We start from the raw sequence: 251,103 nt of genomic DNA, 5'->3' as shown, positions 1-251,103 counted from the left end.
TCTGCTGTAGCCAAATGCTGGCATTATAGGTATAAACTGCCACACCCATCTCTAAATAATGTTTAGTGTTGACAATAGCAGAGCCAGGTGTGGTAGTGCACACATGTATTCCTAGCACTCAGGAGGCTGAGGCAGAGGATTCCACCTCAAGAAACCAGAAAGATGGGCTGGAGAGATGGCTTAAAGGTTAAGTCATTTGCCTGTGAAGCCTAAGGACCCAGGTTCAATTCCCCAGTACTCATGTAAGCCAAATATACAAGGTGGTGCATACATCTGGGATTTATTTGCAGTGGCTAGAGGCCCTGGTGTACCCATTCTCTATCTGCCTCCTTCTCTCTCTAAAATAAATAAACAAAATAGTTTTTTAAAAAGAAATGAGGGCTGGAGAGATGGCTTAGCAGTTAAGCATTTGCCTGTGAAGCCTAGGAACCCTGGTTTGAGGCTTGATTCCCCAGGACCCATGTAAGCCAGATGCACAAGGTGACACATGCATCTGGAGTTTGTTTGCAGTGGCTGGAGCCCCTGGCGTGCCCATTCTCTCTCTCTCTGTCACTGTCAAATAAATAAATAAAAATGAACAGCAACAACAACAAAAAAAAATGAGAAAGAGATTACAATGTATGAAGAAATTGCTTATGTTGTAATATGAAGTGTGTGAGGAATAAGCAGTTTACAAATTGTACATATACTGTAAGTACAAGTATGCAAATAAAACCAGAAAAAAAAAAAAAACAGAGTAATGAAAACAAAATACCATTAGGGTTGGTGGAAGAAACCACAGTTTCATTTAAGCATTTCTCTCTATTCCGTCTTGTATTTTCTAAATTCTCTGCAATAGACCTGCGCTGCTTTAAAATTGTCTTAGAGCTTAAGTAAAAATAAATATTCACTGGGTGAGTGGTTGATATGCTGGGTACCCTTGAACGACTCATCTCTTCTCTCAATATCTTTACTCCCAGCAGGAACAATGATGGGGCTGGGAGGTGACCTCTACCTCAGGCCTGCCTCGGTGGGAGAATTATAGTAAATGAGGTCATATTTCTAAAGGATTATGTTCTCCTAACAGCCCTAGTGATCCTCACGGTAGAAGAAAAGGAAGGCAAAGAAGAAAGGCATGGGGAGGAAGCAGAGAGAGGGAGACATAGTGACAGGAGAAGGGGAGGCGGCAGAGGCCATGTTGGGGAGGGACGGGAAGAGAGGAAGGGTCAGGGAGCCCGCAGAAGAGAGAGTGGGGGAGTGATGAGGCGGCAAAGAGAGGGCAGAAGGGGGGCAGAGAGTGGAAGGGAGCGGGAGGAAGAGACGAAGAGAGACCAAATAGCAATCTGGTAAAGAGATTTAATTCTTTTCACCCACCAAGGTTCCTGCTAAGCTGCAGTGGATGGCCCCAATATTACAGAAACCATTTTCTGCAGTTAAGCGCTGCTTCCATTGAGGGGAAACCTTTCCCAGAGCTTACAAATCCAGTCTCATTCCCAGCAGCCTGGCCGCTCCCCTTCCCCCAGTCCCCACGGCTCCAGCCAAGAAGGACCTCTCTGGACTGTAGCCACTGCAGTTTGCCAGGGACAACTAGACCTCTTTTTTTTTTTTTTTTTTTTTTTTTTTTTTACTGCAATCCAACCAGCCCATACTGACTGGGAGTTTTGGAAGCAATGGACATGAGTCAAGACATAAGCACTGGGATTAATGCCCAGATGTCCCAAACCATAGGGCACAAAGGCTGTCCAAAGCATCTAGGTTATAAACCAAAGCATTAAAAACAGTCATGGAGGGCTGGAGAGATAGTTTAGCAATTAAGGCATAAGCCAAAGGACCCAGGTTCGACTCCCCAGGACCCACATTAGCCAGATGCACACAGTTACTGACTAGACTATCCCCTCAACTCCATGATTTTATGATTATTTTATTTATTTGACAGAGAAAGAGGGAGAGATAGAGAGAATGGGCATGCCAGGGCCTCCAACCACTGCAAACAAACTCCAGACACGTGCGCCCCCTTATGCAGCTGGCTTACGTGGGTCTTGGGAAATTGAATCTGGGTCCTTTGGCTTTGCAGACAAACACCTTAACTGCTAAGTCATGCTTCCAGTCCCATGATGTTTTTTAAATTCATTTATTTATTTGAGAGAGAGAATGGGTATGCCAGGGTCTCCTGCTACTGCAAATGAACTCCACATGCATGTATCACTTTGTACATCTGGCTTTACATGGCTTTGCAAGCAAGCACATTTAACTACTGAGCCATCACTCCAGCCGTTTATGATTGGTTTTGCCCAGTAGAATGATCGCCATTCACTTTTGTGTCTTCAAGGCGCTTGAATGACCCTGCTTTTACCCTGACCATGTGCACTGGGGTAGGCGACCCAGGAATGAGCTCTGTTTTCATCTGCTGGGAGGCAGCACCTTAGACAGGCATTGCTGGGCTTGACACCTGCTGATTCTGGGGCTTATATAACTGCATCTTTTCGAGAACGTGTAAAAGCGGTTATGAGGTTATCTTTTTTTTTTTTTTTTTTTTGAGATAGGGTCTCACTCTAGCTCAGGCTGACCTGGAATTCACTATGTAGTCTCAGGGTGGCCTCAAACTCGTGGCGATCCTCCTACCTTGTCCTCCCAAGTGCTGGAATTAAAGGTGTGCACCACCATGCCCGGCTTAAGGGTTATCTTTTTGCTCAGCCCCACACTTTGTGGCGAAACATCTAGCCATGGGGACGCAGGAGCAATCTCTGCAATTTGCTGGAGTCTTCAGGCCAAAGATCTTCCTTGGGGTCACACGGTGAGCATTCGAGACATAGTGTGACCACATTTCCATAACCGTGTGCTGCTTTCCACCAGGAAGTCATTGGCACTACTTCTGTTCTCCTATGTTAGGCCTTCAGCCCACTGCTGTGGGTAACCACAGATGGGGCATTTACTGTGTGCATGCAGGGAACAGCGTAGCAGATACACAGCATGGCCTTGGTCACCAGAGAAAGAATTATTTTGACTGTGAGATTAAAACTAACTCCGCTCACTAGAATACAAAGTGATGACAAACCTGGATTTCCTCCAGCACCCTGCCTTTGAATGCGCTCTTCCCTTGAAGCCCCGTACTCCAGCCATCTGCACAGCCTTAAAGCTCTCTTGGGTGTTTCTTCCTCAGTTTCTCTTACCAGGTCCCTCAGTTTGTAATAGTTACCCGCCCCCTCCCCATCTGTCATCTTGGACCACCACAGCACTCACTGCACTTTTTACCTCTGACTTGACTCATTCTCTCTCCCTTTCTTCCTTTCCCCTCTCTAAAATTGGTTTCCGGGAGGATAGGGCTGCATTCTATCCCTGGTACATAGCCTGATATATAAGCAGGCACTTAATGGCAGTCAAATTCTCAGGACTCAATTTTAGCCTTTTTAAAAATTTATTTATTTATTTTAATTTTTTTTGATCATTTTTATTTCTTTATTTGGGAAAGACAGAGAGAGAAAGAGAGAGAGAGAATGGGTGCGCCAGGGCCTCAAGCCACTGCAAACAAACTCCAGACGCGTGCACCCCCTTGTGCATCTGGCTAATGTGGGTCCTGGAGAATCGAGCCTCGAACCAGGGTCCTTAGGCTTTACAGGCAAGCGCTTAACCGCTAAGCCATCTCTCCAGCCCCCTTTTTTTTGTTGTTGTTTTTCTTTTTTCTCTTTAGATAGAGAGAATGGGCATGTGAGGACCTCCAGCCCCTGCAAATGAACTCCAGACACCTTGTGCAGCCATCTTATGTGGGTCCTGGGGAATCAAACCTAAGTCCTTTGGCTTTGCAGGCAAGCGCCTTAACAGCTAAGCCATCTCTCCACCCCATCAGCATTCAATGAGACATCTCTATCACACCCTCTAAAGCTTAGGGAACCTTGTGGAACAGGTGGCAGAAAAAAATCATCCAAGAGTTAATCAAGTGTAGTTGCGCACGCCTTTAATCCCAGTACTGAGGAAGCAGAGGTAGGAGGATTGTACTGAGTTCAAGGCCAGCCTGAGGCAACATCATGAATTCCAGGTCAGCCTGGGCTAGAGTGAGACCCTACCTTGAAAAAATCCAAGAGCCAAAGGATGGAGAGGAGTGCTTTGGAACACTATTTTTCACACACAGAGTGGCTGTTGTATTCATGACCCCACAGAAACTATTGTACCTGCTCAATACTGGGCCTATCAACAAGTTGTCATGGATAATGAAGGAGGACAAAAAACAAAAGTCATCGAAATTAAAGAAGGACTGGTTGTAGATAAGGAATTCAGTAGAAAGGGGACAGGAGGGGCGGACAAAAAAAAAAAAAAAAAGAAAGAAAGAAAAGAAAAGAAAAAGAGAGGGATTCTGAAAAAAATATAGTACATACACATATAAAAATTCAATTAAGGGGCTGGAGAGATGGTATAGTGGTTAAGGTGCTTGCTTGTGAAGCCTACAGATCCAAGTTTGATTCCCCAATACCCATTTAAGCCAGATGCACATAGTGGTGCGTGCATCTGGAGTTCATTTGCAGTGGCTAGAGGCCCTGGTGCTCTCATCCTCTCCCTCTCTCTCTCTCTCAAATAAACAAATGAATAGTCAGTTAAAAAACTCAAATAAAAATAATGAGTAGACAATAAATTCTCATTGAACAGAGAAAAACACCCTTCCTGCTCCTCCCGTATCCAGAACGTAAACTCTAAGCCAAGATCTCTTGCAGCTTGAATGTACTGAGACTTTATGCTTAGCATTTGAGGAACATATTTTGGGACAGTAGGCTCAGTCTGATTGGTGCAGGACATAAGCTCACTTAGTCGAGAAGAAACTACCCCACTGTATCCCTTTTTCATCTTTGTGAACCCAGTGATCACTCAACCTGTTTCTTATTAGGATGACCAGAGCAGGAAGTAGTCCAGAACTTTGACTCACAACACATCTCTTTGCCATTTACCTGATTGCTGGGCAGGTGAGGCTGGGATATTTCAGTGGCTAGGTAACACAAGTCGGGAAAGGAAATTAGCCAGAAGTATTTATGGATGAAAGCAGCAAAGCAACTTGATGGAAACAAACATTCAAAGTACCTGCCAGCCTTTTAATAATGTCAACAGAGAAGAGCATGGAACCGGCTGGAAGAAAAAGATAAGAAACACATTTATTTCCTCTACTCAACACATCACACACACCCCCAACACAATACCCTGTGTTTTACTATTAGAAAACAATTGGTGGCATTTTTCAGGCAAGCTTCCTGGTGTCAGCCTCTCTACAGGTAGGAAAAATAGTCCAGAGCATTAGCAAATTCAGTCAGCAGCCTCTCAAGGGTTTGGTTGGCTGATGATCTGATAGAGCCCCCAGGCCTCTCTCTGAGTTTCATGCAGGTTTATCTGTGCCCACACAGGACAGCGTGATGAGTGATAGCAAAATTCTGGGCTGCGGACAAGGAGGACCTGAAATTTTGTCTGAAAATACAGCTCTACAATCAACCGAAACCCCTGGAGCCAGATGTTTTTCAGAATTTAGAACGTTTCAGATTCTAACAAGGTGATAGAGTGCACCACGGTACATCTTATAAAATCCTCAGTGAGTTTGGGGCAGCACCCCACAAGCAGGCAGATCAATATCTCTCCAGTAAAATGTGTCATCAGACATCCCAGGTGTGATCAAGGAAGATGTCAAACAACCTCAGGGCAGTTCAGGTGGAGGTCTTCTTTAAAATGAGTCCACCTTAGACAGTGGGGGAAAAAGAAGTCTTAGAATATCTTAGGTTTCTCCTCTCCTCTCCTCTCCTCTCCTCTCCTCTCCTCTCCTCTCCTCTCCTCTCCTCTCCTCTCCTCTCCTCTCCTCTCCTCTCCTCTCCTCTCCTCCTTCCCTCTCTCCACTTCTCTAACAGTGCTGAGATCAAATCTAATCTAAAGCATGCATGCTAGTGAGCTCTGTCCCTGGGCTATATCCCCTGTCCTGGATTTCAGAATTGTGGTTAAGAGCGAATGGGCACAGTGATTCTAACATCACTTAGGGTCAAGCTGACCTGCAAAAATTCCTATCGCTGGCCAAACTTTCTGAGCTTGTATGAGCCAAATCAATCCTTCCTCCCTTAAAAACAGCGACAAAGGGCTGGAAAGATGGCTTAGCTGTTAAGGTGTTTGCCTGTAAAGCCTAAGGACTCATGTTTGACTCTCCAGGTCCCATGTAAGCCAGATGCACAAAATGACACAAACAAGGGGTGCATGCAACTGGAGTTTGATTGTAGTGGCTGGAGACCCTGGCATGCCAATTCTCTCTCTCTCTCTCACATACATAAAAAATAAAAACAAACCTAGAAGCTGGGCATGGTGGCGCACGCCTTTAATCCCAGCACTTGGGAGGCAGAGGCAGGAGGATCGCCATGAGTTCAAGGCCAATCTGAGACTACAGAGTTAATTCCAGGTCAGCCTGGACCAGAGTGAGACCCTACCTCGAAAAAATAAAATATAAGAAAATAATAAAATAAAATAAAAACAACCACCACAGCAAAAATTCCAACTATATAAGCTTATCATATTAATATCCTAACTGGGAGTTGGAGACAGGAAATAGTAGGATAAACTAAACCAAAGAAAAGCAGCTTGGGTTGGAGAGGTGGCTTAATGGTGAAGACAGTTGCCTGTGAAGCCTAAGGACCCAGGTTCCATTCTCCAGTACCCACATAAGCCAGATGCACAAGGTGGCTCATGTGTCTGAGTTTTGTTTGCAGTGGCTAGAGACCCTGGCATGCTCATTCTCTCTATCTGCCTCTTTCTTTCTCCCCCTAAATTAATTAATAAGATATTTTTAAAAACAAAAGAAAAGCAGGTTGGACCATTTATTCTTCAAACTGCACCACCCTTCACACACATACTTCAAGGTCCACAAGCCTAATTTCCCCACAGGACAATAACTAACAGTTCTTGAAATGTATCTGGACATCCTAGAAGCCACAGATCAATCAATCAATAGCCATTAACCCTTTCTTCTACCTGCAAGCCAGACTGCCTCTAGTCTCTGAGCCAGCGCATATCTTTTCTCTCACAAGCTTGAGCACAGCTAGATGAGGAAAGAATGTTTTGTTGTGACAAAGTGTATTGACTGGTCATTGCCTGTCAAGCTCTATAAGAAGTGTCTGACCTTTCAGGGTGTGGTGGCTCACACCTGTAATCCCATGACTCAGGAGGCTGAGGTCAGGGGATTGTTGTGAGCTCCTGGCCATACTGGGCTTCTGATGGAGTTCTTAGCCAGGCTAAGAGAGAAACCCTGCCTCAGGAACCAACAACAATGACAACAAAAAGTGCTTCCAGGCTGGAGAGATGGCTTAGGGTTAAGGCATTTGCCTGCAAAGCCAAAGGATCCTGGTTGGATTCTCCAGGACCCATGTAAGCCAGATGCTCAAGAGGGCGCACGCATCTGGAGTTCGTTTGCAGTGGCTGGAGGCCCTGGCATTCCCATTCTCTCCCTCTCTCTGCCTCTTTCTATCTCTTAAATAAATAAAGTGCTTCAACTGAGGAGATAGCTCAGTGTTTAAAGGCTTTCTTGCAAAGTCTGCTGTCCCAGGTTAATTCCCCAGTGCCCACATAAAGCCGGATGCACAAAGTGGCACATGCATCAAATGTAATATCTACAGCAGCGATAGGTCCTGATGTGCCCATACTCACTCTCTTTCCCTCTGTCTTTTTCAAATATATATATATATTTTTTCCCAAGGTAGGGTCTCACTGTAGCTCAGGCTGACCTGGCACTCACTCTGTAGTCCCAGGCTGGTCTCAAACTCATAGAAATCCTCCTAACTTTTCCTTCCAAGTGCTGGGATTAAAGGCATGTGCCACCAAGTCTAGCTCTAAAACACATTTTATATATATATATATATATATATATATATATATATATATACACACATACACACACACACATATATATATACATATATATAATATAATATATTATATATAATATATAATATAGATATATTATACATATACATTATATATATCTGTATATGTATAATATATATATTATAAAAATATTATGTATGATATATATGTATGTATGTATATATATATATATATATATATATATATATATATATATATATATACACATATGTATGTATGTGTGTGTGTGTGTATATATATATACACACATACCCCTGGTTTTTCAAGGTAGGGTCTCACTCTAGCCCAGGCTGACCTGGAATTCACTATGGAGTCTCAGGGTGGCCTTGAACTCACGGCAATCCTCCTACCTCTGCATCTCCAGTGCTGGGATTAAAGGCGTGCACCACCACGCCTGGCTTAAAATATTCTTTTAAGTGCTTGACCTGATTATCTTTCTTCTTATTACTACTCTGGGGGGTGGTGCTATCCCATTTCACATTTGAGAAGACTGAGGATCAGAGAGAGTAAATTAAAATGGGAAATGGTGGAAACAGAACAGAAACCTGATTAGATGGACTCCAGTCTAAAAAAAGCAGTCTGACTGCTTTCCCATTCTCTTCATTATGGGTGTGGAGTGAGTGAAATATAGATGGAGAAGCTAAATTCTGCTTAGTCTTAAATTCATTCAGCTTGTGGTGGGTTTTGAATTAGCCATCCCGAAAAAGCATGTCTTTACATTTGTAATATAGTTTCTCCTTAAAACGTTGTACAGTAAAGGCACAGATGTGAGCACACATCTGCAACACCGTCACTTGGGCAGGCAGTGGGTCTAGGGATGTAGCCCAGTTGGCAGAGTCCTTGCCTAGCACACACAAAACCCTGGGTTTGATCCCCAGCACTGCATAAGCCAGGCCTGGTGAAGCACTTAAGAGACACAGGCAGGAAGATCAGAAGTTCAAGTTCTATCCTGGTTATATGGAGAGTTCATGGCCAGCCTGGGCTACATAAGATCCTGTGTCAAAAACAAAAGCAGAGGGGCTGGAGAGATGGCTTAGCGGTTAAGCGCTTGCCTAAGGACCCTGGTTCGAGGCTCCGTGCCCCAGGACCCACGTTAGCCAGATGCACAAGAGGGCGCACGCGTCTGGAGTTCATTTGCAGTGGCTGGAGGCCCTGGAGCACCCATTCTCTCTCTCTCTCTTTCTCTCCCTCTCTCTCTCCCCCCCCCCACCCCCTGAAATGGACCCTGAGCCTTGGAAGGTGTGATAGAGATATTGCAGTGCTAGACTCAGCCACTTCTTAACTAACAGGGCATATTCTTTATCTCTCTCGGAGCCTTAACGTCTTCATTATGTAACACGGGGTTAATAATAGTACCTGCCAGGGCTGGGGGTGTAGCTCAGTGCCAGAGCACTTACCTGGCATTCACAAGGTTCTAGGTAGGCATCCCAGCACTGAAGAAACAAAATATTGCCCATCTTAGCAGTAGTGCCAGCAACAGCACCTTGCTTTGAGATCCGTTCATTTCCAAATATTTGCTGAGCCAGCCACGGGGCTAGGCTCTGTGATATAATTATGAGGAAAGCCAGCTGACAATGGCTGAGCAATCATACACTAACAAACAAAAGTGTACGTGTGGGCCTGGAAAGAGGGCTCAGCAGTTAAGGTGCTTGCCTGCAGAGCCCAAGGACCCAGGTTTGTTTCCCCAGATCTCATGAAAAGCCGGATGCACAAAGTGGCCTGTGTATTTGGAGTTCAACTGCAGTGGCTAGAGGTCCTGATGTGCCCATTCTCTTTCCCTCTCTATCTGCCTCTCTCTTTTTCTCTCAAATAAATAAATAAAGCAATTAATAAGAATTTTAGGAGGAGAGTATTAAGCTGAGTTGGAGTATATTAAGAAAGTTTTGGAGGTTGGAGAGATGACTCAGCAGTTAAGGTGCTTGCCTGCAAAGCCTAACAACCCATGTTCAATTCCCCAGTACCCACATAAAGCCAGATGCACAAAGTGGCACATGTGTCTGGAGTTCATTTGCAGTGGCAAGAGGTCCTGGCTCACCCATTCTCTCTCTCTCTTTCTCTCACACACATACACACACAAACACACAATACATAAAGATGTTTTAAAAAGGGAAAAGGTTTGGGGGCTAGAAAGATTGCTCAGTGGTTAAAGGCACTTGCTTGCAAAGCCCAGTACCCATGTAAAGCCAGATGCACAAAACGGCATGTGTCTGGAGTTCATTTCCAGGGGCAGGAAGCCATACTTTCTTCTCTCTCTCTCTCTCTCTCTCAATTAAGTAAATAAATAAAATTAAAAAAAAAAAAAACATGTGGTAGGGCTGGAGAGATGGCTTAGCAGTTAAGGCATTTGCCTACAAAGGCAAAGGATCCCAGTTCGATTCTCCAGGACCCAAGTAAGCCAGATGCACAAGGGGTGCACACATCCGGAGTTCATCTGTAGTGACTGGAGGCCCTGGCACGCCCATTCTCTCTCTCTCAAATAAATAAATAAATAATGTGATAATTATTATCTCTCACCTTTTCCGCCTTGTTTTAAAATTTTTCTTTCTTCCTTCCCTCTCCTTTCTTTTTCTTGAGACAGGGCCTTACTATGTAGCTCTGGCTTTCCTGGAACCTGCTTTGTAGACCAGATTGGCTTTGAACTTGCAATGATCATCCTGTCTCTGCCTCTCCAGAGCTGGGATTACAGGCGTGTGCTGCCATGACTTGTGTGTGTGTGTGTATGTGTGTGACAATTTCTTCACTGTAGCCTAGGCTGGCCTAGACCTCACTCACTATGCAGTGCTTTGACTGGCCTCAAACCCATAATCCTCCTGCCTCAGCCTCCCACCTGCAGGGATTATAGATGTGAGCCACCCTGCATGACTTATCTCTTTTTAATGTTAAGGAAAAAAAGTCCTCGAGGTCCAGAGAGATTAGATAGACCTCTATTTCTGGAAAGACAAAAGCTGAGTGTGACAGTTGTCGGGATCAAAGTGGTGTCACTTGTGTCAAATCATAACAAAAAATAAACAAATGCAGCTGGAGGTTAGGAAGGAGGACCCTCCTGTCCACGTGCCTGTGATAAGAGCAGCTACAAAGGGTCTTTGAAGGACTCTTGCCCAGATCTGTAGCAAGAGCTTTTGTCAAGGGCTTTCCAAGCTGCAGCTTGCTACATGAGTCACAGGGACACCATCCGGGTGTAAAAGAACACGTGGCGGCCACACTCTCTCCACTAATGAACTGACGTCAGCTCCTGAGATAAGACCTGTGGCCAGTTTTGTGTTTCCAAGGTTCACTCTTGCCTTTGTTTACTTACTTTTGTAGTAGTGGAAACTGAAGCAAGGGCCTCACATGTCCTAGCTGAATGCTAGATACATCCCCGGCTGTCTTTTGTGAAAATCTCTCTCTAGTATCTAGGTTGACACTAAATACATTAGATATTCTTTCACTGACTTTTTAGCTTTGTAGTGAGTTCAAAGTCAGTCTGGGCTACATGGAGAAACCCTGTCATAAACACACACACACACACACAAGAAAATTGGAATGAGAAAAATTCTGCAACAAAAAAGGTCTTGGAAAAAAAAAAAAAGAGAGAGATGGCTTAGCGGTTAAGCACTTGCCTGTGAAGCCTAAGGACCCCGGTTTGAGGCTTGATTCCCTAAGACCCATGTTAGCCAGATGCACAAGGGAGCACATGCATCTGGAATTCGTTTGCAGCAGCTGGAGGCCCTGGTGTGCCCATTCTCTCTCTCTCTCTCTCTCTCTCTCTCTCTCTCTCTCTCTCTCTCTCTCTGCCTTTCTCTCTTTGTCTGTAGCTCTCAAATAAATAAATAAAAACAAAACAAAAAATTAAAAAAAAAGAAAAAATAGAGAAAGGGTGAAGCAACTTGAACATACAGGATACAATGCAGAAATTATTCCAAATATTAATGTAAATGTAAGTAGGCAGAGTGCAAAGTGAAAGATTCTCAACTTACATTAAAAAATAAAATCTAGGGCTGGAGAAATGGCTCAACAGTTAAGCCTGATGCTTGCACTTAGGAGGTAGAGGCAGGGGGATCATAAGTTCAAGGTCGTCTTCGTTACAGAGTGAGTTGGAGGCCAGCCTGTGTTAAAGAACCTGTCTCCCAAAATAAAAGGTTTTTTTTTTTTTTAAAGTTTAATTTTATAGTGAAACAATAATAGGAAAACTTTCCAGCTATCATAGTGGGAGATGTTAACACTTCTTTCAATAGTTGATAAAACAAAGCTGGTATGAAAAGCAGAGAGGTATAGGATTTCAAAAACAGAAGTAACAAGTTTGGTCTAAGTTTAGAACTCTGCACCCAAAAGTGATCAATACAACCATAACAAACAATGTATCCATTATCCGTATGTATCCATATGCTCCCATTGCAAGGTTCTGAGAAGTAGGTTGGAATTGATCTGCTGGGGCTCTCTGTCACAGTGGAAGAAAGCGCTATGCAAGTTCCTGGGGAGAAAAGTCATTAGTGGCCGACTCTGTGGGTTACACAATCAACCAGTCAGGCAAGATTTGCCCAGTGGCGCAATAGTGACGTGATGTCGTGGGGGAAACCGACTGCTTCCTGATTGCTTGAGGGAGTTCATACCTGGTACTGAAAGCCTAGTCAAAAGCATATGGTTGGGCTGGAGAGATGGCTTAGCGGTTAAGCGCTTGCCTGTGAAGCTTAAGAACCCCGGTTCGAGGCTCGGTTCCCCAGGTCCCACGTTAGCCAGATGCACAAGGGGGCGCACGCGTCTGGAGTTCGTTTGCAGTGGCTGGAAGCCCTGGCGCACCCATTCTCTCTCTCTCTCCCTCTATCTGTCTTTCTCTCTGTGTCTGTCGCTCTCAAATAAATAAATAAATAAATAAATAAAAATTTTTTTAAAAAAGCATATGGTTGAGGCGCTCATAAGCCTTAGGATGGAAGCTACTAATTTTGTTTGGCTAAATGGATATGTTGTGCCCATCAAATTGCCCTCAAAATAGTTATATTTGCCAGGCGTGGTGGCACACACCTTTAATCCCAGCACTCGGGAGGATCGCAGTAAGTTCGAGGCCACCCTGAGACTACATAGTGCATTCCAAGTCAACCTGGCCTAGAGCGAAACCCTGCCTCAAAACAACAGCAACAACAACAAAAATAGTTATGTTTATTCTCATAAATTATTGCTGCTCTCACTTTTGGTTAGAGAAGCTTCTTTGTTCAATTGGTGGTGACTACTGGGGAGCCTCAAATCTTGTCAGAGTGTTGATTTTAAGAGACTGGGTGCTAAATCACACTTCTGTAACACTTCCTCCAAGGCTCAGGGAACACTGCTGAGGATAGGACAAAAAAGAATGTAAGAGCCAGAGAACGCGGAGGAGTGCTACGGAACACTGTCTTCCAGACATGACATAACCATTGCACGCATGGCCTCACAGTGATTATAGTATTGAACCCGTCAGCATTCCATCAAGATGATAGAGGAGGGTGAGGGGATGAGGTCGCCATCCTTCCCTGAGGAGTTATTGGCAGCTAATGGCTGTCTGGATACATTTTTTTTCCAGTAGTGTAACCACTACTGAACCCCGACCCATGCTCATTTAGCAATCCTATTTGACTCAGTGGGTCACACACACACACGAAAAAAAGAAAAAAAAGAGAGCAGGCCGGGTATGTGGATGCACACCTTTAATGCAACACTGTGCTGGGAGGCAGAGGCAGGAGGATCACCGTGAGTTTGAGGTCCCCTGAGACTACATAGTGAAGTCCAGGTCAACCTGGGCTACAGCGAGACCCTACCTCGGAAAAACAACAACAACAACCACAAAAAGACAGCAAGGGGCTGGAAGGATGGCTTAGCGGTTAAGGTGTTTGCCTGGTTCGATTCCCCAGGACCCACGTTAGCCAGATGCACAAGGTGGTGTATGTGTCTGGGGTTCGTTTGCAGTGGCTGGAGGCTCTGGCGTGCCCATTCTCTCTTTCTCTCTGTCAAATAAATTTTTTAAAAATGGGCTGGAGAGATGGCTTAGCAGTTAAGCGCTTGCCTGTGAAGCCTAAGGACCCCGGTTCAAGGCTCGGTTCCCCAGGTCCCACGTTAGCCAGATGCACAAGGGGGTGCACGCGTCTGGAGTTCGTTTGCACTGGCTGGAAGCCCTGGCGCGTCCATTCTATCTCTCTCCCTCTATCTGTCTTTCTCTCTGTGTCTGTCGCTCTCAAATAAATAAATAAATAATGAACAAAAAAATATTTAAAATGACAGCAAGGAGGAAGATGGTAGTTGGGAAGAAGGGTTTAGTGGAAGGGGGAATGAGAAGGGGGACAAAAAGAAGGGAAAGGGAAGAGACTATGATCAAAATATATATTTTTTGTGCCCATTCTCTCTGTGTGTGCCTACCTGTTTCTCTCTTTCTCTCAAATAAATAAATAAAAATTACAAAACATTAAATATGCACCTGTCATGTAATCTGGCCAGTCCACTTCTAGGGATTTGCCCAGGAAAAAAGAAATGTGTAAGTGAATACAAGACTAGCTTTGAACCAGAAACAAGCCAAGTATCTGTCAATGAGTAAGTGGTGCGTACAATGCAGCCTCGCAGTAAAACTGAATGAAGTATTGATCATGCACCATGGATGGATCTCAAAGTAATTATGCTGAGTGAAAGAGCCAGATTACAAAAAGCACATGCACCATTACTCCTTTTAACTAAAACTAGAAAATACAAAGGAATCTGTAGTGACAGAAAGCAGATCAGTTGTCTGGGTAGAGAGAGGCATGGGAGAGGGACAGGAAGGAAAGGATCCTGAGAACACTTTAGGGAGTGCTGGGCACGTTCACTACCATGGTGATAAGTTCGTGGTGTGTAGATACACAGGTTGAAACAACAAATTATACTGTTTAAATACACGCAATGGCGGTTGGGAGATGGCTCAGCAGTTAAAAGACTCTTTTTTTTTTATTGTTTTTTTTATTATTTTGTTTATTTCTCTTTATTATTATTATTATTATTTGCTTTTGCTGTGTTCACTATCATTGGCAAAGTTCCTTTTCCCCCCGTTCCTGAACATGGGGCTCCTGTCTTTGAAAGATTCCACTCTGAGGCTGAAGGTGCCAAAAGCTGCTTGAGAAGTGGCCTTGAACTCCGTCTGGGAAGATGGTGAGAAGGAAGCAGGAGAAATCATTCTTGGTTTTAAAAAATTAAAAAACAAAAAGTTCCACAATCTATAGGTCATTCCTTACTCATCAGTGATCAACCGCCCAGGGGGGAACTGGGAAGGAGGAGGAGCAGACCAGCAAGCTCTGGGTCTTCCTCCCAGGGTGTGACAAGGGTTGGAGCCCCAAGGCCTCAAGGGAAACTGAGGCTCCTTCCAGCCATTGGGGTGTGAAGAGGGAGTGAAAGAGAAAAAGAGAGAGCTCAGTGCTCTGAGACAGACACTGTCCCAACTCCAGGGCCACCTGCAGACCCTGCCCAGGCTAGCTCCCACTGTCACCTCCAAGTCCAGGAGATGCATAAAAGAAAGAAAGAAAGAAAGAAAGAAAAAAGCCCCAAACAAAACAAAAGGCCAAAAGGAAAAGACCTGGGGGAATGGAGGATGGGAGAGAGGAGAGGAAGATAGAAGGGCAGGTCTCTGGATGCATATTTCCCGAGCCACCGGGGCTGGGGGGAAGGGTCCCCAGCGTCCACTGCCTGCTTGGCGTTAGCTCGTCACGTAGTGTTTGGTGGACGGCTGCCCATACACCCTGTAGAAATCCTGGTGGCCAGGCTGCTGGGAAGCGTAAAAGACTCTTTTTTTGCAAAGCCCCATGGCCCGGCTTGGATTCCTTAAGATATATGTAAAGCCAGATGCACAAAGTGGCTCATGTGTCTGGAGTTTGTTTGCACTGGTAGGAAGCCCTGTTGTGTCCATATCTTCTCCCCCATCTCTGTCTTCTCTCTCAGATTACTAATTTTTAACAATATTTTGTTTATTTTTATTTATTTATTTGAGAGTGATATGCAGAGAGATAAAGAGGCAGAGAGACAGAGAGAGAGAGAATGGGCGTGCCAGGGCCTCCAGCCACTGCAAACGAACTCCAGACGCGTGTACCCCCTTGTGCATCTGGCTAACGTGGGTCCTGGGGAATCGAGCCTCGAACTGGGGTCCTTAGGCTTCACAGGCAAGCGCTTAACCACTAAGCCATCTCTCCAGCCCAGATTACTAAATTAAAAAAATAATAATACATAAGTCGGGTGTGGTGGCACATACCTTCAATCCCAGCACTAGGGAGGCAGAGGTAGGAAGATCACCGTGAGTTCGAGGCCAGCCTGAGACTAGATAGTGAATTCCAGGTCAGCCTGGGCTAGGGGAAGACCCTACCTCAAAAAAATAAAATAAAATAAAATAAAGTTAGTGAACACCAGAACTGATCCAGGTTCCAAGTTGTCTGACTCCCATAACTATATTGTTCATGTAAACATGATCATCATTTTCTAGACTCCAATCATGGGGTACCATCTTCATGATTTTTGTCCTGTCAAGTACTACCTACTATTATTTACTTTTTTTTTTTTTTTTTTTTTTTCAGGTAAAGTCCTACTCTAACCCTGGCTGTCCTGGAACTCAGTCTGTAGCTCTAGGATGACCTTGAACTTGGGATGACTCTCCTTCCTCAGCCTGTGCAGTGCTGGGATTACAGGTGTGCGCCACCACACCCAGCTTTTGTTTTTTGAGACAGATTCTCTTTGTGTAACCCTGACTGGCTTGGAATTCTTTATGTAGACAAAGCTGGCCTCAAACTTGTAACAATTCACCTGTTTCAGTTTCCTTTCCAACTTTCTTTTCTTTTTTAAACTTTGGTTGTTTTGTTTGTTTGTTTGGTTTTGTTTGTTTGTTACCTTTTTGAGGTAGGGTCTCACTCTAACACAAACTGACCTGGAATTAATTCACTATGTAATTCCAGAGTGGCCTCAAATTTACAGCAATCGTCCTACCTCTCTTTGCCTCATGAGTGCTGGGATTAAAGGTTTGAGGTACCATGCCCTGCTTTTTCTTTTTATTTATTTATGAGAGAAGTATAGACACACCAGGGCCTCCAGCCACTGCAAGCAAACTCCAGACGTATGCACCACCTTATGTATGCATCTGGCTTATGTAGGTACTGGGGAATCAAACCTGGGTCCTTAGGCTTCGTGGGCAAGTGCCTTAACTGCTAAATTATCTCTCCAGCCCCAAATCTTAACTATTTATTATTTATTTATTTATTTAAGAAAGAGAGAGAGAAGCAGATATATATAGAGAGAATGGATCCAGGGCCTCCAGCCACTGCAAACAAACTCCGGACACATGCGTTTTTTCAGCCTCCTCAGTGCTGAGATCATAGTTGTGTGCCATCACACCTAGTAGGTTTGTGTTTTTTTGAGACATGGTCTCATTATGTAGTGCAGTCTGTCCCTGGAGTCACAGCTATCATTCCATCTCAGTCTCTCTTGTGCCAGAATTACAAAGCCTGGCTTTGATGGTTAACTTTATATGTCTGCTTAGCTAGGTTATAGTGCCCAGTTACTCAATCACTAACTTGGATAGTATTGTGAAGGTATCTTTTTTTTTTTTTTTAAGATATGCTTAACATCTCTCATCCCTGGACTTTAAATCAAGGAGCTTGTCTCTGGTAATGTGGGCAGGATCTCATCCAGCAAATTAAAAGATGCCAGAGGACAGATCCCCGAGGAGCAAGTTCTGCTCCAAGACTGCAAGTCTGGCTCCTGACCTAGCGGTTGCCAGACGGACCCTGCAGATGTCAGTCCTCGGCTGTGTGAGGCGCTCTGTGAAGCCAGGCCCTCAACACGCACACATCCTGGGCTCGGCTCCTCTGGCGAGCCCAGACCACGCACTGCCCCTGACTACACACCACCACTGCTTCCAACATTTTTGTGGCTTTTCAAGGCAGTGTTTCACTTTAATCCAGACTAACCTGGAATTCACTATGTAGTCTCAAACTCATGGCAGTCCTCCTGCCTCAGTTTCCCAAGTGCTGGGATTAAAGGCATGTGCCACCATGCACAGTTTCTTCCATTATTATTTTTTTTTTTTTTAGGGCTGGAGAGATGGCTTAGTGGTTAAGGCACTTGCCTGGGAAGTCTAAGGACCCAGGTTTGATTCTTCAGATCCCATGTAAGCCAGATGCATATGGTGGCTCATGCATCTGGAGTTCATTTGCAGTGGCTAGAGGCCCTGGCACACTCATTATGTCTATCTTTCTTTTCCTTACTCTCTGGTCTCAAATAAATAAATATAAAAAATTAAATATATATATATATATACACATATATATAGTTATATATATATATATACATATACATATATATAGTTATATATATATATATTTTGTTCAGGTGGCAGGGACCTTGGGATGACTCAGAAGCACCATACTGCTGAGAAGTGACAGAGTGCTCAGCACTGAATCATCTCTATCACACCTTCCAAGGCTCAGGGTCCATTGCGGCAGAGGTGGCAGAAAGAATGTAAGAGCCAAAGGAAGGGCAGGACTCCTTACATTGTACTCTTCCAGACACAAAATGGCCTGGATATCCATGATCTCGCAGTGCCTGACACTACCTACAGAAGACCCTCATAATAGGAGTAAAGGATGATGGCATCAAAAACAAGAAAGATTGATTGAGAAAGGGAGGGGAATATGATGGAGAGTGAAATTGTGAAGGGGAATATGGTGGGGGGAGGGAATTACCATGGTTTATTGACTATAATTATGGATATTGTCAATAAAAAATTAAAATTAAAACTACATTATTTATTTAACTATCTGAGAGAGAGAGAGAGGATAGGCATGCCAGGGCCTCCAGCCACTGCAAATGAACTCCAGACACACAAGCCCCTTTGTGCATCTGGCTTATGTTTGTACTGGGGAATTGAACCTGGGCCTTTGGCTTCAGAGGCATGTACTTTAACTGCTAAGCCATCTCTCCAGCCCCATCGTCTACTCTTCTTAAAGTAGGTAAGAAGGGGCTGGGGCATATAGCTCAGCAGAAGAGTGCTTTCCTTGCATGTGTGAGGCTCTGGATTTTATCTTCAGCCACACACACACACACACACACACACACACACACACACACACACACACCACCCTTACTGCTACCACCTGTCTGTAAGCAGGAAACAAGGCAGGGTACAGTGAGAGGAGGCAGTTCAAGGGTTCCCCTCTCCATGGGATGTCAGGAATAGAGGTGCGGGAGGACAGGTCTCCCCCTCCCTGGGGGTCTTCCATCAGCTTGGAAGGATGGGAACAAGAAATAGACGCCAAGCAGTCCCAGCAGGGGCATCACTGCTGGAATCATAGTCCAGCAAAGGACCACTGGACACGATGCCCAGCATGGCCTCTTTAAATGGATAGACCCTGTGTGTGAAGGCACTCGTTGAAGCAAGAAGAGGGGCAGAGCTGTGGATTCAGCCTCTCTTCATTCAGGGGTCCCCCATAAACTTAGGTGGTCTGAATGCTAGGTTCCCAGCTGATGGAGATTTGGGAATTAATGCCTCCTGGAGGCAGTGTATTGTTGGGGGCGGGCTTACTGATGTTATAGCCAGTGTCCCCTTGCCATTGTTTGGCACACTCTCCTGTCCCTGTTGTCCACCTGATGATGGCCAGGAGGTGATGTCCACCCTCTGATCATGCCATCGTTTTCACTGCCATCATGGAGCTTCCCCCTCAAGCCTGTAAGCCAAAATAAACCTCATTATTCCCCCACAAGTTGCTCTTGGTTGGGTGATTTCTACCAGCAATGCGGACCTGACTGCAACAGGGATTCTCCCATGAACTGTCCCAGCAAAGACCAAACACGGAGGGGAGACGGAGCTCAAGCAGCGGTATTTTAAAGGTGGTTTCTCCCCCGTGCCTGGGCTGAGCACGCTGGCACAGCGGCCACGAGGCTGCCATTTGCTTCACAATGGTCCCACCCTGCCCCAGCTCTCCGTGTTCATTCTTCTTTGAGCCATGCCTAGAACAGGTGGGAAGGACCAGGAGGAGGACAACCTGGCCCAGAACACTCCTGTGCCTCTTGCCCCGCTCAGGAGGCTGGGGCCTCTCTCCCTGCTCAACAGCATTTTATCCAGAGCAGCTTGCTCAGCAAAAGCCGAAAATTCCAGGACTCCTGGATTTTCCCAATCTGATCTGGCCTCTAAGACTATCAACTCTCCCTTCCTCGATCCTTAGGGGAAGTTCTGAGCCCCTCGCAGGAACCCTTCCCTCCAGCTATACTAACCCCCACCCCTGGTGGTCTGTGGCTGAATGGAACCTCTCTCTGGGAGTGTTTCGGGGAGAGCAGGATGACAGTCCCTGGAGACCTGAGGGGCAGGCAGGCTCCCAGATGAGCCTCTCCCACCAGACTCCAGACTCGGGGCTCTTCTCCCCACTGTGGGTGTCAAGGACTACAAGAGTGCAGGGAGCGAGGGGCGGCCGCCCACCCTGCGGAGATGCCGTGCTTCCTTTCTCTTCCTTCTACACTTTGAGAAAATCCCTAATGAGCAAATCCACGGGGGGACAAGGAATTGCTTTGTGATATTTTCCTCAGAATTTTCCATAAGACCTGCTTATATACCCAAAAGGTTGAATCTCTTATGAAATTGAGAAGAAGGGAGTGTAACAGCAGGGTGGGGAAAAGTCATCATTATTTATATCCTAATATTATTAGCGTCATGCAACATGCCATCTTCCCCAAGCACCAAAGTCCATATGGAAGGTACTATTTTCCCATTATACAGATAAAGAAAATGAGGTAAACAAGGTATGATCACCTTCTAAAGGTCACAGAGCAAGTGAGTGAGAAAGCTAAGACTTGAGGCCAGGTCTTCAAACTCTAATTCCAGTGCTTTTTCTAGGAATCTTACAATCACATCTATGCTCTGCAGACCAAATGGTAAGAAGAGAAAGATCCCCTAGAGCTGAGGGCTCAGCTTCTTTGATTAAAAAGGGGGAGGCTGGAGAGATGGCTTAGCAGTTAAGGCACTTGCCTGCAAAGCCAAAGGACCCAGGTTCAATTCCCCAAGACCCACATAAGCCACATACACAAGGCGGTACATTGCATCTGGAGTTCATTTGCAGTCGCTGGAGGGCCTGGCATGCCCATTCTCTCTCCCTCTCTCTCTCTCTTTCTCTTTCTCTCTCCTCTTTCTCTTTCCCTCTCTCTCAAATAAATTAAAATAAAATATTAAAAAATACTCATGGCTTCATATTAAAAAAAAAAAATGGTGGTGCGGGCAAGGAGTGGTGGTGCACACCTTTAATCCCAGCACTCAGGAGGCAGAGGTAGGAGGATCACCTTGAGTTCAAGGCCACCCTGAGACTACATAGTGAATTCCAGGTCAGTCTGAGCTAGAGCGAGACCCTACCGCTAAAAAAATTTAAAAAATGGTGGTGTGGTGGTGTGTGTGTGTTACTTGTGTATGAGCATGAGCATTTCTGTGCAGGTCAGAGGACAGCCTAGGGGTGGTGGTTCCCACCTTCCACCTTGTATATGACAGGGTTTCTCTTGTTTGCTACTGGGAACGCCAGGCTAGCTGCTCTGGACTTCCTGCCCCCTGCCCCCACTTCCCGTTGCCACAGGTGCTTTGGGATTACAGGCGCAAGTGCCACTCTGCATCTGGTTTTATGTGGGTGCTAAGGATCCAAACTCCAACAGTCAGGCACCATTAATCACTGAGCAATCAATCTCCCTGGCCCAAGGGCCCAGTTTCCTGTCTTTGCTCTTGCTGCCAGTTACCTGGGTGACACCAGACAGTCTTGTCCCCCCAGTCTGGGCCTTGCTTGGCTCCTTACATATAAAGTAAGATACAGTCATTTTAAGAAACTTTATTTATTTGAGAGAGTGAGGCAGATAGAGGCAGAGAGAATGGGCGCACCCGGCCTTTAGCCACTGCAAAGGAACTCCAGACACATACACCACCTTGTGTTTCTGGCTCACGTAAGTCCTGGGGACCCAAACCTGGGTCCTTTGACTTTGCAGGCAAGTGCCAAACAATCTCTCCAGCCCTGGTCAGTTATTTATTTATTTAATTTGGTTTTTCAATTTTTTTCGAGGTAGGGTCTCTAACTGAGACTGACCTAGAATTCACTATGTATTCTCAGGGTGGCCTCAAATTCACGGTGATCCTCCTACCTCTGCCTCCCGAGTACTGGGATTAAAGGCATGTGTCACCCCGCCCAGCTTAATCAGTTATTTTAAAGACTCTCTTCAATTCAATGTCTGGTGTGTGTGGCTGTGTGTGTGTGTGTGTTTTGATTTTGTTGAGGTAGGGTCTCACTCTATAGGCCAGGCTGGCCTTGAACTCATAGTGATCCTCCTACCTCTGCCTCCTGATTGCTGGGATTAAAGGCATGTGCTGGGCTGGAGAGATGGCTTAGAGGTTAAGGCTCTTGTCCACAAAGCCTAAGGACCCAGGTTCAACTCCCCATGAACCCAAATAAGCTAGATACACAAGGTGATGCATGCACACAAGGTCACACATGCGCACAAAGTGGCACACACATCTGGAGTTCCGTTGCAATGGCTAGAGGCCCTGGCATGCCAATTCTCTCTCCCTTTCTCTTTGTCTCTCATAAAAAAATAAAATTAAGAGCATTGCTCTCTAAAAATCCATGCCCTGCTGTTTTTTTGTTTGTTTATTTGTTTGTTTGTTTTTGTTAGTAGACACATGTGCCCTCTTGTGCATGTGGTTTACGTGGGTTCTTGGGAACCAAACCTGGGTCCTTTGGCATTTAAAAAAAAATTACTTATTTATTTATTTTTTTATTGACAATTTCCATAATTACAGACAATAAGCCATGGTAATTCCCCCCCCACACACACACACACTTTCCCCTTCACAACTCTACGCTCCATCATATATCTCTTTCCCCTTTCAATCAGTCTCTCTTTTATTTTGATGTCATCATCTTTTCCTCCTGTTATACTGGTCTTATGCAAATAGTGTCAGGAACTGCAAGGTCATGGATATCCAGGCCATTTTGTGTCTGGAAGAGTGCATTGCAAGGAGTCCTACCCTTCCTTTGGCTCTTACATTCTTCCCACCATCGCTCCCACAATGAACCCTGAGCCTTGGAAGGTGTGATAGAGAGGTTTCAGTGCTGAGCACTCTCCTGTCATTTTTTAAATTTTATTTTCTTTATTTATTTGTGTGTGTGAGAGAGAGAGAGAGAGAGAGTGGGCATGCCAGGGCTTCCAGCCATTGCAAACAAACTCCAGCACATGCACCACCTTGTGCATCTGGCTTACTTGGGTCCTTTGGCTTTGCAGGCAAGCGCTTCAGCCACTAAGCCATCTCCCCAGCCGTCCTCTGTCACTTCTCAGCACCATGGTCCCTTCTGAGTCATCCCAAGGTCACTGCCATCTGAAAAGAGAAGCTTCTCTAACCAAAAGTGAGAGGAGCATTAATATATGGTTATGAACGTTAAGAAAAATGCTTACCAGGCAGTTTGGTGAGCTAAATGTATACATTTAGACAGACAGCAGCAGACTTTACAGCTATAGGGCTCGGAACTTCCCCCATCATAGGTTTTTAGTATCAGGCATGTATTCCCTCCAGTGGACCGCCTCCAGCCCAATTAGAGCATCCTTTGGCTGTTCAAGCAAGTGCTTTAACCGCTAAGCCCTCTCTCTAGCCTAGTTGTTTTTTTTTTTTTCTGAGATAGGCTCTCATGTAGCCTAGTCTGACCTTGAGCTCATTATATAGTCAAAGATGACCTTGAACTCCTGATCTTCCTACCTCTACTTCCCAAGGGCCAGAATCACAGACATGCCCCACATGCTCATTATGATTTTTAAAAATTACTTTTCCAGGCAGGGCGTGGTGGCACACGCCTTTAATCCCAGAACTCGGGAGGCAGAGGTACAAGGATCACCTTGAGTTCAAGGCCACCCTGAGACTACATAGTGAGTTCCAGGTCAGCCTGAGCTAGAGTGAAACCCTACCTCAAATAAAATTTAAAAAAATTACTTTCCCTTTTCCCAGTCAGTTATAAATTCACTTTGTTTTCTTCTTACAGAAAGGGCCACTGGAGCTCAGAGGTAGGGTCACGTAGTCAATTTCCTGCCAAGTGGGAGCTGGAACCCACAGACCAGTAGCCTGGCATGTTGTGCTCCTGGTACAGAGCTATGGCCACGGTGGGTCTCAGCAGCATGATCCCAGGAGGTAGGGTCTTGCTCTTGCAGGAGCCTCTGGGGGACGTCACCCAGTCCACACAGTCTGGCCAGACTTAAGGAAGATGACAGTTCAGAGCCAGTCGCTGAAGCCTCCCCAAGTGGTTCATGGGTTTTAAAAACGGCCCTGAGAGAGATGCTATCAGAACGCGTACTTAATGGGGTTTGGAAATTGGCTAATTTTGTTGCAACTGCCTGAGTGTTGTCCGGCGCATGCTAAGCATCTAGTGCTGGCGTGATCTTTTGAGTGGGTTCAGGGTGGCCAAGACATTCAGAGAGAGATAGATGACATCGAGAGGGCAAAACACAGTGCCCAAAAGACCCCCCCCCCATGACCTCAGGCAAGCAGGCCAGGTGCTGTTTTACAAGGAGTCACCCTCAACCACCTCTCCACTCCCTTTTGTGTCTGCTCCCCCTCACATCTGTGGGGGACCCTGTGCTCACCCTTATTCATGACTCCTGCTTCCTCCCCTAATCAGAACTGAGCCCCTTGCAACCTTCCCCCATGCTTGGGCCTCAAATCCATAATTATCCTTCCCTGAAGAAACAACTGCTCTTTGAAGCCTGATTCCCCAAGAACTGCTCTCTCCCTCTCTCCCTCTCTCTCTCTCTCTCTCTCGCTCCCTCCAGACACGCTTTGCCATCCATCAGCGCAACGCCTCGCAGCTCACATTCACTTTTCCCTGCTGTCTTCAGCTCCCTGTTTATTCTCTCCCTGCTTCTACTCCCTTTCCTCACTTGTTCCCGGCCTTGGCTTCTCTGCAGACGACTGTTTACCAGGGTTACCCAAGAGAGGGGGGCAGTAGAGAGCCCCCAAAGTACGCACCCCCCCCTCCCCTGCTACTCTGAGACTTCAGGTCCTGGAGTCTAGGAGCTTTCCTCGGGGACAGCCGATCATTTCAAGGGTCCAAGGTTCAGAATCTGAAGGCTTCCGTTTTGGAATTAATTCCAAGAACTTTGGGAAGGTCCATTAACCTCTGTAAGCCACAGTTTCTCGTGTATAAAATGAGAGCTGGGAGAACCGAGAGGGAAAATAACAGCTACCATTTATTTAGTAGATGGTGTACATCAGGCTCCTGGCCTGACACTTTCAAACGTGATTTCATTTAAGCAAGTCAACATGCTCTGTGCTAGGCAAATGCTAGTTATTACAGACAAGCTAGTACTGCATCCCATGGCACTCCTCTGTACCCAGAAAACAATTAAAGAGGCACTTTTGAACTGTTTTGTCAACAAAAAATTTATTTTGTGATTTCTTTTTTAAATGAGAGAGTGTGCACATGAGACAGGATTGGCATGTCAGGCATGCCTCCAGCCAGTACAAGCAATTCCAGATGTGTGCACCCCCTTGTGCATAGGTGCAACCTTACACCCTTGCACCGCTTTGTGCATCTGGCTTACATGGGACCTGGAGCGTCAAACCTGGGTCCTTAGGCTTTGCAGGCAGACACCTTAACCGCTAAGCCATCTCTTCAGCCCTGTCAACAAAAATTTTACACATATGTTTTTGTCTGTTTTTCTGAGACAGGGCCTTGCTATAGAGCTCTGGCTAGCTGGAAAACCTCAGTCCCCGCTGCCTCAGCTTCCTAAATACTGGGAATACAGATGTATGCTGCCACACCTGGCTGTTCTTTTAAATTTTTTAATTTTTTTGAGACAAGGTATATCAGTTACCTTCTTGTTGCTGGGACAAAACACCCGATAGAAATTAGTTATGGGAGAAAGTGTTTATCTCAGACCACGGTTCCAGGTTATACTCCATCATGGTGGGGAAGGCGTGGAGGCGGCAGGTGTTGCAGAGTGATTCTGTCGCAGGAGCCCAGCAGCCCTTGGGACACCATGTCCTTTTGTCCTGCGCAGCAGGAGGTAGGAGGAAGGCGGTCACAGTTTCTCAACATGCTTTCCCATACAGGTCACACTGTTTTCTGTTTACTAGGTTTAAGTCACAATGATCTTGTTTTCATTGTGCTCTGTTTTGTTGCTCTTAAATGCTTACTAAGTCCCCAATGTAAACCCGGCGTGGTGGTGCACGCCTTTAATGCAAGCACTCAGGAGGCAGAGGTAGGAGTATCGCCAAGAGTTCGAGGCCACCCTGAGAATACACAGTGAATTCCAGGTCAACCTAGGCTAGAGTGAGACCCTACCTCGAAAAACCATGAGGTTCTGGGATAAACGATGAGTGAAGGCCTGTTCTTCCTGTTCACTAACCTCAGGACTCATCCTTTAGGGTACAGACTGTGGTCTAGGAGCCTATGGTGGGGGGGGGATCCCGTGGCCCCTTCCCAGAGGCAGCATAATGATTTAGGCTTCAGCTCACTGTTCATCTTGTCTCCTGCACGGAACCTGCTAGTCCCATGGCACCTGCCTCCTTCTACTGCTGTTACCCGCCGTTGGGGTTACTCTTTGTCTGGTCATGGACTCTTCAACCAAAAAGAAGGGGAAACTTATTATGGTGGCACATGCCTGTCTCGCAGCATTTGGGAGGCTGAGGCAAGAGGTTTGTTGAAAGTTCAAGGCCATTCTGGGCTACACAGTGAGTTCCAGGCCAGCCTGAACTACAGTATGTGATCTAGTTGAGATATAGGGGAGAGAGAGACCGGGGGGGGGAGGGAAGAGAAAGGGGAGAAACCCTAAGAGAAAGACTAAGGTCATGAATGAATAAGAGAAGTAACATATTTTTACGTGTATGTGTGTGTGTGTGTGCGTGTGTCCATGTGCATGTCAGTGGCTGTGTGTCTGCATGCATGTAGAGGCCTCAGGTGGTGTTCTCCAGACCCTGTCTACTGATTTTTTTTTTTTTTTTTTTTTGGTCTTTTGAGGTAGGGTCTCACTGTAGCTCAGGCTGACCTGGAATTAACTATGTAGTCTCAGGCTGGCCTCAAACTCATGGTGATCCACCTACCTCTGCCTTCCAAGTGCTAGGATTAAAGGCGTGTGCCACCACACCCAGCTCTACTGATTTTTTAAAAATTTTTCATTTTATTTATTTATTTATTTTTATTAACAGCTTCCATGATTATAAAAAATATCCCATGGCAATACTCTCCCTCCCCCCAACTTTCCCCTTTGAAACTCCATTCTCCCCATCTCAATCAGTCTCTCTTTTATTTTGATGTCATGATCTTTTCCCCCTATTTTGATGGTCTTGCGTAGGTAGTGTCAGGCACTGTGACGTCGTGGATATCCAGACTTGCCGTGTCCACTGTTGAGTATCTTCACTGGTGTTTTATCTTTCTCCCATTGAACTGCATGCAAAGTGGCTTCTTCCAGCTTTCTGTTACTGGTCTACATGGAGGAGGTTAATTTCTCAGTGGCCTTGCAGCCCAAGTATGTGGAGTCTTCAGCAATAGGGTCTTACCATCTATTCCTAGTAGGAAACCAAGGGCCTCAGCAATAGCCTATAATGTTTTGGGGGCATCAGGGACCTTCTTGGCCAACAACTCACTGGAAGGTATTCCATCCCTGGCACTGAAAATTTTCTAGCAACAATCTATGGCTCTTGAGTGTTCCATTGTCCAAAAAAGTAGGTTTCCATATGATTTATTTATATCCTCTTAGATTTTGATTAGCACTCTACTGATTTTTTGAGACAGGATTTCTCCAAGTAGGCTAAAGTGGCTGGTCAGGTATCCACCCATCTCTGCCTCTCCAACGCTGGGATTATAAGTGGTTGTCACCACTCCCAGCATGTCCTCATGCTTGCCAGGCAATCATTTTAGCAGCTGAGCTCTCTCCCCAGCCCAGTAGCTGAGATTTGTAAGCCTGTATTGGAAAACACTGAGGAAGAATTTGATTACGGATTCCAGTCTAAGGAAGCGCCTTGTTTCGACAACTCCGACCAATCACCTCGTCTCCTCCAGAGACCAAACAGAAGGTTAACTTTAGCAACGACAGATCCAGGTTGGAGACAGAGATGCAGGAAATGCCAGGAATTAGCTAGTGCAATGTGGAATCTGACCTGCAGATTTAAAAGGTAGGCTAAGTTTTCGTACATCCTAGGTTTCTGGGTAGATGGAGCTAGGCGGGTAGATTGGGTAACCCACTGTACCTTGGGACCTACATGGGCCACTGTCGTACTTGTATAAGCCTGAGGTGGAATTGGGCTCAGAAGGCACTTCTGGGTCCAGATGGAGCAGTGGAGTCTAGCTGCAGGATGGGTTCCTCCGGGTCTTCAGGGAAGTCTGGCTGCTGCTGCCTGGTGGTACCTGTCCTGAAAGAGAGCAGAGGAGAGAGAAGGTGGCGAGAGAATGGAGTGAGGGAGGACACAGGCTGGCATATAAAAGCTGCCCACAATCAGGGACTGTGGTAAAGGGGCTGTTGGTACTCCTCTCCTTCAGGAAGTCCTCCCTGGCACCCCCAGCCTCGCTTAGGGTCCCCCTTTGTGCTTCTGCTGCACCTTGAGTTCTACGTGATCTAAGGACTTTTCCTTTCTCCTCACCAAACTCTGAACAACTTTGGCACACATATTTTTTAAAAAATTATTTTTATTTATTTTATTTGACAGAGAGAGAGAAACAGATAAGGAGTGGTGGCGCACGCCTTTAATCCCAGCACTCGAGAGGCAGAGGTAGGAGGATCGCCAAGAGTTTGAGGCCACCCTGAGACTCCATAGTGAATTCCAGGTCAGCCTGAGCTAGAGTGAAACCCTACCTCCAAAAACAAAAACAAACAAAAAAAAAAAAAAAAAAACAGAGAGAGAGAATGGGCACTAGGGCCTCTAGCTACAGCAAAGGAACTCTAGAAGCTTGCATCCCTTGTGCATCTGGCTTATGTGTGTACTGGGGAACTGAACCTGGGTCCTTAGGCTTTGCAGGCAAGTGCCTTAACCACCAAGCCACTTCTCCAGCTCTGGGACACATCTTCAGTCTCAGCTATTGAGAGGGCAGAGGGATTGCTGAGCCCTACTATTTGAGAACAGCCTGAGAAACATAGTCACTAGTATCTCTCTTCCTTCTCCTTCTCCTCCTCCTTCTTCTTCTTCCTTCTCTCTCTCTCTCTCTCTCTCTCTCTCTCTCTCTCTCTCTCTCTCTCTCTCTCTTTCAGTGATCCCAGGATGGCTATATCTGTAGTCTTCGTTCTTTTTTTTTTTTTTAATTAATTATTTATTTATTTGAGAGCGACAGACACAGAGAGAAAGGCAGATAGAGGAAAAGAGAGAATGGGCGGGCCAGAGCTTCCAGCCTCTGCAAACGAACTCCAGAAGCGTGCACCCCCTTGTGCATCTGGCTAACATGGGACCTGGGAAACCAAGCCTCGAACCGGTGTCCTTAGGCTTCACAGGCAAGCGCTTAACCGCTAAGCCATCTCTCCAGCCTGTCTTCGTTCTTTTGAGACACGGTCTTTCTATGTAGCCCAAGCTGTCCTGGAGCTTGCTTGATCCTCCTGCCTCTCCTGAGTACTGGTATTACCAGCAAGCACTACTATGCCCAGTTGAAATCTTTTTTTTTTTTTCAAATAAGGTCTTCCTCTAGCCCAGGCTGACCTGGAATTCACTACGTATTCTCAGGCTGGCCTTGAATACCTCTGCCTCCCTAGTGCTGGGATTAAAGGTATGCACTACCATACCTGGTGAAATCTTATTTCTTATTTTATATACTTATTTTGGTTTTTTGAGGTAGGGTTTCATTCTAGCTCAGGCTGACCTGGAATTCACTCTGTAGTCTCAGGGTGGCCTTGAACTCACGGCGATCCTCCTCCTTTTGCCTCCCAAATGCTGGGATTAAAGGCGTGCGCCACCACACCCAACTGAAATCTTATTTCTTTAAATGAAACAATACTAGGTTCTGCTAATGGTTGTCTTTGGGCCCTGTAATGGGGCCCAGGGTCCAGGAAAGTGCTAGACACACAGGTCTTCGCTAACTGACCTAGGGAACAAATGCACCACTTTGTGGGACTTTGTGTTTATATCATTCCCAGAGAAAACCTCAAAGTAGCCTAGCAGCTTCTGGAGCCACCTTGCAACAAGACAACTAGAGAAATGACCCAAGAAAATCTGAGCCTGGGCCCTGCTCAGTATAACCTGCATGGAGAGCACCTAATAGCCCCCTCCGTTTGCCTCAGTTTCCTCATCTACTAAATGGGAGTGATGATCCTACAGATTCACAGGGGTGTCTTGAAAATCAGTTGAGCTCTTGGGTGTGCAGGCAGAGAAAACATCTTGAGAAAGGTCTTTAAGACTTATACAGAGGTAAGAAGTTATTAATAGGCTCATTATTATTCTTACCCAGAATGCCCAGGGAAAAGCAGCATGTGGCAGCCCCAACCCCCGCACCCCACCCATCCATACTATTTCTGTACCTGGAAAGCAGGTTCTTGGAGTGTTCATCCTTGCTTTACCACTCGGGGGGGGGGGGCAGGTGAATAGTGGGAAGATGGGCCCCCTCCTGGCTCTCCAGTCTGCCCTCCTTAGGGGCTCTCACCACAGCCTTTGATGAGAAAGCATGGCTGGCAGAGGGACTTCAGCCATGTGCAGAGTTGCAGGTGGCATCTTGTTGGTCACACCCTGTAGCACTGTGATGTGCTGGTAAGGTGCTGAGGTGGCCCTTCCCCAGGGAGATCTAGACAGGTCATCATTAGAGTAATCTCTGGGCTAACTTATCTCCCAGGGAAATTCTGACCCATCTTCTTTTGACACAGGGCTTTGGAATTCAATCTGACTCAGGTACATAAGGAAGCAGTTTTCAGTCCTCCTCTGCATTTCTTTCTTTCTTTTTTTCTTTTTTTTCCTGAGGTAGGATCTCACTCTAGCTCAGGCTGACCTGGAATTCACTCTGTATTCTCAGGTGGCCTTGAACTCACAGTAATCCTCCTACCTCTGCCTTCTGAGTGCTGGGATTAAAGACATGTGCCACCACGTCCATCCTCCTCTACATTTCTAAAGAAGAGTGAAGGAAAAAAGAAAATCAACATTTGCAGCAGGGTGTGGTGGCACATGCCTTTAATCCCATACTTGGATGGCCATGAGTTCAAGTTCAGCCTGGGGCTACAGAGTTAGTTCCACGTCAGCCTGGGCTAGAGTGAGACCCTACCTCCAGAAAAAAAAAAAAAGGCCAGGCATGGTGGTGCATACCTTTAATCCTAGCACTTAGGAGGCAGAGGTATCGCCATGAGTTTGAGGCCACCCTGAGACTACATAGGAATTCCAGGTCCGCTTGGGCTAGAGTGAGACCCTACCTCGAAAAACCAAAAAGAAAGAGTGAGCTCAAGGTAGCTCTCCCTCTCTCTTTGCCTACTTTTAAAAAGCTGTGATATCATCATCACCCCAAGCTTCATGTGTCTGGAGCCCCTGGCTGGGCTGGGAAGACAGTCGGCTTTTGACTCTCACACCACATCCTTCACTGCAAGTGTGATGCTCGTGAGCATCAGCTGGTCCATTCCAAGGAGCAGCGAAGCGAAGCCGGTGGCCGGGATGGGAGGGGCATCCAGATGGGTAGAATCCAAGGGTGACCCTGTGCTGTGTAGAGTTCTGCAGGCGACATCCAGCCAGCAGAGTCCCTCAGGTCTGAGTGCTGTAGGCTCCCAGCAGAAAGCGTGGCTTCCCAGGCCCTGGGCCTCATCGTCCAGCTTCCCTGGCCTTAGGGGAACCTGTGAACATTAGCTTGAGGGCATGGCAGAGCTGTAGCGGTGGCTTCTTCACTGACTGAAGGAATAACCAAAGCCAAGGTCAGAGAAGCCGCGTGGGTACAGAGAGCGAGTCTCTGAGGTCCAGGGGAGACTGGAATGTGGAATGAGGTGTCAGCCTGTGGCTCTACCTGCCCTGCCCCACGTCTCTACCCGTAGGAGGTAAACAGATCCTAGCTATGATCCACCTCCTAGGAATGGCCTGTGATCAGAGAAGCACAGCAGAACCTGCTTTGAGGAGGTCCCCCAGTTCCCCAACTCCCTGCTCAGCCCTCCAGTTTGGCTTAGCTCCCCCTCCCCACTTGGCCAGCTAGGTCTGCCGCTGCTGACTGAAAGCGCTGCCCTCGATTCTATCTTTAGCTCTGGCTGCTGGGAGCCTGAGTGACAGGCATGGTGGGGGCTTGTGCTAGGGTGGGAAAACCTTGCAGCTACCAGGATTGCTAAGAAGGTGGCGCTGCCTGCAAGGAGCAGGGCCCGTGTAATATTCATGGCTACACCAGTGGCCCATACAGTGGCAGGTACGGGGTTCCATGGATGCTGGGTGGACGGATGGACGAATGGATGGATGGAGCACAGACCACGAGGAGAGGATGAGAGCAGGGCCATCTATGAAGCAGGATTTATGGACCCTGAAGAAAATCTGCATGATCTTGAGCATGTGATGCCCCTCCCAGCTTCAGTTTCTTCACTTGTAAGAAGTGACCAGGGGCTGGAGAGATGGCTTAATGGGTAAGGCGCTTGCCTGTGAAGCCCAAGGACCCAGGTTCGATTCTCCAGGTCCCACATAAGCCAGATTCACAAGGTGGTGCACACGTCTGGAGTTCATTTGCAGTAGCTAGAAGCCCTGGTGTGCCCATTCTCCCCGTCCTCCCCCACCCCCACCTCAAATAAAAATAAATAAATAAAAATTTAAAAAAAAAGAGGAGACCAGATAAGTGGTTTTCAGACTACCTCTGCAGACCACCCGACTCCCTGCACTGTGACTTTCTGTCCTTGCTGCTCACCCTACAGACAACGGGTGCCTCTTCCGGGCTTGAAGTCGACGGAAGGACAGCAAAGGACGCCAAGGGTTCTCCTACTGCGGCCTTCAGGGCTGGGTCATTGTCACCATTCCTGGACTGATTGTTGAATCAGACAGGGCCTCCCTCACCCCTTGGCCCAGACTGGCCTCAGACTCACTTGATAGCCAAAGCTGGCCTCAAACTTGTGGTGATCCTTATGCCTTAGCTCACTGATTACAGACGTGAGCCACCATGCCTGGCTCCAACCCTGGACGTTGAGCTTCCTGAATGACAGTGCCTCTGGAGCGCGATGGCCACCATGCTAAACTGCCGTCTGCGGCTTGATCCCGCACTGGAACTGTTTGGGTCACACAGCTCATTCTGAGGGTGACCCCAGGACTGATGAAACTTTTACTGGGGAGAGGAATAGTGAAAACTTCTGGATTATTCTAGTCTCTCTTCCCCTTGAAGCCTCCTTGCCCAGGGGAGAATTCCTTGAGCCACATGGCCCATGGGATGCTTCCTCCTATCAGCTTGGGGTACAGCTGCAGCATGGCTGCTTCTCACTTCTCACCAAGGCCACTTCCTTTTAAAAGCTTCAGCGTCTCCCACTTTGCCTCGTCCAGCCTAAGGGTCCTGGCTGGGGTGGGGGTGGAGTCAGGCTCTAAGGTAAGGGTTGAGCAGGTGCCCCGCCACATCGGCCACTCTCCCGCTTGCTTCTGTTGGTCAGAAATCCAGTTCTTTCTTTAGCTCCAGGTTAGGGGCAGCAGCTCAGTCCAAGAAGCTGTCACCCTCCCTTCTCCAAGGAAACACAGTTCCCTCCACTGGCATTCAGACGAGGCCAGATGAAATTGCCTCTCACAGCAATAGGTCACCTGCCTCTGATCAGGTCTGACATGAACCTCCCTCTGAACAATGCAACACAGCAAGCTCCCACCCAGGCAATTGTTGCCCCCCTCCCCAATTAGAGAATGACCTGTGTCACTTTCTCTTTCTTCTTCTTATTTTTTTAAATATTTATTTACTTATTAGACAGAGAGAGGCAGGTAGAGAAAGAGAGAATGGGCACAGCAGGGCCTCCGGCCATTGCAAATGAACTCCAGTTGCAGGTGCCACCTTGTGCATCTGGCTTATGTGGGTCCTGGGGAATTAAACATGAGTCCTTTGGCTTTGTAGGCAAGCACCTTAACCACTAAGCAATCTCTCCAGCCCTCTTTCTTCTTTTTCCTCTTCTTCTCATAAAGCAGAAAAGCTTTTTTTGGGAAGAGAAGCCTGGACCACCGAACTTCTTTTTTATCTGTAGGAAAGAAATAGCATACATTGGGACTTGGGCAAGTTACCAGTTCCTCCCTCATTTCACCCTGCCTACTTTGATGGATTTTTAAAAAATTTTTTTTTGGTTTTTCGAAGTAGGGTCTCACTGTAGCTCAGGCTCACCTAGAATTCACTATGTAGTCTCAGGGTGGCCTTGAACTCACAGTGATCCTCCTACCTCTGCCTCCCAAGTGCTGGGATCAAAGGTGTGTGCCACTACGCCTGGCTTGGTGGGATATATTTTTTCAATCAGATTGGATTACAGATGTGAAAATATTTCTTTTAAAAATAAAACACTTAATAAATATTAGCATTTTTAGCATATATTTATTTTAAAATTTTATTTATTTGAGAGAGAGAAGGAAAGTATGGGCATACCAGGGCCTCTTACCACTGCAAACAAACTCCAGACACATGTACCACTGCATTTGGCTTTACCTGGGTACTGGGGAATTGAACCTGGGAAATCAGGCTTTACAAGCAAGCACCTTTAACCACTGAGCCATCTCTCCAGCCCTATTTATTATTGAGATAGGGTCTCATGGATCTCAGGCTGGCCTGACACTTCCTGTGTAGCAGAGGATGACCTTGAACTGAATTTCCTTCCTCTACCTCCCAAGTACAACTAGGGTCGCATGCATAAGCCACCATGCCGAGCTATCTTACTGGATTTTTAAAAAAATTTTTTATTTATTTACTTGAGAGTGACAGACAGAGAGAGAAAGAGGCAGATAGAGATACAGAGAGAATGGGCGCGCCAGGGCCTCCAGCCTCTGCAAACGAACTCCAGAAGCGTGCGCCCCCTTGTGCATCTGGCTAATGTGGGTCCTGGGGAACCGAGCCTTGAACCGGGGTCCTTAGGCTTCACAGGCAAGCGCTTAACCGCTAAGCCATCTCTCCAGCCCTCTTATTGGATTTTTGAGGTGAGGTCTCATGTAACCCAGATGAGTGGTATTGCTCTTTTCTTTGCGAGTGTGGGTACACCTGTGCCATAGCGCACATGAGAAGGTCTGAGAACAACTTCCGGATTGGTCTTCACCTGTCACCTCACTCACTTATGGGGAGGATTCTCTCTCTTGATTCTTGCTCGGCTGTTGTTCTTTGCTGTGCTCACCATGAGCTTCGAGAAATTCTGTCTCCACCTCACATCTCTCCATTTGCTGGCTGGGATTGCCATGGCTTCGGAACTTTTTTGTTTATTTTCTTTATGTGCAAGCAGAGAGAGATAGAGAGAAGAGAGACAGACAGAGAGAGAAAGAAAGGATGGGCATGCCAGAGCCTCCAGCTGCTGCAAATGCACTCCAGACACAGGTGCCCACTTTGTGCATGGGGCTTTACGTGGGTAGTGGGGAATCGAACCTGGGTCCTTAGGCTTTGCAGGCAAGCACCTTATGGCTGAGCCATCTCTCCAGCCCAGTTTACAGCTTTTTATGGGGATGAAACACAGGTCCTCAGGCTTGAGCAGTGAGCACTTTACTCATAGAGTCATCTCCCCAGCCAAGCTATTTCTTTTTAAATACTAAAATTTCCTCAGAAGCGTATAGTGATGGCACACACAGAGTAATCTCAACATTCAGAAGTCTTGGATTGGGAGGACCACGAGTTTGAGGCTGGCGTGAGCTATTTTACAGCAAGATCCTGTCACAAAGCACAACAAAGGAAGTATTTAGTGAGCAGAGGGCAAAAGTTGCAAGGTATCTGCTTCATCTAGACTCTTCTTCCTGCCGTTGAAAACTCCAGCGCCTACTCCGTGGTGGGATTAGCACAGGCTGCTGTGTGACTGGCAGCCTTATCATGAAGGAGAATGGCCCAGGCAGGCTAGGTGTCTAGGAAGAAGGCAGGCAGCATCAGGTGCAGAGGCTGAGTGACCTGTAAGTCAGGGAGATGACACAAAGCCTTTTCACAAAAGCATGGCCACGCAGTGGCTTCTCAGACTCCTCTGTGCAGTGCTCTTCATCCATGAGCTGTGGCAGGCATTGGAAATGGCCTTCAGGATGGTCACTGTCACCCGAAGGGCAGCCTAGATTACTCAGAGCCCCCACCCCCATTTGCTGAGCGTCAAGGTCAGAGCACATATTCCACTTATCACATAGTCTGGCCTGTTTGGTGGTTTTAAAATTTCAGAGATGCCATGACTACTGCCTGTTTGCTGCTCAGTCCTGCATTAAGCCCAGAGTAACCTTTTCGGTGACTTCCAGCTTGTAATCTCTGTTTATTTTTCTGGTTAGAAAATGAAAACCCTGGGCTGGAGGGATAGCTTAGCAGTTAAGGCGCTTGCCTGCACAGCCAAAGGACCCAGGTTTGATTCCCCAGGACCCATGTAAGCCAGATGCACAAGGTAGTGCATGTGTCTGGAGTTTGTTTGCAATGGCTGGAGGCCCTGGCATGCCCACTCTCTCTCTTCTTTGCCTATTTCTGTATCCCTCTCTCTCAAATAAATAAATAAAAAATAAAATATTTTTAAAAAAGAAAATGAGCTGGACATGGTGGTACATGCCTTCAATCCCAGCACTAGGGAGGCAGAGGCAGGAGGATAGCTGTGAGTTTGAGGCCACCCTGAGACTCCATAGTGACTTCCAGGTCAGCTTGGGCTAGAGTGAGACCCTGCCTTGAAAAACCAAAAAAAATAGAAAAGAAAATGAAAATCCTTCCCCATCAGCAATTATCTTACCAAAATGTGGAGGTTTGAGTATAAAATGCCCCTCATAGACTCATGTGTTTGGACACTTAATTCCCTGTCGGCTCTGTTCGGGAGGCGGAAGGTGGCTGGAGGAAGCGGGTCATGGGGGCGGGCTTCGATGTGTCATGTTCGGCCGGGCTTGCTGTCCTCTGCTTCCTGTGCCGCAATGTGACATCTACTTCTGGCTCCTGTCACACCTCCCCTGCCACACTGAAACTTCCCCCTTGGAACTGTAAGCCAAATGTAACCCTTTTATACTTTATTTTTATTTATTTTAGAGAGAAAAATAGGCAGATAGAGAGAATGGGCACGCCAGGGCTTCCAGCCACTGCGAAGTAACTCCAGATGCATGAACCACCACATACATCTGGCTTACATGGGCACTGGGGATTGAACCTGGGTCCTTAGGCTTCGCAGGCAAGTGTCTTAACTGCTAAGCCATCTCTCCAGCCCAAATTCAACCCTTTTCCTTCCCTAAACGGTTTCTGATTTGTTCCAGCAGCAAGATAGTAGTTGATACACAAAATAAACAAGATTTCTACTTTTCAAAGATAGTTCCTGAATGTCAGCCTCAGGGCTGCAGGTGGTAGTTGCCAGTGCACTGGAAACTGACAGGTGAGAGCTGGAGAGATGGCTTAGCGGTTAAGCGCTTGCCTGTGAAGCCCAAGGACCCCGGTTCAAGGCTCGATTCCCCAGGACCCACGTTAGCCAGATGCACAAGGGGGCGCACGCCTCTGGAGTTTGCAGTGGCTGGAGGCCCTGGCTCACCCACTCTCCTCTCTCTCTCTCTGTCTGCCTCTTTCTCTCTCTGTCTGTCGTTCTCAAATAAGTAAATAAAAATAAACAACAAAAAAAAAAAAAAAGAAAAAAAGAAACTGACAGGTGGTAGATTTCTGAGGTTATGAAAATAGGAGAAAATGTGGCCAAGAGGGAGTGGAGCAAAGCACTGACCAGGCAGTCCTGTCCACATCCCTCACTTCTCTGTCAAAGGCCCATATATTTAGCTCTCTACCTTCCTTTCTTCATTGTAAGTGTTTTGTGTTTATCACTCTGTCCTAAAAGACTTATTTTTAGCCATCTCCTGACATAGGTGCAGTCTGGCTTTGTTTCCAAACCATATCCCACTCCACCCTCCCCTCCCCAAATGGGCTTATTTATTTACTAGCTGACTAACAGACTTTTTTTGGGGGGGGGGGTTGTCAAGGTAGGGTCTCACTCTAGCTCAGGCTGACCCGGAATTCACTATGTAGTCTTAGGGTGGCCTCGAACTCACAGTGATCCTCTTACCTGAGTGCTGGGATTAAAGGCATGTGCCACCATGCTTGACTTACTTATTTGAGACAGGATCTCACTCTATAGTCTAGAGTAGCCTGGAACTCATTATATAGCCTAGGCCAGCCTCAGACTCAAGGTAATCCTCCTGCCCCAGCCTCTCAAATTATAGGATTACAGGTATGAATCATCATACCTGGGGAAACAGAATTTTGAGTAATGTGATGTTGGCCTTTTCTTTCCTTCCTTCCTTCCTCCCTCCTTTCTTTCTTTCTTTCCTATCTTTCTATCTTTCCTTCCTTTCATTTCTTTTTCATTTTTCTTTCTTCCTTTCTCTCCCTTCCTTCCTTCTCTCCTCCTTTCCTTCCTCTCTCCCTTTTCCAATTATTTCTCCTTTTCTTTTCTACCAGGGTCTAATCTAGTCCAGAGTGGCCTTGAACTTGCTATGTAGCCAAGGATGACCTTGAAATCCTGATCCTCCCGTTTCTACTTCCCATACAGTGAGTTGCAGGTGTGTGCCGCCACACCAGGATCACTCTTATTCTCTTATTTGTCTGTCTGTTTGTTTATTTATTTTTGGCTCATGACCATTTGGCATTTGCCATCTAGGACTCTTGACTTGCTGTGGGTCTGATCCTTTCATCTAAGAGCTGCTTAACTAGACACAAGTTCAAAACAGAATCCAGGAGGCAGGTTCAATCTCATTCTTCCTCCCCAGGACACTGAATAAGTAGCGACCAGGCATACGGGAAAAGGAGAAGACATAAGATGCAGAGCTGCTGAGAGCTGGCAAAGTTATGCTCAGGCAGACAGCTCACAGAGTAGAGGGGTTTGGGGGTGTAGACTGAGTGACACCAGCCAGGGACCATTAGAGGTGATGTTAAAGGCAGCAGCGATTAAGTTTGAGAACATTGTCTCCCTCTTTCCAGCCCTTGCTGGGAGCCAACCTCTCCAATCACACTCCTACTCTCTGGAGCCTCTCCAGGATTTAGCTCCCTAGTTGGGTAAGTGGATTAAGAGAGGAAAGGATCAAGCCGGGTGTGGTGGCGCACACCTTTAATCCCAGCACTTGGGAGGCAGAGGTAGGAGGATCGCTGTGAGTTCGAGGCCACCCTGAGACTACTGAATTCCAAGTCAGCCTCGGCTAGAGTGAGGCCTCAAAAAGAAAGAAAGGAAGAAAGAGAGAGAGGAAAGGATCCCTAATCTTCCTCAGATTCTTCCTCTCCCAACTCCATTTCTCCTCGTCCTGCTCCTGTGGCTTTTCCGTTTTTGGATGGTTATCTCGCACAGGATTTTATCTGCAGGTATTGTTGTATCTTCTCAGATCCCAGGAATCCTGGCTTTGTGCACGCTTTCAAGGTTTCTAGTGTTGAAGCAGACAGGGTGACAGCTGCAATGGGTTTGTGCTTGCTCCTAGGGTCAAGGCAAACATGGATAACAATAGAAACATGCAGAGAATAATTTCCTAATAGACAGCCCAGGAAACTTCTCCTTCTCTCTGTTCTTTTCTTTCTGCTTTCATCTCTCTTGTTACTTCCCAACAGCCCTCCTCTAGGATTCATCCTGGGATAGTTTGGACACAACACTCCATGGAGCCTCTCTATCTAGAATCATTCCCAGGGAGATACAGAAGCAGCCTCAAGTGTCTCTGGTGTGTCTAGGCAGAGGAATCTTGATAATGAGATCTAATTAACAATTTGCAGACTAGACTAAATGAGTTGTTTGCTATGGACTCCCCTCAATATTGAAAGCACAGCCTCCATGCACACCAGGCATGGTGCTGGGCTGTAGCTGTAGCTGAGTGGTACAAATGAATAACACAAGTTTTGCCTCTAAAGCTCCTGTCTTCTATGCATTTATGATATACTTAAAAAAAAATTTTTTAGAGAGAATGAAGGGGGCTAGAGAGAGAATTGGCATGCCAGTCCTCAGCCACTGAAATCGAACTCCAGATGCTTGCGCCACCTAGTGGGCATGTGTGACCTTGCACTTGCCTCACCTTTATGCATCTGGCTTACCTGGGATCTGGAGAGTCAAACATGGGTCTTTAGGCTTTGCAGGCAAGCACCTTAACCCCTAAGCCATCTCTCCAGCCCACATATTATGATACTTTTTAAAACTCATCTTGTGGTACTGGGGAATTGAACATAGCGCTTCACTGAGGCATGGTAGACAAGTACTCTTAGACATCTCTGATATTACTTGACCTCCAAAACTTCAGTGTGAGCATGCCTTTGATTCCAGCACTCAGGAGGCCAAGGCAGGTGAATCGCTGTGAATGTGAGGCCAGGTTAAGACTACATAGTGAATTCCAGGTCAGCCTGGGCTAGAGCAAAACCCAACCCCCAAAAACCACACACACACACACACACACACACACAACCCTTTAGCATGTACAGAATCCTTTGGAATACAGTACTGTGAAGTACTAATGCTTCTTAAACTCTTTTCCTGAACTACTTGCTAAAGTCGTGTCTTTACAAAGTTCATCTGGCCAGACATGGTGGAGCACGCCTCAGCATTTGGGAGGCAGAGGTAGGAGGATCACCATGAGTTCGAGGCCACCCTGAGACTACATAGTGAAGTCCAGGTCAGCCTGGGCTAGAGTAAGACCCTATCTCAGAAAAAAAAAAAAAAAAAAAAAAAAAAAAAGTTCACCTGAAGTTGGAAGCAGTGGCTCACGCACCAGGAGGCTCCTCTAGTGGGACCACTGTGAGTTCAAGGCCAGCCTGGGCTACATAGTCTGGGCAAGAGTGAAACGCTGCCTAGAAAAAAATAAAATCTCATCTGATGTGTTTCTGTTTTTAATCATTTATTTATATGTGTGTGTTGTCATACCAGGTATCCTCTGCTACAAATGAATGCCAATCTAGCTTTACATAATGACTGGGGAATTGAATCCTGGCCAGCAGACGTTGCAAGCAAGTGCCTTTAACCATTAAGTCATCTCTCCAGGCCTCTCATCTGAGGGTTTTATTTATTTATTTATTTGATTTATTTATTTATGAGGGAGAGAAAGAGGCAAAGAGTGAGCGGGGGAGAGAATGGGTGCCTCCAGCTGCTACAAAAGAACTCCAGTTGCATATGCCACCTTATGCATTACATGGGTCCTAGGGAATTGAACCTGGGTCCTTAGGCTTCACAGGCAAGTACCTAAATTGCTAAGCCATTTCTCCAGACCCTTTCTTCCTTCCTTCCTTCCTTTCTTCCTTCCTTCCTTTCTTTCTTTCCTTCTTTCTTCCTTTCTGTCTCTCTCTCTCTCTCTCTCTCTCTCCCTCCCTCCCTCCCTCCCTCTCTCTCTCTCTTTCTTTCTTTCTTTCTTTCTTTTTTCACCTCTACCCCTGCAAATGAACTCCAGGAATATGAGCCACCCTGTACATCTGGCATATGTGGGTCCTGGGGAATCAAACCTGAGTCCTTTGGCTTTGCAGGCAAGTGTCTTAACCACGAAGCAATCTCTCCAGCCCCTGTTTTTTTGTTTTGATTGTTTTGTTCATTTTTATTTATTTATTTAAGAGTGACAGAGAGAAAGAAAGAAAGAGGCAGATAGAGAGAATGGGCGCGCCAGGGCCTCTAGCCACTGCAAACAAACTCCAGACGTGTGCGCCCCCTTGTGCATCTGGCTAACGTGGGTCCTGGGGAATCAAGCCTCGAACCGGGGTCCTTAGGCTTCACAGGCAAGCGCTTAACCGCTAAGCCATCTCTCCAGCCTGTTTTTGTTTTTTGAGATTGGCTCTCGTGTAGCCCATGAATTGAATTTGGACTTGAACTTGTGATCCTTCTGCCTCTCTCAAGTGTTTACAGTCATATGCCATTATGCCCTACTCATCTGAGTTTTTATGACTATGTAAAATCTTCATTCTACTTTATATCACTGTTAATTTTCATATAAAATGCTCCCACCTTCCCTAACACCCTGTTCCTCAAAGTCTAGCTATAATACCCAAACAGCAGGAAAGGGTTAATTCTGTTTAGGGTTTCTACCCAGGAGTCCTGAAACATTATTTAACAGGCAGAGGACACAGGTGTCCTGAGCATTAGGGATATACTTAATGGCCTGCTTGCTGATTTTAAAGCTAGACAGGTTTAACACAGTAGAGGCCAGCATTCTCCCTCCTTCTCAGACTGCCTTCTATAGGGCCGACCCAGCCTGGCAGCTCCGACTTGACCTTCTACTCCTTCAAACCTCCTAGTGGGAGAATCCGAGACAGCCCCTGACTTCCCTTCGTCCTTCGTCTTTCCTACACAAGCCTCTTGCTTAGCTCTGGCCCTTGTTCTGGTGTTTGGCATTGTTTATTGTGTTTTCTCAAATACATGAAAACACACACGTATGAAAAAATCTTTAGACTGGGGAGTTGGCTCAGTAGTCAAAGGCTCTTGCTTGCACAGCCTGTCAGCCCCGGTTTAATTCCCCAGTACCCACATAAAGCCAGATGCACAAAGTGGGGCATGCCTACAGTTTGTTTGCAATGGCAAGAGGCCCTGCATTCACACATTCTCTCTCTCTCCTTACAAGTATATAAATAAGTAAATAAATTAAAAAAAAAAAAAAAAACGAGAATGAAAAGCTAAGTGTGGTGGTGCATGTCTTGAATCCCAGCACTGGGGAGGCTGAGGTAGGAGGATCACTGTGAGTTCAAGGCCAGCCTGAGACTCTACAGTGAATTCCAGGTCAGCCTGGGCTAGAGTGAGACCCTATATCAAAACATCAAAAATAGAGCTGGAGAGATGGCTTAGCAGTTAAGCGCTTGCCTGTGAAGCCTAAGGACCCCAGTTTGAGGCTTGATTCCCCAGGGCCCAAGTTAGCCAGATGCACAAGAGGGCGCACACGTCTGGAGTTCGTTTGCAGTGGCTGGAGGCTCTGGCGCGCCCATTCTCTCTCTCTCTCTGCCTCTTTCTCTCTCTGTCTGTCGCTCTCAAATAAATAAATAAAAATAAACAAAAAAAATTTAAAAATCAAAAATAAATGGAAACTGGGCTGGAGAGATGGCTTAGCAGTTAAGTGCTTGCCTATGAAGCCTAAGGACCCCGTTTCGAGGCTTCATTCCCTAGGACCCACGTTAGCCAGATGCACAAGGGAGTGCACGCATCTGGAATTAATTTGCAGTGGCTGGAGGCCCTGGCACACCCATTCTCTCTCTATATATCTGCCTTTCTCTCTGTGTCTGTCACTCTCAAATAAATAAATAAATAAAATTTAAAAAATAAAAAAATAAATGGAAACAAAAAGAGAAAAGATGCTTTCATGCTAACAAGTTGCTGGGGAAGACATAATCAAATGATCAAGCTGGCATGTGCCTGAGTTGTGTCGTGAAGGAAGAAAGAGGCTGCTGTGAGAATGTACAGCAAGTGCTCACCTGGATGGGGGGAGTGGTCAGCAAGGGTCTCCCTGAGGAAGGGGCAGGTCAGCAGAGATGGAGAGAAGAATGTGGGTGGGTGAGCTCAAAAATGAAAGGGATGGGAGTGCGTCCCCGCTGGAAGAAAGGAAACCATCCAGTGTGAGGAACCGAAAGGAGACCAGTGTGGGTGGAGCACAGACAGGAAAAAGGGAAGGCATACAATGGACCGGGAAGAAGACAGGGCCCTAATTCCAAAATTCACATAGACAATTATAACTGGGTACAGCCTGGGTCATCTAGCCAGGATACAACCAAATGCGTTCACTTGTTCCACAGTAAGTTCAGTTGGAGGAATGTTAAGTAAAGACAAAGGAGCCAAGACTAGAGGTTCCGTAAGGGGTAAACACACTTCTGTAAACACTTGAGCTGGGCGTGATGGCACACGCCTGTGATCCCAGCACCCAGGAGGCCGAGGCAGGATGATTGCCATGAGTTTGAAGCCAAGCTGGGGTACACAGTGAGATTCCATCTCAAAAAAAAAAAAACAAAAAACACAAAACAACACACCCCTCCAAAAAATATTAGCCGACCAAGGGCAGGGACAATTTGTTGAATGAAAGACTATAAGGAGGAGGATTAATAGCAACAGGGCGCAGTATCGCCTCCTGTCCCAGCCCTATCTGACTCCTCTCGCAGAGCAAATCAGCCACAGCGCTCTTTTCTTGTTGCCATGGCGTTCTGTACTCGTGACTTTTATGCCATTGTTTCACTGCATCCCAGTGATGGTTTGCTTCTCTTTCCTCTACTCGACTCTGAGCTCTCTGAAGGCAGGGGCTAAGCCTTCCTCTTATTAAATTAAAAATCTTCACCACCCAGCACGATCCCTGGCACATAAAAGGTGTCTGGTAAGTACTGGTTTGAAAAATTTTCCATCGTTCTGTGTGTACAAATTCACCTAGAGTCCATCATGAGCAGGGTGGCTGAGGAATCCAACTGCCGAAGACTTCTGGATCCTCAACACTAGCATTTTGGGAGATTCAGTTGCAAGACAGGCAGGTCTGTCTGTCTTGCAACTGAGACAAGCATTTAATAGGGCCTGGTGGTATATACCTCAGGAGGCTGCAGCGGCAGGACCAAGCTCAGGCCAGCTCGAACAACTTAATAAAATACTGTCTCCAGATAAAAATTAAGGGCTTAGGGCCTGGAGAGATGGCTTAGCGGCTAAGGCACTTGCTTGTGAAGCCTAAGGACCCAGGTTCAATTTCCCAGTACCTACGTAAGCCACATGCACAAGGAGGTACGTGTGTCTAGAGTTCGTTTGCAGTGGCTGGAGGCCCTGACGTGCTCATTCTCTCTCAATCTGCCCCTCTCTCTCTCAAATAAATTAAGTAAAAAATAAAAATTCTGTCTCTTTTTCTTTAAAAAAAAAAAAAATTGCCGGGCGTGGTGGCGCACGCCTTTAATCCCAGCACTCGGGAGGCAGAGGTAGGAGGATCGCCGAGAGTTCGAGGCCACCCTGAGACTACAGAGTGAATTCCAGGTCAGCCTGAGCCAGAGTGAGACCTTACCTCGGAAAAAAAAAAAAAAAAAAAAAATTAAGGGGCTGGAGAGATGGCTTAGTGATGAAGCGCTTGCCTGTGAAGCCTAAGGACCCCGGTTCGAGGCTTGGTTCCCCAGGTCCCACGTTAGCCAGATGCACAAGGGGGCGCACGTGTCTGGAGTTCATTTGCAGAGGCTGGAAGCCCTGGTGCGCCCATTCTCTCTCTCTCCCTCTAACTGTCTTTCTCTCTGTGTCTGTCACTCTCAAATAAATAAATAAAAAATTTAAAAAAATTTAAAAAATTAAGGGCTTAGAATATAGATCAGTTTTGGAACACTTGCCTAGCATACCAAAGGCCCAGGATTAAATTCCAGATGCATGTGCCACTTTGTGCATCTGGTTTTATGTGGGTACTGGGCAAGCAAGTTCCTTTAACCACTGACTCATCTCTCCAGCCCCTCCCCACCCAAAACAACCCCTCATTCTTCTAGTGATCAAGTCCCTGATCTTATTTTTCTTGTGGGGTTTTGGACTTCTGTGGGTGTGTCCAGCTAGCTCTTCTAGTCAACAGGTCCTAAGTAGGAAGGCACAAGGGGCTATGAGTCCTCAGCATTCATTCTCTTTGCGTTTCCAAGCTACCTCTTCACACCATCCTTTTCTTCCGTCCACGTAAGAGTTCTAGGAGCCATTCGGCTAGAAGGTTCAATGACTCACCCAAGGCCGCATAGAAAATGAGTCAGACCTGGAGGCTTTTCCTCCTGCCTCCACTGCTTTGCACTCCCTGACCCCGGCGCGTCCAGTCATCCACCTTGACAGGAGGGGCTTCTCGGCTTTAACAGTCTGGGAGATGCTCCAGGGCACCCCGGGGTTTGTTCTTACTGAGCCAAGCATTGGCAAATAGTGGTGGGAAGCCACAGGGGTCTGCCAGAGGCAGCAGATCCTGGGCATGCCAGAGAGGAGAGAGGATGTGAGTCAGAGGTGCTGTGGCTCGCCCTCTCAGAGGCACCTGGGCATAACCGGCCCCTATGGAGCCAGGAACCATTGCAGAGAGCTGGACAGGAGCAACAGGGAGGGCAGACAGGGCTCACTGAGCTGTGGAGACACACACACAGCAGCCAGAAGGGAAGTGGGGCTCTGGGCCAGAAAGCTTTCAGGCTGTAGACAAAGCAGCATGTCAGTGCGTTTCAGGGTCAGATAACAGCTGACTTCCAGAAAATTCAAATGGCCCTCCTGGGACAGGGCATTATTGTACCCTTCTTTATGAGAACGAAATTAAGCCAGCAGCCATTCTTCCCTCCTTTTTGGAGACAAGGATGCTACAGCTACAGTTAAAATGGCTACATTCAAACCCCAAAGAAAGTGGCACTTTTCCCTATTAAAGAAATTCATTAAAGTAATTGCTGACTGCCAGGTGTGATGATGCACATTTGCAATCACAGCACTTGGGAGGCCAAGATAGGAAGATGAGACGTTCTGGGTCATCCTCGGCTACAAAGAGAGTTCAAGAACACCCTGGGGTAGATGAGACTGTGTCTCAAAAACAAACAAACAAAAAAACTACGGAGTGCTACGTTCTAGACATTTACTTGAAGATGAAAGGGCAATCCCAAAAGCCCAGGCCCAGTGGCGCTTGGGAGGCAGTGGTAGGAGGATCACTGAGAGTTCGAGGCCACCCTGAGACTACACAGATCAGCCTGGGCTAGAGTGAGACCCTACCTTGAAAAACCACACACACACACACACACACACACACAAAGGGTAACCCTAGTCTCAAACTGTTTACAATCCAGTAGGAGGGCAAGTCACACAGAAACACCTTACATGAAAAGGAATGTGGCTCTGTTACCAAGAGAGGCTTAGAGTCTAGCTTAGTGAAGGCATAGCACAGCAGGACATCAGGAAGACCCCAAGCAGGCGGGAGAGATGGCTTAGCGGTTAAGCGCTTGCCTGTGAAGCCTAAGGACCCCGGTTCGAGGCTCGATTCCCCAGGACCCACGTTAGCCAGACACACAAGGAGGCTCACGCATCTGGAGTTCCTTTGCAGTGGCTGGAGGCCCTGGTGCACCCATTCTCTCTCTCTCTCTCTATATATATATATCTGCCTCTTTCTTTCTATGTCTGTCCCTCTCAAATATAAATAAATAAACAAAAAAATTACTAAAAAAAAAAAGAAGACCCTGAAGGGTCTTGAAAGGTGCCTGGAATTAAATCTGGAAGACAAATGCGTGACAAGTGTCTTATGACTCTAGGCCGTTGAGCAGTTTCCATGGTTGCAACCTTCCTTTCTTGTCTAGGGCAATAATAACACTAATGACCTTCCTCAGGTACTTAGGACTTCATATCGTCATTAGAACTGCCCTGAGTTGGGAGGCGGATGTTCTGTTTTACAGCTGAGGAGGTTGAGACCTTAAGAGTTATCCAAAGTAAATTGGCTGGAAGAAGTTGGTGGGGAGATAGAAACCCAAGTAAAATTAAATCTATAAATAACCGCTGCTTCCCAAAAGGCAGCCCTCTCCCCATAGATTCTGGAGAATTGCTCAGCGGTTCCAAATCGGGTGGCGTGTCTCTCTCTGCTGCTGAGTCCCTCTGACGAATCAGGTCAAGTTCCCTGAGCCACTGGGTGGGAGATGGTCTCTCAATCAAATGTCTTGGCCTTGGTCTGGGTCTCCTGGATTGCTGAGATGTTTTACTCACCCTCACAGGTGCAGGGAGCCATGTCCACATGCCTGCAGTGCGCAAACGCCCTTCAGGGTCTCAGTGAACCATAAGCAGTTAGCATTGACAGGCCTTGGAGAGGACCCGATCCAGCTCCCTCAGTCCACAGGGGTCAGTGGTTGAGCCGCTGGGATGTTTTCTCTTTGTTTCAGTAAAGGATCATCTTGCCACCAGTGACAATTTCTCTTGATAGCAAAACATTAAAAATAAAGAATCTTAGTCGGGCATGGTGGTGCATGCCTTTAATCCCAGCACTCGGGAGGCGGAGGTAGGAGGATCACTGTGAGTTCGAGGCCACCCCGAGACTACATAGTGAATTCCAGGTCAGCCTGGGCTAGAGTGAGACCCTACCTCAAAAAAAAAAGAAGAAGAAGAAGAAATCTTAAAAATCATTGCGTTGAGAACCATCAACTCATTGTTTAAATTTTTTTTTCTTTCTTTTTTCGAGGTAGGATGTTGCTCTAGCTCAGGCTGACCTGCAATTTGCACTGTGGTCTCAGGGTGACCTCGAACTCATTGTGATCCTCCTACCTCTGCCTCCCTAGTGCTGGGATTAAAGGCGTGCGCCACCACACCTGGCTGCAGTGTTTAAATTTTGATCTACCCAGCGGAGGCACAAGGGTGTGGGGAATACAGAAAGCAGAATGAAGCATTGCTCTAATACCTAGGATAGACCGCTGCTGCTGGCCTGCCCTTTTCTACACCCAGTATCTCGGCCATGTTCAAGGCCAGCAGCCATTTCTTTTGTGCCAAGCTCTTTAGTGGCCTGACCCGCTGTCCGTCAGAGCTAACTGAACCTTTCACTTGCTAGCTAATCTGGAACACGATTTATGGAGAGGCGTCTGCCAAGCAGAGCCAAGGTTTTCCCTCTCAGAGCCCCTGCAGAAGGTGGTGGTGGCAGTGTTGGCATGCCAAGTCTGCTCCAGGACATTATGCCCTTACTGTCCATTGGGAACATGGCCACTGGGGACAATGAGCAGACCAGAAAGGAAGACACTTCTTTCCTCCCATGCACATTAATCAGCTGCTTATGAGACCCTCAGTACCTATGCACCCCAACTCCTGGCCTTTCCCCTCCCCCATGCCTTTTTAGCAACCAACCCCTGGTCTGGAGAACATGGTAGGTTCCCATGGCAATGGGCCTCTTAGCTGTTTCCATGGCAACCAACACCCAGACCAGTTGCTAGTCGACTGACAGCTGTAAGTGAATCAAATTTGGTTTACAAGCTGAGGGTTCGGCCCATGGAGCCTCTGGAGAAGAAAAGACGCAACCACCCAAAATGATTCAGGTCCTCTGAAGACTTGAAGTCAACATCTATGAATATCTAAAGCTACTTTCTACTTTGAGTCATACAGCACTGTCCCTCTCCCCCAGTCCCAACAGTCACAGCAAACAATTCAACGGAATATCTGAACCTTTTAGTAAGGCGCACCTTAATCTTTATTCTTGGTTCTGTCTCAGTCCTCAGCAGGTCCTTTGGGAAAAGCACTTATTTAAAGTGACTTGGAGGGGGCGTGGGGAGGTGGTGGTGGCCCACGCCTTTAATCCCAGCACTTGGGAGGCAGAGGTAGGAGGATCGCTGTGAGTTCCAAGCCAGTCTGAGACTACAGAGTGAATTCCAGGTCAGCCTGGGCTAGAGCGAGACCCTACCCTGAAAAATAAATAACTAAAGTGACTCTCACAGTAAAGACTTTCCCACACACATCTCTGTGCCAATGCTTTCCCCATGTGCAATAACTCTGTCCCCATTATGGAGACATTGTTTACTTCTTGGATCATCTAAAGCAAATTGTCCATCCAGGACCATCTCCTTAGTGGATTTCACCCATTTCAAGTCACCTCCCCAAGGCCTGGAGGTGTTTTCCAAGACCAGTCTGTTCTATCAATCTTTATGAACCATAACCAAGATCAAAACAAGAGATAAAACAAGCACAGAGGATTTGAAATTTGTCTACCCTTGTTGGCTTTTTATTTTGAGAGACAGAAAGAGGCAGATAGAGAATGGGTGTGCCAGCGCCTCTAGCCACTGTAAATGAACTCCAGATGCAAGTGCCACCTTGGGCATCTGGCTTACATGGGTACTAGGGAATCAAACCCTGGTCCTTAAGCTTCACAGGCAAATGCCTTAACCACTGAGCCATCTCTTCAGCCCATACCCTTATTGGATTTGTTTTGTTTTTGTTTTTTTGAGGTAGGGTTTCACTCTAGTCAAGACTGACCTGGAATTCATTACATAGTCTCAGAGTGGCCTTGAACTCATGGTGATCCTACCTCTGCCTCCCTCCTAAGAGCTGGGATTAAAGGCGTGTGCCACCACACCCGGCAATTTTTAAAAATGTTTTTATTTGAGAGTGGGAGGGGGAAGGAGAGAGGAAATAGGCACACCAGGGATTCCTGCCAATGCAGACAAAGACTAGATACATACGCCACTTAGAGTATCTGGCTCCACATGGGTACTGGGGAATCAAACTTATGTCCTTAGGCTTTGCAGGCAAGCACCTTAACTGCTAAGCCATCTCTTCAATGCCTCCCCCCTTGTTGGTTTTTTATTAGCATGAAGATGGGACTAAATTCCCGCCTCACACTTCACCTTTTTCCAAATTGGAGATCTGAAATGTTCTCTTCCCTTTATTCTGTAAACAGAGGTGCTTTTCAATTAAGTAAATAACTGAAGTCTGAGATTTACCTGCTTTGGATCTGCATAAGGGAAGAGATGGATCTAAGACTCAAAGCTTGTTCAGAAAAACTCGAGCTGAGCTGGAAAGAGCATAACCCTTTGTATACATAGGATTCAATGCTTCTCAGAGTTAATGACAACTTCCTGTAGAGGATGACCTTCCAAATTAATCCCCCCAAGGGAGCCCCACCTGGTTCATTGCTGAAGGCTCCAGTGAGCCTCCTGGTAGCTGGTAGGAAAACAGTCCTAAGCTGTTGATTTCCTCTTCTGTTGTTTTCTCTTACACACGGGGACAGATGAGTATGAAATGCAGGGTTGGTAGCTGTGAGCTTCCAAGGAGCAAGAGGAACCTTCCGGGAATAGGGAATCAGCATACATATATGTGAACTGAGCTTTTTCTTTTTTAATAAAGTAGAATTTATTTTTATTTATTTGAGAGCGACAGACAGAGAAAGAGGCAGATAGAGAGAGAGAGAGAGAGAGAGAGAGAGAGAGAGAGAAGGTACACCAGGGCCTTCATCTACTGCAAAGGAACTCCAAATACATGTGCCCCTTATGCGTCTGGCTAACGTGGGTCTTGGGGAATCGAGCCTCGAACCGGGGTCCTTAGGCTTCGCAGGCAAGTGCTTAACCACTAAGCCATCTCTCCAGCCGCCCTGAGCTTTTCCAGAAAGTTTTTTTTTTTTTTCAAGGTAGAGTCTCACTCTAGTCCAGGCTGAATTCACTATGTAGTCTCAGAGTGGCCTCAAATTCATGGCAATCCTACCTCTACCTCTCAAGTGCTGGGGTTAAATGTATGTGCCACCACACCCAGCTCAGGAAGTTGTTTTTTTTTCTTCAAGTTAGGGTCTTGCTGTAGTCTAGGCTGACCTGGAATTTACTATGTATTCTTATGCTGGTCTTGAACAGGCTCAGAAAGTTTTGTGTACATAAGAGATAGCTTTGTTTTTCTGAAGATGCATTACCATACGTCAAATCCAATCGGTTTCCCTGTTATTTCTAGACAAAGAACAGAGAGCCCTGGAACAATAGCTAAACATGACAGAGAGTATGTTACAGGCAATAGGTCGTTTCACTTCGTATCCACAGCATTATCAGTGTACCTATCCAACAGATAAGGAAACTGAAAACAGATAAACTGATTTAAAGCTGACCGGGTAACCCCATTAGTTGGTAGAACCAGGATTCAACTAGAGGCAGTTGGGAGCTGGAGACCCCAGCAATTAGTTCTGGTTCAGGTCCATGTGTCATCTGCATGGGAAGACAAGGTGGGCTTGATGTGATAGGATACACAAGGTTTTAGTCATGTCGTACCGTGACCATCAACACTTCAAAAGCTGGGCTACCAATCCCTTCATTCCTAACCCACTGCTGTCCTCTGGTGGTTTTGATGGGAAATTCACAAGCAAAAAAAAAAATCCAAATGGTATAGTTAAATTATAAGTATAAAAATAAATGCACCAGCCAGCATGGTAGCACATGCTTTTCTTTAATTCCAGCACTCAGAAGGCAGAGGTGGAAGAGGTAGGGGTATCGCTGTGCGTTCGAGGCTACCCTGAGACTATGTAGTGAATTACAGGTCAGCCTGGGCTAGAGTAGACATACCTAGGGTGGGGGAGGGGGCTGAAATGGACCAGATGAGTTATCTGCTTTATAAACACTTTATCAGGACTTGCTTGAAAAAAAAAAAAAATTCCTCCCTTTTGTTCCAATCTAACAAAAGATGTCTATCCAAGTGTCATCACTCATCTTGTTTTTTCTTTTAAGTCTCATGTCATCAAGGCCGGTATGGAGCCTACTGTTTAGACGAGCATGATCTTGGACAATGGATTCTTCTGCCTCCATCCCCCAGGTGCTGGGATTACAGGTGAGAGCCACTATGCTGAACTACTCAATCCAATTAGGTATATAGGGTTATAACCTCTCGGCTATTTAAGATCCAAGTACATGATTTCTAATGTACATAGTGGCACCTGCTTGTACTCCTAGTGCTTAGGAGGTGGAAACAGGAGGATCCAAAGTTCAAAGTCATCCTTAGCTATTTAGCAAGTTCAGAGCTAGTCAGGAATACATAAGACCCTGTTTTCAAATAAACAGAATACATAGGCTCAAAACATCAAACTGGCCCTGATCACATGAACACTTTTAAAGAGTAGGAATCTCCAAAATTTAATTAACTGAACCTCTAACTTCCCATATCCCCCTTAAATTTTTTTTTTCTTCTGGGGCTGGAGAGATGGCTTAGCAGTTAAGGTACTTGCCTTCAAAGCCAAAGGACCCATGTAAGCCTGACACACAAGGTGATGTGTGTATCTAGAGTTCGTTTGCAGTGGCTGGAGGCCCTGGAACGCACATTCTTCCCACCCCCTCTCTACAAATAAAAATATTTGGAAACGTTTTCTGATGTTTCATACACGTATATAACGTGTTTTGATCATAATCTCTCCCCATTTCCTTCTCTTGTCTGCTCATCCCCTCAACCAGGAACACCTTTCTCCTCTCCATCTTAGATGTCTTTTTTTTTTATCCTATCTCACTCTCCACGATGGAAGGCTGATGAGCCCAATTACCAAGCAGGTCTTGTACAGGTGACAACAGTTCTATGAGATCATGAACGCAGTGGCATTTCATGTCTGGAAGACAAAATTCCAAGACACTCCTCCCCATCCACTGGCGTTTTCGCATTTTGAGCAAGACCTTATGTAGCTCAGGCTGACCTCAGAGTTGCTATAAAACCGAGGATGACTCTGGACTTCTGATCTTCCCCTCCCACCTATAATGCTCAGATTACTAATGGGCACTACCACATGCCCTTTTTTTTTTTTTTTTTTTGGTTTTGCTGTTGTTTTCAAACAGGGTCTTGCTCTATAGACCCCGGCTACCCTCAAAATGGCAGTGATCTTCCGACTTCTGCTCCTGGTGCTGGGATCATAAGGGCAAACGCCCACGCCAGGTCATTTTTAGGAAGGGGGAAAATAGAGACTCTATGTAGTTCAGGCTGGCCTGGAACTCATGGACTTACAGGTACGTGCCATTTTATCCAACCCAACTTCACACTTCAAGGTTGTAGGTTTTCCCTGCTGGGGCAGATGGCTTCCCGAAGACCACAATATCCCATCACCCTTTTAGGTGCCCACTATGTGGCGTGTGCGCCCTTACTGTTTCTTTCACGCATGCTCGGTGGTAGAAGGCTACATGAAGTAAAGCAGAACAAGGGCACTTTGTGTGAATCCATAGGTCTAACTGGGGGGGGGGGGAATGAGGAAAAAAGCAGCCTGGGGCTGGAGAGATGGCTTAGCGGTTAAGCGCTTGCCTGTGAAGCCTAAGGACCCCGGTTCGAGGCTCGGTTCCCCAGGTCCCACGTTAGCCAGATGCACAAGGGGGCGCACGCGTCTGGAGTTCGTTTGCAGAGGCTGGAAGCCCTGGCGCCCATTCTCTCTCTCTCCCTCTATCTGTCTTTCTCCCTGTGTCTGTCACTCTCAAATAAATAAATAAAAAATGAACAACAACAAAAAAAAAAAGCAGCCTGTCAAGCTGTCTTCTCTGGAGCTGTAAAACTGGGCACCAGCCTTCATGGATTGAAGAGACTGTACTGACTGAAAGAAGCAAGTGACCACAGCCCAAATGCAGAAGGCAAGAATGACAAGCTTTTATTTATTCCAATGTTCATTTCCAAGTGCAAGAAGATACAAATTAATATTGTTAAAAAAAATCAAATATCTACTAAGCAACTGTCACCTTTAAGGAAAATCACTAACAGTAAGGGACATCCAGAGCTGACTTTCTGCTTACTTTCTTCACTGGACAGTCTGGACACAGTGGACAGCAGGTCACTACTGTTGAAGCGATGGGCTATCAAGAGTCAGAGGCGCACTGGACTCGGTGAGGCACTTAGATGAGGAAACGGTAGAAGTGATCTCCCCGGCTAGACAACAGTGGCTTGGAAGCCATCCTCCACACTGAGACCCAATAGCCTTAGGTCTTTATCTGCTCTCTCTTCCTCACCACAATGGACACAGTTAAGCTACTTCCGGGTCTCACTCTCCCTTCTCTCCTTCAGCTTTCTTACAAAGGCAACAGTTCTGAGCTCTCAAGAAATGGGACCTTACATACGCGTGGAGGTTGAGTGGCATAAAACAGCAGTTTTGAAATTTTTTTCCTTCTTGGGGCACTGATTCGATTTCAGGTCTGATTTTCCCTCCATCCATCCATTGCCTCTACCACCACACAGACATAGGGCACCAGACAGCTCTAGCCTTTGATCTGTAGCGGGATTCTCCAGCAGAAGATAATTTTCCGCTGGTCATCTAGAAGTTTCCACTCCACCAACAGCTTTATCTGGAGAAAAAGAATTGGGTAAAATGAAGCCAGGACTAGACTTTAATTCATAACTAGCTTAACAATGTGCTCCAGTTCCTGATGCTTTTCTTCATATATCATGCAGCCATCCTGAGGCCTGCTCAGAACATGGGTACCCCCGTGGCCTTAAGCTGAGAAAAGTTAATCAAGTTGTACCTGTGAGGTGATATTTGCAACTTCACTTACTTTATAAAATACAACCTCTCTTTCTCTCTCTCCTGTACAGCCTTGAATTCACCATGAAGTGTGACCTTGAACTTGAACTTGTGGCAATCTACTTGCTTCAGCCTCCTGAGCAAATACTACCACAGCTGGCTTTTTGTGTTTTTGGATACAGGATCTCACTTTAGTCGAGGCAGATCTGGAACTAACTCTCTATATAGTCCAGGCTGGTCTCAAACGCGCGGCGATCCTGCTTCAGTCTTCTCGGGCCCTCACGCAGGGCAAGCGCTCTGATCACAGAGCCATCTCTCCAGCTCTCTCTCTCTCTCCCTTTTTTTTTTTTTTTCCCTAGGTAGGGTCTCACTCTAGCCCAGGCTGACCTAGAATTCACTATGTAGTCTCAGGGTGGCCTTGAACTGATGGTGATCCTCCTACCTCTGCCTCCCAAGTGCTGGGATTAAAGGTGTGTGCCACCTCACCCGGCTGCCCCTCTAATTCCTAATCACAGACATTATGCAGGACCTTTCTTATAAGGGTACTAACCTATCATTAAGGACTGCTTCTCTTTAATATTTAAATATTTCTTCAAAAGGTAGTGAATGCCAATGACACCAGGATTCTCAAAACTTGCTTTGTTTTCCAAGCTTGAATACAGAATACATTACTGATTTGCTTAGCATTTAACACTGTTTAAGCTATTTTCAAATTAAATGCAACCATTAAAGAATGGTAACTACTCTGAATGTAATAAGAATGTCAGCTACTCTGAATTAGGCCTTAACTAGCCACCATATATAATCTCTGAAGCCTTCACAATTACCATGGAGACTCTACTAACCCACCTACAAATCTGTCACTGCCCTTTGGGATCTCCAACAACCCTCAAGCATAGACAACCTATCTTTGAGTCTCCTTAAAGCACCTCCTAATTATTTCCTTTTTCTAGAAAGTAGCCAAATTGTACCCGGCTTTGCTTCCTTTCCCCAGGACCCATGTAAGCCAGATGCAAAAGGTGGCACATGTGCCTGGAGTTCATTTTGCAGTGGCTGGAGGCCCTGGCACACCTATTCTCTCTATCTGTCTCTCTCTAATAAAAACCTTAAAAAAAAAAAAAAGAATATAACTTTTAGCTGGGTGTGGTAGTGCATACCTTTAATTCCAGCACTTGGGAGGCAGAGGTAGAAGGATTGCCATGAGTTCGACTACATAGTGAATTCCAGGTCAGCCTGGGCTAGAGCAAAATCCTACCTCAGGGTGGGAGATGGGGGACAGAATATAGCTTTTGCCAGGTATGATGGCACATGCATGTAGTACCAACACTCAGGAGACTGAGGTAGGAGGACTGGCTGATTTTAAGATTAGCCTGGGCTACAGAGAGCCCTGCTTTAAGGAAACAAAAACAAAGTAGATAAAGCAGGGATAGGTGAGAGATGAAGGTAGCGGCTGTGGGGTGAAGGGGAACATCACTCAGACGTTACCATGCTAAGGAGCTCACAAACTCTTGTTCTGTTGAGAATGATGGACACGTTAAATTTTATTTAGTTTGGTTTTGCAAGGTAGGGTTTCCCTCTAGCCCAGGCTGACGTGGGATCTCCTATGCAGGTGCAGTCTCAGGGCGGCCTCAAACTCACTGTGAGCCTCCTACCTCTGCCTCTTGAGTGCTGGGATTAAAGGCGCGTGCCACCAAGCCCGGCTTTTTTGTACCTTTTTCCCTTTTGATTTACTCTCTCCCTCTCTCTGTGTTGTACTGTATATGGTATGTATGGCCTTTTGGTGCCCCATACGCTAGCCTTTGGCAGGGGTTGCTCACCTGTGGCGACCACAGCGGAACATCAGGTGTTCCACTCAGTCTCTCTCCATTCCTTTATTTTACTCCTTAACTGCTAAGCCATCTTCTCCAGCCCTATTTTATATTTTTATAATTTTTTTTTTTTTTTCAAGGTAGGGTCTCACTCTGGGCCAGGCTGACCTGGAATTAACTCTGTAGTCTCAGGGTGGCCTTGAACTCCTGGTAATCCTCCTACCTCTGCCTCCCAAGTGCTGGGATTAAAGGCGTGCGCCACCACGCCCGGCTTATAATTTTTTTTATGAGAGGATGAGAGAGAGAATTGGCATGCCAGGGCCTCCAGTCACTGCAACTGATGTGCAGACACGTGTGCCATCTTGTGCGCATGTGCAACCTTGTACGTCTGGCTTATTCGGGATCTGGAGAGTCAAACGTGGGTCCTCAGGCTTAGCAGGCAAGCACCTTAACCTCCAAGCCATCACTCCAGCCTTTATTTGTTTTTTTGAGGTAGGGTCCCACTCTAACCCAGGCTGACCTGGAATTCACTATGTAGTCTCAGGTGGCCTTGAACTCAGTGATCCTCCTATCTCTGCCTCCTGAGTGCTGGGATTAAAAGAATGTACCACCATTTCTGACTTCCCTTTTTTTTTTTTTTTTTTTTTTTGAGGTAGGGTCTCACTCTGGTCCAGGCTGACCTGGAATTCACTCTGTAGTCTCAGGGTGGCCTTGAACTCATGGCGATCCTCCTACCTCTGCCTCCCAAGTGCTGGGATTAAAGGCGTGCGCCACCACGCCCGGCTCCTTTTTTGTTTTTTTTTAATGTTACCTTTTCTTTTGAAATTAGGATTTTCTGCTGCTGTGGCTGAGACAACTTGGACCTTTAACTCTTTGCTACTTGGTTAAAATCTTCTAAGACTATACAGGCTTTGGAATTATGAGCCCCAGCTCTCAACTTAGGCTCTTCGATTTCTTGGAGTGAACTCTATCCATATTGCATAAAATCAGCAATCACATCTCTTCACCCATAAGACAGAGATAACATCACCACTGCATAGGGTGGCCATGAGGATAAGTATGTAAAAAATGATCACGAGGCCACAGAGAAAGGACAAAGGCACACCTGGAGAAGTATGCGCCCCATCTTAGGGTTCAACACTCAAACTTTCCCTTCTTTCAGGCTTTTGTGGCCTCATCAGTGACAGAGACACTTCACCCCTGTCTTTGCTTCCTGCCTTCAGATTCCTAACCCAGCTCCAGAGCCCACACCGTCCTTAACGACGGTGACACTTACAGAAGGGTATATGCTCTTGACCGGCAGCTTGTTCAGGTAGCTGTAGATCCTGTCTTTCTGGATGGGGCAGCTGATGCCACTCTTACAACCATCAGACTCAGGGATGTGAAAGGGGATTTCAGCACCCATCAGGATGCCATATACCTCTGCTGTGCTGCTGTGAGATTCGGTATCTGAGCAGAAAGAGAATCAGATAGTGAAGGATACACTCTGTAGTTTCAAGTTCTAAACCCAAACACTGGCATGGCCATACTGGCAAATCAGAAAGCCTGCTCCTCTCATTTCCTAGGATCCACTTCTCTGTGGAGTCACGCTCAGTAGCTAGCCTGGTGCAAGCAATGGGCAAAAGCTGGCTTCTTTGTTCTCTATGACTTAGGCTTATCAGAGCTAACTGGACAAATAACCTTACCTATCTAACAGGGCCACTGATTTTTGGCAGTAACTTTTTTGTTAACTGATACTCCCATAAAAGCCTGCTGTGTTTTAAGGGCCAAGACAGACAAAAAGCCTCGTCTGTGGACCCAGAGAAATCACGCTGCTTCCTGACAGAAGAGTTTGACAGCCACGGGCAAGGGCATATGGGTTCCTCCAAAGGGCCCCTGCTGAGAGGTATCACACAGCTACCCTGGTGTCCAAAGAAAGAGCTTTTTGCAGCTCTTACTCTGCCAAACCTGCTTACATCCTGGCCTTTGTTTCGTCTTTTCTAGAAGTTGTAAGACTGCTATAGGAAAGGTGGAGAAATTGGGTTTTTATCCTCCCTAGTCTTAGCCAGTACCGTAAATTAAATCTCAGTTTTTCACAGTCCAGCCTCCCAGATTTTCTTGCAGAACAAAGCAGACACTGGACAGCACAGAGGTTAGTCTGTCCTGCCAGTAACACAGTGAATTTTAGCTCTGTACAAGCCAGAAAGGCGGTGGCGGAGTTCCTGACACATTCCCATGCCCATTCCATTTCCTGACAGCTGTTTGTGCCCTGTCGTGCTTCGGAGGGAACCGGAAGGTAAATGCCACGGTTACTCACTGCTGGTGAAGGTGACATTGACACTGTAGGACTGTCCTTTGTGCAGTTCACAGGGCTGTGAGGGGCAGGGGCTCACGTTCACCTCCTTCACAACTCCAACTGCAGAACCTGCAAAAAAAAAAAAAAAAAAGGAAAAATGAGCTGGGAGGGCAGGAAAACCACACAGCGAGGGTACTGTACAACGAGAAACGCTTCTCCTCGGGGCATACTCATTTCTCCTCTGACTACTCTCCTCCGGTGGCATCTTTTTAAGGCACGTGCCTACATAAAGGCAAACACACAGAGTGGTGTATACGTGTGTAGTTTATTTGCAGTGGTAAGAGGCCCAGGTGTAGAGATGGCTGAGCAGTTAAGACATTTGTCTGCAAAGCCTAAGGACCCAGGTTTTGCTAGGATTAAAGGAGTGTGCCACCATCCCTGGCTTTGTAAGCCTCTTTTTAAAAAATATGTTATTTGTTTATCTAAGGGGGTAGGGAGGGGAAGAATGGGCATACTAGGGTCTCTAGTCACTGCAAATGAGCTCCAGATGTGTGTGCTACTTCGTACATCTGGCTTTACATGGGTACTGGGGAATCGAACCTGGACTCTTTGGCTTTGCAGGCAAGCACCTTAACTGCTAAGCCATTTCTTCAGCCCCTCTTTTCTTTTTGAGACTGGGTCTCATATAGCCCAGGCTAACGTCAAACTTGCATGTAGTTGAAGATGACCGTGAGCTCTTGATCCACCTGCTCCATCTCCCAAAACTAAGTTTTAAGTACAAGGTCAGAAACCACAAGGAATTTCTTTTTTTGGTTTTTTGAGGTAGGGTTTCACTCTAGCTCAGGCTGACCTAGAATTCACTATGGAGTCTCAGGGTGGCCTTGAACTCATGGCAGTCCTACCACCACTATCTCTTGAGTGCTGGGTTTAAAGGTGTGCGTCATCACACCCGACTTGACAAGGAATTTCTGACTGAATGATAGGAGACTTTGGCCCAGGCTCAACCAAAGCAACTGAACCCAACCAAAAAGCTCCTCAGGTTTTTTTTTTTTTTAAATTTTTGCATATTCTTATTTATTTATTTGAGAGTGACAGAGAGAGGGAGAGAGAGAAAAAAAAATGAGTGCACCAGGGCCTCTAGCCACTGCAAATGAACTCCAGAGGCATGCGCCACTTTGTGCATCAGGCTTTACGAGGGTACTAGAGAACTGGACCCAAGTTGTTAGGCTTTGTCTTAACCTCTAAGCCTTCTCCCCAGCCCCTTGTGCCACTTTTTGCATTTGGTTCACCTGGATGACTTGCAAACTGAACCCAGGCCAAAGGCCTTGTAAGTAAGTGCCTTTAACTGGTGAGCCATCTTCCCAACCTCTATGACAACTTTCTTTTAGCTTTATCTTCTTTCTCTCTACTTTTAAGGCAGGGTCTCACTCGAGTCTAGGATAACCTGGAACTCACTCTGTAGTCCTAGGCCAGCCTCGAATTTACCAGTATCCTTCTACCCCTGCCACCCAAGTGCTAGGATTAAAAATGTGCACCACCACACATGGCTATCTTACTCTTTTATCTTATTAACCGCATATCCTGAGATTTTCTGTGATGAGTATCTTCTGTTCAGATTGCATCCCCTTTCCTAGCAAACCTTTGCCCAGTATTTTACTTTCTTTGGATCTCTTTATTCTTTTCCCCCAGCTTGGTTTCCTACAGAAATAAGCAGCTCTGTTAAAGGTATGGGTTAATAAAAATGTGTTAGAGGGCTGGAGAGATGGCTTAGCAGTTAAGGCACTTGCCTGCGAAGCCTAAGGACCCAGGTTTGATTCCCCAGTATCCACGTAAGCCAGATGCACAAGGTGGCACATGCATCTGGAGTTTGTTTGCAGTGGCTGGAGGCCCTAGTGCACCCATTCTCTATCTGCCGCTCTCTCTCTGATAAATAAAAACATTTTTTAAAAATCAAAAAGTGTTAGAACAGCCAATCTTGGCCTTTTAAATTAGTGGCACCTGAAACCTACTTGCTCATGAATAAAGTAAGTAGTCTATGGAATGTAAGAGGAACCATCATCTTAACCCTTAACAGAGCAATGGCTCTAAACAGAAGAAATGCTTCTATCTAAAGTAGGAATGAAGCCAGGCAAGGTGGTGCACACCTTTAATCCCAGCACTTGGGAGGCAGAGGTAGGAGGATCACCATGAGTTCAAGGCCGCCCTGAGACTACAGAGTGAATGCCAGGTCAGCCTGGGCTAGAGTGAGACCCTACCTTGAAAAAAAAAAAAAAAGATAATAAATAATAATAATAATAATAAAAGTAGGAATGAGGAGATGGCTCACTGGGTAAAAGTGCTTTCTACACAAGCATGACAACCTGTGTCCCCAGAGCCCACATCAAGCCAGACACAGTCGTGAACACATCTGCAATGCATAAGCCCTCTAACAGCGAGATGACAGACAGAACCCCCTACAGCCTGTGAGCCAGCTAGCCTGGCATTTATAGCAGTGAAGGAGAGACCTGACTCAAGCAAGGTGGAAAGCAAGGATGAATGCTCAAGATCACACTCTGCCCACACATGTACCATGGCATGTACCCAAGCCATGCAGGGTGGCACACACCTTTAATCCCAGCACTTGGGAGGCAGAGGTAGGATTGCCAGGAGTTCAAGGCCACACTAAAACTAACAAGTGAATTCCAGGTCAAACTGGGCTAGAGCGAGACCCTACCTTGAAAAACAAAACAAACAAGAAAAAAAAAATACCATGGCATACACTCAACAGCACACATACAAAGATAAAGAAGAGGGGAAAAAAAAAAAAACTAAAGTAGGAAGATCTCCACAGTACTTCTGGCTTGCTAACCATGTTTTTTAAGGGAAGTAACTTAAGAGGCCCACTTATGAGTCAGAAAGTATTTTGGCTCCAAATTAACAGGCAGTACTTCAAGTGTGACAAAGCCATTAGGACCTTACTTTTTCCCAGAATCAAATGGATGAAGAGGAAGACAGGGGTCAAGGTCTTTATAGTTCCAATAAAAACTTAGGGATCCAGTGGGTGCTAGATACATCCTAGCACTTGAAAGGTGGAGGCAGAAGGACTACAGTTCAAGGCCAACCTGGCTACAGAGAGATCTTGTCTTAAAACGGACAGATAAAAATCAAACTTAGAGGGCTGGAGAGATGGCTTAGCAGTTAAGGCATTTGCCTGCAAAGCCAAAGGATCCTGGTTCAATTCTCCAGGACCCACGTAAGCCAGATGCACAAGGGGGCGCATGCATCTGGAGTTCATCCCAAGCTAAGCGGAATTCTAGACAGGTCTGATCCACAATCAAAGATGAAAGATATGCCAGTTGCATTAACTAGTACTGCAACTGTCCTAGCAGGAGAGAAAACAATGGACTGACCTCAACGAGTTAAAATGTCCCCAGGAATCTTATACAGGTGAAGGGAAACATTGATGTTGGAGCCTTTGTACATGCATACATAGTGTTTTAAGTATCTTTTTTTGTTGTTACTGTTTTGAGGGTCTCACTCTAGCCTAGGCTGACCTGGAATTCACTATGTAGTCTCAGGGTAGCCCTGAACTCGCGGAGATCCTCCTACCTCTGCCTCCCGAGTGCTGGTGGGTTAAATGTGTGCCACCAGGTTAAGTATCAATCTTGAACCATCACATTTCCTAAGCCAGGCCCCTGAGACTGGACAGCTGAATAAGAAAGCAGCCTGTTCACAGTGCTGGAAACAAGGTAGTTAAATGTTCAAGTGCAGCCAGCACAGCTGAAGGGCAGCCTCAGGCTTACTGCCTACGCTGGACATCTCAACTGCTCCATAAACCAGCAGCTTCAAGGCAAAGAACATAACATCTAGGGGTAGTAACTGTACCTACCTTAAGGGTAGGAGAGAGAACACACCCACACATCTTAGGTAACGATCTGGAACAAATTGAGTGTACCCTGCCGGGCTGAGGTCACCAGTAAGCTCAGCACCGTGACCTGAGGAGTCCAACTGGACGCACTGGGCTTTCATGGTGTCTAAACTACCTCTATCATTACACTGGCTAACTGCTCCAGCCAAGTCTCCAACACTCTGCTTCTCCATCTTAGCTGCACGCTCACACCACGGTGGTTTGAGGCAGCTGGCTCCCACTAATTCCTTGTTTTGAATGTTCGGTCCCCAGCTGAGGGCAGTTTGAGAAGCGGAACCTTGTTGGAGGCGGTGTACTGCTGGGGGCAGGCTTTGGGGTGTTACAGCCAGCTCCCCCTTGCCCAAGTCAGCTTCCCCTGATGTTGCTATCTTCCACCTTCTGTGGCAGAGGGGATGTCTAGACTCTGCTCATGCCATGCTTTTCCCTGGCACCAAGAAGCTCTTTCCCTCGAGACTGCGAGCCAAAATACACCCTTTCCTCCCACCAGCTGCCTTTAATCAGGTGCTCTGTCCCAGCTACAAAGGTAATTCCAACAGTGTCGGCACCCAAAACATTTGGAGAAACACCCTTTCACTCCATCCCTACTTCTGTGAACAGGGAAAAAAAAAATGTTGAAAAAGAAATCACTGCTCAAGTAAAGGCTTTCAATATTCAGCTTTTTGGGGGAGTTTTGGGGTGTGTGTGTTGGTCTCTGCTCCCCTATGGGACTGGGGGTTCTAGGTGGGTGTGACTCACCCAGTTGTTTACATAGCTTCTGGAAATGATTTCAGGTGACTCAAGCCCCTTCAGACCCTCATGCTTGAGGAGGAAGTATATTTAGCCACTGAGTCATCACTTCACCTCTCAATGTTGTTTCTACTCTGTTTCTTCAAAGCCTGGGTCACATGGCCTAGTAGGACCACAGTACACAGCACTTATAGCCCTTTTGTTCAGTCTCTTTCTTTCTTTCTTCTTCTTCTTTTTTTTTTTTTTTTGCTGACAAGAGGTTTTCCGACTTCCACTGTCAATAGAAGAAACTCCTCAGCTCTAACTGCAAATATTGCTCAACTAGCTTGCTGGGTTCCATTTCTCACTTCAGGAAATCCTACCCCAGGGGAAGGTGGCTGTGGAGTGGAATGCAAAGTCTTTTGATTTCAGTGCTAAAGTTTTTTACCTTGTACCTCCTCATTCAAAAGTAACTTGAAAGCCTAAGACTGGAAGCCTTTTCCTCTTTAAGTTCTTCCCATAGGCCCTACAACCGCTGTCTGCTGTCGTTCCCTTTGCTTCTGAGTCAGGGTCTTAGGTAGAGCAAGCTGGCCTGGTCACCAGTTCCTGACCCTCCAGTCTCCAGCTCCCAAGTACTGGGTTTGCAGTACCTGCTTTATTTCTTGCAATATTACCACTGAAATCCAAAGTGGTTCACATTTTCTTACTGTTTGCCAGCTGTGAGATCTTAGTTAGGACACTCTGCGTGCTTTTGTTTCCTCTTTCCTAAAACAGATGGTGAAGACTGAACAAGGTAAAAAAATACTTTTTTTGCGGTAGGGTTTCGCTCTAACCCAGGCTGGCCTTGAACTCATGGCAATCTTCCTACCTCTGCCTCCTAAGTGCTGGGATTAAAGGCATGCACTACCACACGCCTAGACCTAAAATAAAAGATATTTAATACAGTACCTTCACTCAAATGTTGCCCACTAGCTGGGCGTGGTGGCGCACACCTTTAATCCCAGCACTCGGGAGGCAGAGGTAGGAGGATCGCTGTGAGTTTGAGGTCACCCTGAGACGACATAGTGAATTCCAGGTCAGCCTGGGCTACAGCGAGACCCTATCTTGAAAAACCAAAAAAAAAAAAAAAAAAGTTGCGCACTAACCTTATGGAGGGAGAGGCAGGAGTATGAAGCAATCATAACTGATTTCAAGTGCCAGTCTCCTAGCTGAGTGGAATAGCATCTACAAAGTATTAATAAGCCATAGTCCTTATTCCTTAAATCAGTCCAGTTCCACGGCCACCTTTGCTTCTGCCTCAACATGAGTTTTGAGAACATAGTGGAAATAGGCATATTCCTTCACTCACTTTTAGCAAATACTTACTGAGCAGTTACTATTACCTGGCTACAAGACATAAAGAAGGTAACCTACCCTTTTCCCCCATTCTGCTATTTGACTTAGGAAGGTTACCTATACCTCTTTAATTCAATGACTAGCTATATGATCACCATTATTTCCATCCTGTTCTGACATTTTACAAATTCTATTTTATGCCTCTTTCACTGATCACTGCACCTTTCCACCTCCACCTTCCAACAAGATTGCTCCAATTAATTAGAAAGACTTGAATGAACTCACAATTTCTGCCCTCTGTTGTATTTGCCAAAAAAGATTCCACACATAGCATTGAGACAGGTGGCGTGCTTCCTTTAATCCCAGCACTTAGGAAATCAAGGTAAGAGGATCACTGAGAGTTCGAGGCCAGCCTGAGACTACATAGAGAAGGAAGTAGATGTCATAAGATATGGTTAGAATCATTCGGTGAGTTTCACAGAAGGAAAAACTGATAAAGAATCATGTTGTTCTGTCAGGCATGATGTCACATGCCTTTAATCCCAGCAGTTGGGAGGCAGAGGTAGGAGGATCGCAGTGAGTTCGAGGCCACCCTGAGACTACATACTGAATTCCACATCATCCTGGGCTGGAGCGAAACCCTACCTCGAAAAACAAACAAACAAAAAAATATCATGATGTTCATTTTCATCTTTATGTTGCAACAGAATAAATTATGAGAAAAGGAACTGACTTTTGTCTTGTTAGCCAAGGTGGGGAGAAGGGGGAAGGCTCAGTTGGTAAAGTGCATATAGGAGGATTAGTTTTAGATTCCCAGCACCCAATAAAATGCCAGGAGTGGCGGCTCCCATCTGTAATCCCTGCACTGGGGAGGCTGAAGCAGGAGGGCTGCTGAGAGTTCGAAGGCCAGCTTGGACAACTAGGGAATTTCAGACTAACCAGGGCTGTAGAGTAAGACTCTCTCCCAAATACCCACTTCCCCACAAAACAAATAACAGAGAGAAATCAGGCGTGACGGCGCATGCCTTTAATCCCAGCACTCAGGGGGCAGAGGTAGGAGGATCACTGTGAGTTCGAGGCCACCCTGAGTCTACAGAGTGAACTCCAGGTCAGCCTGAGCTAGAGAGAGGACCCCTACCTGGGAAAAAAAGAAAAACAGAAAGGTTAACCAAGACACAAGTTATACATTTTGAAAAAAGTTCTACGCCCTTGCTTATAGCCCTTCTGCTGTCTACCCTATTCCTTTATTTTCCTTATTACATATTATATATGTAAAGCCTCCTTTGCGCGATATACACATATACATATATATGAATGACAGGGTCTTGCTATATAGCCCAGGCAAGCCTCGAACTCGCGAATCTCCTACGCCCCCCCCCCCACCTTGCAAGAGCTGTGATCACATGCCTGATGCCTTGCCTTACAAACTTCTGTGAACTTCCAAACAAAAAAAACAAAAGAGGGCCCACCTCAGGAGCATCCATAACCCCAAAACACGCGCTGCAAGGAAATCCGAAAGTTGTGGTAGATCAGGAATTCTCAAGATCAGTACCTTCTCACCCACCCCGGCCCCCTCCACCCGGGGTCCGAGCGGCCCACCCCAGACTCTGTGGTTTGGAGGGTATTCGCTGCGGCCGTGGGAACCTCGGCTGGGGCCCGGGGCTCACCGCAGTCCTTGAACTGCACGGGCTCGGCCCGGGCCGCGGCGGCGACGAAGGCCAGCAGTAGGAACGTGGAAGCCAGGACACGCATGGTGGACTAGGACTCCCAAGATCTGGGAAGAAAGAATCGCGGCGGCAGTCACAAGATAAACCTGCCCGGGCGGGGCGAGGGAGGAGCCAAGTCAGGCGACCCGGTCATCAGCCACCGCCCGCGCCGCGCCCCGCCCCGCCCCGCCCCCGGCTCCAACCATCCGTGCAGAAGCCGGTCGGCTTATCTCCGCCCGCCCGGTCCGCTCCGGGGGCCGGGCCTGAGGGGATTCTGGCTTGATTGCGCCCCACTCCTGAGGATTCGCCCCCGCCCCACCGCTCAAGCAAGCGGAAGCATTTCTAGCCAATCAAAACACCTCTTCTCTTAAACCATCCAATAGACACGCTCGGAGGCGTGGTCTCGGCGAGGCCCCGCCCACTCCACCCCCCCCCCCGCCCGCCCGAGTGGGTTCAGGCGGGGACTCAGTGTGACGCGCGGGGGCGGAGTTGGCGGAAGAAGATGGCGGCCTCCCGGGGCATGTCCCTAACGGCCCGGGCGCTGAGCGCGGTCATCCCCTGGCCCAGGGGCAGGTAGCGAGGCTGGAAGGGGACTCAGGGAGGGTGCTCGGGCCTGCACCTGCAGGACAAATGAGAAACTGAGGCTTTGCGAGGGAGGGAGGGAGGGAGGGAGGAGAGCGCTTGGCGTGAGGCAGTTCGGGGGAGGGTGGTCAGGGGCGGGCGTGAGGGTGGCCCAGGTGAGGGTGACCGGCTGCTGTCCTTCCTTCCCCGGCCTCATCTTCCTCCCTGGCGCGGCAGGCTCCTCGCGGCCTCTCCCGGACTTCGCACGCGTCGGGAAGAGTCGTCCCGCAGTCCCGAGGCTGGCGAGGGACAGATCCACCTCACGGAGAGCTGCATCCAGGTAAGGTGACCGCACCGGGCAGCGGGGTCCAGGCGAGCCCCGGGAGACCTGGGACTTCCCCGTCACCCTCCTTGTTTTTTGTTTTTAACTGAGTAAGTCAGTTTACTAAGATAATTGCCGGGCTGGAGGGATGACTTAGCGGTTATAAGACGCTTGCCTGCAAAGTCTAAGGACCCAGGTTCGATTCCCCAGGACCCACATAAACCAGCTGCACAAGGTGGCGCATGCGTCTGGAGTGTGCACTGGCTGAAGGTTCTGGCGTGCCCAGTCTCACTCTATCTGCCTCTTTCACTCTCTCTTTCACACCCAAATGAATAAAATAAATTAAAATCCACCCATGCTTGGAGTTTTTCATCCCCTTTCGTGCATTTCAGAGGCTTCTGGAAATTACGGAAGGGTCAGAGTTCCTCAGACTGCAAGTGGAGGGAGGTGGCTGCTCCGGATTTCAATACAAATTTTCACTGGACACAGTCATTAACGCCGATGACAGGCAAGGAGGACGGGATGGGCCCCCAAGGGGATGTATGGGGGGGTGGGGAAACAAAGGGATTCTGATTTAAGATGTACTTTTATTTCAGATGTAAAAGTGTTTGTTAAATGTGGTTAGCATTGCCCTTCTCATACTGTGAGGACACAGCAAAAGTTTGTCCTTTCGTTTCAAAATAACTAATTATACAGGAGGGAAATTGGCCTCCTTAGTGACCCTAGGGTAGTCAGTTGAAAGACAGGCTGGACCAGACTGAAGCCCAAGTTTCTAAATATTTCCCCATATTCATTCCATTGAATTTTTTTTTTTTTTTTACTTCAATCAAAGCACTTTCTAGAGGTCATAAGGGATACTCCACTCCATCTGTCCTTCAGAAAACAGTATGTGCACCTCTGACCTCAGAAGATGTTGTGTTTTTGGTGTTTGTAACATTCATTATTAATGCCTTCCTCCTGTTTGTTTTTTACAGGGTATTTGAGCAGGGTGGGGCGAGAGTGGTGGTTGACTGTGATAGCTTAGCCTTCGTCAAAGGGGCGCAGGTGGACTTCAGCCAAGAACTGATCCGGAGCTCATTTCAAGTGTTGAACAATCCACAAGCACAGCAGGGCTGCTCCTGTGGGTCATCCTTCTCTATCAAACTGTGACACGGTGACAGAAGGCCCCAAGATTGCCACCAGTTGGGATTTGTAGAATTCCAGTAGTTTCCTCGTATCATGCCTCCCTCACAATTTTATTTTCTTGAATTCAGGAGTGTGGTGTTTGGACACAGTTGTGTTCAGAATGTGAAGCCTTTTACTCTTGGCTAAAGTCCTCTCCCCTCCCCCAGGACAATGCTGAGGCCAAGTTTCAGATGCTGTTACCTCATATTTAATCACTGGTTGGAACCCAGTGTAATCTCCACAGAATTTAGAGTGACTGCTCTGGCTTGCAGAGTTGCTTGTATATATATGTATAGCAATGTATATAAAGCCTCGTTTTAAAGAAAGAGTCCTTATTGTGCTTTCAGTCGAGCCACAAATTGGGTAACTTGAGCACAAAACGAATTAGTATTAGAAAGGCAAATATCTTTTTTACCACCTTCCCACCTTCTTATTTTTATTTTTATTAGAAAATGGATGTGCAGGACCTCGAGTCACTGCAGGTGAACTCCAGACGAATGTGCCACCTTGTGCATCTGACTTACGTGGGTCCTGGGGAATCGAACCTGTGTCTTTTGGGTTTTTCGAGGTAGGGTCTCACTCCAGCTCAGGCTGACCTGGAATTCACTATGTAGTCTCAGGCTGGCTGTGAACTCAAGGCGATCCAACCTCTGCCTCCCAAATTCTGGGATTAAAGGCACACCTTTTTTTCCTTTTTTTTTTTTTAATTTGAGACAGGGTTTTTATGTAGCCCAGGCTGCCCTTGAACTGTCAGTCCTGGCCGAGCCTCTGAAGTACCATGTACTATAAATAAGTGCCAAGAGGCCTGACTCTTTTCTCTTTTTCCTTTTTTTTCAGTACTGTGTATGGAACCCAAAGCTTCAAACATGCTAGGCAAGTACTCTACCACTGAATGATATCCCTGGGCTCTGTTTATTTAAAAGATTAAATGAGGGCCCGACATGGTGCCGCACATCTTTAATCCCAGCACTCGGGAGGCAGAGGTAGGAGGATCAATGAGTTCAAGGCCACCCTGAGACTACATAGTGAATTCCAGATCAGCCTCGGCTAGAGTGAGACCCTACCTTGAAAAAAAAAAAAAAATCTGACTCCCAGAAAGCTTGGACCAAACCCTTATTGTTACCCAAATTACCTGAAAAATTGCCTTTCTTCTTCATAAGCACTATAAGATTCTGTGACCACTTAGGACTAAATCCATTTAGAGGATGTTGCTTAACCTGCCTTATGTTATTACATGTCTGGTTTCAGGCAGAGCAGGAAGTGGTTCCTTCATTACTATAGATAACAGATGGAGCCTTTTATGAGAATGAGGTGACAGATGAAATGCAAGATGACCGGTAATGTTTTCAGTATATCATTTAATCTTTTTGTTGGTTTGGTTTTTTGAGGTAGGGTCTCACTCTAGTTCAGGCTGACCTGGAATTCTCTATGTAGTCTCAGGGTGGCCTTGAACTCACCATGATCCTCTGACCTCTGCCTCCAGAGTGCTGGGATTAAAGGCGTGCGGCACCACGCCCGGCCCTCATTTAATCTTTTTAATGTAAGTATGTCTCATAATTGTGTATGTCAGACATATGTTTATTTGCAAAACTTAGCAATCATTAAAAGTTACTAAAAGAGCTGGGTATAGTGGCACACGTCTTTAATCCCAGCACTTGGTAGGCAGAGGTAGGATCGCCGTGAGTTCTAGGCCACCCTGAGACTACATAGTGAATTCCAGGCCAGCCTGGGCTAGAGTGAGACTCTACCTCAAAACAATAACAACAACAGCAACAAAAGTTACTAAAAGACAGGCCTTTTTTATTTTAAACATTTTATTAATTTATTTATTTGAGAGAGAAAGACAGAAAGAATTGGCATGTCAGGGGCCTTTAGCCACTGCAGATGAACTCCAGATGCATGTGCTACCTTGTGCATCTGGCTTATGTGGTCTTGGGGAATCAAACCTGGGTCCTTTGGCTTTGTAGGCAAGCGCTTTAACCACTAAGCCATCTCTCTAGCCCAAGAAAGGCTTTCTTAACCACAAATTCTAGTGAATTTTAAGAAGTGTTTGTCTAGATGTAACACTTCAAATAAGATATGGGGCTTGAAACAATTACATTACAGTGCAGTGGATCCCAGAACTGTTTAGAGAGAACCAGGAAAAGAAGCCACAGTGCAACAACTCACTCATGTTAATATTAAGGAAACAACAGTCAGATTGATATTGGAAGGTTATTGATTAAATCCATCTTTTGTTTAGAAGTGTAAAAATGTTACAACAAAAACTTGCATTTGAGCCTGGGAGATGGCTCAGTGGTTAAAGGCACTTGCTTGTAAAGCTTACCCATCTGGGTCCAATTCCCCAACAATACCCACAGAAAGCCAGACGCGAAATGGTGTGTGTGCCTGTGATCCCAGTGGGAGGTAAAGCCGGGAGAATCCCAGGCTCCCGGGCTGGCTATCCTCAGTTTGCAGCAGCAGGAGACTACATCAAAGAAATGGAACACAGGCAGGCACCTCGAAGTTGTCCTCTGACCTCCACAGGCATGCTATGGCACCCGCACCCATACCCACAAGTACATTTTAAAACTAGGGTCATTCAGTAAGAAAATTTGCCAATGAAAGATGGAAAATCTTTGACTTAAAGGAAGCAAATCTGTCCCATGGTTTGAGTCCAGAAGTGAGCTCTTTGCTCCCTCTGAAGGCGACGGCTGCATACCGTGGGAGCAGCTGTGCCCACATCGAAACTGAAAGTTGGGTACCTAGGCATACTAAGATGTTCAGTTTAGGTTCTTCAAGTCATCTCACCATCCATAAAAATGCTAGAACCTACTTTTTTCAGAGTATTTTAATAGGTTACTTATTCATTTAGCAGTTTTAAAATTCCTGGACACAAGCAGAATGGTTTTCCTTGCTGAATTCCATCACAGTGCTTGTCAGTTAAATAGTAGTGGTCAAGTAGGCTGAAGTAAAGTCCCTTAGAATGCAGAAACATAAGTGTTCTGCTAATAGGATAGTTGGAATTCTGTGTTTAGAAAATGGTGGATTGAGAAAACCCCTTACCTCATTGAGAATGCTTCGTGGGGAAACTGAAGCGGCAGTGTGTGGGGGTGGTTTAAGAAGATGACACGGTGGCTGGAGAGATGGCTTAGCGGTTAAGCGCTTGCCTGTGAAGCCTAAGGACCCCGGTTCGAGGCTCGGTTCCCCAGGACCCACGTTAGCCAAATGCACAAGGTGGCGCATGCATCTGGAGTTCGTTTGCAGTGGCTGGAAGCCCTGGCGCGCCCATTCTCTCTCTCTCTCTCTTTCTCTCTCTCTGCCTCTTTCACCCTTGATCTCTCATATAAATAAATAAATAAATTTTTAAAAAAAGATGACACGGGGTGGGGGGTGTTGACGGTAGCAGAGGGACACTGGCATACTAAACTACTTGGAACCTTGTGCTGGCCCTTTCTGACCCTTCCCGACAAGCCGGAACAGCCGCAGCCAGACGTTTGCACAAATTTGACTGCAAATTCATTAAGCGAAACTTCTCTTCCCATGCCAATTGGAAGAGCTTTAGTTTTCCCCCTTTTAATTAAAAAAATAGTCAAATCTGTGTGTGTGTGCATGGTGCGCATGCGAAGAGGGGACAGCTGTCAGGCGTCACTCTTCACCTCATGGGAGGCGAGCTCTCGCATTCTGATTACTTACTACAGCACTTAGCAGAGAAACTGAAGCTCCCCAGCAACTACACCCTGCCTCCCATCTCACCATTAGTGTGCAGGATTGCAGAAGCCCCAAATGGCTCCTGACTGTTTGTTTTTTTTACTTGGGTTCTGGGGAATCTGAACTGAGATATTCTGGCTTGAGGGGCAAGCACTTTATACACTGAGCCATCATCCCAACCCCTGTTTATTTTAATTTACTGTTATTTTACAAAACAAGGTTTCAATGAATTATCCAGGCTGGGTTTGAACTCTGTAATCCCAGCAGGTCTTGAATTTGCTCTCAATCTTCTTGTCTCAGCCTCTGGAAAAGCTGGGATTATAGGCATGCAGGACTAGGCCCAGCTGCCCATTACTTTTTAAAAAGTATTTTGAGAGAGAGAGAGAGAGGCAAATAGAACGGAATGAACTCAAGTCACCACCTTGTGTATCTGCCTTACATGGGTACTAGGGAGTAAACCGGGGTCCTCAGGCTTCACAGACAAGTACCTTAACTACTAAGCCATCTCTCCAGCCCAACTTATTTTTCCCCCTTGAGACAAGAGCCTTGCTATGTAGCCCAGGCCAGTCTTGATCTACTGCGTAGTCCACACTGGCCTGGAACTCTTTTTTTTTTTTTTTTAATTGACAGCTTCCATAATTGTAGACAATAACCCATGGTAATTCTCTCCCTCCCCCCACTTTCCTCTTTGAAATTCCACTCTCCATCTTAACCCTTCCCCCTCTCAATCAGTTTTCTTTTATTTTTATGTCATCATCTTTTCCTCCTATTATGAGGGTCTTATGTAGGTAGTGTCAGGCACTATGAGGTCATGGATATCCAGGCCATTTTGTGTCTGGAGGGAGGATGTAAGGAGTCCTACCCTTCCTTTGGCTGTTACATTCTTTCTGCCACCTCTTCCACAGTGGACCCTTTGCCTTGGAAGGTGTGATAGAGATCAGTGCTGAGCACTCCTCTAACTTCTCAGCACCATGGTGCCTTCTGAGTCATCCCAAGGTCACTGCCATCTGAAAAGAGAAGCTTCTCTAACCAAAAGTGAGAGTAGCATTAATATATAGGTATGAACATTAAGAGAAGTGCTTATCAGCAGTTTGGTGAGCATAATATATACAGTTAGCCAGACACCAGCAGACATTACACCCCTAGGGCTCATGACTACCTCTGTTGTGGGTTTTCAGTATCAGGGATGTATTTCCTCCCATTGAGTAGGCCTCCAGTCTAATTAGAGAGCAGTTGGTTTGTCCCATAACAGATATGCCACTATTGCACCCATTGGCTCATTTGGTCTAGCTGGCCAAATTTAAGGCTTGCAGTGTCCACTGTTAAGTATTTCCATGAGTTATTTCTCTCTCCCATTGAACTGCATGCAGCATAGCTTTTTCCAGCTTTCTGTCAGCTGGTCTACATGGAGGAGGTTTTCAGCTCAGCTCCAGCAGGATTTCTCAGTGACCTTGCAGCCCAAGTATGTGGAGTCTTCAGCAATAGGGTCTTACCATCTATTCCTGGTAGGGAACCAAGAATCTCAGCAATGGCCTGTAATGTTTGGTATCAGTGACCTCCCTTGGCCTGGAACTCTTAATTCTCCTGCCTCAGCCTCCTGAGTGCTGAGATTACAAGCATGTGTCTCCAAACGCAGCTCTTCCTACTATTTTCAAGGAAAGACTGTCAAAGGTCTTATTAGTTACAAACTGGCTTCCGTGCAAGCCAGTGCCCAAGACTGTGTCCCCCCACACCACCCCACTGAAGGCTGAAGCCAAGGCCTCATGCACACTACACAAAACACCCTATCTTTTCCCTGGCAAAAGTCATACTAATACAAAAACCAAAGATGAGGAGGACAAGGGAGCCCTGACTCTGCTGCTTCGTGCTGGTTCTTGGTTAATCGTACTGTGGAATCACATCCTTTAGCTAGCTATGCTGTGACTATGAGGGATAGCTCTCCTTCAAACTCTTGCTTTGCGCTGGTGTTAGGCAGCTGGCCTGTGGCAGGGCTGGCACTGTCACCGTCATTGCAACATTACAGCTTTGCATGTTTGTCTGAAAGGCAGGGAACGCCTTTGTTTTCTAGGACAGATGTTTATAGTTGCCATTCTTTCCCCATAAAAATGCCTCAGGACTGCTTCATGAAAGTTTAAGCCATTTTAAGATAATTATCACCTGGCTCTGATTATAAACAATAAATAAAGAAAGAAGGCATTGAAGTAGTCTGTAGCCAGTAGATATATTTAAAAATATTTTATTTTTTTTAACTAGGTAATGTACAAATTAAAAAAAAAGCACACACACACAAAATGGAGTAATAGTGAAACCATCTCTCGATATTTTATTTACCAACCTTGCCACCCTCCCCATAAGCCATATTGTTCTTTGTTTATCCCAGAGATATGATCCCATAGATATAACAAAATAACACATGCACAAGAGTATTCACTATAGCATTATTAACAAGGAATGGGAGACAATGGGAATTTCTGTCAGTGAGGGACCAGTTATTACGGTTTATCCATTCAACAGAGCACAGCCATAAAACTTATGATGAGGCAGCTTTTTATTTTGAGACAGGGTCTCACTATATAGCTCAGTCTATCCTAAAATAAATGATCCTCCTGCCTCAGCTTTCTGAATGCTGGCATTACAGGTGTGTGCTCCAACTCTAGGCAATATCGGACAGCACTTCATGTGCAAGTATGAAGGGAAGAAGTAGCTAGTTATGGTGGCACACATCCGTAATCTCAGCACTCTGGAGACAAAGGCTGGGGGCCTCACGCATCCTAGGCCACCCTGGGCTACAGAGTGAGACCCCACCTTAGAAGAAAAATGATGAAAGCAAAGTGCAGAACAGTATGCATAGCATGTATCTGAGCTGTCAATAAAAGACAGTATGTGCATGTGCTTGCAAGAATAAGTAGGAAGACAAGAGAGGGACCTGGGGACAGGGTATGTTGAGTGATAATGTGTTCTCTGAAGGATGGACGTAAGGGGAGCCGCAGGGATGAGGCTAACAGCTGTCCACTTCCTTTACGCAAGCAACGGCGTTTCTTACATGCTATTCCATAGCCTCCTCCTCCTCAATCTGCTTGGGTGACCTTCTTACCAGGGTGTTGAGAGCTGCTGCTTTTTGAAGGGTCTCGTAGAAATCGTTTCTAATCTTACTATAAAAAAATAATGCTGTAATAAATGGTCTCTTACATATGTCATTTCACATTTGACGAAACTGTATCTGAAGGTGAAGTTTCTAGAAGTGGGATTATTGGATCGGTTGGCACCTGTTAGGGTTTTGTACCTTCACACTGAGCTCTTGAAGGTGTACCAGTCAATGTTCCCATCAGTGATCATGAGGGTCTGTTTCCCCAGGAGCTCGCCACTTGGCAGGATGAGAAAACTTTTCAACTTTATAAAAATCACCTTCATTGTGATTTGCATTTTATTTTATTTATTTTTAGTGTTGGGGAGGAAACTGCGGGACCTTGTAAAATACCTCAACTAGTGTACTGACGTAAAGAAAATCATTAAAGCTTTCTATATCTCAATCTTCTCACCTGTAAATTGGGAATAAAAATACTAAGCAGTATTATTGGATGATTAAATGAAATTTATGCACAGCACTCAATACAGTGCCTGGTATGTGGCAAGCATTCAATAAATTATATGATGGCTGACAATCAAAGCAGCAGGTAGGACTGGACAGATTAAATTAAGAAAGTAGCATTCATCGCCATCTTCAGTCACATGTAGCCTTGTCAGAAAATGCAGTCGGAGTTTGCCTTGCCTTGCTATTGTAGCTTTTCCCATTGAGCCTGTGGCAGAAGACATGGGACAGGCAGTCTCATCACTAATCTTTAGACTGAACCAACATGATAGAACTGTTCTAATAGGTGGTAAAAACAAGAACAAAAGGCCGGATGTTCATGTCTTTATTCCACTGTGGTTCTGATCTCCCAGGTAGCTTATGTTAAAGGGCATCTTGCAGAGGGGTTCCAAACGTGTGTTTTCTGAAGGGAAAGAGGACAGGGACTTCTGAGTAGAGAAGAAAAACAGCACTGGAGATGTGGCTTCCTCTGCACATGACCAAACCAGAAAACAGGCCCCCTTTTAATGTTAGCTCATCAACTTGGTTTTTACAAAAAGAGAAGCCCAGAAGAGATCTGTTTCCTGCAGGAAGCATACGTATTTAAGAAATGTCTCTGGAGATGGGCACTTTATCATGGGGCAGCTCTTATGGGTGGTGCACAGGGGTGCTGAGTAGATTTTTGAATACTTATTTGCCCAACGCTTCTGAATGTTTTCTTCAGGCACGTATAAAGCCTTGGCTCCCCCTGTTATGTCAACTCCCCACATTCGTCTGCTTTCTCAGGCTCACTGTTCCTCTTCACTCGTGTTTCTTACATTCAGCAAGCTATCATCAGTCTTCCCCCTCTGAGATGAGGGAATCTCCCTTCCTTCCTTTGGGGCCACAACTGGCTACGAGATGGAAACGTAGCAAAGTCAGGGCCGCACTAGACTTGCCGGGCGGCGGGGATTCTTCCTTCCGAGGGGTGGCACTGGACCGTCCCCGACTCTTCCAAACCCTCTCTCGCTTCACACGCTGTGAAAGACCATCCCGGGGCAGACACAGCTTCGGTGCCAGTTGTGGACTCCTCAGGAGGATTAGTGGATCATAGCTGGAAAGGGCTGAGGCCGCGGGCCCTACACGTTTGCACGGCCCGAGGGCGTGGCTGGTGGCTGCGGTCCACGAGCAGCCCACGGTGGGGCCTCGCGAGCAGCTGGTGGGCTGCACCTCGTGGCCGGTGCTTAAGCATGAAAGCAATTTGTGGCGTCGGAGCCCAGTGGCGGCCTGGAGGCTCAGCCAGAGCTTAAGCCGGAGCGAGAGAAGCAGGCAAGGCTGACAGACCTGGGCTGCAGGGCCCTGACCCGATGTCGTCATGGTGTCTTCCCAGCTAGGAAAGCATCCTCAAGCCCCTCGCCTGTGGCTGGAAGCCATTCCCAGGTAGCTGTCCACGCTGACCCCTTGCCGCTACTCCTTGGCAGCACAGTGTGGGGGGCCCGGCTCGGCCACATAACCTGGGGAGCAGTGGCAGCGATAGGAACCCTCCGTGTTCTCGCAGTGCCCGTGGGCGCACAGCGCGGCAGGTCCGTACACGTCATCGCACTCGTTGACATCTGAGGGGAGCAAAAGAGAAAGCCGTAGGGGAGCCCTCTGTCCCTCTGGCCACTCCCTGCCCCCGCCCCCACCCTTGGCAATGTAATCCTGGGTCCCTCATCCCCAAATGAAGGGATACAAAGATGGAAAAACAAGGAGCAGTGATCTCAAAGTGTGCCCAAGAACATGTCCCCCTTTTTTGTTTTTGTTTTTGTTTTTGTTTTTTGTTTTTGCCAGGTAGAGTCTTGCTCTAGCCCAGGCTGACTTGGAATTCACTATGTAGTCTCAGGGTGGCTTCGAACTCACAGCGATCCCCCTACCTCTGCCTCCTAAGTGCTTGGACTACAGGCGTGCACCACCACACCTGGCCCAGGAACAAGGTTTAGTTTTTGTTTCAACTTTATTTATTTGAGAGGTATTTGAGAGAGTGAAAGAGGCAGATCTAGAGAACGGGCATGCCAGGGTCTCTAGCAAACAAAATCCAGACACATGCACCACTTTGTGCATCCGGCCCCACGTGGGCACTGGATAATCAAACCTGAGGCGGCTCTGAGCCATCTCTCCAGCCCAAATTGGACTTTCTGGGGTTTTTTCTCACACTCGCTGTCTGGACAAGGCCCCACTAGAGGGCAGCAGAGCGCTTCCCTCCCGGCCCGGGTCTGAGCTTACCCACGCAGGCCATGTGGGCGGCATCCAGCTGGAAGCCCTGGAAGCACTCGCAGGTGTAGCCCTCCCGCACCCGCACGCAGCGCCCGTTGTCACAGCCGTTCAGGACGCCGCACTCCTCGGCCTGAAGCCCTTCGAAGGCGGCCAGCGGCTCTGCAGGGAAGGAGCCAGAGGAACCTGATGCCGGGGCTCAGGGCCCACTCTCCTGCGCCCTCCACTACAAGGGTTGCCCTCAGTTTGGCGCCAAGGGTGGGGGTCATAAAATTCTCACAATAAGTGTCTTTTTTGGGGGAGGTGGGGAGAGAGAAGTACAGAACTTTAAATGTGGGGTGGGATTTACCACTTCCACAATGGCAGGTTCCTGATGAGCTGGGTGTTTTTATACAGTTTTTTTAGGTTTGGTAGTGGTAGGTGTGTGTGTGGGTGGGTGGGTGTGTAGGGGTGTTTTTTGTTATTGTTGCTTTGTTTGAGGCAAGGTCTCACTTCAGCCTAGGCTGACCTGGAACTCACTTATCTTCCTAACTTAACCTCCCAAATGCTGGCATTTAAGGCGTGCACCACACCCAACTCAGGGGAGGGGGCTGTTAAAATCTCGCTTTGAGACAGAGCATTGTTATATAACACAGACTGGCCTTGAGTTCATGGTCCCTCTGCCTCGGCCTCCTAAATTGTGGGATTACACACATGTGCCTCTATGCCTGGCAAGGTTTCTTCTTTGTGATGCCAGGGGTTAAGCCCATCCCACCCTAGTGCCTTTGCTGAAATCGCGGCATCATCTTTTGATTATGGGATGAGCAACATAGGGGCCTCAGTCAACAGGAAGCAGAACTCATACCTGCTTTGCCATAACCTTTCCTTTAAGCACCCCCACGCCTGAAAAAGACCCCATTCTGCATGGTAGTGCGATACACTCACTGTTTCTGTGGCAGGTACTGCGGCCCGCGCACAGGTACCAGATCTTATAACCTCATGAGAGTGCAAGGTCTGATTCCTGGTGTCATTACCACTTAGTTACTGGGGGGTCAACACAGTGGGCTTTTACAAAAAATTATTTTTATTTATTTATCTCTGAGAGAGAGGGAGAGAATGAGCACACCAGGGCCTCTAGCCTCTGCAAACTCCAGGTGCATATGCTGCCATGGGCATGTGGCTTACGTGGGTTCTGGGGAAGTGAATCTGGGTCCTTAGGCTTCTCAGGCAATCAAACACCTTAACCGCTAAGCCATCTCTCCAGCTCCATGGTGGGCTTTTAAAGTCACTTGAAACTCTCATGTGGAAGACCCAACGCCCCTGTTCCACCACTCATGTGGGGCTCAGGTCCTTCTGGTTGAGGCCCAAAATTTTAAAACTTTAAAAAATAAAATCATTAGAAATTCTTGATTTACATATGAAGCCCTAAGTTGAATGTTTTTCTTGGAACAAACTGAGCACATAGCTGTTTCTGCTACTGCTGCAGAGCAGCCGAGGCTGCAGCAGTGCCTTATTCTTCCCTGTGGTAGTTAATCACAGGGAGTTGGTAGGGCCCAACCTGGGCATTTAGAGTTACGTGTTTGGTAACTTGAGATTGGTCCACCTTTTTCCTTCCCCATCTTCACCCTACCAGCAACGTGACTGGCAGGCAGGTGGAAGAGTTGAAAGGGAAATAGCTTCAGTGCCCATCTCTTGCCCTGTTTTGCTACCACATACCTGGATGGCTGGCCACATAGCGGGGTTGAAGTTCAGAAGGCTGCAGAGGAGACTCGAGGACCGGTGTGGCGCCCCCTGGCTGGCTGGCCATGTTGGAGAAGGGGGGCTCAGGGACATTTTCCTCAGGGCCCAGGTAGTTGTAAAAGGGGGGTCCATCTGGGCCATAGAGGCTGTAGTGCAGGTCATCTGGGCCAGGGCCATACTCATAGCCTGGCCGGAAGTGGACCCCGGCCTCCCGCTCAGCCTCGATCCTGGCCACATTACACAGCTGAGCGTAGACCTCTGTCAGAGAGGAAGGAGAGAGGGGTGGGGGCTGGACTCCTGCTCTTTCCGCAGGGGGAGAGAGACAGAGAGAGGGAGAACATGTGGAGACTGGTGCCCTCTGGAGGTTCCTGGCACCACTGGCATTCTCTCTGCTTCAAATAGCAGGGGTGGAAGAAAAGCCACTGCGGAGATTGCCCTACACCTCCCATCCAAGGTGACGGCACCCCATCCCGGAGTTGGCCCCCCTCACCAGAGTTCCTGGGGGGACACAGAGCACACTGCTGGCTCCAAGCTTCGCCATCCTGACAGCAGCATTCGGTATAGGTGGTGTGATGGCCGCGCAGAGGCTGGCTGCACACATCATTGGTGACTTTCTTCCAGCAGATGTCCATGTGGATGTCATGATCGGGGAAGTCCTCTGGCGGCACAGGACCCAGGACAATGTGAGCGCCAGCCCAGGTCTGTGCCCCGCCCCCGCTGCCTGTGCCCCCAGCTCCTCACCCAAGTGGCCGGTGCTATTTACACAGCGCTGCCCACCGAGGTCCAGAGTGAGGGGGGGACTGCAGAAGCAGTGGAACGAGCCTTCTGTGTTCACGCACTCTCCGTTCTCACAGGCCATGTCCTGGCACTCGTTGTGATCTGGGGGGGTGGGAAGAGGTAGGATGGAGCCTTGTCAGAGGACTACCCTCAAGGAAGGGGGTTTTCCTGGGCCTATGGAGACGCCCTTCCCCAGCCCAGTGTGGCAGATCCCTCCCCAGGGAGAATCCCTGACAAGGCCAGTCTCCCCTCCCCTCAGATCTGCCTTTGCAGTGGGCATCTTCCCTAGGAAGGGGCACTGCTGGGCAAGAGCAGGACTGGGGTGGGAGGGGCTGGGTGCATCCTCACCCTGACACTTCTTGCTGGAGGCGTCGTAGTGATAGCCAGGATTGCACAGGCAGAGATAGCCGGGCACTGTGTTGAGGCACCGGCCATTCTGGCAGAGAGCGGGTCCGAACAGCACGCACTCGTCGGCATCTACGAAAGATCCAAGCAAGTGGAGGGCCAGAGAAGACACGGGAGGATGTGGTACTTATGACCAGCATGTCAGGGCTTGAAACCTGGCCCTGCCACTTAGGAATTGGTGAGTTGGGCAAGTTGCTTAGGTTCTTCTTGGCTTAGTTTCCTATCTATCTATCTATCTATCTATCTATCTATCTATCTATCTATCTACTATCTATCTATCTATCTATCTATCTATTATCTATCATCTATCTATAATTTGGACTGGAGAGATCGCTTAGCAGTTAAGGCACTTGTCTAAACAGCCAAAGGACCTAGGTTCGATTCCCCAGGACCCATGTCAGCCAGCTGCACAAGGTAACACATGCACTTGGAGTTCGTTTACAGTGGCTGGAGGCCCTGGCATACCCATTCGTTCTCTTATCTCTATCTGCCTTTCTCTCTCAAATAAATAAATTTATGACAATATTTTTATTTTTATTTAGTTATTTGAGAGAAAGAAGTATAGAGGAAAAGAGAATGGGTGTCCTGGTCCTGGTCCATCGAACCTAGGTCCTTTGGCATTGCAGGCAAGCACCTTAATCACTAAGCCATCTCTCCAGCCCTCAAATAAATGAAATTTTTTAGCTGGGCATGGCGGTGCACGCATATAATCCCAGCAGAGGCAGACGTAGGAGGATCACTGTGAGTTTCAGGCCATCCTGAGAATACATAGCAAATTCCAGGTCAGCTTGGACTAGAGCTACCTCAAAAAACAAAATAAATCAATTAAAAAAAACTTTAAATGTGGTAAATACTACTTAACCTCTTAAAGCTGCTTTTAGGATTAGGAAGTACTAACACATGTGAGGTACTTAAAATAGTGCTTGGTACATAGCACACAGTCAAGAAAAGCTACTTGTGACACAGGTGTGGTCAGTGGAAAAGCCCCGCCTAGCGTTCATGAAGCTCTGGATTCGATCCCCACAACACACACACACACACACACACACGTTACCCCCATTTCCTTCTCGAGACTAGTTTCAAGAATAAGGCAGTGAGGGCCTGCAGTACCTGAAACAGTATGAGCACCCCAAAGTCTGCTTTGATAAATAGGGCCAAGAGAGCTAGGCTAAGCAGGTGAGGTGAAACCAAGCACCGTAGCTTGTTCCTGGAGGTCGCAGCCTTGAGGGAGCAGGGAAATTGAGCTGAGGGGCATGTGGACACTCCAGGAAGAGCTCAAGTCAGAATTGCCAGCTAAAATCACGGGGAGTCCGGGACAGAAACTAAGGAAGGGATCTGGAAGCTGAAGGCAGGATTTCCCAGGACCTCCTAGACAACTCAGCCAGGGTCCCTACTGGAAAATGGAGCTCATGCAAGGCAGTTGGTTACCTGTGTACATGGTCTGTCCGAATGTCCAGGCTTCTTCCACAGGGATGTACCCTTGTCCACTGGGGCAGAGTTCACTGAATTCGACTGTGTAGGGAGGCATGTGAGTTCAGAGAGGGAACACTCTATCCCTTTTCCTCTCTCTCCTTTGCTTTTGATTTTGTTTCCTTGATAGAAAGTTTTATTACATATCCCAGGCTAGCCTGAAACTTACTACATAGCCCAGGCTGGCCTTAGTTCATGATTCTCTTGCCCCAGCCTCCTGAGTGCCGGAATTATAAGCATGCACCCCCAAACCCGGCTCCCTCCCTCCTTCTAAAAGTGTTACACTACACAGCTGACCCTCAGCGGATTAGGGACTTTCTTGAGACCTTACCTGAGTCCTCAGATGGGCAAAGATCACAGGCATCTCCCCACCCATGGCCCTGAGTGCAGCAACACTCAGCCCGTGTAGAGTTGTGGCCCAGGATGCTGGAGCAGGGAGGACTACCACTGTGACTGGAGTAACATTCCATGCGGATGGGGCCTGGGGCCTGGCCTCCAGTTGGGGCCTCAGGGATGCTCTGAGCTGTGTGTGATAGTGTCTTATTACTTACTGCCCGCTCATGACCCTCTTAGGCACCCCAGCTCTGGGAGATATCTTTTAATGTCTATATAGCCTTGTAGTGCACAAAATGCTATCACCTCTTTTACCTTACTTGGTGCTCTTAGCATCTCTAGGAATGGCTACTGTTAGTTCTCTACTACAGATGGAGAAGTTGTGCTTAGAGAAAATGTTAAGGGGTAAAATAGGGATGTGGTCCCAGCGCTTCTGATGCCTAAACCCTGGATCTTTCTGGCGTACCACCTGACCCTCCACACCTTGGGCTGGGTCTACCCTTGGGCATGCCATACAAGCGGCTCTCTCATCTTTCTGTGTCTCAGGGACCCTGGCCCTTCCCACCCTTCCTTGGTCCTTGCAAGGTCTCTCTTGCTTTCTCCCGAGTCAGTGAAGCCAGGTGGATCCTGCTACAGGCGGGGATGAGAGGCTGAGCGTAGCTCTGGGGTGGAGCGGAAGCGGCGTGGGGAGGGCCTGGCTTAGCTCAGCTTCAAGTCCTCCTTCATCCAGAAGAACCGTCTGGGGATTAGTGGGTTCAGGGTCTCTACCTAGCCAAAGTCGAGGTCCCTGTTGTCACGCTAAGCATCGGAGCTCTCTGAGTGCTTGCGGCTCTCACGGCGGCAGGAGAGGGGCCTCACCTCCAGCCCCCCGAGGACGGCACTGCCCCTCCTGGGCATCGTACTCCTGGAGGTCACTGGCGCACAGGCAGAGGAAGGACCCTTCCACATTCTCGCAGAGCGCATTCCCGCACACCGCCAGCATGAGCTCGCACTCGTTCACATCTGCCAGGCATGAGGACAGGCTGCGTACAGGGGCCGCCCAGGCACGCTGCCAGCCCAACCAGGCGGGCTCCCATCCCCCAAGAGAACCATGCCAGGCCTTGATGGGAGATGCAAAAGTGAGAATGAATTAGCAGGAAGGAGGGGTTGCTGAAAGGGCTGATGAAAGTGTCCCCGAGGACACATTATTCAAACAATGACATCTCTTGAGCCCCAGGGTCTCTAAGGAAGTGGACAGGGGCGGACGAGGTGCCTGTCTTCATGTGCTTTCTCCCTCTGCTGGCAAGGCTTGGCCATGCTTCCCGTACCAGGCCAGCAGAGGTGCCCGGCTGGAGGGGGAGTTGAAATAGCTCCTGACTCTCTGGGGGACCTATCATGAAGCCATGCAACCCTGACTTTTGGAAGGAGGGCCCCAGGGCTTCCATCCAGGACAAATGAGATCTGTGGAAATGAGAACCACCAAAGGACCACCGCCCCCCCCCCCCGGGACTCCCCTGACCCTGACCCAGACCCTGGGTAGCCCCCAGGCTTCTCACCCACACAGTCCCAGCCCGAGGGTGAGGTCTCAAAGCCCTGGTCACAGAGGCAGCGGAAGGAGCCGTCCGTGTTGTCACAGAAGCCGTGACTCCCACAGACAGTGTCGTTGGCGCACTCGTCTATGTCTGTGGGACGGGGGGACCAGAGCAGAGGGTGAGCACACCCCGTTTGCTAGGAGTACTTATTTATCTGGTCTATTCACGCCCCAAGGTCCACCCAAACCCAAGTTCTCAACAGAGGACAAGGAAGGTTGTGGTTCTGTAGAAAGCTCTGTTGTCAAACGGCTGCCCAGAGACTGTCTTCTGGAGAAAATTATTTGTAGCTCAATGTCGGGGGGTGGGGGGGGGATCCAGATGTCCTCAGCCCTCCCACCTCTGTCTGCCCCCCCCTCCTGCTCACCAATGCAGTCTCCGGTAGGGGCCAGGTAGAACCCGGGCTGGCAGACCTGCACACAGCGGTAGGAGCCAGGGCTGTTCTCACACCTCCAGGCGCCGCACACTGGGTCTCCGTGGTCCTCACACTCGTCAATATCTGTCCCCAGACCCACGGAGAGAGGGAGGGAAATATGGTTAGGTCACTGGACCCACCTTGCTGGCATTACAAGCTCACGCCCCACAACTTCTGGGGTCCTTGGTCTGTTCAAATTACTGTGCTTATCTCACCCCCGACGCAGCAGAGGTGAACATCTGGGAAGAGAACTGTGTGCTACTCACCCCCACCTCACCCGCACCCCGTCTCCATACTTCTTTCCCCCGCTTCCTGTTCCCTAGCACAGCGCTTTACATGCAGCCTTGAGTTCACACTGGGCTTCAGGGAACTGTCTCCTTGTCTGTCTGTCTTCTTGAACCCATTGCAAGATTACCTATAACCACCCATCTTAGCAAAAGACATTGACCATAGCAGGTGTTTAATGTCAATTATGTGGCCTTCAGAACCAGATCGTGTGTGTGCCCTTCCAGCACAGAGGTGACGACTGGCTTCATCCTGTCAGACTCGGACGGTCTCCAGGCCGGAAGGTACTCCACAACTGCATTAGCCCTTGCATGACTGACCTTTGGAAAGCACTGCTTCCTAGCAGGCTGCGTTCCTTGTTCCAGAAGGCTGAGGACCAGACCAAGGATTGCGTGGGTGAAAATGGGGCAGAGTCCCATAGAGCCCTTACCCACACACTCCCCACTCTCTGGGGAGGGCTGGAAGCCAGCTTCACACAGACAGTTGAAGGAGCCTTCTGTGTTGACACACTGCCCTCCCAGACATGGGTCTGAGGCTGCACACTCGTCCACATCTAGAACAGAGACTCCAGTCAGGAGACAGCCCTGGGTTTCTTCCCTCTTGACATCCTAAGCAGCTTCATATGGGTTCCAAGGAGCCCATAGGAGAGCCAGGGAGCCTCTCGGGGTAGGAAAGGGCTGGGAGGTCCAAAGGGTAGTCCAGAGCTAGGAACTTGAGGGCATGCCGAGGGCGGGGGAGGGGTAAGGCTGGGCCTCTGTTGATGAGGACAACAGCGACACCGATTTTGGAGAGGGTGCATGCATCGCAGAGAGGTCCTGAACACTGATTCCCTTGCATGACCCCGGCCCTTCCATACTCTCATTCTTGGGCGGGTCATTAGCATTTCCTTTGACTTCAGTTCTGGTATTAGGATAACTCTAGCCACAGCCTCTAGCATCTGTGCCGCTGCCCCCCCCCCAGATGCCACCGTGCCAGCTCCTCACCCTGGCAGCTGGTGCCTCCCTCCGCGCTGACAAAGCCGGGTGCGCAGAGACAGAAGAAGGACCCGTGGCTATTGAGGCACTCGCCGTGGGGTGCACAGAACTCCTCCCCCACACATTCGTCCACATCTGCAAGGGCAAGGTGGGAAGGGAATGTCTCCACAGGTGTCCCTCCCCAGACGCTCACTGCCTCCAGCCTCCCCCCCACCCCCCCGGGGTGGCGACACTTGGGAGACTCACCCTCACATAAGGTGCCATTGGCCAGCTGGAAACCCCGGGGACAGAGGCACTGGTAGGAGCCCACCGTATTCTTGCACTCGCCTCCCAGGCAGCTGTTCTTCGGGTCTTCACACTCATCCACATCTGCAGGGGTCACACGGGGAGAGAGGCAGCTGATGGTGAAACCTCCCAAGGACAGGACTGAGGGGAAGGTCTCCAGAGGACCTGTCGCCTCCCTGAAGGGACTGGGCCCACGGGACCATCTGCTTCACCTAGAACAACAGTCCAGCGGGGAAAAGCTGGCGAGACAACAGGGGGAGCAGAATGGCAGCAGCTCCTTCCACTTGGCCCAGTCCTTGCTGGGTTATTCCACTGTCCAAGAGGCCCTGGCCTCGGGCTGGAGCGATGGCTTAGCGGTTAAGGCACTTGCCAGCAAAGCCAAAGGGCCCCAGTTCAGTTCCACAGGACCCACGAAAACCAGATGCACAAGGTGGCCCATGCATCTGGAGTTTGTTTGCAGTGGCTGGAGGCCCTGGCGCACCAGTTCTCTCTTTCTCTCTGCCTCTTTCCTGCTCTCTCTCTCTCTCAAATCAGTAAACAACTAAATAAAAATGTTTAAAAAGCCATGGCTTCGGGGAGCCAAAGTCCTCTGTCCTTGCCAGGAAGGCTCAAATTTCCAATCTGAGAACAAGAAATAACTCAAGGAAACATATGCAAGGCCCTTAAGAAGGTAACAGAAACTCCATTCTTCTTTCTTTTTGGAGGGGTGGGGGCTGAGGCAAGATCTCATGTAGCCTAGGCCAGCCATGAACTTGCTATGTAGCCAAGAATGACCTTGAACTCCTGATCCTCCTGCTGCTACCTCCCAAGTGCTAGGATTATAGGCCTGCCCCACCATACCACCACACCCAGGTTGTTTTATTACCGTTATCATTGTTATTATTCTAATGTTTAAGGTAGTGTCTTGCTATGTAGTCCAGTCTGGCCTTGGACTTTCCATCCTCCTATCTCCGCTTCATGAGTGCTGGGATTATAGACATGTGCCACCCTACTGGGCTGAAAATTCTACCTTTGAGGTTGGCCTATAGATGGCTTGGTTCAGGCCAGTGTTCTTCCAGAGCCTCCATCGTAAGACATGAGGCATGTGCTAGAAGTTTTTTTTCAAGTTTTTTTTTTTAATTTTTATTTATTTATTTGAGAGTGACAGACACAGAGAGAAGGACAGATAGAGGGAGAGAGAGAGAATGGGCACGCCAGGGCTTCCAGCCTCTGCAAACGAACTCCAGACGCGTGCGCCCCCTTGTGCATCTGGCTAACGTGGGACCTGGGGAACCGAGCCTCGAACCGGGGTCCTTAGGCTTCACAGGCAAGCATTTAACCGCTAAGCCATCTCTCCAGCCCACGTGCTAGAAGTTTGTCAGAACAGATTCCAAAGCAACTCTAGAGTCCCTTGAATCTAGGGAAGGACTTGGAGAGTCCCTCAGGATTGCGGAAGCAATATGTGGCCCCAGACCCAAGCAGAGCAGAGGTGGCTGGCTCTCACTGCCATTCAGCGTCAGCCTATAAGCCAGTAGCTTACTGGTCCACACTTGAAACAAGCCATTGAGTTCTGTGTGGGATTTTGCAGGGCAGACACGCCAGGCCAGCCAGAGACTGACAGCTGGGCAGGGACAGGAGAAAGGACAGGTCTTGGCAGGGAGGTGCTGGCCAACATGGTTAGGGAGCCATGACCAGGGGTGGGCGTGGGGGCTGGTGTGCAGAGGGGAAGGAACTGCGGGTCCTTTGCTTGTGGTGTTAGGGTGCTCCAACATCTTTGTACCTTGTCCCTGACACCCAGGTCTGTATAGCCATTTTTGTTGTTGTTGTTTTCTGAGGTAAGGTCTCACTCTAGTCCAGGCTGACCTGGAATTCACTCTGTAGTCTCAGGGTGGCCTTGAACTCTCGGAGATCCTCCTACCTCTGCCTCCCGAATGCTGGGATTAAAGGCGTGTGCCACCACGCCCGGCTTACAGTCACTTTTTTGACTTCTGTTTGGGAAGGGGTGAGAACAGGTGTCTTCCCAGCTAGCACACTGTCCTGGATTTACAGAGAGGTCCCCTGTCCATTCTTGTGAGTGTCGGGATAGTCTCCTGCAACCCATCTGTGTGGTCTCTTACCTTCACAGGTGCGGCCCAGAGGGCTGGGCCGGAAGCCTGTCCCACAGTCCTTGCAGGAGAAGGATCCCACAGTGTTGGCACAGACTCCTGCAGGGCAGACTCCAGGGAAGGTGCACTCATCCAGATCTGGGAAGACAGACAACTGTGGCCAGGAACCTGGGAGGACAGTCCTCCCCAGTGAGGTCCTCCCTTACCACACCTCTGGCTCCTCTCTGAGCCTGGAGGCACTCTGGGCTTCTAGGGATGGGTAGGGACCTATAAAGCAACTGCCACACTTCCTTCCTAGAAAGCTCCACGTGTAGCTCCACCCACAGTTTCCCTCTGTGATTTTTTTGCTTGGAGGCAGGGTTTCATACAGCCTTGGGTGGCTTCAAATTCACTGTGTAGCTAAGGTTGGCCTCGATCTCCCGATCTTCCTGTGGGTGCCACCACACGAAGCTTCCACCCACCTCTTGTCTCTGTGACTTCCCATTCTTCATGTCCTTAACTCTGAATTGGGGATAATAACAATAGAAGCTCTTTTTTTTGGGGGGGGGGGCAAGTCCCTTTAAAGGCCCTCTAGGCTCCACCCAAGGCTGGAGGACAAAACAGATGTTCCTTGGAAAGCAGGAAGGCCCATGGTCTGACCCCTCTGTCACCATCTCTCCAGGGTTACCTTCACAGGCAGTGCCATCTTCGTTCACCCAGTACCCACTCTGACAGGCTGAGCAGGTGAAAGAGCCCTCGGTGTTGAGGCACAGGCCCGAGGGGCACGAGGTCCGGCTGGCACACTCATCCACATCTGAAATAGGCCGTTGAGTTCTGTGTGGGATTTTGCAGGGCAGACACGCCAGGCCAGCCAGAGACTGACAGCTGGGCAGGGACAGGAGAAAGGACAGGTCTTGGCAGGGAGGTGCTGGCCAACATGGCTAGGGAGCCATGACCAGGGGTCAGTGTGGGGCTGGTGTGCAGAGGGGAAGGTGCTTCAGGATGGCTTTGCCTGTGGAGGAAGGGTGCCACAACGTCTTTGTACCTTGGCACCCTTTTTCATCCGGGGTGACCTGATAGCCCTGGTCACAAGAACATCGAAAGGAACCTTCCAGGTTGGTGCACGTCCCATGGGCACAGACTCCGGGAGTTAGACACTCGTTCACGTCTGTGGGGAGAAGTCCAAGATGGTGTGTTTGCCTTCTCCCTTGCCTTCAGCACCCCCTATTCCCACAGGCTTAGTGTATCAGTTATGAGTCATTGGAACCAGCCTTCAGAGGGCTGCATGCCATTCTGAGAAGGCCATAAAACCATCTTCCTTTATTCCAACCAGTCAGGGCAGGATCCTTCCCCACAAGTTCTCCTCAGCCCCTGACAGTCATGTAGAACATCCTGAACAGTCTTAGAAAAGGGGGCCACCTGAGGATACTAACTGCTCCAAGACCCTTGACTCCCTTCCCCGTGGGTCTGACTCTCTCTAGTCTCTTACCTACTACCTCAAAAACCCCGTGTTCCCAGCCTGACAACCAGCCTCAGTATGTGGGTGGGCAGGGAGGACAGAAGCCAGACCATGCCTGGGTGGTTGTGGCTGTCCCGGGGGCCTGGGAACTCTCTGGCCTCTCCAGAGCCTCAAAGCATCTATTCAAACCACAGCCCCTCCTGGCGTCAAAACCCCGGGCCTTTCTTCCTGCGGGGGCTGAGGGGGGAAAGAGCACCCCTCCTCCTGCCGACACGCAGCTGTCTCGGGAATCAGAAGGGCGACCGCTGGGGAATGACTGGCACTGTGTAGACAATGCTGTCATGCAGCAGAGCAGAGGTGGCTGGCTCTCACCACCACCCAGCATCCGCCTAGGACTTTGAGGTCTCTCACCCCGCCCCACAGGAGCCCAGCCCCGAAGCTTCTGGGACCTCGGGCTGGAGCTGCAGAGCGGATGCGACCAGAGAACAGCAAGGGCCCCCACCCTGGCTGATTCACCGGAGCATGCTCACGCCATGCCCACTGTCATCCGGGAACCCGGCTGCATCACAGAGGACAGAAGACTCCAAAGCCACTTCCTCCTTCTGTCCACCTCTTCTCCTCCCTGTGGGTGGGCTCAACCAACAGTCCCAAGGCCCAGTGCCCCCCCAGCTCCCCGCCCCCCCCCCAGTGTCTTGGCAGGCTGCTCTCACCTACACAATCCCCGCTCTGAGCCCTGTAGCCCGCCTCACAGGCCAGACAAGTGTAGGAGCCGGGCGAGTTGACGCATCTCCCATCAGGGCAGGTGCCAGGGTGTTGGCATTCATTGATATCTGCAAAACAACAGTCCTTCCCTTGGTCATCACTGAGAAAGAACCATGACCCATGTGCACCTTGGTGGCATAGCAAATCTTTGACCCCACCCTTGGGTGGGGAGAGGAATGTCAGTTTCTGCATAGATGAAACACGAGGGGGAAAGAATGAGTTTCCCTGTCTTCCCAGCTCCACCTCCCACTCACTGTCCCAAACCCGAGAGAGACTCCCTGGGGGGAGGCGGTAGGTGGAGGCTACCGCGCAGGTCGGAGGGCTCTCCGTTGTGGGTTGAAGTGTTTGGAACGGCTCTTCATCGCTCCCGTGGTGAACTCCTCGTCCTTCACAAGTGGTAGCCTTTCCTGGAATTGGACATGCTTGGACAGCAGCCAAATGGACTATTGCCTTGGGCCTCAGAGAAAACCACCACAGGGGCAGCAAAGGCAGTTGAGCCTCCCCACCCTGGGAAACGAAGGCTGGGGCTGATTCTGACTGCGGCCTAGACCCGCCTTGAGGCTAATGGCTGAAAGTTCTCCATTGGAGTCAGACTGTTTTTTGTTTTTTTAAATTTATTTATTTGAGAGCGACAGACAGAGAAAGAGGGAGAGAGAGAGAGAGAGAGAGAGAGAGAGAGAGAGAGAGAGAATGGGTGTGCCAAGGCTTCCAACCACTGCAAATGAATTCCAGATGCGTGCGCCCCTTGTGCATCTGGCTAACGTGGGTCCTGGGAAATCGAGCCTCGAACCGGGGTCCTTAGGCTTCACAGGCAGGCGCTTAACCGCTAAGCCATCTCTTCAGCCCAAGTCAGACTGTTTTATTAGCCAAGAGGCACAGGGGTCTTTGCACCTCCTCGGTTGAGTTCCAGGGTCCTGGAGAACCAATAGGCAGGGGCGAGGGGACCCAGGAGTGAGAGTGACAGAAAGGAAGAAAGAAATCTTTCCCTAGAGGCTAAGTCCAGGATTCTTCCCTGGGGGTCCATGGTCCCAGGTACTCAGAGGATCTGAAATGGAGGTATAGAAGGACTGAGCTCTAGGTAAGAACTGCTTGAAAGCCATCCTGGCCAAGCTGCTCAGGAAACAAGAGGACTTATGCTCCAAAGCTAGCAGTCCTGTCGAGGAGGAAGCTCAGCAGCTCATGCACTCAAAGACAGTGCTGACTGCACAGCAAGAAAACCTCTGCATAACCCAGGCCCAGAAAGGCAAGCGCCACATGTTCTCTCTCATATGTGGATCCTAGCTACAGATGCCTGGGCTTCTGCGTGAAAATGAAAATACTTAGTAGCAGAGGCCAGTAAGTTAAAAAGGAGACATAAAGGGAAGAGAAAGGAAGGGAGGAGGGTACTTAATAGGTTGATATTGTATATATGTAAGTACAATGATTGAGATGGTAATATGATGGAGAATGGAATTTCAAAGGAGAAAGTGTGGGGGAAGGGGGATTTAACATGGGATTTTTTTAAATAATCATGGAAAATGCTAATGAAAATTAAAAAAAAGAAAACAACAACAACAAAAAGTATGCACTACCATGCCTAGCCCTGTGTTTTTGCTGTATACTTTTTTTTTTTTTTTTTTGTGGGTGACAGTTTTGAGGTAGGGTCTCACTTTAGCTCAGGCTGACCTGGAATTCACTATGTAATCTCAGGGTGACCTTGTACTCATGGTGATCCAACTTCATTTGCCTCCCCTCCTGAGTACTGGAATTAAAGTCATTTTCCACCACACAAAAAGAAAAAAAAAAGAAAAAAAAAAAAAAGAAAACCTCTGCAGCCCCCAGGGAGGCAATGCAGAAGCCAGGCCCGGGGGCAGAACGGAGGCTTTCTGCAAAGGGACTAAAGCTAACAGCTGGCAAAGCAGAGCCAGAGCCAGGGGGTACCAGGCCAAGGGTGAAAGCAAAGAGGTGGTGGTGTTTGGTTTGCAGAAGTTGGGATACATGAAAGCCATCTGTCACATGGGACCAGAACCTTCCAAACCCAAAACAGCTGAAGAAGATTCATCCACAGGGCAGGTGGTTCCTCAGGCGAGTATCTGTAAGGATGTCCACAACTTCTATAAAGTCTTGGGGACACCAATGTAAAGCCTGTCTCACGCCAAGCATGGTGGCGCACACCTTTAATCCCCAGCTCTTGTGAGGCAGAGGTAGGAGGAGTGAGAACCTGCCTCAAAACAAACAAACAAACAAACAAAAAAAGCCTGTCTCTGGAAATTGGGCAACCACAAGCTCCTAGTTGGGCTGTGTGTCACCAGGCTGAACTATCTGAAGGGTCTCTAGTAGAAGATATCCTTCTAGGTGCTGGAGAGATGGCTTAGCGGTTAAGGCGTTTGCCTGCAAAGCCAAAGGACCTCGGTTCGATTCCCCAGGACCCACATGCGTCTGGAATTTGTTTGCAGTGGATGGAGGCCCTGGTGCGCTCATTCTCTCTTTCTCTCTGCCTCTTTCTCTCTCTCAAATAAATAAATAAAAATAAAATATTTTTTAAAAAAAGATATACGCTGGGTATGGTGGCGCACACCTTTAATCCCAGCACTCGGGAGGCAGAAGTAGGAGGATCGCTGAGAGTTCAAAGCCACCCTGAGACTACATAGTGAATTCCAGGTCAGCCTGGGACCAGAGTGAGACTCCTACCTCAAACAAACAAACAAACAAACAAAAACCAAAAAACCCCAAAACAACAACAGCAAAAATAAGACATAAGCTTAACTGTGTTTTCTGTAACTAAGATGTGGATTGTTTGTTAATGCAGCCTGGCCTAGTCTAACCTGCCACACCACTCCTGGCTTCTTCCTTCTTAGATCAGAGCCCAGAGCAGTGACAGTGATGTTCCTATGGGAGAGGTCTGCCAGCAAGTAGAGGGAGAGGCAGAAGATCACATCAGATCCTCAATTTCCACCTGAGCCAAGGAAGGCTTCTCCCCACTGGGGGCGGATAGAACTAAGTCATTCGCTAAGCCAATCAAAGGAGCCAAATGAACAGCTTGGATGGAGTGTATTCTAGAACCAGGCTGCTGCATCAACTTCTCAGTACCTAGACTAGAGCCGTCACTGGGTGGAGACTTTTCTGCCTGGTCAAGAGTGTGAATTAAAAATAAAATAAAATAAAATAAAATAAAAAATATATATATATAATTTACTTAGTTGAGAGAGAGATAGAGATAGTCAGATAGAGAGAATGGGCACACCAGGGCTTCACTCCACTGCAAAAGAACTCCAGACACATGTGCCACATTGTGCAGCTGGCTTATGTGGGTTCTGGGGAATTGAACCTGGGTCCTTGGGTCCAGGGAAGCACCTTAACCGCTAAGCCATCTCCCCAGCCAGGTTCATATTTTAATATAAGTTTATGGTAAGTTTGGTAGGCTTCAGTACTCTAGTCGTTGGCAGGACCTATTAATTGCCATATTCCCGGCAGGTGGCTGGGGCACAATAGCCATTCAACAAATGTTTGCTGACTGAGGATGTGGAACGATCTATACCCAAAACAACGCCCTTCATTCCTCTTGGTATGAGGCTGCTGAAGAGATGTCTAAAGTGACCCATGGACACAACTGAACCTGGCACTAGCTTGCCAGTCTCCTGCCAGTATACTGGGAGGACCCTGAGCTGCTCTGCCAGTGGTCAGCCTCCTTATGGGGCAGTACAAGGGCACCCACTGCTGTTCCTTCAGAGAGTCCAAGGTTGGGGGAAAGAAGGACACTGAGGCTGGGGCTAGAAGTTCAAGGGACATCAGATGTGGGTAGGGAACAGCCAAGGCCCTGGCAGCGTGTAGGAAAATCTGCTCCCTGGCCACGGAAACCCAGAGTCCTGGTATGATGGAAATGCAGTCTCTCATCAGAGACCGGGGGGTTCGGTGGAGAGAGTGGTTTCTTCTTTGGATAGAGAAGAAAGGGAGAGGAAATTGACTGGGCTCTGGAGGTGATGAGCTAGGTCTGTGGTTGCTGATGGAAACCTGGAGAAGTGTGCAGACTACATCATTCTTTCTTTCAACAGTCCCACAGTGCCTGCCCAGGGCCAAGAACTTAGCCTGACCTCACAGATGAGGTGCATGTCTAAGACCTTTCCTCTGGATGGGACCGAGCAGTCAGTCCAGAGCAGGGCATTCGGGTATGGGGATCGAGACACGGCAAAGTGAGGGCTCTCACAGCGACATTTCCTCCCGGTCATGTGCCAGAGGTGGTACTGAGCACCCCGTATACGTCAGCTTATCCAACCCTCTGAAATGGGCGTGTCAGGTTCCTTTTCCAGCCAAGAGCCAAAAGCCAAACCCAGGCCTGTCTGCACTGGAGTCTCTGCCCTTAATATGGACAGATTAGTGTAAACCTGATATTCTAAATGTTCTGGTATGTTCCTGTTTCATTTCCTTTAGTTCTGCTTTTATCTTTAATAAGTTCTAATATCAAATTCATAATATTGTGATGCTTAAATAAGGTGATCTACCAAGTACTTAGCCAGCTGGCACATGGCAGATACCTACCAAGGGGCACTCCATTCAGCAGTCTCTGGGAAAAATGCCAAGCTGTCTCATTCTCTAATAATCTGATGAGGACAAAAGCAGAGGGTCCCAGCTTTGATCATGCATAGGCCTGAGTTTTTTTTTGTTTTTTTTTTTGTTTTTTTTATTTGAGAGCGACAGACACAGAAAGAAAGAGAGAGAGAATGAGCCCGCCAGGGCTTCCAGCCACCGCAAACGAACTCCAGACGTGTGCACCCCCTTGTGTATCTGGGTAACATGGGTCATGGGGAATGGAGCCTCGAACCAGGGTCTTTAGGCTTCACAGGCAAGCGCTTAACCGCTAAGCTATCTCTCCAGCCCCATAGGGCTGAGTTTTTATGGGAGGCACTGAGAGAAGGAAAACAAACTAGGAATGAAGGTAGTTGTTTGTCCAGTACCTGTAGCTACCCTTTCCCTTCCTTAGATCTCCTAGAACCCTGGGCTTTGTTTCCATGGCAATGGCACTGGGATGGATGGATCATCACAGGGTCCACAAGCTCACTGCTTACCTCTAGGACCCCCTGGAGCCAGGGAAGACCTGGCAAAGGGTCTTGAAGCCATTCACTCATTTGTCAATTACTATTTATGGATGTCCATGCACAGGATATGGTCCACTCTTGAGACGCTCATGGTCTAACAAACTTTTGCAAGAAGATTAAGTCTGAGCTGAGCATGGTGGCGCACACCTTTAATCCCAGCACATGGGAGGCTGAGGTAGGAGGACTGCCATGGGTTGGAGGCTAGCCTGGGCTACTGAGTGAATTCCAGATCAGCCTGAGCTAGAAAGAATGAAGACCTGCCTCAAGCCACATCATCCTACTCTGCTAGAAAAGGAAGATTAAGTCTCCCAGAGAGACCAACTTCCTCGGCCACACAAGGACAGCACATTGCTGGAAAGATGGCACAGCAGTTAAGGTGCTTCCCTGCAAAGCCTAACAACCAGGGTTTGATTCCCCACTTCCCATGTAAAGCCAGATGCGCAAAGTGGCACATACATATGGAGTTCGTTTACAGAGGCTGGAGGCCCCGTCATGCCCATTCTATCTGTCTCACTTCTCTCTATCTCTTTTCCCTACTTGCAAATAAATAAATAAAATATTTTTAACAACACCTGAGCCTTGAATCAAGGAAAAAAAATATATATATATATATATATATATATATATATATATATATTTTTTTTTTTTGGTTTTTTGAGGTAGGGTCTCACTCTGGTCCAGGCTGACCTGGAATTAACTCTGTAGTCTCAGGGTGGCCTTGAATTCGCAGCAATCCTCCTACCTCTGCCTCCCGAGTGCTGGGATTAAAGGCGTGCGCCACCACGCCCGGCTTATATTTTATTATTTACTTGTGTGTGTGTGTGTGTGTGTGTGTGTGTGTGTGTGTGTGTGCATGAGCAGGCCAGGGTCTCTTACCACTGCACACAAACAGCATGTTTGTGCCGCCAGAGAGCACATTGTTCAAGGTGAGGAGATGTACTATTGTGTCAATCAGTACTTCTCTGATACAGAGGATACCACAGTATCACCAAGAAGATAGAAGGAATTCATAGGCTAGTCTCTGTCAATGGGAGTGGGCCCAGCATCAAAAGCACGCAGAGGACAAGCTAGTGGGGGTTTTCGGGGAGTTCAGTAATGCACAGCGTGGGGGGCAGCAAACTGATCCATTATCTCCACTTCTTACCTTGGCACTGCCCGCTCCTGACCATGACGTAGCCCCGATCACACTCACAGTGGTACGAGCCCTCGGTGTTGCTGCACTGGCCCCCGCTGCACACCCCTGGCTGCTCACACTCGTCTATATCTGCAAGCACAAAGGACAGTCCTGAGTCAAAGCCAGCCCCGGGGGGGACACTGAGGGAGGCGTCCTTCTCAGAGGCTGTGAACAAGGCTGAGGCCCAGGAGAAGAAGCCATGCTCACGGTAGCTGGGATTGGCCAGAGGGGCTCCAAGGCCAGCTCTGAGACTGGCCAGACCCTGCTGACCTCTGCGTTTCTTTCTCCCAGGGGTCACTGCTTCTGGGACCCCACAGCTGGTCTTGAGGTCAACAAAGTCCCTGCTTTCCACCTATCAGAGCTTTCCATGGTTCCAGCTCCAAGTCTTGGTCCGTATGCATGACAAAGCATGTTCTTAGTCTTATGCAAAGATGGGCCTCAAGATGGATCAAAGCACCCCATACCTAAATGAGAGTGCAGAATATCTTTATGGCTTACAGGAAGAGAAGGACTTTCTTTTTCTTGTGTGTGCATAGTATGTGTAGTGTGACGGCAGTGGTGGTGGTGGTGGTGGTGTGTGTGTGTGTGTGTGTGTGTGTGTGTGTGTGATGTATGCACATGTATGTGCTTATGTGGCACCCTGAGAGCATGCCAAGAGACTGTCAGGTATTCACCCCCCTCCATGATTCACCCTCCTCCTGTTTCTCCTTGAGCTGGAAACTACGTTTTCTGGAGCTTGCTGGTTTTTTGTTTGTTTTTGTTTTGTTTTGTTTGCAAGCCCCAGGGATTCTTTAGTCTTTGCTCCCCATGGGACTGGGGTTGCAGACATTCTTGGCCATGCCCAACTATTTGCGTGGGTGCGTGGGATTCACACTCACGCAGCCTGAGACCCCTCAGGCCCTCATGCTTGTGCAGGAAGTACACTTAACCACCGGGTGATCTCTCTAACCTCAAGGACTTAAATAAAACCCAGAACATTAGGATAAAGTTAAAACGTTTCCAATGCATCGAAGTGAAGGACTGGTATTCAGCGAAAGACAAAAGGATAAGTTAATGAGCAGAGGACAGAAATGGAAGAGTTCTGGTTTTGAAACCCAGCCAAGCATCTAGAATATCCAAGGCTCTCCTAAAAAGCTACAAGAAAAGCAGCCACCACCCCTGGAAAATGAGCAAAGAGTCAACAACTCACACACGAGGAAAGCCAAGAGTCAAAGCAATAAGCAATGCTCACACTGAGTAGTAACAACTACCATTCAAGCCTTGAAGTTCTTAATATTTAAATAAACACTGTTTCTATTTATAGTAACCTAAAATGGCAATGCTTTATAATAATTATATACATTCAAACATAAATACGGGTGGAGAAATAGCTTAGTGGTTAAGGCACTTGCTACAAAGCCAAGGGACCCAGATTCAATTCCCCAGTCCCCATGTAAGACACATGCACAAGGTGTCACATACATCTGGAGTTTCGTTTCCAGTGGCTGGAGGCCCTGGTGTACCCATTCTCTCTCTCTCTCTCTCTCTCTCTCTGTATCTCTCTGTATCTGCCTTTCTCTCAAATAAATAAATAAAAATAAAAATATTTTAAAAATAAAACATAAATAAAAATAAATGTTAAGTTAAAACATTGAGATAGGGGCTGGAAAGATGGCTCAGCAATTAAAGGCTTTTCCGGCAAAGCCTGATGATCCAGGTTGGATTCCTTCGTACCCACATAAAGCCAGCTATACAAAGTGGTACATGTGTCTGGAGTTCATCTGCAGTGGCAAGCAACCCTGGCATGCCCATACTCTCTGTCTGTCTGTCTGTCCATCTCAATCTCTCTCTCTTAAATAAATAAGTAATTAAAAAAACATTGAGGGGCTGGAGAGATTGCTTAGTGGTTAAGGCATGTGCCTGAGAAGCCTAAGGATCCAGGTTTGATTCTCCAGGTCCCACGTAAGCCAGATGCACATGGTGGCACATGCATCTGGGATTAATTTGTAGCCGCTAGAGGTCCTGGCATGCCCATTCTCATTCTATCTCTCTCCCTCTCATCTCTAATAAATAAATAAAAATAAAATCTTTTAAAAAACCCTGAAAAGCCGGGCGTGGTGGCACACGCCTTTAATCCCAGCACTTGGGCGCAGGGGTAGGCAGATCACCATGAGTTGGAGGCCACTCTGAAACTACATAGTGAATTCCAGATCAGCCTGGGCAAGAGTGAGACCTTACCTTGGGGAAGAAAAAAATTGAAATAATGAGATATTTTATGAAGCTGGCAAAATTCAGGAACTGGATCCTATGCTGGATTAGGGCCCTTCAAGCAGGAGCCAAGCATGACTGGGAGAAGCCATTCCAATGACCCCAGACCCTCCCCCCTTGCAGCTGTCAGGGCTGGCAGAAACGCTGGGACACCCAGGTTGGCGCCAACTGGCACCCCTTGTGTGGGCCAGTCCTGGCCACACTGTTCCCTGTAGCGGCCATGGCTTGTCCTGGGCCAGCACCCTCGCTGGTTCCTCAGAGAGCACTGGCTCTGGCCACCACACCTGCCCCAGTTGCGGAAACCAGTTGTGAGTTACCTCCCTGACAGCCAGCTGACCAAATTACCTACCCTTCCCGGCTGTCACCACCCATAGGAACAATAGCATTCCACCTCCACCGCACTCCCTCCACCCCCGTCACCCTGACTGCACACGTCATTATTCCCGGGGCACGCCAGGCCCGCTCATGATGCTGAGCTACGCAGAAACGGTTCTCTTTGCCTGGAATCCGTTCTGCTCCCTCCGTCCCCGCTAATGCTCGGTGGTGGCACCTGACACTGCGTGTGAAGGAGCGTGTCACAGGGAGCAAACTATGCCTTGCAGCTGAAGTGACACTGGGTCTAACTTCAGCTTTGCCACAGCTAGGTGCGAGGCCCCTTGCTGTCTCAACTCACTTCTCTAAGCCTCATTTGGCTAAAGTGTAAAATGGGAATAAATATTGCATAGGTTGGAAGTATGAGCGGCATAATATGGTGCTGGCATACGATAAGTGCTCATTCATTGGTAACTATTAGGGCTGGAGAGATGGCTTAGTGGTTAAGGCACTTGTCTGAACAGCCAAAGGACCCAGGTTCAATTCCCCAGGACCCATGTAAGCCAGATGCACAAGGTGGCACATGCATCTGGAGTTCGTTTGCAGTGGCTGGAGGCCCTGGTGTGCCCGTTCTCTCTATCTGCTTCTCTCTCACACACTCAAATAAACAATAAAAAAGATGCCCAGGAGCATTCTGTGTTCCTCAAGAGTTCACATCACAAGTGTGTCTACCAAGGGTCTCCTAGCTGTGCGCCAGGCCTTCTCAGAGAAGGCCAAAGCCTGCAGGCTTCTCCAAGTTCCTGGCTCCCTGAGCTTTTCTCTAAAACAGCCTTCCCCTAGTCTGCCAAAAGTCCTAGCTCTACATCCTCACGTGTCCTCTTTCTTCAAAAGGAAAGTAGCCTCCTGGCACTCAGAGTTTGGGGGTTGGCATTTGTTCCCCATCATCAACCAAGCCCCCAGTGTCCTCCTGGCTTTTGCGAACATGACTCCCTTCCGGATCCCTCTCCTTCCCTCTGATCTCAGCAGGGGGTCAGCCTCCTCCAAGTCCAGGCCAGAGTCCTTTACTCCGCCCCGTGCCTCGAGCACCCCCACATGGTAGAACTGTGCCTGAGGCCCGTTAATACCTGGTTCCTCTTCCAATGCCACTGTGGGGTCTTGCCAAAACCATCCTCTTGAACCCACCCCATGACTAGGGCAGGCGTGGCTTACCTTGGCACTCCTGCGTGGCCCCTGAGGTGGTCAGTGTGTAGCCAGGGTAGCATAAGCAGGTGTGGGAGCCCCCACTGCTGACACAGCGTCCTCTTCCCGCACAGGGGTCCCTCAGACATTCATTGTCATCTGACCAGAGAGAGGCAGGGAGACAGGTCAGGGAGGCCAGAGAGCCTTCTCTGGGCATCTGCCAGCAAATTGCCCCTACTCAGGGATAGTGGGTGAGGGAGTAGAGGAGACAGTCATGGTAGAGGACGGAACTCTCCAAGGTACAAAGCCACAGGGCGGTCTATTGGGTTTACTTAGGCACTAAGATTCTGGGGTGACAACCAATGCTTCCTGCCTGCCTCTTGTTCCTTTTCCCCCAGTGGCCCCACAATCACTTCCTTTCTCCTTCAAGACCACAGCAAATGTTTCTCCTTTGTGCACACTGCTGCGGGGGAGGGGGAATAATGCTCACACCTGGTTTATCTTAGCATCAAATGTGTACCCCAGGGATTGTCCTGATGGAGACCTTGGTCAACCTACAGGCAGAAACATGGCTAAGGGCCGGGCGTGGTGGCGCACGCCTTTGATCCCAGCACTCGGGAGGCAGAGGTAGGAGGATTGCTGTGAATTCAAGGCCACCCTGAGACTACGTAGTTAATTCCAGGTCAGCCTGGGCTACAGCGAGATCCTACCTCAAAAAACCAGAAAGAAAGAAAGAAAGAAAGAAAGAAAGAAAGAAAGAAAGGAAGGAAGGAAGGAAGGAAGGAAGGAAGGAAGGAAGGAAGGAAGGAAGGAAGGGAAGGAAGATGAAAGAAAGAAAGAGAGAGAGAGAGAAAGAGAGAGAGAGAGAGAGAGAGGAAGGGAGAAAGGGAGAAAGGGAGGAAGGGAGGAAGGGAGGAAGGGAGGAAGGAGAAGAAAGAAAGAAAGAAAGAAAGACATACAGAGAGAGAGAGAGAGAAAGAAAGAGAGAAAGAAGGGAGGCTAATAAGAGGAGTGGGCTGATCTGGGAGTGTGGGACAGCCAGGTACTGACGGGGGCCCATTTTCCTGGAGTCTGGAGGCTCATAGGGCGGACTGGTCTTCAACAGTTACGTAGGCTGTGTGTCGACAGGGACTGCTTTCCTAAGTTCATGAAAAGCGCCTCACTACCTGGACCTCGTGCTGCCTAGACTCGACTCAGGCCCCAGAGCTGCTTGTGTTGACCCCACCACTCCGAGGAAGGCACGGGACGGGCAAGGGGATACCAGTGCAGTAGGCCTGGCTGGGGCGCAGCTGGTAGCCAGGGCTACAGACACATCTGTATCCATCTGGGAGGTTCACGCAGGTCCCAGGGCCACAGACATGAGTGGCTCCAGCAGCACATCAATCAAGACCTGTGGCGATGGGGCAGGCAGGGGATGGCAGGCGGAGCAGGGTGAGGAGAGTGTGCAGGCAGGGTTTAGAGGCCCCAGAGGACCAGCAGAAGTCTACCTTGCCTTTGCCAGGTCCTACCCGGCATGGTCATACGGGATCCCTGCTGGGGTCCTGAGTCCTACGCAGGATGTAGCTCATGTGAGATCATCTGCCTCACCGGGACCTAATGGGGTCTAGTAACCCATATTCCCTACAAGTGACCTCCCTCTTCCTCACCTTGAATGTGGCTCGCACAGTGCCAGTGCCACCCACCCCTGGCAACTCCTGCCTAGCTTCGCCTAGATGGACAGGCTGGTCTGGAAAGTAAGGTGCATAGATGACAGAGTCTAATCTATTCGGTTTGAATCTATCATACCAGAGAAATACCTGACACTTATACCATGATGAATGAGCGAACAAGCCAACAAATGAATCAAGTTTTGGGTCTGCGTCTACCCTGAGGTCTTAGCCTAAAGCCCACAAACCCAGGGCTCTCTGCCCAGAAGCCAGGACACCTAATAAAATGGGTTAACAGTGGTGTGGGTTGGCACACAGAGGGTCTTCACAGTATTTGCTAAGGTGTACTGAACTGAATAGCCACATTAAACTGTTTTCAAGGGCTGGAGAGATGGCTTAGTGGCTAAGGCATTTACCTGTGAAGCCAAAGGACCCAGGGTCAATTCCCCAGTACCCATGTGAGCCAGATGCACAAGGTGGCGCATGCATCTGAAGTTTGTTTGCAGTGAGTGGACGCCCTCGTGTGCCCATATATTCTCTCTCTCTCTCTCTCTCTTTCTCTCTTCTCCCTCCCTTCCTCTTTCTCTCGCGTAAAGAAATAAATAAAAATACTTAAGAAAGAAAAAAAAAAAACTGCTTTCACAGTCAACCTTTCTGTAGCCTGGTTCCAAGTTTGTGTCCCCCTAAGCACTTGTGGCAATCCCCCCCGGCCATGTTCTAAGTGCCCACCTTGAGGGTAGGGTTGGAAGATGGCAGTGCAGAAGGCCAAGGGCTGGTAGAGGTGACACTGTTGCTGAGGGTCACTGCCTAGCCCAGCCTGACCCTTCCTCCAGACACGTGACCTTTGTCAGAATCTCAGTGCTCCCTGGCCGAGCCCCCCCCCCCCCATCCCATCCTGCCTGCTGGAAGAGATGTTTCCTGTAGCCTCAGGGGACCTTACTTTGAGTCCAGGGGACAGAGGTCCTGGGAGAGAAGTCAGTGGGGGAGGAGGGTGTTCTGGGAAGGCCAAGCCCCAATTCTACCTCCTACCTTCTAGACTGTTCCACCCACCTGCAGGCATTGACTATTCTTTTGATGGAAGAAATCCAAATCCCCGCCCCCCAACCATCCTTGCCTCCTACTCAAGGTGACTTAAGTGTCCAGCTCACAGTACAGCTGGCTCACAGAGAGGGCAGGCGGGAGGGCACACATGCGAACAAGGAGCAGCCGTGACAACGCCACAACGCTGGCCTCGCTCCCCTCGATCACGCCCCCGAGCAACGAGCCTTTGTGGAGGGCACATTCCGCAGCCAGGTGGCTTTGCCAGGGATCTCCCCCACACCGGCCCTCATGGCTGTAGCTGACCACACGGAGTGAGATATGCAGGCTCTTTGGACCTTTCAACAACCTTGCATAACAGGACTCTATCCCCCCCCCCCCCGCCCCGAGTTGCAGCTGCCACTGCCGCCAGAGCTCTCAATAACTGAGAGCAAACAGTCCCTGCCTCACTGCACACATTCCCTTTCCTCAAGAGGCTCCTCTAGGGCTGGAGAGATGGCTTAGCGGTTAAGCGCTTGCCTGTGAAGCCTAAGGACCCCGGTTCGAGGCTCGGTTCCCCAGGTCCCACGTTAGCCAGATGCACAAGGGGGCGCACGCGTCTGGAGTTCGTTTGCAGTGGCTGGAGGCCCTGGCGCGCCCATTCTCTCTCTCTCCCTCTATCTGTCTTTCTCTCTGTGTCTGTTGCTCTCAAATAAATAAATAAAAAATGAACAAAAAATATTAAAAAAAAAAAGAGGCTCCTCTAGATTCTCCTGGTCCTTTCTGGAGGCCTCTGAGTAAGACCCTCCCCAGAAGACTGCAAGGGACCTAGGTATGGCTCCTGTCTTCACTAGAGGAGCCCTGTGCTCTTTGTAAGCTGAGTCAAGGGCCACGGCCTGGACAGACTGTTCACTGCTTGCAGAGGCCAGGGAGCCATGCCACTCACAACCCTTCCCTGGGGTGGGCTCTGCGCAGCCACACCTCCCAGAGGTGGGTGCAGAGGGCCTCCAAGGGTTGCTGCAGCTACCTGGTGGATCCAAGGTCACCAGCGCATCAGTGGAAGGGGTCACTTGCTCCTCTGGAATCTCTGGGATCCTCTGTCCAGGCAGTGGTGGTGTTGATCTCCCAGAGGCATCCCCTATAGAGGGCAGAGGAGAGCGGGTTGGGGCCCCGGCTCTTGGCTAGCGCTGACCTCCTGGTGTTAAGACTCCCAAGAATCAGGATGGAGAGAGCCTAGGAGCTCCTCTCCCCGGCCATGCCGCCTCTCTTCTACAGCTCGACCTGGCCCTCCAGAGTCACAGAGTCCTGTCTGAGGAGACCGAGGACTGCAGAAATGGACACTGCCCAAGACCAGCCCCTGCTGGAGGCAGAACTATAGCCCAAGTCTCCTGATACCTGCTGCAGCATTCTTTCTTTTGTTGACAAACGTTCTGCAGTTTACAGAACTTTGCTGCAAACATCAGCATCCTGTTGCTGTGGGAAGCAGCTGGGCGCGTGTTGAGTCCGTTTATGGCAAGGGAAGCCACAGCTTGGCCTCTTGGCATCTGAGCCCAGTTCTGGTGAAAGGCAAGCTCAGTGGCAGGAGGTAAGATGAGGCCCCTCGAGCAAAGAGCTCTGGCACCCAGCCAAGCCGCTGCTTCAGTGGTGCCCCCTCTTGGGCCTGATTTACGTGTTGAGTGGCACCATGAGATTAAGAATGAGATTGGTGGTTAGGAAAATGTTTGCAAAGCATTGTGGGATCTCATACTAACCTCACAGCCCCTTAGGGGGTTAGAGTTCCCAGAAAGAGTGTTCACATGCCATGTCTCTCACCACCTCCTCTGGTTCATGGCTAGACACCCTGCTACCAAACTAAGGCCCCCCTCTCCCTCCCTTCTCTTCTCCATGGGAGCTGCTAGGAGGAGGAGGAGCTCACCTGGGACCCAGGCAGGTAGGTGGGTAACACTGGTTGTGACCTGCACAGAAATGAAAGAAGGTTATTTTGAGCTCCTCTGTTATTTCCATGACTTTTTTTTTCCTTTTCCCCCCACACTTACCCCACTCCCAGGCTTCCTGTCCAACTGTCTTAATTGGTGAGTTTTTACTATGTGCCATGTTTTCTGCTAGGCTCTTTCTTTCCTCTTGTCTTAACTCATTAGCTTGACCTGTTTACGGTGGTAAGTTGTTATAGGGAAATGAGTCCACGCGTGTTCTGCGCCCGCTCAGTGGAACATGAATGCAGTACGTGTGAAGGCTACTACCCCTATGTCGCAGATAGAGTGACAGAGGTTCCGGAGATCATCCAGGGCCACCAAGCCAGCATGGTGAAGCCAGTATCCACAGCCACATCTGGTGTCACTCACTACGGCTATGGACAGAGGCCCCTAGTCCATGGGAAAGCCAAGGAGAAGGGCAGAGAACAGAGACGCACTGGGGCATGGCCGGGAATGAGAGGACTCAGGATGGGAAGCTTGGGTCTGGGAGGACATGGTTCTTAAGGAACTTGCTGGAGAGAAACAGTATTTGGAGACAGGTCAGCAGGGGATAGGCAGGAACCAGCAGACCAGTGAAGGATAAAGAAAGGCCCCTTGTCTGATAGACATTTAGTCTTGGATATCGAGGGGAATCCTGGGCGCAGGGAAGTGAGCCAGGTATTCTTTTCTAGGTAAAATGGTTTGAAGCTATTCACAGCCATGCCTCTACTTCCTCATAAGCCACTCACACAGGAGACCTTGAGGAATATGCTAAATCGTCCCAGAAAATGCCAGATTCAGAATGAACGAGATGGCAATACGGAAACACAACCGTGTCTAGGTTTTATGCCCAGTGCTCAACCTTCAGTGACACTCAGGAGTAACCACATGGTCCCTCTGTGCTTCCTGGAGGGCCTGGCTATCCTAGGTGGGAAGATAATGGCACAGTAGCTTACATATCAGATGGGGTCTTCGGATCAACCTCCCTCACTGTGTCTTCTCTTCAAGTGTGAAGTCTGACATCTACTCCACTCTTTTCCCTTTGCAGCCCCATGGGTCTCTGCCTGGGGTACCACTGGCTGCTAACGCCTGGTCTCTGTTACCCTCACCCAACTGTTTTTTTTTTTCTTTAAATATTTTATTTTTATTTATTTATTTATTTGACAGAGAAAGAGAGAGAGAGAGAGAATGGGCACACCAGGGCCTCCAGCCACTGCAGATGAACTCAGGACACGTGTGCCCCCTTATGCATCTGGCTAATGTGAGTCCTGGGGAATCGAACCTGGGTCCTTTGGCTTTGCAGGCAAATGCCTTAACTGCTAAGCTATCCCTCCAGTCCTTGTTTTTTTTTTTGTTTTTGTTTTTTTTATGAGAGAGAGAAAATGGACATGCCAGGGCCTCTAGACACTGCAACAGAACTCCAGATGTGTGCACCACCTTGTGTACATGTGCAACCTTGTGCATGTGTCACCTAGTGCGTCTGGCTTATGTGGGATCTAGGGAGTCAAACATGGGTCCTTAGGCTTCGCGAGCAAGCGCCTTAACTACCAAGCCGTCTCTCCAGCCCTCACTCAACTCTTTTAACAGGAGGACTCACTCACCTGGACAGTCTGAGAGCCACCTGTAAAGGGAAAATGATGACATGAGCTTGGGGAGTAGAGACAGTGGCCTTCTGCCCTCTACTCTTTGCCTGGAGGGTAAGCAGACATGTCTTCAGGAGGAGAAACAGACCATGTCCCCAGAATACCCAGCAGCACCCAAAATGCAGCTCTCTGCCTCTGCCCTTTAGTCCCCCTCCCCCCCACATTAGGACCAACCAACCCAGAAGCTTGGAATGGATATGAGGCAACCCAGCTCACCCTTCATTTTGTGAGAGGAAGCCTCCTGCCCTCCTCTGAGGCCCCGGGTGACCAGAACTTACCCCCAACACTCCATTGCTCCCGTGACACACTGCTCCCTCCTACAGCCCCAGCCAGAGGGGTTGTTCACAGCCCCTGTGCTGCCAAGAGCCAAGGGAGCAGTTCTAGAGAGGTAAGGCGCTTCCTCTCACTGGGCAGGTGTTCAGCATCCGTGACAAATGGGGTTTTATCCTCACTGTCTTGACTATTCTAGGTTCCTGCGGGAAATTCTGGCAGTCACCTACTACACGTGGGGTCCTACTACCTCTGTGGTCTCCTGTACTCAGTGACTTGGGCACGACTTCACGTTTTCCCAGAACACCTGCCAGGGAGCTCGAACGCCGAATCTTCCTGGCCTATACACCCTGAGTGCCAGGAGGCGGAGCTGGAGCTTCTGCTCAGATCCTAAGGCCAGAACAAGGCATGGAAAACCTACAGACTCTCTGAAACCACTTGCCAGCTCACTAGGCCTTGGAGTGACTCCCAGCCCCAGAAGCTGGGAGGCCGGGTGGGAGATGGAGAGCTAGATACACCAGGCATGATGCTGACCTCTCCCATCTCCTGAGTAGCCTTCTGGGTGTGCACGTCCCTTGACCCCACACAGGAGGGGGAACTAGAGAGGCCTTGCCGTCAAGCCAAACCACAAGAGAAGTGTCCCAGAACTGGACACTGCTGCTCCCAAGCGCCCTTTTTAAAAATCATTTTATTTATTTATTAGATACAGAAGGACAGAGGAAGAGAGAGAGAGAGAGAGAGAGAGAGAGAGAGAGAGAGAGAGAGAATGGGCACACCAGGGCCTCCAGCCACTGCAAACGAACTCCAGATGTATGTGCCACGATGTGCAGTTGGCTAACGTGGGACCTGGGGAATCGAACCTGGGTCCTTAGGCTTTGCAGGCAAGTGCTTTAACCGCTGAGCCACCTCTCCAGCCCCAAGCTCCCTTTTTAAAAAATTATTTATTTATTTATTTATTTGAGAGGGACAGACACAGAGAGAAAGATAGATAGAGGGAGAGAGAGAATGGGCGTGCCAGGGCTTCCAGCCTCTGCAAACGAACTCCAGATGCGTGCGCCCCCTTGTGCATCTGGCTAACGTGGGACCTGGGGAACCGAGCCTCGAACTGGGGTCCTTAGGCTTCACAGGCAAGTGCTTAACCGCTAAGCCATCTCTCCAGCCCCCAAGCTCCCTTCCTTAATACCCCGGAGATGGGTGTCTAGAGACACAGGAAAAATGCCTGGGCCTCTCTGAGCTGCTGTGACCTTATAGAAAAGGGAAATGTTCAGGTGTTTCCCACCCCACTCTGGCCCAAGATACCCTTGTCCGAGATGGGCCCAGCCTCAAGCCAGGTGTCCGTGGCGGCTCGGAGTGGCTGTCTTTCTGCTAGCCCAGACGGGGGTCCACTGCTCCTCTGTGCCTGCTCCCTCGAGGGCCTGGCCAGTTCCTCCTCCTCCGCTTTCCTCATGGACAGGCGGATGTCTGAACTTGAGTAGGTATAGCCATGGCCGGCAGGACAGATTTCTCTGAAGGCCTCTGCAAAACCAACAGCCAGAGGACACAGTAAGCAGTGTGCCATTCCTGCAGAACGTCAGAGCGCCCCTCCCCTGCCCCTTCTTCCTCCAGGGAGGCAAGACAGTTGCGGCAACAAGGCGGGAACCCCAGGTGGGTAGGGACTGGAATAGGGAGGGTAAGAGTAAGAGTCTTCTGTCTTGAGGTCTGCCCAGGCTGGCCATTGGCCTTGAGGAAGTGTCTCCACGGATAGGGCTGGGATGGAGCCAGGGGTTACCTGTGCCAGGCAGGGGGCATTTCTCACACTGGCTTCCCCAGGCTTTGCCCACACGACTGCAGCAGCATATCTGCTTGGTGATCCGCTGGGCCAAGGGCAGGGTGCAGGTGCCAAGCCCCAGTGAGCGGTAACACAGTCCCTGCTGCATGGAGATGGCTTTGTCCGCTGCAACAGACAGGACACAGGGTGCTAGGCAGGTGGCCCGTGGGAGGGAAAGTGCCGAGAGCCAGCGGTGGAGGTGTGGCTGGCTGCATGCGCTCAAGACCAGCCTGGCCCACATGTCGACCTGGAAGCCGAGCCCTGAAGATGCCCACATGAACTTTGGGAGAAATGGTCACAGTGGGCATGAGCTCACTTCTCCTTGTGCTATGTGCCCCGTGAGACCCTCGCCTCCCATCCTCAAGTGGAGAATCCAAATGTGGGATGTGGGCGTGAACCTGCATGTCACAAGCTGCCAGCGTTCAAGCGTTCCCTGGCCTCTCTGCGCGCACTTGGAGATGAGTGTGGAGCAGCATGCTCTGAGGACTACAGGTGGCTTCATACGAAGATGAAACAAAGTGAGAACCAAAAACCTGAGACAGGCAGCTTTGAGGACAGAGAGCCTGTCTGGGTTATCTTTGTCACTAGAGACCATCCTCTGTGTCAGGTGCACGTGGCTGCTCAGTAATGCATGCTGAGTCAACGCCTGCGTGGCTCACTCCATGAATCAGCCAAGCACTGGGTCTGGGTGTGTCGTCAGTGACAGAGCACTTGTCTAGTGTGCGCAAAGCCCTGGATTCTGTTTCTGGCAACACACGCACACATGTGCGCCACAGAAACCAAAGAAATCCACTGAATCCATGCACTGAAATCCCAATGGTAGTTAACTATTAAATAAGACTCTCTTGGGCTGGAGAGATGGCTTAGCAGTTAAGGTACTTGCCTGCACAGCCCAAAGACCCAGGTTTGATTCCCCAGTACCCACGTAAAGCCAGATGTTACAAGGTGATGTATGCATCTGGGGTTTGTTTGTAGTAGCTAGAGGCCCTGGCATGCCTATTCTTTTTTCCTCTCTCTCTATCAAATAAATAAATAAAGGATTAAAAAAAATAACACTCTCCGGGCTGGAGAAATGACTTAGCGGTTAAGGGCTTGCCTGTGAAGCCTAAGGACCCTGGTTCAAGGCTTGATTCCCCAGGACCCATGTAAGCCAGATGCACAAGGTGGCACATGCATCTGGAGATCTGGAGTTTGTTTGCAGTGGATAAAGGCCCTGGCACGCCATTCTCTCTCTTCTCTCTCTCTCTCTCTCTCTCTCTCTCTCTCTCTGCCTCCTTGTCTCTCTGTCTTTTGCTCTCAAATAAATAAAAATAAACAAAAACAAAAAAATAGCACTCTCTTGCATACTATCTCAATGAGAGAAGATGTGTCATGCCAATTTGAAAGAAATTTAAATATTTAGAGGGCAGACTATACTCTCAATAGACAAGTTGTGGGTTGAGGAAGACAGCAGTCAAAACTGAGGAATTCATGACCCTGGGGTCTTGGTCAGTTCAGACAGATCCTTGCTCCCTACTGAGCTACATACATGTCTCCCTGGGCCTTGGTTTCTTCATATGTAAAGTAAGGATGTTGATATGTCATAGGTGGTGAACACTTGTGTCTGTGCCTGCCTGGCATGTGTGTCCCATTCCGATGTCATCAGCCAAGGTTTTCTATTGGCACCACCCACTCTTTCCCTCCCTTGGGCCACTTCCTGTGTGAAGGAGTGAAGTCTGTACCTCCAGTCACAGTGAGTAGTTAAGGGACAGGTATGTGACTAAGTAGGCCTCATGATACTCAGTTTGGGGACTGTTCCTGGGCCATTAGAGAAGTGATCGTGTTTAGACTGAGATTTCAAGGCTCAGAACCTACAGCACATGGAGTGTTACCTTTAAAGGAACTCTGAAATCAATGCAGGAAACAGCAAGGGACTCCTAAGGATGAGCCAACCAACACGTGTTCCCACATTTACTGAGTGTGCCAATCAATCGACTCCATTTGCTAAAGCAGCTGGAGTTGTGTGTCCATCACTTGCAACCCTGAGTCTCCTGACTACCCAACCTTCACGGTGCCATAGAGATGAAAGAGCCTGAGGTAAACTGGCATGCCCTGTCAAAGGTCATGTGCTACACACAGGTCATGTAGCCATTAGTCCAAGAGCCCCGGATCCTCAGGGGCAATCTCTGCCTATGGTGGCCACTGACCAACCCTATGAATTCCAGAGTGGAATATCAGGAAGCCGAACCAGTTTCCAAGGAGAGAGGGCAATTCTCAGAAACCTGCCTACCACCTCCACCTACAGGAAGAAGAGTCCTTGTGCCAGAGCAGCTCTGAGGAGGAGAGGAAATAAAGACAGCCTGCCTCTGCTTCCCTCTAGTAGGTCCCTTCCTGGCCTTCAGACATAAACACCACCTAGGATGTTAAACACATTCGCCTGATAAAGTAATCTTTTTTTTTTTTAATTTCATTTTCATTTATTTATTTATCAGACAGGGAGAGAATGAGAATGGGTTCACCAGGGCCTCCAGCCACTGCAAATGAACTTCAGACGCATGCGCCACCTTGTGCATCTGGCTTACACTGGACCTGGAGAATCGAACCTGGGTCCTTAGGCTTCACAGGCATGCACCTTAACCACTAAGCCATCTCTCCAGCCCATGATAAAAGAACCTTAAGTGGCTTGGAGAAGAAGGGTTGACAGTCCCTCAGGGCCAATGACTACATGTCACTGTCATCACAAGGCAGTGTTCCTTTGTTTTGATTTGTAGACATGGTATCATAAAGCCCAGACTGGCCTCAAACTCATGTAGCTGTGAATGACCGTGAACTGATCCTCTTGCTTCTGCTTCTTGAGCTCTGGGCTTAGAAAAGTGTGCACCCCCATACCTGATCTTATAAGTACTGGGGATCAAACCCAGGGTTTCAGGTATGCTAGGCAAGCACTCTACCAACTGAACCACACACTGAACCACACCCCTAGCCTCGCCACATGGCTTCTTTTTTAAAATTTTTTTTTGTATTTTTTTTCGTGTTTTTATTTATTTATTTGAGAGTGACAGAGAGAAAGAGGGGGAGTGAGCAAGAGAGAGAGAGACAGACAGACAGAATGGGCACACCAGGGCTTCCAGCCACTGCAAACGAACTCCAGACGCATGTGCCCCCTTGTGCATCTGGCTAACGTGGGTTCTGGGGAATTGAGCCTTGAACCGGGGTCCTTAGGCTTCACAGGCAAATGCTTAACTGCTAAGCCATCTCTCCAGCCCAACCACATGGCTTCTTGAAAGCAAACTGTGTTCTGCTCATTCTGGGCCCCTTGCTCCCTGGGCCTCCCTCCTGAGACTCTGTCTAGTGTCCTCGTCCTGGAGACTCTAGGTCCAGCCTCCTTTCCCACAGGGCACTCCCTCTGCTGGCATCAGAGTCTTATTCCTGCCAGGGCCTTATCAGAGCCAGCAGCAGGCAGTATATAGACAGAGTGGTCAGCTGACTGCAGCTCCACAGAGTGGGAAGTGCCCACATCCCAGAGGCTAGCAGGACTGGTTTTATTCAGCTCTGGTCAGGCATTCTTGCCTAAGGAAAGCCCCATCTGGGCTGTGGTATCAGCTCTGCCATCTGGGGAAGGGGGATGCCAGCCTGGGCCTCTCCAAGCTGGAAACCACAGAGGTCACTGGGAACAGTGTTGCCAGGGTGTATGTGTGGCACACACACACGCGTGCATGCATTCACAACTCATAAAATGTATGTGTTCATGGATTCTTTTTTTTCTGGTAAGGTCTCACTCTAGTCCAGGCTGATCTGGAATTCACTGTGTAGTCTCAGACTGGCCTCGAACTCAAAGTGATACTCCTACCTCTGCCTCCCGAGTGCTGGGATTAAAGGTGTGCACCACCACACCTGGCTTGTATTCGCGGATATTGAGACACATTCAGAAGAGACCACAGGATAATGGAAGGGCCCTGGAATGGGACAGAAGCTCCACGAATCAATGGACAGGTCTTTAGAAAAGCCCATTTAACAGCCACACGATGAGGCTGCCAAGCTCAGGCACTGGAAGAATCAGCCTCGGCCATTCTCAACCCCAGGGGCGGCACACATCTCCCAAGACCATGGGGCAGTAAACAAGCTAGACATGATCAGAAGAGAAAACCAAATCAAACCAAAACAACACAAAGAAAAAGAACAAAACATGAACCCCAAACTGCTAAGCCTCAGAAGGAAAGCTACAAGTAGAAAGAAAGCTTGGCCGCAGCGGCTAGTCCCAGCAGGATAGGCAATCAATTTTTGTATCTTGGCCCAACTCCAGGGTCAGTAGCAAACACTGGCTCACAGCCAGTGAGGCCATGAGGCCTGGGGCACTTGACTGCCCTGGGCCTCAACAGTGTCCCCAGAGGGTGTCCCCACCCCCTGGCCTCGCCAGCACTCACATACACAGCGACTCCGTGATGGGTCCAGCATGAGGCCAGGTCCACAGGTGCATAGGTAGCTGCCCCTGGTGTTCACGCATTCTGAGTCCTTGCACAGGCCCAGGGTCAAGCACTCATTGATATCTGAAAGAATAGAAGGGACAATCAAGTGCCTGCCCCATCAGACCTAATGCCTGAGAGAGAGCTGTGCAGAGACTTTCTACTCTCAAATAAAACACCAAGAAAAAGAGGACTATTTTTTTTTTAATTGTGATCCCTCGCTGTATGCCTCAGTTTTCACATTTGCAAAATGGGGATAATGATAGAAACCCCCCGTGTTGTTAGAAGAGAGGGAGAAATCACACAGTATGTGGTCTACTAACTGGCAGGTAATAATAATAATAACATGTATGAAGTACCTTATTACATGCCCCATACTTTCTTTTTTTTTTTTTTTTTTTTTTTTTTTTCCGAGGTAGGGTCTCACTCTGGCTCAGGCTGACCTGGAATTCACTATGTAGTCTCAGGGTGGCCTCGAACTCTCGGTGATCCTCCTACCTCTGCCTCCCGAGTGCTGGGATTAAAGGCGTGCGCCACCACGCCCAGCCCCCCATACTTTCTTGATACTTAACATATGAGACTTCATTTAATCTTACAATTTTATCAACAGATCCTTGTGTTCCCATTTTATTATTATTTTTTGTTTTAGAGAGAGAGAATTGGCACACCAGTGCCTCAGCCACTGCAATCAAACTCCAGACGCTTGCGCCACCTAGTGGGCATGAGCGACCTTGCGCTTGCCTCTCCTTTGGGCATCCGGCCTATGAGACATCTGGAGAGTTGAACATGGGTCCTTAGGTTTCACAGGCAAGCGCCTTAACTGCTAAGCCTTCTCTCCGGACTCACATTCTCATTTTATAGATGAAGAACGTGAGGCTCCAGGAGTAACTTGTCCAGACGGACTCAGCTCTGGTGACTTCGCAGGTGGTATGCTGGAGGGTGGCAGCTGGGCATTCAGGTCCTTCCTATCTAGCCTTCTTGGAGAGTCTCTGAGCACCCTTGCTGGCTCCAGCCCTGGGAACATGCTGGAGGCAGGAGGTTGAGGCTGGTGCTGCAGGGGCCTTGAACGTAGGAGTGAGCTCAGCAAGGGCGGACTGAGGGGCCGAGGCAGGGCTAAGGCCCAGGGAGTCTCCTGCCTCAGGCAGGCTGCATGAGTCACAAGACCAGCAAAAGCTCCTGCTCTTCCTCACACAAGACGGGGCAATGGCTTCCTCCTGATCCCTCAACTTCTTGTGCTACCCAAAGGAAGCCCCCAGACCCTGCCTCTGAGCTGCAAATTGGGATCCATCTTGGTGACAGCCCATCTGTTGATGACCATGATGGTGGTAAAGATGCTGACCACCTTCAGGGGTCAGTAGGTACCTCAGGCAGCCCAGTGCCATCAGAACCACCTGGTCAACTTTAGGCTTTGGGCAAACTGACACAAGATGAGGGACTGAAAGATGACCCAGCACGGGCAGCAAGGGGGAATTGCTCCTTGGTAGATCGTCCTTTTGGGACACAGGTGTCTGGGAGATGTTGCTGGAGGAGAAACTGATTCACATGCCTCCAGACTGTTTCCAGAGGGATACTTCTAAACTCAAACTTGACTTGCCTCCCTTCCACTAGAGAAGCTTCAGGGTTCCCCCATCACCTCCTAGAGGGAGTGTCTAAAGTTTAGAATGAGATTTAAGCCCCCCCCCCATCACGTCCTAAAGCCCACAAGCAGACAAGTAGCTTTCAGTACACGTCAGCACGTCTATGGTCTCACCTCCTGGGTGCATACAGATCGTGTGCCCAGTGCCTCCCACAAGTTCTTCCCAGCCCACACTGTCCCTCTGCCTGGAATGCATGTAGCCTCTTCATTTGGCCATCTCATGTTCATTTTTAAAGCCTTGGCTTGAGTACCACTTCTTCTTTTAAGAAGAAAAGTTTTATTCAGTCCACAGTTCCGGAGGCTAGGAAGTTTAGCGTCAAGGTCAGCCTCCCAAGGACAAATAGCAGAGTCTCCCCGCTCCCCACAGTGAAAACCTGTTCCCAGAGAAGTTTATTAGTGACACTCCTTTTGGGGCCTAGAGGACTATGGGTCTTGGACTGTGTTGTTTGATGCCTCCTTGCCAAATTCTGCCTTTTTGGCTGTCCTTTCTTAGAATACACCAGATCCGAAGTAGGACATCACTACGGCATTGGGTACCACTTCTTCCAGGAAGCTTGCAACTGATCCTCCCAGCTTGGACTGGGCCCTACAAGGAGATTCCCATAGCACCCTCGAGGACCTTCTCTGGTTGTATTTAAGTGTTTAGGTGTCTGTTTTAACCTGGGGCACAGACTGGGTCTAACCCACCACTGTGTACCTAGCACCTACATAGTGGACATAGCTCTCAGCACCCTTTCCTCAAATAGTCTATGAAACTAGAAGGAAGGTTACAGGGGGAGGAGGGATGGTCCACGAGTATACATCATTAGGTGGCTCCTTTTGCACACGTGCAAACCTCAGTTATAGGCAGGGGAAGGGCTTTGTGGGGTTGAGGTTTGGTCACCTGTATCCTGGGGACTCTGTAGGAGGTGGATGGCAAGGAACTCATGGAGATCCTAAGAACAACTTGACAGCTCTAACATGGTAGGAAGAGAGGCCCACTGGGGACAGTGACAATATGAACATCCCCTGCTGGGCCACTAGGGACAAAAGGATGAGCTGTCACATTCATTAATGCCCTGGGCCCAGCTCTCCCAAGGGACTCTAACCCCGAGCTAGATGGACCCAGAGATTTGCCTGGCTTGAGTACCTGTTATTATCCCCCGGGCAGAAGTCCCTTCTGTAGCCTTCTGCCTCCCCAACCCGACCCAAGCGGATAACCAGACACTCACGCTTCCTCAGGATGCTCTCTCCTGAGGAAACCTCCAGAGAAGGTGACCTCAGGGCTATGTGTGACAATCCTATTTTCAATTTAGCCTTACCTAAAGCAGGCCATGCAGACAGCTACCAAGTTATCAAGGCTCTCTGAAGGCAAGCTTCCTCAGCTCCTTGCCGACCCCACCAACCCGGAGCCTCAGTTCACACTATACCCAAGTCAGCAGAGCTTCTGCTCGGAACTCAAGTCGGCTCAAGGGCAGCAGCTAAGATTTCTGGCCCCAGGGCCATCCAGACCCCTCTTCCCACTCCTTCCTCACGCCCAGTAGAAGCAAAGCCTCACTCAGCACCTCCAACCCTTCCCTCTAAGCTGGGGCTTAGAGGAGCGAGAGACCTCCAGGCAGAGACGGATGCTCCTCCTTTCTGGGGTGGAGTGGCTATTGGCCCTGCATCAGCAGGCCTCACCATTCACACCCCTACTCGAAGCCCAGCCATAGCCTGGGTCATTCTTACCTTGGCAGTGAGTAAGGTTCAGTCTCTTGTACCCATGGGGACACTCCAGCTGGCCATTTTCAATCACTGGGGAGGCTGAGGAGTGAAGACACAAGACAGATCTCACAGGAGGGCCCTTGGGCTCCTCTGCCACCAAGCTGTGAAGTGGGCACAGTCTGGATGTCTCATGCACTCAGTAGCTCTGAGACCACCAAACCATCCCCCTGGCCCTTGCTTTCACCAGGCCCACCCAGCAGAATGAGCCAGGCACGGACAGACAAACAGCCCGATCTCACATCTGCACGGAATCTAAGAACGGCGAAACCATGGACGTAGAGAAGAGAATACAGGTTACCAGAGGCTGTGGCAAGGTGGTGAACAATTTGGGGAGTTAGTGGTTGATGGATATGAATTTCAGTTAGAAGAAATCAGTTCAAGAGACCTATTATACAACACGGTGACTATATTTACCAGCCATGTAGTGTGTATTTGAAAATCACTAAACAGCAAGATTTTAAGTATACTTATCCCTCCCAAATAAGCATAAAAGTAATCAAGCCAGTTAACAGGTACATTACATGCAAGGCAACACACCTTTATTAGCCTGCCTTAGCCATTCCACAACATACACTCATTTCAAAATATCATGTGCATCATAAAATATACAATGTTTAGTTAAAATTATTTTTAGGGGCTAGAGAGATGGCTTAGAGGTTAAGGCACTTGTCTGCAAAGCCTAAGGACCCAGGTTTGATTCCCCAGTACCCACGTAAGCCAGATGCACAAGGTGGTGCATGCATCTGGAAATCATTTGCAGTGGCCGGCACACCCATTCTCTTTTTTTTTTTTTTTTTTTTTGGTTTTTCAAGGTAGGGTCTCACTCTGGTTCAGGCTGACCTGGAATTCACTATGTAGTCTCAGGGTGGCCTTGAACTCTCAGCGATCCTCCTACCTCTGCCTCCCGAGTGCTGGGATTAAAGGCGTGCGCCACCACACCTGGCCCCATTCTCTATCTGCTTCTTTCTCTCAAATAAATAAATAAATAAAATATTTTTAAAAAATTATTTTTAGAATCCAGCCTATAATCCTAGCACTCAAGAGGCTGAGGCAGAAGGATCACCTCAAGTTCAAGGCCAACCTGGAACACAGTGTAAGATCTTTTCTCAAAAAAAATTTAAATTCTAGAAGAAATTAATTTTGGGGACTAAGGAGACAACTGAACAGGTAAGAGCATTTGCTGCACAAACAAAAGGGCTGAGGCTGCCTGAGTTTGATTCCCCAGGGTCCACATAAGAAAGCTGGGTGCAGCCACACGCATCTGTAACTTGTATGGGGTGGGGCAGAGACCAGAGGCTCCCTGGGGGCTTGCTGACTGAAAATGGAAGCTCCAGATTGAGTTAAAGACTCCATCTCTGGGGCTGAATAGTTTTTTTTTTTAATTTTACTTTTTCATTTGAAAATAATTTATAGATACACAGGAAATCTAAATGCAGTTTGGCCAACAAAGAAATGATTATTTGCATTTTGATGATCCATCCACATCCTGCCTCAGCGTCACAACATCCCTCATATTTCACAGAAGCCAAAAGCCCCAAAAGAATTGATGCTAAACAAAAACAAGATGAACATCTGCATTACTTTGGAGTGGCAGTCTGGTGGATGTGCCCACCTCTTAGAGACCAAGTCCACCAGGCTTTGGGTTTGATCTCCCCAGCATTGCAGGGAGGGTGCGGAGCAGAAATTGTCTTTGAGTTTCAGAATTCCTTCACTAGGAAGTAGCCAGAGGTCTTCAAAGGGCAAAAGCCATCCATTTCCATAGACTTTATTCCCTATGAAGTTCTGAAGCTCCCAATAGTCTTTAGGGGCTTGCTTTGTGGAGTTAGTTGGAGGATCACTTCCTGTTGCGATCGTCTCTCCCTGTGGCCATAGCTTGTCTCCAATGCATGTGGTAAAGAAGCTACTCACAAGGCTTTCTTCCTCCCTGTCACCTACCCCATCCTGCTGGTTCCCATGGAGCATCACCAGCCACACATCTAGGGCTGTGTGATAAAGCTAATTTTGTCCCATAAGTTGTCTACTGTTCTTTGGCTGTGTCTTCCTTTATGAATTTTATTGTTGAACGAGATTACTATAATATCAAGAACTTGGTAGAAATATTGATTCTTTTTTTAAAAATTGTTGTTGTTATTGTTTTGTTTTCCAAGGTAGGGTCTCGCTCTAGCCTAGGCTGACCTGGAATTCACTATGTGCTCTTAGGCTGGCCTCAAACTCACCATGATCCTCCTACCTCTGCCTCGCAAGTGCAGGGGTAAATAAAGGCGTGCGCTACCATGCCCAGCTTGGTCCTTTCATATAATTGAATAGCCAAGTTTGTGTTGTGTTGGTATTTTCACTTTCTTTTTTTCCCTTTAAGTTCGGGGGTCTGAACTATGTAGTCCAGGCTGGACTCTCTCCATCTTCCTTCCTTAGCCTCCTAAGTGCTGAGGCTGTAGGTGCGTGCCACCACACTAGGTCTGTTAATGTTTTTCTCATCAGGTAGCTTTTATCCATCATTCACTACTTTTTTTTTCAGCCTCACCATCCACTTATAGCAAGGCTTGCTACTGAAGATAGCAGATATAAATTTATATCCCATCTCATCTATTATTTTTTTCCTGAGACAGGGTCTCACTCTAGCCCAGGCTGACCTGGATCTCACTCTGTAGCCCCAGGCTGGCCTCAGACTCACTGCAATCCTCCTACCTCAGCCTCCCACAGTGCGCGCCACCACGCCCGGCTTTCCCAGCTAGTCTTCTTGGTGTACAATTCGGGTCAGATGTGGTAGGTCATGATTTTTACCATGCAATCTGTCTGATGACATGTCATATAAGAAATACCAGCATTATGAGTGCTGGGGGGCATGGCTCAGTGGTTCAAAGTGTGCAAGCCTGACACCCTGAGTTCCCATCCTCAGCACCCACCTAACACCAGACACAGATGTACACGTGTCTGTAATCCCAACACGCCCGTGGCAATGGGAAGAGGAGTCAGGAGAAGACTGAAGCTCAAGGGCCAAGTAGTCTGGCTACACGGTGTCAAACAACAACAGAGACCCTGTCTCAAATAAGGTACAAAGCGAGAACCAGCACCCCAAGGTTGTCCTCTGACCTCCACATAGGCACCATGGTGTGTGCTCACATGCATGGGTGCGTACGAGCGCGCACACACACACACACACGCATGCATGCACACACACAAGAAGAATCAGCGTTATACTTTCCATGACTGCTTCTGAATAGGTCATGAGTTGTACTTTGAATCCATAGTTTCTTTGCAGGAACTTTCTAGAGTTACTTCTCTACTTTGTGAGAGCTGTGTTAGTTAACACCAGATAACATCGGAATCCAGGAGAAAGCAGTGGGAACCTCACTGTGTTGTAATATAACAAAGACAAACACGAGGGGTGTCCCGAGTCTCCTCCCCCCACCCCATCCTTCCCAGAGGACATATCAGATGCCAGGCAAGACATGTGACAGTCTGACATACAGACAGACCGAGTGAGGACAAATGCTAGTAAAGCTTAATGGTTTTTTGTTTGGTTTGGTTTGGTTTGGTTTTGGCTTTTCAAGGTAGGGTCTCACACTAGCCCAGGCTGACCTGGAATTCACTATGCTGTCTCAGGGTGGCCTCAAACTCATGGCGATCCTCCTACCTCTGCCTCCTGAGTGCTGGGATTAAAGGTGTGTGCCTAGCAATAAGCTTAATGTTTTTAAATTATTATTTATTTATTTGAGAGAGAGAGATAGAAATAGGCAGGTAGAGAGAGAGAGAGAGAGAGAGAGAGAGAGAGAGAGAATGGGTGCGCCAGGGCCTCCAGCCACTGCAATCAAACTCCAGATGCGTGTGTCACTTGTGCCTCTGGCTTACATGGGTCTTGGGGAGTTGAACCTGGGTCCTTTGGTTTTGCAGGCAAGTGCCTTAACCACTAAGCCATCTCTCCAGCCACAAGCTTAATGTTTTTTAATAATAAAAAGTTAAAGTTCTAATATTTTTTTCTTGCCATGGCCTGTCATGCTCTGAGTTCTCATGGTCCACTGTGGAGCCAAGACTGCCCAAGCAGGCCACACTCATGGAAACAAAACACTGAGATGGAGACAGAAAAATGGGCATGAAGCTGGAAAGCATAGCCGTCCCTGGCCTGGCGCCTGAGGGTACAAGCTGAGGCCAGAGGGAAGGGAAGAACAAGAGGATGTGGTCTAGAGAAACCCAGAAAGCCCGCTGATCAGATGCAGCTCGCAGACATTGTGAAGAGCAGAAGGCGAGAAAGAACGCAGGGCAGGTGCCAGGGGACCACACGGCAAAGCAGCGCTGTGCTTGGGCAGCAAGGGCACTGTGCCACACCGTACTGTTTCTCCCAGCAGTAACTACCGGCCAGGGTCCCTTGCCCCTCTTTCACAGATTAAGAAAGCATGGCTCAGAGACATCAAATAACTTGCGCAGGCAAAGAGGCTCATGGGAGCTGAGTCAGGGTTGAATGTATGCTTCGGTTACAAAGGACACATTTGTCCTTTTTACACACAGAGAGAGTTGAAAGAGAACTGAAGGAGGTCTGGATGGGCCAGTAGACCAGAACATCGCCTCCCGGATGCCAGGAGGGAGCAAGAGGCAGGCAGGTCTCGGCTTCCTGGGGATAAGAGGAGGGACAGCAAGCTTGGCTGGAGCTGGGAGCAAGAGGAGAACCAGCTGCGGGCACCTGCAGAAACCCCGTGGGAATGCAGGCTATGCATCAAGCTGAGAAAACCTAGCTGCTGCCATGGGGAGGTGGCGTTCTTTCTACACAGGGGTTCCCGCCTTGGCACGGGGGCTCTGCTGGTGCTGGACGGAAGGGAACGTGTTGGATGGACAGCCTTTCCCAAAGGCAGACTTCTGGAAAAAATAACTGCCAAGTCACCGTCTCTGGTGACGTTCCCGATTTTGTCATTGGCCTCGGTCTCAAACGAGGGCTCTTCCCACCCTTCCTCACACCTCCCAGAACTGTCTGCCAAAGGCTGTTCCTAGCTACTGTGCGACCAGCTCCAGGGTCCAATCTAGAAAAGCCGGCTAAAATCCGTGGCCCTGTGACCTGAGCGTGAGAATTCAGCAGCCACTGAGCTGTGTGCCTTCGAGATGAGGGAAGGCAAGTGTCCCTAGCATGTTCCCAGCACAGCAGCATTCCCCTGGTCACAGCATTTCACGTGTCACGGTTATGGCCTTTTTTTTTTTTTTTTTTTGCTTATCCAGCTTCCTCCCAAAGCAAAAGCTGTGAGAACAGGGACCTTGTCTCCTTCATCATGACTACAGCCAGTGCAGTACCTGGAGCATTTCTGGGCACGCCAAAGCAGGCTTACTATAATCCACGCCCTCCTGCAAAGGTTTGACATGTCCTAGTTGACCTCATTCTCATAACAGCCTTTGGACATATTTACTAACCTTACCCTCATCTTACAGATGAGCGAACTAAGCAAAGAGATAGTCAGAAAATGTGCCTAAGGTCACCCCGCGGGTGGACAGAGCTGGGATCATGAATGCAGGCAGGAGCAATTCAGAACCACCCACTTCCTCTAGAAAAACAAATGGGGCTGGATAGATGGCTTAGCAGTTAAGCACTTGCCTGTGAAGCCTAAGGACCCTGGTTTGAGGCTCGATTCCCCAGGACCCACGTTAGCCAGATGCACAAGGTGGCACACGTGTCTGGAGTTTGTTTGCAGTGGCTGGAGGCCCTGAAGCACTCATTCTCTCTCTCTCTCTCTCTCTCTCTCTCTCTCTCTCTGCCTCTTTCCTCTCTCTGTCTGTCACTCTCAAATAAAAATAAATTAAAAATAAACAAAAAAAAGTTAAAAAAGAAAAAGAAATGGAGCTGGAGAGATGGCTTAGTGGTTAAGGCACTTGCCTACAAAGCCTAAGGACCCAGGTTTGATTCCCTAGTACTCACATAAGCCAGAGGCACAAGGTGGAACATGCATCTAGAGTTCGTTTGCAGTGACTGGAGGCCCTGGGGCACCCATTCTCTCCCTCTCTTTTTCTCTCTCTCTTTCTGTGTCTTTATCTCTCAAATAAATAAATAGTTAAAAAAGAAAGAAAAACAAATGAGTCTATGACAAGCCTTAGGAATTGTGTAGGCAGAGAACTCTGGGATCCAACAGAGGCCATAACAAAATACCTTTCCAGCAGGAAGCCCATCACCTTTCCTGGAGACCCTTCCCCACCCTCTTTTACAAGGGGTAAGGAGAAAAAATGGAGAGTCCTTACCCTCAGGGCCACACCAGAGGAGAAGAAAATTTGCCAAGTCAGAAAGAGAGTGGCTATGATGTGACTGCCCCAGATGCTTCAAGGAGACATGTGGGGATGTGGGGAGCTTCAGGTGGCACCCTCAAGACCCGACAAAGCCCAAGCAGCTGCGGAGGCCCCAGTCAGGGCCACATGACAAAACCTCTGGGAAGCATGCAGGCAGCCAGGGGTCAATGTCCTGGTATGAAAATGGGGGCTCCGAGCCTTGATCTCAGCTCTCCTGACCCCTGACCTCAGCACCTTCCACCCTCTGTTGCATCCCATTACTCACAGCATAGAACGAGGGTGCTCCTGGCTGCAGCCTGTCCCACCCAGTTAGTTCCTCAGACCCCTTGGCGCGGCTGGGACTCCCAGGGAGACCCTAACACGGGCAAATGCATTGCTGAAGACAGCTTTGGCCCTGTTTCCACAGGCAGAGCTGGAGAGGAGACGGTGAAGACATGTGTCTGGCCACAGGGCTGCTTACAGCTCACCCGTCTCAGCCTGTGATGACAGGTGTCCAAAGCCGGGAGACGTGACGGCTCCCTGTTGTGCACCTCTCTGCCCAGGCAGCAGACTCATACTTGGCCCATGAAGCCAAGCTTGGTGCCACAGGGACATGTGCGCAGACCGGGGGGCCTTGGCCCTGGATTTGCGTACCCCAGGAAGCTATGCTGTAGGGAAACCACCTTCACAGGAGTCCTGGTTCCAACCTGACTTGTTCTGTGACCTGGGGCGCATTTTTTACCCTTTCACCCTGAAGTTTTTCATCTGCAGAAGTGGGGACAGAAACTCAGTTTGTAGGGATGTCATGAAGACTCACTCTGTTAAAATAATGAGCCGGGCATGGTGGCCTATACCTTTAAGCTCAGCACTGGGGAAGCTGGTAGGAGGATTGCTGTGAGCTCAAAGCCAGTGTGGGACTACAGTGAGATCCAGATCAGCCTGGGCTACAGTGAGATCCTACCTCAAAAAAGAAAAAAATAGCCCCCCCCAAAAAACTACCAATAAGGGCTGGAGAGATGGCTTAGCAGTTAAGGCGCTTGCCTGCAAAGCCAAAGGATCCAGGTTCGATTCCCCATGACCCATGTAAAGCCAGATGCACAAGGTGGCACATGTGTCTGAAGTTTGTTTGCAAGGGCTAGAGGCCCTGGTGCACCCATTCTCTCTATATATCTGCTTCTTTCTGTCTCTCTCTGTGTCTCAACTAAATAAGATATTTAAAAAAAAAATGAATCTCAGACTGAACCTGGTACAGTCCCAGTTGATGCTTCCTAAGGGTTAGTCCTCCCTTCCTTCCCTTCTCCTCCCCCTTTCCCTCTCTCCCTTCTTTCCTTCCTTCCTTCCTTTCTTTCCTTGACCCCCTCCTCCCTCCCTCTCTCCTATTCTTCCTTCTTTCTGTCTTGCCACCCTTCCTAGAACAGTCTGGAGGACATCTGGCCTGCTGCCCTGCACAGCTAGCTGGATCTGGGCAAACAGCTCACCCTCTCTGAGCCTGGGTTTCTTACTAGTAACACGAGGATGACAAGTCTTTCCTCACTGGTTACTGTGAGCAATAAAAAGCCTGCTAAGCTCTGAGTGCAGCGGTCACCACGCTGCAGTAATGACCATCTGCTCCCTTAGTCAGACTTCCTCCTTGCTGGAGGGTCATGGCTTCCCTCAGTGAGGATCAGCACGTCTTCAAAGATGGCCTGTTGGGGCTGAAGGGAGGGGCTTAGCCGTTAAGGTGCTTACCCGCAAAGACAAAGGACCCAGGTTCGATTCCCCAGGAACCACATAAGCCAGATGCACAACGTGGCGCATGCGTCTGGAGTTTGTTTGCAGAGGCTGAAGGCTCTGGCACACCCATTTTCTTTCTTTCTCTCTCTCTCTCTCTCTCATAAATAAATAAATAAGTAAATAAATAAATAAATATGGCCTGGGACTGCTTTTTTCAGAGGATCACAAGGACCAAGGCCACCACAAACAGTGAGTTGAAGAGGGCAGACCCAGGCTCCAACAGGGTCCACCCAGCCATCCCCACTCCAGCCCTTTCTAGAGCGGGCCAGAGATGCCGCATGCGTCATGGCACCCAACCCTGCAGGGAAGGGAGGGAGCTGGCCGAGCCCGAAGCACAATTCCCAGGGGGGCCTTGAGTCCCTTGGAAGAAGACAACATTGTTTCGCCAGAGACACTGCTTTCTCAACCTGATTGGAATCCTATAAAACCCATTTCTCCAGAGCAGGGCACTGGGCGTCTCACCCAGGAGAATAGGAACCCCGCCCCAGCACAGCTGTTTTCCAAGCCAGGGTCCTGCAGCTTAGGGAACTACGGGGTGTCGGAAGCAAGGGTCAAGATCGGGTGGACGGTGGCCCCAGGTCCTTCTGTACAAGGGCATGGTAGAAACTCATGCCTGGAAGCATCGTTAGCATCCAACACCATGAAAGGCCCCCAGTGTGGTGCTAGGCAGTTACACAAGCTCCAAACAAACAGTTGCTAATGACGCTCTGACAATAATATTACTCCTGTGACGCACCCTACGCTCTCTGTTCCAAATCTCCTCTGAGGTACACATCACCCTCAAATACTCAACCCTTCCCTAGTGCTGGCGTCACAGAGCTACCCCTGTAACAAACCTTATAGGCTCAGGCTCAGGACCAGAGTAAAGCTTGCATTCTGTTGGGTTTCCAATAAACCCTCAAACATGCATGGATGCTCTCAAAAGTCACGCTTAGCCCCCCCCCTTCTCTGAAATGTCTGGTCTTGGTAGGTATAGCTCTTGCAGTGGGGAGCCCAGTACTTCTTGGCACAGCTCATTTTATTGCCTGGTATTTGCTGCCTATGGTAAGATGCCCCTTGGTGCCCAGTCAAGTTGAGCTCTGCTTTCCAGAAACATCTACACTCTCACCTTTTCTCTCTTATAATTACAAGGAACAGACCTACCTCCTTCTGTGTGGAACAATTCTTTAAACATGTCTCCATTAAGTCTTAGGCCTGGGCTACCCACGTCTAACCTGCCTGTCTAGCAGACCTAATTTTTTTATGAATACATTTTAATTTAATTTAATTATTTGATAGAGCAAGAGAGGGAAAGAGGCAGACAGAGAGAGAGAGAGAGAGAAAGACAGAGACATGGGAGCCCAAGGGCATCCAGCCACTGCAAATGAACTCCAGACCCATGTGCCACCTTGTGGGTCCTGGGGAATCGAACCGAGGTCCTTTGGCTTTGCAGGCAAATGCCTTAACCACTAAGCCATCTCTGCAGCAGACCTAATTTTGACAGGTATTTCCTTCGCATACCAGTATGATGAAATACAAGCCTCGTATACATCCTCTTAGCATGAAACTATGCTCTAGCCCCCAGGTTTATCTTCCTCAAGCAGCCCACGTCTCCTCAGGGTGAGAAGGCTACTTGGGTCAAGCTGAGAATCTGACACGCCTGAAGCGTCACCAGTCCTCACTGCGTGATCCTTGGACAAGTTCCTCAGCCATATCAGATGTGCACCTGGTAAATGGGGATTCAAGTTCCTAGGCTTGTGCTTGTGCACTGAAATGAGACAATGCAGGGGAAGGCCAGCAGAGGGGAAGATGCTGAATTCCTCAAAGGGCAGAGGGACCGAATCCATGAACCCTGGAGAACCAGGAAGGGGCCCGGGTTCTGAGGTGAACTCGTTCCAGGCCAGGCAGATGGAAAGACAATCTCATGGCAAACAGCTGCAGCCCACCACGGCAAGCCTCAAGCCAAGTGCCAGCCCCACCGGTTCCAACAAAGGGGCCTTGGGGTGGGGGGTGGGTTTGACAAAGCCGGTGCCAAGCCTGATGGGGCAGCTGCCAAATTTCCAGTCAAGCCAGATGTCTGTCTTCTATGGAAACTCAAAAAATGTGGCCTCAATCAAAGTGGTTCTTGAGAGCGTTATGTTCCCAGACTCTGGCAAGGGCACCAAAGAGGCTCTGAGCTGGGACTTCTGCTAACTCCCAAGGGGTCAGGAAGACAGGGATCGGGCTAAGCCCTGGAGGTCAGCGGGGGACATGTCTCATCTCTCACTCAGAGGGAGGGATTCACAGGTGGGCCCAGACGGACTCCCAGAGCCATCTCCTTGAGTAAGGGGGCGCTGGAATTCTTCTGGAAGGAAAGAGATCTTTCCATGTTGTGTAGCTGAAGTTTCAAGGCGATTCTTTTCCATATCAGAAATAAGAGCATTTTGCATTGACGAGTGCCAACAGTCAGACATACAGCCTCAGAATACCACAGTGAGTGAGGGGAATTTGTACAGCTCACAGGGCGCCCACTCTCTGCTCCCGTCATGACCTGGTTCTGCCAGGAATGACAAAGCCTTCCATGAAAGGCATCGTACTGTTTTACCAGAGGAGAAGCAGAAGCACAGCCACAAGGGTCGAGAATGTTCTAGAATCCAGAAGTCCTGCTTCTCTTGCCAAGCATCCCCCAAACTCACCCAGCGGCTTGTCCTTTTGTCTTCTGACGCTTGCACGGTAGTCGGCTTGTCATGCCTACTTAAAGAAACACCCCCTGCTGGCCCTGGGCTGGGGTGTGGAGCTAGATGCCTGGCACACTGACAATACAAATAAAGGCTCCCTAATGTCCTGCCCCTTCCCTATACAGTACCCAGCCGCACTTTCATGTGCTGTAAATGTTTATGCTGCCCTGGACTTTGTTATTGCTTGCTCAGCGTGCTGGAATGTTTGCAATTCCAGGGGTCCGTGTCCTGGTGCCCAGAAAGCTGAGCTGTGTTAACAGCAGGAGAAGCCCCGTGTGGGGTGAGGCAGGGCGCCACCTGGGAGACGGCTCAGTGTGCACGCAGGGCCACGGTCAGTGCTCGGTATCCCCACCTGCATGTGGTGCCCCCGATCCACACAGGTCTGCTCCCATGCCCCACCATGGCCAGGCGCTAGGCCCTGCTTGGACAGAGCTGGGCAGCTCTTCTGGGAGTACGTTCTTCGCATAGCCAGTGGGCTGAACTCACAAGGTTGGCATAGCCAGGACCATGAGTGGAGCGGGTGGGCAGGCAGATACCCCCGAAGTGCAGATGTTGGCCTTCTCACCCATTCCCACCCTTGAAGTGAGGACTCCCTCATGCTCAGAGCCAATGCCACGGTCACCATGCCAACCAGCCACCGCTGCAGGGAGTAGGCTCAGCGTCCTTCGCTGTCCACAGCTGTTTCTGCTATGGGCCTCACAGCCTGCATCTCTGTGTCCCTGGACAGGCAGGGCACTATGCTCCTCCTTATAAATCCTATAAGCAATGGATGTGACCAAAAAAAAAAAAAAAAAATCAGGCTGGAGAGATGGTTTAGCAGTTAGCACACATGCCTGCAAAGCCTAAGTACCCAGGTTTGATTCTCCAGGTCCCATGTAAGCCAGATGCACATGGTGGCACATGCATCTGGAGTTCGTTTGTAGTGGATAGAGGCCCTGATGTGCCTTTTCTCACTCTTTCTCTCTCTCTCTCTCTCTCTCTCTTCCTCTCTCTGTTTCTAATAATTTTTTTTTACTTCTTTATTTGAGAGAGAGAGAGGAAGAGGCAGAGAGAAAGAAAGAAAGGGCACACCAGGGCCTCCACCCACTGCAAATGAACTCCAGACGCATGTGCCCTCTATGCATTTGGCTTACGTGGGTCCTGGGGAATTGAACCAGGGTCCTTAGGCTTTGCAGGCAAACGCCTTAACTACTAAGCCATTTCCCCACCCCCTCTAATAAATTTAAAAAAAAAATCCAAGGTGGCTTCAATTTTCCTGCCCACTAATGTCATGTGACTGGTCTCATCCACTAACACCCTTGTCAAGTTGGCCTAGTGAGTTGAAGAGGAGAAACTAACCCCAAGGATTCTGCAGGACCCTCAGTAAGCCTCACCCCTCCAGGGCTGTGTGTCAAGGGCTCAGGTCATGCATGGTGTCCAAAGCTCAGGCACCCGGGGCCTGCAGATTTGCCTAAAAGGGGCTGGAGAGCTGGCTTAGTGGATGAGGCGCTTGCCTGCGAAGCCTAAGGACCCATGTTTAACTCTCCAGATCCCAACTAAGCCAGATGCACAAAGGTGAGGCAAGGTCTCATATACCCAGTAAGTGGTGCAGGCATCTGGATTTCGATTGCAGTGGGTGAGGCCCTGACGTGCCAATTCTCTCTGTCTCTAAAGTCAAAAAGAAAGAAAGAAAGATTTGCCTAAAAGAAGGTGCTGAGAGGAGCCTAGACCCCAGTTGTAAGGGAGGCAGGATTCTCAGGAGGCCTCTTCCAGAACCATGTTTCTCAGCCATGGTCCACCCCTCCCTGGTTTTGCCACATCTGTTGGCAGCCACCCCTATTCTTTTTTTGGGGGGGGGTGGAGGGAATTCAAGGCAGGTTCTCACTCTAGCCCAGGCTGACCTGGAATTCACTATATAGTCTTAGGGTGGCCTGGAACTCATGGTGATCCTCCTAACTTGAGTGCTGGGATTAAAGGCATGCGCCGCCACACTCAGCTCACGTCCATTCTCCCCTTCCATTTTCTCCCAGACTCCAGAGGCAACGCCATAGCAGCATACAGGACTCAAGACAGAGGAGAAGCCAGTAAGGCTGCTGTCCTGGAATTGCCTCTCGGAGGAACCCTTCCTGCTGCCTCCAAGGACAACCCTACTGGGCCAAGAGTCCCCGGGCAAGTCAGTACCTTGGCCAGCATCAGCAGGCGAAGGATGCCACCAGAGGGGCCCTGTCAGCGTGAGCCAGCTCTTGGGACCAGAACCTGCACATACAAGAGGCTTGGATTCTCTCCCTGCACACTGCTCACTTTTTTTTGGTGGGGGAGGGAGGGGAGATGTTTCAAGTAGGGTCTCACTCTGGTCCAGGCTGATCTGGAATTAACTATGTAGTCTCAGGGTGGCCTCAAACTCACGACAATCTTCCTACCTCTGTCTCCTGAGTGCTGGAATTAAAGGTGTGCACCACCACACCTGACCTCACTTTTTTTTTTTTTTTTTTAAGGTTGGGTCTCACTCTAGACCAGGCTGACCTGGAATTCACTATGGAGTCTCAGGGTGGCCTCAAACTCATGGCAATCCTCCTACCTCTACCTCCCAAGTGCTGGGATTAAAGGCATGTGCCACCACGCCCGGCTACACTTTTTTTAACATATCTATTTTATTTATTTATTTATTTATTTATTTATTTATTTATTTATTTATTAAGGGAGAGATTGGGGCGCCAAAGGCCTCCAGCCACTGCAAACAAACTCTAGACAACGCATGCACCCCTTTGTGCATCTGGCTTATGTGGGTCCTGGAGAATAGAACTGGGATCCTTTGGCTTTACAGGCAAATGCCTTAATGGCCAAGCCATCTCTCCAGCCCCACGCTGCTCCCTTTTTCGGTCTCGTTTGCAAATGCAATTTCCTTGAGTCGCTAAACCATTCCCCACTTCTTTATCCTACCCACTAACTGGTCCTCAGCTCTCACCCTGGATGTAAGAAGCCTCCCTGAGTCACTAGCTTTACCAAAGGCCCCTTCTCCACAGGCAAAGCGTACACTACAGGGAAGTGCCATATCCAAGGGCGTCCCTGGCTTTCTAGATTCATATATTTGTGGTGATTGTTCCAGTCAAATGGAAAAGGCCCTGATTTGAGCAAAGGGGCTCCAGGACCAGTGGACATCCTGGTTCCATTGTCTGCATCTCCACAACCCTCAGCATCACTCCAGATGCTGCACTGTCCTCTTTGTTTCTGATGGCTGACAACAGTGGCTGGCCAGACTGTAAGCTTGGGGGTGGGCAGTGCTTCCTCCTCACTCTCCAGGGTCTCCCAGAGCCTTCACACCACAGGCCCTTCAAATGGGTGTTGGTCAGTGAACATACTTGCTGACTAAACAACGTGAGATAGAGAAGATGTCAAGAACTGGCTTGAGAGGAAGGAGGAAGGAACACAAGGAAAGAGGAAATGTGGCATCAAAAGAAAGAAAGAAAAGAAAAGAAACATTGTTGGCCTGCAAGGGACTCACTGAGTAGACTTGATGTGTTTCTTTTTCTCAATTTTTTTTAAATATCTTTTTGTTCATTTTTATTTATTTATTTATTTGAGAGTGACAGACACAGGAAGAAAGACAGATAGAGGGAGAGAGAGAGAATGGGCGCGCCAGGGCTTCCAGCCTCTGCAAACGAACTCCAGACGCATGCGCCCCCTTGTGCATCTGGGTAACGTGGGACCTGGGGAACCGAGACTCGAACCGGGGTCCTTAGGCTTCACAGGCAAGCGCTTAACCGCTAAGCCATCTCTCCAGCCCTCTTTTTCTCAATTTTTACTAACATTTTCAATGATTATAAAAAGTATCCCATGGTAATCCCCTCCCTTGATGTGTTTCTTCCCAAGGTCAACTGTCCCTTTCCCTTTCCTAGGAATACTGTCCCATAATAATGATGACAGTAAGACACAGCTATCCTTTGGCATCCATGCTTCCCAGGGCTTCCGCACACAGCAAAACCTGTGGACGCTCAAGTCTCATATAAAATGATACTGGCTTTGCATGTAACCTCCGCACATCCTCCCATATACTTTATCACTTCTATATTGATTGTAATAGTTAATACAATGGAAATGCTATGCAAATTAGCAATACACAGTACTGTTGAGGGAATATTATGAGGAAAAAAAAAACCTGTGTGTTCAGTAAAGGCCTAGCTACATAGTACACAGACAAGGTGAGCAAGGCTCACATGAGTGCTGGAGATAGACGGTGGAGGGCGGGAGGCTGTCAGGACACAGGATTACATGTCATGTCGTTTGTGTGGATTCAGCATCATGATCCATGAGAAGCACACTGGACTTTTACGTTTTAGAACTTTGTGCAACTTTTTTTCCAAATATATATATGTGTGTGTGTGTGTGTGTGTGTGTGTGTGTATGTATGTATGTATGTATGCATCGCTTCTGGTTTCTTGAGATAGGGTCTCGCTCTTGCTCTAGCACAGGCTGACTTGGAACTTACTCCGTAGTCTCAGGGTGGTCTTGAACTTGTGGCAGTCCCCCTACCTCTGCCTCTCCAGTGCTGGGATTAAAGGCATGTACCACCAAGCCAGGGTTTGTGTTTTTTTTTCCAAATATTTTTGACCTGTGCTTGGTTGAATCTACGGATATGGAGATCCAGCTGCAGCAGCCACCATAGAGTGCCCCTTCATGTAGGGGCCACAGGAGCCCTGTGAGGCTGGCATTATTGCCCCTCAGTGTCAGACTTCACAGGTGAAGAGGCCAAGGACATAGAGAGGTAGTGGGCAGAGTCTGCAAGCTAAAGACCGCTCTAAACACTACCACTTTGCGGTTGCCCTAACGTTGCTTGTGCTGGGGGACCATCTGCATTTATTTTTAGTGTGGACAATGTAGTCCAAACTTTAGTGCCAATTCTAATGCTGGGAACAGCCCTGTCCCTCCCACCTTTGGGCTTTGCTCCAGTCCCCCCCCCCCCCACAACCAGCCCACCGAACTGACTGCTGACAGGCAAGAGGAATAAATGCCAAGTGCAGGCACAGGCCTAGAGGGGAAGAAAGGCCGAGCAGACAGAAGCCATACTCAGGCACAGGCACCTGGTTCCCCTTCCCAGATGTCAGACTAAGGCCTCGGGGAGCAGCATGCATGAACCCCGTGCTCACTGCACCCACAGTGCTTGGTGCGCACAACACCCTGCGAATATCTGCCAATGAAGAAATGAATGAATGGGTGTGAGTTAGATTTCTCACGGCCATCCAGAAAGGGCAAGAGAGTGGTGTTCTCACGCTCCAAGGCTGAGGACACTCTGGGACAGACATTGGACTCTGGCTCAGAGACCCCGAGACAGGACAGGAAAGGAAGGACGACAAGGCCTGAGATCCCCAAAGGAAGAAGGAGGGAAACAATAAGTCACCACATCAGGGTCACTGGGCCCCTAGGGCCAGAACACAGGTAAACATGGGAATGTGGAGTGGATTCAGCACCATGCGGGATCCTTAAAACCTTCTGGGAATGACAGGACCCCCTTCACAGGCCATGGGTCTGAACAGGGGCCCAGCTGCTGGGCAGATGAACTGAGCTGGCCAAGCTGTCAGGGACCACCTCTTCTGGCTCCTCAAGACACATCTGGAAAGCCTGACTGCTTACCAGCCAGCTCAGCCAGCTTACCCTCAGGACCCCCTGAGCCCCTCACGTTCACAGCAGCAACTCACCTGGTCTGGGCGGGCACGGAGCACATGAGGTCGCCCCCCAGAAGGCCCCCACACTGCCACAGCAGTCCTCCTGAGCAGTCAGCTCCAGCAGGGGGTCCGCACACTGAAAAAGAGGCCATGAACGCCTGTGACAGCTGCCGTCCATACTCTGAGGGTCTTGGGCTCAGCTCCCAGAAAGCCCAGGATCTTGAGGGAACAAACTCTTAGGCTGCCTTTGACCCAGGTTGTGGGTGACATCTCCCCTGCAGGGGGGCGTTCTTGGTTCCCGGCTAGGTACCAGTGGGGGGCCCAGCCTCCCCACATTCAGGCACTCCCAATTCCCTGGGCTTTCCCATTTGGGAAATGGTAGCCTTGGCTACCACAAGGAGGAGGAGGAGGAGGGAGAGAGAAGGGCATCGTGGGAAGCCCTGCTCTAAAACCCTCCAGCGCTGAGATGGGAGCTGGGTTCTCACCTGCCCATTCACCGCACTCAGGTAACACCGGCCCAGGAGTCCCTGATGCCTGGGCACCGCCGGGCGTGGTGGCTTCGGGAGCTCTCCGGCCCCAGCGGGGATGATGTTGCTGTCCCAGAGGCTGTGGCCGGGGATGTTGGGGGGCCCGGGGAGGGCTCGGATCTCCACGCTGTTCTCCTCCCGCGCGGCTTCAGCCCCGCCCCGCACCCGTGCGACCTGGTGAATCTGCACGGAGGCTTCCGGTGGGTGGCGAATGTGCACCTTCACCAAGGAGGGGTTCACAGAGGCTGGGCACAGGAGCTGAGGTAAGAGCCCGGAAACAGCCCCCTCACACCCCCACCTTACTCTCCCACCCCACCCCTCACCGCAGAAGAATGCGCACAGCCTGGGACTGTGTGTCTCGGCCCCAAATCTCCTTCACTACTTGGAACCCTAGGACCATGCCCCTTGGGGACAGGATGAAGGGCAAACTTCTCCTTGGAAGGCTCTGGAGTATGAGCCCCCCCCCCCACACACAACCCTTCCTGTTTTCACCTCTCCACAATGCCAGTGCCCCGAGGGCCAGCCACATACCCTGCCTGGTTCGACCCTCTGCCGAACCTCATGCTACCCATGCGTTAGGTGATCCCTCCATACAGCCTTCCCAGGCACTCTGGGCTCAGGGTCCCTCCATCCCAACTCCTTTAGAATTCTGTACATTTGGATTTAACGAATGGACGGCAAGGAAAATGAAATTCCTGCTGAATCCAACCCCGCACCCATCCTTCAGTTATGCAGGCCTGGAGCCTCCTTGAGAATGGGACCCTGTATTTCGTCTTCCCTGCCATTGGGTAAGGGCACAGCATATAGAGGAATTCAGATGCAAAGAGAGAGAGAAGGGTAAGGAATGAAACAGAGTCCTGTGGATGGAGGGCAAGCGGGAAGTTGACATTACAGGAAGGACTGGAGATGCTCCCCTGACCCCTTCCTGCACAGCCATGTGGACAGGGCCCACCCTACTTGGCACTCTTCCCTGGCCCACTGTCCCAGCTGCTGGGCACTCACCCAGCTGGTTGGAGAGAGGCAACATGAAGGTGGATTGCTTCAGGGGGCTTTCCAGCAGGACCCTGTGATGTGAACCCCTTCCCGGAGTCTCCCTGTCTGGCTGAGGTACAGGAAGGTGGCAGAACTTCCCTGTGGAGTTGGCCGGACACCAGCACTCATCCCGGCCAATGCAGCGGCCTCCGCTCAGGCAGGGGATCTGGCAGAAGTCTGCAATATCAACAATCCAAAAGACCGGCGGTGGGCATTTGGGTGGGTGACAATAAGCAAGCAAGGAAGCAGGACGCCAAGTCTGGGTGGCTTGGGGAGCCCAGAATCCTCTGGAGGGCAGAGAGCATTCGTATAATCATGGGGTCCTGAAGTAAAGATGGGCAGGTACTAACCAGCCCTGGCCCTCCATGCCTCTCCTGCCTCCTTGTAGTGACTTGGGGTACAGGGCAGAGCCTTGCGCTCAGGCAACTTGGACTCCGAGACGTTACGCCACTGGCCTAGAATTGCAAGCCAGGCTGGCACAGGGCGGAGAGAAGACTCCACTTCCCATGTGAGTTGAGAGAACCCAAGGAGCCCTATGACCAAGGCCAAGGGAAGCCTGTCCCGTGGTCTCCCCTAGCCCCTCAGGGAAATGAGACTCACAGATGCGAAAGCCGGACTTGGGGTCATGCCCGTGGCCACCTTGGCTGTACAGAGTAGTTGTGTCGCCCCGCTCACAGCTGTTGGCACAGCGCCCATGGGCACATGTCTGCTTGCAGATGGTAGGCGTGAAGACAATCTTAATCTTCTTGATTTTCTCCGTGAGATTCAGCCCTGCAGAGAGAGGCCCGAGGTGGCAGCCTGATGCCAAAGGACCTTGCCCAAAGCATTCGCTAAGTACTTCCTGGACACCAGGTCTATGGCCGCGGTGGGGACATCCCCTTGAGAAGCCTCCGATGTGCCCACTATGGATGGAGCTCATGCTGCGTACACACTGACATGTACTGCTGTAGGCTGAGCCATTCAAAATGACCACAGCTACACTGGCAATTTTTATACATCCAATCAAACATTTCATTTCAAAAATGCTTTCCCAGTACTTGGGACTGAACCCAGGGCCTTCCTTGTGAATGCTAGGCAAGATCTGTACCACGGAGCTACATCGCCAAACACGCATGTATTTCATGTTACACTTAGACAAAGGCTCAGCTGTGTTCAGGGTGCCTCACATCACACAGCCAACAAGAGTTGGAACTGGGGCTGGAGAGATGGCTTAGCAGTTAAGGCATTTGCTTGCAAAGCCGAAGGACCCAGGTTTGATTCTCCAGGACCCACGTAAGCCAAATGTACAAAGTGGCATCTGGAGTTTATTTGCAGTGGCTGGAGGCTGTGATATGCCCATATTCATATTCTCTCTCTCTCAAGTAAATAAATAAAAATAAAATCTTTTTTTAAGAAAAAGAGTTAGAACTGCACTTTGAGCCTAAGGGCAGGGAGTAGAGGGGGAGTCCTAGGAAAAGTGGAGGAAGGTAAGGCCTGGGAAATGACCAGGCAGGCTTGGGGGCCTGATTTCTAGAGCACAGCTGAGGAGCTTCATTTGGCGGGGGTTGGGGGGGTGGAGCCAGCAAGATATCCAGGAGAGGGCTGGAGAGATGGCTTAGCGGTTAAGCGCTTGCCTGTGAAGCCTAAGGACCCCGGTTCAAGGCTTGGTTCCCCAGGTCCCACGTTAGCCAGATGCACAAGGGGGCGCACGCGTCTGGAGTTCGTTTGCAGAGGCTGGAAGCCCTGGCGCGCCCATTCTCTCTCTCTCCCTCTATCTGTCTTTCTCTCTGTGTCTGTCGCTCTCAAATAAATAATAATAAAAAATAAAAAAAAGATATCCAGGAGGAAGTGAAGGCTGCAGGCAATGGCAGTGTGTGCCATGCTGTGAACCCACAACTGCTGGGCATTTCCTTATAGCCTTGGCCCAGTGCTGCAGAAGCAGGTGTCTGGCCTGGTCCAGGATTGAAGTTTGCAGGAAGGATGAGGTGGGAGCGTGGGCTGGGGTGTTGAAGCTCATGATGAACACGAGGGGAGCAGACAGGAGGACGTGACACAAGGGTACAGGGCAGAGACAGAGCAGCCAAGGCCCTAGCGTCTGGATAGGAGCCACAGCCTCATGATCTAGTTTGGCACCCCTGGAGTTTGCAAAGGCTCAAATACTGCTTTCTGAGCTGGGCGCGGTGGCGCACGCCTTTAATCCCAGCTCTTGGGAGGCAGAGGTAGGTGGATCGCCGTGAGTTCGAGGCCAGCCTGAGACTACATAGTGAATTCCAGGTCGGCCTGGGCTAGAGTGAGACCCTACCTTGAAAAACAAAACAAGGGCTGGAGAGATGGCTTAGCGGTTAAGCGCTTGCCTGTGAAGCCTAAGGACCCCGGTTCGAGGCTCGGTTCCCCAGGTCCCACGTTAGCCAGATGCACAAGGGGGCGCACGCGTCTGGAGTTCGTTTGCAGAGGCTGGAAGCCCTGGCGCGCCCATTCTCTCTCTCTCCCTCTATCTGTCTTTCTCTCTGTGTCTGTCGCTCTCAAATAAATAAATAAAAATAAAATTAAAAAAAAAGAAAAACAAAACAAAATACTGCTTTCTGAGTGGCTGGATGAGTGAGGGACAAGGTGACAACTCAGCTCCTCCAGGAATAGGAGGGGAAGGCAGCGGTGGGGCGAGCATGGATCACATTAAGACACCCTGGTCCTCTAGGTCTTGAGGTGAGGCAGCCTTACCCCAGGTGGGTGAGAGGTGGTCCACGTGTGCTGCCTGCTGGGGGACATCTCTTTGCTCAAGTCCAAGTCCCGCAGGCAAGGCATTGGAAGTCAGCTGGCCATTGGCAGCCATGGCTGGATAACGGCGGACGGTCCTGGACGGCCCCATGTGCTGCTGTGGGGTCCGTGTCCTGCTGAGGCCACTCAGCGTCCTGTGGAGATGACCATGGGCCAGGGGTTTGCATCTGAGGGGCAGCAGCCACGTGCATTCCCTCTCATGCGGTCAGCCCACGCACCTGCCTTTGTCCTGGAAGAACGCCCTCCACTCGGCTGCCTCCTCCCTACCCCACTTGCAGTCTCCTGGATGTGGAGACGCTCCCAGGACTACACGGCCATCGCCGAGGGAGGAGCCACCCCTACGTGGAACGGTCAGGTTTGCTCTGGCAAGCCGCTCGCATCGCCGGGCCTCAGGACCCTGGACTGCAGCACGATGGCAGCAGAGTGTCCTGGGTGGCTCTGACATTCTGGGGCTCTTTGAGAGTCCATTCAGTGGGCCGGCTCTGCACTGAAACTGAGGCCTGGACCTGCCCTCTCTAACTCCCCTCCCTGCCCCCAGAGTGGGCACTGATCCCAGGGCCATGTCCACACTAGGCACATGCTCGATTGCTGAGCTACATCCCCAGCCCTGTTTGAAATTTTATTTTGAGACACAGTCTTGCCAACGTAGCTCAGCTGGCCTCGAACTCACTATCCTAGTTCAGCCTCCCCAGTGCCGATTTACAGGCGTGTGTCACCACATCTGGCTCTGTCACCTCTTAATGTGAATTCCCTGTGGAATGAATAGGTGCACAACAAATACACAGTCATGTATTATTCAGGAGCACAGCCTACCATCTACCTCTAGCTTATGACTTTAAAAATAACATAACAAGGCTGAAGAAATGGCTTAGCGGTTAAGGCGCTTGCCTGAGAACCCTAAGGACCTAGGTTTGATTCTCCAGGTCACATGTAAGCCAGATGCACATGGTGGCGCGTGTGTCTGGAGTTCATTTGCAGTGTGTAGAGGCCCTGGCGTGCCCATTCTCTCTCTCTCTCTCTCTCTCTCTCTCTCTCTCTCTCTTCCATCCCTCTCTCTGTCTCTAATAAATAAACATAAATCTTTAAAAAAATAATAGTAACATTTAAGGAGAAAACATGAACTCATCATCTCCTATACCAACACAGCAGATACTTTTGCCTATTTTCCTTCAAAGTCGACTCAGTGGTGAAGAGTTCTTCCTGCAAGCACAAGGACCTGAGGAGACCCGAGGGACTATCCCATTCCATCCCACAGACCCACATAAACAGATGGATGTGGCCGTGTGCGTCTGAAACCCCAGTCCCAGAAACCTGAGAATCTCCAGAGCACACGACAAAACACCAGGATCAGCAGGAGATTCAGCCTCAAGTACAAACATGCAGGAAAGCAAGGGAGGAGGACAGCTGATATTCTGTTTTGGCCACCACACCACGTACGAGGTGCCACATGGACACCTACATGTGCATTCACTGCGTACACATACCATACCATGTGCACACACACACATGTAAAAAAAATATTCCTAGGCTGGGGCTCAAAGAATAAACGCATTTGCTTGTAAGGCTGACAGCTAGAGTTTAATTCCCCAACACCTGTGTAAAGCTGGATGCAAGATGGTGCACACATCTGTGATCTCAATGTGGGTAAGGCAATGGAAGGTGGAACCAGGAGAATCCAGGAGCTTGCAAGCCAGCTAGACTCTCTTCCTCACACACACATGCCACCAGCAGCAGCAGCAAAAAAAAAAAAAAAAAGAAGGCAGGGCTGGAGAGAGATAGCTTAGTGGTTAAGGTGCTTGCATACAAAGCCTAAGGACCGAGGTTCGATTCCCCAGAACCCATGTAAGCCAGATGCACAAGGTGGTACATGTGCCTGGCATTTGTTCACAGTGACTAGAGGCCCTGGCATGCCCATCCTCTCTCTTTTTGGGTTTTTTTTTTTTTTTTTTGGTTTTATGAGGTAGGGTCTCACACTAGTCCTGGCTGACCTGGAATTCACTATGTAGTCTCAGGGTGGCCTTGAACTCACAGCGATCCACCTACCTCTGCCTCCCAAGTGCTGGGATTAAAGGCATGCGCCATCACACCCGGCTCGCTCTCTCTCTCTTTAATAAATAAATAAAAATAAAATATTTTTTTAAAAAGAAGGCAGAGGAGAAAGCAAACATCTGGAGGCTATCCTCTGACATCTGCACACATGCTGTTTACATGAGCCCATACATGCACACACATCATACACATACGCACACACATAAATTTTTTAAAATCTCTTAGGGCTGGGCGTGGTATACACACCTTTAATCTCAGCACTCAGGAGGCTGAAGTCAGAGGATCACTACATAGTGAATTCCAGGTCAGCTTGGGCTAGAGTGAGACCCTACCTCAAAAAAAATTTAAATTCTTTGGGTGATTTATCATACTATTTAATTCGATTTCATATGTTTGAAAATTTTTTTAATTTTTATTTATTTATTTATTTGAGAGTGACAGACACAGAAAGACAGATAGAGGGAGAGAGAGAGAATGGGTGCGACTGGGCTTCCAGCCTCTGCAAACGAACTCCAGACGCGTGCGCCCCCTTGTGCATCTGGCTAAGGTGGGACCTGGGGAACCGAGCCTCGAACCGGGGTCCTTAGGCTTCACAGGCAAGCACTTAACCGCTAAGCCATCTCTCCAGCCCTGAAATTTCTTAATAAATATCATATGGTCTATATTGTGTAAATATATTTGAAAATATATAATCACAATACATGTAATTGAATACTAGATAATATCCTATTAATATGTACAACTTTTATAGTTTTGTATTTTATTTATTTATTTATTTATTTATTTATTTATTTATTTATTTGAAAGAGAGAATGGGTGTGCCAGGGCGTCCAGCCACTGCAGAGGAGCTCCAGATGCACGCACCATCTTGTGCATCTGACTTATGTGAGTCCTGGGGAATTGAGCCTGGGTCCTTTGGTTTTGCAGGCAAGTGCCTTCACCGCTTAGCCATCTCTACAGCCCCCAACTTTTATAGTTTTTTTGTATCAGTTAAAATAAAAAACAAGGGCTGAGAGATGGTTAAGTGGTGAAGGCACTTGCCTGCAAAGCCTAAGGACCCTGGTTCAATTCCCCAGTATGCATGTAAAGCCAGATGCACAAAGAGATAAATGCATCTGGAGTTTGTTTGCAGTGGCTATAGGCTCTGGCATAACCATTCACTCTCTCCTTGTAAATAAATAAATGGGTCCTGGGGAACAGAGCCTCAAACCAGGGTCCTTAGGCTTCACAGGCAAGTGCTTAACTGCTAAGCCATCTCTCCAGCCCTGACTTTGAATTTTTAAAAAATATTTGGCCGGGCGTGGTGGCGCACGCCTTTAATCCCAGCACTTGGGAGGCAGAGGTAGGAGGATCGGCGTGAGTTCGAGGCCACACTGAGACTGCATAGTGAATTCCAGGTCAGCCTGGTCTAGAGTGAAACCCTACCTCCAAAAACTAGAATTTTTTAAAAAAAAAAGTATGTTTATTTGAGAGAGAGAGGGAGGGAAAGAGCAGGGAAGATTCAGACAGAAAGAGGGAGAATGGCACACCAGGGCCTCCAGCCAATGCAAACGCATTTCAGACACATGCACCACCTTTTGCACCTGTCTTACACAGGTCCTGGGCAATCAAACCTGGGTCTGTAGGTTTCTCAGGCAAGTGCCTTAACCGCTGTCATCTCTCCAGCCCCGATTTTGAAATTTTCTTCATGAATCTATTTACTGCTTGTGAAAACTTTCTGCCTGTGTCCTTTGACAATTGCTTGAGTTGTTTATCTCATAAACTTGAACAGATGGTCTGCATGTGTATTATTGGGCAACTTCCGCTGTAAATACCCTGCCATGGCCGCAGTGTGTATGAACCACTGTATACACAGAGCATCTGGGTTGTGGTGAACGTGAGCACACGTGGACATCGATGCTGAGAGCAGCTAATGACTTGCCCAACGTTGACTGAACAGCTCACTAAATCTAAGCACTGGGGTTCCAGCCAAGGCAGCCTGATTCCAAAGCCTGTGCTCTGTGCCACCCAACAAACCAGACCGCACTCCCGTGGGAGCCCAGCCTGGAAGCCTTTGCTTAGGTCTCTGGGGTGCCCTGGCCCCTGGCAGGTCCCACCTCTCATCTTTCCGTTGGATTCTGTGCCAAAATAGGGTAAGGCCTGAGACTTTGCTCCTTCCTGCCCCCAAAGCTGTTGGGTTCAGATGCCCAGGCCAGAAGAACTCTCCTAGCAGAAGTCAAAACTGAAGGATATAGGGCTAGAAAGATGGCTTAGTGGTTAAGGTGCATGCCTATGAAGCCTAAGGACCCAGGTTTGATTCTCCAGGTCCCATGTAAGCCAGATACACACGGTGGCACATGCATCTGGAGTTCGTTAGCAGTGGCTAGAGGCCCTGGCATGCCCATTCTTACTCTCTGTCTCTCTCTCTCTCTCTCTCTCTCTCTCTCTCTCTCTGTCTCCCTTTCTCTATCTCTAATAAATAAAGTTTTTTAAAAATGGAGGATGTCAAAACCTGGTCACCCATCTACCCCTAGGCCTTGCCCCAGACTTCTAACACTCCTGGTCTCCATGGCCCAGGCCTTGGCTCCTGGGAACCTCAATGCTGCTCTTCCTTCTAGGACCACCTGCAGCACATCCTCCCCTGCTTCCCATCTGGGGGCTGGGGTAGGAGAGATCCTGTAGCTCTGAGGACTATAATGGGAACCTCAGGCTCCTGCTCTTCCTTCCAGGCCAACCAGCTACAGAAGAAGCAAAATCCTTCCAATGACTTCCAAGAAAACCGCCCGAGAGAGAGGTATGCAAGCTGACGTGTCGCCAGGAGACTTCTGTTGGGGTGCCAGGCTGGCACCAGGACTCAGGTTAGTATCAGGACCACAAAGTACCCCAGAGGTGAAAGAACTAGATCCCATTTGCTCAGACCACCTACCACTTTTTTTTTTAGGTAGGGTCTTGCTGTAGCCCAGGCTGACCTGGAATTAACTATGTAATCTCAGGGTGTCCTCAAACTCACAGCAATCCTTCTACCTCTGCCTCCCGAGTGCTGGGATTAAAGGCCTGTGCCACCACGCTCGACTCACCTGCCACTTTCTTTTTTTTTTTAATTTTTTTGTTTATTTATTTATTTGAGAGTGACAGTGAGAGGAGAGAAAGTGAGAGAGAATGGGCGTGACAGGGCCTCCAGCCACTGCAAACGAACTCCAGATGCATGCGCCACCTTGTGCATCTGGTTTACCTGGGTCCTGAGGAATAGAGTCTCTAACCAGGGTCTTAGGCTTCACAGGCAAGCGCTTAACCGCTAAGCCATCTCTCCAGCCCACCTGCCACTTTCTTGAACAAGACCTTGACAAACAGCTCTCCAGTCCAGCTCAGATGCAAGTTGAGAGGGGATCTTTCTTGGTGGCTTATTGTTTGTCATTGTTATGCTACAGATGATGTCACTGATTTCTCTAGTGGAGCTGAGTGTTAATGACATCAGCTGAATTGCTTCTCAGAGAAGAAAACCAAGCAACCATATCGTGCCTTCCTGAGTCAGAGAGAGGACATGATTGTGCAGAGGCGAGAGGATGGGCCTGGGCTGGACAGATATTAACTGACCCGTTTCCTTCCTAACGGTGTCCTTTGGGCAAGTGCTTGACTCCTCTGAGCCGAGACTCAGGAATAAAATGAGAGGACTAAGAGAAAAGCAGGATTATGCAATTATTCTGCAAGTCCAAGTAAATGGTCACAAGACGAAAAGTGTGCCAGAACTTTGAAACTGCACAAAGGGATAAAAAAAGGGGGGTTAACTATAGTTCGGACTAAATAGCTCCCCTAAAGCCAAATGAGAAAATGAGACTGAGTCACTTAAAATTCTTCCTCATCTAAACTTGGAAATAAAAAGATTAACAACAAAGAAAAGGGTCATGCTGTCCAACCATCTTTAAATGTAAAGGGATAACGTCTAATCTGGTGTTAACACATTTTTAACACAGTCCCCCAAGCCCCATGCACTGTCATTTACTGCTGCGACGGTGTGAGTTAAATGACAGACATCAAAAAGTCCTATTGCGGAGAGGATCACAGCAGAGTAAAGGACAAAGCTCCCAGTTCCACACCGGACACTGAGAGCATTGGCAAGAGACTGCTCTCCCCGTCACATACCCTACCCGGTGCTCAGAGGTGGGCAGGGAGAGAGGGCAGCATATGGAGCTTTTGGCTCAACGCTAGGCTCCTGGTGGTCTCCAAGTGGCAGTGGCTGTCATCAACCACTTAGAAAAAGCCACAGGCAGCTGGGCGGGTGTGGAGACCGTGAGCCGTGTAGTTTGTCCCTCTTTGACCTACTATTTTTGTGCGCATTTCCTAAAGCATATCACAAGCTGAGACCTGGCTGCACGGTTCACCCTGGTCTCAGGATATAGGACATCTCGAGAAAGGTCTGGTGCCGTGTTTGGTTCAGTGTGGTCCAAAGAGACAACTTAAGAATAACTGGCTGGTGGTAGCTGAAGCAAGGACAAAACTCAGTGAGAACCGGACTGTCGTGGACAAGAGCCCATAGAGAGGCTCCAGCTGGTTTTTCCCTCCAGAGAGGGTCTCTGGCTGAAGCTGGAGCTCACGCCGCTTTTCAGTGAGCGTGGCTGACCAGTGATCCCAGTGATCCTCCTGTCCCACCTCAGTGCTGGGGTTTCAGGCACCCATGACCATGTCTGGCTTTTTTTCTCTGCATGGGAGAGGGTATATGCACGGGTATGTGTGAACCACGCACACATGTGGAGGATGGAAGAGAATGCCGGGGGTCTTCCTCTATCACACTTCCACGATATTTCCTTGAGACACAGTCACTGAAGTTGGACCTGTCGATGCCAGTCAGACTGGCTGACCAGCAAATCCAGCAATTCTCCTGTCTCATTTCCCCCTCTTCCACTCTACTCCAGCACTGGGGTCACAGGAATGCATGGACCCACACAGCTTTTCGCATGGGTGCTGGGAATCAAACTCGGGTCTTCATGCTTCCTTATGTGAGCGTACATAGCTCTTAACCACTGAGCCATCTCCCCAACCCAACTTTATTATTGTGTTTTTTCTCTTGATGGACCATGAAAAGCTTGTCACAAGCCCATACCAGGCCAAGGGAGAGCCACTGGATTCCACAAGGCAGATCTGTGACTTCTGACTCTGAGACACTTTCAACCAGTTTGGAGTGGGGAAAAAAAAAAAAAATCCTGTATCAGGGCTGGAGGGATGACTTAGTGGTTAAGGCACTTGTCTGAGAAGCTTAAGGACCTAGGTTCGATTCCCCGGTGCCTACTTAAGCCAGATACACAAGGTGGCACATGCAGTACCTAGAGGCTCTGGTATGCCCATTCTCTCTCTCTCTCAAATAAAATAATATTGTTTAAGAATCCTCTATCAGATAGCTAGAACCTTCAGACCCAAAAAGAGGCCATTCTGTTAAATGTGCAGGGTGTCCCACCCACCTGTCCCTTGGAGTAAGGTTTTCAAACAAGGACATAGAGGCACAGGGGTTATGGGCTCCATGCCTCCACCCGTCCATGCTCCCCCTCCCCTGGATGTCCAACTCTATCTAGTCTATACAGATTTCAGTCTTTGGGGCTTCTAAGTACTATTTTGCTTGAAGAGTCTTGGCTGCTAAAAGAAAAAACAGTCCAATATCAGCAGAAGGTGACAGAACAGTTACAATATTAATGCCATGAACTGAGCTCTGATCCAGGTACCTCACCTTACCCACGTCACCGTAGTCAATGAAAAAAAGTGAGCTGCATTGCTGTGCGTGGTGGCACATGCCTTAAATCCCAGCACTCGGGAGGCAGAGGTAGGAGATATTGTCATGAGTTCGAGGCCACCCTGAGAATACAGAGTGAATTTCAGGTTGGCCTGGGCTAGAGTGAGACCCTACCTTGAAAAACCAAAAAAAAAAAAAAAAAAAAAAAAAAAAAGTGAGCTGTAGGATTCTGTGGCTAGTACACTTCTTCCAGTTTTATGTTTTAAGAAAAACTCCCTGCCAGTCTGGAAGGATCTCAGTGGGGATGGGAACACCTGTGTATGTGCAACTGCACCTTTGGACTTTGCATATTTCAATATTTTGGGATTATGCATCATACAGTATAAACATTTATTCTGTCACCGAAGTAAGTCTCTATTCTTCTTAGAAATTCCATTTGGGCCAGTTGTGGTGGCGCATGCCGGTAGGATATTGCTGAAGAAATTCCATTTGGGCTTCAGCTTTTATTTTTTTGTTTTTTTGAGGTAGGGTCTTGCTCTAGCCCAGGCTGACGTGCAATGCACTATGTAGTCTCAGGGTGGCCTTGAACTCACGGCGATCCTCCTACCTCTGTGCTGGGATTAAAGGCGTGCGCCAGCAGGCCTGGCCTAAGAAACTCCATTTGATGCATAAGGCAGGGGAGGCTCAGCAAAAGCATGGTCAGCAAATATCGAGGAGCTATGAGGACTGTGAGGCTGACAAAGGCCCAGGTGCCAGGTGCGTGAAAGAGCGTAGCTCGTAGAACTCCAGAAGCACGGGCTGGAGAGATGGCTTAGCTGTTAAGGCGCTCGCCTGCGAAGCCTAGAGACCCATGTTCAACTCTCCAGATCCCACATAAGCCAGATGCACAAAGGTGAGGCAAGTACAAGGTGCACATGCCCACTAGGTGGCGCAAGCGTCTAGAGTTCAATTGCAGTGGCTGAGGCCCTGGTGTGCCAATTCATTCTCTCTCTCTCTCTCTCTCTCTCTCTCTCTCTCTGTAAATAAAGATAAAACAACAACAACACTCAGCCGGGCATGGTGGCGCACACCTTTAATCCCAGCACTCTGGAGGCAGAGGTAGGAGCATCACCATGAGTTCGAGGCCACCCTGAGATTGCATATTCCAGGTCAGCCTGGGCTACAGTCAGACTCTACCTCAAAAAAACCAAAAACTAAAAAATTAATGTAAGAAATGCATGGAGGTGGGGGTGCCTGCCATAGTTAGAGGAGAATAAAGGGTTAGGGTGTTTGTTTGTTTGTTTGTTTGTTCTCCCTTTGTGGGTAGGGCGGGGTAGTATGGTGTGGGGGGCATGCATATATACGTGCCCTTGTGATGCCCCTCACACTCATCTGTGGCAGGGTCACTTGCCTGCAGAGGACAAACGGCCCCATCGCTTTTCTGCCTGGTCTGGTTTTGAGCCTGAGTCTCCTTTTCTACTAGTTTCCGAGCTTGTGGGGCTCTGAAGATGTTCTGGGCTCTGCTCCCCTGTGGAGTGGGTTTACTGGCAGGCGTGGCCACACCCGGCTGTTTTACATAAATCTGGATCTTTGAATCCCAGCAGTCTCAGCACCGCTCCCTCGGCTCCTCTTACTTCTGCAGGAAGCGCATAACCACTGGGCCATCTCCCAGCTCCAAGAAGTGCAGTCTTAATAACTTATTTCTACATTTTTATATGTGTGTGTGTGTGCAGGCAGGTTTGTGTGCACGCCATGATGCTCCTGTGGAGGCCAGAGGACAGCCTTGGGATGGTGGTCGTCTCCTTCCACCTTATTTGAGGCCGAGCCTGTCTTACTGTTTTGCAACTGGGAAGACCACTTCCGATCACCTGCAAGTTTCCATGTTCCAGGTTCCACCTCCCACTGCTGTAGGTACATTGTGACTACAGACGAGTAGCCGACTTTGCATCTGGCTTTATGTGGGTGCTGGGGATCAAGCTTGTGTCAGCAGGCTTACAGAGCAAAGTGCCTCTATCTGCTGAGCCATTTCCCTGGCCCCAAGAGCACGTTTTCAAAACACAGACTGGAGGAAGGGGAAAAGAAACATTGACCAGTTAGTGCCTACCAGGAGGCAGGCATCATGCCAAGTGCTTAATGCTGTATCTCACTTAGTCAAACAACTCTATGTTCAAAAACCTCTGCTCGACCCAAACCACCTTAAACAAAGTAAAAAAAAAAGACGAATGACCAAATGGGAAAAATATGTGCAGTCCTATCATAGACAAAAGATGAATCTTCAAACATCCAAAGAGTTGTGAGAAGCCGAGAGGACAGAGACCAACAGCTCTGAAACACAAACGCATCGAATGGCCAGGCGTGGTGGGTGGCGCACGCCTTTAATCCCATCACTCAGGAGGCTGAGTGAGGAGAATTGCTGTGAGTTCAAGCCCAGCCTGAGACTACATAGTGAATTCCAGGTCAGCCTGGTCTAGAGCACCAAGACCCTACCTCGATAAAACAAAATAGAACAAAACAAAATCCATCAAGGATAGGAACAACCCGCTCACAAGGAAAGAAACCCAAATGTGTTTGTAAACAAGGACATACGCTCAACGTTCCTCCCAAGAAGACACGGGCAAATGAAAACTACTATGTTTAATCCATCAGATTAGCAAAAGGCCAAGAAAAGCCCCTTGTTGAGACTGTGCAGAGGCAGGCACGCTCAGACTGATGTTGCCAACAGGGTGTAAATTCACACATAACTCTTAGAGAGCCGTCTGGCCACTTCTGCTCACAGCAGGACATACAGAGACACCGCTCAGAGGACGATGCATGGGCGATTTGACTGTGGCTCCACCTTTGTGACCTGCCTGCAGATAAACCTCTGGAAGCTGTGCTGCTGTTCTGCCCGGCCCCCGCCCCCACCCCCATCTGTGCATCCCCAGCAGCTGTGAAGGTGGTGTCCAATGGCTCACACCTGTGACTTCTGAGTCCCACTCTCAGCCAATGGGGAGCACCTGAGAGGTTCCTCTCACCACCACGACTGCACAGCCAACGATGGCCACCAAGTGGAAGTTCAAAGGACACAGCCCTCCTTGTCCATATGGGACAGCTTTGGATGCTCCATCCTCAATCAGACCAAAACTTGATTTCCTGGGGACTCGATCCTTGCTTGGCTCCCTCCACTACGCCACGCTACTTTCCTCTCACCTGTAGACCTTCCCCAATAACTTACACATGCCCAAACCTTACCTCTAGAGGCCCTGACCTAAGGCACTTGCACATGTTCAAAATGATAGAGATGGCCTAGTAGTTAAGGCACTTGCCTCAAGGCCTAAGGACCCAGGTTCGATTCCCCAGTACCCATGTAAGCCAGCTGCACAAGGTGATGCATGTGTCCAGAGCTCATTTGCAGTGGCTAGAGGTGCTGGAGCACCCATTCTCTCTATCTGCATTTATCTCTCTCTCTTCTCTCACTCTCAAATAAATATTTTTTTTTAATGTTACATAAAGCCAGGTATGGTGGTGTATGCCTTTAATCCCAGCCCTTGGGAGGCAGAGGTAGGAGGATCACTGTGAGTTCGAGGCCTAGGAAAACCAAAAATAATAATAATAAAAATATTAATAATAATAAATAAAATAACAAAATGTGTTGCTGATTCAAAATAATGCTGCTATGAAAAAGTTTATTTATGTATCTTTTTTTTGAGGTAGGGTCTCACTCTAGCCCAGGCTGACCTGGAATTCACTATGGAGTCTCAGGTTGGCCTCGAACTCAGAGCGATCCTCTTACCTCTGCCTCCTGAGTGCTGGGATTAAAGGTGTGCACCACCACGCCGGGCAGCAACACATTTGTATGGAATGGAAAAGACTGAAGTGTCCTTCAGTAGAAAATTGGTTAAAAAAAACAAGCTTTGTGCACAGAATATAGTCAGGTGCCCTGAAAACAGAAGCAGCTCTTTCCCATTAGAAAGAGCCACTCTCCAAGACACACTGAAATGTGACAAAACAACCCCAACCCACCCACTGATTGTTTATATACAGGATATGACCTACCAATGGTCTTTACATTGTGAAATAATTGCAAAAATAGCTAAACGAATATTATTCCTTGACATGAGAAAATAATGTAAAATTCCAATGTAAGTTTCCATAAATAAGGTTTCCTTGGAACACAGCCACCCATTGTCTATGACTGCTTTGCTCTCCAGCGTCTCAGCTGAGTACTTGCAGAAACCATGTGTCACAGGAAGCTGAAACTATTTACCATGCGGCCTTTTATGGAAGAAGTTTTCTGACTCCCGGTGTATGAGGGCATGTCAGCTTTTGGGTAAAAATATAGGAAATGTAGATACAAGTTGTGTTGGCTTGCATATTCATAAGGTGACTTTGGAAGGGCACACGGGGAAATCAAAAGCAACGGTTACTTACCTGGAGAGGTATGGAACAGGAAATGGGAGCAGAGGCTCAACCCACTGCAACTTAACGAATACTTTACACTGTGCTGGGCTCTGTGCCAATCGTGTATGCCACACGCATTCCCTTACACAAGCATCTCCGTAACTACTAAAAATCTTTTTTTATTTATTTGAGAGAGAGAGGACAATAGAGGGAGAGAGAGACAGGGAGAGAACGGGTGCACCAGGGCCTCTGACCACTGCAAATAAACTCCAGATGCATGCATCACCTTGGACATCTGGCTTTATGTGGGTCCTGGGGAATCAAACCTGGATCCTTTGACTTTGCCAGCAAGTGCCTTAACTGCTAAGCCATCTCTCCAGCCCCAGGAATTTTAAAAAATATTTTATTTTTATTTATTTATTTGAGAGAGAGAGGCAGATAGAGATAGAAAGAATGAGAGAATGGGTACGCCAGGGCCACCAGCCACTGCAAATGCACTCCAGATACATTTGCCACCTTGTGCATCTGGCTTACATGGGTCCTGGGGAATCAAACCGTGGTCCTTTGACTTTGCAGGCAAGCGCCTTAACCACTAAGCCATTTCTCCAGCCCGAATTTTTTTTTTTGTTTGTTTTTGTTTTTGTTTTTCGAGGTAGGGTCTCACTTGAGCCCAGGCTGACCTGGAATTCACTATGGAGTCTCAGGGTGGCCTCGAACTCACGGTGATCCTCCTACCTCTGCCTCCCGAGTGCTGGGATTAAAGGCGTGCGCCACCACACCTGGCTCCGATTTTTTTTAACGTGTGTGCTGCAGGTGCACTTGCATACGTACATGGAGGCCAGAAGACAACCTTAGGTGTCATTCTCAGGAATGCCTTCCACTTTTTTTTTTTTTGAGCCAGGATCTCTCATTGGCCAGGAATTCACCAAAAGGCTCGACTGGCTGGCAGTGAACCCCCGGGACCCTCGCGTCTCTGCCGTCCCAGCCCTGGAACTGTAAGTATGTCCCACCATGCTTGGTATGTTTTCCTTAGTTTGGGGGGATCAAACTCAGTCCTCCATGCTTGCAAGGCATGGAGGCATTGACTGAGCCATCTTCCCCAGCAACCCTATCCATAATTGAAGAGTTAGACACTCATGACCCCTTTTTATATCCAAGAAAACACATCTGCAAAGTCTATACCTTACACAACTCCTACACACCAAACTTAGATTGCTATACCAGTTTTATTTCTTCCTAAACCCACTAAACCCATTGTTTGTTTCCCAAGGTAGGGTCTCACCCTAGCCCAGGCTGAACTGGAATTTACTATGCAGCCACAGGGTAGTCTTGAACTAACAGCAAGCCTCCTTCCTCTGCCTCCCGAGTGCTATGATTAAAGGCGTGCGCCATGATGCCCGCACTTTCTTTTGTTAATTAGTACCACTGTGCAGGTGAGGGTAGTGGGGCTTTGGGGGATTAAAGAACAGTTTGGATCTATATTCTGAAGGATATACCTTCTCTCCCTCATTAAAGAAGCATTTATGAGTGCCTGTCACATGCCAGGCACTGGGTCCCCAGGATGGCAAAGAGCCTCTGCCCCTCTCAGTTCCAATGTAGGCTGAATACCATGACTAAGCACCAAGCAAGCCAAGGGCCCAGCCCAGGATGGAATGAGCATTGCTAATGAGTATTAGTCTGGAGAAAGACTGGCTAGCGCTAAGCTGGAGCAGAGAAGGCAGAGCTAGAGACCAGCTACCAGGCTTTGTGGTCTAGGCTAGCAGTGACCAAGGATGGGACCAAGAAGAAGGCACAGGCTCAAGGGACGTTTAAGAAGTAGAAGGGACTGGAGAGGTGGTTCCGTGGTTAAAGGCACTTGCTTGCAAAGGCTGCCATTACAAATTTGATTCCCCGGTATCTACACACAAAATGGCATATTTCTCTGGAGTTTGTATACAGTGGCAGGAGGCCCTGGCATACCCATTCTGTCTTTATCCTCTCTCTCTCTCTCTCTCTCTCTCAATGTCTGTCACACATACATACATACACACATACATACATACATACATAATTTGTTGTTGTTTTTTTTTTTTTTTTGAGGTAGGGTCTCACTCTAGCCGAGGCTGACCTGGAATTCACTATGTAGTCTCAGGGTAGTCTTGAACTCATGGAGATCCTCCTACCTCTGCCTCCTGATTGCTGGGATTAAAGGCGTGCACCACCATACCTATTTTATACGTACATAAATTTTTTAAAAAGAAAAAGAAGTAGAGGCAGATTGAAGATTGGACAAATGTCCAGAAGCCAGGCTTTTTTTTTTTTTTTTTTCACTTTCGTTTTTCCTTCCTCTCTTCTTTCCTTCCTAGATGAGACAGAGGGAACGAGAGAGAGGGTCTTATGTAGCCCAGGCTGACCATATTCTTTTGGTCCTCCTATCTTCACCTCTCAAATTATGGAATTACAGGCTCGCACCCCCGTGCCTGGCTAGGAGCCCAGGTTTCAATCTGGGAAATCAAGAAATGGAGGCGGGCTCCATTTGGGACCCGACGGGTGTTTGTTTAGTACTTCGCGGAGGGGTAGTGGGTTAGGCAGTGAGGAGGTGGTGGCTGACCACACTCAGGGAGGGAATGAAGAACAGAGTCCCTGCTGGGCTCAGGCACAGCTCTGCCAATGCCTTCCGATTTCAGGAAGGGAAAATCTGTTAATGAGCAGAATGGTCTCAGTTTTAAATTACACTCCCATAAATCCTCCTCCAACCTTTGGTACCTGCTACTGCTTGTCTACCAGGGCATGATTAAACAAACGAACAAGCAATAAATGAACGTTACTGGAAAAATATGGCAGCAGCCCATCATGTTTCACTCAACACTTTGCCTTTTTATGAGCATGTGAGTGTGCCTATAGCTGGATGGGTGTGTTTCTTTCCCTCCCTCTTTCTTTCTTTCTTTCTTTCTTTCTTTCTTTCTTTCTTTCTTTCTTTCTTTCTTTCTTCCTCTCTCTCTCTCTCTCTCTCTCTTTTCTTCCTTCGCATGCACAGATGATCATCATAGTTTCTGCTAATAAAACTGTTTCCAGCTAATTCTAATGATGGGACTAACTGTATTGATGGTTCATGGTATTTCATGTGAGTTTCAGGTGCTTTGACACCTAAACACGTTAATAAATACGTGCGGTGGCTCACGTCTTTAATCCCAGCACTCGGGAGGCAGAGGTAGGAGGACCACCATGAGTTCGAGGCCACCCTGAGACCACATAGTGAATTCCAGGCCAGCCTGGGCTAGAGCGAGACTCCACCTCGAAAAACCAAATAAAAAAGAAAAGAAATACCTGAGTGAGGAGAGAATAAAGAAGGGGAGAAAGAGTTATGGAACCTGGAGGTTTAGAAGCCAGTCAGGGAAGAAGCTATGAGGAACATGAGTGGCAGCAGCCAAAGAAGGGGACGAGGAGGCAGTGGCGGAGAGAAAGCAATCCCAGCATCCTCTGCTTCTGGCCCAAGAGGCAACAGCTGCTCTTTCCTGTGACCATGGGCCCAACTTGCTGCAGGTTAGCAAGCCTCGGAGCCTCCCCAGTGGCTCGGTCTTCCCGGGGCTCTGAGTGCTAGCGAGGCTGAGGGGTGGCACGGGGGCAAGCAGAGCACCGCTGCCTGTCTCCCTGGCTTGCCAGCTAGAGCTCCTGCCACACAGATCAGGTGGCCCTTGGCTGCACCCCAGAGACCTGTAGTGAAGAGGCATGCGTCACGCAGTGTGCTCGGTGGGCAGTGCCCGGTGGGAGCCTACTGTTGCGTCCTCTACACTAGTTCCCTCACACCCTGAAATGTTGAGACCCAACCCTGCCTAGGTACCCCCCAAGATCACTCCTGCTGCTGTGCCCGAGTGTCCATCCACCCAAGCTTTCAGCCCAACTAGGTAGCCAGAAGCCCCCAGTCAGTCTGTCTGTCACACCCCTTGCTCTGAGACTCTGGGCCTCCAGCTCTTTCCATGGCCACATCCAGGTCTAAGGGGATTGCAGCTCTGGCACGGCGACCCCAGGGGCTACCTCTGCCAAGATGGGGTTGGGGGGGGGATGGAACATGAGGGAGTCTCTCCTGGCCAGAACTGTTCCTTGTTCTGCTTCCCAGCCAGCTGGGGAAGAACAAGGCATCCCTGTTTCCAAGGCAGGTACTTAGGAGGCAGAGGGCCATTCCAGCTCTGCTTGTGCTGGGGAATGTCAGGAAATGGGATCGCAAGTCCCCGCCTAAGGCCACAGCCCCACGTCGAAGGCAGCCCTGACGTCTTCCCTAATAGCCTCATCCCTCATCTCTACCCTCCATGCCCTCATGCCTCTGCTATCTGTGAAGAGATTTTACCCAGCAACCGCCTTTGTAGGGTTCCAGGATACCATGTGGACAGCCTTTGCTGTTCTACTCCCTGGGAATGGGGCGCCTCGGGGCTTGAGGTGGGAAGAGAAGCAGTTTGGATGGACTGCCTGGGGCCCAGAAAAATAGTCCTCATTTTCTACCTGGCTTGCCTAAGTGACAAACTCCCATGGGCAATAATACCCCTGTTCCTCCACCAGGAGGAAGACCCAGGCCCTCCAGGAGCCCTCTGCCCCCTCCTAGACCCAGCAGGGTTACACTGGGTCTAGGCCAAAGACAACCAGCCCACCCGCAGAATGGGGGGAACTGGGTCTTACTCTCCTTATATCCTTGATGGAGTCCCCACCACAGTGCTAGGCCCTCAGCTGCTGCCCCCCAGACAGTGACCACGTGGAGCTTGTAACTTCTGGGCAGTTCTCCCACTCTCCCACCTCCATCCCATAGCCAGGGCCAGAACACTGTGAAAGTATTGTCAGCTCATAGGGGAAGGAAGCTAGATTTCACTAATTCATCATGCAAACCCACCAAGGTGCATTTAGGAGGCCCTCAAAAGGTACACCGTCTCACCAGACACTATGGGGAGGGCACCTTGCCCATCAAAAGCGAGCAAAGAGGCAGGAGGTAGGCCAGGCTAGTAAACCTGTTTCTGTGACAGAAATCGCCTCACTTCCTTTGAGGGAACATTAGCATGGTGCCAGGACAAGGTGACCAGAACACAGACGACATTTCGGCCCCGTTCATCTCATGACCGGTGCCTTTGGTGCACATATCCATACGCAGCAGCCCAGGGACGATATCCTGCACATGAGTTTTCCAGAACAACCCAAGACAGGAAACTCAGGGAGCCCCATGACCAAGGAAGCTGTTCAGCCCAGATCCCTAGGTCTCCAAGCGAGTGTGCCCCTAGCATGTCTGGAAGAACCTTTCCAGGGCTGGGGGTGTAAGCTGGCAGACAGACATAGGTTCAGAGATGAGCTATCTGGTGAAAAGGAAAACAGGAGACACCGAGCCAACAGCGGAACCGTGCTTGTTATCACCAGGCCATTCTGAGCATTTCCCGTATGTTCACTCATGTAATCGTGATCGAAATTAAGATGTAGGTATTATCGGGCATGGTGGCACACACCTTTAATCTCAGCACTCAGGAGGCAGAGGGAAGAGGATCTCTGTGAGTTCAAACCAGCTTGAGATTATATAGTGAATTCCAAGTCAGCCTGGGTTAGGGTGAAACCCTACCATAAAAAGCAAACAAACAAACAAAAACACAAAAGAAGGTAGGTCTTATGCTTATTTTACAGAAGAGCGATGAGAAACGAAGCAAGGCAATTTGTCTAAGGTCACACAGCTCATGCGTAACAGAGCTAGGAAGCAGACACAGGTACCCTGTGGACGTTCTGGTTCTAGAACCTGTGCCCTAAACCTTGAAACTACATGGCTGTTTGAGAACTGCATTTTGGGTTTGAGCTGTAGAAGGCTGAATCTGGGCATCAGCCTATTGACCTCAGAATAAAGGAGAAGAGTTGCAGAGGTTACCTGCCCCCCCCCCCCCGCCAAGAGCTGATAAGGTTAAAAGTACTTTGTGGTAAGACAGTCGTTGGAAACTCTTCCCCCACAAGTCCCCCAGCTGCCCACACCGCCCAGGGGGGCTTCCTCCGTGTCTCTTGGAATACACGCAAAAGCCTTCCCATGGGCTGGTGGGGCTGTAGCTGTTTGTGCTGCCAGATCACTGGGCTGGAGCTCTTAGAGGCAAGGCATGAGTCCAAGCCATCTAGTACGCCTTGTGCCTGGAAGAAAGGAAGGGGAGGAGAGAGAGAATACAGGGTGAAGGGAGAGAAGGGCAGAAGGTAAACAGGCTATGTCTGAACCCAATCCTTCTCAGGGTCTAACTTGGAGCTTATCCCCCCTTTTGAGTATCCTCTCCTGTAACTGGCCTAAAAAATTCACCCAGGACACACTAGAATGTATGGTGGGGGATGAACAAGTAGTGTGGGTTTCACATAGGACCTAATTGAAGGGAACCCCTTCTTTTTTTTAAATATTTTTATTTATTTATTTATTAGAGACATGGGGGGGGATAGAAAGAGAAAGAATGAGCGCTCCAGGGCCTCTAGCCACCGTAAACGAACTCCAGACACATGCGCCACCATGTGCATCTGGCTTACGTGGGACCTGGAGAATCAAACCTGGGTCCTTAGGCTTCGCAGGCATGCGCCTTAACCGCTAAGCCATCTCTCCATCCCAGGGAACCCCTTCTTAGCACAGGAAGCTAGGAATTCCGAACTGAAGGACCAAAGGTGTGAACAGACATGTTGCGGGAGACCTGATCAAGGCCTGGGTGTCCCCTTGAATGCTGGATCTAGGCAACTCCTTGTGCTACAGGACAAATTCAAAGACAGGAAGCTAGCTGAGCTCAGAGAAGACTGTAATGAGGGTTGTCTCGCTGCAGCTTCTCCTCTGGGTATCCGCTGCCCCAAGGCAAGTGGCTGAGGTGACGTGGTGGGGTCTGGAGGTCACGGTTCTTCCTACAGAAGTCATCTTGATCAAATACAGTAGTCCTCCCTTATGTGCAGTTTTGATTGCTGCAGTTTCATTGACCTGAGGTCAGCCTCAGTATGAAGATATTAAGTGAAAAATTCCAGAAATAATTCAGAAGTTTTAAACTGTACATCATTCAGAGGAACATGAGGAAAGCTCTCACCATCCTGTTCTGTACCTGCCAGAATATGACGTGTCCCTTGTCTAGTGGATTCACTGGTAAATGCTTGTACACCCTCCAGTTAGTCACTAGTAACTGTCTCAGTTATCAGGTGGCTTGTTATGGTGTCACAGGGCTGTGTTCAAATGGCTCTTATTTGCCTTAATACTGGCCCTGAAGTATAAGTGACACTGGCAGTTCAGACATGCCTTAAAGTGCTTCCCTAAGTAAAAAAGGGGAGAGTTCTTGGTCTAATGAGTAAAGGGGAAGAAAAGTCTTTGCTGAGGTGGCTAAGATCTATGACTCTTCTATCCATCAAATTAGAAAGAAGGAAAAAGAAATTGGCACTAGTTTTGCTATAATATTTCAAACCACAAAAAATCACAGCCACAGTGTGTGATCAATACTTAGAAGAAACGGGGGGGGGGGGGAAGCACTTTAAATTTTAGGGTTTGGTGCATCCACTAGGATTCTTAGAACGTATGTCTTTAAGAAGATGGTTGTAATTCCAGCACTGAACAGGCGAAAGGTGGGAGAGTTCAGAGTTTAAGGCTATCCTGGGAAAATTAGTAAGACTTTGTCTCAAAATAAAATAATAAAAAGAGTTGAGAATGTAATCCAGAATCTTGGATTCAATCCCTAGCACTGGAGGAGGAGAAAAAAAAAAAAAAAGGAATGACAACAGTGATGCTTACCAAACACGGGCCGAGCAGCAAACAAGGATTACCACACAGAGGTCCCAGCACCAAGCTGAGATGTTGGGACCAGCGCCCAAGCGTGAAACTCCAACGTGTTCCACCTATGAGACATTTGCGTGGAGAAGGAAGACAGCCGCCCGGCTCACGTGCATCGGGACCACTACGACCCATCGACCCACGGTTCTAAGACTTGGACCTGCAAGGCTCCGAAGCCCAGCCTGCTCCCTCCATCACTGCAGACAAACATCCAACTCTCAGACTCTGGCCACAAGCTGCCAACGTGGTGGTGTTGATTTTTTTTTTTTTTTTAATCATTTGTGAAGCCCAGAAGCTGTCAGACAGCTGAGACAATTAAAAGAGAATGAAAACCTAAGGCGGGGCGTGAGAGACCTGGGCTGTGTTACTGAAGATGAGAGGAGGAGGCGGAGAAGGGGGAAAGAACTTTAGAACTCCAGGGCCCTTCTCAACGCTACACAGAACCTGGCCCTGGCATATGGATAAGTCACCTCCGCCAAATGAGCCAGGAGGGGCCGCTTCCTGAACCCTTAAGCTGCCGATTCCTGTCCTTGGAATTCCTCTACCTGCCATCACACACACACGCAGAGAGAGAGAGAGAGTTGGAGAGTTAGAGAGAGAGAGAGAGAACACAGGCTTAGGTAACCCTTGATGTCACGGAACAAATAATGAGTCCCATTCATAGAAGACTTACAAGTGCAAGTACATGTCCACACATTTCACTCCTTACAATTCTTTTTTTTTTTTTTTTAACTTGGGTCATTGGTCTTTGTAGACCTGCCCCTTAATCACAGAGCCATCTCTTCAGCTTCACTTATTTTATTTTTACATATTTACTTATTTTTATTTATTTATTTGGGAGCGACAAGGACAGAGAGAGGCAGAGAGAGAGAGAGAGAATGGGCGCGCCAGGGCTTCCAGCCACTGCAGACAAACTCCAGATGCATGCGCCCCCTTGTGCATCTGGCTAACGTGGGTCCTGAGGAATCGAGCCTCGAACCAGGGTCCTTAGGCTTCACAGGCAAGCGCTTAACCGCTACGCCATCTCTCCAGCCCAGCTCTTTACAATTCTGTAAAGTAGTGATGGCTATCCCCACCCTACAGGTAAGAAAACGGAGGCGCTCAGAACTCAGTCGCTTTCTCCAGGCAGCATAACTGGTATGTGGGAGAGCTGAGTCTCCCCTGTAAGACATTTCACAGCTCCTCCCTCACACACTCCTGCTTTCAGTAGGGCTCTAATCTTGACTCAAGACCATCAGACAGAAGAAATGTGAGCTCCATCTCTCCCCAAGGAAGGGGGCCCTGGAAGGGTGCGACCTGGCTAGGAATCCCGAAGACACCACCTCGCCCTCCGAACCAGACTCCGGCAAGGGGCTCTGACGCAAGCCCGGTGCACGTGGGTGGACAAGTGAGGCCGCGGTCCGGGCTGAGGTCCCGGCAGGAAAACGCTGTGTGGGCAATGGGCTGGGAGCAGAGGTTTTGATGTGCAACCTTTGTTCTGCAAGGAAAGGGGATTTTTCTCTTCAAGAAGCACTCAAACTTCCTTGAATTTTAGACCTTGCACAAATATTTTTTTAGGAGAAATAAGAAGAAAGAAAAAAGAAAGCCTCCACCACATGCCTGTCCTAGCTACTCACTTCCCCAGTGAATCACGGACACCAAACCACAGCTATGCGGCTAACAAAGGAACTATGTGTTTTTTCACATTTCATTATGGGGACTCATTTACCAATCTTCACTGTCATCTACAGACAGACAGATGGGCAGGCGGACACACCCCTCGGAGGTCCTAAAGCAGGATCTGACAACAGGGTTCCAATGTTCTCTCTTTACTCTTTTTTTTTTTTTTTAAAGATTTTATTTTTATTTATTGATTAGAGACAGAGAGAGAGGGAGAGAAAGAAACAGAGAGAGAAAGAGAGAGAGAGTGAGAATGGGCACACCAGGGCCTCTAGCCCTTGCAAATGAACTCCAGATGCATGCGCCACCACCTGCATCTGGCTTACGTGGGACCTGGAGAATTGAACTTACGTCCTTAGGTTTCACAGGCATGTGCCTTAACCGCTAAGCCATCTCTCCAGCCCCTCTCTTTACTCTTTGTAATCCAATTCTTGGAAATTATCCCGCTTAATTTAGGCCGCCCTCTTAGGCCCTCTCTGAGGTGAACGGTGTGCACACGTGTGTGCTGAGTGTGCGGTGACGGGAGGTGAGGGGGCAGTGACCCAGTGACACGTATGTGGGGACAAGTGTGTGTTTCGGGGTCTTTAGTCAGTGTTACGCTTCCACCCCTTGACTGTGCTGAAGCAATTTACACCTGGGAAGCTCTTGGTGGCTTTTCTGACAGTGTCAAATGAACCAGCCGATGATAGATTTACAGGTGGGGTAAACTGGGAAAACCACTGGGCCCATAAATCAGAAACTTCCTCCATATCTCCAGCAAGACGTGAAACCTCGCATAGATTTGGAAACCTTAGCCAGCAGTGTGGCCCACGCCTTTAATCCCAGCGCTCAGAAAACCTCCTGGGCCCCTGTTACACACACGAGCACCTCCGGGGAGTGACACTAAGGAGTCAAAACTAGGTATAGTTAAAAAAGAAAAAAACAGGGCTGGAGAGATGGCTTAGCGGTTAAGCGCTTGCCTGTGAAGCCTAAGGACCCCGGCTCGAGGCTCGGTTCCCCAGGTCCCACGTTAGCCAGATGCACAAGGGGGTGCACACGTCTGGAGTTTGTTTGCAGAGGCTGGAAGCCCTGGTGCGCCCATTCTCTCTCTCCTTCTATCTGTCTTTCTCTCTATGTCTGTCGCTCTCAAATAAATAAATAAATAATTAAAAAAAAAAAAGAAAAAACAGTCAAATGAGATGGACCTTCAACATCTAAAAACCAGCTTTAGCCAGATGCAAATTGGCACATGCATCTGGAGATCCTTTGCAGTAGCAGGAGGGCCTGGTGCACGGATTCTCTCCCTCCCTCTCTCTCTTCCTCCTCTGTCTCTCTCTGTTTATAAAGCAAATGGATAAAAATTTAAAAAAAAATCCTGAGGGCTGGAAAGATGGCTTATCAGTTAAGGTTTTGCCTACAAAGCCCAAGGACCTCAGTTCGATGCCCCAGGACCCACAGAAGAGAGATGCACAAGGTGGCACATGCATCTGGAGTTTGTTTGCAGTGGCTGGAGGCCCTGGTGCGCCCATTCTCTCTCTCTCTCTACCCCCCTCTTTCTCTCTCAAATAAATAAATAATTTTTAAAAAAAAGTAAAACAAACAAAAAAAAAAAAAACAGCTTGAGGAGTGCGGAGACAGCTAGAGGTAAGAGCACTTGCTGCATGCACGTGAGGACCTGGGTTTGATCCTCAGCACCCACATAAAAAAACTGGGTGTGGCTGCGCATGCCTATAACCTCAGGGCCCAGTTGGGGCAGAGACAGGAGAATTACTGGATCTCACTGGTCAGCCAGTCTAACTGAAAACTGGTAAGCTCCAGGTTCGGCGAGAGATTCTGTCTTAGGAAACTAAACCAGAAGAGTGATGGATGTCTTCCTCCGGTCTCCTCACAGATGTGCACAGGGCACATGCATCTGCATATACACACACACACATTACACACACACACACACACACACACACACACACACACTATATACACACAATAATAAAAACTGAAAAGAGCTTTGACCAACTTGACCATTTCTCTTGCTTCATTGCTCCCTAGCCTCTTCCTTTCAAAAATCCTGGAGGACGAGTTCATTGTGCCTTTACACTGTCCTTGCAACTTTTTCAAATCTGATGCTGAAAGTGGCATACATTAATGTTCTACTAAGGTTCCCCTTGCTCCTGGTGAAGGCTGTGAGGAATGCTATCCCAGGCCCTCATTACTTTCTGGACTTTTCTGAAAAGACCTTGGATGGCCAGCCGGCCCAGCTCTATAGCTCCCAAGCGGAGCTGAGCGTTCCAGCGGTGGCCTGCTCACCTGCTCCAGACACTGTCCAGCAGAATGCATTCGATGCCCTCAGTTTCCCCCGTGTACAATGGCAGTGACAGGACAACCTCCTCACGGTGGCGTTGTGAGGACTGATGGGCGGGATGGAGGTCTACCTGCCTCGGTGGCCCCTGCCACCCTTCTCAGCCAACACTGGCGCCCATGAGAGGCTCCTGTGTCTCTGCCCTCCAGCCAGCGAGGGGCCCAAGCAAGAGGTCAAAGGGCAAAACGAAAACGAGGTGAGGTTCTATCCTCCCATGGCCTCTGGCAGGCACTGCAGGTCAGCTGGGGACAGCCCTGTCCTGTAGCTGGTGACTGAGTCCCAGTGACTGCTGGTTCCTTCACAGATAGCTTAAGGCCCTGTCACCACAGAGCTCCACCAGCCTTTATTGTGTCCCCCCCAACCTGTCCATGCCCTGTTAACAGACCCTTTACTGCACTGTTCCCACCAAGAATGTCCTCGTTCCTGCCAGAACTTTGCTCCAGGCACGAAGCACTATTCACTAGGGAGCCCTGAGCCCTGAGCCGCGTGTGACTCAGCACTCGCCTCGTCTTTCACCATGAAACCCACAGCTCGGTGCGGCCCAGTATTAACAGCAGCAGCATTTTACACTGAGACTGTGAGAGGTGAAAAAAAAAAATTTTTTTTTTAACTCTATATCACATGCTGGCGAGCAACAGAATCAGATGAAAGCGTGGTCTCTCTGACTCATGACCCGCACTTCCCAGCCCATGCCGAGGCATCCCCAGTAATGGGTTAAGGGAAGCCCATAAAGAGCTGTCTTCCTCATTAAGACTCGGAAGGATAGGTTAAAACGGCAACCACACTATGCTCAAAAGACCCACGCTCCTAAGTCCTGCCTGACCACAGCCCTCCCCCTAATGCCACACTAATAGGGTACCATTCACCTCCTCCACCACTCCACTATTAAAACGGAAATCACCCCAGCCACAACCCCCATCCTCCCAGTCCTAGCCCAGACACCCATCCCTACACCCGGAAATCTAGATCCGCTACTAAGGGGCGAAGAGCCCTGACGACTCTCCTTGCCTCTCTGTGCCTGGGCTGTTGCCCCAGTCCTGGTGGCAGGCACAGCCTGCCCTTGCCTCATTTATCCTACAGAACAGTATCAGACACAATTAGACAAAAGGTATGTGTGGGCTGGAGAGATGGCTTAGCGGTTAAGCGCTTGCCTGTGAAGCCTAAGGACCCCGGTTCGAGGCTCGGTTCCCCAGGTCCCACGTTAGCCAGATGCACAAGGGGGCGCACGCGTCTGGAGTTCGTTTGCAGAGGCTGGAAGCCCTGGCGCGCCCATGCTCTCTCTCTCCCTCTATCTGTCTTTCTCTCTGTGTCTGTCGCTCTCAAATAAATAATTTTTTTTTAAAAAAAAGGTATGTGTGACACCCATTTCATACATATCAATGAGCTGGTGGCTTTAATGTGGGAATCGCAAGAAGGGTCAGCTAGCAGTGTCTGAAATACAGAAGGGGTGGGGTCAGGTCCTAATGATGGTGGTGGTCTATAGCTTTCGCCATCCCCGAGCTACGGGCTATGGGCAGGTAGGAGATCAGTAGCTCAAATCTCACAGATCTGTAAAGGGCCAGGTTAAGGGCTGGGCTAGGAGGGGTCATTGCTATAGTTTGCACCTTGACTGTCCCCCTAAGATCCATGTACTAAGGCTTTGACCCCAGGGCTGTATTATTTGGGGTTAGTAGAATCTTTAGAAGGCAGAGCCTAATGGAAAGTCCTTATGTCACTGGAGGGGAAGGCAAGCCCTCCAAGGAGGTTTGGGACCACCCCCCCCATCTTCCTTTTCCTCTCTTGCTTCTTGGCTGTGAGGTGAGCAGTTTGCTTCATCCCACACTCCCCGTCACAGCCCCCTGACTTGCCGGCCAGAGACCTAAAGCAATGGGTCCATCGCATGTTGAATGGGAGCTTTCAAAACTGAGACCTTTCCTCATTATAAGCTAATTCCCTCAGATAGAGATGAAGAGCTAATGTAGTCCTTTTCTGAAACCAAAACTAGGGAGGAGTCCTGATAATCCTTAGCTCTGGGAGAGCCCTGAAAAAACAGAAGAACCCAAACTTCATCAGAAATTTTGGGGTCTTCTCACAAGTCCCTCTGAGACTTAAACAGATGGAGGACAGGAGGGAGTATGGGGAAAACCAAATCTGCCCAGGTGTCCTCTGTGGGGAGCAGGAGGAATATTAGGAAGCACCTGGCCTCCTCTCCCCTGGGCAAGCTGGAGCCTGAGCATGTCCTCACCAATCCAGAAGGCCCAAGCCCAGCAAAAGAAGGCGACACGCTGGCTCTGCCGCATAAGGAGAGCGAGGACATGCTGGCCCCTGCCATCCTCACAACTGTTCCCAGGACCCCTAGGCCCAGGCTCCAAACAGAGCCAAACTGCACGGCCTGGCTCTATCCATCCATACACAGTACTGTCTTTTTTCCACGATCTACAAGAGAACCCTAAAAGTCAGCCACGCCTACTCTATCCACATCTGTGCAGACCGGGGAGCTGCACACGAACTACAAAACCTGAGAGGCCCTTCGCCCTTTCAGAGGGAGCTTGAAGGCAGCTCAGTGGCCACGTCCAGCTGCCTTCAAGGGGGATGCAGGAGCAGATTCCGCCTTCTTGCCTCTCCTGGGAAGAAGCCAGACCGAAGATCACATCTACAGCTGCATTAGGTTATGCATTACACAACTCTTGAGGTATCCGTCTCAAAGACTACTGTGCAAAGGATGTCCTGATGTTGTGTCTAGGAACAGAAAAACCCAATGCAGAACAGCCTGTCTCTCTCCTCTGCCTGACTGGGAACAGTGTTTCTGACCAGCTTGTCACCCTAGATGTCTCTTCTACCAAGGGACCTTCCACAAACTTTTGGGTGTCCTGTCTACACTTCTATAACCACCCCCTGCAAATGGCAGGGAGGCTGAGGGCCATGGGTAATGAAGAAAGTTCTCAGCTGAGGTGAAAGAGCTCTACTCTTCAAAAAGCATTAAGCGGGCAGGGCATGGTGACACACGCCTTTAATCCCAGCACTCAGGAGGCAGAGGTAAGAGGATCGCAGTGAGTTCAAGGCCACCCTGAGACTACATAGTGAATTCCAGGTCAGCCTGGGCTAGAGTGAACCCCTACCTGGGGGACTGTCGGGGGGGGGAAGCATTAAGCAGCAGCAAGGTGTCTGTACCTTCAGGCCTAGGGAAATGAACCCTTTCAACTGATCCGGCTTCCTCCCATGGGGCTAGTGACAATAAGTTAGCTAGAGTCCCCACTAGGGGATCTACACCTCCCCTTGGTCTGAGTGGAAGTACTAACTGCTCCCCAGAACAGGTCTGCGTGTGCACACAGACACACCAGTTCCCCTACCCAGTTTTCTGCCCAGTTCCTCACGGCCGACACATACTCTCCTCATAGTGAACATACACTGCACATCAACATCAGATACCATGCGAAGCAGCCTACTCATGTGATCTTATTTCATTTTCCCAGTAACCCTGTCAGATGGAGACCAATGACTTGGAGAGATTAGGATGTGTGCCTAATGTCACTCAGCTGCTAAGGGGTAATTCAGAACCGGAGCCAAGGATAATCTGGATTCAGAGCCCAGGCTCTAGGCAACGGTACTGAAACGCAGTCTGCAGACCAGCAGCAGCAGCATCACCTGGGACCATGTTAGAGACGCTCATTTCAGACCTACAGATCAGGAGATGAGCACAGGGGATACATACTGATCTAAAGCATCATGTTCCAAAGGTTCCTCATTCCTCTAAGCATCTCCACGTCTCGAGGACCTTGCCCAACTGTCTGGCTGTTGCCTCCCAAGTGGGTCAGGCCCTCTGTCTAGTCTTGGGCAAGAGTCCTGGAGCTAGAGCTCAAGGAGACCTCCAGGCTGGGCAGCCAGCTCAGGCCACAGCTGGACATCAAAGCACATTTGGCCTCCATGGACATTCCGTCTGCTGCTGGGACTCGCCAGGCCCCTCTCCCTCAGCAACCTCAGGACACATCTCCTGGCCTCTGCCTACCGCTCTTCCAAAGGGACCTGAGCCATCACCGTGCCTGTAGAACTTCCCTTCCCACTAGAATACCCTCTACATCGTGTCACTGCTTTGTCTGGACATGCTGGCGAGGCCTGTCCAAGCTGCTATCAGGAGAGAGGCCAGCAGCTGCTTGGGAAACCTGGCCAGTCTCACAGGAAACGTCTGACACCTCCAGGCACACGGGATTTGGCCCACCAAAGCAAAACACAGCTGGGTGGACGGCAGCCGGCAGCAGGGCGCTCAGACTTTCCCAGATCTCGTGGCATGCAGGCAAAGAGCGATGGTGTCGGCTTAGAGCTCATTAGGGACATCACAGTAGCCCCTGGCCAGGAAGCCGGTGAAAGCCAAGAGGGATGGCCCTGCCGTGGGCCAAAGGCTTCACCCAGGGCCTTGGCCTCCACCACCTCTCACAAGAAAGGCAACATCTCCCGGTTACTGACTGCATGCAAACTCAGACGCCTCGCCTTGTAGCCTGGGAGAATGGGTGCACCAAGGCCACCAGCCACTGCAAACGAACTCCAGACACGGGCACCACCTTGCACATCTGGCTAACGTGGGTCCTGGGGAATCGAACCTGGGTACTTTGGCTTTGCAGGCAAACGCCTTGACCACTAAGCCATCCCTCCAGCCCCCCCCCCTTTTTTTACATTGGCTGAGGTTCCTACAGTGTGGCAGGCACAGTATCGGAGTGTGGGGACACATTCGTGTACAACCAGGCCACTGTCCCTGCCCTCAGGGAGTTCCTGATCCAGCGAGCGGTGAGCAGCCCAGCCCAGAGCTCCATGCAGAGTGCTACAAAGGACAACATGGAGTCTTCTCCGCACCAACAGAGCTCCCCCCACCTTAATGGCACTCAGACCAGCACCTGTAGCTCCAGGCACAAGACGAAGTTCAATGCCAGGAGGACCTTTTTGTTAAGTCAACTCTGTCATTTGCAACAAGTGTCGGAGAGTGAACAGGGAGCGAGGATATTCTGCAAGCAAGGCACTGTGTGTGTGGGTGGGAGGAGCTGGATCAGTGCTGCCTTCTAGGCTATGTGGCAACCACAGTCTCAAGTGCAAGGCTCAGGGCCTCACGGTACTTGCCGGCAAGAAAGTGCTTTGGAGCTGGTGAGCTGGCTTAGTGGCGAAGGCGCTTGCCTGCGAAGCCTAAAGACCCACGGTCAACTCTCCAGATCCCATGAAAGCCAGACTTACAAAGGTAGGGCAAGCACAAGGCTGCACATGCCCACTAGGTGGCACAAGCATCTGGAGTTCGATTACAGCGGCTGAGGCCCTGGTGCAGCAATTCTCTCTCTCTGTCTTGCTCACTCTCTCTAAAATACGTGTATTTATTTTTTTTTTAAGTACAAGACTGAAGGAAGCTTTCTGAAGGAAATGAGATTAGGCCTTGAAGAACGGGGAGGAAAGATGATGCCAGGGTATCAAATGGCTCTGGCTCGAGGGTGCCAGGGACAGAAGGACTTGCCAAGCACAATGGACATGCACAGGATCAATGTATTACAAAAGAACGGATCTTACCAGCCAACGGAGAGCAGCAGAAGGAAAGCCCATCTGGAAGGACTCTATGCCCATGCTGCCCCTGGTTGGCCGTCTGGTTGGCACCTCACATGTGTGTTCCATGTGGCTGCAAGCTGGACCTGCCTGCTTGGGACCTACAGCCTATAATAATTCAAGTAGGGCCAGGCCCTGCCCACCAGCTCATACCCAATACCAGGACTCCTGTGCCCACCTAGCCACTCGGTTTTACTCCTTGCTTCTGCCCCAGCGTCCCAAAACCTTGTCAACAGGGTTTCGCTGTTTTTGACCTTCAAGTGCCCTAAGCCTTAGCCTGAGCCTATCCATCCTTGCTTCCTAGATGCCCTTAGAAACGACCCATCTGGCGCTGGAGAGATCGCTTAGTGGCTAAGGCTCTTGCCTGCAAAGCCTAAGAACTCATGTCCAAATCTCCAGGTCCCACATAAGCCAGGTGCACAGTGACGTAAGTGTGTGATGTCATACATGTGCACAAGGGGGCACATGAGTTTGGAGTTCATTTTCAGTAGCTGAAGGCCCTGGTGTGTCAATTCTTTCTCTTTCTCTCTCTCTCCCTCTCTCTCTCTCTCTCTGTCTCAATCTCTCTCATAAAAGAACAAAAGAAAAGAAGCTACCTGTTTGGGTTCTCAGGGCCATGGCATCCCACCCTGCCACCTCCATGTGCCTGCTGCACCCATACCCACTTCAGAGTTACTAGGTAGCCACTACCTCCTTTCCTCTCTGTCTCCCTACACAGTGGGTCTCTTCTGACCTTCACTGCTGGGGACCTGACCTCAAAGTCAGCCTCCTCCCGTGTTCTCTTGGCTCTGAGTGGGCAAATCCATTTTCCCCTTAGTTCAGCAAGACAAGGTTACATTTCAGAAAGAACGTCCTAAGTAGAAGCAAATGGAAAAACCAATGTGAAAACCCCAAAGCAAAACACAGCCCCCTAGAAATAGACCAGTTTACAAAGTTCAGATTTCCTGTCCTGAGCTAGAAAAAGTCTAGCCAGATTGCTTGGCAAGCAGGCCGGGGACCGCCGCCTGTGAACTCCTCTTGCGGACCTAAGCTGCTCCCTCCCCCGCGTCCTCCAGCTCTTCCCTCTAAGGAGAGATGCCAGCCGGTGAGTGGACAGAAGGGGTTTTCTTCTGGCAAAGGAACCCTTCCAGCATCATAGAACACCGTGGAGGAAATGTGGAAGAAGACAGAGGAGAAGATGATAAGGAAGAGGTAGGAGGGACATTCACAAAGGCTTACATACGTTCCAGACGCTATTCTAAGCACACTCTTTATATTCACTAATGTGATCTTCCTCACAATTCGTCACATAGGTGTGGGCATTGCCCCCTCCTTACCCATGAGAAGTCAGAGACACAGGGAGGGACATAACCTGGCCAGGGTCATCTAAGGAAACAGTGAAATCAGGAGGGAGCCAAGAGACCTGATGCTGGGACGTGCCTCCTCAGCTTCTTCCCAGGCTCCAGAGGGCACAGACTTTGCCTCCCTCACCCCTTCACTGAGCTTGAGGGGGCAAGGAATGGGGAGGAGAGAAAGGAGGTCCACCAGGCCTCCTCTACAGTCCCCAGGATGAAGCCCTAAGAGAGAGACTCAAACCCTGGGTACCCAGGTCCCTTGGCTCTGAGCGGGTTAAGTTCAGGAAGGGGCTTACCCTGCTGGCGATGGTGGCCGGGCCAGTGGCTGCGTTCTGGCCACGGGGCTTCCTCTGGCCGTGCTGCTCCCGCGTGCGGTGGGCACCCCCTCGGCTGAGCGTCGGGGTCCTGGCCTGGCGTTCTGAGGATCGAATTCCTCCTCAGGAATGACCTCCTCGCAGCGGGCCCCACGGAAGCCAGAGCGGCAGATGCACAGCTGAGGCCGGCTGCAGGAGCCCCGGTTCTGGCACGGTGGCTGGCATAAGGCTGAGGAAACAGGGAGAGAGTGTTGACAGCGGGGCCAGACACTGTGAGGCCATGGGCCACCCGCCAGTCACCCTCACGTCAGACGGGTTTCTACCCCAGGGAAAGGACCTTGCCTGGACCCTCACTCATGAAGGAAGCCTGCTTCCTGGCCTCAAAGCATTCCCAGCCCATGTTTCTCCCTGCCACACACAGGCCTCCATGATGAACGCGCCTTTGACTTTGGGACAAATTGCGGAAGTTGTAAAGGGGGCTCTCACCACATGTCCAATAGGACACCCTGGAGGGGAAAGGGCCGTATGACATCATACGCATTATATTTAGGTTTGGATGTCCATTCCTATATCTAAGAATGCAGATATTTTATTTCATGCCTTCTTATAACTCTGAAACTTAGACATAATGACTGTCACTGAGTAGATTATCAATGTTGAGTGAACTGATGCATATGAAAAAGGGCTCAATATTAGCTTGAAAGCCAGCTGTTGGGCTTTCCGTCATCCTTGACCCTCACAGAACCTTCTTCCTGGTGAATCATGAGGGATGGTCTGAGGAGCTCTAAGGGCCTTCGAGATCATACCGGCACGAAAGCCTCTGTCTGCCTCCCCGGAGAGTTCCAGCTCTCAGTCCCCCCCTGTCTGGGGAATGGGATGATCCTATGCCACAGCTCCTGAGTTCCAGCTCTCAGTCCCCCCCTCTGTCTGGGGAATGGGATGATCCTATGCCACAGCTCCTGAGTTCCAGCTCCCAATCCCCCCCTCTGTCTGGGGAATGGGATGATCCTATGCCACAGCTCCTGAGTTCCAGCTTTCAGTCCCCCCCTGTCTGGGGAATGGGATGACCCTATGCCACAGCTCCTGTTGCAGTCTGGGGACAAGTTGGGGCTGACATTGGACACCTTCCCCCAAGCCAGCACAATGAGCAGCCACCCATCTTCTAGGCCATGGGCACTCTCTTCGTTGGCCTTCATTACTTTACAAAGTCCAAAGCCAAATACCCAGTGATCAGCAACCACATGGAGTCGCATACAGAGACCCACTCCCACGTTAGGATGCAGAGCTGGGCCCTGTTCTCCTAGGACTTCCCCGGGAGACATGTATGAGCCTGTGGTATGGGTCATTCTGTGCCCTCTAAACCCAAGATCTCACCCACCTGCCCCCTCTTGGGCTTGATAAGTAGTGACTCAGTCCTACTGAGAGGTGGGCGTTGAGGACAAAGTCCTTGCCCACATGAGGCTTGCACTCCAGTGAGGGAGACCAACGGATGAAGTGGTCCAGGTACTTCAATGAAGAGAGGGGAATGGTGTGAAGGGGATGGATTGGGAAGATCTGGGCGGACTCCCAGACACTTTGAGCTATGCAGGCACAAAACCCTGGAGGCTAGAAGGAATGTGGCGTGCTGGGAGAGAGACACAAGGGATCGGGGAGGCTGGGATCTGGTGGAGGGAGAGAGAAGTAAGGAAGGCCATCCAAGATCATCAAGGAAGAAGAGGTTGATATGCTGACCTTGTTGCTCCGGGTACATTTATGAAACCACCAGGCACTCCTCTTACCCAGACCACATGTCCAGGGGAGTTCATGAGAAATCATTCTGAGAAAAACAATAAAATCCTACCACAGGGGCTGGAGAGATGGCTTAGCGGTTAAGCGCTTGCCTGTGAAGCCTAAGGACCCCGGTTCGAGGCTCGGTTCCCCAGGTCCCACGTTAGCCAGATGCACAAGGGGGCGCACGCGTCTGGAGTTCGTTTGCAGAGGCTGGAAGCCCTGGCGCGCCCATTCTCTCTCTCTCCCTCTATCTGTCTTTCTCTCTGTGTCTGTCGCTCTCAAATAAATAAATAAATAAATAATTTTAAAAAAAAATCCTACCACAGGCTGGTTTGGATGAATCTCTCCAAAATTCCTCCTATCCCATGCCATCTTACTTTCAGAGACTTTCAGTGGCTCCCCAGTACCTTCAGAATACAGGTCCACAGACTAATACCGAAGACCTTCCAAGTCTGACCTCTACAACAAACGTCTAAGTCAACCTGTTGTGCATGAACTTTTCTGAGTAGCCCTTCCTATCCCCTTTGCCTACATGCTATTGTTCCCTCAAAGCCACCTACCATTCAGCAGCTGACTCCTCCTCTGAGCAACGAGGAGATGCCCTTGCTAGACATATCACTGACTGGGCTCACCCCGTGTGATGGGCTTTCATGCATTCATGTCTCAGTGACCCCACTCACATGGCCATCCCCTTAAGAGTGTAATGATCAGGGCTGGAGAGATGGCTTAGTGGTTAAGGCGCTTGCCTGCGAAGTCTAAGAACTCATGTTCAGATCTCCAGATCCCACATAAGCCAGATGCACAGACACAAGCATGCAATGTCACACATGCACCACAAGAGACGCATGTGTCTGGAGTTTGTTTGCAGCAGCTGATACCAGAACCTCTTGATCCGCCAAAGCCCACACGGTAAAATTCAAATGATGAGGGAAGACGTGGCAGTGTGTGCGTTCTTGATTGAGTATTCTTAGAGAACTCACTAGGTCTGGGGCTTGTAACAGAAAGTCTCCAGCTTGCTGACGCAGAAAGCTGGACCCACAGTTCCTGGGATGAGTGTTATGCTAGCCAGAGCTGCTAACCCTGACAAGGGCACTCAAGGGCCAGGCTGCCTAGTCAGTGCAGAGTGGGAAAAATTTTAGATCTACACTGAAGGATTCCAGCCACGAGCTGGATCCCAAAGTCAAGGCTTTTTTCTAAGCGCCTTGGGACCCTTTCCTAACACCCTCTTGCCCCCAAAATAAGCAAGACCATGTCAGAGGATTGTAAGCTGAGCCCAACTTCAAACACAAACTGCCACTGTAAGATTCTGGCCTGTTGTCTGGCCACCATCCCATCTTCCCAGGCAGAACTGGACACCAGCTGGCCAGTTCTTTGTCACCACTGCCTCTGCCACAGACACAACCAGTGGGGGCAGGCCAAACACTGGAGAAGGTAAATGTGCCCAAATCTGGTCCTGGCCCTGATTATCTTTGGGGGAAGGGATGAGCCATGTAGACTCACCCTATCTTCCAGCAAAGACCCAGAGTCTGGCATGCAAGAGGATAGGGTCGGGGAGGGGAACAGTCATCAAGGAATTCTTACCCCCTCATTTGACCTTTAATGTGAGATGGCCTAGCTTCTATCTTCCCTTCCCAAGATCAGAGAATGGCCCATCTTTAATTTTAACAGTAAGATCTTTCACTGTCTGGAGACTCAAAACCCAAGCCCTGAAGGCTGCGCCTCTTTGCCTCTTCACCCACTGAATTCTGGTCCTGCCTACTTTGCCAGTGCTTTCAGTTACCATTGTTGGGCACCTTCCCTTGGTCGGACCATCCAGGGAAGGCACAGAAACAGGAAAGACCAGGCCGCCCACAAAGGAAGCTCTGACCCATAGGGGTCCTCACTCTTCTGGAAGGCGCTTGCCCACCATGGCAAATGAAGTGGTTGGAATAGTGTGGAAATAGCATTTTCTCTATGTCTATGATATCGTATCATCATGAATAAGTTTTTTTTTGTTATTATTATTTTTAGCAATAAGGAACTTTATTAACAGCAAAACAATAGTAAAGATTTGAGGGGCTGGAGAGATGGCTTAGCAGTTCTGGTACTTGCCTGCAAAACCTAAAGACCCAGGTTCGATTCACTAGTACCCACGTAGGCCAGATGCATAAGGTGGTGCATGTGTCTGGAGTTTGTTTGCAGTGGCTGGAGACTCTGGTGTGCTCATTCTTTCTATCTATCTGCCTCTCTCTCTCAAATAATATTAGAAAATAAATAAAAGAAATAGGGCTGGAGAGATGGCTTAGCGGTTAAAGCACTTGGCTGTGAAGCTTAAGGACCTAGGTTCAATTCTCCAGGTCCCACATAAGCCACATGCACAAAGAGGCACATGTGTCTGGAGTTTGTTTGCAGTTGCTAGAGGCCCTGGTGCACCCATTCTCTCTCTCGCCCTCTCAGTCACTCTTTCCTTCCCTCTCTCTGTCGCTAATAAATTAATAAAAATTAAAATAAATATTTTAAATGAATAAATAAAGAAAATTAAAAATAGACCACAATAGGTTTATTTTTTAAAAAGATTTGAATAAACTGCTAAAGAGAAAATACCACTGAAGGGTATGAATAAAAGTTTGGTGTGGTTTGTTTTGTTTTGTTTTGTTTTCAGATAGGTTCTCATTGTAGCCCAGGATGGCCTGGAGTTCACTCTGTAGTCCCAGGCTGGCCTCAAACTCAGAGATCCTCCTACCTCTGCCTTCTGAGTGCTGAAATTAAAAGCATGTGCCACCATGCCTAGTGATAAATAAACGTTTCGAGGCAGTGGTCTGCAGTGCTGGCCTGTCTTTGAAAAGGAGCATTCTGACTGTTTGCACTGGTTTGCCTTCTTCCTCCTTCTTTCCCTCACTCTGTGTATGTGTATAATTGAAATGTTCTTTTTGGGGTGGGTTGGATTTCAAGGTAGGGTCTCACTCTGACCCAGGCTGACCTGGAATTTACTATGGAGTCTCAGGGTGGCCTTGAACTCACAGCGATCCTCCCATCTCTGCCTCCTGAGTGCTGGGATTAAAGGCGTACGCCACCACCCCTGGCCAATTGAATTAAAGGTGATGGCACATGATGAATGTGTTTTCTTCTATAACATCCCTCCTCACTTAGAAACAATGTAAAGCTGGTCAAGATAGTTGGTTAAAGATAATTGGTTCTTGAGAAGATTTTGAATATTTTACTGGTGTATGAAATCCAGTGAGGCGGGGCAAGGACGACTGTTCTCTTATTTAAAGGGGATTAGGGCAAAACAAATGAACACAGATTCCGAAACTTAAGCATCAAAAGCAAATGCACATCTACAATCGCAGCACCTTGGGAGGCTGATGTGAAGCTAATTAAGGCCAGTCTAGGCTGCGGAGTGAGCTCTAGGTCAGCCTGGGTTAGTTAGACCCTGCCTCAGAAAACGAAAACTAACACGTTGGCTATCTCGGAATTGCCAGTTGCAGCAGCCGAGAGGAAAGTATGGAGGGCCCAAGAAGAAGACATAGAGCTTTGATGTTTTTTGTTTCTTTGTTTGTTAAAAGTGGGTATACTTATTTATTTGAGAGAGAGAGAGAGAATGGGCACTCCAGGGCCTCCAGCCACTGCAAACGAACTCCAGGCGCCTGCACCACCTTGTGCATCTGGCTTACGTGGGAACTGGGGAATTGAACCTGGGTGCTTTGGCTTTGCAGGCAAATGCCTTAACCACTAAGCCATCACTCCACCTGACATTTTTCTTAAAGAATAGAGATCGTGCCTTGAGAAGCCCATTCAATGAGAGTTAGGCGGCGCTAGCAAATCTTTGATTAACTATTGGTACAGGTTAACAGCATGGAGCCGTGGCGTCTACATCTAGCCCCATGGGGATTTATGTTCGCTGGGAGAAGCATGCTCATCTACTCCCTGTCGGAAGACAGCACCCTTGGACAAGTAGAAGGCTGTGCCAGCCTTCACCCATTCATAATCAGGACTCTCCGGAAGCCCTGTCTTTTCCACGCTCGCTTGGCGCTTTCTTCTTCACTGACCATTAGATACGTGGAGAGTTCCGCTCTGTGGGTAGAGCGAGAAGGATGCCAAAAGCAGAGGAGAGAGACAACTGAAGTTGCTTCGAAAGCAAGAAACGGAAGGCGTTGTTCTCCCCCACCCCCACCTTTCTGGCTGCGCCCCTTCTACCTTCACTCTGCTCCAAAACTCTTAAGCAGGGTTGGCTCAGATTTTCCACACAAAGCACCTACTTTTGGGAAGAGACCAAACTCAGAACGGGCAGCAGGCCTCGGGGAAGCGTCTAGAAACAGCTCACACTGTGTACGCTGCCACCAGCATCTGCTCAGAATCCCTGGTGCCCAGCCACCTGGCAGCAGAGAGGGCACGATGGAGTTGAGAGTCAGAAAGATCCGGTTGTCCCCGCTCGGCCCCCTCCTCAGTGTATGACCACTGTCATCACCCGGGGATGTGTCAGTGGACACTCGGTCTTGTCCCTTGTCACACAGTTGATGACTCCCGTTTCACCAGATCCCGGAAGAGGACACACTCTGCGCTCTCTCACGCACACCGTGCTGCCCAGGATGGTCTAACAACGTAGCCACACGCTGTAGGCCCTTATTTAGATGTAAACCGATTGGACGGAAATAAAACTTAAATCGGAGCTCCCCGTTCTCACTAGCCACATTCCCGGTGTTTAACATATGGCTCACAATGACCATATTGGGCAACAAGATATAGAATAGTTCCATCAGTGCAGAATGTCCTAGTACAGTACTACAGATAGAGAGAGAGAGAGAGAGAGAGAGAGAGAATGGCTTTTGAACCTCTCTGCCACGACCCTTTTCCCAGGGAATAGCAAAGTTGATGAGGCCAGGTTAACGGGGTGGTGCCGAGGTAGGGAGGTGTGAGCTACCTTCCAGTTTCCAGCATCAAGCACAGCCAGCCCCACCCTGCACGGATTAGGTTTTTGTCATCAGTTCTCTCTTCTAGGACCCAGAGACCTTTCCCCCTTCCATCTATGACTTGTAAGGCAGAGTCCTATCCTCAAGGAGGACCCCTCAAGCCCCATGCCTTCCCTAAACCCTGGTTGCTGGGAACACTGGCGACCTCTCTCCTATGCCGCCTGGCCTCTTTATCACCAGAAGGCTTTGTAGCTCCGACAGTTGCCAGCTATCCACAGCACTTGCCCCGGGCCCTCTCTGCGCATCTCATCTAATGATCTGTTAAGTGCATCAACAAATTGTATAACGCTAGGTCACCTAACGCTGTGGCTTGGAGACCTCAGTTTACCTCTGGGATGTGCTTATGGGGTTGGGGAAACATCTCTTGTGCACTTGAGCTATTTCTCCACAGCCTCGACCTCTGATTTACCCAGGAAGGCACTCTGATGGCAGAGACCCCCAAGAAGTTCTGTCTGGCTCACATACCAGGAGGATACTCTCTAAGGACTGGAGGGTACCGTGTTGTATTCCAACTCCCCTTGGCCTTAGGCCCGAGCCACCAGGCTGTGGAGTAGTCAGGACCCCAGGCCTTGCTCCACTCCCACCACAGCTGTGCTGGGCCACTACTCAGAACTGCTGGAAACATCACTGGGGCTCAGAGGCCGGCCAAGCGCCAGGCTCCAAAATAGCAGTTGTGTTCACATAAAAGCTTCTAATGAGAGAAAGATGCCATTTTTGGCCCCTTGTACACTCTCTGCAGACGCTGTCTGGCAGGGCCAAGTGGGCCTCTACCGTTTGGCGGCCGGAGGGGAGGAAGGGGAGGTGTGAGTCAGTCCTTGGCCCCAGCCTCTGGGCCTGGACCGCCCTGTTAATTGCATTAACAAATACTGCAATGCTGGGCCACTTGGGGGCCAAGATCTAGGGACTGGGAAAGAGAGCAGCCCCAATTCCCACCAGCCTCGGCAGGCACAAAGACCTCTGGGCATATCCATCCCACAGCTCTGAGGACTTGGCTGGGAGAAGCCAGAGCTTTGGAGGGGTCAGTGTCAGCAGGGACACTGGAGGTGACGGTGAGACAAGCACATTCAGGGACGAGCCTGGGATGAGTCTTTTCTCAGAAAGTTCCCAGGGCATGGAAGACAGTTCTGACAGCTGACATGGAGCCATCCGCCTCCGGTCACCAGCTTTGGGCACAAGCTCTAGAAAGTCGGGGACAAACACACTCACCGCTCAGCCATGGCAGGACGGAAGCACAGAGGAAAGTGTGGCCTGCCATCACAGACTGTGTCTAAATTCTTAACCACGTGGTCACAGGCTCTGGGAGCCTCGTGTCCTGATCTGAGAAGGATTATGCATCCGATGTTTACGAGTTGCTAGAATGGTAAACCAGATGCTATCCTTTTCCTCATGAGACTTCCCAATTGGTGTGAAGAACCATCAATAAACATGTAAACAAAGAAATACAACAAAAACCTGGATGTGAGGTCTACGGAAGCGACAGTCAAGGAATAAGACTTAGAATAACAAGGCTGAGGGAACTCCAAGTGGAGTGGTTAGAACAGCTCCCCTGAAGAGGGAAGCATGAGCTAGAGAGACTGGAATAATGACAAGATGATGAGGGAGAGTAGAGTGACATTTGCTCAGGCCTAAAGGAGGCTCATTTCAGGAAGCCACCCGGATTCCGTGAGCCGGGATGAGTGTTGAGAGCCGAGGCTGGGAGGGAGACCTGTTCTGAGACCCCCATGGCAGATGGTAAGCAGATGTGTTAAAAGACAGCATGGAGCAAAGCCAGGAGGCCGCTGTGGGCACCCAGGACCAGAGGGGCAGCGGGCAGCACAGGGACACAGACAACCTACAGGGAACAAGGTGGGCTGGGCAGGGGTGAGATGCAAAGCCTGAACAAGAAAAAGTGTCCAGATGCCTCCCCACACAGGTGCTTGGGGGATGCCATTTCCAGGGAAGACCTAGTCAGGGAGCTGGCTCAGAGAGAAAGAAATCATGTGTTTGTTTTGCACGGGTTGGAACTGGGCAGTCTGAAAGGCATCGCAATAAATACTGAGTAAGCAGTGGACATAGGAGTTTGGAGGTCAGGGGAAAGGTTTAGCTAGAGATATCTATAAATCTGAGCTCCAGTGATCCAAAGATCATTCCATGAGCAGTGCAGTGGGAAGGTTAAAAAGAGGATGTAGGGGCTGGAGAGATGACTTAGCAGTTAAGGCGCTTGACTATGAAGCCTAAGGGCTCATGTTTGACTCTCCAGATCCCACATAAGCCAGACGCACAGAGACGTAAGTGCACAAGGTTGCACATGCGCACAAGGCGGCATACGAGTCTGGAGTTCCGACTGCAGTGGCTGGAGGTCCTGGCCCGCCAATTCTCTCAGTAGTGGGTCCAAGGGAAGCAGCAGCCAGGTACATATACACAGGAGATACTCCGATACATAGAGAGGCAGGCACTCTGCTGGTGTCACGGGACCCTGCACCTGGCCTCAGGAAGCTGCCAGCTAAGGACATCTCTTAAGCACTCCACTGGGCAAAGAGCCTCACCCTTGCTCTTCATGGAGAGCTGAGGCGGCCCGACATAGCGTCTTGCTGGGAGACAATGCACCCTTACTAGCTAGATCTTTCTTGCCACCATTCCCTGCCAACACCTGGAGGATCCAGAGATGACTACTCAGAGGTTCAAGCCTCTGTCTCCTAGCAGGTCTAACCAGCCAGTATAGGAATGAAAATTATTCATTACTCCCAGAATGTGGGAGACTGGGGTAAGAAGACTGCTTGAGGCCAGTCTAGGTTACAGGGTGAAGACCTGTCTCAAAAAAAAAAATAAAATAAAATAAAAAAATAGAAGGAGGCAGAGGGAGGGAATAGAAAGGAGGAAAGAAAGAAGAAAACAAACCAAAAAAAAAAGCTGGGTGTGGTGGCGCACGCCTTTAATCCCAGCACTCAGGAGGCAGAGGTAGAGGATCACTGTGAGTTTGAGGACACCCTGAGACTACATACTGAATTCCAGGTCAGCCTGGGGTACAGTGAGACCCTACCTTGAAAAAAAATTTTAAAAAGGAAGGAAAGAAGGGGAATTCCCATCTGCCTTGCCCCATTTTCCTAGGGTTTATTAAGAACTTAGCATTATAAGGTCCTAAGCTTTCTAGGCATCACCTCACATATTCACCTCATTCTTCTCCGTAGAATACCGTTCTCATCCACAACTGCCACATGGGGAAACTGAGGCTTATAGTGGTTAACATCTTATTCAAGATCGCCATGCTGTTAAGTAATGGAGCAAAGAACCCAGAGGTTCTGGCTCCAAAGTTGGGGTGCCCCCACTTGCGAGTATTCTACATGGTTGATATCAAGGGTGGGTCCAGGCAAGCCTCCTCAATAAAGCAGAGCTTAGGAAATAAGAAACAGGGTCTTTGCAGGACTGAGATAAGGAGCGGAAGAAATGCTGCTCCCGTGTTCACCCACACGCAGAGTGGCTCTGGACTGAGAAGGCAGGAGCAAATGCCCAGATCCCCTGAGCACCACTGGAAGTTTCTGGAAGGGCTAATAGAACCTGAGAAGCAGAAACGGCCCTCTCAGCTCAGCCTAGGACAGCGACTGTGCCATTCAGTCCCTTCTCAGTAATTGTGTGCTGGAGGGTGTGGGGGTGCGGGTATTGGGTAAAACAGACCATGCTCTCAAAATCAAGGACAAAATCAAGGCTAGGCACAAAGAGCCGATAAAACAGGCCAGACCATGAACTAGACATCTGACCTAAGCCATCTTATTGATTACTTATAATGCTAGGAGGCACCCACTATTGTCAACCATAGTGTACAGAACACGACATTGCAACAGAGAGCTTAAGCAACTTGTCTTAACTAACCACGCAGCCACACAGGGGTAGAGCTGGTATTTGAACCCGTATAGTCTAGCACAGGGTCCAAGGCAAAGTGCCAAAATACCAGCTAAACTATCCACATGCCTGATGTCTTCACACAGCCGCTCACATAGCAGGGGATGTAAAGGGGGCCTGGCCTTCGGGAGCCAGGCTACTGGATTCACACTCAGGTCCTTCACAGCTTAGCCTGGACAAGTAGTCAGCCTTGTCTGCAAAAGGCAAGAAAAAAAATCAAGTCTAGGGCTGGAGAGATGGCGTACCAGTTAAGGTGATTGCCTACAAAGCCTAAGGACCCAGGTTCAACTCCCCAGTACTCCCGTAAGTCAGATGCACATGGTGGCACACGCATCTGGAGTTCGTTTGCAGTGGCTAGAGGCCCTGATGCACCCATTCTCTCTCTCTTTCTCTCTCGCTATCTGCCTCTTTCTCTTGCTCAAAGAAATAATTTTTTTAAAAGATCAAGTCGAGAGCCGGGCGTAGTGGCACACACCTTTAATCCCAGCACTCGGGAGGCAGAGGTAGGAGGATCGCCGCGAGTTCGAGGACACCCTGAGACTCCATAGTGAATTCCAGGTCAGCCTAGGCTAGAGTGAGACCCTACCTCGAAAAAAAAAAAATAATAATAATAAATCAAGTCTAGGACTGGCTTGGGGGTCAGGCACTTGCCTGCAAAGCCAAAGCACTGCGGTTCCATTCCCCACGTAAGCCAGACACACAAGGAAGCATGCGCCTCTGGAGTTCATTTGCCATGGCCAGAAGCCCTGGCACACCCACTCTCTCACACTTTCTCTTTCTCCCTCTCTCAAATAGGTAAGTAAAAATAAAAACAAATTTAAAAATCAAGTCTAGCTTCTAGGGTCACTGAAAGGATTAAACATCAATAATCTATAGGGTCTAGTCTATTCCGTGATTCCCTGTAAGAGCACAGGTGCCAAATATCTTATGGCTAAAGCTCCAGGCCAGAAAGAAGCCCAGTGACTTACCCAAGGGAACAAAGCTGGGGCCAAGCACCCATCTTCTTGGCTCTGGTGCCAATATTCAAAGCACATGAATTTGGCATTGAGCCTGACTGTAAGAGTTGGGAAAGACCTCTTCTCAGCCACAACAGAGACTCTCTTCTCCCTCCCCAGAGCACCCCAGATCCTGTGACTCTAAATTATTTTATTTATTAATTTACTTAAGAGAGAGAGATACAGAAAGAAAGAGACAGACAGAGAATGAGTGCACCAGGACCTCCAGCCACTGCAAACGAACTCCTGATGCACCCAACATCTTGTGCATCTGACTGACGTGGGTACTAGGGAAGCGAGCCTCGAACCGGGGTCCTTGGGCTTCACAGGCAAGCACTTAACCACTAAGCCATCTCTCCAGCCCCAGATCCTGTGACTTTAGATCAAGATAAAATAAGAAGACTGGGGAAGCTTCACAACCCAGTGGGGACCAGAGCATGCCAGTCTGCGAAAAACAGGACAGTCTTCCAAAGTCAGCAGCTATAAACAGGACACTGTCACCCCACACCCCAGTCTCTTCAGCTGTGCAGGCCGGGCAGGCCTCAGTCAGATGCCTCCACAAATACGTAAACACATAAATCATGCGGGAGAGCTGGCAAGGCCACATATCAAGATACCAAGACTAAGGGAGGAGGTGACAGCCGGGCTCCAGACCCCAGCAAGGTGGAGGGAAGAACTGGGAGACAGCAATGGTCAGCCAAAGACACAGTCGCTCCCCAAGTTCCGGGGGGGGAGGGGATGGGCTGGCAGGATGAAATGAAGCTGAACAGCAAGAAAAGTGGAATCGTACGTTCGAATAGCTTCCATGAGAGAGGAAAAGGGCCGGAGCTAGGAGCCACGGCACCAGGGCCAGCACTTCTGCCCATGGGTGATGGGTCAGGTCCTTGGATGTATGTGGAGCCAGAGGAGATACTGAGTCTCCACGTGACTGGGACCCAAGACTGCATTCCTGGAAATGGAGATATTGCCATCCCCTCCCTGTCTACTGTCATCTCCCACTCGTCAGGAAGGCACCCCCACGTGTGTGAAGCTGCTAGGATGGAATCGTGGACGTCTGCTGGCATGACAGCCTCCCTCCAGCCTGGAGGGCAGCTATGGAGAGGGGAGAGGGTGACGCAAAGCCGCTGGGGAAGCAGAGAGTCAGCTGTCAGGCTGTGGAGCCAAGAGCCCCACATTCTACACGGGCCTGGGCCCAGCCATCCAGGGCCAACACCCCTTGACCCACGTGGTTCTCATTAGGCTCAAAAGCAGCAAAACAGCAACAAGCAAACAGCACAGGGCCCAGCTAACTCGAGCACAGCCCTTCAGTGGGCAAGCTGACTTCAAGTAGGAAAGATTGACCCCCTGGCAATATCCTCAGGAGAGCTGCCACCCTGAAGCCCAGTCTGGGGATGAAGGGTTGGTGGCGGGGGGGAGGTGCAGCCGCATGAGAGGGATGGACATGAAATGATGAGGGAATATCAGGACATTAACTATGTCGTAGCGCCCACTGAGGCTGGGGGTGCATACACCCGCGGGGGGCTGTGACAATCTGCACTCACCCAACCTCAAGTTTCCAGTGTTGAAACTCCAGTTTGGCAGACAGGAAAGCTGGAAAATCACGAGCGAGTTAGGAAACAGAACCTCTAAGCCTGGAGGCTGAGCATGACCAGGCTCAGACCCCCTTGGGCAGCTGGGGAGAAGCCGCCCCCCTCACCCCAAAGCTGCCCTGCTCCAGTGACAACCTCAGCAACACTCTCCACCAAAGCCTCCCCAGCAGATAGACAGACAGCGCTCTTCAGCACATACCAACCTCCTGCCCCCACCTCCAACTGCAGACCTCCCCCTCAACCTCCAGAGTCCCCAAGGCACTTCTCAAAGTGTGGTCCCTGGCCCAGAAGCCCCAGAGGCCCCCAGCAGGGAGCTTGTGGGAAACGGAAATCTCCAGTCTTGCCTCAGGCTGCAGATCAGAATCTGCCCTTTGCAAGATCCCTGAGGATTTATGGGAACACACAGATCTAAGTGAGGCCCTTCAGGCAGCGGACCCCCAACTTCATCTCAGGGGTCTTCAGCCACAAGTGCAGTCATCTAAGATATGCTTTTTTAAAATTTTTTTTTTATTTTATTTACTTATTTGACAGAAAGAAAGAGGGAGAGAGAGAATGAATGGACGCGCCAGGGCCTCCAGCCACTGCCTGGAATTCACTGTGTCGTCTCAGGGTGGCCTCAAACTCACGGTGATCCTCCTACCTCTGCCTCCCAAGTGCTGGGATTAAAGGCGTGCACCACCACGCCTAGCACCTAAGATACCTCTTAAAATGCCAGTGCCAGATTCCTGCCCCAGAGCCTCTGCCTTAAACTCACTGGGGCACCCACTTCTGGCTTCTCTGCCCAGGGGAGTGGCTCAGAGTTCATTTTGTTTCCAGACTGACCTCTAATGAGGTGAGTTACCTTAAGCAGGTCACCACCTCTCCAAGGCTTATTTTTGACAACTTTAAAAATAGGGGTGTGGGGGAGGCAGAAGAGATGGTTTAGCAATTAAGGCACTTGCTTGTAAAGCCTAAGGACCCAGGTTTGATTCCCCAGTACCCACATAAGCCAGATGCACAAGCTGGCACATGTGTCTAGAGTTCATTTGCAGTGGCTAGAGGGCCTGGTGTGCCCATTCTCTATCTATCTATCTATCTATCTATCTATCTGCCCGCCCGCCTCAGTGGTTAAGAACACTTCTTAAACAAGCATGAGGGTCCCAAGACTGCTCTTCCAAGTTTGATTTCCTAGCATCCACATGAGGCATGGCTTCATACATACATGTAACCGTAGTCCTATAGGGAGCAGAGACCAAAGATTCACTGAGTCCAGAATCAGTGAGATTCTATCTCAAGGAAACATGTGGGTGAGCAATGGAGGAAGAGACCCAAATTCTTCTCTGGCCGCGGGGCCTGCGTGGTTGTCACACTATCTGTACACACTGCATCCAGGCACACACAGAAATGTGAAGGAGGTTGGTTGTGGCGGCACACACCTATAATCCAAGCACCTGGGAGGTTAAGCTGGAGGATCATGAGTTCAGAGCTGCATAGTGAGATTGTGTCTCAAAAGAAAAAAAAAAAAGAAGCCAGGAGTTGTGGCACATGCAGAATACATAGTGAATTCCAGGTCAGCCTGGACTAGAGCGAGAGCCTACCTCAAAAAAACCAACAACCAAAGGAAAGAAAGAAAAGAAAAAAATGAAGATATATGTTCTTCCTGATCCTGCCTCTAGCCACAAAGTGTTCTCCAGTCCTCCAAGCTCCCTGGAAAAGGGAAGCACGCAGGCAGGAGACCTGCGGGGTTGCTCATTTTTTACTGTGTAGTTTTGCATTTTGTCTGGATGTTTTCAGAGCATCCTGAGAAATCTGTCTGAGATACACTTTCCAATGACTAAGAGGGTCGGGGCCATGCGGCCTGAGGCAGACTCCCCGAGTTTGGTCACTCCTGTCTCCTTCCCATCACAGACTCATCACACCACCATCTCAAGAGACACTGAAAACCAGAGAGGAAGAGATTCACCGTACTGGAAGCACCATGAGTTTTATCACACCCCTGGACCCTTAGCTATGAAGGCTTCATGTCAGAAGGGCCTGGGTGAGGCCCTTAAAGGAAGAAGGGAGGCTGGCAAGACTGAAGCCATGCAGGTAGGCTAGGGCCTGGCGGAGGTAGTGGCAGTTATAGGAGGGATGGCTGGGCAGAACTCTAGGGAACGGATGTGGATCCAAGGGAATAAGAGTCAAGGGTTGGACTGCCCGGGCCCCACCCAGCCAGCACACGCGCACTGCATCCTTGGCCATCCTAACCAACCACAGCCTTAGTGTCTTCATGGATGAGGATGAACTGCGCCCTCCCCCCATAGCAAGAGGAGACTGGGAAAGACTTGTCCCCGAGTCCTCAGCCCGGCCCGCCTGGAGGTGAAAAGGAGCCGACGCGGCAGGAGGCACTCACGTTTGATACAGTGGTTGGTGCTGTTTGCTGTCGTCCAGCCCGGGCAGCACTGTCCCCCGCAGACATTCCTCCTGCAGGGGCAGCAGAGCACGGTCAGCGCAGTGATGACGGGAGCCGGCGCTCTTCACGCAGCCCCGTCCAGGGAGGTCTCCTGGACCCGGCACACACACATGCTGGGGACGCAGCCCTGCGCTGACTCCCACCTCTGCGTGCCTCTGAGAGACCTCACTCCCACCACCTCACCCTGGAGCTGGCAGCGGCTGCCTCGCTGAGTGGCTGCGACGATGAGATGTCTAGCCCTGGATGTGCATCCCTGTGATCCCGGAACGCCTGCCTACCTGGGCAGGGAGGAGGATCGTGAATTCATGTCCAGCTCAGGCTATGTAGCAGGACGTTGTCTTCAACAACAGCAAGGCAATATGTAATTTGATATAAAAATAAAGAAAGCAAGCCGGGCGTGGTGGCGCACCCCTTTAGTCCCGGCACTTGGGAGGCAGAGATTAAAGAGGATCGCCGTGAGTTCGAGGCCACCCTGAGACTCTACCTCAAAAATAAAACAAAGAAAGCTATAAGGACAGTGAGCATAAAAATGGCAAGCCAGTTCAGAGAAGCTCAGTCATTTGCCAAAACCACACAAGTTCCAAGCACCAGGGCCTGATTCAAAGCTGGGTTGGCAGGCTGGGGTTGTGGCTCAGCGGGAGAGCGCCTGCCTAGCACGCTCAAGGCCCTGGGTTCTATCTATGGCGCTGCAAAAACAAACAATAAACAAACAGAAATCCTGGCTTCGCCCAGCTCTCCATTGCCTCTCACCAAACACCACACGTCATGCTCTTTGCCCTACAAATGCTGGCAATCCAAGGGAACTTGTGCAGAAGGCACAGTTTTATGGCTATCAGTCTTCCAGCGAGACATAGCTCTGGGCAAGCCTGGGTAGAAGCAGACTGAGTGCTAAGGGGGAGGTAGACCGGAGCCGTGGGGCTTTGGGTCAGCGTTCCAGAGAGGCTTCCGAGAGACAATTTGGCAGCAGCCGCTGGCCACTTGAGAGGACTGAGGGAGTGTAGTTTGTGGGGGATGTTTTCCCCCTTCCCAGCTACCCCTTGGTGCTGGCTTTGAAGACATCATGAGATCTTTTTTTTTTTTTTTTTTTTATTTGAGAGCGACAGACACAGAGAAAGACAGATAGAGGGAGAGAGAGAGAATGGGCGCGCCAGGGCTGCCAGCCTCTGCAATCGAACCCCAGACGTGTGCGCCCCCTTGTGCATCTGGCTAACGTGGGACCTGGGGAACCGAGCCTCGAACCGGGATCCTTAGGCTTCACAGGCAAGCGCTTAACCGCTAAGCCATCTCTCCAGCCCCATCATGAGATCTTGATGCTTGTTCCTGGGTGGGGTCCTCATCTTACTCACCCACACTTTGCCTCATGCCTCCCCCAAACCCCAACAGCCAGTGACTGTCAACAGCGCCAGAAGGTTCTCCAGCCAGAGCTGTCCATTTACTGACCCCCGTGCCCAGACCAAGCTGACTCCCTATCCTGGAGAAGACCTCTGGGGCCAGATCTCTCAGACCACCACGGCAGGCTGATGGCAGCTCCCTGGGCCCCATCATACAGGGCAGAAATTGTCCACTGAACACTCACTGAGACCAGAGATGAGTGGGAGAAAGAGGTAAGGAGGCCACAGGCTGGAGCCCGGGACCATTCCTAGGATCCTTAGGACCAGGATGACGAGCATCTGGTCCCGCTTAGGAGATTGTTTAACATTTGAGTGGACCCCAAAGCTTGTGTGCTTTTGGGAGTCTTACAAAGAATTCAAAATAAATTCTTACAGCTTGAAAAAGCTGACGCCCAATCCTGGCCCTCTGACCCAAAAGTTGTGAGGAGCTGCCTCCCAGGAAGTTTCCAGAATGCCCTGTTGGCCAAGAGCTCTGTCTCTCTGGCCACCACCTTCAGCACCATCCTGGCTCCATAAAGTCTTCCTCCCCAGTAGGGGCCAAGTCACCAGGTCACAGGGAGGAGCTCCTCAGACCCAGGGTTTTTGAGCACATGCCTGGATGGAGGGGAAAAAACCATCCATCTATTTGGAAGTCATTACCCTTTGTGGTAGTAACAAAGTCTCTTAGAGGATAGAAGTTTTTGAGAGAAAACAGACTGAATGCCCTGAAAGTTTTCTAAGAACTAGAGTCTGTGGGAACCCAGAGAGCACAAAACAAGGGGCCCACTTAGATGGGAAGTCATGGCATGAAGCCTAACCCAAAGAGGTCCCCTGAGCCACCCACCACTCCAGATGCCCTTAGGACAGATTCACAGCTAAGAGTGGGAAAGCAGCAGTCAGTCCTGCCTCGCCTGACCATAGTGGAGCCCTACGGGATGTCAGAACCATAGCAAGAACTTGCTAGCATTAAAGGCTGTGAGCAGAAGGGTGCTTAAAAGAGACATAAGTAAGCCGGGTGTGGTGGCACACGCCTTTAATCCCAGCAGAGGCAGAGGTAGGTGGATAGCTGTGAGTTCGAGGCCACCCTGAGAATACAAAATGAATTGTAGGTCAGCCTGGGCTAGAGTGAGACCCTACCTGGAAGAAAAAAAGAGACAGAGAGAGAGAGAGAGGTAAGTACTCAATGGGAGGCTCTGAAGGTCCCTCCTAGGCCAGGTCTTGGGTGCTTGCCCAGCCAGGAGAGCAGACTGGAGGTGACCAGGGGGCTCCAATTAGCAGAGTGGGCAGATGAGCTGGGTGCACGGGGCATAGGACTTCCTCGCTCTGACTCCCCTGGGAGGTGCCCTCTTGCCACTCAGAGATCACACAGGCCCAGTCTTCCAGGTGACAAACTCCATGTGCAGCATCTTGTCTGGCTCCTCGCCTGGCCTAGCTGCTATTCCTCCTGAGACAACTCTGCTCGTTCTGGCCCTTCGCTGAAAGCCTCCCGCAGCTCTCCACGGGCCTCTGCGGAGTCAGTGCGGCCCCATTGCCTGTACAGTCTAAAACTCCTTCCCCCACCTTTCCCTCATCTCCACCACCATCCACATCCAAAGACGGTTCTCCTGTAGGGACGCAAGCTTGCCATGGTGGACGTCTCACATGAATGCCTCCATAGGAGCCCCTCCTGCCCAGAAAGCTTTCCATCTCTTGCATTCCCCCACACTTTCAGATTAGACACTGCCTACTTTGTGGAATGCTACCCTGACGTCTAACCAGTTCCACCACCACCACCCCCCCCCCCCGGCTTCACCTACTGCAATCATTTAGTAGTGATGTTGGCCATGCCTTTGTCTTGAGTATTTCGAGCAGTCTTTTCCTTTTTTGCTCTTTGCCTCTGTAGGCTAACACAGGGCCCGACACCTGGCATGCACTGGTACTTCTTTGACTCTCTCAGTCCAGTGATCCCTCAACAGTGGATGGACAGCAAGGGTAGGAAAAGGGGGTTTCAGGGTTGCGTGATGAGGACATTCAGCGGCGCTGAGCCCCATGACAAGGACAGGTTATTCCCTGTTCTATAACTGTGAGGCCAGTGAGCACGTCTCCATTCTGAGGCTGAGTCCTCATGCTAGGTTCTGCCACACCCAGTCCCCATTCCCATAGGGACAACATGCTACAGAGTTGAACCTCTAAGGCAGTGAGTGGTATCTTACTAGAATTGAAACACAGTTTGTTTTCTCTTCCGTTTTCCCATCACCTTCACTATTTGACAAGTGGTACTACTGCCGGCTTATGATAATGATATGAATTGTCCACTAAGTATGAATTTATTTATGTAGAAAATGAATCAAGCTGATTGTAATGGTAAAAAAATAAACATGCAATTCATCTAACCATCCAGAAACAGGAGGATGGATAAATAAACTGTGGTCTATTTCAACAAAGGAGCAATGTACAACAGTTAAAAGAGATATTGGGGGCTGGAGAGATGGCTTAGCGGTTAAGCGCTTGCCTGTGAAGCCTAAGGACCCCGTTTCGAGGCTCGGTTCCCCAGGTCCCACATTAGCCAGATATACAGGGGGTGCACGTGTCTGGAGTTCGTTTGCAGTGGCTGGAAGCCCTGGCGCGCCCATTCTCTCTCTCTCCCTCTATCTGTCTTTCTCTCTGTGTCTGTCGCTCTCAAATAAATAAATAAATAATTTTAAAAAAAGAGATATTGGACCTAGTTATATTATCATAGGTAAATATAAAAGATCCATTTAGGAAGGGGGAACATTGTAGAAGAATACAATATTGTATCACTCATCTAAGTTTAAAATATGCAAAACCATATTCTATTTGATGTATACTTGAATCTATAGTAATAGTATAAAAACATGTGGTGGAATTATTTACATCAACAGTAGTGGTTAACACTGGGGAGGGATGCAAATTTATAGAAGAAATCTCCTAAAAAATCCAGCACTAGGGCTGGAGAGATGGCTTAGCGGTTAAGCGCTTGCCTGTGAAGCCTAAGGACCCCAGTTCGAGGCTCGGTTCCCCAGGTCCCACGTTAGCCAGATGCACAAGGGGGCGCACGCATCTGGAGTTCGTTTGCAGAGGCTGGAAGCCCTGGCGCACCCATTCTCTCTCTCTCCCTCTATCTGTCTTTCTCTCTGTGTCTGTCGCTCTCAAATAAATAAATTAATTAATTAATTAAAAAAAAAATCCAGCACTAGGGAGACAGAGGTATGAGTTCAAGGCCACCCTGAGACTACACAGTGAATTCCAGGTCAGCCTGGGCTAGAGTGAGACCCTACCTCAAAAAGGAAAAAAAAAAAGTCCTGAAAGAAAAGATGCCAAAATATTAAGGTTCACTAGCTCATCAGTTCTAGTATTTCCAACATTTTGTATATTTTGTTTTGTTTTTCTGAGGCAAGGTCTCACTCTAGCCCAGGCTGACCTGGCACTCACTCTGTAGTCCTGTGCTGGCCTCGAACTCACAGTGATCCTCCTAGTGCAGTGATCTCCTGAGTGCTTTCGCATATTTTAAAAGTTTCATAATCACATTAAAAAGATAAACAGGGCTGGAGAGATGGCTTAGTGGTTAAGGCATTTGCCTGCAAAGCTAAAGAACCCAAGTTCGATTCCCCAGTACCCATGTAAAGCCAGATGCACAACGTGACACATGTGTCTGGAGTTTGCTTGCAGTGACTGTCCTGCCATGTCCATATTCTCTCTCTCTCTCTTTCTCCTCTCTGTCTCTCTTTCTCTGTCTGTATATATATATGTATACACACACACATACATACACACACACACACACACATACACACATACACACACATACATACATACAGATATATACTATATATATACAGATTCCTGTTACTTTAAGAATATATTAATTTAAAGAAAATAAGGGCTGGAGAGATGGCTTAGCAGTTAAGGTACTTTCCTGCACAGCCAAAGGACCCAAGTTCGATTCCCCATGACCCATGTAAGCCAGATTCACAAGGTGGCTCATATGTCTGCAGTTCTTTTGCAGTGGCTGAAGGCCCTGGTGTGACCATTCTCTCTGTACCTATCTATCTGCCTCTTTCCCTGTCTCCCTCTCTCTCCCTCAAATAAATAAAATAAAATAAATTTTTAAAGAAAATAGGGCTGGAGAGATTGCTTAGCAGTTAAAGCACTTGCCTGCGAAGCCTAAGGATCCATGTTCAACTTTCTAGCTCCCAAGTAAGCGAGACACACAAAGGTGGACATGCCCACTAGATGGCACAAGCATCTGGAGTTCTACTGCAATAGCTGAGGCCCTGGCACACCAATTCTCTCTCTCTCTCTCTCTCTCTCTCTCTCTCTCTCTCTCTCTCCCTACGTATGTATCTCACTCACTCTCTAAAGAAAAAGAAAAGAACAAGGGGCTGGTGAGATGCCTCAGCAGTTAAAGGCCTTGCTTTGAAGGCCTGCAAGCCCAAGTTAGATTCCCCAGCACCCACATAAAAGATGCATCAAGAGGCCCTAGAGCACCTGACCTCTCTTTCCTCCCAAATGTGTGTGTGTGTTGTAAAATATATATAAGAACAAGAGGAAGAAACTAGAAGGTAATGTTATTAAGGTGATACACTGTGAAGCTGATTCAACAACACTGAAGACTGGCAAACAATCACTTAATAAATCCTCTGTATACTAAATTTTATATCTTCACTGGTCACTGTGAAACTTCAGATACCTAGCACCATGCCTGACACATATTTTTTAAAATATTCATATGGCTGGGTGTGGTGCCACACACCTTTAATCCCAGCACCCGGGAGGCAGAGGTAGGAGGATCACAGTGAGTTTGAGGCCACCCTGAGACTGCAGAGTGAATTCCAGGTCAGCCTGAACTAGAGTGAGACCCTACCTCAAAAAAAAAAACAAGGGAAAAAAATTCATTGTGGGGCTGGAGAGATGACTTAGTGGTTAAGGCGCTTGCCTGGGAAGCCTAAGTACTCAGGTTCAATTCCCCAGGACCCATGTAAAGCCAGATGCACAAAGTGGAGCATGCATCTGGAGTTCATATGTGGTGGCTGGAGGCCCTAGTGCGCCCATTCTCGTTATTTTTTAAAAATATGTTTATTTACTTGACAGAAGCAGAGAGGGAGAGAATGGGTGTGCCAGGGCCTCCAGCTGCTACAAATGAACAGACACATGTGCCACCTTGTGCATCTGGCTTACATGGGTTCTGGGGATTTGAACCTGTGTCCTTTGGCTTTTCAGGCAAGCTTCTGAATACACTAAACCATGCCTCAATCCCACCCCCCCCCCATTCTCATTCTCTATCTCTCGCTCAAATAAATAAATAAAATTTTTTTTAAATATTCACTGTGTACAATAAATCCTCACTACGTTGAAACCACCAAGGACAAAGGCTGTCTGCACGGTCCGTCACCGCGTGCGGCGTAAAGGAAACGTTCACAGTCTTTGAAAGAGTGGATGAAAGTCATCATTCCACACACACCGCCACCCCCAGCCCGCCCAGCAGTGGTGCAGTCCCAAGCTCTACCGGCAGGTGGCACTTGGTCTTTGGCTTTAAGTCTGCACGACAGTGATTGATTTAGCTAGAAACCACGAGCCGGAATGAACCTGGATTGAGGAAGGTCATGGGACAAGATTGCCCCTCAGCCCTGCCTCACCTACCGTGCAGCGGCCGACTGGGATGCCGGAGGAGCCCGCTCTATCTCAAAGCCGAGGAGCCAAACCCGGCGCATGATGTGTTGTGCGCACCTGTGTGTAGCAGGTGCCTGTGGGTGGCACAGGGCCCGTGCACTTAAGACACACCTGCACGCGTCCACTAGCTTTGTGGTGGGGACAATCTGTTTTGTTCCTCACCAGCCTACTTTAGGATTTGTAACAAAGCTCCTCCTTACTCTTTTATCCCAGGCCTCCAGCACCTGAATGCCTATACCACAAGCTCCTCCATGATTCAGCCAAACGCCGTGGCCAGCCTCAGCCCCGGGGTCTTCAATAGATTAATAGCTTAATTAGTCCCCAGTCTACTAAATGTCATACCTTCACTGTATCTCCTGTACTAGGGCTACAGTCCTGTCCCCGGGGCAGGGCCAACAGTGAAAACCCTTGGACCCTGAGCCAGTATTAAGCCTGCCTGGCACCTCCAGGCGCCACTTCTCCGTCAACTACACACGGAGCCCCAGAGGCTCCGCCCAGGCCTCAGGGTCTCTTTCTTCTCTGAGCGCCTCAGCTATGGTGTCCCGCTTTGAAGTTCCCAATGCTAGAAAGCACGTTCATTTCTCCTTGATTTGAAATAATTGGGTTGCTCTCCCAATAACAACAATGTTTTGGTCTCTGGGCCTCTGCCCCCTGCTCAGAGACCCTTGACTTGCCAAGCTCGGTACATGACCTGCACAAGAAAGAAAAGTGGGGGGAGGGGGGGGAGGCTACCACCTGGAACCCAGCTGTTGTCCCATTAAGACTGCCTGAACGAGCCTACCTTGCAGCTGGGTCTGCGCTCCACTGGCTTGAGGCTGGGCCTCCCACGGGCAGCAGGGAGTCTCTGCGGTGACAAATACCTACTATATGCACCGACAGATCTAGTTGCAGGGAATGCAGAAATGAACAAAAGAAAAGAAAAAAGAAAAATGTCCCTGCTTTCAGAGAACTTGTACCGGTGTGGGCTGGAAAGCCACATAAACGGAGCTGTGAATAAACACGAGACGGTCAGAGGTGTGAGGGAAGACAGCGATCCTGCTGAAAAGGTGGGCGAAGAGGAAAACCAGCAAGCGCAGAGACCAGGAGGCAGAAGGTTCTCGGTGGCCAAACAGGCCGTTTAAGTGTCCCAGCTGCTCCCTGGGGCTAAAACCAACTGGTAAACCAAGCCCAGGCTAAGGGCTGTCCAATCCTTCCTAGACTTCCCTGTGGCACACTTCCCAGCCCCGTACTTCGTGGGCTCCAGTGCCCTCATGACGGGGACACCTGTAACACTCAGGCCAAGCCCAGACCCTGCCGGGATTGGTGTTGCTGAGGGAACCCCCTCAAGCTGTGATGGAACCCAGGCCGGCAGCTGGCAGTGCCCAGGGGGAAGGAAAATGAACAATGAGTGGAAGAGTTGGAAGAAGGTCTTGCGGGACACCTAGGCTGTCCCACATAGCGTCAGAGGCAGACACCCCACCACCGCCACCACCAAAGGGCCCTTACTCCTACATCCAGACCTGTGCGTGCAAGCCTACCCCGGGCCTGGACCCGCACTTGTCACAGGGCACTGGCTTCTAGAGGCGCATCTGTCTTCGCGCTCGGGGACTATCCCAAAATCCTCTCTCTGCCTGCCTACCTACCTACAGGCGCCCTGGCCAGCCTAACCTCACGTCCCCTGGTCCTGGGCGCGCCCATCCGGTTCCTCCTCCCCGCAGCCCCTCGCAGGGCATCGCATCGCCGCTGCGCTGCAGGCGGAGGCTGAGCGCGGGAGGAGCGCGAGCCGTCGCGCAAGGACGGAACGTACGGGTTCCTAACCAGCGATGATGATGATGGTGGTGGTGATGGATCTTTACCCAAAACTTTTGGAAAGCTGGTTCCGGGCAGCGGCTTCGGAACCCCTGGGGCTGTCTCTCCGCAGTACTGAGGACAGGGGGACAAGAGCACGAATCCCCGCTCCTCTAGCCCGCACACCCTTCCACGGAGGCACGCACGGGGCGCCGGCCTCCTCCCCCTCCCGGACACCCCCACTATCCCATCCTCGCGTGCTCACCCGGTGAGCCGCGCTCGCGGTGCAGCCCCGGGCAGCTGCGGGCTCCCGAGACGCGACGCCGCCGCCTGCGCGTCCCGAGCCCGGGCTGCGGGTTGCCGCTGGCCCCGGGGACCGCTTCTCCAAGTCGGCGCAGGTGGCTGGTGCGCGCGGGGCGGCCTCCTGGCCTCCGCCTCGGTGGGCCTCCTGGGGCTCGCCCGGCCCGGCTGGGTCCTCTCGGCGGGCGGCGAGCCGGGCACCGGCGCGTCCTGCTCCCGGAACAGACTGTACACCTTGGCCGCAGCCGAGGCGGGGTGGCCGCCCCCGGGGCGCCGCAGCCGATGCGCATCCCTGCCGGCTGGCTCGTATCTCCCCAGGGGGTCACTCTGGGCCTGACCCAAGCCCACCAACAGAGCCAAGGTGAGCGACAGGAGGCCCCTCCAGGGATCGTGCGGGGCGCAACTGCGGGCGGTAGTCGATGGCCTCATGGCGCCGGGGTGGCTGGGGAGCGGTGGGCGTGGGGGACCCGTGGGACCCGGTACGATGGATGCGACCCACCCTTTCGCTCTTGAGACCAGAGCAGGGATGCGCTTCTTCCCGCCTTGGGGGACCGCGGGTCCCCGGGGTGAGGACCGGGCGCGCGCGCGCCGAGCCTCGAACCGGCGCCGTCCGCTGCACCTTCGCGCGCCTGCTCCCCGCGCTCTGGCCGTCTCGATGGGGGACCGACCCGAGGGTTTTATTTTTGGAAACCTCCCTCTGCTTTTTCGTCTCTTTTATCCAACACCATGCCCCCTCCTCGGAGGGACAGCTCGGCCCCCTTATTACGGGAGAGGGAGAGAGGAATTCCAGCAACACCCACTTTGGCACCGGGAAGCGAACGGGCGGCGAGGGAATTAACCCATGAGGAGCTGGGGGCGACTCGGGGGAGGGAGGGGGCTGTGAGGATGCATGGCGTTGACCTGAACAACAGCACCCTGAGCAAGCTCGAATTGCCCACCTCTCCCCCCTCCCCCCCAATTTATCTCCTGCTTCTGACCTCACGGACAAACTTCCCTCCCGTTGCGCACACATCGGGAAGACAGGGGAAAGTACCAAGACCGGAGTGACCCAGGCAGGGCCCAAAACAGGTGTGCCTGAGCCTTTCACTTCCTGCCCCGGCCACTAGGGGCGCCCTGCGAGGGCGAAGATGGCGCTGGGAGCAGCACTGCCAAAATAGCCCTGCGCCTTAATGTACAGGTTGGCTGGGGCGAGCGCCCCCTGGTGGAGCTGGGCCGCGCCCTTGGCAATCCTGCCTGGTGGAGACTGCTTTGCCAGCCGCCTTCACTCCTTGATCTTAATCGGCTTCCTGTGGCGTCAGGCTTTGGCTTGGGCCTGTGGCGGTGAAGGCGGCTGCTGGAAGAGGTGTCTTTTTCACGGGGACACAGACATGGAGCTTCCTGAATAAGGTTAGTAAGGAGAGCATGGGGCCGAGGATGTAGCTCAGCTGATTAAGAGTGCTTGCTTTGCATGCATGAAGCCCTGAGTTCGAGCCCCCAGCATCTCATTATCTGGGGGTGGTAACACGTACTTATAATCCTTGCACTCTCAAGAGGGAGGCAGGATGGGCAAGGTCATTCTGAGCTACACAGGGAGCTTGAGGCCAGCCTGGGTTTCATAAGAACCTGACTTAAAAAGAATCTATTATCAGGGCCTGGTGGCGTACATCTTTAATCTCAGTACTTGGGAGACAGAGGTAAGAGGATCACCACGAGTTTGAGACCACCCTGAGACTACATAGTGAATTCCAGGTCAGCCTGAACTAGAGGGAGGCCCTACCTCAAACGAAATAAAATTAAAAGGAGTGTGTGTTTGAGCACACCAAAGAGGGAAACAAAATCCAGGCCACTGCCTCTAGCCTTCTGTGGACTCTCACCTCAATCCCTTCACTCCATAGGGAAATTCCCCAGTGGAATTCGATGAACCTCTGATTTGTCCCTGGTAGGTAAAGGCCTGGGCAAAGACAGCTGCACGTTGGTAGTGGCTTCCTAGAAAGACAGAATAAAAGAACAGAGGACACTGCTTACAACTTCCCATATTAGGTCAAAAAGGGTGGAGGAGGGACTGGAGAGATGGATCAGTAGTTCAAGGCACTTGTTTGCAAAAGCCTGACAGCTGGGGTTCAATTTCCCAGTACCCACGATAAAGCCAGATGCTCACCACATGCATCCTGGAGTTTCTCTTGCAGTGACAGGAGGCCCTGGCACACTCATCCACCCTCCCTCTCCCCCCCTCCCTCCCTCCCTCTCTCTCTCTCTCTCTCTCTCTCTCTCTCTCTCTCTCTCTCTCCCCCTCAGTGTCTCTCTCTCTCAAATAAAAATAAAAAATAAAAACAAAAAGAAAATCAACCTAGGAGAAACCTAATTTTAGAAAAAGTCTCACAGGAGCTTACATGCCTAGCTGGTTGTCTTGCTGATCTCAACTCACGTCACGCTTCAGGTGAACAATCTACCAGAGTTCCTACCTCCCTCGACCTGGACTGTTCCTCTACAAGACATCTGCAGAGCTGGCTCCTCATGTTACCTCTCAGCTCAACGTCACCACCTGGAGTGGCCAAGTGCATCAGCCTTCGTCACTGTGACAAGATACCAAGGTAATCAACATGTAAAGAGGAGTCACTTATTTTAGCTCGCAGTTTCAGAGGTTTTGTCACAGATTTTCATATTGCCAAGTCCTTTGTCTTGCAAACACACACACACACACACACACACACACAAAAAATTGGCACACAGACAATGAGGAGTAAAGCAAAGGAGAGTTATTGAGAGAAAGGTGAAAAAGCTCCAAATTGTCGTGGAAAAATAACTTAGAATTTTGGTGAGTATCCAAAGATGAGAAAGGAGTAACAGAAAAAGTTCTACCTTTCGAGTTAGGACTCAGCAGACTCAGCTCACCTTGTGAGTAAGGAGCTGCGATCAGCTCCTCCACAGAGAGAGGTGAGGACAGCACATCTCGTCATTAAGAGGGTAATCATTCCCCCCACCTTCTGAGCATGTCTTTAGGTGAGAGGTAATTTCTTGATAGAGTGATTGACAGGCTCCATTGGATCAACTCTTGAGATGGGATCTTACCTCCGATAACTCCACCCTCTTCCCTTTCACATGGGATTTTAAAATCTTATGGAAGAGTGATTGTGATCTTTTCCTTTTTAATGTTACCAGGGAAATAGGAGGTGGGATCCATCCCCAGTGACCTCCAGGCCTGCCTATAACAGCTTCAGTCCATGGTTGACCAGCTCCATTGCCTTTGGGCCTGTGGTGAAGGAAGGCTGCCTAGCAGAAAAATGCTGCTGACCTCATGGAAGCTGGGGATTAAAGAGAGAAGAAAGGAAGAAGGGCCCAATATCCCCTTGGAGGGCCCAATGACCTAACTTCCTTCTTCTGTGCGCCACCTCCTAAAAATTCCATCACCTCCCAGTAGTACCCCAGCTGGCTAACAAGCCTTTAACACATTTCCTTTGGGGGGACATTTCAGATCCAAACCATAACACCACCTCTGATCGCCTGGTCCAGGACAATGCTCCCAGCCCAAGTTACACTCCTCATCATCCTGCCTTATCCTCATTGTTCTATGATCACTTGAGATTATCTTTCTGTTTGTTTGTTTACTTGTGACTCTGGTTACTTGAATGTGCAGAACCTGAAGAGAAGTGACCAGCTGTATTTTCTCCTCCACTGCCTTCAACCATATCATAGTGAATTTTGACTTTCTGCCCCTGAGGCACCTCAGGCACAGTCCTTGGCTTGCCCAGCTCTACCAGACATAAGAACAGCTTTTTAAAATATATTTATTTATTTGAGAGAAAGAGAGATGCAGATGGAGAGTGACTGAATGGGTGTTTCAGGGCCTCTAGCCACTGCAATCGAACTCCAGATGCATGTGCCACCTTGTACACCTGGCTAACGTGGGTACTAGGGACTCAAACCTGGGTCCTTAGGCTTTGCAGGCAAGCACCTTAACCTTAACGCCGAGACAACTTCAGTCGAGACAACTTCAGCCGGGCTCCACAGCCACAGTTCTCCATTTAAGAAGTGCACATAAGCCGGGCATGGTGGTGCACACCTTTAATCCCAGCACTTGGGAGGCAGAGGTAGGAGGATCACTGTGAGTTCAAGGCCACTCTGAGACTCCATAGTGAATTCCAGATCAGCCTGGGCTAGAGCAAAACCCTACCTCGAAAAACCAGGAAAACAAAAAAATAGAGAGAGAGAGAAAGAAAAAGTGCCCAGGCATTTCTTCATTCATTTGCTTGCTCAGTTCCTAAAAATGCATATGGGGGGTGGGCTGGAGAGATGGCTTAGCGGTTAAGCGCTTGCCTGTGAAGCCTAAGGACCCGGGTTCAAGGCTCGATTCCCCAGGACCCACGTTAGCCAGATGCACAAGGGGGCGCACGCGTCCGCAGTTCATTTGCAGTGCCTGGAGGCCCTGACGTGCCCATTCTCTCTCTCTCCCTCTGCCTCTTTCTCTGTCTGTCGCTCTCAAATAAATAAATAAATAAATAAATATAACAACAAAAAAATTTTTAAATACATATGGGTTTCTCCCAAGGACTTTCTTGCTGTGTTTTGGTACTTGGGGATCTCTGCAACTTCCAACAACATCCCCAGCACCAGCGGAGACAGCTGTGGGGAGTCATGCACTCTCTGCTGACAGGATCCTGTGAGAACCCCTTCACTTGGCATTCTTTGAGAAGTGCCCTCAAGGGAAACCTCTGAGCTATTCATTAAGGTCACCAAAGTGCTCCTCCCCACTCCTGTGACTGGTCTTCATGCTTTTATTCTATACACTGGAACCAAGGGATCTCGTCTGGTTCATTGTTGAGCATGCTCTGCCTTTACTAAGGTCTTCTGTATTTCCCTTTAGAATGGGGGATACTTAGCCCCACTGTTCTGGGCATTGTCACTTCAGCAGACATCTAAGACCACAGGGAGAGTCTTGCTGAACAACATATAACACTCTTGACTGACTTTCTGTGGTTTTGTTTTTTTAAAACTTTTTAATTGACAACCTCCACGCATTTAGATAATATGCTGTGGTCATAATCCTCTCCCACGATCCTCCCTTTTTTTTCTCCTCCCAAATGCCCCCTCCACTGAATCTCTTCTTCCTTCTAACTAGTCTCTCTTGAATTTTGTTTCTGCTTTTTTTTTTTTTTTTTTTCTTCTCAAGGTAGGGTCTTACTGTAGCTTAGGCTGACCTGAAATTCACTATGTAGTCTCAGGGATTAAAGGCGGGTGCCACCACGCCTGGCTCTCTCTTGTATTTTGATGTCATCATTTTCCCTCCTATTATTCAGATCTTGTGTAGGTAGCACCAGCCACTCTGAAGTTATAAATACCTCAGCCACTTTGCATCAATCTGAAAGACAGTATCAAACCACACTATTTCTAAATGAATTGGAACCTAGCTCACTCAAAACCTAGAGCAGGGTTTGATTCTAATAGGCAGTCAAGACTTTCCCCCTTGGTGGGTGGCCAGCTGAATGAATGACAGAATAATCCCATCAACTAGGGAGCACTGGCATTATTAGATTCATCTTAAGAGAGAAAAACTGGGGAGCTAAGAAGATGGCTCAGCAGTTAAAGGCATTTCCTTAAGAGAGAAAAACTAAAGCCAGGCATTAGGGCACACACCTTTAATCCCAGCACTTGGGAGGCAGAGGTAAGAGGGTTGCCATGAGTTCAAGGCCACCCTGAGATTGCATGGTGAATTCCAGGTCAGCCTGAGCTAGAGTGAGACCCTACCTCAAAAAGAGAAGGTGGGGGGGACTGAAGCTCTGGGGAGCAGCTACTGGTCGAAGTTCTCGTGCTTGCTGGCCTTGAGACTGGTCCCAAAGATCCCCCCTGAGTCCTGCTCCTTACACTTTGAGATAAAGACTAGTCCACACACCTCTTCTTATTAGGACTCCTGCCCAGCTCTGCAGTTCCCACCTCCCTTCCTACCTGCCCAGGGCCTCCGTAGCTCTCCTCTCCATCCCTCAGCGCTCACCTCACATCCCCAAGAGCCTCTCAAGGCCAGAAACCTTGGCATCATCTTCGTCCCTGAGCTATTTTTTCCTCCTGTGTGTCCAAGTCATTATTACTGCTTCGTCTCCTCCGTCTGCATTTCTGGAAGTCTGCCGCCCATTCAGCCTCTCACCGCGCGCCTGGGCCAAAACCCTCAGCAGACAAGCTTCCCTCCCCACCCCACTCCTCGGTGAGTACAAGTGGTCCTTGGACATCCCCACCCTGTTCTGGAGCACACGGCCCTGACAATCTTCTCCAACCCCTGGCACCTACTGCCCCTTCTTAGTACCATCCTCCTGCCCTGTCTGTGTCCTCCATCCTCCCCAATCCTCCCTTCCTCTGTAACGTGTCCAGCACGACCATGCCTTGATGGGGCAGCGTCTGGGCATCTCAGGATGAAGATTTTTAGTCTACACACACACACACACACACACACACACACACACACACACACACACTGGAGTTTGGGTGGGTTTGGTTTGGTTTTGTTGGTTTAAGATGTTAACATTTCTGGAGCCGGGTGTGATCCTGGCACTGGGCTAAGCATGCTACGTGAGTGGCTCGTTTAGCCAACTGCGGTGGCATATGAATTCCACAGATACAGGGAAGAACACTGAGGCTGGGAATGGCTACTGGCTTGCCCAGGATCACACAGCTAAGCCGAGAAGTTGCAGATGGCAGCCTTTTAACCCCGGTCAGCTCCCACCTGAGCTCAGACATTGAAAGCCATCCAGCCTGTCTGGACCCTCAGCCCCCATCCCAACCCAGCGGGACCTTCACAACCACTGCCACCAAAGGACCTCCAGTGCATCTTCCCAAATGCCTCCTACCTGCCGGCCAGTCCCCAGTTTCATTTCTTGGAGGATTGGGGTGATTAGAACTTTCTACCTCCCCCCCAACCCTGTCTGCCCAGTAGGAGAGGGGAGTTAACTTTCCAGCATGGCCCTTGACTCACCATGTGTCACTTCTCCACCCCTGATGAGGCAGGAGGATACAGAGTCCATTCATTCATGTCTGGGGCCTAGGGAGGGAAGTTATCACTGGAAACCCCTAAGGAGTCCCAAGGGTTCTACGGAGAGATTGGGCAGGGCAAAGTTGGCCCAGCCATTGGCCCATCAGGGGATGGTAGTGCTGGACACGCAGGGCAACCTAATTGCTTTGCTATGTCTTGTTGGAATTGTGCTGGCAGCTAGAGAGCTACCAGAACCTGAACTAATTTGGTAAATAAAGACCAAAATCAAGGACCGCATTTCTGCTCCCTTTGCTGAGACCCAGACTCCCCATAGAATTCCGAGGATTTTTCTTCCTTGGAAGTCACTGGACCTCCAGCCCTGAATTCCTCTCCCCAGGAGGGCTCGTTCCCCTGCTCAGAACAAATAACACATTTCCTAGTTAATTGGGGGTGGGGGGGTCAGAAAGCACCGGATTAGGCATAACCCACCCCCAGCCCGCAGGAGGGGTCAGCTCATGAGCTTGGTGTCCTTCCCCAGACACCGGGGCACCCGAACAGTACAGCCTCTGCCTCAGGTTTGGAAGGCGGAAGTGGAACAAGCGGGCCCTGTGTCCCTCTTCTGCGAGGACTTCAGGGTCCACAGAGGCTGCCAAGCACCAGTCTGCCTCAGACATCACAGACTGGCAACCCCTCAGAACTCGTCGCCATGCAGCCTGGAGTGCCAATGCTCATCCCTCTGGGTGAGCATAATGCGCTTGCTTGGTGGCGGCAGCCATAGTGTGGATGCTCATGCTGGAGCTGGCCTAACATTCTAGAGTGCTCTGGAAGGAGTGCATCCACATCTCTGTAGTGACTTGTCTTCTGTGAATGGAGCTCAGTTCTGAACATCACTTGGCTTCTTTTTCCTCACTGGAAAATGGACGTCATGGTGGAGCTCTTTTCTGCTACGAATCAGACAGGCAGTCCCATGGACTGTGCCATGGGCGGACATGACTGTAACTCCACTGACTAGCACTTCAAGTGTACCAGCTACTAGGATGCTAAGTGCCTCCCATTTATTTTCTTTTTATTGTCTTTATTTTAAAAAAATGTGTTTATTTATTTGCAAGCAGAGAGAGAGAGAGAGATAAGAGACAGACCGAGAGAACGGGCATGCCAGGGCCTCCAGCCGCTGCAAACAAACTCCAGATACAAGCACCTCTTTGTGCATCTGCCTTTACATGGCTACTAGGGAATTGAACCCGGGTTATTAGGCTTTGCAGGCAAGCGCCTTAACACTGAGTCATCTCCCCAACCCTCGTTTTCTTTCTTTCTTTCTTTTTTTTAAAAATATTTTGCTGCGCATGGTGGTGAGCACACCTTTAATCCCAGCACTAAGGAGGCAGAGGTAGGAGGATCGCCATGAGTTCAAGGCCAGCCTGAGACTACATAATGAATTCCAGGTCAGCCTGGGCTGGAATGAGACCCTACCTCAAAAAAAATTATTCTATTTGAGAGACAGAGAGAAAGAGGCAGACAGAACGAGGGTGAATATGGGTGCACCAGGACCTCCTGCCACTACAAGCAAACTTCAGACACTTTTGCCACTTATACATATGGCTTTACGTGGGCACTGGGGAATCCAGCCAGCAGGCCTGCAAATAAGTGCCTTCAATGGATGAGCCATCTCTCCAGCCCCCCATTCATTTTCTTACTGAATTTTCAGAATAATCCTGTGAAGGAAGTGCTATTATATTACCATGTAGCAGACGAGGAAATGAAGGCTCAGAGAGGTAGAATGACTTAACCACAGGCACAACGCTTCCAAGAGCTACGTGAGGTTTTTCACTCCTGGTGTGTCTAGTCACAGACACTAAATCAACTCCAGCTTCCAAAGGGGGAAAAGATTACCTCCAGCCACATTTCTCTGGAAGGCAGAAGCACTCGCAGCATCTGTGGCGTAGTAGGGGTGCTGATGGCCCCCCAAGAATTGCTGCCAGCACCAAACAAGACCCCGCCCCCCGCTCGGACTTGCCGATCAGCTAACGGTCCACTTCAGGTCAAGGCGGACCAAAGTCCGCATGGTGAGTGGCGTCTGATCCCACCTGCCAAGGAGGAAGAAGCAAGTCAGAAAAGACCCGCTTGCCGCCTGTGACTGAGGCTTGTCTCGGCCCTCGCCTGTCCTCTTTGGAGGGTTAGAAATGCAAAGAATTCCTGGGCACGCTGCAACTCCCCAGTTCCCAAACCCAGAGGTCTCTGGTTCACTGTCTCAAAGTTAGGAGTCAGGCCTGCATTCATCCACACAGAGCGGCTCCCATGCCCATGCCTCGTCCCCTGCAGCGCACTGCGCTAGCTCCAGGATGTCTTGCAAAGATGAGACATGGGCCGCGCTTCAAAACAACTGACTTCACTCTGTTTCCAGGCTCAGGAACCAGGGAGAGCTGGTCTGAAAGCCCTGTGGATGTGATGCTGGGCTGAGACAGTATTTCCTACTTACCAGCATGCATTTCTTCAGGCTCTGGCTAACGCAGAACCTTCTAGAACACCTGCGGTCTGAAGCATAGCTCAACTCCAGAGACCTGAATCAGCCAGGCGTGGTGGCGCACGCCTTTAATCCCAGCACTCGGGAGGCAGAGGTAGGAGGATCGCCGTGAGTTTGAGGCCACCCTGAGACTGCATAGTGAGTTCCAGGTCAGCCTGGCCTCCTACCTTGGAAAAAAAACAAATGACAAAGACCTGAACCAAACCACATGGCAGCTGGAGGCCTCCTTTTCATACAACCAAGTGAGACCACGGGGGCTTTATGTGCCCCCCTGGGACAGGGGAGCTGATATACTTAATTCTTTCTGAATCCCCAGGAAGAAAGTTTGAGGGGCCAGGGAGGACCAGGCTGACCTATGAGGGATTCTGGGGTAACTAGTAGGAATCTGAAGACAAGGTTGATAGAAGAAACTGTCCTTGGCTGTCACTGGAGTTGTCTGACCTGTCCCCATCTTGGCTTCCTTGTGGGACACAAAGAAACTTCTCCTACCCTGAGGAAGAAGTGTGAGGGGACAGAAGAGCAGCTGTGGCAGTTGTTCCCTACAGAGGCTCTGAGTAACTTCAGGGTGACCTCACAGCACAGAGACCAAGTTGTCATCTGCCCCCATCGGCTGAGCCTGTTTCACCTGATCAAGAATGGGGACACTTGTGAGCTTTGTTCGGAGGGTCCTTAATTCTCTCTGGGGTCCCAAGCCCTAAGGGACAGGCTTTGACCACGGAAGTGAGATCACAGACACCAGGCTGAAGTGGGGGGGGGAGGTGGGTGAGGGTGAGGTGCAGCCAGAGCCCATGGGGGCCCCAGCCGGTTCCCCATGACTCACTCCCTGTTTCCGTCCACTCTGGTCTGAGCGCCTTGGCCCAGGGGCCTCAGGGAGGTTCTAACACAGGCTGGCCCCTCGCCCATCCGGGCTCAGCAGACAAAAATTAAAGATCTCACCCCTCAGGAACTCACACAGACAGCGGAGGCATGCTCTGTACTCTGCCTCACAGACCAGACTTCAGGCCAACCAAGGCCTGTGGCCAAGGAGGAGGGAAAGTCTTTAGCTCCTCCCTCTGCGCTGTGCCCCACGTGGAGCCTTGAGCGTGGGCTCACTCTCTTCTCACTACCCCTCTGGACTCTGCCGGAAGGTGGCGATACCAACCAGTATCTCCTCAAGTAACCCCCATCCTTCCTACCTTCGCCTGAAGACAACAGCCCGTGGCTTCCAGGAGAAACAGACTTGTAATTAACTCTCCATACATTTTTCTGGCAGCGCAGCTCTGATTATGTCACTCCCTCTCCACAACCTTGAGTGGCTCCCCACTACTTCATTAATCAAGTCCAAACTTCTTACTGAGCCTGGCAGAGAAGCCTGTCTCATGTCAGGCCCTGCCCCTCCGTGTATGCTGAAACATAGCATGCCCCGCTTACCCAGAATCCCCTCCAGTTTCCTCTCCCCCACCCCTAAATACCTTAGCTCATATCATCTCCTTCACCTGATATATTCTTCGCCAGTCCAGCCTGTTCTTTAATTCTTGTCTCAATGTGGGCCTCCTCCAAGAAGACTTCCTGGATTCCTCCCTCCATCTGGAAAGCTAGCTGCCTCTGTAGGTCTCAGCGTTCCTCACTCTGCATGACCAGCCCACGGCTGCTGGCGCTGAAGTGTTGAGAAGAACATGGGGCTAACTTCTGCACAGTCTCTTGCCAACCTTGTGGCCTGTGCTAAATGACGCTGAGCCAGCTTCCTCGCCGATAAAATAGAAACCAGATAGATGACTTCCTATACACAGCTCCTAGAAAAAGCCAATGGCCCAGGCCATAAGTGAGTTGAACAAGGATAAGTCATTGGCCCAAGGACAGCCCTTTCATTGGCTGATGACCTAAGACCTCTGTGGTCTGACTCAAATGCAGACATCACTGGTTGTTGTTATCGAATTCTTTCTGAAAAATTGAACTAAGCCAAAGCCTGGGGACTGGAGAGATGGCTCAGCAGTTAAAGGCACTTTCAAAGCTTGACGGCCCAGGTTCAATTCCCCAATACTCACATAAAGCCAGATGCACAAAGTGGCACACGCATCTGGAGTTTGTTTGCAGGGGCAGAAGGCCCTGACATGCCCATACTTTCCACTTCCCCCCTTAAATAACTAAATAATTTTTTAAAAGGAAAAAAATAAATAAAAGGCAAGGCCGGTGTGTGTGTGTGGGGGGGTGAGGTGTTTGCTTTGCAAGCCTGCCAACCAGAGTGCCATCTCCAGCACCCATCGTCAAACAGAGTGGCTCACACATCTGCAATTCCAACGAGCCTAGAGCGATAGAGACGGAACTGGAGGATCCTAAAGCTCCCAGGCCAGCTAGACTGGCCTTCCTAGCGGCAAAACAACAGAGACCTGGTCTCAAAGAAGGTGGAAGAAAACGCTTCAAGGTGTTTCTTTTGGTTTTTTTCGAGGTAGGGTCTCGCTCTAACCCAGGCCCCATGTCAACCCACGCAGAGCCCTTAGACGGCTTTGGAGCAAGGGTGGTTCCATTCCAGGCACTGAAGGCCGAAGTCAGATGGTAGCAGGGAACACAGATCATGGTTCTGGCTCTACATCTGCCCCTAGTGTGCCTCCTTGACCCTGACCCATTACTCTCTGGGCCTCAGTCTCTCATTGATACAAAGCATTAATTTTTAAAAAAATTTTTATTTATTTATTTATTGAAGAGAGAGAGGTATATACAGAGAGAATGGGTGCACCAGGGCCTCTAGGCATTGCATATGAGCTCTAGACACATCGGGCTTACGTGGGTACCAGGGAATTGAACCTGGGTTCTTAGGCTACACAGGCAAGCACCTTAACTGCTAAGCCATCTCTGCAGCCCATCGCAGAGCATTTTGCTGGATAAATTAAAAGATTCTCTGTCAACATTAAAATTGGATGTGAGGAGCAGACACACAAAAAGTAGGTGTGGACCCAAGAACCGAAGGGCGTACACAGGAGGACGCCTCCCTGGAAGACTAGCCAGCCCATGCCTTCAACTCATAGCTGAGGAAACTGAGGCCTGAAGAGGGAGGGTGCTGCTCATCTGAGGTCCCATGACTGGTTGTTGGCAGCACCCACTCAAATCAGGGTCTCCTGACTCCCAGGCCTTTCAACTCCTGTGAAAAGCTGGGAACTATTTAACCGTCTGAGCCTGGGAAGCCAAGAGCCGCTGAGCATGTCAGGAGCAGGCCCTTGGGGCCTGGGAACATCTCGGATGGAGAGTGCAAGCGCCAAAGCCCCCGGGGTGGGGAGAGAGGGAGGGATAAGCTGTCAGCATCCCACTCTCCTAGTTGGCAAGAAGAAACGGGGATGGGTCCGTGATGACACAGAGGCAACAAGCTTCACTCTGGCTCTCCACGCAGAAACCCCACGGCGTACACTACCCACCCGGCCTCACTGCTGCGAGTTGCTGACCGTGGCCTCATCTGCAGAAGCACGGCAGTCCCCCCGCTCGGGCACACTGAGATGCACTTGCTTTTGGAGCTCAGCCCTTTGGACTCGGGTTATGATGCCTTTTCCTCCCATTCTGCAAGGTTTTTGAGCCCCTAATATGTACCAGGCGCCGAGCTTAGGCGCTGGGGCTAATGAGGGCACCTCACTGCCGGTGAAATGGCAAGTGCTATAGCTTGAATAGGAAATCTCTCCCAGAGGTTCATGGGTTGGACACTGGTGATGCTATTTTCAGGGGTGGGGGAGGAGGTGGTCTAGAAACTTTAGTAGACGGTGCCTCGCTAGAGGAAGCAGGTTCCCTGGGAGCATTCCTTTGTCAGTGGTTCTTGTGCCCTGGTCCCTTCCTCTCTGCTTCCCATCCTCCACGAGATGAAGAACTTCCCCTGCCTGCTCCAGCCACCATGATGTGCAGCCCAAACTGCATGGGGCCAAACCACCCCTACTGAGCTCTCTGAAACCGTGATCCAAAATCTTTCCTCTTTCAAGGAAGGAAGTGCTGATGGGGTCAGCTGGAGTCAGATAACAGAGGACTTGATTCAAGTGAGCTCCTTTCAGAAACAGCGTCCTATTCCCCCTTCAAGCCACCAGATGCCCCTGGAGCACACAGAGTATCCATCTGGGATTCATACCGATGTCGCTGGTCCATGACAAAGAGCCAGCTCCACAGAGAAGCAACAGAGCGGTCTGAATCGCCATCAACCCACCCAGAGCTACCTGAATAAGCATCAGCAAGCACAGGGCAAGGGAGCTTGCCAGGCTTAAAACCATCCTCAACCCTGCTTACAGACAGCCCACCGCCCTTATCCTCTGCCATGACTCCATGAAGGAATCACGGAACTGCCAACGCACAGGGTGCCCTGGTCCCCGCATTCCCGCAGCAGTGACTCACGAACCAGACTGCGTTCTTTCCCTCTTGACCATTTTCCCAGGGACCACCTTTTTTTTTTTCTTTGTTTTGTTTTACTTTATTTTTGCTTATTCATGTATTAGAGAGAAAGAGAGAATGGGCATGCCAGGGCCTCTAGCCACTGCAAACGAACTCCAGACGCATGCGTCACTCATGTGCATCTGGCTTATGTGGGTTACGGGGAATCAAACCTGGGTCTTTAGGCTTTGCAGACAAGCACATTAACCACTAAGCCATGTGTCTAGCTCCCTACCTCCACCTTTCTAAACCCAGCCTGAATGCCCCACTCCCTTGGCACCCTGGGCTCCTCTGGGGATTCAGCCTCAGTAAGGTCCTGTCCCTCCATCTTCCTCCTTTTCTGGTTTTGCATGTGCACACTTGTGTGTGTCTGTGGAGAATATGCATGTGGTGTGTGCGATGTGTGGTGTATGCACGTGTACGTGCAAATGCGAGCGTCCCATGGACGTATGTGCAGAGGCCAGAGGAGAATGCCTGGTGCCCTCTTACTGCTCATCCTCATATTTCTTCCCTTGACATGGGGGTCTGTCCCTCAACTCAGAGCTGCTGCTGTCCATCAGTGAGCCCCAGTGAGTCTCTAGTCTCCACCCCCCCCCCACTTGGGTTACTGAGATGAATGGCCATGCCCAGATTTTTATATGGGTTCTTCAGGGTGGAACTTGGTGGTCTCTGGTCTCCGGCTGGAGAAGCCTTCATGCTTGAGCAGTGAGAGCTCTTAGCTGCTGAGCTATCCTATATCTCACTCTTGCTTGGCCTCAAGCTCTTCTGCACTCCCTCCTGCTCATGCTGTAGAAGCTGCGTCACACACATCTGCAAAGCTTCCACTCTGGCAGCCTCCCTCACATCCTCGCAGCATAAATAGATGCCACATGCATGAGCAGCCAACAGGCAGCCGGGGTGCGCCTACTGTACCATCGCCATTGTTTGCTGAGCTGCTCTTCAGCAAGTGTCAGGGCTGAAGAAAGCAGAGGACAGTCCCTGTCCCCAAAGAGCTTGAAAGGACAGAAGGAAAGGTGGCGACACCTACTGTAGTAAGCATACAATGTGAACGCAAAGGGCAGAGCATCACCACCAGCTTCTAGCATGAGATGACAGGTAAGAAAAGACTGGAGAAGGTGTTCTCTGAGCTGGGCATGGTGGTCTCAGCCAGAAGGTAGAAAGGATGGTGAGAAGGGAGCAAAGCAATGATCACCAGAGCCAGGCAAACAGAAATGACGACATCAGGCTGGAGAGATGGCTTAGCCATTAAGATGCTTGCATGCGAAGCCTAAGGACCCAGGTTTGATTCCCCAGTAGCCACATAAGCCAGATGCACAAGGTGGTGCAAGCATCTGGAGTTCATTTGCAGTGGCTAGAGGTCCTGGCACCCATTCTCTCTCCCTCTCTTTCTCTCTCTTCCCCCTTCTTTCTCTCTCCCTCCCTCCTTCTTTCTCTTTCTGTCTCTCAAGTGAATAAAAATAAAATATTTTTTTAAATGACAATATCCAGGTCCTACCCTATTACCTTTTCCAATCAGCTTCTTGATCAGAGTTTTTCCATACTTTAATGATATTCAAATAAAATTCAAATTAGGGATAGAGATGGCTTCTCAGTTAAGGCGTTTGCCTGCGAAGACTAAGGACCCATGTTCAGCTCTCCAGATCCCAGGTAAGCCAGATGCATAAAGGGAGGCAAGTGCAAGGTTTCACATGCCCACTAGTTGGCACAAGTGTCTGGAGTTCAATTGCAGCGGCTGAGGTTCTGGCACACCAATTTTCTCTCTCTCTTTCTAAAAATAAAAATTAGCCAGGCGTAGTGGTGCATGCCTTTAATCCCAGCACTCAGAAGGCATAGGTAGGAAGATTGCCGTGAGTTCAAGGACACCCTGAGAATAGAGTGAATTCCAGGTCAACCTGGGCTAGACTGAGACCCTACCTCAAAACAACAAAAAAATAATTAAATAAATACATTAATTAAAAACTTAGAAACTCAAATACTATTCAACATGAATCGTCTGGAAATGCAGGGGCCTTGGTGATACAGTTAGGCATATGTGCAATGATTTGACAGCCCTCTGCACATTGGTGAATGGGCGCAGATCACCCAGATCTATACATGAGACAGGACTGGGGCCCGCACAAGACTTCTCGCAACTTGAGGTCAGGAAAGACAGACATTTTTATCAAATTTTCACATGACATAGAACAGGAGGAATAAAAGATAAAAGTGGATGATAGAATCAAGACATAAATTAAACTATATATGTTGAGATTAGATAGAGATAAATGAAAAGCATCTTGCATCTTGATCCAAATAAGTCAATAATTAAATGAAAGATAGGGACTGCTTGCTTTGATAATAGTTCATGTGAAATGGCCTGAATTTGGAACTGGGGGGAAATACAGAAATTGTTTAAAAAGGGAAAGACTAGTTAGTTATTGGTTAAAAAAAAAAAACAAAAATAAAAACATTTGGCATCCTCTAAAAGATCTAATACCTTCTTGGATAGACTCCAGATCTAAGAACATGAACAGTAACAGTATACTTCACACTATTTAGATGTAATGGAAGTTTTACCCTCGAACTCTTGACAATCCTCCTACCTCTGCCTCCCAAGTGCTGGGATTAAAGGTGTGCGCCCCCACACCTGGCCCTATGCCAAGTTTTTAATAGTATGTTACAACCTTAAGGGGAACATGGCTGCAGGAAGATAAAAGCAATTGAGGGACTGGAAAGATGGCTTAGTAGTTAAGGCACTTGCCTGTGAAGCCTAAGGACTCATATTCGACTCTCTAGGTCCCACATAAGCCAGATGCACAAAGTAACACAAGGTCTCAAGCTTGCACATGCGCACATGTGTCTGGAGTTCTACTGCATTGGCTGGAAGCCCTGACGCGCCCATTATGTTTCTCTCACACACACTTTAGAAAAAAAAAAAGCCAGGTGTGGTGGTGCATGCCTTTGATCCCAGCACTCAGGAGGCAGAGGTAGGAGGATTGCCATGAGTTCAAGGCCACCCTGAGATTCTGTAGTGAATTCCAGGTCAGCCTGGGCCAGACGAGAAGCCACTGCAGCTCTGGAGGATCCTGACTCGCAGACCCTGGCCGCCCAAAAGTGTTTGGACTTCTCGCCTCTTTCTGTATTGGCGTCAGTCATAACAGGTTTATTGCCACAATAAATACGTGCCCCGCTCCCCAGGGCTGCATGTAGCTTAGAAGTACAGCACTTGCCTAGCATGCTTGAAGCTCAGGGCTCAATCCTTCTAACTGAAAAACAAAAAGGCAAGTTTGTCCTTGCTGACATCAAGCAAGGGACGGGAAGGGTTTGATCTGCACAGTCTTTCAGCAATGTAGGTTCCTTCCATCATGGAGCTCCGATGTCTCAGAGGGTCTTCCTCTGTAAGGGTGAAGGCAGGGAGCCCCTGCAGAACCACAGAGTGAAAAGGGACTTCGAGGGGCATGGAAACTGCAGCCTCCCCCTCCCCTTCCATGCCCCCCACCAACCATCCAGCACAGCTCCCAAATGGAGTGTTTGCCCTGACCTTTCCTTCCACATACCCCAAACCTGAACAAATACCAGGGCCCCAGGGGATAGTGCCCATACTGCTACACCAATGGCACCAGCAGCACAGGTCAGCTGGGCACACTGTTTTTAAGTATTATTATTATTATTATTATTATTACCACAACATGGTGGGAAGTGCATCCTGGAACATGACTGGCTGCGTAGTGACAGAGAGTAACTGAAACCACACACCCTGGCTTCATGCGATCCATCCTCATGCTTTTCCTATTACTTCTCTTCTGTTTCACGTTTTAATGCTGCTTGTGACTCACCCCCCAGTGATTTCACAGCCCACAAATGTATTTCCATGCTCACCTTTGCGCTGGAAAAAGCAGATGGGTTACCCAAAGGGCAAGGTGGAAGCCGCAGTCAGGATGCGCAGTCGCCATGAGCCCCCACAAGGAAGGTCTTGATGTCCCTCTTCCCAGCGAGGAAGGAGGCAATGGAACAGCCTCTCAGGTTTCCATACATGTCAAAGCAGGTTCTCTGTCTCTCTTTGTTTCACGACAAACTTTTGGAAGTCTGTCAGAGGAGTTATTTGCACTGAGGGTGGTACTGAGGACTACACTGCTGTGGAAAAGATTCCAGCTCATGCAGGAGCAGCGGCTAAGCACAGCCAGAGAGCGAGGGCAGCAAGAGATCGTACTCATTAAGGAAAGCTAAGCAGGCTGTGGTGGTGTACGCTTTTTTTAAAAAATATTTTGCTCAGCATGGTGGTGAGCACACCTTTAATCCCAGCACTAAGGAGGCAGAGGTAGGAGGATCACGTGAGTTCAAGGCCAGCCTGAGACTACAAAGTGAGTTCCAGGTCAGCCTGGGCTAGATAAAGTAAGACCGTATATTGAATAAACACATACACACAAGAAAGAAAGAGAGAGAGAGAAAGAAGAAGAAGAAGGAGGAGGAGGAGAAGAAGAAGGAGGGAAGGAAGGAAGGAAGGAAGGAAGGAAGGAAGGAAGGAAGGAAGGAAGGAAGGAGAAAGAAAGGAAGGGGGAGAGAGAGAGAGAGAAGAAAAGAAAAGAGAGAAGAAAAAGAAAGCTTATGTGACATTCTCTCTTGTTGGAAGTAAGGTGAACGCAGCTCTCATTAAAAAGCTAGCAAAGGGCTGGGTGTGGTGGCGCACGCCTTTAATCCCAGCACTCGGGAGGCAGAGGTAGGAGGATTGCCATGAGTTCAAGGCCACCCTGAGACTCCATAGTGAATTCCAGGTCAGTCTGGGCCAGAGTGAGACCCTACCTTGAAAAACCAAAAAAAGAAAAAAGAAAAAAAAGAAAAAGCTAGCAAAGGGGGCTGGAGAGATGGCTTAGCGGTTAAACGCTTGCCTGTGAAGCCTAAGGACCCCGGTTCAAGGCTCGGTTCCCCAGGTCCCACGTTAGCCAGATGCACAGGGGGCGCATGCGTCTGGAGTTCGTTTGCAGAGGCTAGAAGCCCTGGCGCGCCCATTCTCTCTCTCTCCCTCTATCTGTCTTTCTCTCTGTGTCTGTCGCTCTCAAATAAATAAATAAAAAATGAACAAAAAAAAAAAAGCTAGCGAAGGGCTGGAGAGATGGTGCATCAGTTAAGGCTGTTGCCTGCAAAGCTTAAGGACCCAAGTTGGATTTCTTAGTATGTAAAGCCAGATGTACAAGCTGGCACATGTATCTAGAACTCATTTGCAGTGGCTGGAGGCCCTTGTGTGCCCATTCTCTTCCTCCCTCCCTCCTTCCCTCCCTCCCTCCCTCCCTCCCTCCCTCCCTCTCTCTCTCTCTCTCTCTTCCTCTTGCACACAAATAATTTAAAAGAGCTGGGTGTGGTGGCGCACGCCTTTAATCCCAGCACTCGGGAGGCAGAGGTAGGAGGATTGTCATGAGTTTGAGGCCACCCTGAGAATACAGAGTGAATTCCAGGTCAGCCTGGGCTACAGTGAGACCCTACCTCGAAAAAAAAATAAATAAATAAAATAATAATTTAAAAGAATGTATGGTGGAGGAGGGTACAATCAGTGGAAAAAGGAAGGGGAGATGGGGGGAAGGAAACAAGAAAAACTTTGTTTGAAAAATGTCATATTGAGCTGGGCATGGTGGCACACGCCTTTAATTCTGCACTGGGGAGGCAGAGGTAGGAGGATCGCATGAGTTCGAGGCCACCCTGAGACTCCATAGTGAATTCCAGGTCAGCCTGGGCTAGAGTGAGACCCTACCTTGAAAGACCAAAATACAAAACAAAACAAAAAAGCCATATTGAAACCTAATTCTTCATATGCTAATAACATTTTGTAAAAAAGGGCTGGAGGGATGGCTTTATGGTTAAGGCGCTCCCCTGCAAAGCCAAAGGACCCAGGTTCGATTCTCCAGGACCCACATAAGCCAGATGCACAAGGTGGCGTGTGCATCTAGAGTTTATTTGCAGCAGCTGGAGGCTCTGGTGTCCCCCTCCCCCCCTCTGCCTCAGTCTCTTTCAAATAAATAAATAGTAATTTAAAAATTTTTAAATGATTAATCCAGGTGTGGTGGCACACACCTTTAATCCCAGCATTTGGGAGGCAGAGGTAAAGGATCGCCGTGAATTCAAGACTACACAGTGAATTCCAGGTCAGCCTGAACTAGTGCGAGACCCTACCTTGAAAAACAAAGACAAAGGTTAAACCCTCATCAATGTCAGATGGTTTCCATGTTTTCTCAGAAGGCAGGAGAAGGGCAGACTGGCTTGACAAGATACCATCCAGCCCCTGGGGCTTCAAGAGCCCTATAGCTGACTTGCCAAACCTGCCTATGAACCAACCTCCATCCTGACCTCCTATTGGCTAATGATGCCCACGCAGATAGACCTTCCCGTTTGGACACCCCAGAGAGAGGGCGAATATGGAAAGCCAGGAGAGAGAGACTATGAATGAATAGGAATCAACAGAGTGGCACTGTGTGCCAAGTGTTCTAGACTGGGTAGCAAGCACAGGGCCTGGGCAGGCAGCAGGAAGTCGCCCGCCCAAGTAGAGCCGTGAGCTCAGTGTTGGGCAGAGGGTAGGTCTGGCCCCTGCCGTACCTACACTAATAAGCTGCCCAGCGTGTCAAGGCCAACAAAGGGAAAACCTCCCCCGTGCCAGCTGCTCGGGAAAGAGCTGAGCAGGGTAGAGACAAGACCCCCCCTCCTCTCCTCCCTACACCCCATGTCCTCAGGTGGAAGCTAGCTCCCTAGAGAAGGGTCTGAGAGGTGAGGGCTGCTCAGAGGAGGCTGAAACAGACCCCCTGGGTGAGGGATTAAAAAGATGTCAAGGACCCCTGGCACCAAAGGAAGGACTCCCGGGGGCCGCAGTGGCACCTAGCCAGCCCCGAGGAGAGGGCGAGGCCCCAGGGGAGCTGTCAGCTGCAGCCACCGCCGAGAGGAAAGAGGCTTGAACCGAGGTAAAGGCTGGACTTAATAAGGGCAGGCTGAAGGGACTGGTCCTCCCCACCCTGCCAAGGCGGCAGACTGTAAACACCCAGAGGGACGGGGCTTGTCTGGGTCTGCAGGGATCTGGCCAGGCCGAGGAGAAGACAGCCAGGGGCAGGAAGGAGGCTGGAGCCTGGCATCCTGGGCTGTGACGATCCGAGACCTTGAAGGAAGAGTCACTTGGGGAGCCCCAGGGACAAGTCAGAAAGCCTGAGAGCCAGGAGCTGGACACGACTCCAGACGGAGATCTGGGCTCATCCTTGTGTTTCTAAAACACCCCAGCAGGTGTTTTTTTTTTTTTTAATTATTATTTTTCCCCTCTTCATGGCCCAGTATCTATAGACTTTCTGTTTGCACCCCTCACATGATGCTACAAGTGTAGGGGAGCCGGCTCTGCCTCCCCACACCAGGGTGCGGCCAGGGCTGTTGGATAAATATTTATGGAGTATTCCCATTAACCTCTCACATGCAGGGTGACCCCTCCCAATGCCTTCCATGTGGACTTCTCACCCCCACCCTTTCTTGGATGGAAAATTCCTACCAGAAGCAGAGCCCAGTGGATCCAATTTGACCTTCTGTTCAGCACTAGTTGGGAAGAATCCAGGCCAGGGGCAGGTTAGAACCTAGGCTGTGGCCATAGATATAGAGAGCCTAAGGATGGTACCCCTCCCCCACTTGGATCCTCAGTTTCTCCAACCATAACGTACGGGGGACTGAGCCCTGGGGCACCTGAAGGTTTTCACTGGTTACAGCTGGTAGTTCAGTGGCTGCTATGGAAACAGCCCTATCCTATGACTACCTTAGGCTCTGTCCGTCTGCCCAGTGTACTTCCTCTTCTCACACAATCAGCCCCCGCCATCCCTTTTCCTTTAGGGAGCTTGCCCTTCTGTTTTCTAGGTTATTTGATAAGTGGCCAATTACAATATTTGCCATAAGACACAGGAGCCAAGCTAACCCAACTAGATTCTCTCCCATGATTCGATCCTGATGCAGAGAAACATCATTTTAATGGAACCATCCAATTTTGCCACCTTACAGAAATTTGGCCCCGGGAGTCCTGGGGCTGAATGCTGGACCTGTCTAAATTCCTGGCATTCTTGATTCCTACCTATTCAGTTCTTATTTCTATCCTGTTGGCTCCTGCTTGTGTGTGTGTGTGTGTGTGTGTGTGTGTGTGTGTGTGTGTGTGTGCGCATATAAATTAAAAGCACTATTGTTGCTTGCAGCTAATGCATCCTGATTTAAATACCAAGCAGAGATGGGATCCCTAGGGCTTGTCTAGATGAATGGGTAAGTTCTAGGTTAAATGGATCTATTAGTTACCTTGTTATTGCTAAGAACAAAAGCCTGACCAAAAAAAAAAAAAAAAAAAAATCAGTTTGGGGGAGGAAGGGCTCATTTCAGCTAACAGTACCAGGGGACAGTGGCACGTGGCAGGGAAGGCGTGGTAGCAGGTGCTTGACGCGACTGCTCACATCCGGCGGCTGCTCACATCCGCTCCGCAGCGAGGAAGGGTAAAACAACTGAATGTTGCTACTCAGCCAGCTCGCTCCTTTATTTGTTTAAAAATATTCTATTTAATCATTTGCAAGCACAGAGATACAAACAGAGAGGGAGACAGAGAGAATGGGTGCACCAAGGCCTCTCTAGCCACTGCAAAGGAACTCCAGGCACATGTGCCACCCGGTGCGTCTGACTTACGTGGGTACTGGAGAATTGAACCTGGGTCCTTAGGCTTCACGGGCAAGCGCCTTAACTGCTAAGCCATCTCTCCAGCCCTCCTTTATTTTTTTTTCATTCTTTTAAATTGATTTGAGAGAGAGAATGGGTGCACCAGAGCCTTCAGCCTCTGCAAATGAACTCCAGCTGTGTGTGCCCCCTCGTGCCCATGTGTGACTTTGTGCACTGTGTCACTGTGCATCTGGCTTACGTGGGACCTGGAGATTCATGTTGTGCCCAGTTTTGGGCGCCCCCAGTGACCGCCAAGGAGAACCAAACACGCATGCAAAGGCAGGGAGCTTTATTTCGGGCTTAAACTCGGACTCTTGACCTCAGCAGCACAGTGGATCTGTGCAAGAGCCCCAAGTAGCGGGAGAGCAGAGTTTTTATAGGGATTTGAACAAAGAAGTAGGGGGCGGTTATGTGATTGGTTGGTTTAAACAGTAACTGTACTTGTATTCTTTTGATTGGCTGGGGCAGAGAGGCAGAAGGGACAAGTCTTGGGCATGCCTGGACATGAGCATGTATATATACATGCAAACTACATACACATGCATGCACAAAAGGCAATCCAGGTATAAACTGCAGCACCCTTCCTCCCTCCTTTATGGGCTGCTCAGTTCTCCCACAGCATTCACCTAAAGTAAGAGACATTGTTTGCTCAAGATCATGAAAAATGAGGGGCTGGAGAGATGGATCAGTGGTTAAGGCACTCGTCTGCAAAGCCTAAGGACCACGGTTCGACTCCTCAGTACCCATGTAAACCCAGGTGCACAAAGTAGCCCCATGCACCTGGGGTTTGATTACAATGGCTGGAGGCCCTACTGTGCCTCTGCCCCCCCCCCCCGCCCTCTCTCTCGTCGCAAATAAAGATTATGAACAATGGCTTGTGTTGTAGCTAATGGAAGAGCAGGTGCTAGCAATCACAGGGCTCAGGGTTCAAACCCAACGTCAAGGGGAAGAGGAAACAAAATACCAACTACTAAGCATATTTGCATCTCAGACACCTGGCTCAGGACCTTGCACCCTGTAGGTAGGTGCTGCATTGCACTGAAGCAGCTATCTCCGCAGAGAACAAACCGTAATGAGTATCAGGGGATACTATTTGAAGGAAAAGGCGTAAACAGTTACTGAACAGATCCCGTTCTGGGCCAGAGCAATTCCCATTGCATGCAAGTGACTGGTGCTTGCAGGGAGATGTGGTCAGGGTTTGTCTCAGGATGTTCAGGGAAGGCCCATTCAGATCCCTGAAATACCTTTCAACTCTTCACTATGACCACTCTCAGAAGAGTAGGATGTCTTCATTTACTCTGAAGTGGAAAGGATGGGTATAGAGACTTTCCTGAGAGCAGAAAACAAAAAGAGTATGACGCAGGATGGTTTTCAGGGTGTGGAAAGTGTACGTGGATTTACAGAAAGAGAGAGAGGAGGGCTGAACATGAAGGCTAGGTTACAACTGTGCTAGAGGCACAACAGTATTGGCTGCAAGTTATAGAAACTGGCTCAAAAAGTTAAGAGGGGGCTGGAGAGATGGCTTAGCGGTTAAGCGCTTGCCTGTGAAGCCTAAGGACCCCGGTTCGAGGCTCATTTCTCCAGGTCCCACGTTAGCCAGATGCACAAGGGGGCGCACGCGTCTGGAGTTCGTTTGCAGAGGCTGGAAGCCCTGGCGCGCCCATTCTCTCTCTCTCCCTCTATCTGTCTTTCTCTCTGTGTCTGTCGCTCTCAAATAAAAATTAAAAAAAAAATTAAAAAAAAAAAGTTAAGAGGATATGAGGAATTGACTGGCAAGATGCAGAGTACAGAAAGAGGTGCTCAACCAGGCCTGGGAAAACCAGAGACTGGGCAGCTCCGGGGCTCTGGGTCGCAGGAACTCATAAGCCATTTGGCTTTGGATGTTTCTAAGCCTTCCATTGTTGGTAGTGACTCCAACCCAGACTCAAAGTCCTCAGGAGACAGTAATGGACCATGGGTGTAATGCCCACCCTTTGAGAGTGTAGGGACAGGAATAGCCATGGCTGGAAGCCCCACTAGGAACGTGTGGTGTTGGAGAGGTGTAATTCCCCAAAGGAACTTTGAGTTTCTGTTCCCCAAAGAAGGGGAAGAAGTGCTGGACATATGTGCACAACAGATGTTCACTACACATGGGATGTCAATTGAGAAAGGAGGGAGATGAGAAGGGTGGGGTATGGGAATTTCCAGGACTGTCCAGCATCTGCCACAGGGGCCAAGTCTCTTGATCCAACCCTGGATTGCATCTCTCTCTCTCTCTCTCTCTCTCTCCCCTCCTATAAAAGCAAGCTCAGAAAGGAACGCTGGTTTTGTTCTTGACAGCTTGATAGAATTGTCTCCTTAGCTTCTAGTCACGCTCGGCTCCTGCTAGAATAATTATCACCCACCTGTTCTCCAGGCAAGAATTCAGAGCCAGTGGACATACATCTGGCCTGTAAAAGACATGCTTGGAAGTCTCCCAGCCTGCTTGGAACAGGCTGGGGACAACACAGGGTCAGCCACTGATTTGAAAGCCAGGAAACAGCTGGCCTGAAAGCCATGGTCACTGTAGCCTGAGCAGCTACCCATCTTTTGCCAGCCAGGCCACTTGATGGCTGTGGGACGGTTGTGCCCCACAACCAGCGAATCCCCTCCCTCCCCTGCTCTCCTCCTGCCCCACCTACTTACTTCTACAGGGGGAGAAAGGGCTAGAGAGTAGGCTTTCTTGGGATGCTTTTTTTTTTTTTTTTTTTTGGTTTTTCGAGGTAGGGTCTCACTCTAGCCTCCAGCCCAGGCTGACCTGGAATTCAATATGTAGTCTCCAGCTGGCCTTGAACTCACAGTGATTCTCCTACCTCTGGGGTCTTCTGAGGGCTTGGATGGAGGGCTTGGATGAAAAGCTTGTGCCACCATGCTCAGCTCTTGGGACTCTTTGATGGGTGTGTGTTTGTATGTGTATGGGTACACATGTGTGTAGCAGTGTGCATTTATGTATGCATGTGGAGGCTAAAGGTCAATACAAGTGACTCCCTCTATTGCCTCTCCACCATAGATAGATAGATAGATAGATAGATATTGCAGCAAGCCCAACAGGCTGGCCTTTCTTTTTTATGGGAGAGAGATAAAGACAGAATTGGAGCATCAGGGCCTCAGCCACTGCAATCGAACTCCAGACACGTGTGCCACCTTGTACGCATGTGTAACCCTGCGTGTTTGCATCACCTTGTATGTCTGGCTTACATGTGATCTGAAGAGTCAAGCATGGGTCCTTAGGCTTCACAGGCAAGCTCATTAACTGCCAAGCCATCTCTCCAGCCCCAATTTATTTATATTTTTGAGACAGGGTTTCTCATTAATCTGAAACTCACCCATTCAGCCAGAGAAGCTCCAGGGATCCCCTGTGCCCACACCTCCAGTCCTGGGGTTACAGGCACACAGCACCACATGCATTTTCACAGGTGCTGGGTGTCCAAACTCAGGTCCTCATGTGTACATAGTAAACACTGTACCCTCTGAGCCATCTCCATGGCCAGGTAAGGTTTTAAGGGGGGATGGCCAGAAATTTGGTGGTGGTGGAAGCAACTGCTTTTGAGGATGTGAATGTAGAACTGGAAGGAAGCCCAAGAACCTCTTGACCAGTCAAGACCTGTCAGCGAAATCCTTTGTGCATTGGTCTAGCATTCAACAGACATTTATTGAATGCCCACTCTGCACCAAGGGCTATGCTAGAAGACGCAGCAGCATGCAATGCGGCCCCGGCCCCTGCCCTCGGGAGTGTTCAGTCTAATGGAAAAGACAGATGGGGAGTAAGTACTCACATAAGAGGCTCAGTAATGACGGTCAATAGAAGTCAAGGTAGGGAAGCAATAGATGCAGTTAAGTGGCCCAATGTAGACTTGAAGTTGAGAGTGAGGCAGGCATACCCAAGAATGACATCCGAGCAGAGGTCTGAAGGGTGCACAGTCAGAGCCAGGCAGGAGAAAAGAAAAGTTCCCTGGTAGAAGAAAGAGCACATGTGTTGGAAGAATCACAGGAAATAGCGATGGTGAGGTGGACAAGCAGGCTATGTGGGATGGAGGCGGAAGGACAACGGGACCAGACTGAGAGGGCCTTATGGCCAAGATCAAGGGAATGAGAAGGAAGCTGGGGAGTTGCTCTGGCTGAAAAGGGGCTCAACAATAACCTTCCCCAACTTGTCCCCTGTTCTTGATTTGCAGTCTCTGAGGCATCTTGATGGAACATAGCTTGAGCCGGGCATGGTGACGCACGCCTTTCGTCCCAGCTCTGGAGAGGCAGAGGAAGGAGGATCGCTGTGAGTTTAGGCCACCCTGAAACTACAGTGGATTCCAGGTCAGCCTGGGCTACAGCGAGATCCTACCTCAAAATAACCAGAAAAAAAGAAGAACATAGCTTGAAACCTGCTGTTCCAAAGCACAACCTGGTGGCACATTCCTGTAACCCCAAGCCTTGGGAGCTTGAGGCAGGAGGATCTCGAATTTGCGGCCAACCTATACATCAAGACCCTGTCTCATGAAATAAAAAAATGAATAAAACCACCATTCCAGCCTTCTGTGCCATTTTTTGAGTTTTCAAGGTTGGGTCTCACTCTAGCTCAGGCTGACCTGGAATTAACTATGTAGTCTCAGGGTGGCCTCGAACTCACTGCGATCCTCCTACCTCTGCCTCCCCAGAGCTGGGATTAAAGGCGTGCGCCACCACGCCCGGCTTTTTTCTGTGCCATTTTTAGACAGGAAGCCTGGAACTCATCAGTCGTCCATCCTGGTGGAACTGGGTAGCTCAGCAGCCTCCCAGAAGACAGTGTGATATGGAGATAGATTCTCAAAACATCACGCTTTAGAATTGTGTAAACGTGTGTGTGTGTGTGTGTGTGTGTGTGTGTGTGTGTGTAGGTCAGATGACAACTTCATGGTGTCTGTGTTCTACTTTCTTTGTCTCACTCTAGCCCAGGCTGATCTGGAAGTCACTATGGAGTCTCAGGGTGGCCTCGAACTCATGGCGATCCTCCTACCTCTGCCTCCCGAGTGCTGGGATTAAAGGCGTGCGCCACCATGCCTGGCTAAGACAGTGTCTCTTGCTGTTGCAAGCAGGCTGCTGCACTGCAAATGAGTGCCAGACTGGCTGGCCTGCGAGCTTCAGTTCTTCCCTCTTCATTCCTTCTCTTGACATAGGCACACTGAGATCACAGTTGCAGGTGCCACTTTGCATCTGGCTTTACATGGGTGCTGGGGAACTAAAACCCAGGCTAGGAGGCTTTGCAAACACCTTGAATGACTAAGCAATCTCCGCCGCACCTACACTGCACTCCTTAGAAGTATAGGGACAGCCTCAAGAGCCACCCAGAGCCGTGACAATGGGGGAGAGACCCCACTGTGCCGGGAGAGTCTCTGACCCGTTTAGTCCATGCCCATCGCTCACCCTGAGGCATAGGCAGGATGCCTTCCAGGACTGCAGACTCCACTCAAGCTCCAGCTTCGACATTCCTCTCCGCCCAGAGGTCAGGGTCAAGTGCAGGGTATTTTCCCAAGCCCTGGAGAACTGCGGCGCCTCTTGATAGCTACTGTTACTGCTCAGCTACGAGGGCAGCTACCAGGGCAGACAGACTGACCCGCAAAGCCAGGGTACAAGGGAAAAGAGCTGAGGAAGAGGAACCTGGAATAGATCAACAACTTCTTCAGGCCCGGGAAATAGAAGCATAGTGAAGAGAAAGGGCTAAAGAGAAGAGTCTGAGCTGAGAGCTAGTCAGCCTTGAAAGGAGACTGGAAACTCTTCCTGCCCCAACCCAGCTGGTCTTCATCTCACTTATCCATTGCCTGGCTTCTCTGGAGACCCTCAACTGGCCTATCTGCAGCTCCTGGGGTAGGAGCCAGAATCAGCCACCAGCTTGGAGACGGCAGGTGCAGAGCCTCAGCTGCAGACAGGTGGTGCGGGTATTGCAGCCCTCTTGGCAGACTGCAAAGGGTCAAACGCCAAACAGGTCTGGGTGGTGGAAGGTTCCAAAGATCAAGGAGGAGCCGCAAAGGGCGCTGGGAGGTTCTGGAAGACGGTTCCACCCACCTGAGACATCACTGTATAACCTCAGCCTCTTTCTTGCCACTTTTCCCTTCTGCCCTCTCTGGCACACTGCTCTGTGGGCACGGGGCACCTGCCATCCTTCCCCCAAGGGAAGAAGGTATAGAAGAACAAGGGAGCAGGTATTAGAAGGCTTGACTCGGCCAGCTGATCCCTTCTCTAACTGTGTGACCTTCAGCAAAGATTCAGCCTCCCTGAGACGGCATCCTTTTCTGTAAAACTAGGGTGGATAAGCGCTCCAGCTGGCCACAGCAACCACAGGCTCATCGCCCTTAGATCTGACCATCCACACGCTGAAAATGTACAGACCTTTCTCCTTGTCATTACTCCCTAAACAATATAGTATGGCAAGCATTTGTGTGACATTTATTTCGTATTAAGCATTGTAAATGATCTAGAGATTCTTTAAACTAGGTTCTACACAAATAGGCAAAATGCCATCCAACGGAAGGAACTTGAGCATCTTTTGGTTTTGGTGTCTGTGGGGGATCTTGGAACAAACCAATCCCCTAAGGATACAGTGGGTCTATTGTTTTTAAAAGATTAAAATAACTGGATGAGAAAATGGACATTTTTTAAATATTATTTATTTATTTGATAGAGAAAGAAGGAGAGAGAGAGAGAGGATGGGCGTGCCAGGGCCTCCAGCCGCTGCAAATGAATTCCAGACGCATGTGCCCCCTTGTGCATTTGGCCAATGTGGGTCTTGGGGAATGAAACCTGGGTCCTTTGGCCTTGCAGGCAAATGCCTTAGCCCCTAAACCATCCCACCAGCCCCATTTTTTTTTTTTAAATAGGGTCTCACTGTAGCCCAGGATGACCTGGTGCTCATTCTGTTGTCCCAGGCTGACTTTGAACTCACATTGTCTGCCTACCTCAGTGTCCCAAGTGCTGGGATTAAAGGCATGAGATACTATGTGCAGCTGGGTGAGAAAATTAACAGAGCTTATACTCGGTTTGCTGGGGCTGCTCCTACTGATATGGGTTGGGGGGGAGAGAATGAGACAGTAAGGAGGAACTTGTCTGGGGACCTGTGAATTCTCAATGAGGTGCTTGGTGAATTGGAGAGCTTCTAAAAGTTTCAAATCTTGTTCCCAAATTAGTGAGCAATGAGGGCCTGAGGTAGCTAGGTCATCCTCTGTTATGAGAGAGAGAGAGAGGGAGGGAGGGAGGGAGGGAAGGAGGGAAGAAGAGAGAGAGAGAGAGAGAGAGAGAGAGAGAGAGAGAGAGAGAGAGAGAGAGAGAGAGAGAGGGCTGGAGAGATGGCTTAGCGGTTAAGTGCTTGCCTGTGAAGCCTAAGGACCCGGGTTCGAGGCTCGGTTCCCCAGGTCCCACATTAGCCAGATGCACAAGGGGGCGCACGCGTCTGGAGTTCGTTTGCAGAGGCTGGAAGCCCTGGTGCACCCATTCTCTCTCTCTCCCTCTATCTGTCTTTCTCCCTGTGTCTGTGGCTCTCAAATAAATAAATAAATAAATGAACAAAAAATATTAAAAAAAAAAAAAGAGATAGAGAGAGAGACACACACACAGAAAGGAAGTCAAAGTTCACCAGATGTTTGAGCCAAGAGCCCCAGGCAGACAGCCACCCCTCTGGAGAAGAAAGGACTGGTGGCGATGGCTGGTGTTCCCATGCTCCCGAGCCTGGCAGCCACCCCGCTGCTGTTTTCCTCATCATTGTGTCTGCAGCCTGGCCCCCCCACACTGCTGCTGCGGGCCAGAAATAATTCAGAGTCCCCAAGCAGACAGCTGTGGCTGCTTTCCATCTCTGCTGACGGGGCCAGCATGGCGGGGTGGACCCAGGTGGGCTGCAGGGCGTCAGGGCGGCCCGCCACGCCTGGGGCTGGAGACCAGGATTCAGGGAAACTCACGGCCAGTCTGGCCATGTTCGGCATCATGGGCACCGCGAAACAGGGACGGCGAACATTGGCTGGACATGCATTACCCGCCAGCAGACTTTGGGCTAAGCACCCACAAAGATTAACCTCACTGAATTGCCACTACCACTTGGGAGTAGACAGTATTGCTCTATTCCTAGCTTATGCATAGAGAACTGAGGCGTGGGGGCGATTAAACAAGCCTAAGCAAGGGGCTTATGATTTGCTCAGGGGTCCAGAGCAGAACTTACATTCTTGCTTGAGAAAAGAACAAAAGGGGCTGGAGAGATGGCTTAGCGGTTAAGCGCTTGCCTGTGAAGCCTCAGGACCCCGGTTCGAGGCTCGGTTCCCCAGGTCCCATGTTAGCCAGATGCACAAGGGGGCGCACGCGTCTGGAGTTCGTTTGCAGAGGCTGGAAGCCCTGGCACGCCCATTCTCTCTCTCCCTCTATCTGTCTTTCTCTCTGTGTCTGTCGCTCTCAAATAAATAAATAAATAAAAGAGAGAAAAGAACAAAAGCTAAACTGTTCCCCCCATCACCCCCAAAAGCCCACTTCTCAATTTTGCTTCAGTCTGACTCATTTCCCCAAACTGCCAACTATGGTGGCAAAAGGCAGCCCCTGCTCATCATTCTAGGTTTGGACACCTTGCATTTTTGTCCCCCAAAGTTCAGCCAAAGCCTAGCCAGAATCTTTAAAAGAAACTTATCTGGAAAACAAAATAAAGATATAAAATGCCAGGTTGTGGGGGGCACACATTCCCAGCGTTGGGAAGGGGGGAGTTTAGAAAGTAGTTTTTGAGTCCTGAGATAAGGAAAATGATAGCTACTGGTTATGCTCTTGATAAATGCCATTTGTTTCATTCTTAAGAATACTCAGTGAGGGCTGGAGAAACGGCTTAGTGGTTAAGGTGCTTGCCTGCAAAGTCAAAGGACCCAGGTTTGATTCCCCAGGACCCACGTAAGCCACAAGGGGCACACATATCTGGAGTTCCTTTGCAGCCACTGGAGGCCCTGGTGCACCCATTCTCTCTCTCAAAAAAAAAAAATAAAATATAAAAAATGTTTAATTCATTGATTTATTTGCATGCAGAGAGAATAGAGGGAGAATGAGAGAGAGAGAATGGGCATGCCAGGGCCTCTAGCCACTGTAAATAAACTCCAGATGCATGCACCACTTTGTGCATCTGGCTTTACATGGGTACTAGGGAACTGAACCCAGTTCATTAAGCTTTGCAGGCAAGCACCTTAACTGCTAAGCCATCTCTCCAGCCCCCTCTTTCTCCTTTATATTCAGTCTGAGACCTCAGCCCATGGAATGGTGCTGCCCATTTAGGGTGGGTTTTCCAACCTCAATCTAATTAAGAATTTCCCTCATAAACAAGCCCAGAGATTTGTCACCTAGATGATTCCAGATCCTGTCAAGTTGACAATGGTGATTAATTATCACACAAGGCAAGCACTTTTCCAACTGAGTCATCTCCCCAGACCTTGCCGCTGCTTTTATCTTAACCACCTAAAGAGGTTTGTGACAACCAGCGTCAGGCCTCTTGTTCCGGGCCTCATGCAGGTCTGTAGCAGAGGGGACTGAGCTGTCTGGGTCCTAAATGAGAAGGATTTCAGGCCAGCTCCATTACTCCATCTGACAGAACTTCAGATGTTGCTCAGGCAATAATTAGAGTGCTTTCCCTCTTCCAGTTTATCTTATTTTTTTCTTCAGAGTCCTCTTGCTCATATTTTAATTAAAAATGACCGCATAAATTTCAAATTCATCACAGTATTTACTCTTAAGATAGTGAGAAAATTTCTTTGCAAATGTTTGCAAATCATGTGTAAGGATTAATGATACACTTAGACTGAGCCACATCCTTTGTAAATATAAAAGAGAAATGCACCAAGAAAGCATGTTATGAAACCATAACAAAGTGAGAAATAAATCATGGAAATTAACAACATGCTCGCTCTCTCTCTCATTTTGGGGTAGGGTGGGGAGATAGAGTGCCTTCTCGATATTTTTTACTTGTGTTATGTGTGTATGTAATGAAGCGTGGGCGTGGGTGTGCTGTATGCAAGTATGTGTGCCCTTGCACCCTGTAAGCTCACTTACAGTGGCCAGAGAAGAATATGAGGTGTCCAGCTCCATCACTCTTCTGCCCGTTCTTATGTGAGCTAGAGTCTCTCTCTCTCTCTCTCTCTCTCTCTCTCTCTTTTGTTTTTGTTTTTCTTTTTTTTGGTTTTTCGAGGTAGGGTCTCACTCTGGCTCAGGCTGACCTGGAATTCACTATGTAGTCTCAGGGTGGCCTCGAACTCTCAGAGATCCTCCTACTTCTGCCTCCCAAGTGCTGGGATTAAAGGCGTGCGCCACCACGCCCGGCTTTGTTTTTGTTTTTCAAGGTAGGATCTCACTCTAGCCCAGGCTGACCTGGAATTCACTATGGAGTCTCAGGGTGGACTTGAACTCATGGCAATCCTCCTACCTCTGTCTCCCAAGTGCTGGGATTGAAGGTGTGTGCCACCACACCCAGCTTCTCCTTTTTTTTTTTTTTAACATTTCTTTTCTTTTAATTTTTATTGACAACTTCTATACTTACAGACAACAAACCATGGTATTTCCCTCCCCTCCCCCACTTTCTCCTTCATAGCTCTGTAGAGTTTCTTTTTTTAATATTTTATTTTTATTTATTTATTTGAAAGAGGCAGAGAGAGAGAGAGAGAATGAATGGATGCATTAGGGCCTCTAGCTGCTGCACATGTGCCACCTTGTGCATCTGGCTAATGTGGGTCCTGGGGAATCGAACCTGGGTCCTGTAGCTTTGCAGGCAAGCACCTTAACTGTTAAGCCATATCTCCAGCCCAAGCTAGAGTTTCTTAGTGAAATTAGAGCTTTCTTCTCTTCATGAGTCCAGCCAATTCCCTGGTCCCTGTTTCTCTTTGCAGGACTGGGGTTACAGTCTCGCATACCCGTGCCCAGCTGTGTTTTATGTGGGTCCTAGAGATGTAAACGCTGGTGGTTTTAGGCCCCATCAGGCCCTCATGCTTGCATAGAAAGCACACTTAAATCCCAGCACTCGACAGGCAGAGGTAGGAGGATCGCCGTGAGTTCGAGGCCACCCTGAGACTACACAGTGACTTCCAGGTCACAGTGAGACCCTACCTCGAAAAAACAAAAAAAAAAAAAAAAAAAACAAGCACACTTAACCAGTAAGCCATCTCTCCAGCCCTCTTTTTATTTATTTTTTATGTATAGGCATACAAATAAGTTCCATTACCAGTTTCATCTTAAAGTCTCAGGTCTGCTGAACAAAACCAAAAACAAACAAACAATAAGAAACACTAAAAGACCTATGTGTTCGCTCTTGTCTTTTGTTTCAAGGCAATGATTTCCTTACTATGCCATTGAGTCACTAGTGGCTGATAGCTCCCAAGGCCCCAAGATGATGTGAGGGAAGCCGCAAGCCCAGGGCCTGGCACATAGCCAACAGTGATCATCACGGGAGGTCTCTGCCTGCGATCACATCACCAAGGCTTCCCTGGCTGCTACCGACAGCAAGCAATTAAGCCTTAACTGAAGCGAGTATCAATAACTACTGATACGGAATAGCTATTGAGTTGTTACTGCCAGTTTGTCTCTACGCTGCCTCTTTTAATCTTCATAACAGCTCGATGAGATCAGAATCATTTCCATTACCTCCCTTTCACAGAAGATGAAACTGAGGCCTAAAAGCCATGAAATAAGGAACACAACTCCCAAGGGACTGGGCTAGGATCTGAGGCCAGACTGAGTCTGCGAGGACCTGACGTAAGATACAAAAGGGCCAAGGAGGGAGACGGTGTCGTGAGGGGTGGGGTACGAGGTGCTGACCTTCCTGGAGGAGACAGACCGTTCTGCAGCCTGGAAGGAAGACAAAAGCTGTGAAGAGGAAACAAAAAAATAAATAAATAAATAAAGGTTAGATCTGCGCCAGGAGAAGGTCTAATGGGTAAGCTTGCTATGCATGGGCACATGGGCACCAAGTTTGGATTTCCAGACCCAAGTAAAAGCCAGGCCTGGCAGGAACACCAGTAAGCCCAGAGCTGGAGAAGTAGAAACAAGGGCTGTTTAGGGTTTACTGACTAACTAGTCTAGCCAAATTGGTGAGCTCCAGGTTCAGAGAGAGAGAGAGAGACCCCGTCTCATAAAAGAAGATAGTAAAAAAAATATTTTTTTTAAGAAAAATAGGGGCTGGAGAGGTGGCTTAGCAGTTAAAGCACTTGCCTGTGAAGTCTAAGGACCCAGGTTCGACTTCCTAGAACCCACATAAGCCACATGCACAAGATGGTGCATGCCCACAAAGCAGCACATACATTTGCAATTCAATTGCAGTGGCAAGAAACCCTGGCATGCCAATTCTCTTTCTCTCTCTCATTAAAAAAAAAAATACAAAGGTAGAAGCCTGGACGTGGTGGGCACACCTTTAATCCCAGAATTTGGGAGGCAGTGGTACAAGGATCTCTGTGAGTTCAAGGCCACTATGAGGCTGTATAGTGAATTCCAGGTCAACCTGGGCTGGGGTGAGACCCTACTTCAAAAAAACCTGAAAATAAATAAGTAAAAAAAAATAAGGTGGAGCCAAGTATGGTAGTGCACACCTTTAATCCCAGCACTTGGGAGGCAGAAGTGGGAGGATCACTATGAGTTCAAGGCCACCCTGAGACTACACAGTGAATTCCATGTCAGCCTGGGGCTAGAGACCCTACCTCAGGAAAAAAAAAAAAAAAAAAAGGTGGAGAGCAATTGAGGAGACATCGGATGTAGACTTCTGGCCCACACATGCACACATGTGTGCCACATGCATGTAAGCACACATACATATGTGCACACACACCACATACATACACATGCAACTTTTAAAACAAATATATTTTAGGCTGGAAAGAAACCCAAATCTATTGCAGTCTGACAACAGACATCAAAAAGCCTCCCACTTAGGCGGCTTCTCCTTCCAGGACTGTCGTTAGCCAACAGGGCTGCCCAGGAAAGCGCCCAATGCTTTACTAAGACCCCACGGGACTCACACTGGGTCTCTAGTATCAACACCAGGCAGGACAGCAAGAGGCGCCCTTGGAGGCCCTAGGCAGGGCTGGCCAGGGTTGGATTGACCTCCTGTTGGCTCCACGCTGACCACAAGATTTGCCTTGAGGAAGCTGCGTTTGATGGACACGGAGAGGCCCGTGGATGTCAAGTCTGCGGGAGTTCCCAGGTATCTTAGGCAGAAGCGTCAACCTCACATGAGCCATAGACAACAGCAGCTGGGGACAGAGTGTAATTCAAGGCTGGGGAGCTGACAACCGTGGCAGAGTCTTCCCTTTCTACTATCTGCCAAGACATGGTTGGGACAGTCCCATGAGACACACATGTGGTATGCATCCTTAAAAGGTCAGTCAATGGGCTGGAGAGATGGCTTAACGGTTAAGCGCTTGCCTATGAAGCCTAAGGACCCCAGTTCAAGGCTCGATTCCCCAGGACCCACGTTAGCCAGATGCACATGGGGGCGCACGCGTCTGGAGTTCGTTTGCAGTGGCTAGAGGCCCTGGTGTGCCCATTCTCTCTCTCTCTCTTTCTCTCTTTGCCTCTTTCTCTCTCTGTCTGTCACTCTCAAATAAATTAAAAAAAAAAAGTCCAGTCAACATTCTGCAGGCCCCATCTTGAGACCACACTTGCATAGCCAGGGATCCCAAATCTGCCAGCCAGATCCTTAGCCACCCCACTTTCCAACACGTGCATCTTCCTGCACTGTTCTCGTTGTATATGTAACAACCTGTCCATCAAGCAGCAAACAAACAAAGCGAGACAGTCCTAGCTGCAGGGCCGGACTCCCGATGGCCCATACTGCATCTCTGCAGGCTTAAAGCCTACAGTGACCTCAGGTGCACCGAGATGCTGTGAGAAAAGGGTGCTCTGAGAACCCCTGTGGTTGTGCCAAAGGTGGCTGGATGAAGAGGGGGTGTCACAGACACACTCAAAACAAACACGCCTCATTGCAGAGAGTGGCGTCAAGTCCTCAGGAGGAGGCAGTGTCCGGGAGCTTTGTGAATGTATGTGTGTGTAGTATGTGTGTGTACATACGTGCTGATGAGTAGAAATAGCTTGCCTTTCTGGGCTGCCTGGCTCTGGATCTAGGGACATACTCACATCCCAGAGAGCAATGGGGCGGGGGGATCTCTGGGGAACAATGTGTCACGCCGTCACTTCTGGCCTGGAAGCTGATCAAGCGATGGCTCCAAGGAAGGCCAGACCCTCACTGGCAGGCTGTGAGGTCTGAAGGGGAACATATGTGCTTCCCAGGCCTGGCTTCCCAGACGCCGGCAGAATTCTTGACTGTGTCCTTTAACTCTACACCTGTCCCTCTTCACTTAGGCCCCTGCCTGGACTAGCTCAGCCAGGTTGCAGCCAGAGGCACGCCGGAAAGAACTGGCCAACACTTCTGAGCCCCAGGAAGCACGCAAGGCCCAGAGGATGCAGGATGCAGGATGGCCAAGGGACCCAGGCCAGAAGCCCTGGCTGCCACCACGCCTGCTTGCAGCTCTCCCTGCAAAGTTCATGGGCTGGCTTTCCTGGTGACTGTGTGGGCTCTCTCTCTCTCTCTCTCTCTCTCTCTCTCTCTCTCTCTCTCTCTCTCTGTGTGTGTGTGTGTGTGTGTTGTTCACACAGGTTTGCAGTTCTACCATTGTTACACATACTGTGGTCTGTGGGCCAGCAAGCATTGCTTTGGAGCTTGTTAGCAATGCCGGATCACAAGCCTTATGTTTACAAGATCCTGGCGGGCTGGATGCTTAGCGTTTGTTTGCTCGAGGGTAGAGCTAACCCTTGTCAGTTGTGTTTGCACCACTCTGCCTGTTCTCAGTAAGTATCTGTTTTCACCTTTTATTTCTCAAGTAATTGGAAACTTAGTAAAAGTAGTAAAAATAGGGTTGGGGGAATGGAGAGGTGGCTTAGCAGTTAAGGCGCTTGCCTGTGAAGCCTAAGGACCCATGTTCAAGTCTCCAGATCCCACGTAAGCACAAAGGTGAGGCAAGGGCAAGGTGGCACACGCCCACTAGGTAGCACAAGTGTCTGGAGTTTGATTTCAGTGACTAAAGCTCTGGAGCACCAATTCTATCTCTCAAATAAAAAAAAAAAATTATTTTTTTTTTAAATAGGGCTGGAATCCAGGTGTAGAGCACACCTTTAATCCCAGCACTTGGGAGGCAGAGGTAGGAGGATCACAGGGAGTTTGAAGTCAGCTTGAGACGACATAGTGTATTCCAGGTTAGCCTGGGCTAGAGTGAGACTGTACATTGAAAAACATAGATAGATAGATAGATAGATAGATAGATAGATAGATAGATAGATAGATAGATATAGATAGCTGAAGAGATGGCTTAGCAGTTAAGGTACTTGTCTACAAAGCCTAAGGATCCAGGTTCAATTCTCCAGTACCCATGTAAGTCAGATGCACAAAGACGATGTATGCATCTGGAGTTCATTTGCAGTGGCTAGAGGCCCTGGAGCACCCTTCTCTCTCTCTTTCCCTCTCAAATAAATAAAATAAAATAAATAAAAAAAAATAGTACAGAGCTTTCTTCTACATGTTACCTAGCCTCCTCTAATCTTAATAGCTTACGCAGCCATAGTAAAATTACAAAATGACCATGAGGAAATTAACATAGTTGTAAGACTATGGAATACAGACCCTTTCCCAGGTTATCAGCTTTCTCCCATTTCCCTTTTGTTTGCTCCAGAACCCTCATGGCTTTTAGTTGTTGAGTCTCTTGAGTGTTTAATCTCTGGTAGTTCCACAGCCTGCCCTTGTTTTTTATGACTGTAGTTCTTCCAGTGAGTCCCATCAGCTCTTGTGCAGTCTGTCTCTTAGCTTGGGTGTGGTGACTGCTTTCTTTTGATCATACTAAGATAATAGCTGAATGCATTTTTTTTTTTGGTAAGAACCACTGAAGGGATGACGCGGGGCCCTTTGGGGACATTGTCTCAAAGGGTACACCATGTTGATATGTTCTATTACTGGGGATGTTAACTTTGGTGATTTAGCTAAGTGTGTGTCTGCTGGGTTTTTCTATTCTAAAATGGCCACTATTTTTCTCTAATAAATAAATACCTCAGAGGAGCTATTTGGGTACTCTGTAAATGTCTTGATTCTCTTCAAACTTTCTTCCACTGATCCTAGTTCCTATCTTTGGCAATCTTTCCTGCAATTATTGCTGTTGTGGGTTTTTTAATTTTTATTTTTTTTAGAAACAGTGAGAGAGAGAGAGAGAGAGAGAGACAGAGGAGAGAGGAGAGACAAAGAATTGGTGCAGGGCCTCAGCCACTGCAATTGAACTCCACATGCTTGCTCCACCTAATGGGCATGTGCAACCTTCCACTTGCCTTACCTTTGTTTGGCTAACTTAGGATCTGGAGAGAAGAACATGGGTCCATTGGGTTCCCAGGCAAGCACCTTAACCTCTGAGCCATCTCTCCAGTCCTACATTTTCTTTTTTTAGTAGGATCTTGCTCTAGCCCAAGCTGACCTGGAATTCACTATGTAGTCTCAGAGTGGCATCAAACACAGCAATCCTCTGCCTCCCGAGTGCTGGGATTAAAAGTATGCACCACAATGGCCAGCTGCTTTCACATTTTTTAATTGTAAGTCTCCTATTAAAAAGGAGAACTGGGGGCTGGAGAGATGGCTTAGCAGTTAAGGCGGTTGCCCAGGACCCACATAAGCCAGATGCACAAGGTGGCACATGTGTCTAGAGTTTGTAGTGACTAGAGGCCCTAGCATGCCCATTCTCTCTCTCTCTCTTTCTCATAAATAAATAAAAATTAAAAAAAAATTTTTTTAAAGAGGTACTGAGCCGGCCATGGTGGCACACACCTTTAATCCCAGCACTTCCCAGGCAGAGGTAGGAGGATTGCTGTGAGTTCGAGGCCACCCTGAAACTACATAGTGAATTCCAGGTCAGCCTGGAATAAAGTGAAACCCTACCTCAGGAAAAAAAAATAAAAAAGAGGTACTGGGCTGGAGAGAAGCCTGAGAAGACTAAGAACCCTAGTTTGATTCTCCAGTTCCCACATAAGCCAGATGCACATGGTGGCACATGTGTCTGGAGTTTGTTCACAGTGGCTAGAGGCCCTGGTGCACCCATTCTCTCTCTCTCTCTCTCCATATATATATATATCTTTCTCTCCCTCTCTGTCTCTAATAAATAAATTAAAATTAAAAAAATAAGTGTTGTTGACCTGGAGGGATGACTTAGCAGTTAAGGCACTTGCCTGCAAAGCCAAAGGACCCAGGTTCACTTCTCTAAGACCCACAGAAGTCAGATGTCTCTTTTTCTCTCTCAAATACATAAAAATATGTATAATTAATTAATTTATTTGCATTCAGAGAGAGAGACAAAGAGAATGGGCATGGTAGGGCCTCTAGCTCTCTAGCTGTTGCAAATGAACTCCAGATGCATGTGCCACCTTGTGCATCTGGCTTATATGGGTCTTGGGGAATCAAACCCAGGTCCTTAGGCTTCGCAGGCAAGCACCTTATCTGCTAAGTCATCTCTCCAGCCCCCTTTTAAAAAACATTTTAAATTTTGTTATTATTATTTCTTTATAAGGAGAGGGAGAGAGAAGAAAAGAGAGGAGAGAGAGAGAATAGGCATGCCAGGGCCTCTTGCCACTGTAAACCAAATCCAGATGCATGTGCCATGTTGTGCATGTGGCTTTAACATGGGTACTGGGGAGGTGAACCCAGGCCATCAGATTTTTCAAACAAGTACTTTTAACCACTGAGTCATTTATCCAGCCCCACATTGGCCTTTTTAAAAAATATATGTATTTTTATTTATTTATTTGAGAGAGACACAAAGAGAGAGATGCTGGGTGTGGTGGCACATGCCTTTAATCCCAGAACTTGGGAGGCAGAGGTAGGAGGATCACCATGTGTTCGAGGCCACCCTGAGACTACATAGTAAATTCCAGGTCAGCCTAAGCTAGAGCAAAACTCTACCTCGAAAACCAGTAAAAAGCAGAAGAGAGAGACACAGAGAGAGAATGGACATGCCAGGACCTCCTGCCATAGCAAATGAATTCTAGATGCATTCCCCACTCTGTGCACTTGGCTGTACTTGGGAACTGAACTGGGCCATCAGGATTTGCAAGCAAGAGCTTTTAACTGCTGAGCCATCTCTAGAGCCCCCATATTGACCTTTACTCTTTAACTCCTTGCATTATAAGACTTGCCTCTTCCCCTGCAAGGCTCAGAGCACATTATGGAAGAGGGGACAGAAAGAATGTAAGAGGCAGAGGATAGGGAGAATGTTGCGGAACAGTCTCCCAAGTGTAATGTGGCTGTTGCACTCACAAATTTACAGCAGCCATACTAAACTGCACAAGACCTTACAGGATTGGACCCATCAACGTGGCATCATGGATGGGGGAGGGACATATGAGGCTCCTCCCCTTCCTGAGGAGCCCATTGGCAGTCAATGGTTGCTAGGGAACAAAGAATCATTTTCTGGGCTGTAGGGATGGCTTAGTGGTTAAGGCTCTTGCCTGAAAAGCCAAAGGATGGAGGTGTGATAACCCAGGACCCATGTAAACCAGATGCATAAGGTGACACATGTGTCTGGAGTTTGTTTGCAGTGGCTGGAGGCCCTGTTGTGCCCATTTTCTTTCTATCTCTCTCTCAAAATAAGCAAAAAAAAAAAAAAAAAAAAATTTTAAGAATCATTTTTCGGGCTGTCTTAGTGGTTAAGGTGCTTCCCTGCAAAGCTAAAGGACCCAGGTTTGACACCCCAGGACCCACGTAAGCCAGATGCACAAGGGGCACACACATCTGAAGTTCGTTTGCAGTGGCTGGAGGGCCTGGAGTGTCCATTCTCTCTCTCTCTCTCTCTCTCTCTCTCTATCTCTATCTCTATCTCTATCTCTATCTCTATCTCTCAACCTGTCTCTTTCTGTATCTCTTTCTCTCTCAAGTAAATAACTAACAAAGGGGAAAAAAAAGAATCATTTTCTTCAGTAAGTTGTCCATGCTCCAATCAATAACCCCCAACCCATGCTCATGCAAGCAACCCTCACTAAACTCAGTGAGACACACACACACACACACACACACACACAAAGAATAATAATGACATGAAAGTAGGAGGAGGATTAGCTGGGAAGAAGGAATTCAGCAAGAGTAGAAAATGTGTAAGAGAGTGTAATAGAGGTGGAGTTAATATGATCAAAATACATTAAATACATGTATGAAATTGTCAAAAATAATGAAAATGTTAAAAAGACTTGACTTTGGGCTGCAACCCCAACATGGTGTCTAGTAAACAGTGGAAAAAACGCTAGAGAGATGGCTTAGCAATTAAGGCACTTGCCTATGAAGTCTAAGGACCCACATCTGACTCCAGATCCCACATAAGCCAGATGCACAAAGGTAAGGTAAGTGCAAGGCTACACTAGGTGGCACAAACATCTGGAGTTCAGTTTCAGTGACTGAGTCCCTGGCATGCCAATTCTCTCTCTCTCCCTAAAATAAACCAAAAAAAAAAAATTAAAAATGAATGATTAAGGGCTGGAGAGATGGCTTAACGGTTAAGGCACATGCCTACAAGGCCTAAGGACCCAGATTCAATTCTCCAGGTCCCATGTAAGACAGATGTACAAGGTGGTGCATGCGTCTGGAGTTTGTTTGCAGAGGTCCCAGTGTATCCATTCTTGCTCTCTATCTATCTCTTTCTTTGCTTCTCTCTGTCTTTAAATAAAAATAAATAAATAAATAAAAATAAGTCTTTAAAGAAATGAATGGTTGAATAAATGAATTCTTGAATAAATGGCCAAGTGCGTGAATAAGTGTAAAAAGTGGAGGTACTAGCCAGGCATGGTGGCGCACGCCTTTAATCCCTGCACTTGGGAGGCAGAGGTAGGAGGATCACCAAGAGTCCAAGGCCACCCTGAGACTACATAGTGGATTCCAGGTCAGCCTGGACTAGAGCAAAACCCTACCTCAAAAAAAAACAAAAAAACAACTCATAAAAGTGATGAGAACAAGTCACCTCTGTCACACCCTCTGAGGCTCAGGGAGCGTCGCAGGAGTGCGGAGATTGTAAGAGCCACAGGATGGGGAGGAGTGTTGTGGAACAGCCTTATGGACATGACGTGGCCAATATGTTCATGACCTCATAGCTACTTGCCTCATTACCTGCGATATTCCCTCTTGGATGATGGAGGAGGGGAGGGAAAAAGACACTGACAAAGAGGAGGGAGCTGGAGAGATGGTTCAGCAGCTAAGGGCACTTTTTGCACAAGCATGAGGGTGTCAGGGGGCCTGAGACTGCCCCAGCTTAAATCTCCTGATTTCATGTAAACAGGTGGGCATGCCCACACACGCCTATAGCCCCGTTCCTGCAGAGGAGCGGAGACCCGAGAATCACTGGAGCCCTGCAAGCTGCGGAAAAAGAGAGACTGACTCAAAACAAGACCAGGTGGAGGAGCCAAGGAGCCGGACAGCCCATGTTAACTCAGGTCAGCACAGGTGAGCACCCCTGCTGGAGGAGAGCATGGGGGAGGGGGGCAAAGCACCACATCACACACACAAAGAAGCGGTTCAGTGGGAGGGGGATGCAAGACCAGAGGATTTGTTGGGCAGGGATTATAGTCAAAATACATCACATACATTTGTATAGTCAATAATTGTTTTTTTTTTTTTTTAATTTTTACTTATTGAGAGACAGAGAGAGACAATGGGTATGCCAGGGCCTCTAGCCACTGCAAACGAATTCCAGATGTGTGTGCCACCATGTGCATGTGGCTTACGTGAATTCTGGAGAATCAAACCTGGGTCCTTAGGCTGCGTGGGTAAGGGCCTTAACCACTAAGCCATCTCTCCAGCCCAATAATTGTGTGTTTTTTAAATATTTTTATTTATTTGAGAGAGAGAGAGAAGAGGCAGATAGAGAGAATGGACACACTACCCTTAGCCACTGAAAACGAACTCCAGATGCGTGTGCCCCTTGTGCATCTGGCTTACGTGGGTCCTGGGGAATCGAACCAGGGTCCTTAGGCTTCACAGGCAAACACCTTAACCACTAAGCCATTTCCCCAGCCCCCAATAATTGTTTTGCAAAATAAGGCTGGCTCTGGACTCTTTCATCGATCACAGCACACTTGTTTGTCAGAGACATTGTGCACCTTGCTTTGATATGACCAGTCTTGGCAGCTGAGGGCTCTGTTCTGACATCCCCCTCCTCAGACTGAGGAAGGGCAAAGAAACTGAGTCACAGCCCACCAGGGGTGGCCTCTCTGGCAGCCTCTGGAGGTCCAGCGAGCCTAGGACGCCTCCCAAAGCCCTTCAGCAAGGGCTCCGCATTCTCCACCAGTCAGGGCCCCAGAGCCTCTCTATTTCACTTCTGCCACCCATCCCCAGTCGGGTTCCATCCACACCACACCCGTCACTGCCGGGAGCCCTGTTGGGGCCTCAGGCAACCCAAGAGGGAGCTTCGGGGGACTGCATGGATTTGCAGCTACAAATGAGAAGCCACGTTTTGTTTTGAATGGACTGTGCTCTGGCAGGAAAGCCCAGGGATGCAAATCCACCGGGGGAAGAGGCAGATGGGAAACAGATGTGGGGACGTTGTAAGTCGGCTCCAGTGCCGCGGGCCCACCTTGGAGAAGCGGGGCCTTCCGCCGCGCAGGGCTGCGCCTCGACGTGGTGGGCGCCCCAGCGCAGAGCCCCGCCTGGCAAGCTCCTACCTCGCCTCCCTCTCCCCGCAAAGCATCGCTCCTGATGTGCGCCTAGAGGACACGTGGGCTCTCCCTGCCCTCTGCCCTGCCTCTCTCACACACCCTGTCTCCTTATGTCACTTGCCCCTCTCTCTCTCTCTCTCTTTCTCTCTCTCTCTCTCTCTCTCTCTCTCTCTCTCTCTCTCTCTCTCCACGTCTGTCTGTCACCAGCCTCGGCCTCTTCCTGGCTGCTTCCCAAGGCCAGTGCCCCTGTCCTCCATGCTTGGATAAGTCTGCCAATCAGTTTGAACCCCCTGGGGTGAGGAGAAGGAAGAACAGGCCAAGGGCAGACAACAACCCCAGTTCCCTGAAAGAAGCCAGTTTTAAGCCAGAGAGAGGCCTGGGCGGGCTGAGGCCAAGAATTTCTCACTTACCCTCCAGGCTGGATATTTAGTCTGAGCTGGGGAGGGCAGGTGGCAACCAGCCTGGAGCTCCCAAGCCTGCCCCAGCTCCGCTCTCATTCAGTACTCAGTGTGGTACCGCCCTCCCCTTCGTGGCCAGGGCCCCATCCTCTCCAGCACCAGAGAGAGGAAGGACAGCTGGGTACCGTGGTCACTATTTTCCCCCCAAGGACACAGGTCCAGGTGAAGGGCAGACAGGACAGGAAGGAACGTATTTTATATCCTCCACTGCTCTCCAAAGAGCTGAAACAGCCCTTCCCTTCCTGCCCCTTCAGGGCCCCAGCCAGCCTCCAAAGGCAAACGTGCTTGTCCTTTGGCATATACAGTCTGCATACTTTATCCAATTGATATGGGCTCCACATCCAGTTGTCTTATTTTTCCTTTACGGTCTGTCAGCCCTCTGAGCTCTCAGACAGGACCTCAGGATCATTTCTGGCACATTCCAGAGGCCACTAGCCGTCTCACAAATTGATTTTGAACTCCTACAAAGGCTATGGATGCTACTCAACTTCAGAGGGGAACTTGAAGGGCACACTGAAAATCATCCAAAACTAGCATGTTGGCACTCCCAGGAGACTGAAATCATATGCCGGGCTGTCTCACAAAGGCTCCACGGGTGTGACTGGGGACGTGGGAAGACAGCTAAGGCTCTTCTCCCTGGCACTCTCCATGTCTCTGCTCAGGGTGGCCTCCCGCTCCAGCAGGCATTCATTTTAGTGTCCGTGGCACCTTGTGGTCCCCAGTACTGGCCTGTACTGAGAGACATTACTGCCCATCATAAGACATGGGCCCAGGAGGCCTGGCATTTGCTGAGGCACCTTGATTCTGGAACCCTCCCTGCATTGAGCACCCATGATGGTTGTGTCCCCCACAATGTGCATACGAGTGGCCATATAAGCCATAAAGGCCATATCTCCTCATGAAAGAAATGAACAGTGCTGAGGCCCCAGAGTTGAGGGGCACTGGGTAGCCCCTGTAACTGAGAGGGTAACTCGAGACACGCCACAGCGGCTAACTCTGAGCTTTAGTCTTTTCACCCATTAGAGTGGGAGTGTTACATGGCTAGCTTTTTTTTTGCGGGGGGGGGGGCAGGGTCTCACTCCAGCCCAGGCTGACCTGGAACACACTCTGTAGTCCCAGGCTGGCCTTGAACTCACAGTGATCCTCCTACCTCAGCCTCCCAAGTGCAGGGATTGAAGACGTGCGTCATCATGCCCGGCCTTGTTTTTGTTTTTTTGCGAGGTAGGGTCTCACTCTAGCCCAGGCTGACCTGGTATTCACTATGTAGACTCAGGGTGGCCTTGAATTCTTGGTGATCCCCCTATCTCTGTATCTGGAGTGCAAGGATTAAAGGCAAGCCCACCATGTCCAGCAACTAAGGTTAGCTATTTTTTTTTTAAGTTTTATTTATTTGTAAGCAGAGAGCGAGAGAGACAGAGAGAGAATGGGCATGCCAGGGCCTGTAGCTACTGCAAACAAACTCTAGACACATGTGCCACTTGTGCATCTGGCTTACGTGGGTCCTGGGGAATCAAACCTGGGTCCTTTGGCTACACCGGAAAATGCCTTAACTGCTAAGCCATCTCTCCAGCCCTAAGATAAGCTATCTTGAGGATCCCATGAGACCACTGGTACACGCGAATGAGGAATGAAGAGCAGTGCAGCTAAAACTGTGGCAGTTAGGGCGATGGGATAGCAGAGACCGTCAACACGATGCTCCCGGGTCCCCGATCCCCATATGATTGCAGGACATATAGTTAACACTCAGTAGCCAGCATCTGAATCGGCCAACAGGCTGCCTCTGGCCATCAAAACATGTTTAGGCCACTTACAAGTGCTTGCAAAGTTACTTTCCTGTGACCAGTGACTTCTACGCATGGGGCATAAATATATGCTCTCCAGAGCCCACTGTGGACAGAGCCATGGCCCTTCCACAGCCCTTTGCCTGACATTATATATCTTTGCTTGGCCTCCTCTTCCCAGCCCTCCTCCCCCAGTCCTGGGAAGATTCCTAAGAAATTGCCACTTTCACACAAACCCTTGTTGCAGGGTCTGGCTTCCTCAGAACGCAACTCCAGATACCAGGAAACGCTAAGTAAACACGAGGAGGTGTCTCTTAAGCTGTGTGACCCAGTCTTCCTGCACAGCTGTCCTCTGGCCAAGACAAATCCTCCCAAGCGTGTACAGAATCAGTCACACAGCACGACTGCCATCTAACTTCAAGGAAGTCTCTGCTCCCCAAACTTGAACACGGTAAAGGCCAGGGCCTGGCACGATGATCTCAGACATGGGGCTCAACAAGTCAGGGCCCCAGAGCTCTCAATTCAGAAAACTGCCTGAGCTTCGGAACCATGTCCTCCCTCTAGGGATCTTCACAGAATGCCAAAAGATGGCATAAAATTTGTAACGACTGTCACCTTCTCTAGTGCTGGCAACCCCAACGGGCATCCTGAAGTTACTCCTTCCTTGCTGCTCCTCCCATACCCCATCAGAGGGGAAGCAAGACACCCACTCAGGGCAGACACACAAATGGCTGACCAGGGCCAGACGCCAGAGGCTGGTCTGGGGTGACTATGGTGGTTTGATTCAGGTGTCCCCCATAAACTTCGCTGTTCTGAACGCTAGGTTCCCAGCTGATGGAGATTTGGGAATTAATGCCTCCTGGAGGCAGTGTAGTGTTAGGGGCGGGCTTATGGTTATTATATCCAGTGTCCCCTTGCCAGTGTTCGGCACACTCCAGTGTTCGGCACACTCCAGTGTTCCTATTGTCCACATTTTTTCCCCACCATTATGGAGCTTCCCCTCGAGTCTGTAAGCCAAAATAAGCCTTCCTCCGCCACCCCCCCGCCCCCACAAGCTGCTCTTGGTTCTGTGATTTCTTCCAGCAATGCAAACCTGACTGCAACAGTAACCTTTTCTGGACTTTGTTGTGTATGGTATTTGCCAACTTTTGAGACTTGTGATTTTTTGTTGTTGTTGTTTATTCCAAATATTTTCTTTCTTGCCTAATTTTGTATTGTTTTTCGTAAAGAGGAACTCCCAAATTATAGGTGCTTGAGATAACAGAAAATCTTTTTTTTTTTAATTTTTTATTTATTTATTTGAGAGCGACAGACACAGAGATAAAGACAGATAGAGAGAGAGAATGGGCGCGCCAGGGCTTCCAGCCTCTGCAAACGAACTCCAGACGCGTGCGCCCCCTTGTGCATCTGGCTAACGTGGGACCTGGGGAACCGAGACTCGAACCGGGGGTCCTTAGGCTTCACAGGCAAGCGCTTAACCGCTAAGCCATCTCTCCAGCCCTCTCCTGGATATCTTGCTGGCTCCACTGTTTTTTCTTTTTTTTTTTTTAATTATTTATTTATTTATTTGAGAGCAACAGACACAGAGAGAAGGACAGATAGAGGGAGGGAGAGAGAATGGGCGCGCCAGGGCTTCCAGCCTCTGCAAACGAACTCCAGACGCGTGCGCCCCCTTGTGCATCTGGCTAATGTGGGACCTGGGGAACTGAGCCTCGAACCGGGGTCCTTAGGCTTCACAGGCAAGCGTTTAACCGCTAAGCCATCTCTCCAGCCCCACCCCCTTCATTTTATTTCTAAAAAAAAAATCAGGTTTGTATTTGTAGAATTAAAAGGCAGAGTGATTTATCCAGGTCCAGGGCAAGCCAAGGCCAGAGCCCAACATGAACCAGTAAAATGGGAGAGGCAATACTACCAGTATTTATAGGCTGTTCTGTGATTTGCAGAACATCTTTCACAATCATTCCTTCATTTAAGCTTCAAGCTTTCTGCAAGGTAGGCTATTGTACATACTAGAACCAATATTTTCCAGTTAAATTTAAGAAACCTAGCAATTCATAAAAGAGTATAAACCTAATAATGGGAAAGTGGAGAATTAACCCAGGCCTTCCAAATTTAAGTCTACAACATAGTTTACCACTGCTAATAATTTATAAAAAAAAAAAAAAAAAGAAAAGAAAAGAAAGAAAAATGAGGGCTGGGGATAGAGCATTTGCCAAAATATTCAAGGTCCCAGTCAATTCTCAGAACTATAAAAGAAAAGTAATAATAGGGCTGGAAAAGTGGCTCAGTGGTTAAGGGACTTGCCTGCAAAGCCTAACAACTTGGGTTCTAAAGCCAGATGCACAAAGTGGTACATGCATCCGGTGCTCATTTGCACTGGCTAGAGGCTCTGGCATGCCCATTCTCTCTGTGTATCTCTCCTTGCAAATAAATAAAATATTTTAAAAAGTAAGAATAAAAATGCTAGTACCCTTTTGGGGGCATTGGGATTGAAACAAGGTCTCACCCTGTAGTATAGGCTGGTCTGGAATTCACTTTGTAGCCCAGGCTGGCCTCTTGCTTCATCCCTTGAGCCACCATGCTTGGTTTACTTACCTTTTTCTTTGGAAAGTATTTTACTTATTTGCATGTATGTGTGGGCACACGTGGGCCATAGCATGTATGTGGATGTTAGAGGACACCCTTGAGGTGTCTGTGCCCCACCTTCTTTGAGACAGGTCTCTTGCCAGCACAACCCAGATTCACATTCTCTGGGCTCCAACTCCCATTGTTATAGGCATGCTGGGATCACAGACACTTGTACCACTTTGCATCTGGCTCTATGTGGGCCCTCGGGAATTGAATTCAGACCATTAGACTTCGCATGCACAGACTTTAACCACTGAACCATCTTCTTGGCCCCTATGGATACTTTTTAAAAAGGCGTGTCAGCTGGGTGTGGTGGCACATGCCTTTAATCCCAGCACTTGGGAGGCAGAGTTAGGAGGATCACCATGAGTTCGAGGCCACCCTGAGACTACATAGTGAATTCCAGGTCAGCCTGAGCTAGAGTGAAACCCTACCTTGAAAAACCAAAAAAAGAAAAAAAAAAAAAAAAAGGCTATGTCAAGGGCTGGAGAGATGGCTTAGCAGTTAAAGCACTTGCCTACAAAGCCTAAGGACCCATGTTCGACTCTCCAGATCCCACGTAAGCCAGACACACAAAGGTGAGAGGTGGTTGCACATGCCCACTAGGTGGCACAAGCGTCTGGAGTTCGGTTGTAGTGGCTGAGACCCTGGCGTGCCAATTCTCTCACTCATGCTGGCTCACAAAATGAAAAGCCAGTCTGTTGGGCTTGCCTAAAAAAGAGGCTACATCATACACAGTGCTAGTTCTTTTCAAAAGTTTGCTAAGCCTTATGTTCTGTGACATGAGATGTGTTTCAAGGTTGAGGGGAGGTAGATAATCCAAGATGGGCAGCATTCCTCATGCAGCACACAATGTAAAACAGAGACAAGGACATGAACTGAACTTTGTTCAGACCACATTACCTGACCCCTAACCATACTTGCAGAGCTCCTGTGCAGGGACTGGTAACCCCGTCAGGTGGACCTCCTAGACCTCTCCCTGGCACATCCTCTCTTATTGGAAAGAGGCTGTTCCCCTATAAAGATGGCTCTGGCACAGACCTGAGGAGACAGCGGGAAGAGGCCTGTGGTCTGTCATTACCCATACAATTTCTTCTCAGTAAAGACAGAGGGCTCCCCAGGGCAAGCTGGTATGTCACGGAGGCTCCCAAATTTCCAGCCAAGTAATGGGTTTGGCTCCCATGCCTAAACTTTGAAACAGGGCTCCTGGCAGCCCATGTGTTGGCCAGTTCTTGCCCTGCAGTTCCTCTTCCATTCTCCACCAGGGGCTTGGAGCCGGGCAATGGCCTGAGGTTCTTAGCCCAGTGTGTTGGGGTTGGGAGATGGAGGGCTGCCTACAGCCTTGGACGAGAAGGCAGAAAGACAAATGAAGTCCCGAGTGGGCAGCAAAAACCTCAGATGGCACAGAGTGGCAGGGCTAGCGAAAGAAATGCCAAACAGACCAGCTCCCTGAGTTCCCAGGAGTCAGACGCCCACAGTCTGTCTCCCTGGTTTGGCGTATAACCAGAACATTGGCAGCTGTCTTACAGGGATCTTCTGTGCTTGACTGTCCTCACTGAAAACCATCTCCTTTGACCTGTGTGAGAAGTTTTCGGAGCCTAGGTGACACCAAGATTCACTCAGTGGATGTGTAACCCTGGGCTCCTTCCTCTTGTGCCTTAGTCTCCTCATATATAAGATAGAAATAACGCCTGAATTTAGCTTACAGATGGCTAGAGTTAACATAAGCCAAGTGCTTAGAACACAGTCTGGTTGTGCTGAATAAGCACATTTTTTAAAAAAAATTTTTATTTATTTATTTGAGAGCGACAGACACAGAGAGAAAGACAGGTAGAGGGAGAGAGAGAGAATGGGCACGCCAGGGCTTCCAGCCTCTGCAAACGAACTCCAGACGCGTGCACCCCCTTGTACATCTGGCTAACGTGGGACCTGGGGAACCGAGCCTCGAACCGGGGTCCTTAGGCTTCACAGGCAAGCGCTTAACCGCTAAGCCATCTCTCCAGCCCATGAATAAGCACATATTTGATGTCACTTACTATTGCACAAATTCTGAGATTACCCCCGGTTGCAGTCAGGTTCGCATTGCTATCACCCAACCAAAAGCAGCTTTTTTTGGGGGGGGGGAGGGAAGGTTTATTCTAGCTTATGGACTCAAAAGGAAGCTCCACAATGGCATGAGCAGAGGGTGGACATCACTCCCTGGCCAACATCAGGTGGACAATAGCAACAGGAGAGTGTGCCAAACACTGGCAAGGGCAAACAGGCTATAATACCCATAAGTCCACCCCCAACAACATACCCTCTCCAGGAGGCATTATCTCCATCAGCTGGGAACGTAGCATTCAGAACACCTAAGTTTATAGGAGACACCTGAATCAAACCACCACATTCCACCCCTTGATATCCATATTCTGGGTACTAACATTACTGTTGCAGTCTGGTTCACATTGCTGGCAGAAATCACCTGACCAAGAGCAGCTTGTGGGGGGAAAAAAAGGTTTATTTTGGCTCGAGAGGAAGCTCCATGGTGGCAGGGGGAAATGATGGCATGAACAGAGGGTGGACATCAACCCCTGGCCAACATAAAGTGGACAATAGCAACAGGGGAATGTGGCAAACACTGGCATTGGGAAACTGACTATAACACCCATAAACCCGGCCCCCAACAATACAGCTGGGGAACCTAACACTCAGAACACCTAAGTTTGTGGGGGACACCTGAATCAAACCACCACATCCCCTTAGGATCTCCAGTATTTTCCCATAGGGCATTTTCTCTTACTTAAAATGGATTGAGATTTAAGGTAAGTGCTGGAGAAACTTATAGCTTCCTCCTCATGAAACCATTAAAGATGCTGTGACTAATCGCTGGCTCCTCTTGCTGCCTCCCACCTGGTCACAGAACTGGCTTCACCGCTCCAACTCACTGTGTCTGTTTCCGTTTATGGGCAGCTGCCAGCTGGGGAGCTGTTTAATACCTCGTTAGCACCTCAGCTGCTCACTGTGGGCACTGATCACTTGAGCTGATTCTAAACTACCTTTGAAAACCATTTCCCACCATGGCCCAGAGATGTCCCAGCTAATCCCAATTCCTTCTCCCAGGTCCTTTACCCAGGACATTCACAGTTTAGCAGCTAGATTTTTGAGATATCAATGTGCATTTTAAAAACCAGCTCTGGGACTGGAGAGATGGGTTAGCAGGTAAGGCATTTGCCTGTAAAGCCAAAGGACCCAGACTTGATTCCCCAGGACCCACGTAAGCCAGATGCACAAGGTGGTGCCTGCACCTGGAGTTCACTTACAGTGGTTGAAGGCTCTGATGCACCCATTCATTCTCTCACTCTCAAATAAATAAAAATAAAAATATATCTTAAAAACCAGCTGGTTTTTTTGTTTTGTTTTGTTTTTCAAGATAGGGTCTGAGGTAGACTGGTGGGATTAAAGATGTGCACCTCTGTGCCCAGCACCTGAAGCCAAACTTTTTTTTTTTTTTTTTTGGTTTTTTGAGGTGGGGTCTCACTCTGGTCCAGGCTGACCTGGAATTAACTCTGTCATCTCAGGGTGGCCTTGAACTCACGGCGATCCTCCTACCTCTGCCTCCCGAGTGCTGGGATTAAAGGCGTGCGCCACCACGCCCGGCGAAGCCAAACTTTTTTTAATGATTATTTTAAAAATTTTATTCATTTGCAAGCAGAGAGAGATAGGAGACAGAGAGAGGATGGGCACGCCAGGGCCTCTAGCCACTACAAATTCCAGATGCATGTGCCCTTTGTGCATCTGGCTTACGTGGGTCCTGGGGAATCAAACCTGGGTCCTTTGGCTTTGCAGGCAGACACCTTAACAGCTAAGCCATTTCTCCAGCCCCAAACTTTTTTTTTGAGGTAGGGTCTCTCGCTAGCCCAGGCTCACCTATAGTTCACTATATAGTCCCAGGCTGGCCTTGAACCCACAACGATCCTCCTATCTCTGCCCCCCAAGTGCTGGGTTTAAGGGCGCGTGCCACCATGCCTGGCCCAAACTTTTAAATCACTCCCTCACAAACCTTCCTCCTTTCCCTCCCTGCCCTGCACCTGCAGACATAACCATACCCTTGCTGTTCATTGTTTGGTATGCAGTCAGGCAGGGAGGCAAGGGCCCAAATTTAAAACAGATGTTTGGGTTGATGAACAAGGTTGGGGTGGGGACAATAGGAAGGATGTGGCCCCTGCTAGCATTTGCTCGTTGCTCTGACCTACTGCCAAGGCTGAGAACAACAGAGTGAGTGTCCTGGTTAATTACCCAGCTGTTCCTTGTGCCAGCCTTTCCTGGGCCTCAGTCCTCAAAGACTCTGGCTCTGCTGCCAGAGTTCTCTGTATCCTTGTGCCAACCACTATCTTGGCCCCTCTTCTCACCACACCAAGCCCCTAAGCCTAGAATCACCCCCAAAAGTCAGGACTGGAGTTTTGCTTCCTTTTTTCTCCCCATAGCTAATCCACAGTGACATTTTTGAAGGCAAATTCAAGATATGGTCTGACAAGAAAGATTTGTGCTGATACTGGGTGTGAGGCCGTCTGGAAGACGCCTTGGACACCAAGACAACAGCATTTTTAAGATTCTGCTGTGTGTGTGGTGGGGGGGGGAGTGTCAAAATTGTCGAACTGGAACTCTTGTGGAGTCTGCAAATGGCCTGCTGCTGCCTCAGCCCCTCCTTCAGTGTCCCCAGAGCTACGCACTTGAGCCTGCCAGGATCCGCCATGCTCATCCACTCAGTGGGATACCAATTACTGTCTATAAAACACCCAATTTCAACTCCATTGCTTTGGTTTTCTGAGGAAAGACATGCTGGCATGAGGATAAACAAGGCTGCAGAGGAGAACTCCTTTTGGGACAGGGGACACTGCCAGCTGCTTTCCCACAGAAGGACGCGCCTGTCCGTGATCCGCTCAGAAGCCTGGAGTAAGCACCACATCTGTCTCAGCCCCCAAGAGGAACAGGCATCAGTTGAAGCTCACAGCAGACAGAGAACCAGGTTCACATCTCCTGGGTTTGACTGACATTCGGGGAGAACTGGAGCAGAGCTCAAGCCAACTTCACGGCTTCCCACTAGTTGCTTCTTCAAGCCTATGGGTTCTTTGGAAATGTCTTCCCTCTGCCATCCCAATTAGTACAGCACAGTCCACGCCCCTCTGACTGCTGCTGATGGGGAACATACTCCCTCTCCCCACGCACCCGATATCTTAACTTCATTCACTGAGAGGCTGGTGACCGCCAACGTCAATACCCAGGTCTTCTGTGCCTAGGAGAGCACTAAAGGGAGACTGGCCCTAAGATCACCAAGTGCTCTTTCCCAGCCTGTTCCAGGACCTGCTTAGGCAATAGCCTATTTATGGCACAAGGGACTTGTTCCTCCAGGCTCTGGAATCCACTTTACAAGAGGTCTTTCTTCTCTGAAAGTTAGAAGGGAAAGTAATTTCATTTTTGTGAAAGGAGCTAGACATATTTGACTTGTAGCTGTTATTACATGATTCACAAAGTCTCCCTGCTCTCCCATAAAAGTAAAAATGGAATAGGGGAAATGGTAGGGGGGGGGCTAAGTGGTAATGTGTTTGGGGTGCCTGAGCCTCAGGGAAGGGACAAGAGACTGTGAGGTACTCAGCATTTTTCTCTTGTGTTCCTAGGTCTCTGTGTTTGCCAAACACAAAAATGCAGAGACACACAGAACTAGAGGGGAAAGGGAAGACCTCAATGCAGTGAGCAGGAACTCCAGATTAGGGGGCGGGGTAGCTTACATTTACAGAAAATAATGACTTGGAGAAGGATTAGACCCCCGTACAGAATGACACATAATCTTCTTACACAATAATGCAACATTTTGTTTTCAACATAGCATGAAAGCCATCAGCTCTATCCAGCTGGCTTGCAAATCCTGATACCCCCGACTCTGCTAACGGGCAAACAGGAGTGTCTTGGCAACTCTTCCCGAGTGGGAGTTCTGAAGACAGGGAACATTTGGTCTGCATAGGATGGGAAGGTTCAGATTCCTTCTGCAAACCCACAGTGCAGGTGAACTGGGGGTCGGGCAGTGAGTTCAGCCCGAAGAGGTACAGGGGCCTTTTTACCACTTAGTATGCTTACAGCTCCAGGATCTTACAGGACTTGAAAGGGATAGGGGCGGGTCTCCCTTCAATCTGGCAGTCCTGAAAGTATTTGCTACCTTGGTGAAATGCCCACAAGGAACTTGGCCTTTACCAATTGGTGCTGTTTCAAATAAAGTACACAGACCACAGATTTATTCAAATGAGTCTTTTCTGCAGACTGAGTTACCAGAGATAAACATCAGGTATTGTGTCTGACCTCATTCTAATTGTTCCATTTGCATGAGACAGAGATTTTCCACCAATGTAGGAATATTAAAATTTCAAGGTATTCTCCCACAATTATATCCTCTAGGGTACCTTGCATTCTTTATGCAGTATTTAAATTTGGAAGTTGCTTCACTTAGGGTAGTTAGCTAGCGTTCTATGAAATTTTATCCATGCAAGTTTTGTTATTTTTTTTTTCGAGGTAGGGTCTCACTTTAGCCCAGGCTGACCTGGAATTCACTATCAGTGTGGCCTTGAACTCACAATGTTCCTCCTACCCCTGCCTCCCAAGTGCTGGGATTAAAGGCGTGCACAACCACGCTCATTTTTCCATGCAAGTTTTTATATGTGCACGTGTGTGTGTGTGTGTGTGTATACACAATGGTCTCCTCCTGCTGCAAACAAACACCAGACAATTGTGCTACTTCTTTTTGGATCCCACTTGTCTGGAATTGAACCCAAACCAGCAGACTTTGCAATCAATCTCCTTTAACTGCCGCGTCACCTTCCCAGCCCCCCACACAAACCATTTTAAAGTCACTACTAACAGCTGTACCTGTTAAAAGATCTTTACCCTGGAATAGGGCCTTTTCTCCATCAACTTCAAATCCCCAAGTGAGTGGTAGGTTCAGCAAGGTATAAAATGTCCATCTGTCACACACAGCATCACTGAATGTGAAACCGTCAGGACTCACTGGCAGCCTAATGCCTGGGCTCTTTGTCTAAACTAATCTGTAAGACACAAACCAGAAGTATGGCTTGGACTTTGACAAAAAACAGACCTAGGTTCAAATACAGCTCTACCACTTGCTAGCTAAATAACCTTGGCAATTATTTACCCTCTCTGCACCTCCACTGTATCTTGTACAAAATGAAGACAACCAAGACCTACTATGCAGTTACTGTGAACATGAGACAATATATATTTAAAGCTCTTAACATTATAGGAAGAGCTCAAAAATACTATTACAATGCCAAAGTCAGGTGAGTCAGGTGAGTGAAGTCAAGGGTACTGTCTACCAGGACAGGTTTGAGATGCATCTTTCTCACCTCTCTCCTCTAACCTTTGCAGAGTCACACAAAGTGAAGGGGAGGAGAGAGAAGATTCCTTTTGACTTTGGTTCTTCTTATAGGTGCTTGGGCTATATGTCTTGAATACAATACTTGAATACTCTAGCCTGCTCTGAAATGGCAAGATAGGAAAAGAGCCACTACCCACTTGGGAATTTCCATACCAGTCTTTTACACTAAGCACCTTAAACAGGCCCCACACCCACATGACCTCCTGTTCTGAAATTACAAGGGCCCTAGGCCATGCTCAACATAGGATCACATGTACTACTTATGGGAAGTTTTGCAAAAGACACATTATTTAGTTAACAGTATCATTTGTTTTACAAGTGTGTGTAGCGCTTGTGTGGTGCGTGTACATCCTATGCGTGCTCATGGGGAGGCCCGAGGAGCATGCAGGGTGTTCTCTTGTCACACTCATGTATTCTTGAGACAGGTTCTCTCCCAACCCAGAGCGGTTGTCCGTCAGCAAGCCCCAGTGATTCTCCACTCTCCACCTCCTGTGCACACATGCAAACTGCTGGGGACTGCAGCATGCACCTATAATCTGCCCTGGGGAGGAGACAGGAGGATCCCCAGAGCTCTCTGACTAGCTTGCCTAGCTTAATCAGTGGGCTCTGGGTGTATTGAGACATCTTCCCTATCTCCAAAAGGTAGGGGGCTGGAGAGATGGTTAAGTGGTTAAGGCACTTGCTTGCAAGGCCTAGACTCAATTCCCCAGTGTGATGGTTTGATTCAGGTGTCCCCCATAAACTTAGGTGTTCTGAATGCTAGGTTCCCAGCTGATGGAGATTTGGGAATTAAGGCCTCCTGGAGGGAGTGTATTGTTGGGGGTGGGCTTATGGGTGTTATAGCCAGTCTCCGCATGCCAGTGTTTGGCACACCCTCCTGTTGCTGTGGTCCACCTTATGTTGGCCAGAGGGTGATGTCCACCCTCTGCTCATGCCATTGATTTCCCCTGCCATCGTGGAGCTTCCCCTCGAGCCTGTAAAGCCAAAATAAATCTTTTTCCCAGAAGCTGCTCTTGGTTGGGTGATTTTTACCAGCAATGCGAGCCAGACTGCAACAGTAAAGTGGTACTGAGAGTGGGATTGCTGCTAAACACCTGAGTGGCTTTGGCCTTTTGGAGCTGATGTTCAAGACAAATGTGGAAGGATTTGAAACCTTGGCCTAATAGATGCCTTGCAGTGCTGTAAGTACAGCTTGATGGACTATTCTGGTCAGAGCTGAAAGATCTGAAGGCAGTAAGAACTATGGACTGTGAGGTTTGGCTTATGAGGATGAGAAAGAGCTTTGCCTGGACTGGGCTAGCAGTTTGTGTGAGAAGCGTGCTCTTATGCCCATGTCCTGAGAAGTTGTGCAGGGTTGCTTTGCGTAGAAATGGTGTGAGCAGAGGGATATGACACAGAAAGAAAAATCTTTGGGTGAACTGTTGCCCGTTCAGCTGCAACTGAAACATTACAACCTTTGAGACTGGGCTAGCTGACCTGTGCTGGGGCAAGAAGAAGAATGTAGACTCTTTTGAAGGGGCCTGAGTGCTCAAGGAGTGTCCAGTTCTTCAAAGTCTGCTTTATT

The 251,103-nt window shown here is 49.2% G+C and overlaps 3 protein-coding genes across 3 annotated transcripts; 1 reads left to right on the top strand and 2 right to left on the bottom strand.

Moving 5' to 3' along the window:
* Positions 1-53,799: 53,799 nt before the first annotated feature.
* On the bottom strand, positions 53,800-66,667 carry Npc2 (NPC intracellular cholesterol transporter 2). Its single transcript, XM_004649411.2, has 5 exons — positions 66,628-66,667; positions 66,386-66,492; positions 58,793-58,900; positions 57,773-57,945; positions 53,800-54,512 (listed from the first exon to the last, which is right to left on the bottom strand). The coding sequence occupies exons 2-5, from the start codon at positions 66,468-66,470 to the stop codon at positions 54,426-54,428; spliced, it is 453 nt and encodes a 150-aa protein (XP_004649468.1). The 5' UTR covers positions 66,471-66,492; positions 66,628-66,667; the 3' UTR covers positions 53,800-54,425.
* A 221-nt stretch (positions 66,668-66,888) lies between these two features.
* On the top strand, positions 66,889-68,797 carry Isca2 (iron-sulfur cluster assembly 2). Its single transcript, XM_004649410.2, has 4 exons — positions 66,889-66,997; positions 67,223-67,325; positions 67,700-67,815; positions 68,282-68,797. The coding sequence occupies exons 1-4, from the start codon at positions 66,927-66,929 to the stop codon at positions 68,454-68,456; spliced, it is 465 nt and encodes a 154-aa protein (XP_004649467.1). The 5' UTR covers positions 66,889-66,926; the 3' UTR covers positions 68,457-68,797.
* A 5,661-nt stretch (positions 68,798-74,458) lies between these two features.
* Positions 74,459-193,526, bottom strand: Ltbp2 (latent transforming growth factor beta binding protein 2). Its single transcript, XM_045153951.1, has 35 exons — positions 193,014-193,526; positions 183,882-183,952; positions 168,314-168,560; positions 137,212-137,402; positions 135,115-135,285; positions 134,485-134,691; positions 133,441-133,727; positions 132,989-133,091; positions 116,578-116,652; positions 113,196-113,318; positions 108,754-108,918; positions 108,285-108,500; positions 106,674-106,693; positions 105,036-105,075; positions 104,148-104,258; positions 100,488-100,616; positions 96,690-96,809; positions 90,422-90,541; positions 89,298-89,420; positions 88,941-89,066; positions 88,286-88,411; positions 86,151-86,273; positions 85,914-86,039; positions 85,361-85,483; positions 84,598-84,729; positions 84,198-84,323; positions 83,521-83,664; positions 82,661-82,852; positions 82,288-82,371; positions 80,803-80,931; positions 80,419-80,556; positions 80,168-80,335; positions 79,654-79,935; positions 77,971-78,120; positions 74,459-77,321 (listed from the first exon to the last, which is right to left on the bottom strand). Exons 1-35 carry the CDS (start codon positions 193,475-193,477, stop codon positions 77,176-77,178), a joined length of 5,298 nt encoding a protein of 1,765 aa, XP_045009886.1. The 5' UTR covers positions 193,478-193,526; the 3' UTR covers positions 74,459-77,175.
* Between the last annotated feature and the right edge of the window lie 57,577 nt (positions 193,527-251,103).

This window comes from Jaculus jaculus, chromosome 7 (assembly GCF_020740685.1).
Source record: "Jaculus jaculus isolate mJacJac1 chromosome 7, mJacJac1.mat.Y.cur, whole genome shotgun sequence".
Taxonomy (NCBI): domain Eukaryota; kingdom Metazoa; phylum Chordata; class Mammalia; order Rodentia; family Dipodidae; genus Jaculus; species Jaculus jaculus.
Note: the sequence above shows the minus strand (reverse complement) of the source record. Positions and strands in the feature narration are given on the sequence as shown.

Bases quoted from the DNA above. Each gene is read 5' to 3' on its own strand.
- Isca2 (XM_004649410.2), top strand. From the start codon at position 66,927: ATGGCGGCCTCCCGGGGCATGTCCCTAACGGCCCGGGCGCTGAGCGCG. The intron at 67,326-67,699 runs GTAAGGTGACCG...CGTGCATTTCAG, and splicing joins TCACGGAGAGCTGCATCCAG to AGGCTTCTGGAAATTACGGA. The intron at 67,816-68,281 runs GCAAGGAGGACG...TGTTTTTTACAG, and splicing joins GTCATTAACGCCGATGACAG to GGTATTTGAGCAGGGTGGGG.
- Npc2 (XM_004649411.2), bottom strand. From the start codon at position 66,470: ATGCGTGTCCTGGCTTCCACGTTCCTACTGCTGGCCTTCGTCGCCGCC. The intron at 58,901-66,385 runs GTGAGCCCCGGG...TTTTTTTTGCAG, and splicing joins CGTGCAGTTCAAGGACTGCG to GTTCTGCAGTTGGAGTTGTG. The intron at 54,513-57,772 runs GTAAGTGTCACC...CTTTTTCTCCAG, and splicing joins TCAAGAGCATATACCCTTCT to ATAAAGCTGTTGGTGGAGTG.
- Ltbp2 (XM_045153951.1), bottom strand. From the start codon at position 193,477: ATGAGGCCATCGACTACCGCCCGCAGTTGCGCCCCGCACGATCCCTGG. The intron at 135,286-137,211 runs GTAAGGCTGCCT...CTCTCTCTGCAG, and splicing joins CCACCTCTCACCCACCTGGG to GGCTGAATCTCACGGAGAAA. The intron at 85,484-85,913 runs GTGAGGAGCTGG...TCTCTGTTCTAG, and splicing joins GGGAGGCACCAGCTGCCAGG to ATGTGGACGAGTGTGCAGCC.